Source organism: Pezoporus wallicus, unplaced genomic scaffold (assembly GCF_028554395.1).
Source record: "Pezoporus wallicus isolate ANWC-B61680 ecotype Strahan unplaced genomic scaffold, APGP_CSIRO_Pwel_v1 scaffold_13239, whole genome shotgun sequence".
Taxonomy (NCBI): domain Eukaryota; kingdom Metazoa; phylum Chordata; class Aves; order Psittaciformes; family Psittacidae; genus Pezoporus; species Pezoporus wallicus.
Window position 1 is genome coordinate 2,120,191 of NW_026642052.1, and position 243,793 is coordinate 2,363,983.

Here is a 243,793-nt window from a genome sequence, read left to right on the forward strand (position 1 = left end):
ATGCAACAGCAACAGGTCTTGGTGAGTAAGGAGACAGCCTTTCTCCCTTACACAAAACGTCATGATTACAAGGCCAAGGCACTTGGCCAGTGCCAACAGCACAGTATTGTTTCAGTTTAAAGACTGCTCTTACAGACTATTCAGTATTGTTGTAATAAGGGTTATTATGCATTTTGTCTCAAAATCATTACTGTGTTATCTGGAAGCCAAAAAGCTTTGCTTACAATGAGAGAAGCTGAACACTCTGTGGGTCTTAACAATTTGTTGTTCAAAAATCTGAAAAAAATAGCAAAAAACTCTTGGAAATATTTTGTATAATATTAATCAATGGACACACTCCTCACAACCTGTACATTTAGTCCTAACTTGGTACACACATAGGGATAGGCTTAACTTTAGCTATGACAGTATCCTGTATGCCAAGCCAGCTATTCTAAGTTCAGAACATGTATGCTTTTTGCAAGCCTGGCTGCTAAGGTATCTTAACTGAAAGGAGTTGGAATACTCAACAGGTACAACTACCTTCTGTTGGAGGGGTGAAAACAGCTCTTCTTTTACAGACAGCATGGGCATCATGCCATTACTACAGGCAGTAATGTGATGGAAAGAAACATATTCACTTTTAGGAGGAATATACCTCATTCACCTTACGACTGAATAGTTGCAGTCACAGCCAGCCAGCAAGTAATGAACAGATTGCTTTTTTCCATGTCTGGTATGGTACAAACTCAAAGATGCAAGGTTTGTCACAAACATGACAGCTGGTATAGCCAGAAAGTCTAGATGTGATGACAATCAGGAAAAAAAGAAGGTCCCAGCTGCCCTAAAGACACACTGATGCAGAAAGGAGTTAACCAAAGACACATAAGTCTAGGAAGTACAACTTGCTGTAGAAGATGGTCCAGACGAAGGTACTTCTTTCTTTGGGAATGGTAGCAATATTCGCTAAAGAAGACAATTGTGCTGTTTAGGCTACCTGGGAGATCCAGATTTAGCTTTTAGCAATTACTGTCCCTGGTTTATTACATAGAAGTCTCACATGCTCTAACTGTAATCTAGGCTTAATAGTGCTTCCTTTCTGCTTCTTATCACGTACAGGCAGAATTGACAACAGGATTCCAACTAGATACTCTCTAAATGACATCAAAGCATAATCCCTGAATATGAAAAAAAACCAGTGTAAATAAATTACTTGTGTGAAAGCATTTCTAAACATAGCCTAAATAAAGCCAGAATAATTATGCCATAGGGCTGCAAAAAGTTTTTGTAACATCAGGGTCCAATTTTCCATGTGAAAATTTTCTCCTGGGAGAGTTTATTCGAGTCTGACAGAGGAGGGAGGGAAGACATACTTGCTTAAAAAGAGGTTTACAACAACGCATCATTAGTGTAAACTTTATTCTCCTTACAGTAGAAACATATAAAGTACAAGCCAAAAGTAGTATAACAATTTTACAGCAAAGCTTACCAGTAAGATGCAAAACTAATTTGTATCAAATTCTTAAAAAAACTGTGCACTTTCTCAAACTTAACTTTGTTCAGCACATCGATTTGATTTATATATAATAAGGCATTAATTCTATAAGAATCATTTACTATATTCCAAAATCGCATGACCTAGGTGTAACACTCTATAGCCTGATACCATTTTTGTTCCTTTCAGATATTTACAGATTTAATCTACCTGCATTAACACGTAGCATAGAAGCACTAAGAACAAATACAAGCTTTGCCAATACTAGGTTCACATTGAAAAAGTGACATAAAGAAAAAAGCTCAACTGCGCATTGCAATAGCTTGGTTCTGCTGCAGGATGACTAGTTTAGGAATAGTTTCCCCTTTCGGCATTCTTCCTCAATTCCCGTTGCATTTTGATCTTTCAAAAGAGATGGAGAACTGCTTGGAACCTGCAGGAACTAGAAGTGGACCCCATTGCTATCAGCTACCCAAAATTTATTTTCCTCCCCAGAACACAGTTCTTAAATTTCACTTGAATTAAATCTATAAATGGCACAATTGAATTGATTCTAGCTACTATGTACAGAAATGGCTCAGGCAATTAAGTTAGTCCACCTTGTCATTAGTCAACAGGAAGTATAATTACTGTAGCTGTAAAGGAGGTATCTAGTGTTCCAGAATAAGTGAGTTTAATTATGGTGAGAGCTTCCTCAATTCTATTTACATAACAACTTCAGGCTCAATGTTAAATAGCAAGTCATCATTCCCTCTTCGAACTTCAAGTAGTAGAGGTGATTCATTCATCACAGCCTCTTGCAGGTCACTGGAAGTCATCAAAGGACGCCCATTGACTTTAACAATTATATCCCCATCTTGGATCCCTCCTCTGCAGAGACAAGAAGAAAAAGGCAGTAAATATACATTCTATGCAGAGAAAAACTATTCACGACCTCTTTGGCTGATGTGATTAATTTTTACTTATTTTAATTTTTGTTGAAGGGAAATTCCACCCTTCTGACTGCAAAAGAACAACTTCTAAATGCAAAATCAGGCTTGTGTTAGTTCATTGTGCATTTTCTTCTAAAACAGCAAAAACAAATAGTCTAGCTTTTTTCGTCTTTCACAAAACTGCAGCAATGGAGAAACAGAAAAGACTTTCACCCATTATTCCTACAATAATTTTTGGAAGTGCCTTTTCATACTTTTGTAGATGTGAGTAGGCTCTCAGTACAAATATTTTGGTTTTTTTTAACCTAAAGCATGATTTTTAATTGTTTAAATAATAATCAAGACTGATATGAGAAAGTACTTGAATATAAACAGAAGTATTACCCATCAGTATTTATTTGGAGATTTATTTACGGTGAAGAAAACAATGTGCTTTACATACCTATGAGAAGGTGAGTTTGGAACAACTTCGTGTACATAAATTCCACTTCTGACATCAGGAAAATCAGCATTATTGTGTTTCAGTTCTTCCACCAAGCTAAGAGAAGAACAAATTTATATAGCATTTGATTCCACTACAAAACCAGGAGCATTCAAAATTATTTATTTATTTACCATTTTTTGGTGACCAATGCTAAATGACTTAACAGTTAATTGTTTGCCCTTGTTCTTGTGATGAGAATGCAAAAAAACTACTTACCTGTGCCAAGCATGCTATATTTAATGGTCTCATACATCCTCAAGAATCTGACTTTAACTATTTGCAGCAGCAGCACAGGGCCACTGTAGAAGAGCACAGGATAGCAGCACTCGCTGTCCTAGGTACTGTGCAGGGTCAAAAGACATTCCTGCCCCAAAGAATTAGTGCTGGTGATGGGGCAGAACTTTGCCAACTATTTCACTTCTTTTATTTCACAAGTCATTCCTAATTTGTCTTTATCTAGAACAATATATTTTTTTATAACTTCAGTCATCAGATAGATCAGAACTATCTGTGGGAGTTTTTCAAGGAAACTTCAGCTTCCTCAAGTTTTCTTGAGGAACTGTTTGTGAATCCTTTCCTAAAGAAACAAGATGGGAACCAGCTGCAAAATAAAGACTCTAAAAACATCCCCTCTTTACTGAGGAGATGACATCATTTTAGGTCTGTGCTCAGTGTGGGTTAAAACCCATTTCTAGAAAGAAAGGGCTTTAAACTAATGATGGATGACTTGGCTGTCCACCATGAAAACCTGGGGTCCCCCAGATGGAAACCAAGTCCAAATGACTGTGCATAGCTTCACTTCACTTGGTTTTGTACTGAGGAAGCTAACAATTAAATGACTAAAGTAAACCCATCAAGGAAAGTAGTCTTTTCCTGAAATCAGGCCTGGAGATATCTTACATTGATTCTTTAGATATTGCAAAAGCAGTCAATTCTCACATCATGTTCACTTCACAGTTATGCACAGAAACATTCTGAGTTTCTCTCAGTGGTGGCTAGGTGATGTTAATGCCATTACCCTGATCCGTTCCAGCTGAGGATCTCACTCTTTGGGGAGGATTGCAAGAGTGTAACTCAATAAACAAAGATGGCTTTGCTACAAGCCCAGCTGGAAATTGTATTGTTTAATTTTGTAGTTTACTGCCACATTGGAAATGTGCCTACTGCTGGGAAAGAACATATATGTAATAATGTAAGATGTTAACCCAGAATATACTTGGGTAACAGAAAGACACAAAGCAATGCATGAGAGAAAAGACAGTAAAGAACTAAAGGAAGGTGTCCACATTCTGCCTTCACTAAAATGGAGGCACAAAGCTTTAGTTCTACACTTTAGCAACTACTTTCTTTTCAGTTAATGGTTAGGCGTTAAATCTCACATTATACAGCCTCCACTGGCACTGGCATAACTACCACCAAACCCTCAAGCAGCTAATCTCTCATTGGCACTCACAGTCACCTGAAAGCAGCAGCTTGTTTAAATGTCACCTAAAACCTAGTATGACTGCAGACGTGCTCATCAAGAACCAAAAATGCTCCTTCCTAATTTCCCTAAGCTATCAACAGAGCATCCACCATTATCAGTATTCAGGACTCAGAACACGTATTTCACCTGTTGCAGACTTCACCTGTTGCAGAACAGACTTCAGTTCTGTTTGCAGACTTCATAGAAGCTAATGCACACTTCTGGATCCACTGGAGATTTGTAATGAAAACTGAATGAACTTCTGACCAGCTACTGACCACGTCTTGTGTGCATGGTTATACAGATTACTTTCTATAATACTTACGCAGGTGTTATTGTCAGCATTCTGATGCCAATGAAACGTTTCTTCCCATCTGAAAGCAACAAAGGATATTTATGAAACTTAGGCAAAAGCTGATAAAAATAACTACCCAAAATCCCTGTCAATTAAAACAGGATGTATCAGCTCTTAACAAAATTAAACAGAAATCATATACATCTACACCGAGGTAATTTTTTATTTTGGTTAGCCTTGGTGTACAGAATGACAATCCCTCTCCCTGCAAGTGAGAGTAAGAGAGAAGAGGTGTCCTTCAGGAAATTCAGGAAAATTTCTGTGATCTAGTATTACGTGACTTCAGTAAATGAAAAATTCTTAATGGATTACCATTTCATCTGGAAATGCTCAAGACAATTTAATCATATGTTGTTCTCATTAAAATATAGAAATGGGATTTAAAGAAATTAACGTTTCCACTCTTCAGAGAAATGATAACCAAAAGACTCGCACTGATTCTGATGCAAATGGCTTGTTATTTCTACCCCAAAGAATGAAAAAGCAAGTATAGAAAACAAAAAAAAAAAACAAATAACCCCAAGTAAACCTAAACATAGACCTTAGCCAAAATGATCAGAGGGCTGGAGCACTTCTCCGATGGAGAAAGGCTGAGAGAGTTGGGGTTGTTCAGCCTGGAGAAGAGAAGGCTCCAGAGAGGCCTTATTGCACGCTTTCAATACTTAAAGGGGGCCCTCAGCAAAGGTGGGGACAAGATTTTAATAGGGCTATTGCAATAGGAGAAGGCATAATGGTTTTAAAATGAAAGAGGGGAGATTCAGACTAGATTTAAGAAAAAAATTTTTTACAATGAGGGTGGTAAAACACTGGCACAGGTTGCCCAGAGAGGTGGTAGATGCCACAACCCTGAAAACATTCAAGGTCAGATTGGAAGTGTAGTGGAAGATGTCCCTGCTCATTGAGGAGGGGATGGATTAGATGACCTTTTAAAAGATCCCTTCCAATACAAAGTACTCTATGATTAGCAGGAGCTATAGAATTTTAAATGGTCAAAAAGTCACTCCTTTAGGGAAAGCACCACATGTCTGTAATAGCTTTTAGTGGTCATGCACAGACATGCACTGCACAGCTGTCTTTTGAAAAATGCAGTTTTATGACTTCCTGAAGTGAGTGCTTCAGTAGTTAGCTATATCCGGTTTGAAACATTATTTCCCCTTACTTGTTCCAGTGTAACTACTTCACAATTTCTTAGAGCTTCTCCATGTTCTCATGTGAGGAAAAAGTTTGAAAAGAAGATATACAGGGTCTCCTCTAACTCTTGTTTTTTCCAAGAAAAACAGTGCCAAGTAAAGAAATTACTCCTGAATCTTATGCATGTCCACTACTCCCATTAGCATCAGTGAAAATGTGGATGACTAAACATTGCATTTACTACACTATGAACAATCTGACAACTGTAACTGTCAGCCCTGCTTTTCCTTGTAATGTTCTGGCTCTCCTTTATTTCAGTGTGAAACTAATGAGATCAGAATCAGCAAGAGTGTCATGAAGAAGTCCATTTGCTGAAATTGAAGGCTCAAAAACTTTGGCGTGGCACTCACAGTGCTTCTCTACATGGCATAAATGGAAGTTTTCACTTTTTAAAAATACCTAAACTAAACATGATTCTCCCACCTGAAAATACAACACCCCCCTCCCGCAACGTAGATAGTTAAAATTGTGAAGTTGTCTTCAAGGGACACAGAGATGACAGACTGGTGACAGTTTACTGCTTGCATTAAACAGTTTGCTGCTGGTCATCGCCTGTGTGATACACAAATATGCAGAAGCACAACGCATGCCCTGGGGGCTGAGTTACGAATCTTTACATGAAAGAAAAATGGAAATGAAAGAAAGGACTAAAGAAGCGCATCTGGAAGTAACAAAACAGCAAGGAGGAGACTGGGCAAGAGTGAAAAACCACAGAAATGCCATTGGTTAAGAGGGAATTATTTCCCCAGTAGCCAATGATTCACATAAAAATAAGGCTTTTGGGGAAAAAAAAAATCTGAGAACCACAAACTTATTCACAACTAAAGGTCTCATTCTAGCTTCATCTTTGGGCAGGTTAGGGTATTATTTTACTTCTGTTTATGCATTAAAATTCAAAATAGTCTTCAGCCCTCTCTCCACACTTAAGTTTGCCACACTGGAAATAGTGGTTCATACTGTAAAAGTGACAGGCTATTTATAAAGTCAAACTAATAATTATGAGTTGTGGATAATTTTAGCAGCAGGGTCTAGATTCCCTTCCTTCCCACCCTCCAGCCATTTCACACATCAGAATACAGGCAAAAAAACCTTCAGGCCCCTTGTTTAGCAAAAGTCCATTTTATTCTATTTAACATGAGTCAAACATCTTTCGCAAAACCCAAACTTTTCATCAACAATAATTAGAGGTAAATAAAGTCGGCCAGTTTACTACCAGTTGTAGTCTTTTATCACCCCCTAAGGATAGGCCTTTTGAAGCTGGGGTTAAGTCACATTGGCAGAACAGTATGTGGCACCTGGAACTACCACTGTCACGTTACATGCACTCTGTGAATAAAAGAAGTCTCAAAACTTGTCATTCTGGCAATTTGTGCAATCACAATGCAGAAGATAAAATTATTAGAAGTGGAATAAAGTGAGGTTATAAATCTAAGAAGCATGTCACCAGGGTTAAGTCCCAGTAGTAACGAAGTTTAATATGTTGGAACAATCAGGTTGAACAAATACGAAACCACTTTGGCTTAAAGCTGGAGCACAGCGCAACAGAGAGATACTCAAATCACATTTCATTTGTAAACACCATGCCAAATTAAACACTGATTCCAGTGGTACAAAGACAAGCAAACCAGCCTCAACCACTAGTTTAAACTTGAATCTGTTTTGTGTTAATAGAAAGTCACAAGCAGCTGACCGTGAGTCTCTAGAAGCAGTTCACTACCTAAAGAGATTTCTGTTCCACAGGAAGGAAAGCATATGTGCTAGTGTTAAACTTTTCTCTTTTTTACTGAAACTTGTAACAGTAGAGATGCTAACCAGAGAGATAAACACAGGCTGAAGGCAAAGTGTTTATGACTTATAAAATGTGGCAAAAAGAATTGTTAAGTCCAAGTTAAGGGGTCAGGTACTCAGACTCTTATGGGCATGAAAAACTGGCACGAGTATCCCCATTACAGCTGTTTTCAGTGGGGCCATGATATCACCAAGGTCTCCAAGTGAAGAAGTGAACCCTGCACTTCTTATTCAAGCAGCAGGCAAAACTCCTACTTCTCTGCTCCCTCTTTTTGCACTTAGATCATATTGCAAATTACATGAGCAGTCCTGAAAGCATTTAAGAAAGATATTCCACTGCCAACAGAAACCATGAAAATAGCTCAAGTATACAATGCTGTATTATGTGCAGTGTATCTTCCATATAAACTACATAGCTGAATTTAATCAGTAGTCTGAATCTATACCCAGCAAGCCTCCTAAGCAGCCCTCATGACTATTGGCATTAATTATCAGTAATAATCACATAAATACATAGGTAAGCATATAGTTTCAACACAATAAATAAAGCATTCTGGGGATGCAAATGTAGATTCATATAAATGACGTGCTGGATGTGACCAATACAGAACTCCCCCATTTCTCCCTGCCCATCTGAAACTAGGTTTATTCACTTCTCTGTTAGCACTATGTGAGAGGGGGAATTCTTAGGCTTGATTCTTAGGCTTGATTCTTAGGCTGAATTCTTAGGCTTGATTTTCTCTTTAATATTTTGTCAAATCACTAACTTACTGTCTTGCATTCTAGAGGATCCATATTTGAACTCTTTCTAGTTTCACTTTTATGCTCAAGTCTAAACTAGGAATAGATGGCAGAGCAAAGACTAAAACTGAGGAATTCCTATGGGATACTAACAAAGGCACAGAAGTAAAAAAATCAGTCAAGGCTTAAGTGTATAGATGACTTTCAGAGGTAATGACAGAACACACGGATTGTAAAACTTGAGATATGGATGGAAACACTTAACTTGATGCACCAGTTCAGTAATTCCTAACTCTAAAAGGAGGTTAACATCATTACTGATAAATCCAAAATTAGCAAAGGCTTTTAACCCATTCAGTAGAAAAGTATGTCTATACAAAGTATGGTAAATCTTTGGTCAAAACTATATTAGGTATGATTATGTATTACCCAGCCATTAGGCAATACAGAATGTTACTTAATGATAATCAGTGCAAACTCTTTACTCAAACGACATCCGCTCCTTCTTTTTTCCTCCTCTCTGCTCCTGTACTGCAGCAGATCATATATTTGCAGTTACATATAATGGATGGGACTTCTACATGAAACTGATGGTTATCTGATCAACTGAGATTTAAAAGACCAACATCAAGCTTATTAAACAATGTTGACAGTATCTCCTATATGCCAGAGTATCTGGAAAGAGCCATTTCCTAAGGGGATTTTATCATCTTCAGGCAATATGACACTTGGAGCAAAGTGGTAATACCCTTGAACTTATTTCCATGACCTAATTGTATCATAAGGGCGGATCCCACTGAAATTACTGGAACATAATTGGAGCAAAAGAAAACACGATAAAAACATCCCAAGATGCTTACATAAATTCTTTATGTCAATAAATAATGCCTATACACCAAAACTGAGGACTATTACTAAAGGCCTAAAAAATGCAAACAAAGTCTCAAATATGGTGAAGATATCTCCTAGAAACTCTCCTTGTCTTTGCATCAAGGGCTTTTTTCATCAACACCTCCTCCAGCCCCAATCAACAAGTGAAAAACTATCTAATTTGGGGAATTCAGCAAAACACAGATGAGGGGACCCCTCAGAATTGTGAGGGTCTCAAATATGCAAGCGGATGTGTAACTTTAAAACCTCAGACTAAGGGAAGTTTCTGAAATAACAGTATCTGAGAGAACACTGAGAGGACAATGGTGCTGGCATCAGCAACTGGATGAACTCAGGAGAAGACAAGATTAATACCAGAAAGATTCAAGAGAAGCAGCAGCCAGCAGCCATGATAAAAGACGGGTAGGGTGATAAACTTGCAAGATAAACTGGCAAGCAAAAGAGAAAGAAAGGTTTGATCTGGCTGAAGCATTACTAGATCAGCTTTGGCTGTGCAGCATCTAGAATGACACCCAGTACAGTGTGACAGATGCAAGGCAAGCATATAAAAAAGTCCAGAGTACTGCAGTTGTCAGTTTATTTAGATTTATATGCTCTTTGGTACAGAGGCCTTTCTTTTTTAATGCCTCTCCCCCATCCTCCCAGCGCATTTCTTCAGGAATCGGTACACAGTTCTTCTTCCACCGGGGTCTGAGTGTCTATCACAATATCCAGTTATATAGTACTGACATAGATGACCATGGCAAAATAAAGATCATCCACTGATGATGTGCACACACTACACTCCATCTATAGAAAACTGTTTTAAAATTTCTTACTTTATTCTCTACAGTACACCTTAATCTCCTTTATGCTTGGACAATATGTGAAAGAGGAGGATAAGACTCCTTGAGCAGGTCACCATGTGTTTTCAAGATCATTTGAGACTGTAATGACTCATCTGTGTCCTCACTATCCTCAGAAGTCCTTTGTCCCAGATCTATACAGATACTGTCCACTTTCTGGGGGTTTGAATAATAAAATGTCTTCTGTGAAGCTGTTTTCTATTTCCAAGTCTATGGTGTTCCATACTGTAAAATAACGCTGCTCTTTTCAGTAACAGGATCCCAGAGCTGTGTCTTTTGGCACTTTAATGACAGATCAGGACAATAATTGCAAGATGTCACTGTTTCTTGCAGACCTTACCTTTACTTTGTTTGTCATGTGACTCTGTGAGAAACTGAGTGATACGGTCTGAAGGAATAGCAAAAGAAATCCCAGCTGTGACCTTCAAGGTGTTAATCCCAATCACTTCACCATCCTGTTGAGAGACAGTACCCTATTAATTCAGTCCCAAGTGACAGGGTTCATCTCACTGCCTAGCATTTCATGTTAAAAGCTGGTGTAAGAAATTTTAGAGTGTTGTAATCACTCAAGAAAAAAAAGTAGTTGTAAGGGAGGATCTGGGCTCTGATTCACAATCCCTTTCACATTTCACTGCGCTAGCCAGAGAGATTACAGTACAGTTTGTTCATCCAAGGTCCATCGCACCACTCGGCAAGAGATTCCCTGCACTGAGCAGGCAGTGGAACCACTGTAACCACTACAGCCATAATTCTCTGACCTGCAAAATCACTCACAGTTTAAAGGACTCTATTTTAAAACTAGTTGTGTGGATTAACCAGGTCCCATCTTTGCTGTGCATCCCAGGTTCATAGGGAGAACAAGCATAACTGTTCCTACCAGATCCCATTTTTTTTTACTGCTGTGTAAAATTCCCTCTGCTCTACAGGAAAGTGTTTTCCAATGGTGTATGAACCTAATCTACATAGTTTGTATTGGCTTCAGGGTATCTGCCTACCATTAGCTTGAATGAATGAAAGCTGCTATGACCTGTGAATCTTTTCAATATTCTCCCACTTACTTCAAACTAGCTCTTGACACAAAACAGAAGAACCAAGTCACCTGGACTTACCAGATTAACCAGAGGTCCTCCAGAGTTGCCGTACTGTAAAAATGATATAAGGGAACAATAAATTGGTGCTTCCTTGCAGGAAATGCAATTTTCATTTCAAGCAGTATTTTTTTTTATATAAGTAAACTAAAAGATGTAAAATGTAAAAAGCAGGTTATTTCCTAGGCAGCACAGACGAACACAATATTGACACAGAATACATGTAGGTCTTACCCTACCCATTCACACCTCTTATGATTAGATTTCTTTTTCTTTTCAGAGACAGGCCTTAATTAGGAGCAGCAACTTACCACTTCAAATAGTCAGACCCTAAGTTTAACGAGAAATATTAACAGCTAAAACAAGCATTTCTATTGTTCTAAAGGCCATCAGAATAAAGCACAGTTCTTAAGTAGTTTTATTGATCACTTTGGTTTGTAATGTAAAGTCTCTAATTCTCCACTGGAAAAGAATACAGTGTTTTACATATTTAATCACAGCATATTGCTATGAGGTAGATACTATGTAAGGATTGATTTAGTAACCATAGGCATGCAGCCCTCTCTAGGGAGGGCATATAGCAGCTCTGAGCAGCTCAAATTTGATTAATACCTAATGGCCTTCAACAGACACATCCAACAGGACTATAGGAAATGAGCTGGAGAAGATGCTTGTCTCAAGTTCATTTTTGAGTTTTCAAGTAGGTCTACTGAACAGCCAAGAGCAGCAAGTTAGCACTCAAAAGAAACAAAAGCTAGTGATGCATGACAGCAACATGAGCCATATAAACTGTTTATACTTAGATAGCACTGGGCAAACCTTACAAACTCTCAGAAGAATAAAGCAGACATTTAAGTTTTTAAAACAGCTTCAAAGTTTGAGTTTAAACAGAGATCAGTTTCTTAAATTGTCCCTTTTCAGTGATCAAGGCTAGACACTTGATTTTTATGTCTGACTGACACAGAGGAACCAAGCTAAAGATTTTTCAGCCTTCCTTAACACATCTTTCCTTCACTTGTCCTCTGCTTGCAGGATGTGATAATGAAAGAACTTTTGTCACGTACAATATATCTTCATTTAGGAGCTATGGCCCTCTTTTCTCCTGCCCCATGTTGCTTCTGTCCCAGCATTTCTCAGAAGGCAGCTGCATGCACATTCCTGCAGGAAAGTCTTGGCTGAGCCACAGGAATGCTCTGAATAGACCAGCTCTCAAACTCCTCCCATTCTCGGGAGAAAACTAGTGCATTAGCGAAGCACAAAGCATCTCTATGCCAGGGACTTCATATCTTGTGGTCTCAGATGGCAAAGCAATTCAAATATATTGTCATTTACCTTACCTCCTCTGCTGTCACTATTTACACACACTCTGCTATCCTTGTCTAAACTTGCTCATTAGCTTTTGAGGGCAGTGAATGCCTAGGTATATACAAGCAAGGAGTCTGATCTTGAGGAATGTGTATAGATGTGAGGTCAAGAATCCCATGTTCTAATTCTGTCTCTGTCACTAATTCGGTGTGTGCTCCTAAATAACTCATTCTGAAAAAGTTTTCCTATTCTCATACAGCTGGAGAGAGAAAATTCAATTAAATATCTGAAGGGGTTCAGCTCCTGGATCATATAGAAGCTTTTTGGAGAAGCTCACTTTCATGTTGTATCTTAGCACCCTCTTTCTCCACACAACTTCTCAACCAGTCTGTGATAATTAATAAACATTCGTGAAGCACTTCATATGTGTAAAACACTGTTATGACTTGCTACATCAAATTTGACATAGAAGTCCAGCAAATAAATCCTGAAAATATTTTCTTTTCAATGTGTAACAGATTTAAGCCATAAAATTTCAGATCATTTTCTACCTCAGATATGCATGCAGTGCTGTTTTTAGAATCAGTACAAGTTATATGCATACCCTTTACTTAAGCTCTCTGGAACCCTCCAAGCTGCTCTGAAAAGACATTATTGTCATGTATTTCTATATAAAATGCAATGCTAGGACCCTCAAGTCCAAACTGTATCTCAAACTTTGTGTTATTTTACATATAGGTTCTTACTTGGAGTATCTGATGTGCAAAGGGAAAACAAGAACAACAGAAACACAGCCCTCTCCTGAAGTTCTTACCTGGGTCTCATGTTATTAAATTGAAGCAGATACTATCAGACTACTCCATCTGATTCTAATGCATGGAGATGAAAGAAACTTTGGCTCTATTCTACAGCTTGCTTGGCCAGATCAGTTGAACAAGCAGAGAGAAATGTGTTGATTTACAGCTGGTCTATAAACCATGTGTTACTGCAGGAGATCTAGAGAACAAGAAGGGTCTGTTATGTGTAACATCTTCACAGACAGCCTCAAAGAGGGTAGTTCTATTTATCAGACATTTCAGAACACTAATGACTGAATGCAACTTACAGACACTGCATAGTCTTTTATAAACAGAAGACCCTAGTAGTGATTTAAAATGAAGCTGCTTTTATTTAGTGGTTTCATCTCAGAGCACACACTTCCCTGCTGAAGGTGGGGGCTTCAGCATTCTAGGACTGTGAAACTCAGTTCCTTACATACCTAGTACTTACATTAATAATAGCATCTGTCTGAATATAATCCATATCTGAATCCCTCAGGCCGAGTTCTTTGCCATCTCTCTGAGCAGTGCTGACAATACCTGTTGTCACAGTGTTCTGTAAGGCAAATGGACTTCCAATTGCCACCACAAATTCTCCTGGCCTCAGATCAGCAGAGTGTCCCAGTAACAATACTGGTAGTTTTTTCTTAAATAAAAACAGAAAAAAATAAGTATTAGTTTATACATGAAAATAATCTGATTGGAAAAATCAAAAACGAGCAAAAAGTTAGGCACATCTGTTACCTTGATAAAAGACACGCTCACTATCGTATACCCAAAACTTATGCCAGGTAAAATTAGTATACTGTCTTCAGAAACAAACTGCCAGAAACAGTACCTTGCAATTTCATCCAGAAATAAAAGGCCAGCAAGATTCTGAAACAGATTTCCCTGTTTTCCAGCAGATTGTTCCCTCCTCCTCCTAGAAACATACAAACTAGCTGACCACACTCTCTACACTACATGCCACCTTGCAGGTTTTACTGGCACAAAGCTAGAAGGATTAGTCAGAATAGCCTGGACTGTCAGGTAATGATAGCAGAATCTGAGCACATATTAACTGAGCTGCATTTGTTTAAGTTTTAGCAGTTCCTAGCACAGAAGACAAAGTCATTTCATTCTAAGATAGGAAACATTTCAAGGCCTGTATTTATCAGTATATTGTTTTCCCCAGATATATTTCCAAAGAACCCTTAAAAATATACTCCAGCCAATCACTCTGTACTAAATGAAACCAAAACAGGGTTCCCAAATTCATTCATTCATCTGTTTATGCCACTTACCTTAGGGTGAATCTTTATTGTTGCGATGTCGGATTTCTTGTCAATATCTCTGATGGTTGCTTCGTAGGTATCTCCATTCTGCAGCTGCACTTTCAATTGTTGTCTCCCTGATACAGCATTGGTGCTCGACACCACATGTGCGTTGGTCACAATTAAACCAGAATCGGACATAATAAACCCAGATCCACTCGAAAGCGGGACATTTCGCCCAAAGAGAGGGTGCCTGTACAAAAAGCAAGTAGTTATAACTCATAAGGGAAGCATAACTTAACAGCAGATAACATTATGTACCATTTACTACCTTTCGCCCTGAGAAATAACAAAGCATTTGATGACAGAGGGTTCTTTGCTGAAAATTGTGACTGCTTTTAGTCAGCCAGGGGGATAAGAAACAAGGTTTTCAGACAACTGGTAGAGTCTTTTTCCTTTGTTTTCCCATTCTACCTTCATGCATTTCCTTGCAAAGAGACTAGGTGACAAAAAAGGAAGGAGGAGGAGCCCATCTGATCCCACCGGCTGCTGCTTCTATATGGGAAGAAGATAATGACAGGAAATAGTAGGGCGGACAAATGGATCAATATTCGAATGGGGAAAAGGGAAGAAGGAAGCTTGCAGCTGGACAAAGGAGTGAAGGAAGAGGTGTTGTCTCTTGGAATCATGAAGCCAAAGTGTAGACTGGCAGGAAAATCATGTCTGGAAGGACTGGGAATGTGAAAGAAAAGAAATGAAGCACATTAACAATGGGTAAAACTTGGTGGGAAACATCATCTGATGCAATAGAGATATAGTTAAAAGACTTTACAAACTGTTTAGAGCATGATGACTTTTCTGTGAACAACTGCTGCAATGACCTTAGATTTGTTACAGGAACAGAAAGTGCCTGGGCAGCAGACGATGAAAAAAGGTCCACAAATTCTTCTTTCTTCTGAGATATGGTCCTTATTAGGAAATTGTTTGAAAGTTCTGGACTATACAGCAGTAAAGAATTGGAGCCAATTCCAGGCAGAAGGCAGTACCACAATCAGCACTGGACAACAATCTTAACTACATTTCCAATCATCTTAAACATCTTCAACTATAGCATTCTCTCAAAAAAACAGTCACTATGTGCATAAAGCTCTGTTTTAGAAAACCTGATTATTTCCATTTTGCATGTTAAAAAAAGCCTGTAAATATTCTCCAAATTCTTAAGCCTACGGAAAATTAGAGTACTCTAAGCAGAAAAGTATTCAAGTAATGGAGTACAAATAATATTTGACATAATTTCTTCTGACAGCAGGTTGGTTTGAGCACTCAGTGTTAAACCTGCCTCCCAGGTTGTTTTGAGTACTCTATGTTAAACTTGCTGACTCAGCTCCAGCTTCAGTGCACTTTATATTGGTATGTTTTGGTCAGCAAATTTACTACATTTTTTTCCTATCAGAAATCATTTTTGTGTTTAGACAGGTTACACCAGGTCAACATAATACCTCGTAATGTTCTCCTGCCAAAATAAAATCACCTCTTATTGAAAGTAGAATAAGCATCAAGGACCTATGTTTTCCCACCCTACTTTCAGGATTTGTTTTCTTTAAACAGAAATAATAAACATAATCCAAGAAGCAGCACATTTTAGTGAAGGCTGATCTTCAAAGATGACATGGACTTATTTTAGGGCATACAATATGTATTGGAAATACTGTAAGCCAGATAAAATATATCTATTAAACAGGAACAAAACACACAAAATTCATGGTTCTCTAGAAAAATGAGTCTGCTGTAACGTTTCAGAGTATTTTGTGAACTTCAAGAATTCAAAATGAAAGTTACTACTTGTAGATCTTTGTTAGGCAATGTGAGTAAAACACAAAGAATTGAAAAAGTGTTACCTGAGGAAAAGTTCAATGTGCACAACTGCAGGTGCAATCTTTTCCACCACATCTGCTATGAAGTTGAATTTGTACCTTGGGCTGCTGGACTGTAGGTGACCTATACTAGCAGAAAGAATTGGATATGTTAATAAGACAATATCCTTTTTTACCAAATAGGTGAGATAAATATGCTTTGAATTGGTCTGTTTCTCCTACTGGGACAGTTTCCAAACAGGTATTGGAAAAGGAATTGAAGTAACTAAGATTGTTCAAAATTTATGCAGCATTTTGCTTAATCCTGATAAAATTAAACATCAGCGTCACTTGGCTATAAGTTGTTTGACCTCCTTGGAAGTCTAAAAGCCTTGTCTAAAGTATTTGTCTCAGGACAACTACTAATTATTATCTAAACTGCATAGGGTCATAGGATAAGCAAGGTTGGAAGGGACCTCATGAGATCTCTAGTCCAATCTCCTGCTCAAAGCTCGGTCTGCTACAAAGGCAGAGTAGGAAACTCAAAGGGTCTGTCTAGTTGGGACTCGTGAAGTAAAAGATTTTCTTCTATCTAGACTGAACCTCTCGTTGAAACTCATGTTTCGACTGATGTCCATGGTGTCTTCTCCACTACACACCGCTGTAAGGAGCCTGGCTCCATCCTCCTGATAACTTCCTCACAAGCACAGGAAGGCCGCTGTTAGGTCCTCCTGAAGCTTTCCTTCCTCCAGGATGAACAAGACCAGTTCCCTCAACTTTTTCTCATTGGAGATACGTTTATCCCTCCCTCCTCATCCTTGTGACCTTCTGAACTCACTTCAGGTTTTCATCACCTTTGTTGCATTGAGGGTTCCAAAACTGGATGTAGCAATTCTAGATGTGGTCTAACAAGTGCCATATAATACATCCACAGCATTTGGAAAGGCATTTAGAGCTCAAGTTTGTAAATTTTTTAAAGTATGTACATTAGAAACCTTCTGTAAATGAAAACCTAAAAAGTTTTTAAAATTCCCATTTAAGCTGTCACAGGCAGCTAGGCATAGCAATAAATTACTAAATATTTAGTGTTCTGATGAAAGCCAGTGCAGTTACACAGCATTTATGAATACTGAGTATAATTCTGTGGAATGAAGAGAGGAAAAGAGTCCACAGCATCTTGGCTTCTAATGTCACAACATCCTGGATTCCAACATCACAATATCTCAAAGCAATAGTACTGCTTGTGCTAGAATATCATACTTTCTGCAATCCCTAATACACAAGGACATATCACTGCATATGTCAAACATATGTTAGGGGATGTACCACCACACTCAAACAGCAATCTTTCGCATTCACAGCCTGATGCTTTAAAATTAACTATGGGATCTAGGGAAGGGAGTAAACAAGTTGGAATCAGATACAGCAATAACATTTTTGGCTTTTTTCAAAAATGGTGCAACAGCACACTTTAGGATTTACACACAGGATTTACAATTTTTTTTCTGCCATTTCATCAGGAGGCAGAATGTCTAACTTCTAATTTCTAAATAATATCAGCTCGTCAGAAGTGAATCTTTGTGCTATCACATTCTGCCCTAAGTTCAACTCATGCTAAAGGATGAATTTACTTCACAGTAGGTCTTGCACACCAATTCAACAGCTGCTCTTAAGGGTTCCAGATTTGCCTATTACTAGATCACATAACACAGTAATGAGTCATCAGATGCCCTTTACCCAGCTTTTTAAAAGGGAAGTAGGTAGGAGACATCACACAAAAAAGGAAAGATAGACGAAGAGAAGTTTAAGAGAGTTGTCATGAATTTTAGTATTCTGTGTAGTTCTTAATTCAAAGATCTTTTTCACTGATCCTTATCTACAGGTGTTTTACTGACCATTAAACCTTGCAACTAGTAAATTAATAGGGACAAATATAAAGATTAGAGCATAATGGTGTCTAACCTATTTATGAAAAATATGTCTCTGACCTAATCTTTGAGTGAATTTGTAAGATAGTGGTTGACAGAGAACTAGTTGTTATAGTTCTTGTAGTCACTCATAAAGGTTTCACAATAAAGTGTTAGAGGACCTGCAAAGTCAGAAAGTGAGAGGTATTACATTACCACAGTAACCAAAACACCTGAAGCAAAGACAGGAGTGGACCCAGCACTGGTACCAAGGAAGAAAGTATTGAAGAAACCAGATCAAGATAGTTAGGAATTTCTCCATAGAAGTCAGTGAGTTCTTTTTCCTGTTACTGGACATGGGATTTACTTCATGGGATTTACATGCTTACATTAGCAAGCTAAATTTATATGATACTCTTATTTATTTTCTTTACTGGGCCACTGGAGATTTATTTCACCTTCAGGTCCCAAGCAGCTTGCCTGGCACTGCAGGATATCCTTTGAAGTCTACTAACATGACTTGGAATACTTGCACACACAGCGGTGTTCACTGATGGGATGTAACATTATCATCACATTTATCTTAACAGATATGACCATGGATCTATGCGTACATTGGCTAGACCCTCAGCTGATGGACTAGCATAGAACTGGGTGGGGAAAGCATGGTGAATGCAGGCTTTCAGTTGGTATAAATCAGCATAGCTTTATGTGAGTCAGGGCAATTAAATCCCTTTGCATCTGCTGAGTGGAACTGCTCTGTCCATGCCACAGCATTGCACATGGCCAAAAGAGGAGAATGCCTGCCAAAAAACTCACCAGTCCTGACTAGCCACCATGGAAACATCATGGGTGGCAGTGGCTTTCTAGGTAAGATTTGGAGTAGGCAGACAGAAAAATGTCTGGAAGAAGTGGTGAATGAATGCAAACATGGAAAGAGCTTACGAAAATAAAATGCAGCAATACAGAAAGGAGACTGTATAACCAAAGCAAAGCTTGTCTTTCTTCCATGCCATAATGAAGGCATTTCTTAGTGCAAACCAAAGTCCAGAATCTCCTTGTAGGGGTCAGAAGACACAAATACTCAAACCTGAAGGTGAATCCAAATCTGCACTATATAGTAAAAGGAAATCTCAAGTAAAGGAGGATCAAGAACAACAGACATGCAGACTTTATAAGAAGGGTGTAGCTGAAGATATACTGGTCTGATTAGAGATGAGCTGGTTTTATTATTGTCTGGTGGGGACTAAATACTGATGAACACTAACTAACAAAGTTAAAAGATGCCTTCATAGAAACTGACCTCTCTTGAATCATTTTCTGCATGCTGGAAGTGAAGAGAACCTTTAAACATATTATAGGAACTCAAACTATGGACTTGATGTAACAGCAAACTAACATTTACTCTCTCACATAGAATCATAGAATGGTTAGGGTTAGAAAAGACCCTAAGATCATCTAGTTCCAATCCCCTGCCATGGACAGAGATGCCTCACACTAGACCATGCTGCCCAAGGCCCTGTCCAGCCTGGCCCTGAACACTGTCAGGCACAGGACACTTACCACTTCTTTCGGCAACCTGCTCCAGTGCCTCACAATCCTCACAGTAAATAACTTCTTCCTCATATCTAACCTGAACTTCCCCTGTTTAAGTTTGAGCCCATTATCCCTTGTCCTATTGCTATAGTCCCTGCTGAAGAGTCCCTCTCCAGCATCCTTGTAGGCCCTCTTCTATACTGGAAGGCTGCTGTGAGTTCTCCATGAAGCTTCACTTCTCCAGGCTGAACAGCCCTATTTAAGGGAACTGAAATGTTGCTTATTATTAATAACATTTTAGTGCATATTTATTAATCTTATTTTCATCAGAAGTTCCCAATATGCTTTAAAAGGAAGAAATTGCAGCCTGAAAAACTGAAGAAAGAAGGGGCATCCAACACTAGTAAGTTGTACAAGATCACCCTGAAAACAAGTGTTGCAATTGTAGTAAAAATCAGTGCTTTTTGTCAGACCTTCAATTGATACTTTAATTTGCTTTAGTTGGTACACACTACCTGCTGCTACTATTGTTACCAAAACATAAAATTGAACATGTGTCTTTCCCCGACACTCTTGCTGTCTTGCAGTTTCACGTAGCTCTCAGACCTCTGCTGGAGTGTGAATGTAAAAGCTCTCTTTACAGCAGCTTTGTGCTTTTTGACCTACTGACCATCTGAGATTTGCCATGTATTTTTTCAAAGGTCTCTCAATAACATGCATTACTTTCCATGTTATTACTGCATGTTCAAAATCATCTCACACTAACTAAAGCTGATTTATCTTGGCAAAAAGACATAATTTAATCCAACTAACTATCTGTTGTATAAACAAGGTATCAAAGGTGTTGCAACCAGGTTGTACTTGAAATAAAAACAAATTTATACTGTATGAGTTTTTAGCTGTCTACACAATTTCTTAGTCAAAAGAACTAGATTTTCCCAATTTGCTTCATAGCCACAAATCAACCAGATTTTCAGCAGCTCTGAACTCTTATACTACCATTTCAATTAAGTGATTAGATCTTCAGAAGCTCTCCAGCTCCTCTCACAGAACACTCAAAATCCAAATTTGGATGTAAGTGCATAAACTGTAGTTAAAGCTGTTCTTCATAAAATAAGATCTTACATTTCCAAATCTATGGGCTCCAACTACACTGGACTTACATGGCTAAAGCTAAGTGCCTATCAGGTAAGAGCATCTATATTACAAATTTAAGACTCTTCCTGAATAGTAGTGTTACCTACAGGCTATGAGTTCATTTAACAGCATTTGGTTTACTTTCTTGAAGAGACAACAGACTCACCCCAATCTCATTAATACTACTGTAAATCAGAAACAACTCCAACAGACTTGTAGAATTAACCTAGTATGAAGACAACTGCAAAAAAAAAAAATAATCAGGAGAAACAACTCTCATAATCCCACTGAAGACAATCAAGCTAGACTAATGTATATTTGCAAAAGACTGAATGTTTCTGAATATTTGCCAACCTACTCCCTGGAGAATTAAATAAAATCACATTCAATGCTTTCTTAAAGACAATACATCATATTAAAATCCACAATTTTATATTCATTAAGACTTTGTGAGCCTGGGAAACTCATTCTTTTAAGGCTGATCCCCCATTCCCCTTTTAACCCAAGCTTCAGAAAAGATCTGTGTGTTCAGCAAAATTATTATGTCTAAGGGAGGACTGCAACCTGGCAGATCTGATCACCAGGGATAAACACTGTCCCTACTGTGCTTTCATGGAAAGAAATGAAAGACAAATAAAAGATTATAATATCTCTGCTTAAAAAACAGAAACATCTGTTGGAAACATAGGTTCATGGGCAGCTTTTCTGATGAATTCAGCATTAAGATCAAGTTGCATAGCTGTGCAATGACCATAAAGCCTTGGTGAGTTTAGTGCCACATTATGGTTCAGGCAGCTTGTTTATACAATGGATATCTACCCTGCACAGATTAAAACAATTTGGTGAACCAACACCAAAGTGGTTTTCTTGTGTAGTGCAGCAATCACAATGGCCAGAGACAGATTAACACAAGCCTTCCAGACACCTCACCGCCTCACTGACTTCAGATGCTTCTTAATTCCTCCTTCCCAAGTGATTCTCATAAGGATATGCAACAAGAACATCTTTTCTGTTAGTGATCCTGTACAACACAGTGAAGCGCTACACTCTGAATTATACACCAAACATTGTACAACATTCATCTTCACCTGCAGGAGCTCAAAACAAACTCAGACATGAAGAAAACAATCAGTAAAGGAATGTGACTGGAGTTTGTGTATTTAGTCAATACCTTGCAGTGCATTTCCCTTAATACAGCTGGAGGCAGCTGTAAGGCTTTGATGATAGTAATACAGTATAAGACTTCAGCATCTCTTACTGGCTCAATGTCTTAGAAATGCAAGTAATAATATCCTGAGTCTTTCCTCTGTATCTTCAAGGTTAGGCACAGGAACACTCCAAACACCCCACACAGAAATGTGTGCAAAGATTCTGCTTATGCATTAACTCTTTTTCAAATACTTATTTTAGAGAACTGAAATTTTAGGCTCATCTCTTGCAAGTATTTGACTGACACAGGTGAAGCGTTACAGCATGACCACTTTCTGCGAGTGCCTTCAGTTAAACAGTGCAGAGGGGACACATCCTCAGGCAGAACCCTGCAAGGGATTAAAACCAATGCACTTGTTTCCTGGGACTTCTTTCCTCAAAGGTTTTCTAATCTATCTTTTAGTTTTCCATGTTGCACTGACAAATAGCACCTTTAATTTCAAAAAAGAAAGGTTTTTTTGCTTCCACATCCTTGGTGAGAAAATAAAAATCTTTCAAGATCTGAACTGTCTTCACAGAAACCTTTAGCAAAATATAGCAAAGAATTATTAAGTGTACTAAGAAAAGTTGTACTTAGAGATCATAAACAGCCCTTTGTGCAAGAAAGAGTCTGACATAAATTGGCTATAGACTGGAGGTGACCGTGTGAATCTGTTGAGTGAGGACACTTTAACAGATCTGTGTGTGGCACTGCCATATTTGCTGCAGTGAGAAACAGAGCTCCAAAAGAACTGGTCTTTGATGACAGAGGTTGTCTTGCATAAATGTTTATTCTGTTAGATACACACTAGCCTTTAATAGCTTGTCTTTCTCACAGTAGGTGACAGAAAGCAGGAAAAGGCCAGCTGCTTCAAAAAATTACCATATATTAAGGTATCTAGTGTTGAAGAGGAAAAAAAAACGGTATTTGTAGCATACAGTTTGAATGTGCCTAAGAGTTCTGCAGGCTGTTCTATTAGAATCTCAGAGGTCCATGGGTTTGCCCAGGTGCATAAAGCTAACTGTATGAGTAACAGCTTTCAGGGCATATGCATACTGAGGGACATCAATGCCAGAGTTCCTGTATATCCATGCAATACACACCCCCTTTAACACAGCGTACCTAGAACTTGCATCTTGGAATGGTGTTCTTCAAGCTAATCCAGAACTTCAACAAGGAAAAAAATATTTTAAATTCAGTCAGGTTTGGAATTATCACTCAGTCATCCTGGGCACCTCTTTCCTCCTTTCCTTCCTTCCTGCATCCTTTATTACTCCTTTTTCATGCATCTCCATCCACCAGTCTTCTGTCACTAGGAAAATACAGCTAAATTTTCTCAGCCTATTTTGTTTTAACACAGCCAGAATCTAACTTAGCATCAAGCTAAGCAACTGGAAATGGACAGGAGCAGACATTTCAAAAGCTGCTCCTCAGTTTCATTGCATGTTCTTGAAATGGCCTAAGTCACACTATGTAAGGCTACTGTTATCTGAGACTGTTTAATACAGGAATGATTAAGTAAAACTGAATTTACTTTGTAACTAGCTTAGCCCTTCAAACTCTTGAGTCATCTGAGGCCAGATTCCTTTCAAGAACAGGGAAGAAAGAAACTTGACAGTAATTTTAAACTGTCGACTTTGTTCTAAACCTCTCATTACAGCCATTGCATGTTATTGTTTTTTTAAAAAAACACCACCATAATTGAGTCTATTCCTGGCTCAACCACCAACTCAGCCTGACCTTGGGCAAGACACTTGGCTTCTTTGAGCTTCAGTTTGTGCAGCTGTAGAATTGAATAAAAAATTTAAACTTAACAAAGAACCAGAAGCTGAGGTTTTCTGGGATGCAAAATAAAGCCAAAATAGAGTGAACACTAAAATAGTTGCTTGGAAAAAAAGTAACCTCTACATCAGAGCTCGAATTCCTAAGCCTATTAACAGTAGATTCAGGAGAATTCCTTAAACAAAATGTCATATATACCAAACCCCAAGCACTCAGTAAGCCCTTAGATGCAGGCTAGCTCACTAATTTTGGTTAAACATTCTGATTATTTCACGTGGATCAGTTCCAACCAAGTATTACAAGTATTAAAGCTCATGGCTGCTGATGTGAAAAGGAACAGGTAAACAGCAATTTATAGCTACAAAATACTGGAGAGACTGATCATTGCAGACCCAGGCCAGCATCTGGAGCAATCCCTGGCTTTGATGAGATACTCCTAAAGGAACTCTAGGAACACCATTTGACCTCCTCTGTCTCTGTAACACAGCTTACCTTCTCTCAAGACCGTGATACATGAAGAGTACCCTAATTCACAGGAAGGCTACAACTCTACCTCTCCCAATAATTTTGGCAAGTTTGCTATCTATGAATGAACAGGATGGCTATGGGTTCACCTGACATAATGGAAACATTAAGGCATGATTTAAAACTCCATCGGGCATATGACTTTTCTTTCCAGGAATACTGGGAGAAAGGTAGCAGAAGGAAACCTTTAAAATACCAGTAAGTATGTGAAAAGATATCAGCAGCATTAACACTTCCATAAAGTGAACCACTTTAATACTAAAGAATAAATAAAATCTTACCAAATTAAGTGATTACTAAACTTTCTGAATTTAAACCATCAAGCCTGAATTTGCCATAGCATATCACAATATCTGAGCACAGGCTTTAGTATGTTACTGTAAAAAGAAGACCATTTCATCTGCTGAGTATCAACATTTTAAACCCTAAAGGAGGTTTACAGGCTTTTATTCGCACTTTATTCTCTACAAGACTACAAAACTTCTTGTGCAAAAAAAAAAAAACCAAACCAAAACAGGCAAAAGACTATGGTTTAGGTGTTTTAGATACTACTTGGTGTGTTTTCTGCCCTGTTTGGCTTTAAGAGGCCGTCATACTCTTCTGAGTAGAGATACCTAGCAGGTGAATACAACTAACCTCCCCCATACCACCAGAGAAGGCACCAAAGCACAAGTGTTCCCAAGTCCCTGCTCTGCTTTGTGTGGGCCATGGTGTGATGGATACGCAGTGCAGCCTGCATGGACAATGCCACAAAATGCCTCAGCAGTGAGCGCCAACATCATGAAACGAACATGGTGCTGGCAGTAATGTACCGTACTGCACTGTACTTCTGCCCTGCCAGCACATCCTGCCTTGAGAAGAGGTGATGGCCAAGGTTGTAACTGCTGCCCTGCAGCCTAATGCCCTCCACTAAGCTCCCATCCATGCTGTCAAGTGCGTTCACCTCCTGCTCCTGGGAGCGCTGCAGCAGAGCATGCACAATGCCAAAGTGTCCAGAGCCATGTTACTGAGAGGAAACTCTCCCAGACTTCTATCCCACACTGAGGATCATCAAGGAAGGTATCTGCCATTCAGAAAGGATCCGAGTACCCCTTCCCCACACCACAGCAATGCTAACAGCCGGGCAAGATGCCTTGACCCTGGGGCCACCCAGTCTTCACAGATCACTGAAAACCGGGGTTTTTCTTAGCCTGAATCCAGTCGTCCACCCTCTGCCCCACGGGCAGGCCCCACCATGCTCCTACCGAATTCACAGGCTCCCTTCTGGACCTGGGCGACAGCTGGCAGGCCGTGCTGCAGCGCCTTGCGGCTCACCGCCTTCAGCTGGCAGATGTTGTCGTAGGTCCGGCCGTCGCTGCCGCACACCTGGGCGCTCAGCCTGCACTGGCAGACGCCCTTAGCGAAGCGCTTGCCCATGGGGTAGCGGCAGTCAAGGCTGTCCCCGCAGGGCGGGTCCTCCTTGCGGCCGCACGAGTCCCCCTCGCCCGCGGCGCAGATGAGGCAGCAGCTGCAGCGGTCGGGGACGTATCCGCTGGGGCAGCTGGGGCTGGGGCACTTGGAGACATCGCAGCGGGTCGGGCACTTGGCTCGGGCGGCCGAGAGCTCCGCGGCGCCCGGGCTGCCGCTGAGGGAGAGCAGGAGCAACGGGCTCAGCAGCGACACCCGCATCCTCGGCGGGCTGCTGGCGGGGAGAGCGGCGGAGAAGGGGTGCGAGCCCGCCCGGCCCGAGGGGAGGAGGCGGGGAAGGTGCTATCGCGGTGCAGCGATGGGAAGGGAAAGCCGGGCTTTATGCACACGCGGGCGGGAAAGTGTCTTCTGCCCCGAGCAGAGCTCCTGCAGGCGGAGCGGGAAAGAGCAGAGATGAAGGAAGGAGGCTTCAGTGTAAAGCCGCAGAGTCGAGGCCAGCTCAGTCCGAGGCGCTGCTCCGCGGGACTAGCTCGCAGGGGTAAGGCGCCGAACCGTGCCCGAGCTGCCGCGCAAAGTGAGCGCCGTCCCCCAGACTGCCGCGGGAAGCTGTGAGGACGGCGCCGAGGGGAGCGGCGGGGTTATATGCGAGACGTGCCCGGGGCCGCCGCCGCCGCCGCCGCCTCCAGCAGCAGCCACAGGAGCTCCGCGGCGGCAACGACGGCCAGGCCCCACCCCGGCCGGGGAGGGACGGCTCCCCGCGGGCGGGCCGCCGGGCCGGGGAGGGCCTGGCTCAGGGGAGCCCTCCGTCTGGACGGGGCGGGCGGGCGGAGCCGGCTAGGCAGGCTCGCTACGGCTGGCAGAGAGCTCCCGTCAGCTAGATGGCAACGGGGCAGATGGTGCCCCTGTGGAGGTAAATCATAGCCCCGAGGGAAGAAGGGCTCGGGCTGAGCACTGGTGCGACGACCCACCCGCACCAACAGCCCAGACGTGGGCTAAAAAGAGCAAACATATAAGCGTATGTGACGAGGGCAGCTGTGACCCGTGTGAGCGTGGGGGGCAGAAAGCCGGCAGCCATTTTGTCTTCCCTCATGATTGTCTTGAATATTGTCGGCATTAATAAAGATTTTTGTCACCACTGCCACCAAAGGGTAATGGAGGTCAAGCACCTGTGGTAGTATTAAACAACAGCATCTGGCTATGAATCCCTTTTTGCAGGGATTCATGAAGCAGAGACACAGGAAACTGAGCTCCTTGTAGCCACTTTTCACACACGGCATCACAGAAAGTAATACAAGACACTTTTCAACTGTCAAAGCTGATCCACTTGTCTCCCTGCCATCATTTACTTCAACATAAGAGCTGGTAGCTTTTGAGGAAAAGAAAGTATTGCCAAAGCCTTTATTCTTTAGGTTTTCTGTTTTTTTTTTTGTTTTTTTTTTTAAATCTATTACTTACCACATTCAGTAATGCTGTCAAGTGGAACAGTGTATCAAGCTCTGTTAACTAGTAACCCATGTAGTCTTCATAACATGCGGAGTAAACCTTGTCTATGCATGCCATCTTTCAGCAGCAACATTTGTTCTGAGGTACCAACCAGTCATAAATTCCAAATTAATTAATTTAGCCATGGGTTGAGCTGTCTTGGAGAAAAGCTGACTTTAGGAGAAGGACCTTTGACATAGCGCATTTGGAGACTGTACCAAACTTGGCAAATCTTACTTGCTACTTATGACACATCCAGCCTCGATTTCTCCCTGCAGTTCCCTCTTCTTCATGGAAGGGATAAAGCTAATGCAGTCATACAAAATGCTATGTCAAGCTGATGGGATCCCATGAACCAGGTTTAAGTAGGCACAAACCAGCTGCATCTGGATGTGGGGTTGTGAGAAGGGAGAAATAAGAAATGCTGTCTTCATTAAGTATCTCTTGGATGCAGGAGGCATCATCCAGAATCCCCAGTTAGTGATTTGTTGTTCCCTCTGTTATAGGGGCAGAGTTGGTACAAGACTGGCTTCTCCAAACAGCTGCAGTTTAATTTATAGCAAAAAAAAAAACAACCCAAGAATATATAACAGCTAAAGACACACATGTTCTGTGATGAGAAAATTGTGAAATTTTGCTATAGAACACATCTTGCCACTTTTTGAAAAGGTAAGATTTATTAAATAGCTTTATTTATAGAGCAATATCTAAAAGATGAAAAATGTCAGTGTTTTAATACAAACTTGCCCTTTAAGGAAACAGGAGACTAATAAAAATTAAAAGGTCTAAAACATGGATCAAAAAGAAACAAGCTCCCTGTGTTGGTAACATGAATATTTTCATTATTTATGATGACAGTTACAGGGAAGAGGTTGGGAGAAATGTTTCAAGTTACAAATAGCAGTCTGTGAGTTACTGCTGTTAGACTACAGAATTTTTCATAGTTATATTGGTATCCATATTAGCTCTTTCCGTACTCACACTTGGAGACATCAAGCAGGATATAGGAAAACAGGATGAATATGGACAGCTAAACACAGCAACCTGAACTGCAGAGTTTGTAGTTTAAGTTTGGTTTGTTAAGTTTGTAGTTAAGGCTGATGAGTTTAAGGAGTTTCAGAGAATCTTTCATAATTGACTTATCAGTCTGCATCTCATTAATTTAGGATAAAAAACAATCTGAAAGGTATTTTCTGTTGACTGTTGTCTTGTAGCCAAAATAAAACAGATGACATAATTTCTCTCAGATAAGCCTATGTATAGGACTGGGTTTTAATCATATTCTGATGGGTACTGATCAGTTTCCTGTTTATTATAAGAGAGAAAACAAGAACTATAAGGGATACCTCAGTCTTTGCAACTTTTCTTTTTATTTATTCAAAATTCATTATTAAAGAAAAAACTAAGAGTGATGCAGAGAGTAAGGCTAGGAAAAATATGAAAGTCACACCAAATGTCAGGTAATTGGGAATAGGGGGTAAGAAGTTTCATGGATCAGTGCTACTTGTTGAACATCTTTCACTGTAATTTGAATTAATTCAAAATTCAAATGTGGCACTAAAAGCTATTTAAATGATAACTCATTCAGTAATAGTTCTCCATCACTTGGAAAATTGACCGTTCATGGGTTCTGAATCACCTCTGTCTGGTGGAAACGATGCTTACTGCGTAGTTGGAAGGGAGGTGCCTCAAGACAAATCCAAAGCAATGGAAATGTTACTGGTGACTCAGTGGGTATCTGTCTTCTCTTTTGAGGAACAAATTGTGGTTTTACACAAGTCCCAAACGACATTGAAGCATGTAGTTGCTGTGCCCTTAGAAGAGTATCAGGAATTAGCTCCAAAACTCATCTACTGTATTCTAAGCCTTCTTCTCCCCTTTCTCACAACAAAGTCTGTGTTGGCTTCTTATGAAGTTAATTGTCCCATTGTACCTGCCTGTTTGCATCTCCTGGTGTACATGCAGGGTAGGTTTATGGTCCCTGGTTATTCCTTCTTGTGCCTGGTGGCATATGTGTTGTTGGAACTGTGGACGCTGGTCTGTACTGTGCTGTGTAGTCCACATAGCCGTCACAGAGGAGTAGGGTGGCACATTCCACTGCGTAGTGAAATGGTGGCTTAGTGCTACACTGGGGATGTATATGATGCTGGTAAAAGAAATGCCATTTAAATATTACCTAAATCTAAATTTATGACCCTGAAACCATTAAAACACACGCTTAATCACTTGAGTATAAGAACATTTTCCACTCTGTCATGTCCCAATCAAAACTGGGTAATTAGGTATTAGTGATTTAAATCTCTGTGGTCTTGATTTAAATCACAAAGTAGTCTAATTCGCACACTGTCCTAAATTCTATTATTCTAATTTATCTCTGTGTATTCATAAGTCTTATAAGTTTCTTTGGAATAAATTTCTATGTAATGCAAATTTCTTATTATTGTTTCTTTAATATGGTTAAAGTTCAGAAAATTTCACTTCTGGTATAACCTCACAACACAAACTGTGTAAGTTAAAGACCACTCTGACCTTGCCATTGAGGTCTCTAAATTAGGAGCACATGTTTAATATTCATCCTCAGTTCTTCATAGGAGTATTTTGAAAAGAAATCCAAAGCACACTTTAAACCGGAGTAATAAATACTGTTTATTTATCAGATTGTCTGTATCTCATTTCCTGAACTAAACAGCTAAAGTCTGTTTGCACTCTTGACACTGCAAGTCTCAAAAGCTGATCCAAGAGAACATCTGTCAGTTTGTTTTCAAGACTGGACACTGCAGAAGAAAAGAAGAGGTGGGGGACAAATAACAATTTCACAAACACATCAGTTCAAACAAAGTGAGAACTTCCTCATCTGCCTTCATAAGCCAAGCAAGCTGTGCTTTAGGAATATGCTTTTAAGGACATTTTCTTCCTTTCCCCCCCCTCCCTAACAGTATTTGAAAGCAGGGGTCATTTTTCTTCTCTGTGTTCTGCTCAAACTGGTGCCAATAAATATTTTTTGGAAGTATTAGGGACTCCAAAAACTGTGTTCAGGAAATACTCTCAAAGTACATTGAAAGCAAATTAAGGAAAAAAAAAAAAACAAGAGCTTGTTCTGCTCTAACATGATACGCAGCTACTCTGAACTCATTGCATTCAGTGCAAGAGAAAAAGGTGGACTTTTGGCACAGAGACAGGATGATTTGAAGGAAATGCCACAGCCTGCTCTGTTCCTCACTCTGCTTTTAGCCAAAAGAACAGTTTGTGTTGGTATGCTTCAGGGGAGGAAATTCAGACCGTTAGAACTGGTCATATGCTTTAAATTCAGTCACAGTCTTAACAGCCCTTTTTGTAGCTGCAGAAGGGGGAATTCTATCTCAAACTTCAAATATAAGGTCTGCAGCGAAAAGGTAAGTGTATATTTGAGCAGGTGTTTGGAAGCAACAGCCCCTCTCCGACATCCTCTTTTTATTAGAAAATACTGATTTGTAAAAATGAAAGGTATTCAGAGGAACAAAGCACGACAAATTGTGTGTTTGGAAGAACTGTTAAATGTGTGAGGGTGTGTAAAAGGGTAGATTCTGTCAAAATGTGTGTTTGAAGAGGGAAGAATGGAGAATGAAAGAGGGAAAGAAAAGACCCCTTTGCTTATCCCCTCCACAAGATCCAAGAACCAGAGCTTTGTTTTGTTTTTCTGAGTTGTGGAAGACTCAGATTCAGTTCTCTGATCTTTCTAGTCAAGAACAGGGACTTGACTTTGATGTTTTGGTGCTGTAGGTAGATATTCTATCTACTCTGGAAGATTCAGTTTTCTGATAAAAGAGTGTTAGAAGCCTTAGTTTTATGAGAAGCAAAAAGACAAGAATTACCAAACCCATCATCATATGCAGATCTTCTGCTTTGCAGCCCGCCCTTCTACAGGGGCTTCTGGAAAATCCCATTAATAGGATATAGACTGTGTGAAAGGCCATTCAGCAAGAGCTAGCTACTGGGGCTGAAGCTGCAGAATGCAGCTAGCTGAAAGGCAGTAGGTAGACTAGGCAGACCTAAGGCTAAGTCATTGCTGAGCAGGATAACCAAGTTTGTAGTTCTCTAAAAATACTGCTATACTGTTCCTTACCTCCTGTTAGCTCTCCAAAGAAAGATACACCACCAACTGCTGTCAGTTCAGTATGTGTGGGGCTATCTATGAATATAGAATCTATGAAAGAAAGATAAATTTATTTCAATTCAGACCACGATTTTGTGGGTTCAGACATGTTGCCAGACCCACCGTGTGTCTGCTTAAGCTCATGGATTTCTCTGTGTGATTCGAATTTGTGGAACAAACAGTCATATGGAAATGATAGTGAGTCATAGCCATGTATTAGAGGGATAAGAAGTTTCTAAGTGAGTAGGAGAAAAACACAAGTGTAAATGGGATTTTGCTTTTCTCTGCTCTGTGCTCTGCTTTAAGGTTGAACAACTGCCTGGAATCTAAAATAACTTCATCCCAGCTGAAGTGTCCCTGTGACTATACATACCCTGCAAGATCCCGGCACATGCAAAAAGAATACAGTGTGTTAAAGAAAGAGGAAAAAATTTTACAGGAATGAGTTAAAGGGAAAGAGTCGCTTTTAGATGTTTTCTACTTGGCTGGGCCCAAGACATGTCACCTTAGAATGCTCTTAATGAACTGTCAGAAGCAACCCAGAAGTGCAGTTCACAGTAGAGTGAAAATAAAGTTGGCTTACAAGCCTCCAGAAGACCATAAAGTAATACTTAACAGATATTATGACTAAGAATGTACTATGTCTCACAAACCTTAATTTCATCTATAGTAGAATAATTGGGATTGTAGACTTTTTGTAGATTGTAGTATATAAGCATATACTACCATTACTAATATTTTTTATACCATCTATGATAATATTTTTCCAACCAAACAGTGAAGTGTTTCATTCAGACTCTCAAGTCTGAGTGAAACTTCATGATGTATAACTTCTTGGAATTCTGCTGTCCAAAAAGTTGTGAGTTCTTCATAGTCTAAATGAAATTATGTCAGGCATTTCCATAGGAACATATCTCGAGCTCAGCACTGTTCTTATTATAACTGCAGCTGGCTTTAAGACAAAAGAATAGAAAAGAATTGAAATTAAAAATTATTCTTTTTTAAATGGAGAGCTATTTCCAGTACATAAGATGTGATTCAATAAGGACAAGTGCAGAGTACTACACTTCAGCAGAAGTAACAGACAATCCGGTAATGAAACAGGGACTCACTGGTTCAATACAGTACCACATACAAAGCTTTCAAGCTTCTATGAAAGACCAGCAGCCTATGCATTGAGTGTGAAAAAACACACCAAACCCACCCAAACCTCTCCCCCTTGTTGAAATACATCGAACATTTGTATATCTAGCTAACCAAAAAAACCCAAAAAAAAAATCAAAAAAACCACCCCCCATATTTCCTCTTTCCTCATTGCTGGTAAGGTCTCGGTTGGAATTCTGTGCCTAGATCTGGATTTGCCGCTTCAAAATAGATGCGAATCAGTTGGAGAGAATCCACAAGAGTGCAAAAGCATTAGATGTTCAGAAATTTGCCTTAAAGCTAAGCTTTAAAGATCTGAAATTGTTTAGTCTAAAACAAAAGAAGACAGAAAAAGGACATGATAAGAGCATTCAAGTATGTAAAAGGTTGCTGAAAGAAGAGGGTAACAAACTGTTCTCTTTGTTGCCTGGGGTAGATCAAGAAGAAAAAGACTCAAAATGATGCTAGAGAACTTCAGGACTGATACTACAAAGACCTTTTTAAATACAAAGGGACTGATATTTTTAAATATACAGATAACAAAGCACTGGATCTGAGTTTTGTGGAGAGGATGTGGAATCTTTTTTTTTTTTAAGGCCTTCCTTATAAGGAAGCTTACATAGTTATTGTTCAAAAATTAGAAAGAACTGATTCTGCCTTGGGTAGGTAGGATCTTGAACTCTCTTCCTACTTTTTTTCTGATTTTGTGACTGTAATGCAGACAGTCTGACTGATTAAAAGGTATGCAATCAGATAGCAGAAGTCCTAACATTAATTTAAGAAGCTCACTCAGAATTTCAAGAGAAAAGAAAGAAAGAGGTGGATTAGAATTAGAGATGAAGAAGGATTTTGTTAAGACTATTGGAGACTAGTAGTTTCAGTATTGTGATAAAACCACAAGACAAAACCCAAATAGGAATACAGTGAGACTGAAAGTGAAAATGGTTGTACAGCTAGAGTTTGAGGTCAAGGATGATCAGAGGATAAAGTGCTGAGGGTGGGGAGATCAAAGAGAAATATATAACAGATGGAGGGTAGGGGTAAAGAAACATTTCCGACAGATGGCATGTATTATCTCCTGGAAAGATTGGCAAGATTAGAGAATCTTGCCAAGAGGAGAATGTACTGTGAGTAGAGGTATACCAAGTGTATTTTATTAAATTCTATTCAGCAAGTAAGAAAAGACTTCATGTAAATTACTCTCTTACATGTTGAAATTTCATGCATCAATCCAACTTGCTCCCTTTGTGCTGTCATTATTGATATCACTAAGTATTAAATCTATAACTACGGATATTCTCTGAAATGATCAGACAAGATTAACCTTCTGTCTTTCATCTCTTCCCTATTTTTTCTTGTTGATACCATCCCTATTTCTGTGACTGTTTTTTTCCTTACTGGCAGAGTAACAAGATTCAGAGGCCTGCAGATTTTATGAATCTTTTTATGGTGGGTTGGCATCGTAGAAGGGTGGTGTGGATGTCACTGGATATCAGCCAATCTTTCTGTGAGATGGTCTGTATAGTGGGTGCCAAGAGGGATGAGGATTGCAAGGCTGAAACAGAATTGTAGAATTAAATACAGAAACAAACATAGAATGAATTCTACAAATCAGAGTAATAAGTTTAAATTCATGAAGAAAGCTTTATTCTACTTAATCCATGAAAGGACAACTTGTTCAATTTCAGTTGGAAAATGGTGCCTGTCTTGGGTACAGAATACGTTTTGCATCAAACTTACCTAATTAAATAATCAGTGCAAAGGAAGACTGCTGAAGAAAGGTGGGTTTAGGAGTCTTGCCAATCTCAAGTTTTCAAGCTCCTGAGCTTTTTTTAAATTATGAGTTTTAAAATTAATACTCTATATTTTGTTTCTTTGTATTGTCTTCTTTTCAGAAGCCTCGGAGCACTGGTTTTGAGATTCCTTCCATGAAATGAGAGCTAGAAAATTGGTTTAGTATGGAATGGAGACTCTCAAGTTACTGCAGTAGTTAATGTTTTAAGAAAAACACCACGTTTTCCAGATTTGCCATAAAGAATTAGAAACTTTGGGTTAAGTTAGAGGCCTAGAACATGAAGGTAATACTGAGAAATTGAAGAAAAAGACAACTTAAGCACAATGAGGAAGACTATAACACTGACTCAGATTTCCCTGTGAAAGCAGAATGACGACAGAAGAGGGGAGCTAGTAGAACTTAAGAGCCTAGGATAGGAAGGTTGATAGGATGAGTGAAACCATAAAGTAGAGAGCAGTGGATCAAGTGTGGAGAAGATAAGAACCTAAGTGTGGTCTTTCAAGGTCAGTCTAAAGGGCCAGTGTCCTCTCAGTTATGGTGACTAAACCAGATCTTTGAAGAGTAACAGGGCACTTCTGAACTGACTTTTCTCATGCTAGACAGTGCTGCTGATTTGGAAGCAGCAGTTTTCTCATCCTGACACCACTACTGCATTTTAAAGGGGAGCTCTTTGCCTAGAGCTGTGACTCAGACTAACTTTGAGTGAACGGGCTATCCTGAAAAGGTGTTCTTTGTGCCTTCTCACCCAAGCTGTAGGCATTTCTATCAGCTTAGCCCTGTGAAATAAGTGGCTAAAGCAAGTTAAGAAGACAGGTGTTACTGTTAGACCAAGCTGTTTGCCATAGGGTTTTATTTGCTTACCCTGGCACGTTTTGTATGATGTCAGCACACAAAGAATGTTTCTGCAGATAAAGCAAATGGCAAATGATTTCGTGAGCCTGTTTCTGACAGATGTGTGCAGTGTGAAGAAACACTGTAGCACAAACTACAGCACTCGTCAAGATCGTGTTGTTCCAGCTCGTTAATCACATTTCTCTGGTTTGTCTCCACGGATGACTATCTGTGAAAACTCAGTAGTGATCATGACGAGGCTCTCTGTTTGCCATCTCATCTACATAGATGCCTGTTGAAATTCTGTGTATCATTATCAAAGCCACACTGAAAGACAGATGGGTGTTGTACTTCTTTCATGTCTGCTTCACACTCCTCTTCCTTTCAGGGCCAAGAACTGCCTTTTATATGAAATATCCCACAGTTTGAAAAAGATTGTTTTAATCAGTACTGTCACCAAATTCTTGTTATCAATGTGCTTTAAACAAATAGATTAAAACTGTCATGGGTTTTTTTGATGGTTACTGAATAAAAGAAGAACAAATAATAGGTGCTCTAAGTTAAAGGAATTTGCATAACGAAATTACTGAATCATATTACTACAGTGAAATCAGAACATAAAATGTATTTGGAAATGTATAGATCTTAAGAGCATTTCTTTTTTTTTTATGTGAGGGAGGAAAAAGATGCTTGCTTCTCTCCACTCCAAAGAACCCAAGGGAATGTATATTTACTGCTATCCCCAGGACTTCTGTGTGCTCCTGGCCCAGTCTTTGGAAAATGTTACTAGTCAAGGAGTCATGCATGCCTGTTTTCACATCCTTTACTTGTCATGCAGCAGCTGCATTTCAGAGTTGTTAGGAAAGAGCAGTGACTACATATGGAAGAGAGCAAGATGAATATAACAGTATTTGCAGTTGAGATCAAATCTGAAAAGAAACTTAAATACCATGGTGTTCTTGGTTGCAAGAGAAAACAGGATTCAGAAATTCAGTGTACAGACTCATGAAGCGTGTCCACAGACAAACTTTTTAATTTTGGACTTTTTTGGCAAGATGAGTTAGAAGGACAGGTTCTTTATGTATCTGCCAGTTTCTTGGTATTCAATAGCAACAGCAGTGAAGCTGTCAGGTCCCAACTGCCATACTCTTATCTCTGTTGAGCTGCCATTCAGTCAGCTCAAAGAGTCTCAGAGCTTTGTGGTCCAGTCCCTGTCTCCCCAGCCATTCCTAATAATTTGGAGGGAAGAATGCACTGACAGAAGAATGCCAGGAGGAAGCAGAGACAGGACAACTGACCCAAACTAGCCAAAGAGGTATTCCACACTGCAGCACATCATGCCCAGTTTAGAAACTGGGGGTGGTTACCTGGAAGGGCTAGATCACTGCTCGGGTTGGGCTGGATATCGGTTGGCGGGTGGTGAGCGGTTGTATTCTCTTCCCTTGTTATTTCCTTTATCATTATTATTATTGGTGGTAGCAATAGTGGTTTTGTGTTATACCTCAGTTACTGGACTGCTCTTATCTAAATCTGAGGGAGTTTGAGATTCTCCTCCCCATCCCTCCGGGAGCGGGGGGAGGAAGAGGGGGGGAGTGAGTGAGCAGCTGTGTGGTTCTGGGTTGCCGGTTGGGCTTAAACCACGACATCCGCAAATCTCCTGTTAGCAGGATTAGGGAAAGTGTCAGTATTCAGAGGCGGTATAGAAGGTGCTTGGCATTACACGGTGACACAAAGACATGGGCAACCGAGAGGAGATGGAATTCCTCACAACCAGGTAGATGAGAATTTTAGAAGCAGGCTGAGTATGACATTGCTGGTTGGCAGTCACTGTGGTGAAATTCAGGACTGAAGTTAGTTCTGCCACTTAGGCACATCAGTGTCATCCTTGCACATTTGCCTAATTCTTTTCTTCAGAAGGTCTGCTGAAGGAGAAGGAGATTTGTTTATGTTTTATAGAGCAATATACTGATTGGAGAACTCATCTTGGAAGAAAGAAGCAGAATTCTGGACCACTTTCACTCGGAATTTCAACCTGCATCTCCTTTTTAAATTTTTAGACAAGCAATTGTCTTTGATAGCCCCTGTCATTTTCTCTGACCATAAAAATGCAAGAGTCCATGTGCAAGATGGTTCCTCCAGTCCTGTGTTTAGGATATTCAGCTGAGTTGTATAATTCTAGTAAAGTCCTGTAAATACTTGTGCTTTTGCTGCATATGCGAATGTCAGATAGCTTAGGAACAAGTTGTGACTTTCAGTGCAAATTCACACTGGTATCTCAGATACTTAGTACAAGTATCCCAAAATTTTAGTTTGCTAAAGTAATCAGTCAAGCCTGTCTGTCGTCTCCAGTCCTCAGGGTACATCCAACCTACTGAGTTGTGATGATATTTGTCCCTACATCTCGTTCTCAAGATACTTTCAAAAGTTTTGCTTGTTCATAAATATACCAACCTATTCTAACTTTTATTCTTCTATTAAGCATTCCACATCTTACAATATGTTTCACAAAAACTTTTCTATGAAAGCATTTATCATGCTGAAATGTTTTTATCAACAACCAGCGACTCATCTGGTATCAATATTTAGTGAGTAAATATGATTTAGCAACACTAGAATGTTTTTTTCCTCATTTTTGTAATGCTTTCTCCTTGAAAGGCACTGAGTGCCAAAAATGTTTTTCTATTGTAACTGATGCTCTATTATACAGGCTTTTTAATCGTAGTGGTCTAAAACCATCTGCTTGTGGATGGAATCACTTGGGACTTAAGTTGCTTTTGGATTTCCACTTCTGTCTTTGGAGTTCTAATAACTCCCATTCACCTGATGGTGTCAAAACCAAACCAGAACCAAAGCCCATCTGCTTCTTCCTGGTGAATTTCCCAATGCACAGCTGACACCAGATCTAGAAAGGAACTGATTCTAGGGACAAATTCTATGCAGCTTTTAGTTGGTAGAACTCATTTGGATTCAGAGGACACTATGAGAGATCCTGACACCCAATTCAGAATGAGGAATGCAAAACTAGATCCAAAGGGTTCTAGATTTGTTTTTACTAATACTGTATAATCTGGCCAGGACACCAAGGGTAATGTCATTCCTTTTGTGAAATGTTCCATGAGATCTTTAATTGGCCACAAATCACCAAGAGTCAGGTTTATCTTCTTCAGCAAGAGAGTCTCTTTGACACACATTGGGCACTAGTTTGGTACTGACTTGAAGGGAAGACTGCAATCTTCTGAATCACTACCATGGTTCTCCTGCAGCACCTGGCAGCTCTTCGAGATCATCATGGCTTCCATTCAGATTGTAGCCACTCTAGGCCTGTATTGCTTTGCAGGTCCTGAAGAGATCATAATTTAAGGTTGTATAGCAGATGACTTGAAGGAAGTGCCTTACAATTTTAGAAGCCTTTAAATGAACAGCTGGTAACTAGGTTCTAAACAGGCTAAAATTCAGAGTTGTTACAGGTTCCATGATACAACTGCAGCTTTCAAAACACAACTAGAAAGATGAAATTGAATTAGCTAGTGAAAAGGCAAAATGTGTAGGAACTTAGATGCCTTAATAAACTGTTTGTCTCTTCAGTCTGACAGCTCTCCCTTGGTTATCCAAGTCTATAGTTAGACTGAAACAGCTCTACTCAATTTGGGGAAGATAAAACTATGAGTTGGAGAGCCATAAGAGTTCTCTGAGGAGAGAAAATCCTTATGTATCAATCTGGAGGCACTGGAAGAGAAGCGAAAACTCCAGCACAGTGTCAGTCATCAACCACAAAAGAAAGGCTCTTTAGCTATTTTTATTGTTACAGACTGAGTTATAGAAGAGCAGAATGTTTAGTTCATTTGATGGATTTTGCCAGCGGAGTTTAAGATGTAATTCATTTGATCAAATGTGGGTGTCTGCTTTCAGATTAAACGATAATTCTCTGTATTTTACTGATATATGTTAACTCCATTGATACTAAGATTAGCCTGGACACCCAAGTTACATATAGACATGTACATTGAAACTTCTTAGGACTACTAAGATCTACTACTGTTTGGGCTGCTCCAGGGTATTCCATCTGTTCTGTGAAAGGGTGCTGACACTCCAGAAGGGCATAGCTTTCTCATATGCCCTGTTGTTCCCGGCAGCCCTGTGCAGATGCCTCTAATACATGGTGGTAACAATCACAATCTGCACTGATACTTAGTTAAATTCAGTCCTTGAAGTTAGGTGGGAGGAATCACATGCATTGTGTATTGTTTCGTTTGAGAGCTTAGAGAGGACTTAGTTCGTCTTTCACAGAACTGGCAGTCTTTCCATGGGTTTGGATGGGAATCAGCTCAGCTATGTGTAATAAAGGTAACAGCTTGTGAGACTGAATAGCACTGCATATTGACACTATCCAGACTGCATTATTTCCCTTTAAATAAAAGTGAAACTAGTCAGAATCAAAGCTTACTGTCATCTAATGGCTGTTTGGTATCTCAGTTCTGTAGATAGGTATCTACATCCCAAATAAAACCAATGAAGTTGATACTAGATATGTATGCAAGACTCAGATTTTATACTACTACACATAAAGTTTGATTCAGCTTGCTAGCTCCAATAACCCAAACAGCAGAGGGCTGAGGCATGGCAGTTACCCTAACAGTTATAGTTGAGACATATTATGTAGTGGAAAGATGTTGTGATGAGTCCTGATGAGCCTTTTCAGGAATTTTTCTGTCAGCATCCACACTGCTTACAGGATACAAAGATATTTAAGAGGGGCTGGAGAGTTCTGAAAACATGCTGAATGTTTCAATAAATCCACCCCCTCACTTGACAGCAGTGGAGGCCTTACCAGTGTGAACAGGAGTGGGACTCAAAAGCACATTTCAGCTGCCAGAACACTCAGAGCGGAAGCTTTTTACAACCAAAAAAATGCATTTGTGAGTTGAAATGCAATATATGTCATTTGCCTGTTAAAACTTTCTTACACATATAAATTTGTGCTTGCCATGCATACAGTTGTAGTGTCCTAACCAATCTGGGTATAGGGTCTAGTGTGAGGCATCCCTGCCCATAGAGGGAGGTTTGGAACTAGATGATCTTGAAGTCGTTTCCAACCCAAACGATTCTATGATTCTATCTAACTGCCAGTTTCCTGATAAAGCCCATTGCAATTCACACTGATGGTATCTTCTTGCCATGTTCCCTTGACGAGTTTGTTTCACTAGGCATGTTCATGTGCACACTGCGAACAATGAACAGCAGTAGTCCTAAATTTGTGCAAAGACTCAAAAAGAATATGCCTTTAAAAGGAGACCAATATCTCTTTCCTGTTGTTTTAACACAGGCTCCTCTCTGATAGAAGAGTAGTAGAACATGTAGGTTTTATGAATTGTCCCTAGCAAACTTGTGTTTCATCTTTTAGCTACAGTTTTACATTGGAAAATAACATCTCTCCTTCCCTCTTACTCAGTAAAACTTTTTAGAAGAGATTAGATGCAAAAATGTTCTAAAAGCCTAGTATAATGAAACAGCTGAAAGTAAAGCTTGAAATAAGGCAACTGAAAAAGAAATGTATTCCCCACCATGACCATAACTCATAGCTCTGTTTTGTGAGAACTCTAACAAGCTAATCCATCTGGTTTTGGTTTTCAGTCACAGATGAACTAAGACCCTCTCATTTAAGTTACTGCATGGAACCACTATGAGCTTCAAGAGGCATTAGTCATTTTATTTGCATTCAAAGGGCTGTGTTTTTTTAAATGTAAGGAATATCTCTTCCCTTAAGAAAGGAACATATCCTGCATAGCAAGGATTACCAGAGAGACAGGAAAATCTGTGTTAGCTAAAAAATTGATTACATAGACTCATTTGGGTTGGGCAATGATCCTCCTCTGTCATCAATTCCATTCCACTGCACCAGTACCAAACTGATGATACCAATCGGATTGTGGGATGGAAGAAATTATAATTTCAGACAGAACCTAACATTATTTCAGTGTGTGAAACTAAGAACCTTGAACTGCTCTGATCTCTCTCCTTTAGAAAACACTAGCAACATTTGCATTAGTTTTGCTAGTATTCTCCTCAATATCCTAGTTTGATATTCAAATTATACATTTTAATTATAGATATTTGTTGCTTTTCACTCTTTCTTTCAAGAATATTGCTAAAAGCCCTTCAGCAAGTAGTTGTGAGATTACTTGTAGCAACCATGCGTTTGCCACAGAGCAAAGAAGGTAATATGGGACTTTCAGTATGTCTGCTTCATTAAGACCCACAGCAGTTAATGTACCTCGCTTATGAAAATAGTTTTAATTGTGGGGATATGCACCCATTAAAGGAAAGCCACACCATAAGGAAGCAGCTTTATTCACAACAAGCTTCCTCCTCCAAGGACTGTTTCAACTCAAGTCGGTACTAGTTTTTCCGTTTGGCATTGGATCAGGCCTCTTCACTGATGAGTTTGAAACCCTGATAGATAGGAGAATATTTATTCTACACGATAATAATTCCAAAAATTACCATGTCATAGTGGAGCATAATGAAGAATTTTGCTGCAGTAGGAATTCTGGTCTTTCATTTTGGTTTTGACCTAAAAATTATCTGACATGCTATAGACAGATAAATTGTTACCATTTTTTGATCATATACATAGTACAGCTGGATTTTTTGTATGCTCTCTATTTTTTCATATTAGACTCGTTATCCTTTAGTCCAGTGCTATCATTATAGATTTCACAGGGAGGCAGAGATCATCTTAAAAATTAAATAAATAATTAAGTTACACTATCCTAAACTTGCTACCAGCGTATTCCTAATTTTTTAAATGTCTGTTTCTCAGACACTAATAAAGCAGCACTCAGGTAGGCTGAGGAGACTCTCACTTTTTGTTCAACCCATGTCTGTGTCAAAAGATATCTTGTTTTCTTGTAGATAAAAACCCAATCAGATATGTATACATAGAATGGTTTGGGTTGGAAAAAGCCTTGATATCATACAGTTCCAACCCCCCTGCCTTGGGCAGAGACATCTCATACTAGACCATGTCACCCAAGGCTTTGTCTAACCCACCCTTGAACACTGCTGGGGATGGGGCATTTACCACTTCTTTGGGCAGCCAGGTCCAGTGCCTCACCACCCTCACAGTAAAGAACTTCTTTCTTATATCTAACCTGAACTTCCCCTGTTAAAGCTTAAACCTACCACCCCTTGTCCTGTCACTAGAGTCCCTGATGAAGAGCTCCTTTCCAGCATCCTTGTAGGCCCCCTTCAGATATTGGCAATCCACTTTTTTTCCCAGATTCTTACACTTTAAGACATTTCATTTCCCAAGGAACCATAGGAGGTAACAGCTCTGTTCACATTAAGCATTTTTAGGACATCACTGTCTTAAGGGAAAGAGACTATGCGTTTGCCTTCTCAAAGAGATTGTGAAGAAGCTGCCTTATGCATAACTTCTGTCAAAAGATGTCCAGACTTGAACGGAAGGCCTAAAAGGAGCTCTGAATTTCTGTAGCCATAAACTTCTGTGAAATAGTGATTTCTCCAGTGTATGCTGTGCTACTTATAATGGTCATTTGAGGGCTTTTTTGAGATTTCTTGTTTTGTTATGTTTTGAATGATGTGTTCCTTACTCATTCTGCTTTCACTGGTGGCTCTGTGACTTTCTTAGAAGCTCCAGTATGGTGTTGCTTTATCTGTTGCTCACATCTATCATTAGCTGTTGCTTCTAATTCTCAATAGTTGTGTCACCTTTTCTATTAGATTATAACAATTATGGGAAGGTGATTATGGTTTTCATTCTACAGAGATAACTTTGTTGGCACATCCAAGAGTACGTAGACGTGTGTATCAAAGGAATTTCATTCCATAGCTCTTAGGTGTAATTTTTTGGTTCTCTTTGCAGGCTTTAGGGATCTCTGTTCTTGTGGTATCTGCTCTGTTACCATCTGGGTAATCCTGGTGAAGATTCCAGAAGCTGTTTATGTGGGAGGTTAGAAGCTCATTTACATAAGCTGTTATTCTTACAACCAGCTGCATAGTTCTCTCCTACAGAAAATGGGGCTTGTTTTCTTTTAGGCTTCATGATGAAAGTCAACATTTTCCATGGGCAAATACAATCAGCACTGGCATAATTTCATAACTCAAAATGGCTCATAAGTCCACTGAAATCTTCCATTGTAAAAAGATCAAATTGTCCTCAGATATCTGGTTTTATGAAACCCACAGACAAAATATATAAAAATATATAAAAGATGACTTTTATATAATATATAAATATATTTACATATTATGTGGTAATAGCCATTTTGCCTGAGGGTGCACTTGGAATTGTTGGATTTTCAGGTTACAACTCAATAAAAAAAGTACATTTGCAGTGAAAACAGAAAGGCAAAGAAAGGAATTTACCAGTCTTTGCTCCTCTGTCCTCATTAAGTCACCATTTCTATAGAAAGGCAAAAATTCTGCACATTTCTAAAATTAAATACACGGAATACTTTATTTTCCCAATATTTTATACACTTTTTCACCAAAAGGAGAGTAATTTTTTTAATTAAAAAAATATAAATCCAGAAACGTGCTGCTTACAGTAGTAGACTAGCTATTAATAACAGAACCAGGACCACATTCTCCCTTATGCCACATAAGAGCAAGCATGATGGTTGCAAACCATAGCCTCAGTGTTGTCTTTTTTGTTCGTTAGTCTCAGGCACAAATACAGATATCCATTACAACTAAAGGATCTCAGTAAGAGCAATTAGGAAATAATAATTAAGATCAAAGGTTTCTGACAGGCATATTTATAAATAACAGCAAACAGAACTAAAACCTGAATGCAGTAATTAAAAAAAAAGTATTGCCAGCTTATGTCTAGCCTATGTGTAAGATAGCAGTCAGCCACCCAGCCTATAAAATCAATATTTTTTTGTTCACATAAGCAAGTCTCAGTTCTTGCAGACTTGCTTCTGAGCTTTGCCATTACCTCACTGAGGATTTGTGCTCCCGGGTGTGTTTGTATAGCAGTGGAAATTTTTTTTCAACAAGTATGAGAATAAAGCCTGCGTGGTTTTCGATTTTGAAAATATTTTCCTTGGCAATGAAAGAGATAAACTCAGTGCCTAAAAATGGTGCACTTTCTAGGGTATGTTTCTTGGTTTATACCTGAAATAGGACACCAAACTCAATAACAAATCTCTCAGCTGGCAAAAGTAGTACAGTAGCATGAACTCTGCCAATTAAACAGAAGAAAGCTCTCATTAGTCTAGATTTTTGGAGGTATGTAGTAGTACAGATAATCTATTGCATGTTACTGAGTAGATACTGTGGAATTGTTGGTTATATCTTTGTAAACTTCACAGTGTTGCTAGAGTAATACTGTACTCACTGAAAAAGCAGTTGTCTTTTATAGGGTGTTTGCCTGAGTTGCCATCAACTTCAAACCACAGTGCCCAAAGCTGAAAGGACATTTTAGGTCAATAAACAAAGTCAATCGGATGTGCAATGGAAGTTTACAACACTGGAATCATTGTGGTTTTCATACAACCGAGAGCCAGCAAGGTAGGCACCTAGTAGTTGCCCTGCTGTTTTACTGGTGTGACTTCCAAAAGCAAACTTTTTTCCAATAAGACCCTGCAAAGCTGGGTCTTATTGGAACTGCAAAGCTCAAGTAAGATTATCTGGGATCTTAGGATGAGTACTAAGGCGTTCAGTAGTGATGCCCATCAGTTTATGGTAAATCATAAAGCAAGAGACGACTCTCTGATTTCAGTCTTATTGGCCCATTAGGAACATATGGATAGAACATTCCCAATTTTCTATTACCCCTTCCCCAAAATTAACAGTGCCTGATGGTTAGGGAGAGCAACCTCCTTCAGTTATTCTTTTTAAAAGACTGATTTATTAAGCAGTTTGAAACCGCTTTCTGGATTGAGATGTCAACCAAAATAAACAAAGGAATGTCACGTTAACAGACCCTGATAGGACTTAGAAATTAGGTTTGAGATACTCATGATGTGGGAACTATGCTTATACCACAGGAAGTACATCTAGTCAAGAGAATCCAGTAGCCAAATGTGTGTCTATGGACTTCAGAATCCTTTGGCAGCTGATAAGCATGTGTTTGGAGTACTGGAGCTTTGGTGTCAGGTACCTAATATCCAACCTATTCATTCATCAGTCTAGCCCACACAATAGTACTTTGAAGTATTTTCATTGAGGATGAGGGATAGAAAAGAGATGTAAACCAGCTGAAACATAAGAAAAATTACTGGAACAAATCGTGTCATGTTTGATCCACTATTGAATTTTATTCTTCCTGATAAATATTGTAAAATTGTGGAAGTAGCTGCATTTTTTCGATTAAAATTAGGGAGCCTTACATTCATCTGAAATAAAACTGTGCCTATAAAACACTCCTGCTTGTAAAAAATGTTTCAGTAGTGGAAATGGATTGCTGAACAGACATTGGATGTTTCATTTCTGTTCTAAATTATGGGTTTAAAGTCCGTGACATTAGTGACAGCTGTTCATTAGCCTACACTCCTTTCTCAATCGCATTTCCTAGTGGACAGGCACCACTATCAGAATTGTCAGTTTTGATAAGTAATTGTTTCTTCATCAGCCTGAAGACAAAACTATCCTCCCATAAACTGAGAAAGCCTTTTAGCATCAGCACTGCCACTGTATTTCATGCTGTGCCTGTTCAGATAAAGAAATTATGTCTGTCTCTTTTGCTGTCATATCTGCTTTCATTCACAAGCACTAAGCTTGTCTGAGCACAAGAATAATACGATGAAAAAGCTAAATCTTCCAAAAAGATTTTTTATTGTTTAGCTTGGGTCTACCAAAGCCTATTCAGTCACTGTAGGATATGGGGATTCCTTACTAAGCATCAATCCAGTGTTTTGGTATAAGCACCATTCAACATCTCTTCTGAACTCTTCAGCCTGATTAAATCCCATGTATGCTTACAGCTTTGGCAGTGGTCACAGACACATCAGCACTGACAGTACCAAAGAAACAGCTATAACCTTACAAAATTGAAAGAAAACAGGTTTCCCCTATCTCTCACTATAGTGATATAAGCATGGTTTGTTCATACAGAACACAACCAAATGAAATAATGCCTTTTAGTGGTCAGACAGCTAGACATAAAAGAGTCTGAATCACCATATCCTTTGACTTATACCCACTAGGCCCTGGGACATTTACAGACAGAGGTCTTTTGATCCCTCCATAGCTTCAGCCGTTCTATTTTGTCAAGTTAAATCTTGAAAGCATGAAAATGCAAGGGATCATAAGGATCTCCAGGGATCCAGTGCAACTCTGGTGCCCTGAGGCAGAAATACCTACAATCAGGATAGAAAATAATATTAAAAAAAAAAGTTTTTATCTAACTTATTATTAAAAGCTGCAATGAAGGAGACTTCCCTTAGGTAACAGATTCTGGTACTTCATTACTCTTATGAAAATACACAGTATAAATCTTATTTCCCTTTCCCCTGCAGATCAGAGGAGTTATCTTCTTTGTTAAAGTCTTTTGCATTGTGAAGACTGTCATGTCTGCCCTCAGTCTGTTCTAGACTAAACAAACATTGTTCCTTCAACCCTTCCTCAAAGTTCATATTTTCTAAACTTCTTATCTGTCTTATTGTTCCTTTTTGTACTCTAATTTGTCAACATCTTTCTTGCGTTGTGCCTAAACTGGATACAGTTCTTCATCCAGGATCATTCTGGACAGAGAACAAATTTGTGTGTTGTCTGTAACACCTCTGATGATTTGAAGTTTGCCATTTTTACACTACAGTAAAATGTTTATTCGTGTCTGACTTGTCACCTATTATAATTCCTCCTCTTCTTTTGTCAACCAGCCAGCTATTCCCGATTCCACATTTATTTTCCATAACGCAGGTCTTTAACACAAGTTTCCTTTCTCAATGAGATTTGAATTCTTACCCTACCCTCAGCAGTGCATTTAGCCCTTTTCACTTTGTTACCATTAGTTAATCATAGACATTCAGATTTCCTCAGAACATGTAAACAAGCCCAGAAGCATCTCTCTAAAGGTTGCTGTTTGAAATCCTTTTCATTTTGCTAGTATGAAGTCCCAAAACCTTATTTTCAAATTTTTAGTAAATTGCATGCCTTCATCACATTCTTGTAAAAAAGGATATATGATGTGACACTATTTTAAATAGTTTGTTATTTATTGCTTCAGCTTTATCCACTGTCTCATTAAAGTACTTATCCTGGTAAACTCTGACTTGTGAGTTCCAAGACACTTTATCATCATCTTGGTATTTCCTATTGCCAGTGTCATGCCAGTGGCACATATTGTGCCTTGCTTTTATTATATCCCACTTCTGAGGTCCTGTGGGTTCCAAAGAAAGGTAAGTACCTAAGTGACCACTACAGATTTTACAAAGCCTAAGGACAATAGCAATCCAGGAATTACAATGTTGCTTTCAAATCCAAACCACAGAAACTTCATGCTTTTCTAGAGGACTCTATAATAATAAAAAAGTCCATCCAAGAGTAGGCTCTAGGGATTGAAACAAATTTGAATGTTCTTTGGAAAAGGGTGTGTGAAATAAATCTGTAACTAGATCTTTTATTTGAATAAGTTCAGTTGTAAGTACATAAAGCTATTTCTAAGTGATGATTTAAGCCTCTGTAATAGTGAAATAGTTTATTCTCGTGGTGAGTTCTTCCAAAGGCTTTTATTAGTTTGTTTTTGTTCATGAAAGATGAAGTTAAAGAATGAACATGACTTTAATGTACGGTAGAGTATGCACCAAATGAAAAGTAATACTTGACTCCACCCAGCAAAGAAGAGCCATCTCCCCTTAAAAGATTGAGCATTTGAAAGAAAGAAAAATAGCTTCAGGTTATTTTCAGATATTTTCTAAAGCTGGATGAACTTAATCCATTTTGTTTCCCACCATTTACTCAGAAGTATTGCCTCAAGATATTGATGATTTTAAACATGGCTGTTCCACCGCACCCTATAACATGGGATACAGCAAGTAAAAATTATAGTAAAAATTCAGATGTTGGACATATCTGAGACATTGATACCTGGCTGACTAAACCTGGGGAACTCAAGGGTTGTAACTTTGCTACTTCTATGAGATATAACAATTACCTTTGTTTTCACGTATCACCTATAGCGCCCCAGTCCTCCTGCTGTATAAAAAAAGTTTTGCAGTCACTTTAAGCAACATAAAAAATAGGGCTAAAATCTTAACATGAATTTTATGTACATAAAAATACAACATGAATAATTTCTGAGCCTGAGTGAAGGAATAAAACTACCTAAGACCTTGAAAATAGACATATACCAAATCTTGCTTTTGCAATCTTCCATCTTTTTGTAATTTTATTATTATTTTGTACTTTTTCTTGTACATTTTGTAATTTTTTTATACATGTAGTTCTTACCAAGAACTTCATATAAGAATGTAGCTAATGAATGCTTGAATCTTGTTGGCATACACGTTCTCAGTTACCAATTTGAGCCTCTTTGCTTAAACTGTATTATTGGTAGTACAGGAAGAGGCTTAAGAGCTTTATTCTTTAGTTGCTATAGCACAACTAATCAATACCATGAGAAAAAAATACACTACTTTTGAAGATGCAATGAAAATATTAAAGGTTCATTGCTCTCCTGTGCTTCTCCAATGCACAGATTTTTTTTTTCTGTAGTCTGAAAAAAAAACTATTTGCATAATTAATTCTAGAGATTATGCTTGGTTTTTATTGAATAGAAATAAAGTCATCAAAAGTAGTTGTATTAACACTGTGTTAGATAAAAAGAGGGAAGGGAAAGGAAGAGGATCTCTAAGTGTCATGAGACTGTTTTCATTATGTTTGAATTTTCCAACCTACTTTGACCACAGTGGAAAAACACTTGAATATCCCACACACATTGTTACATTAATACAATACCAGATGCATACTGTTACATGCTCACAAGACTACTTTAAGCCAGCTGAGTGACATTGAAAATGTATGTGCTTGGTTAATCTGAACCTTTATTATAAGCTGTTTCAGATTTTAAGTTAAAATTTCCTAAATTACACCAAAATATGTGAAAGTATGCCTCAATACCACTTTTGAGAAATAAAAATAGTTCATGATTTCCCATATATTTTCCCTTAATTCAGGGGAAATGAAGGCTCAATTTTACAATTTCCTGTCTTCCTACTATATAAAATTAAACACAGGATAAAATTATTCTTCCATTGATAGTCTCTGATATATTCTAACTGTGCAAGGCTGATGACAAAAAGATGACAAGAGAAGTAAAGAAGCCAGGCAGAAATTGTGAAAAGTCACTCTCTAGTAAAATCAGCCAAGTATTAACTTCATGAAAATGTAAACAAAGCGGGCAGGATCTTGGCTTACAAATTGTGGAATTGGAGAAGCCACTAATTACAGAAATACAAATCAGCCAATGAAGGATTGTAGACTTTTTTTTCAGAACTTTTCTTCAAAAAGCTTTTTTTTTGGGGGGGGGGGGGGGTGGTGGTGGTGTGTGTGCTACAAAACTGATGGATGGGGCAGAGCAGTTGACATCATTTACCTGGATTTGTGCAAAGCGTTCAACACTGTTGAGCCTTAGGCAACATGGCCTAGTGTGAGGCGTCCCTGCCCCTGGCAAGGGGGTTGGAACAAGATGATCTTAAGGTCCTTTCCAACCCAAACCATTCTGTGATTCTACGATAATATAGAAAGTTCCATAAGATATCAAACTGTAAGGAAAGTGAGAGATTGTTTTTAGGCCGTGCGCTTGTGACCACCTTGCAGAATCAGACCTCTCTAATGGGTCTTATAAACCAAACCCGGTAAAACGTGTCCTAATCTGCAGCTCTTCTTCCAGTAGAAATGCTAATATTGTGTAGAACAGTCAAGGGGAGGGTAAGTTCACTGAGAGAACAACGAGGAAGAAGGATGTGTAGAAATATGTCAAAACTTCTACTTCCTATGGAGATGTGCTCCTCATGGTTTAGTGCAAACACAGTGCTGAGAAAGTCTCTCCAGTTTGTCTATGCCCACATAGTCCACTCCTCCAGGCTCTCACACAGGAAAACTAAGCTGCCCACCAGAGATGCTCAGCAGCTATCAGGTGGAGGAAGAGTCAGTCTCTCAGCCCACATACAGTCTCTGTTTCCAGAACTCCATTCAACTTGAGCCTTTATGCAGGATCTCAGCACTTATCTTTAATCTACCGTGGCAAGAAAACATAATGTTGACTATAGACCTTTAGCCAAATCTCAAATTCTTAATTTGACCCAAATCTGGGGCTTTATTTTAATGGAGCTTAACTGATTTATATGAACTGTGGTTTATTGTCTAAATCAGAATTCCATGCCTCAGCAACTGAGTAAAATAAAACTTTAACTTGTGAACATGGAGGTCCAAATGCAGCAGTATAAATATTTCTAAATGCTCAGCCTAAGTTTATACTAGATTTAACTTGTTATAAACCATACCCAGCATACTTAATGCAGGATTAGTTTATCAAAAGTAATTTAAAATAAAAGAAAGTGAGTTCAGAAAAGGTCAACAAATACATTTGGGTAATCCAGGTATAGATTTTAAAGCAAAAGTTCAAAAGCACTAAGCAAGCAGCTTGCAAAGTTGTAGCTATCTGCACATTGCAAAAACCAAAGCCATAAAGAAACATATTCAGGGCACTACTTTAAGTTTTACCTCTTACCAATTAAAAAGCGTATGTTTTGGGCTGTTTAACAAAAAGCAACAGAGAATTCTGAATCTTCTTGTATATGATTGCTGTGAGTGTGGAGACTGGACATGATGCAGCAGCATCATCAAAGTAGCTCCCTTCCTCATTTTGAGGACAGGATAAGCTTTGTTCACACTTCTCAAAGCTCTTATCTTACTTTCTTTTGGAAGTCTCATAGGTTTATTTGCTTCACCCTTGTAAGAGTGTGAAGTATACGCATGGTAGAGCTGTCTCACCCCCACAAGATGCAAGTGTCTCAAGTTTACTCAGTAGGCATAGAATTTTGGTAGCATGTGTCAAAACATTGTTCCTACACAAGTTATAATTTTTAAAAGCTTATGACAGGAATACTTTTTTTCGTTAGGAGAAAATACTTTCTTAAAGCAACCCTGCTTTGCTGGTAAATCAGTGCTTCTGGCCACTAAAGCTTTATAGAGAACAGGTAACCAGACTTCATTTGATTTAAAATAAACATTGACCAATTAGTGCACTTTTCTCTAGGCTCATTCTTAGAAATAGGATTGACTTTTTTCCAACATTAACTGGTATGTGGCAGACACCCAGCATCCAGCAAGGGTGATGAAAAGCCTGGCAGACCTAAACCAAAGTAAAAATGGTGTCTAAAAAAGGAAAGCAATAGAGCGAACATAATTGGCAAAAGGTGCAATAAGGACAACTTTTTTCTGATTTAATAAGAAAGGGCTGTCATCCATTAAATGACCCAGAAAATCACAGACACAAATTGATCAACTAGTAAGCAAAAAAAGAAATAGATAATCTAACAAAGTGATTTTACCTAAAAAATCCACTTATCTGTGAAAAAAGAAAAAATTATGTCAGAAACAAAGATATTAATTAAACTTTGTTAGTAAAGGACAGATTTTTAGGCTAAAATTCTTGCTGACACACCTCAATTTTCTTGAAGCTTCTTGTAGTCATGAGTCTTCCAAGATCTGTAGTTATCATTAGGTAACATAAAATGGGAAACTTGAAGAATGGCTGCTATCTCATATAATAAAGAGAATATTAGAGTCCTATCATTACCATTACTTCTTGGTGAACAATACATTTACTCAGCTATATGTTTCCATGTAAGACTAGTGTTATCTCTGGTATGCAGGAAGAACAGGAAAAAAGAACTTTTATACAGTGTATAATTGACAGACCTACAGCAGAGCATAAAAGAAAAACACTTCAGATTACTTGGTAAGCAATTCACAAGTGTTTTCTCTTGAGCTCAATTCATTTGTACAAGAATGCATTAATTTTAGCTAAGTCTTTATATGATGTGAGTCTTGACCAATATGAGATAAAGCTTCAGGATTTAAAGAAAATTGCAGTTCATATCACTTTAATCTATGAAAGATAAATATAGAATTGTGCCAAGACTTAAAAGTTCAATAGCGATACTAATAATTAGTACATTAATAGTTTCTAGGGAATGGATTCATAGATAGAGTGGATGTATTTATTTTAGTACCCTGTTTCTTTATAATTTGGATGGTTCTGCATAGTTAGTATTAACAACATATTTGAAAATGAGACAAAACATCTTGACCACATTTTATGCTCATGCTCAGCAATTAAATTCTGAATTGAGAATAAAATGGCCTTAATAGGTTGTTCAAGGCTGAAGATACTCTTTGAAAGGAAAATGGACTGAATGTAATTCATTTACATTTGAATTTCAAGCAAATATGGATATTTTTCTGCATTGCCACTGAACAGTGTACCTGTATTTGGAAATTTTTATATGTTATTAAATGGATGTGAATTGCTAAAGAGAAATTATAGAAAAATGCAGAAATTAACTTGGAGGCTTAATACATCACACTAGACCTAATCCCCCAATTCTCCTAGAAACATCCCACATTCATGACCAAAGGCCAAAATGTACAAGAACTCTGGAAAAAGAGACAATATTTTGATTCAAGGTCACTTTCAGCCATGTCTTAGATGTCTGCGTATATGTCCTAATACCTGTATGCCATTCCTTTCTGATATTACAAAAAGTGCCTAGTTACACTGGTACTGTGTTAAATCTCCTTCTCAAGGGAGAGAAGGAAACAGGTGTCTTGTGTCTCAAACATACAGCTACAGCATATCTCAGAAAAGGCAGGCACACAGAAGTGCATCTGCACTTTAAGCAAAATATGAGCAGATGGATAATGGTCCATAATTCTTGATAAAGTCCCCAGCTCGGGAATGGATTGGTTCCCAAGAAGTTTCTCTGTCCCCCCAGTTAGTAACATAACTGATAGAACACAAATATCTAACACCAGCCACGAGTGTTACATATACTTCAGGAAACCTTCAGCAAGAATCAGTGTTATTTTTAGAAAAGCTAAAACACTTCATTTATTATACCCATTCCAACTTCAAAAAAAATTAAATGTTTTCTGTGCAATGGTGAAATTCCCTTCTGTTGACTTGGCAAAGAAAGGGTACTTCAGGCAGATTTTGTACATCTGCTGCATCAGGAAAAACACCTGCTAAAAAATTTCAAGAGTTTCCCAGCACATAACTCCATAAAGTAATTCAGCATCTAAATAACATGGAAGTTTTACAATATTGTAATCTTGTTTGGTTTGCTTTTCATGCAAAGATACAATCCATTTAGTATTTCGGTGCACTGCAATGGCAGCTTAACCCTGCCACTCAGTGATTAAATTGCAGATAGAGTTAAATATTCTGGGAAATTATACATTATTTTCTCTATCTTCATTATCTGAAATGGGAAAATGAAGGCAGAAAGGCATTAGATTTAGAGGAACATCTCCTTAGTACTTCAGCAAACACCAGGCAGGCAATTTACATAAGTTGGAAAACAGCTACTAACTCTGATAACATCCTTGGTACATTTTCAGAAGAATGCTTTGTTCCATAGGTTAAATGTTTTGAATGTCACTGCCTAGAATAGCATAACATCACGCTTACACAAAGCAATTCATATGGCATTTCTCTTCACAAAACAAGAAGCTGTCAAAAATGAGCCATTTTTAAACTAACACCAACAGCTTTCAGCATGTGCCTGATTCTAACCCCATTTACTAGGTTTATTCTCTACCTCACTATCCTTTATTTGCACTTCAGTTATCGTATTGCCAAATAAAGCTGTGTGCTACCTCAGTGCAGCCAACTTTCTCTAGGTTGTCTGTGGATAAGTCAGTTATCAGAACCTTAAGCATTTCAAGGTAGTTAAAAATTATTATCCTCAACTCTTTTTATTCCCTACAAGTGCCCTGTTGCTTTCTTGGCGCATATTTCTTTTGTGACAGAGCACACAGATGATTCTCTGCACCCTATGTTTCACATTTCCTGGAAAAAAAGCTAGGCTTTTAGGCTTTAGTTTATAATTTTAAAGGTTTTTATTTTTTCAGTGAGTTTTGGGCTTGTTTTCTTTTAAGAGATATTAGATTTTAGTTGGAAAGGAAGGGTAATGGAGGTTTCTGAATTCCTTTCTTAACCTTCTGAACTGAAGGCCACTGGTGCAAAGCTAGAGAGTGCCACCGCGTGGCTAGAGGCTCTCTTGGCCGTCAAAAGTTATAGCTTGCTCCTGCAAAAAATTGTTAAAATTAAATGGATTAGGCCCTGAAAAAACCAACAACATAACGCAGGCTTACCTTCTGAGGAAGCTGAAAAAATAGGGACATGAGAAAGCAGAGGAGATCTTACTGTAGTAAAAAGGAGTCTAATGGACACCCAACGACCAGGAATCCTATGTGCCAATTTCTACTCAAGAAGATGGTATTTTATGCAGAGATGCTTAATGTAAGCCTTTCAGAGCATGGGTGATGGAGCCCAGCCTTCTTTTTTTCCAATGCGAATTCCTTAGCCAAGAGAGAACAGGGCTGTGCTCCCTTTTACACACACGCAGAAAGCATGCAGAGGTCGGCATGTCTTTTCACCTAACCAGGAGAGAGGGAGAGGAGAGGCTCCTTGCCTACTGAGTAGGATACTCTGTATTTTCCTCTTCAGAAATGTTAGCTTTTACAGGCTGAGGAAAGCATGGGGGCTGGTGTCACTCCTTTCTAGTAATTAAGTATTCCATACCACAACAGCATCACTACCCTCTGTTTCATTATAATCACATTTTAAAAAATGAAGCTGTGACACTAATGTACATCATCCCTAGAAGAGAAACCACCACAAATCTGGCTCTATATCTGACAGGGTTCTAGATATGCAGCTGCTCACAAGTACCAGTTCATGCATGCCTGGAAGCAGAACCTTGTTATTTCAAATCAAGCAGAAATATCTACAGTGTGCAAGTGCCTGTAGAGCTGTTAACAGCTCAGCAGGGCTTTTTTGGCTCATTAAGAGTATCAAACTTTGCTGCTGACTAGCTATATAATTAGTTCTGGGTAGAAGCCCTCTGAATCTACATCTGCTTTGTATGTCCTTCCCTCCTCCTTCCCCCATCCCATTATTAAATACCTCATCCTTGAGAGTCATTTCTTCTCTTTTTCTAACAGACAGACTCTGCAGAGATATGCCTTTTATACCCTATCTAGAAGGCATCTAGACTCCATGCCGTTCTGCCTTTTCAACTCATTAAGCTAGAAAAATTTTGCATCACTTATCCTTTACATAATAGCTATGAGAAAACAGAGTTTTATACCTCAAATAATCAGACTTCCGTTTATAGAGACTTGCACAAGAAAGTACAGCAGGTAAGATTCATAGAATCATAGAATAGTTAGGAATGGAAAGGACATTATCATCTAGTTCCAACCCCCCTGCCATGGGCAGGAACACCTCACACTAAACCATGTCACCCAAGGCTTCCTCCAACCTGGCCTTGAACACTGGCAGGGATGGAGCATTCACAACCTCCCTGGCCAACCCATTCCAGTGTCTCAACACCATAACAGTAAAGAACTTCTTCCTTATATCCAATATAAACTTCCCCTGTTTACGTTTTAACCCGTTACCCCTTCTCCTATCACTACAGTCATTAATGAAGAGTCCCTCCCCAGCATCCCTATAGCCCCCCTTCAGACACTGGAAAAGCTGCTATGAGGTCTCCAGGCAGCCTTCTCTTCTCCAGGCTGAACAGCCCCAACTTTCTCAGCCTGTCTTCATACAGGAGGTGCTCCAGTCCCCTGATCATCTTCGTGGCCCTTCTCTGGACTTGTTCCAACAGTTTCATGTCCTTTTTATGTTGAGGACACCAGAACTGCACACAATACTCCAGGTGAGGTCTCACAAGAGCAGAGTAGCGGGGCAGGATCACCTCCTTTGACCTGCTGGTCATGCTCCTTTTGATGCAGTCCAGGATACAGTTGGCTTTCTGGGCTGCAAGCGCACACTGAAGCCGGCTCATGTTCATTTTCTCATCAACCAACACCCCCAAGTCCTTCTCTGCAGGGCTGCTCTGAATCTCTTCTCTGCCCAACCTGTAGCTGTGCCTGGGATTGCTCCGACCCAGCTGTAGGACCTTGCACTTGGCATGGTTAAACTTCATGAGGCTGGCATCAGCCCACCTCACAAGCGTGTCAAGATCCCTCTGGATGGCATTGCTTCCCTCCAGGGTATCAACCAAACCACACAGCTTGGTGTCATCGGCAAACTTGCTGAGGGCGCACTCAATCCCACTGTCCATGTCAGGGACGAAGATGTTGAACAAGACCGGTCCCAACTCCAATCCCTGAGGGACACCACTTGTTACTGGTCTCCAGCCAGACATTGAGCCATTGACCACAACTCTTTGCATGCGGCCAGCCAGCCAGTTCTTTATCCACCGAGTGGTTCATCTTTAACCACTGAGTGGTTCATCTTACCCACCTATAGACTTCTAAACTGTAGAGAGTTGACAATTCTGTGATGCTAAAGAGAGTAGGGCTATCTAACAGCTGTCCTCTGAAGATTAATCCTACCACTCTTGATCAAAGCAATCTACTTCACAGTGAAATCTTTTAGCCCACATTCAGTTCCATCCAGAATTTGTAAATTTGGACTTTGCTGTCCAAGTGCATTGCATTTATCATCGCAAAATTTTAAAATGATGTTGTGCTTCCTGGATAAAAATATGTATTTAAAGGTCTAACAGGTTTTGAAGCAGTTTTCAAAAACCTAAAATGCCATTTATGTAGTTTACAGAAATTCAGTTCTTTGAAATCCTATGCCTATGACTCACTTTAACTGCCTTGAATAGAAAAACATACAATTCCTGTGTCATCAGAGCAAGGAAAGAATTCAGGTATTGCCTTTCCAAAAGTCATATACATTTTTGTATGCCATTCAATTGGCTTACAAAAGCCAATTGAAGGGAATAGACAAGAAATTCAGTATGCTATACACTGCTCAACCACAAATTAATATTAAAGGATGAATTAATAATAAAGGATTGGAGTGCTATGAAAGAAAACACTGTGGAATCAAGGCAACAAGATGAAGTAGCAACGCAAAAAATGAAGATAGGTCTTATCAGCAGAACAGAATTCTAGATTAGAAACTGCAGCTTTCCTTCCCAGAATACAAAGAGACTGCCTGTTATTACAGCAATCAGAGCCAGAGAGAGGCTATAAATTTATCTCTAGTCTAAAAGCCAAATGAAATGGAAAATAGACTGCCAAGTACTGAAAAGAAAGTTAATGAACTGAGAGCAACATCCACAATTTTCCTACATCTGCAGAGTTTGTACAGGACTTCTGTTGAGTTTTCAGTCAAGGCAAGGAAGAGGATATGGGGCAATCCATTTCCCATGCTTAGTAGGACAATATGACACTGAATATTCAATATAAGTTCCTATGACACTGAAACAGTAAAACTGTCAGCCTTAATGCTTAGTTCCAGTCCAATTGTGAGTGTCCAAAAGATTTGAGTGCAGAATTGCTTTGAGCAGTACATGTATTTCTACAATCAAGACAAAGGTCTGATTTACTACCATAAAACTTTTTTATTTATTAAAACCAAAGTGCTGAGATATATTTAATAATGCTGCATTGTTACGAGGCAAAGCACTGTCATTTTCATTATTTTTAGCCATCTAATCCTCACCATGAAACTGAAAAGAGAGGAGCAGGTAAGCTCTTTATAGTGACAAAACAAAAAATGCTTACTAAGCAGGGAGCCTTCTGGAAATAGCAAATAAAAATTGTTTAAGCTCAAAAGCATAGTTCTGAAGCACCACTTCACTTTTTGATCTTACCCGAGTGCAAGACTGTAAACAGTTACGTTGTCTACCTAAGAAGTCAAAGCTTCTCTTCAAGGTAATTAACAGGTAACAGCTACCATCAGAGTAGCAACTGTTATATAGACTACTGTTTACAGCACTCACTGAGGGAGAAGATGCACTTCCCCTCTCCCTGGAGAGTATCCCAAATGTCAGTCTGTCTCAATTAGATATCATTATCCTATCTCCCTACATGGAAGAGGTAAAAAAAAAAAACAACACAAAAAAACAAAAAAAAAAATGAAGCATTCACAAAGTCAAAAAGATAACGAAAGTCAGATTCCTGAATGCACATGGAAAGCATTCGGAGTGTGCTGCGAATGACAGGTTTTAAGAAAAGAAAGATTTTTAGACAAAAGACCAAAAGCAAGATTACATTGCTGCGTAGATCAGAAAAAAAAAAAGTTTCTTTTTGCACCTTTCCCCTGGTTTGACAGTATAAGCAGGTGAAATAGATGTAACCAGTGATCCCTAGCTGGTTTCTGATAGTGTGTGCATCTTCCAAAGACACTTCCATAATTCAATTCCTTGTAATGGCTCTAGAAACCTAGTGGTTTCTATATGGTCTTACAAGAAATGAAAAGGCATCATATTGAAACATACCTGAGTATTTAATTGCAAGATATCAGACCTCAAGACATAGACATTTCTTCTCAAAATATACAGCATGATCTAATAGGTCATTTCAACCATAGCTTTGGTATGAAAGTGTTTTGAGGCACAAAGGCTTAAAACTAAAAATGAACAATATAGAATTTTTGCAACTGTAGTACATTTTTCTGAGCAAAGTGTAAGATGATTTGAAATGAAATAAATCATTGCAGACAATACTGACAGTTCTGAAACAGGTCAGTTAAGAGAGAAAAATAGGGAAAAGGGCCCTTCACATTACCATTGATATCCACAAAACTGCAACTGATATATTACTAGAGACTTCAGTTCTGGTTATGACTCCAGTTACTTATGACAACATATGCATAAATATTTTCAGGAATTAGAAGGTAAATCTTAAGTAGTGCCTGTAAGTACTACTATAGATGAATTTGATAGGAAGTGAGGGGTGATGTCAGGGAAACTGGTCCAAACCAATTCTCAAATACCCCACCTAACATGCTTGTGCATATGTATTTATTTGATGTCATTAAAATAATAGAGCTAGGCCATACAAAGAAAGCCATAATTCATATGGAGTGTTTTTTCTCTGTAACTTTATTAAATACTTTTCATTGCATCTATGCATTGATAACTTTCTGGTATGCAGCTAGGCAGAAACATAGCAAAGAAAAGCTCTTTTAAATAAGACTGTTGGATTTTGGTTTTAGTTCACAGCCTGATCCTCAAACAAGTCCAAGATGGCATATCTTGAAGACAATGAAATGTAGTTTACTGTCATATGAACTGGTAATTTAGTCTGCGATGCTGAACTCTGGCTTACAGAACTTGCATAATGAGAGACCGAATGCATTCTGCATCCTCCTACAAAGCCAGTACAATTATTTCTCTAGGTACTTCTGTAGTTGTTAGACTGCATTCGTAAGATGCTTATGAGTTCTTATAACACCGATCAGGAGCTAGATTTATTCTCCTAACATTCAGCTCTGTTGCAAAGGTTCTTGCCTTTTGATAGAAGAAGAGAGACTTTTCCCGATCCACAAGGAAGTTATGGTAGATTATTGCAAGTCTTGTGTAAATCTTCAGTTGAGCTTTCTTATTGCCTAGGTCGATGGCAGCAGCAAGTGCCAAATGGTAATAGCCTGCTGCATCAAAAGGGTCCTGAAATGAGACACAAAGATATTATCTTCTATAGCACAACCGGTGTAAAAGGACATCCAAGCTCATTTTGTTAGGTATCAAACAAGAATAAGATTCCAAAACTTCAGCAGGTTTTCCCACTTTATTACTTACTTTCTAAATGCATAGAAATGGATTGTGATAAAACCTGGTGTTATGAAACATTACTCAAAGTAAACATTTTCTGCAGCAGTTTTTAGTATTTCTTACCTTAAGTTCATAGAATATAATGTCTCCTAAGACCAAGTACACCTTCATGTAATACAGTGTTTCCTCCTCAAACTCCAAAGGAGAGGAACAGAGGGACAACGCCTTTAAATAGAAGTGTTCAGCTAGTTCACAGTGGCCCAAATGATGATGGATGGCAGCCAGCCGATGATAAGCTATTCGCTCATTTAGCTGATTTCCTAATGAGATAATGTATAAGCCAGGATAAAACCAGAGACAGAAATAGTCAAATCATCTCAAATCAGAATACATCTATGCATTTTTTTTTTGTTTTATTTCTATATGGTATTTGCTGAACTTTTATTTGCTCAAGAGATACATGGCCAAAACCCACCCTTTGAGAGGAAACCTACATAATAGCCAAATTTCCTGCTCTAGGATTTAAAGGTGTTGGATATTTTCTTAAGAAATCACTACATTAATCTCATGCTTAGATATATATAGCCTATGCATAAATACAGAAGTAATGAAAGCAAATTAATGGGATTAAAGACTCCCTTGCCCCTCCCAGTGCATACATTACATGAAAAATTATGGCAAAAGATGATTCTCAGACTGATCCACCTGTCTGTGCTTGCATGGAACAAAGCTTAAATTGAACAGCTCTCAGAGTTTAAGAGTAGTAATTTTTGAAACTAGCCCTAGACACTCAAAAACCTTTTGAAGATTACGTTATTCATCAGTATTACATTTTAGCTGTCAGAAGCAACATTCAGATTAGACCTAGAATCCCAGATTAAGTTCTGTGCTCTAACAAATATTTTCCATAGAACTTGGAGTTAAAAGAGGCAGCAGGAACATTGTTCATTCTTGAATAGGTGCAAAAATAGCAATGATAGTATTGTTATGAAATCCTGGCAGGAAATCAGACTGAATTCAGAGGAAGAAGACCTTTTAGAGTTCTGTTGTATTTTAGAGATACCAGTCACAGTTATCTATAATTTAAATTGGTCTTACCTAAATTTACACTGAGCATGAGAGATGCTTTGGCATATTCCAGACTTTCCTCATAAGCCTTCAGATTCACCAACAATTCCACCAGTTTATTGTACAATCTGAGTTCAGTGGTTTTGTTGCCAGTCTGAACAGCAAGTGGAAGAGCCCTGTCCTGAAACATGTAACAGCAACTTCGGTACAGCTGAAGCAAAAGATGTGCACTAACAGACTTCTATTTATGTCAAGCAACTTCTGGTTTCATTTTGATCTTTGCTTATAACATATCCTACACTCAGAAAAGGAGTTGAAGTAGGTGGTATCTCTTAACACCATGGTAAAGTGCTCAGCTGCAGTAGGTTAGGAATGGTTTGCTGAGAGGATCAGCTTTTGGTTCAGAACTGGTAGAACACCAGCTGTGACAGGAGGGTACATAACTGTCAATGCAATAGAAAAACTACACAAACCTTATAGAAGGTCACTGCTTTCTCCTTGTCCCAAGTACCATTGAAAAATATGTCTCCAGCAGCTTCAAACAGTTCCATTCCCAAATTTGGATCTCCTGTGTAAAGAGCAGCATCCTGAGCAACCTGAAAAGAAAACGGGATGGGGAAGATAAGGAAAAAAAATCTTGGTTACTTCCTGGTTAAAACAAATCATAAATACTAGGAATTGAAAAAAATCTTGTTAAGGCCTCTCTTCGCATTGTCAGATAGCAAAGGCTGTATTTGGTGAGACAGTGCTCTGTCGTTTTCAGTACCCTGCTTTTGAGCAGGCCAGTGGCAGCTGCTGAAGAAGGAACATAAGAACCTGGGCACGTATAGTGTTATGGTCTCCCTTTTTCAGGCAATATTATCCTGCTACCTTAGTCAGCATGTGACACTAAAATAGTGTATTTGACAGCTGCCACATGTTAAATTTGAATTAGATGCAATTAGAATTTCTATGATAAATTCTAAGTTAGATATTGCTAACAGTGCAGATTTAAAAGCCTGTGACATAAATTCTGTAAATAAATGTAGCTCCACTATTCTGTTCTGAAATAAATATATGCCATGTTAGCAAAAAGGATTTCATGAAAGGCTGCATTCATCTACCTCAAAGCAAGATTATCAGGATAGTCAGCTATAGGATAATGAGAAATAAAATAAAAATGAGAAATAATATAATACTAACGATAAAGGGGACTTTTACATGCAGCAAGATTAAAAATCTTGCTTTGGTGATCTTTGGTTCTCAAATTGCATTCAATTAGTACAAGTCCAGGTCTACCTAAGCACAAAGGCATTGACTTTTCCATCTATTCTGGCTTCAGGCACCTAAGGACTCTATTGCATCATATTGTGGAAGTTGTTTTACAAGGAAATTAAGATGTGATGGCCTGGACAAAGTATTGACCCAGTAGTCAACATTTTAGAGGGCTGATTCCTGCTTTGAGACTTTCCTCATGGACAGGCATTGATTCTGCTCTAAATACCAGGTACCACATATGCACAGTATAGAATACACATGCCTATCCCTGGCCCACTCATCCTTTGAGGAAATAAAGCAGATGGAGAAAAATCATCCCACATGCTGCTTTGGATTTTGTACTACCAAGTGACTGCCTTGGGGGCTATCAGCTAAAGTTATTTATTAAAAGAAATGACAGGCTTATAGCACAGTCCCTTCTTGTAAACACATGTATTCAGTTTTCCTGGTAACTATTAAGAAATGTAGCTTAACTGAGAGAAAAAAAAAATGCCATGGAGTGGCCCCATGTATTGTGTCTCAGTCCATTTTAAACATGAACTTGTTTCCTATGTTTCCCTGCTTTGTAGATCTAGCTTTCAAAACATCTTAGCAGGTGTCTGATTATTTTATTTAGGCATCATGTTTTGGTACTACTCGTACACCAGCCAAGACTTAGATATCACTGTATTGGGTTCTGTATACATCCTGCACTACAAGGCAGATGGGAGAGAAGTATTTTTAACTCCTTTAGAACAGCAAGAACCTAATTCCCCAAATACTCCAGGGAATGACAAGGAGCTACATGGACAACAGTCAGATCCAGGTGGTTGTCCCACTCTGAGAAAGGCTCTAGATCATCCAGTTTCAGCAGCCACAAGGGTTAGATTCCACTTTCAAGTCACCTTTCAGACTGTGTTAGCACACCAGTAAGCAGCTGCAGCAAGTCCCAGTTGGTGGTGGGGGCCAAGTTGTGCAAGCCACATGCCTCTATTCTCACTGTGCCAAAGGCAGCAGCAGCTCTAGCTGGCTCTATGCCATGCTGTGCACAGCCAAAAAAGGAAAGCTTTAGGTGTTTTGGAAATGCTTCCTGAAGAAGCTACTGTCTTTTCCTGAGGGCCTTTCCCACAAGCTGACATGCTAAGGTGATTATTATTTATTACCCACCAGCATGTAGCATGCATGGTTTGCTTGCTGTGGTACTACAGAGCTGGTAAAGATGATGCAATACACAGAACTGACAACAAAGCAGGCACTAAGAAAGGTTGCTGCCCAAAAAAAAATCTGTCCAGAGTGAAGCAACAGGTCAAACACAGAGCACCAACAGAAAATGCTGAGAATTTCAGCTGCTGAGCATTACATAGATGTCACGACTATGTCATGTCCAGAGCACCAGTCAGCAAAATCTCTGGCATCTTCATATTGTATTAATCTCTTACTATCCCACTTGCAAAATGCTGACAACATGTGCTTGCCTCTTAAGTGTTAACATACCTGAATATAAAGATCCACAAGCTCATTCTGCCCCAGAACATAATATATCTTTCCTGCCCGTAGCCAAGCATATGCCTCTTTCTCTTTTTTCTGCAGATCTATAAATATTCCAAGGCTTCTTTTGGTATATTCCAGAGCTGACCTGTAAGCCCTGAAAGAGGGAAAACTGCTAATTACTGGGGGGTTCTTCAAATTAGCAAATGGGTTTCTTCCTAGTGAGAAAAGCTTTATGTTAAAGACAAGCTGTTTCCCCTATTGAGTGCAAAATTATAATTTCTTATCTATATTATACTAGTAACTAGCAAGCTGAGTCTCTTTCCCTTTCCTTTTTTTGTTCAATTTACGTTTCCTGCTAGATTGTTATCATGTTATGTTATTTCAGGATTTCTTCATCTAGATGCATCCTTTCCCTGCCCCAGGCTAGTGACAGGTGGGAAAAATCCTTCTTCATCTTTAGCTCTTCTATAATTTAAGGCTTTTTCCTAAAAACTTCAGAATGGAATTGCAGCTATAAATATTTTTTACTAAAAACACCTAGGCTCTGACTTAAGCACAGTTCACACTAATCAGCAATTGCAGAAAAACTTGGATCACTTTTAGAAGCACCGAAATTATCAGATCACTGGACAGTTTAATTTTCAAGAGTAAGGACACTGTGCCCTCAGAAAAGTAGTCATAATCCTTATTGGGAAGACTTATTAAATTAATTGAGCTTATGGTGCTTTATACCAGACCTAGAAATCCCAGAATTATTAAATCCTTCTGTCTTGTGTTAGACTGCCATCACCTTGACATGATGCATTTTCCTCCAAGCAACATATGTTAAAATATAACATGAGCTGCACGGTTACAGTGAACCCTTACAGAGTGCATCTTTAGAACAGCATACTTAGATCTCCAAAGAGGTCAGAAACAGATCTGGAAGTAATACACTCCCCTGTATTTCATACTACTAAGATTTCAGTTCTGTTTCAACAAGGTATCTCGTCTGAGGGGAGGGGGGAAGAAAGTTTTTACCACTTTCTGATTCTTGCAGAAATTGACCTGTCACTCCCTTTACACTCAAGAGAAAGTGAAGTTCAAGTGAGCAAGCCTGACATTCCAGTCTTTGCCAACAAGCCACTAAGATGAGGAAAGGTGAGGTACTTGAACTAGCCCAACTCAGCCCAATTACTGAATGCTACTTCTATCTCCAATTCAGAGGTTTTGCTTTTACAGCACACAGAAGCATATACCAGCCCATTACCCAGCACAGCAGCTGGAATGGTTCAGGCTGTTTCCCCTGGCATGACCACAGTAGTTTACAATGAAGGTGGTGACACCACAGACATCACTGTTTTAATTATTTCATCATAAACACATATCCTTGTTACTCAGAGCTGTTAACTCAAAGGATACTGTGAAACTATGGGCTACTGTAACCTTATCTACTAAGGTTACACAGCCAACATCTGGGAGCCAGGCTTCTGGGATATATAAATTCCATGTACTACACGCACACAAAGCAGCAGCTTCTCCAGCTAGCGAAAGCCTTCTACAAATTCCAGGTAGCTTGAAATCTTAACCAGCTCCTTTGTCTTCAGCCTCTCCAAAAGATGTTCACCAACTATATCATTAAACAGCAGTTAAAGTAAAATAAATTAGGTGATACACTAGGAAAGTTAGCGGCTTGGACTGCAGCCACTTAAAGCTAAAATAAGTATCTATTCTTTCCACAGCTGAAGATATTTTTTTCCATTCTGAGGCATGCTTGAAAATACCTGAATTTAAAGCGACTCCCCTAAAGCAAGATACAGTAAGAAAAAAATATCAAAGCTGTCTTAAACACTCAAAAAATGTCCAGAGAAACCTGTGAGTTTCCCCAGCACCTGCTAGTTACTATAAATAGACTTGTGTGGTCCATTTTCCATTAAGCAAAGAAAAAAAAAACTGGTATTCTGAAAATAAGAGCAGTATAGAGATTTCTGGAGACTGACACAATGCAGTTTTACATATAGGCTTTGTACTGCTTTAAGTTTTGAAAAAAACATTTCCTCAAAGAGAAATGCACAATGTGATGCCTGACCTGCTTGGAATATGTCGTTTGGTTTCTAGTGGAAAAAGCATTTTGTAAAAATCTATCATTGTGAACAAGTCACCTGCCAGCAATAATCCTAGAGCTATAGCAGCCATCAAGAGCTGCATGATATACGATACCTTTTAAAGATATTTACATAGATTTTAGAAATTATTTGGCTTGCAAAGTGGTGCTAATCCCTACCCAATATCTTGTCTCCTCTGAGAGACTATAGCTACCTAAGAAAACCCAACAAAACAAAAAACAACCCAACCGCAATGAAAGTTTCTGCTACCACTGGACCCTGCAATTCCAATAAGGCATATTGTCAAAGCAGAGAGAAAAATAGTCACATTCGGCTATTGTGCAAACTGAGATCCTTTAGCATGACAAAAAAGTTATAACCAGAATAAAAGCAAAGTCATTCAGCACATCTTACCTTTCTGTTCCTAAAGACAAATAGAGCTGACTAATGGTTTCCAAAATTTGTCCCTCCAGAACTTTGTTGGACATCTTTCTAGCTAAAGATAGTTGATATTCATTGTAGATGACACACTGAGCCTCATTGGGAACAACTGTACTGTAGAACTGACACAGCAGTTTAATTGCTTGTAGTTGACCTAGGAGATTAGAAATACTAACATGAATCTCTACTTTAAAATTAATGTTAAATTAGTTTTAACATATTGTTATCTTTTCATAAATCACATCACAATCAATCAATAACAATATATAAGTCATAACAAGAAGATTCCACTGCCAGTTTCTTCTTCTTTCACAAAGATAACAAAGACTAGAAGTTACTTCAAACTTGATCTCAAAAATAATGAAACACTCAATTGTATAAACTGCCTTAATCACAATACTGAGAGTAAAGAAATAAAGCATGGTTCTTCTAAACACAATTATTTCATGCAAAAGTAATCCAGATTACCAGTTGTTTTCATATCTTGAAACTCAAGTCTGGCGCTGTTTGCACTACCAACAGTAGAACCATTGTAAATATTATTAAACATAGAAATCCCTAGACTTTTTACTGATTAAGTTATTTAGGTTTTCCTTAACATTTTATTTTCTCTATAATTTCTAACAAACTGAAGTACCACCAGAAAAGAAGCCAACACTTATTTATTTCTCTACCATTATGGGACAGAGTAATGATTTAAATCATTTTGATAGCTGTCACATAACTGGACATAAAAATGTTGCTTAAGGAACAACTAAAACATACCTATATAACAAGCACTCCCAAAGAAGGCCCCTTTCATATCTGAAAGACAAAAAACATACTTACTTTCCAGATGGCTTGTCTCCATTGCAACTAGAAATGCCCATTCATAGTAAAACCTGCCTTTTTCTCTTTGAGTTCCACCAACATAGTAACATCCCAGCTGAAGGAGGACTTGAATAAACTCTTGGCTGTAGTCCATATTTGGAAGTTTGGAGAACAATTTCACTGCCCTGATATAATAATGTTCTGCCAGCTTGGTGGCTGCTGCTTGCAGACAGAGTGTCCCAAAATTAGCCAGGACTATAGCTTGGTTATGGATCATATCAGCCTCTTCTGAAAGATGTAGTGCTTTGTAGTAACTCTCAGCAGCTTCTTTTGTATTGTTTGTTCTTTTCAAAGCAACAGCAAGCATATTATAAGTGCTGCCTAGTTGTTGAGTATTGCTCCATGGACAATCTATGACAGCATTTAAAATGGCTAAAGCCACATTATATTGCCTGTAAAGAATGTATAGCCAAGCAAGTGAAACCAAATAGTTAATAATTTCCTCTGGCTTAGCAGAAACATCAGAGTCCAGTGCTTTCATCATGTAAACAATGGCATTTCCATACAGTTTGTGGTGGCTGTACAGTTTTGCTAAGCTAAGATAGATAGTGCTGCATAGCCCTTGCTGCTCATTAGTAAACACAGAGGAAAGTGCTTGTATGAGGTAAGGTGCCACTTGGGATGGGAGTATTGGTCTGTATTTCCTCAGGCCATAGAGCTTGGAAGCATTTTTGATGACTAAATCAATCATTTTCAAGGAATCCATTAAAGTACCAGAGCTCTGGGAGGAGGCTACCTTTATGCAACTTAATACAATGTGTGGCAAACACTTTTCATTGTAGGACTCTGCTAGTTTGATATAACAGCTGTTTGATAAGTTGTTTTGTAAACCCAAGTCATTAAGCAACACTTGAAACCTTTCCAAGAATGGTAGTGCCTCTTCATGTTGTTTGTGTGCACTGTAGTGTTTTGCCAGGAGAAAGCATGCCCTTGTCTCTGCATGCTTGTTCTGGCTCAGAATTGTCCTCTTTAGAGCATACTTCAGAATATCTGACTCCAGGTCAGTACTGCAAATGTAGCTGGGAATTCCCATGAGGAGAGCTGTAGCCTTGTCAAAAACATGAGCACATTTCTCTTTGTTCTTTTGTGTCAAGTAGATAACTGTTAGATTTGTATAAAGAGCAGTTACAAAGTACAAATCACTAAACTCTCCAGCTATTGCTCTCAAGGCTTCCTCAAAATACACCCGTGCTTGGGAAAACTTCAGCTTTTTAACACTGAGCCTGCCTAAGAGAAAACATAGCCTCGCTAGTGCCCAGGGCATACCTGCTTTCTTTGCTGCTTCCCGTGCTAATCTAAGAAAACTAACCAGTTCTGCTTCTTCAGAAAAGCCATAGAACATGCTGTTGATAAAGGGATAAGAAAAATCATAGAGGGGTTTGAAGTTTCTCTCATACTCTTTCCTATTGAAAAAGAGTAACAATGACTCAAAGATGTCAGATGCTTGAGCATCATCTTCATGTATGTGGAAGCAAGGTGCTTCAGGTGGAGGAAAGATTTCCTTATTCAGTGAGCTAGCAGAATTGTTTCCTTCCGTAGCTGTCTCTTCTGCCCAAGTGGCCTCCAAATTCTTGAAGTTCTTCAGGAATTCTTCTATCTTGCCATTCTTGCTAGTAAATCCTGTGCTAGAATGTGAACGTGGGGTTTCTGAAATTCAAAGATAAATTACAGATCACAACTTCATGTGTGCCTACACACATGTTCTTTCACAGACCAACAAAATATTTATCAGTAGAAGATGCTGTTAGGAAAACATTATGAAAACCTACTGCACTTTCTTAACAGTATGTCTAGGAGACAAGCCAAAAGTGGGGAAAGGCAGAGATCAAAGAGGATCAGGGAGAAACAAGTGTGGGAGACTGAAGGAGTGAGGATAAACAGGACTTGCTACATGTAAGCAGCTGCTGATCAGTACACTTGCCTAGCCAGGCCCTGTGCCTGACCCAACACCAATCCGATTTAAGTCCAGCATTAACTTGAACTGGTTTGTGTCCGAGTTTATATTCTCTGTACTCTCTGTGTGCGTATGAGCAAGAGATCTGCAAATGAATTCCAATTCTGACTAGCTTCAAGCAGGAGGAAAAAACAGAATCTGGAAAGACCCCAGGTCTGAACTGGTAGCGGCTGCTGGATGGACGTCTGGTTTAAGGGAACTGCGAATTCGAGCATGTGTGTAAATTGAGCAAAGTATGCTGATGTCCTGATAGAAAGCTTGGGGTGGTGTGGGGTTTGGGGGGAGGGAGGACAAACAAGACTGAGCTATTTAGGGTGTTGCAAGGATGCCTGCAAAGGCCCTGTTCTCCTGTCCACATTATGTCTGTGTGGCCAGCCATGCCTGTAGGAGGTATAATAAGATTTCTTCTTTCAATCAAATACCAACCCTGATTCGTTGCTGGCACAGGTTAACTTTCTCAAAATTGCCAAGTTATGGCAGCTGATGCAGTCAGTCATTGATCTAAACTCTCCTAGTACTGACAGTGTTGAATATCTTAGAAATACGAAAAAATGGCAAACATGCCATCATTTCTTTAGTCCTCCCACTGTTATTCAGCCAAGGTAGTCAGGCAGGAAGTAGGAACATAGTTTGTAGTCATAGTCAGTGACAAAGTTTACAGCTGCGTATCGACAGGAGCTTATTGAAGTTGCAGATTTAGAGCTCAGTTTTCTTAGAATCTCATTTTTAAAACCATTCAGCAAAACCATAAATATAAAAATTGGTATTTAGAAAAATGTACAAGTAATGATAGTGACAGCTTAGCAACTAAATGCCAAAGGGAAATAATTCTGCATCCTCATCAAAATACCTCCTTTGAGAAATATATTTATGGGATGAAGTTTTTTAGCAGATGGAGCATCTGCTCAAATTCAAAGCCAGCACTTGCCAGGTGCCCCATAAACAGTATTTTGCCCTACTAAACTGGGGGGCTTGGGGGGTGGTGCATGTATGAGTGTCACAGCAGTAGAAATAGGGCATGCAGTTTGCAATTGGATAGGAAAGTCCAAGACAGACATCTAATCAGTGAAAACCCACAATGTCTTATAGCAAAACCTAAGAAAGCAAAGAACAAGAGAAGAAATTTCAGATTACAAAGAGATATTAGAAGGAGAAAAGCTGGCAAAAATGCCAAAAACATCAACATTCACATTATTTTTATGTAAAATATTTTACTTTTATGTAAAATTAATTTTATGTAAAATGCATATGAAGTATTACCACATTCATGAGCTTTCTGAAATTCTGGTTCTTCTAATTGGTCTGTAAGAAAAAAAGTCATGTTAGTTATGGTACGTAAGTTTCTATCCAGTTTTAATTTTCCTAAAATAAGGCTATTTTTCAGTTCAGAATTTTCTATGTCAGAAGAATTGGGCATGTCATAGAAATTTAGAAGGGAAGAAATTTAAGTTTGACCCAAAGCTAACAGATACTAGGGACTTAGCCTCCTGCTGATACAATTCCCTGATTTCTACATGTTTATCATCATGCACCTCCCTCTGCTCAGTAAGGTGGGGAGGCATCTGTATTTTGCACTTGGAATTAAAACCAATGTATTTCCCACAAGGGATGCATCACTGCTACACCGAAGTACAAATGGGCAGCATAGATATATTACTGAAGCAAATTTTACCATCATTTTGAGAGGAAGGAAGGGGGGATAATTATTTAACATAGCTCACATAGATAAGAGTGTCAGAGTTTTCTGGCCATTCCAGTAACATGTAGATGAAAAATCCCTTTTACTTTTCTTTTAAAAGGCATATATTTAGATTCTGTAGACATTACTACTATAGATCTAGTTGTAAACATTTAACATGGCACATCTGTAGAATATTAACGTATCACCTTGAGACAGATCCACAAAAAATAGCATTTCAGATGGCATGCTGCATTTCGGGATTCTATTCACTGTCTTTCATACACTGGATGCAGCGTAAGAGGCACTGAGTATATGAACGATATATGGAAGTTTATTTTACTAGCCTTTAAGAATGGCCTCTCACTGATTATTTGCTTCTCAATCCTCCTTCTTTAAATACTTTCCTGACTTTGGTGGACAAATGCCAGAGATGTTTACAGGACTCATGACAATGCACTGTATATTAAATTGGGGAATTGATCATAAGTAAATACTTCTCATTAGATTGATGTAGATGGAAAGAATCAAAACTCCATTTACTCAAATCACTAAATAAAATATCATATAATCATAGAATCGTTAGGCTTGGAAAGGACCTTAACATCATCTAGTTCCAACCCCCCCTGCCAGGGGCAGGGACACCTCACACTAAACCATGTTGCCCAAGGCCCTGTCCAACCTGGCCTTGAACACTGCCAGGGATGGAACATTCACAGCTTCCCTGGGCAACCCATTCCAGTGCCTCACCACCATAACAGGAAATAATTTCCTCCTTATATCCAATCTAAACTTCCCCTGTTTAAGTTTTAACCCGTTACCCCTTGTCCTGTCACTACAGTCCCTAGTGAAGGGTCCCTCCCCAGCATCCCTATAGGCCCCCTTCAGATACTGGAAGGCTGCTAGGAGGTCTCCATGCAGCCTTCTCTTCTCCAGGCTGAACAGCCCCAACTTCCTCAGCCTATCTTCACACGGGAGGTGCTCCAGTCCCCTGATCATCCTCGTGGCCTCCTCTGGACTTGTTCCAACAGTTCCATGTCTTTTTTATGTTGAGGACACCAGAACTGCACACAATACTCCAGGTGAGGTCTCACAAGAGCAGAGTAGAGAGGCAGGATCACCTCCTTTGACCTGCTGGTCATGCTCCTTTTGATGCAGCCCAGGATACAGTTGGCTTTCTGGGCTGCAAGTGCACACTGAAGGCAGCTCATGTTCATTTTCTCATTGACCCACACCCCTGAGTCCTTCTCCACAGGGCTGCTCTGAATCTCTTCTCTGCCCAACCTGTCGCTGTGCCTGGGATTGCTCTGACCCAGGTGTAGGACCTTGCACTTGGCATGGTTAAACCTCATGAGGTTGGCATCAGCCCACCTCACAAGCATGTCAAGGTCCCTCTGGATGGCATTCCTTCCCTCCAGGGTATCAACCGAACCACACAGCTTGGTGTCATTGGCAAACTTGCTGAGGGCGCACTCAATCCCACTGTCCATGTCAGCGACAAAGATGTTGAACAGGACCGGTCCCAACACTGATCCCTGAGGGACACCACTCGTTACTGGTCTCCAGCCAGACATTGAGCCATTGACCACAACTCTTTGTGTGCGGCCATCCAGGCAGTTCTTTATCCACCGAGTGGTCCATCCATCAAATCGACATCGCTCCAATTTAGAGACAAGGATGTCGTGTGGGACAGTGTCGAACGCTTTACACAAGTCCAGGTAGATGACATCAACTGCTCTACCCCTGTCCATCAGTTCCGTAGCCCCATCATAGAAGACCACCAAATTGGTCAGGCAGGATTTCCCCTTAGTGAAGCCATGCTGGCTGTCACCAAGCACCTTGTTGATTTTCATGTGCCTTCGCGTGCCATCCAGGAGAATCTGCTCCAAGATTTTGCCAGGCACAGAGGTGAGACTGACTGCTCTGTAATTCCCCGGGTCATCCATTTTCCCCTTCTTGAAAATGGGGGTTATATTCCCCTTTTTCCAGTCGTCGGGAGCTTCACCTGACTGCCATGATTTCTCAAACATGGTGGCCAGAAGCTTAGCAACTTCATTTGCCAGCTCCTTCAGGACCTGCGGATGGATTTTATCAGGACCCATGGACTTAAGAACCTGAATGTGCACAAGATGGTGTCAGACCAGATCCTCTCCTACAGTGGGCCCAAGGTCTTCCTTCTCACAGTCCCTGCGTCTGCCTTCCAAGACTTGGGTGGTGCAGTCAGAGCATTTGCCAGTGAAGACTGAGGCAAAGAAGTCATTCAGAACTTCAGCCTTCTCCAAATCCAGAGTAGCCAGTGAATATTAAGTGAATATTGGAAATGCTTGCTCTGGGTAAGTCAATCTACATTTAGCAACAGCGCAGTTTAAGAGAGAAAAGTGTTAAAGATGGTGCTGTTAGCTGGGGAAGATGTGAAAAGAAGTTAGCACTTGTAAAGACTAGGGAGGAGATGAGATGTGGTGAAAAAATGTGCAACAGGCAAAAAATAGGAGTGTGTCTATTGAGCCCATGAGATCCATTTAGTACCTAATAGAAGTCTGAGGCCTGTTCCCAGTCTTTATATTTGGGCAAGGGAGGTGAGATGTGGAGTCATGTTGCACATTGACATGAGCTGCATTTTGCAACTCAGATCTGACAAGCCTTGGTTATTGTTCACACACACATAGATTTGCAGAATTAAACCAATGCACCTGAGTCCAATCTACCCATGGCTCCTTTCAAATTGGAGCCTAAGGGCCTTTCTTCTAGGATGGCACTAAAGGAGATAAAGCTGTTAGATATTTGACAAGCATACACATTGCCACAGAACAGGGGTTCTGTGCTGGGATAAGAAATTGCTGCTTCTGCTCAATTCAGCAAGACAATTATATTACACTACCTTACACTGAATCTGTAAGGGTGAAACCTCAATTACGCCGGTTGAGTTTATGCAAAGAATGAGCACTTAGAAATAACATCTATATCAGGTCATGTAGCTAGAAGTATATATCTTTTTTCTTTGTAGGAATAGGAAAATACCAAAATCTATACCTTTGAAAGTTAAATCAAGCATGAAAATATGTATGTTTGCATCAGCTTGCAATAATTATTATGCCAACTTTCCCAAGATGAATAAAAAGCCAGCAGTATTTGGGTGAACATACTGCATTTTATAATACAGCACACTAATATATGAAAGCTTGAAGATCTGTTCAGCTCAGTTGTTAAAACCCTGCTGTTTAATTCACTCAAAGAAGGACAAAAGAAGATTTGTAAATGTTCTGCTGCGAAAAGTCTTTCATCAGCAGGAAAGTAGCAAAGATGATATAAAAGATTTTTACACACCATATCTATGATCAAACTGAATACCAAGATATTTCAAGGTAGTTGTAGACTGGAATCTCATTGAAATAAGAAAAAAGTTAAGAGGGATATAGGAACTGCATTTGTATCTTGTGCAGTAAAAAGGAGTAAGACTCACCTATTCTGTACACAGAGCAAACATCTGTGATGGATGTTTGTTTCAACAAATGTATTACTTCTTCCAAATCTTTTTCTTTGCTAAAAAATGATAGCTCTTCTGCTTCAAGAAAATCCAGGTCTTGTGTCCTAATAAAGAAAGGAGAAGCTTTGAACATGGCTGAAAGCAGATTTGGATTGAGGAGCTCAGTCAAACTGGAGTTTGTTAGACTAATACAAACTTTACATTATAGGTCCTTTTGTGCTAGAAGTCAGTAATATTCATATTTGTAAACATACATACAAAACTGGTAGTAGCTATACTTGCAGCTAACAGTTTCTGCCAGATCAGATTAATTTTTATGTCTGGTTTATGGTATAGTATTTTAAGAGAATTTATTAAAAGCATGAATCTTTAAAGACATTATGGCATTGACTTCCTAACATAAGCTTAAAGTTACACATCTTTGTACTTGCAAACTATGATTAAGAACTTGTTTCAGTGTGCAAGCAGTCCAGACATGGTAGCAAGATCAGCCTACTTACATAGTGCCAATGCATGCTGAAATGCACACTTTTTACAGGTTTCTGTCCACATTAGGAGCAATTATTTGTAAGAGGAGCCCCATTTGAAGCAAGGCCTGTAATTAAGGGTACTAGCAAAACCAGAACTTGAAAGCTTTTTACACATAGACCTTCAGAGACCAGCAAAAATAGACTCTTCTGCAAGAGTAAAGCTTCTTGGATCTTGTGATCCAGAAAATGGAAACTGAACCAGATATAACTACAGAAACTCCTTTTCCCAACAAGAAACTTTGGTACAGACTGATAATATTTTCCAGCATTTAAGCAGATATCATCTTCCAATTTCTTTGCATTTGATTTGACTGCCACTCACTATAACAATTCTCAATGAAACAAGCCAAAAAATAAAATAAAATAAAAATAAATAAGCAAACCTGACTTCAATGCTCAGTATCTTACAGCTCAAAAGACTTTTTTTGTTTATGAGTTAAATATGTATCACTTACTTATTTCCAGGTAAGTCCACTTTAACATGACTTGTCTTTACAAAACCTATTTGGCCAGTAAACACATGTCTTCCAAGAAACCACTCCATGCATTCAATGTAATATCCAAGAATCTCAATTTTGTCCCCTTCCTGGAAGCTCATCTCTTCTAACACAATACCTTCATAATTTATCACAGCTAGACAGAATCCTTTTGCTGTATGATAAGGAGATAAATAATATTTGCAGATAAAGTAATTTAACACAAATAAAGTAATAACTCATCAGAAATAAAGTAATAACTCATCAGAAGAGCATATTTAGCAACAGACATTTGTGGAACTCAAGAGTTCCAACTCTCATGGAATGAGAGTCACATCCATTGCAGCAAGATTTAAAGCATCCAAACGTAATAGGTTTCATTTGAGCAATTAGAGTAGTAAATAACATAAAAATACTAATTTCCCAGTGATTAGAAAGGCAAGTCTAAAGTGTTTTCAAAATTCTAATTAATTCCAACATGAAGCAATAAAAGGAGATGTTTTAAGTCCCTACTTTCCCCTCTTATAAAGGGCTCTGAACATGGGCTAGAGTAAAAATACTGGAACCAACTAATAAAATACATGTTGGATAAACATGCAGTTATATACCAGTATTAAGACTGATATGTATGTAAAAAATAAGACATCTAATCACAGACCTCAGACCATCTGTGTAAGTTTCATTTCTCCGGTAGTATTAAAGCAATATCCATAGGAAAGGTCCACAATAATTACATCGGCTCATTTTCTTATTTTAAAGTTTGTCATCAAATCTAAACGGGCATCCTCAATTTAATTACTCTTTACTACTTAGTGCATCTACTTAGTATGGTATTTAGGAGGAAAAAGGGGAGAGATAATCCTTTAGGGTTTAACTCAATTTAGGCAGAGACTTATGCTCTCATTAATTTCGTTGCAGTGCAATTTTGAAAGCTGTTTTCCCATTCTAATACAATGCAAAAAAAGTTATTGAACCCTTTAAAATCTATCCTAACAAAAACGGGGAAAAAATACGTTTTTTTTTTTAATGCTGACATTTGAATGAGTTTCTTACCAACTTTCCTGATGGATTGTGATTCAGTTTTGAGTGTAAAATCCACAGGATCAGAATACCCTTTAAGAAACCATCTGAAAGTAGGAAAAAAACCTATTGAAGTTGGTGTATAAAATATGCCATTTTACTAAATATTGTGACACCAGCAGTGATACTTTAAATCCATTTAAAAACAGATGCACTCCTTCCACAATTATCTTTCACTGTCCAGACATAGCTATGTTTTGAGTAACAGTTTTGTCAAACAAACCTGAGTTGACCTTGGGTAGGGAGAAATAGCACAACAGAAAATTTCCAGCTTTTCAACTACTAAGAGGATCAAGAATGCATAATTTTCTGGTGATTCCTGAAGTGAGTCAATTGATGTCATTTTTGCTTTATAACATCTATGAGCTTAGACATGACCTTGAAAAAAACTGCATTAAGGAAGAGGATGGCTCCTGTCAATAGTGTTGAGTAAAAGCACTGCTAGTCTGTTTTCTGCATTTCCAACTATCCACCTCTTTCTATCTGTATTCCCAAGCATCCTGAAAACTGAAAATTTTCACTTAATGTTATACTATAAATGTTAATAGATGTTATTACAAAAAGCACCACCCAAACAATATCTAACTTATAAAATGGTAAACTATCTTTAAATGCTCTACAGGCATCTGGATTAGTTTCAGTTGTGTGGTGTGGAAAACAGATGTGTACATATGAAACAAATGCATATGAAATATATACAGTCGGGTACCTACTGATGAAAAGGGATCAGTGGCTCCACAGAAGCATTAGACATGTCACCATCCACAGTTCCACCTGCTATGTCTTCAGTAAAAGCCCCAGTCTCAAAAGAAGTGTTTATTTCATTATGTGTTATCTTTCTTATCAGATTGTCAGGATATAAACCAAAGAATGCCCCTAAAAAGAAACCAGTGGAATAGATGTCATTTTACATAATGCTTTACTGTCATACTAACTTTAAAAACTGGCTTCAAGACCATCAGTAACATTCAATAAGAAATTAAAAGCCTAAAATTCCCCAAGATTTTTCTTTGATTGTCAGATCAAAGAAAAGATGATACTTTCTTATCTAGTTTCCCTTTAAGAAAAGGGCGTGTTTGATGAGATGTGTGATCTGCTGCTGCTGCATCATTTTGCACATTCTTATTGCAGTAATCAGTGATCTGTCAAGCCCCTCATTCTGTTTCTGATGGTCACAGCAGGCCATGCTATTTAGGAAGCATGACAGCCTGGCAACCATTTGTAAACCCTCTCCTGTACATCTCCAGAATCTGCAATAATATTAAGCAAATTAGAAGGTACATCCCTCCCTAATCCATTTGGTATGCATTTATGGACCAGTTGCCCAGGAGTTTCTCTAATCCCCTTATGATCCAAGTAAACCCAATCTGTGTTTGTTCCTTTCTTTTTTCTTTCTGGTGCATATAGGTGAATATATTGAAATTTCAACTTCATTCTATATTTAAATAGGTCTTAATATTTGATTTGGGAATTTTAAAGAAAGGTGCTTATCTAAATTTAGCATTATTATGTACAGTGTTCCTTACCTTCCTGTACTAGCAGGCTTCTGTACATCAAATTTAGTGATTTTTCGTTTATAGAGACTTTAATGCCTGTTTCTTCCTCCCCTTGAGAGCAGAGCCAGAAAGACTGATCTAGGAATATGTTCTCCATGCAATGGTCTATAAAACCTAGAAAAATTAATCCAATTTGGTTTTCTTTGCAGTATTACACAAGATAATAACCTTTCACAAAGTCAGACATTCAGATAACTTCATTATTGCTGAATCAAAATAAAGAACTAATTTTAATACACAGTATTGGCAAAATTACATTGTCACATGCATTACAGCTACTATTAATGCTTACCTGTCACAATCTATACCTAAAAGACGTTGGATTAAAAGAGTACTTTTTTTTCTAGTTCTCTAAGGAGCATTTTAAAATACAATATAGGAAGTAAATAGCAAGTGTGAAATTACAAATAAAAATCATTATTTTCAATTGCTCTGATGGAAACAGACAAATTCAATAGTCATGCACACAAACTCAGGTGAACAAAATGGAGAAAAAGATCTGATTCAAATGCTATTCCTCAGAAAAGACCTGTGAAATTATAGGATATCAAAAATGAAACTCAAATCAGGGGCATCATATTGCTACAGAAGCCATGCTCAGATTTAGAAACAAAACTGAAGCAGGTAAAGCATATGAAGCAATCTTTGTTTTACTTGATATTTCCTCTGAAGCATTACCAACTGTCCAGTTTGCTCACTACTATTCAGAAAATATGCAAAAGAGTCCAGTGGGAAGCATGAACAGAGATCTAGAAAATACACTGTGAAGAAGGATGACGGAAATTACAGTTGATTTTCCTAGTGAAAACACAGTGGATGTGCAGGTTAGATGTCTCCACGGTGCAAAGAAAGAGTTATCTTCACATGTCTACAGTGAGCAGAAAAAGCTGTAACAGCATTCAAGTTGCAGCGCAGGTTAGACTTTAGGACAAACCTTGGATAGACTGCTTGGAAAGCAGATACAATCTGATTCTGGAGTATTTAACTGAGTTAAGACATTTGCCAGGAATGATAGCTGTAATCTATTCTGGGACAAGGCAGGTTCTCCTGGAGGTTTGAGCGTCTCCAGCCCTAGTTCTCTAGTACCCAGTTCAAGAACATTACTTACTGCTATTAGGAGTTAATACAAAGAACCTCAAAATCCTGTTCAACATGCTCCCAATCAGAAATTGCATGCAGAGGAACAAAAAAGCATATTGAACTGTTGTATGGTGAAGCAGCTTTACCCAGTGAATGGTAGGTTAGAAACTTCCATATTTCTTCAAAAGTTTTAAACGTCACCACTATTAGATCTTGATCACTATGAATAGATAGCAGCCTGGCAGACAGCTCCTAGAAAACCAAAACAAACACCAAACCAACATTTTAATTACAATTATAGTACACATGAGCATAATTAATCACCAGGTAACACATTAAAATGCTATGTATTAAGATAGATAAAAAATCATCCAGGGTTTTACCTGTATAAGATACCTGCTCTTTAACACTTATCTACTACATACAGTAAGACAAGTTTTAACCTCACTTTTTCTTACCAGTTGTACCAGCAGTTCCAGTGAGGTTAATTTACACAGAAGTTAAGACTTCAGGACTGACCACACTGAGTGAGACTAAAGGCCTGTCTGGCTCAAATACATCTATAAATAGTGGCCAGTACTCTCTATTCAGAGTGTGAAAGCTGGGTGAGCATCTGCTGGTACTTTCCGAGAAAGCCCTTCTAACACAGAGCAATTTACAGCTTGGAACTGCCTTTGCCAGAGGGCATCAATATTTAATAGTGGAAAAGGTTTCTTTTGCTTGTTCGTTTGGGTTTGTTTGTTTGTTGGGTTTTTTTTACTTAAAATTTCTGTAGGTTATTTAAGTTATTGTGAAGTTTTAGGATCCATAGCATCCTCATGTAGGTTAGCCACAGAGTTCTGTTCACATTTGAGAGTGTGAGGCATTTTTAAACCTGCTCCCTAGTAGCTTGTCTTGTTCCAGAGGAGACATTGATCAGTTATGCCCTAGTTGGCTTTTCCTATGGTTAAGATTATTAAATGTAGTGGACTATTATTTTTTGGGGGGGGGTGTTTTGTGGGTTTTTGGTTGGTTGAGTTTTTTTTTAAAGATCCTTTTCTCCTCATTTGTACTGGTTTGTGTTGCTAGATAGAATAGAATTAAACTGTACATTTAAGAAATATGAGCTATGATTGTTGTAAATTATAATTTCATGAGGAATTACAGAAATGCTAAAAGGGAGAACTACATAAACCTTCAAATAAATGAAACAAATATACAACTTTTGCATTCTAACAAAAAAGCTGTAACACATAATCTGGTTGCACTTCAGTTAGTAGCTTAAACACAGGGGTCTCCAGTGATGCTGGTTACTGTCTTTCAGGGAAATACAAAGAACTGCAGCAATTTATGAGAAGTACCTGAAACAGTATGTCCGAGAATAAATCAGGTGTGAAGCTAACAGGTGTAACGCTACTGCATCATTTCCCAGTACTATACCCTTCCTCCCACCATATCAAAATCGAAAATGCATCTTAGAAGTGTTTAAGGACTGATCAAGAAACTGATTCTAACTTTGGAGGGGGGAAGAAGGGGAGGAATCATCATTCAAACATCTTCTGTAATCAGAGCAAGATGAAGCTATGTTTTATGTCTTATGTGATGATTTTAAAAGATCTCAATTAATTCTGTTTAACTTCCACATTTTCAATTCCCACAACAGGAACAGATTAATAGAAATTCCTTTTTGAAAACAGAAGTCCAATTTAAGCCTCTTCGACATGCAGGCATCATCACCACTTTGATCTTCTGCATGCCCCCTTCTACACTAGATTAAATATTAACGAGAGCCTGAAATCTATTAATAAATTGCCAGCACATGCTAAAATACCTCAGCCTTGAGTGGTTTATGCACTGCTGAATATCAAAACATCATTCTAAGGCAACTTATCATTATAAATCTTGCTTCCTTCAAAGTCTTTTTGCCAGTCTATTTCTAATAAGGTCACAGATCTAGCCTATTTGTATGCTGTTTTTCCTTCTCCACCTTCCCCTAAATGAAAGTCAGAGGGGAACAGCAGGAGCACAGCCACAATATCAGCAGGTTGGTGGTAGAGAGTTCACAACACATGAAAGGAAAATCTTGTAGAAACGTATGCATCCAAGACAGTCAAATTCATGACTAAAGACTTCAGTGTTTCACTTGCTAGTGAAGGAGTCTGGAACTCATGGCTCAGGCAAAAAAGGGACACCAAAGGTCAAATGGCGTCATCTTGGTTTTTCATCAAGAAGGAAGATGAGACTTTAAATTGTATATGTAATGAAACTCATTGGTTGTAGAGGATGGGCTTCCTATATACAAACGAAAGACAGCAATAAAAATTGGCCAATGCTCTTACATGCTATTTAAAGCTATGGCCCTAGGAAGTCAAATATTTATGCTATTCTCCTTCAGACTTCCTCTTCGGTTTAGCAGCAGGCTTCCCGGGTAGCTTGCAGCCAAATGACTCCAAGTGACTGGAAACTGAAATGAAGAGTCAATATGAGGCCAATTTAAAAAAAAAATAAATCAGAAAACCATTATTTCACTTGATGTAAATCAAAGCAGAACATTTTTAATATAAAATCCTTCAATGCCTTATTTAGCTGGGTTTATTTGACATCTATTTGATGTTCAAGTCTTTTTCAACGGTTTGGTATTTCTAGTGTTTCTAGATAGCTTTGGGCCATGGGAAACTGGTCACTGAAATTCAAGCATGCAACATGTAGATGGAAATGGGAACCAGATATCTCTCAGGCTGTTTCAGCAGCACAGGGTGTATTCTGTAAATAAATAGAACAATTCCCAAGCAACTGACTTACACTGAAAACTGCCATCACCTCCCTGCTGTCATTTTCCAGAAGACGGAGCTGCCCTCTGAGCTGTCTTTGTAGTCTGGGATCAGGACATCCGCTCTTTCGTCTTACCATCATTAACTTCAAGGAGATATCTAGAGAAGGATATCCATTTACAGCACTTACAGCTTTGAAGAACCATAAATCCCTCAAAATTATACAATCCACAAAAGAACTATTTTTTTTTTCCAGCTTCAGAAACAGATTTACTGCTTGTTTCTTTTCCTTTTTATTATTCATTGGGGATAGTAGCCTAGCATGAAGCAAGATTTTTTCCAGTTGCATAATACAGGACACAGCTATATGAAAAAAGGGTGATTTCAAAGTCTAAAAATTTTGGGAGACACCTGACACATTTGGGGATGGAGAAGAGAGAAGAGTTAAAAACCAAGCAGATTGGTAACTTCTTAAATTAGACAGCTCTATGGACATCGAGAACATGCCCAGATTTCCATGTATACTGTGCATATTTTAAAACTCAAGGCAAACAGATGCTGGAATTGCAAAAATAACCTACTAAAAATATACAGATAACTCAACTTTTTATACTAATCTCAAATTTGTGGTTATCCGACACGTCACCCCCACTACTTCAGAAGGCTTCTAGAAGTTGAACATTTTGAAAAGGTGTTTCTCAGCTCAGCTGGTTGAGAAGTACCAGCAAAGATGATGGTTTAACTAAAAGCTCACTTACATGATTTTCCTAGTACATCTGAAAGAAGCTAGAAACATGTTCTCAGATCTTGACATCTGTTTATGACAATCTTTTACTACAGCTAAGGGTACAGTTCCAGCCAACTTCTCTCAGATAAAGATTATCTTTAATAAAGCTGCTTTCATTCTGCATGTCTTAATTTAACTCAATAACAGTAAATCATATTCATGTTTTCAGATATCCAGATGGGCACATATAAGCCAATAAGCCACTCAGGAAGAATTCCAATTGCAAGTGTGTAAATAGGTCATGCTTCCAGCAATAAATAAGATTGTTAAACATCTTGAAATATTCCACATCCTATTACTTCCACCTTTCAGTCAGGTAAAATAGATATTTTTCACATGCTAGTCTAATGTGCTGCATCTTAATGTGTTTTCAGAGGGCTTCCTACATATGCCTCCAGGAGTTTTACAATGACTTGTTCTTAAATTGCTCATTACTTTAAGCTCAAGAAGAGTTGCTCAGAAATATAAAGCGGTGTTACTGGACTACGAAGCCTCTCTAAGTTGTGGTCATGTAGTCAGTTGGTAGTACTAAAAGTGCTAACTAGAGTCTTTGAATTTTACTCAGATCACTGTTAGGTAACAATATTGTTGATCTTTCCATTTTATGTAAAGCCATAAAAAGATACTGGCACAAGTCTATTACTTAAAAAAGTAATTTTTTTTTTTTTACATAATCAAATTGATCCCAAGTTAAACTGTGTTTCTACAGGTAAACATTTAAGTCTTACATAAAATTAATCTTACTAAAGTAATTACATTGAATTAGAACAACCGAAATATGGCTGCTTCTTCCAAAAGTACTATTAATAGGGTCTTATGGAAATGAAGCATGGTCCAAAACCCCACCACACCTACAATAATCTTCCTGTCTGCTTCTGTGAGCTCTGATCCATACCACCAGTTAAGAACCAAAATCTTTAGAGTGAGACAGGTACATATATGAACAAATAATTTAACTACGAATAACCATATGCTTGGGGGAGATTGTTACTGATGTGATTTGTCAGGTCAAGCCAGAAAGCAGAGCACATCCCAGTGATGGTTTTTGATGATTATTTCTCTTCCTCCATAAGGAAAGAAATGTGACTAGAGCCTCAATTAACAGAGGAGGCCATGAGGCCTCCAGAAGCGACGTCTGCTGTATCTACTTACTGAAGAGCTGCACTCAATTGCAACTTCATTGAAAATACAGCATTAACAAAAAAAAAAAAGAGATTTCAAAAGGCCACAAACTTAAAAATGAGCCATTTGAGGAATTGAAACCTGTATGTAAAATTAGTGATAAAGTTTATTTGCTTTTCTTTTGTTTTTTCTTGGCCATTACAATATAATCCATAAATAGTTTCTGGCTTTCACAGCAGTTCTCTCTTTTTATGAGAAATTCTCAACAAATCTTATGCAGAATTTGGATACTTCACAGCTCTTTGAAGTATGTTATAAAGCTTACAGGACTGAAGACTGCAAGTGTTGACACAGTTGTCTCAAAAAAAAAAAAAGAGTAAGCAATGAGAAGCATATTATTTATAAGATATAGTGGGAAAAAAATGCCTCACCAGTTGGAAAAGTCTCTGCTTGACTGGGAAGGATCCTTGAATTGACATTCATGCACTTTTCACGTTGAGAACACTCTATTATGATAAATGAAAGGAATAGGTAAGTGCATTTTCTAAGTCCATATAAATCACACACACCAAAGAAAATCCAAACCAACAAAAAGCACAACCACAAAAACACCCCACACTTTCAAAGCATTTGATGCATTGGATAATTACTAAAAGAAAATACCTATATTTTTTCCCTTCCTGCTATATAATTCCCCAAACCTACAAGAAGTATCTGCAGATCATTTCCCTCCTACTGGGGAGGAAGCTAAATCTAGATTTCATCATTCTAATGTGAATCTTCAGGGACACGGAGAATTTGTGGAAAGATATCCTCTCAGGAAGCTGAAGTCTCATTTGGGAGGGAGCAAGGGTGAGACTTTGTTGTCTTTTCCTTTGCACCTATAGTAAGTACCCTCCACTGCCAATTTATACCACTGAAACTTCAATGATTCAAGTGCCTTGTACCAATTCATACATTGAGAGAAATAATCTTCCTCTATTTGTCATAAGCTTAATACTTGGGTGGGGGTAATGTAAAAACAAGTGATTTGAAGTTTCAGAAAAACAATATAAAATATTTTATGTTAATAGCAATCTGCTTTTTTTTTTCCCCAGTCCATATTTCTTTCAGTCCTTCTGGAAATTCTACATTTTCATGCTGAAGAAACACCCACTCCAACCAATTCCATTTTCTAAAGGTTCCTTTGGAAAAAAACACCCAAACAAATAACAAACAAACTGTGAAGACAAGGCTTGATATTTCCAAGAAATGAAAAATTGTCTGAGGCAATTTTCATGTATCCAAAGACATTTGCCTCGGCAGCTTTTAAGAAACTTAGAAACTATCATGTCCTACTACAAATCTTCATCTTCCCTTCAGTGCATCTATTGATGTTACATGAACAAAGTCGTGCAGATGAATAAGGATACATAGACACAGAATTTTCCCATTTCATAAAAAAGGTGGCAAGCAGTAAAAACATCATCTTTAAATCCAATTATTATCGTATAATAGAATTAGAGACCAAGTTCCAAAGCACTTTGGTATTTGCTGGGTTTTGGTTGGGTGTTTGACAGGGTTTGGGGTTTTTTGTTTGATTTCTTAACTTATTCAGACTCTGATATTTATTTTAAAACAGAAATTTGATAGTGAGCTCACTGCAATGTAGGCTGTGTTTAAGAAACATCATAAATTTGTTCCCCGTAGCTTCTGAGACTGTATGTAGTTGTAGTTCTACTTTTCGTTTTAGTCAGAATTACAAAACGAACAATTGTCAAAACTTAAACAACATGTTATCAATCACTTTGATCATCATTTAACAGTTGATAAAGACAATTAAGTACCGTGTTTTTGCTATGTGACCTTGACATTACTATTATTACCAGATATGGACTTTCCCTGAAAGGTATTTATCAAAACAAATAACCAGCAGGTAATATTTTATTTAAAACTAAACCTACTTTTATTACTTTTAGAGGAAAGCAAAAAACCATGAGCAAGCATTTTATTACTTATGGGAGTTTGTTTAAAAATAGATTGCTATTAAATATGAGCAAAAGCATGAGGTACTATAAACACATTTTAAACATTGAGACTGTTTTGAGTGCTTTAATTAGATTCAAAAACTTAACTTGAACTCCATGCCCCATTCCTAATTGTTGAATGACTTGCACACTTCTTGGCAAGCTAAAGAGAAACTTTATACTGCCGTGGGATGCTGGTACCTGGTATACTTTGATGTCAGCAAAGTTGAGTTATAAACAGAAAGACATTGTTTAAGCTACAGGACATATAATTTAGAATAAAATTTACAAGAAATCTGCAGAGGGACTTTTTACAAGGGCATGTAGTGACAGGAGAAGGGGCAATGGCTTTAAACTGAAAGAGGGGAGATTTAGGTTAGACATTAGGAAGAAGTTCTTCACTATGAAGGTAGTGAGACAGTGGAACAGGTTGCCCCAAAAAGTTATGAATGCTCCATCCCTGGCAGTGTTCAAGACCAGGCTGGATGGGGCTTTCAGCAACCTGGTCTAGTGGAAGGTGTCCCTGCCCATGACAGAGGGCTGGAACCAATGAGCTTTAAGGCCTTTTCCCACACAAACTAGTCTAAGATTCTATGATCTTTAGATGAAGGGGGAAAAAAAATAAAATTCCTAAGAATTTTACTGAACTAGATTCATACAGTCTAAACTCAACTTTGCTTTTGAATCTTAAAAATTATAGCAAAAAAAAATGCTAGAAATAGAACTTATTTCAGTGTTCTGGCTCGAGTTCTTCTAGTTTTCATCTTATCCTAAGAGATGACCCATTTGTTTGCCCAAAGCCTGTACTCAATTGGGTCATTTAATAGTCCAATCCATGCAGCATTGCAATGGAGGAAATACAGCCGTTTGCTTTGTTGCATTTAACAGTTGTAGAGGCATTTAAAAAGCAAAATTCTCAGCTGAAAAACACATGACAGTTTTTTGCTTGCGTACAGTGACCAATATTTAAAGACCACAGGAATCTAAACACAAAGAAAAGTAAAGAGCAGAGTGACCAGAATATATCAGTTGAGGTCTTACCCGTTTGTTCTTGCAATGAGTCCATCCTGACTCCATCCCTGACAGGGCTGATGGCATCACTAGCCTCCACAGGTTTCCAGTCAGACCCACACCTTCCCTGCTCCAGATCTGTCACCTCCAAGTTCCTGTCTTGCTTTCCCTCTAGACCAGGGATGATGGCATTAGTGCTGAGCATAGATGTGCTGCCTGCTGCTGCTGAACTCTCCATAATTTGCAGTTCCTCAGTGATGCAGTTAAGATTACCAACAATCTAAGGGGAAAAATCATTTTTTCTTTTTAAATCAGAATACATGCACATGTTGAAGAGCTGCCCTCTCCTGCAGGAGTTATTTTTAGTTGTAATATACATGAAGTATTTGCTTTATAAGTCTTTCAGAGGAATTATAACACCCAAATTCATCCTAAAATAAGCTTCTGCAATCAAGTGGCATCACGGTTTCAGCAACAAAGCAATAGATTTAACTAACACCACAGTCCAAGGCCCGAAGTGTACTTGTGCTCACTGCTCATTATTCATCCTTGGCCAGCTTTAATGCAGCGCCTCCAAGGAATGGAGTCATTCACACTAACAGAGGCAATGCAGGGGAAAACCATCATTTTCTAAGGGTGACAAGAATGGATGGGTACTGTGTTCCTAATTCAAACAAGCAGGAAGGTTTTTATAAAACCAGCTGAAGAATGAACTCTCTGCAGGAACCCACAGTGCAGGAAGACCGGCATACACGGATCCAAAGATTTCTTTTCAGTAAAGCAAAAGAGTGATCTACTGAAGCCAGAGGCAGTCTGGCAGCAAGACTGTTACTGGCATGAATATCGGGAAAAAAGAATAGAAATGGAAGTAGGGCGCAAGTAATCGCAAGCTTCACTGCCCCCTCTACAGTCACTGACATGAGACATCCTGCAATCCCATTTTTTGGGCACAAACTACTTCAGCATCAGAAAACGTGCAGCCAGACCAGACCAATGCATCTGGAAAGGACGTGACTCATGTAGCCAGCACATGACCCACTGCTATTTAGACTCTTTTCCTCAGTGGGCTCTCACATGCCCCTTTAATTGATTTTCTAAAGCCACTGGATAGATTGCTTTAGTTCTGTCACTTGGACTTAATACAAATTCCTCTGTGCTTACTCCAGCCATATTCATTAATGAGTTACATTATGAGTATACAAACTTGTAGCCTTTGTGACATTTCCTCTCTTGCTTCCTTTACAGCAGAAATTGGTTAAAACTGAAGTTTTTGATGGAAGATTACTTCTGCTCTACCAAAACCTCAGACTAGAGCTTAGTCACCTAGAAACCCCTTACAATCTGCCTTCAGATGGGTCAAGCAATTTCACCATCCTCTGCTGACCACACAATGAGGTATCCCAAAGCACAATGTTCTGGCTTGGTTCTTCACATACATGCCTTCCAACACTTCTTGCCCTCCAAGCTTCACATCATAGATCCCTAAACACGAGCAAACTGAGTGCCAGTGTGAACAGCACAACAACTCCTGGTTGTCTGCCATGGCAGACAACCCAGATAAAACACTGATCTGTCTGCAAAACTTTCATACTGGTTTGCACTCATTGAAACCTTTAGCCCATGGAGCACTTGAATAAACAATAAACTATATATAGACAGAAGCATGTTATGCAATTATAGAAAAATTAATGAGGTATACTTCCTGCTGCTATGACCAACTCAGAGGATTAAACCATAATCATATCTACCACAAGCACGTAAGTTAACAAAGTATGAAGAAATCTAGGCTGGTTGTTGTTTTAATGTTTTTGACCCATTGATTTGACCCATTTTGCCATTTATTCAAATATGACTATCAGAGTGGTGAGGCTGATTGTGAAAAGATTCTTTGTGGTGCAGCATCAGTTTTCCATATAAAGTTATGAGTATAAATTCATATATACACCAATGAAATACAGATAGTAACTAACGCAAACGCAAGTAATTTTGATGTGTTTTCTCTGAAATCTTGTTAGTAGTTTCACTAACATATTTAATTAACATTGTAGTTCCGACTTCTTATCTCGGTTTCTCTTGCCAACTTCTCTGAAAAACTGCTTATCAGACTTGATGACCTAGCTAGAAATGATTAAAAATAGAGGCCTACCACAGAACAAACTCACTTTGCTAGGGATATGCCTTTCCATTTATATAGCTGAATTTTTCCTTAAAGTAGTGATAGTAGCAAAGACCATTATTTTCAGTGCTGTACCAGGATAATGTGTAATGCACTGTAATTTTCATACTTAAGAAACAAACACATTTCTGCGTATATTTTGCAAATACTGGTAACTCCTGGTAATGAAAAGGTACATACTGTGATTTTAAGGATAATTTAATTCCAAAGGTGGTGGCTTAAATTACATTGCTCTATCAACCCACAGCCAGTTGTTATTATTACATTAGGAATATCCTTAATCCCAGAAGTGAAATTCAGTGTTCAGAATACTAATTTTCTCCATCAGCTTCTAACTACAAACAAAAATATAATTCTGACCAAAATGTAGGAAAACAAATATACTGTGGCTTGGACTCTTAGAATTCAGTTGAGTTGGAGAAGAGAAAGCTTCCATGTCCTCTGCATCAGTGCATACCGGTAAGTGTAGCATATACACAGGGCTTTGAATGAACCTATAAAGTTTGCTGCCACAAGAGCAAGTAGGGCATCTGAACAAATCAAAATGGATATGATCTGTTTAAGAAGATTCAGTTACAGTGTCCCAGAGCCTAAGCCAAGAAAAAAAAATCAGAGTAAGTGAAAGAAAAGCAAAACTGGTATGTTCTTATCAATATTTTCTCTTGGCTCTTCCAAGATACACAGGATGAAAATTAAGACCTCAAACATCTTTAAGTCATGCTCTCCTCTACAGATTCCTATCTTTAATGTTTGCCTTAACTATCAAATGTCAACCCATGTGGCTCTGTATAAGCTCAGAGAACAAGACAGTAAGCTTTCCTGTAACTAGGCACATAGTCCACCTAGGTGCTTTTGAATATTTGTGTAGCACCTAAATGTATCTTAAGGGGTACAAGTGACAAAGATTTCATAGAATTTTGCATCACATCACCATCCTTTCACTATTCATCTTTGCTCCCCAAGGAGCAAAATCGTAACATACAAGCAATGCTGTGGTATGATCACCATATTTATTATGCTGATGCTTTCTCTTCAATTATTTAACCATTCCAGTACAAATTAAAACAGATTCATAGGCACAAAACCAGAGAAAAACATTTATCCATTATAAAACACATTTAGAGACTGTTAAACTTCAAATGCTTTAGTCACTGTCATCATGAGGGTTTTCATAAATCTATAAAGCTAATTTACCATTATACTTACTAGCAACTGGCCATTTGTTAATAGGAAGAAATACAACATGAAGAAATGGATTAAAGGGCTACCACTCACCTTAAGCAGCAAGTTTGTCTTCTGTAAATATACACTGTAAGAACTAGTTATGTGCGCTGACAAAGCGTCGTGTTTAGTATTTAGACAAATGATTTTATCTCATGGTCCTTGAGGTTTGGCTAAGAAATCTTTATTTGGTTCATGACATTGAACATAAAACTTAATGATCTTTCCATTTTCTAAACCAGGAACCAACCTCTATTGAAAAGCCATGCAGGAAAGTGCTGGCATTCTACACTGACTGGGGGGGAGCCTGGCAGTCTAAGACAAGAAATCAAAGCGGGGATGCAGAGCAAGAAAGGAGAGGCAGATGCTGGACAGCTCAACAACTGCTACAGGAGTGCTACTGCATCCACTGTGTTCATCCTTCCCCATGGCCTGAGCTCCCTGGACAGGCTGCACTGCACAGAGCTATTGGTATCACCTCTCCAGGCTTGCAAGGCTCAGAAGGTCACTCCACCTTCCTCTTGCCTTCTCACAGAGCACAGCAAGCTGGAAAGATCTGTATTCCACAGCTGTTGAACATGAGGTGGAAATAAGACACTTCTTTCCTGCTGGAAGGTAAGTAGAACAACTATGTTATCATGCTTTTCCCTCTGTGGCTACTTCCTTTTCACTGAGTGCTTCTATCTCTGTTTTCAAAATATAGCTGACCAGAAGAAAAAGCATATAGCTTAACATTTTCCATTTCCCCAACTATGGAGGTTGAAGTTGCTTTCCACCACCCACCCCCACACCTTGCCTATTGTTGCTTTCCACCCCTCTGCCTTTTGTTGTTTTAGAAACGGATTCCGATGACAGGAATGCTTTCTCTCCCACCAACTCCCTTCCACTTTAAAGGGGGTTGAAGAAAATTCTTAACATCTACTGAACAGGTTCTGTCTCTCTCTCTTTAAAGGTGTATTTCTAAGTATGAGAATAGGACCGAATATATAAAAATACTTGAACTAGTTGTCTAAAACCTGCATGCAAAACAATAGTTCTCTCACTCATCTTCCCTCTAGAAGGCTCAGGACAACTTGTTAATGGCTAGCTTCACATTACCAGCGGCAAATACAGTTATTCTAGCTTTACAGAGATGGAAATCAAGACAAACGTTACTTGTGGTCATACAGGAGTGCTATAGAAATGCTGGACAAATAGAATCCAGAGGTGAATGTAAACTTGAATTAATTTATCCCATACATATTGGAAACCCGGATGGTGCAAGGTTACTGTCATTGCTCCTCTCTGCATCATTTCCTATCTCATGCAAAGAAAATGACCACTAGCTACGGTTTGTTTCTTCCCTCACCTCACCTCAGCCCTTGATGGAGCAGGGCGATGCTTCTAAATGTAAAGTCTCTTCCAGCCACTGCTGCTGTGCCCAAGTCAACACATCTCTGGTGACCCACAAATTCTTACTTGTCGTCTGTAGTGCACTGTGTACCTCCAGGGCTCCAAACCAGGGAAGACAGCTACTGAAGCCTGCATTGCCCAATTTAAAGGACATTTGACTGCATGCACACTCTTGATCTTCTGTTCTGCTTTATCTCATAGAATCATAGAATAGTTAGGGTTGGAAAGGACCTTAAGATCATCTAGTTCCAGCCCACCTGACATAGGCAGGGACATAAGGACATCTCCTGTACATCCCACATGTCATACAATAGCACAGTCTTGCGACTATGCTGCCATAAACTAATCTAGGTCATTTTACTAAATTGGTGCTTGAATAGTTATTACTCCTTCTCACCAATTTCAACTCACTTCTTTTTCACATCTCGTGTATTAGGCTACAAACATCTTACAGCCAAGATTATAAGCTTTGTCCTCAGAGAAAGTAAATCACAGCCTTGCTGCCTGTGAAATTCAGTCACAGGCATGAATTAAAAGAATTCCATACTATGTACTGTATACTGAACACTTTTTCCTGCAGTGCTGCTACGCATTACACAAAGGTAAAGCAAATCTGTGATCAGGGTAAACAGACTTAGGAATGTGAGTACTCTCCAAAAGGGAAGAATGACTCCTTTATCACTGAAGTAACTTTAGGTTAGTAAGCAATTCTTAGTAAACTGTGTTGCAAGCAGTATCAATCTTCACAGTCAGTCTACAAACAAAAAAGCCCAAGCAAGCTGCAAAGATACAATAGATTCCTTTAAAAGTTTTATCATTCTCTTACAATTAATTTTATTCATCTCATAGCATACTTTTCACTCAGAATCCAGCTCTGAAAGCACCATAAGCCCAAAATTTCCAAGTTTAGATATGGGAAATTGTAGGCTAAAATCCACAGTTTCATAGCTGATTAAAAATAAGCATAATCTCTAGAGGTGCTCTGAAAAAAAAATCAGATCACTCTTAGAAAGCTATAAAAGGCATCTGTGAATCTTGATACTTCATTTGGAGTGCTAGATTTGACAGAGTTTGGCCTGTGGCAGCTAGTGCAGAGGAATAAAGTAGAAGGAATGCTTTTGTTACTGAACAGCTTTTCAGCCTCACGCAACACCACCTAGAAGAGGGAACATAGAGCAGAACAGGAATTCCCAGCAGGTTCTTGTAACCATGACAGATCACATTTACATATATTTTCCAGTCATTTTACAGACACAAATTACTGACCACTACTGAAATTACTGGTTAACTGGCTGCAATTCTAACATGTTAACAACAAACCTAGTCAAATATCAGACCACAGGTACCTAAAATAGAGTGAAAGACAGGCATGCAGATATAGAGCACACGACTTCTCCTACCTTTTCCAAGTCTGATTCACTATAACATGCTGGAAAAGAGCACACAGATCTGTGCCTTCCTCAGCTCTGCTCACAACTGACTCCAGCACAGCTCTTCCTGTTTGACCTTCTTATCTTTCCTGTTGATTGCACAGCCTGGCTTGGACGTGGCAAGTACAAAAAGTTGTCTATTAACCAATACTGTTAATTCAAAAACTTCAGGTTTTTTAAAAAAGAAACATTCATGAGCATGGAGTTGAGCTACTAAAGTTCATTATGCAATGCAGAAACAGATCAAGTGTGCTGGAAGGTTTGTTCACACACTCCTGCTTTTCAAAGCAATAATTCATGTTGGCATTTTGCATTAGTGATTAAAAGGTTTCATGGGACACATCCAGGCCATTGTGTTAAGCAAGCATTGTTCAGACAAAGTAACAAATAGTCCTTCAGATGGAGTACCAGGCTTTATCTCCCCTCTGCGTTTGATCACTGAATTAGGTTTCTTGCCATCATTCCAGCTACAAAAAGCTGTTTGACTTGCTTCTTTGATGAAGAACTGTTTGACATCGATACACTTGGGTTTATATTGCAGAAGTGCAGACTTCTGCAGATCTATCATACACTATGCAGCATTAGATATTAGTTTGGGGAGTTCAGAAAGTCCGTTGTGAAGTATATGCAAAGCATATCTTCTGGGTCAGAAGAATTTATCGCTAATCCAGATGCCATATCCTAAATGACCCACAAAGGCAAGGACAAGAGAAACTGAAAATAATCCATCCTATTTCAAATTTGCTTGCTTTTTGTCCTCCACACCTTGAGATGTTTCCATATTCTCTTCCTCCCCAACATAATGTAATGTTCACCATTAGTCGCTGTTAGGATACTCTTATAGGTGAGCCCCAAGTACCCCACACACCATCGGTGTGGGCTGCATTGCAGCAGGCAGTACATGAGAACAGAACAACACATTGTCCACCCCAAAATATGTTATCTCAGACATCTCTAGTCAGCAGCATCACAGTGTTTGAGGTATCAGGCCATTGACCACACGTGGTGGGTGTGTTGGCAGGGAGTGTTGTCCTGAGACATATCAGAGGGAACCCGTGGGACCAGGCAGCACCTGGAGAATGTGATTTGAGATGATGGGTTGTCCCATGCAGCACTGCTGCCATCCTACAGCTCTTGCTAGGGGGAACAGAAAAAAACCCTGACCATTCAGATGCCTTAGAGACCTTAGTTATGACCCCTGCTAACCTGTCTCAAGGAACATGCACTTAAAAGTTAGCTTTAGAGTTTATAAACTAGGTATTAATAATTACAAGTCATGCTCTCATTTACCTTACTTCATCCTGTCTCACCATGTTAATATGAATCATAAATGCTACTTCACACTGATTGACCAATCTGTTCCTGCAGTATGCTTGGGAACTCTCCATCTTTCCAGAAATTATGAAATTGGAAGGTATTCAAATAATTGTATAAATCACAACTAACCAATCATCCCACAGGGCTCTCCTCCCACTGGAAACAATTTGATATTGCACTATAGTGCAGTACACAAAGCATGTCACTTCAATTTTAATTAATTTATGTAGTAGCTATGCCAACAGCATGAAATACCATATTTCTGTCACCATTTTACTGTCTGATTTTCTATGAGTTTTAAGACTGCTTAAATCTTTTAATCACATTTTATTTGTATATTTAAGGATAATCTTCGTTTACATTTTATAACCCCAGTTCTTCACTGCCATTCCTATCACCTCTTATGTATACTCAAGGTAGATTTGCGAAGAAACCAAAATCATCTAACTCTGTATTTTTCCTAATGAATGCCAATCCTCCATCCTCTTTTTATGGCCCAAACACTGTAGAACCTACCACCAATTAGTGTGTCCCTAAAATCTAAAAAAAAAAAAAAAATTAAAACAAATGACCGATTTTTACTATAGAGAAGTTAAGTTAGGGGAAGTGCAACTCACTTAAGGAAACTAATAACAAAATAGCAACAACTGAACTCCAGGCTCCCAACTCCCCTTTCAACACCTGCTTAGAATCATGCTATGGTTTCAGTCAGAAGGGACTTTCAAAGCTCATCTAGTCCAGCCCTCCCTTCAATGATCAGGGACTCTTCAACTACATCAGGAATCCTCAGCTTCCTCTGTGATTTTACACCAAAGCACATTTAATCATGCCATTCAAGGTACTTCAATTCTTGGGGGGCATATATTGATATATGGTTTAAGGGGAAACAAGGAAAACAATCTTTTCAGCTTCAGAGTAATGACATCAAATGCTGGTCCTGGACTTCTCATTGTTTTAATGAAACAGTACCAACCTGCATTACAGAAACTGAAGATGTGAACAGCTGCTCTCATGACATAACTCCAGAGACCAATATATTTTAGCAAACAGGAAAAACACAAAAGGAGCACAGCGTGGTTTCCATATTAGTAATCTCATCCCTTATACGACATTTTATGGACTAGAAATTGTGCTACCTCTTCAGGTTTCCTTATGCAGAAGGATAGGCTTGAGAATAGGCCACCTTTAACTATTAAAGTTTCCTGAAGACTCAACGGCCTTGCTTATGTTGGGCTGTCCCTGATCTTTTCAGGATTATTAGAAGAAGCTGACAAAAAGCAGAGGACATTGCGTGTTGAAACAAGACGTTTCCTCTAATTGTCTCTCTCTGGCATTGCTTTCATCATCCTGTTTGTGTGCCCTTCTGCAGCTGCATGCTTGTCTGACTGCTTTTTTGCTACAGCAGCTTGGTTTAGGAAAAACAATGCATTTTAATATTAAGGCCAATTATACCTTCCAGTATAACTATTATTCCATCACGGCTGGTTGCATACCTATGAAGGAGTAGTCTATTGCCAAAGGGACTGAATTCAACACATAAGTAGAATGAAATGTAACTTGTTTGACTGATAACTAATAGCAAATAGCAGATTTAGGCAAGAAAGGATCTTCTTACCTGCTTTGTTAAATTCCTATCTGATCTTTTTCATCTCAAGTCCACTTAATGTTACAAAGCTCATTTCCCCCTGCTGAACCTGATCGTTAAAGAATCTCTTTGTTTCACAGGTTGCTGAAATTAGCATTCTTCACTATTTACAGCTGGCATGACAAGTTTGAAATCACACAAGATACTGCTTTCTTGGCTGAATTAGCCTCTATCAGTTCTTATTTTATCCAGTGATTGAGGTATTTTCACTTAAAACGAAATGTAACATAACACAATCTGTACTGAAAAGTTCAAAGAATTCTCACTTGAGCCCCTAGATGTGAAAACTCTCCAGCCTGAAGCGTGAACTCACAGTGGCAACCTTTTACTTAGCAAGATTACTGAAATAACTAGATTGATTTTAGCAGGATTAGCAGCATACATGGGTATTAGTTGTGTTATGTTCACACAATAGCTACCCAAAAATTCCACAGAAATAGGTTTAGCCATATGTTTCCTTTTGATTAGCATGTTATCTCTCCACAGTAACTACATATAGAATTAACTAAAGAGTTAAAGTGTTTTTTCATGGAGTCCTGTCATCTTTCATCTGCCTGTTTGGCGCTCAGATAGCTTTACTTCCCCCAGGTCCTGAAAAACACACTAACAGCTCCATAGTCTGCTTCAGAAAGGAAAAGCAGAAAACATGAAAAGAAAAATATACGGTCATCCATCTGTACGGAAATGCTGTCGCCTTGGAGTCTGCAGGAAAATGCTGAGTCAAAACATCCAGCTGTTACACCGCTTAAACAGCTCCTAAGCTATTTATCCCACTCACTAAATAATAGCTACGTTTACTTACATTTACCAAATGTTATTAATAGATGTTACTGAGTTTGTTATTCCTCAGGACAAGCAATAACATGGTACACACCTGACAGAGCTTCCTCCTAAGGTTAGCAGCTCCTGAGAGCTGCTATTACTCACTTGAGAACATTTTTAGCCATCAATAAAAAGCCAACATGGTCCTACTAAGGAAACAGATTGTGCTTATGTCCAAATCACAGCAAGCAAGAAAGTTGCGATCAGATTCCCTGCTTGGTCTCAGCCATGACATGGACCATAAGCCTCCATGTATTAGAGAAAGAGAAACCTTCAAAAGTAACTTCATCAGCAGAGAATAAATATTGTCACTTACCACTTGGAAGACTAATCATTTCCTTCCTTTACTCTCTAGGTCGCCAGGATTTATTTTCTGCCCTATAGAAATAACGGCCTCCTCAAATTAAGCACAGATTTCCAAGCTGCACATGGCACAGAAAGCTTTTACTTCTCAATCACCCAAAGCCAAAAGCATTTAGACAGTTTGTATTCACAGGCTTCAATATAGGGAATGAGCTTCCTCCGTTTTTGTTCCCATTTCTAAAGTGAATTTAAATTTCTTTTATCTTATTTACCAGGATTAACAAACCACTTGGTAAATAAGGCCTCTAAAACATCTAACCAAGCCTTCAGAACTGAGGTAACACATTGAACATGGAAACAACAATTTCGTTCTTCTTCAAGCCTCCAACTATTAAAAGGAAAAACAAATGCCTACATGAAACTCAATTGACAGCTGAGCCCCCCTAGAACACCAGCTAAAAGAAAAAGATAATTAAATATTTCTTACCCTCAACAAGCAAAAATCCCACCTTTTATAGCATTGCAGGTTGTTTAAACTAAAAAAAAAAAAAGGGGGGGGGGGGAACACGACTTCCTTTAATAACCAGGTGAATTGATTTGTGATTAAAGGTTAACTTTTTCCAGCTGCTTGAAGTCTGCAGATAGAAGTAAGAGTTTATCCTTAAGGAAACCTTCTTATAGATAGCCAGGAAGTACATAGTGATATACGGAGAGATTATATATTATGTTGCTCAAATGAATTTGATGTCTCTTTTCCTTCGAAGAAATCTTTTCCATGTTAGGCGTTCAGAAAATGGCACTAATCAAGATTGTTTCCCAAATGAGATTTCTCACTTAGGTTGTCATAGTTTTTCTGCTAGCTTTTTAAACAGAGAAAACTATGTCAGTGTAGCTGAAGCACTTTATTGTAAGGAGTAGAGCAGAAAGCCATGGCTGCTTGGTTTTTAAAAAGAAGGGGAGGAGCAGCAGCAGTGAATATTTAGATCTGCTCCAATTCTTTCTCCCTTTTAAGGATTTGCATAAATGTATGCTATTTGAAATACATTTTTATATTTCTATACACATAGTCACACTCTTTTTTTTTTACCAGGGTGCTAAAGCACTTCTGGGATGGATAAAAAGACTTCTAACAGAGAAGCACTTACAGTCCTTTGCTGTGCACTGAAACACTTAATTTGCAGTACAGAAATTCACCCATCTGCTTGGTGATTCTGCTTAGTGCTAGAAAATGCAGGGTGAGGGAACTTTATTTATGGGAGCTTGAATATACATGGAATGCAGATATCTCTTGAGCTAGTTTTGGTATTGAGGAAGTAAACTTTGACTTACATAGGCATCCAAAGTGGAGGAAAGTTATTTCAATAGCATAGATATTAGCATCATGTTCCAGTACTTAAAGGGTGGCTACAAAGAAGATGGAGACTCCCTTTTTATAAGGAGTCACCTGGAAAAGATGGGAGGAGAAGTCTTTTCCAGTTACTGCTTGGGAGATTCCAGTTGGACACTAGAGAAAGTTTTTCACAATGAGAACAATCGGCCATTGGGATAATCCCAGCAGGGAAGTGGTGGGTTCCCTGATGTTGAACACTTTCATGATTTGGCTGGACAGCCTGGACATCTAGTATAGGTCTTGCTCTACCTGGAAAGATTAGACCAGATGATGCTTGAAGTCCCTTCCAAGCTGGTATTCTATGATTCTGTGATTAAACATGGATTCAGTAGAAACAAAGGCTGACTTTTTCCTCTGCTGGTGCTCTGTGGAAGCACGTACCTGAAGGAATAGCTGGAGGGCCCGAAATGATGATAGCCGCTAGGCTAGAAACAATTGTAGAACTGTGATATATCACCTTTTAATCTCTGTGCCATTCAGGAGGTGTGACACAGTTTAGTGTCAGTGGCTTCTGTGTAAAACAGAATGAAATGGTGGTGGTAGGCATGCCGTATGAGGAGTTTTCCTTTGATCAAGGTAGCCCAAAATACTATCTTCTTACAGTTTTGGATTAACATCTCCAGGCACCTAAATGTCTACAGTATCGAAAGACCTATATTGATGATTTTGAGCTCAAAAATAACTGTAAAATTCTGCATCAGTGTAAACCGTCAAAGTAATTGGGATTCTTCCAAATTACTGCTGCCCTCTAGCTGAGGCCTGAAGAAGGGCTCACGTGTACAAGATGGAGTCCATTTTTTGCAGTTTTATCTGTAGATCTACGTTACAACTTCTAGTTGTATGTTACAACTTCTATGTTACAACTTCTAGTAACACCTTTCCTCTCATACCTATCCTTTTAGACCACTTGACTACAGACACCACAAGTAGAAAGGTATAAAAAAATATAAAGGTATAACAGATATAAAAAGATGATAATAAGCATAACAAGCACAACACTTTCTGCTTCTGAAGTATCCAGCCTTTGTGTGCTTGGGGCAGAAATTCTTAGAAGAAGAAAATCTATAAAAGGCATAGTGCGATCGATAGTCTTGAGAAATATGAAGAAAGATTTTCTATTTAATAGAAAAGATCTGAGGCACAGCAGAGCTTTTCTCAATATGGATCTGAAAATAATCTAAGCTGTAGATGTTTCCAGTCTGAATTTTGGCCCTGGAACCCTTTTACAATCCCATTTATGGATTTTTGATGAAATGAAATGTACTTTCATTTACCATCACAGACAATAGTGATGTTATGATGTGAATGAATGGGGGCATTCTATTAAAAGATTCTTAATACATTTAAGGGCATGTAGCTAACCCCCCAAATTATAATAAGTATTAGCTCCATTAAATGGATAGTATGTGCCATGTCCATTCCTTATATACATTGACATTTTCTCCACTTTTCCCACGTTTGAAAGAAAAGAAAAACCCAACACATTATGTTTCCATTCCTTCTTATTTTCTAGTTAACATCTGTGCGTGTTATCCAGAAACCTCACCCAAAACCTTGAAGTTATCTTTTAGGTAGGCTTGGCCCAGGCCATTACATACAGACCAAGTCCTTCACTTTGTATCAAGCCTGAAAAGCAAAACTGATAGTACAAGACAGGTTTAATGCAGCTGAGGACACACATAGAAGTATTCAGTCACAGATGCATTTTTGCAGGGTCTAGTGCCTGCCTGCCCAGGTACGTTCCCTGGCAGAGTGTGCCAGAAGCTTCTGTAAGCTGTCACACATCTCATCAGGCAAAGCCTCACTGACAGACAGTGCTGTGGGAGAATTTTGTCACTCAGGAAGCATGATGCTGGTTTTTTTTTCTTTTTCTTTCACATAAGAACAGTGTTGGAGATGCAATGTAGGGTGAGCAATAAGAAATCAGCCTGTACTGCAAAATGGAGTTAAATTGACTCGGGGCCAATGGATTGCAATATCATCTCCTACAAGTGACAAGCTGTAGCTTCAAATAAAGACCAAGGAGTCACACTTACAAGAGATCACAATATGCTTAATAAGCGTTAACCACTCTGCAAAGGCACGAAAGGGATAGTATTATACTTCTTGCTTGTTTACTACAGAGAGCACAACATGATTTACATGTTTACACTCAGGAGTACTGATGCCATGGTTCTGCAGGCTGTGTAAATTGCACTGAAATCCCTGCAAACTTCATCTGCCATTCTCAAATTAAAATTTCATTTTTGCCACTGTTTTTGCAAGTGTAGTGACTTTCGTATTATTCATGCTCTGGCTCATCTCTTCCCCAAACCATCCTTCGCATTTGTATTTCTGCACATTCCATTGCTGCAACCTGGGTGTAACCTGCTGTAATCTGTGTATAAATCATATTGTGATGTTAATCATAACCTGCTAGATTTCCTGTCACATGCAGCAGTCTGTGATATTAAAATGTATTTGTTCTGACCCACTTCCCAAAAGCTGACTGCTGACATGAGAGAACAGTCCCTGATTGTCTCGCTGCAACAAAGATTTCTTTCATCCTCAGCCATTGTTCCCTTTGATGTTATTTCATTCTTGCTGTTTTCAGAGTTTCCCTGGGAGTTTTATTTGATCATAGTGCATTTAGGTTTGTAATGGGTAATTGATGTCTAAGTTATAACTGCTGATGCAATATTTATATTCTGCCCACAGTGTGAGAGGAGCTTCGCCTGGAAGTTTACTGACATCTTGATAGTGCTATGCAGACATCTCAATATAGTGCTACGTTATTATTTCATTACAGCTGCTTCACGCTAATTCATTATTTATAAACACGTGTACTTCTGGCTCAGTGAATAGTTGGCAATTTATTTCCATACGCAGAATCTCATTTTAAGATCCCAGCCTGTTATTCTTCTGGAACTGCAGACCTGACTTATATTTCATTTACTATCAATGTCATACCAATACAACAAAGTAAGGTGATAGAGAGGTAACACTGTCACAGGCACACACTGTTTTACAAACACAAGTGTGGTTTATTTTGGCAGCTGTCCCAGAACCAGTAATTCCCAGATATAGTAGCTTTAATGTCAAAAACTGTCATAACACAGATTTGGCATTAGACATAAAATTAGACTAGTTGATGTCTAATTACATGACTCTAATTTATGTGGGGTTTTTCTGTTGTTCTTTTGGGGTTTGGTTTGGTTTGTTTTCCATGAGATAACCATTTAGGACATTTTTAGAAGGATTTGAACAACTAATAGTATAGCTGGCTCAAACTGACTAATTGCTCTTTTAAGTTTCACTCCAAGCTGTTGTTTGACCTAAATGTCTTGTGATACTATGTCAGCTTTGAACATGAAGCCAAGGGCCAACCTTGTAAGGTTAAGCAGCTATTTGAATTTGTGGTCTTCTATATTCTGGATTAGAATGCAAATCACTTCTGACAACTGGCTGAAGGTTTTTTCACAAGTATTTTTTTTGCTCAAGAGAAAAAGGTTCTGCTTCATTCCCTGTGCACAAGTTCTGGTTTCTCTCCCTTTTGCTGGGCTCTCCATCATGAAGATTCTCTAAAATATGACCCCTTTCCTGCTCAATTGGCAATGACCTACAACGCTTTGCAGACAAAGAGACAGAGGCCTGTGGCATCCCCACTGTTGGAAAGTTCATAAATATTAGAATGAAGCCCTTCAGCTGGACATCCCTTCCTACCCAAACTATCCCATGATTCTGTGGTGCTTCAAGAAAAGTACTAAATAAAAATAGTGTGTGACCACTCTGCTGTGAAACCAGGTCTTAAAATAACGGTTTTATTAATTGAATATTACCCCAATTGGATTCCATCAGTTTTGAAGTAATGTAAAAAAATGAAGAGAGGAAAATGCCTTTTGATGTGGTTAACTTCATTCAGATACACGGGGGGGGGGGGAAAAAACAACTTGATATGGAGCTACACCAACTTCTGCAAGGGTATGTATTTTGTCCATAAATCTCCAGTACCCTTATCATACAGAAGCACACAGTCAAGTGTAATGCTAATACCTGTTAACGAATATACACAATGTTGATTGCTGTGGTTTGGTGCTTGCTCTTTTTCCTTTACATGAAGCCATATTCCCTTACATGTCAAGGGAAGATAATGAACATATATTCCCTTAAATGATGAGGGTGCATTTCTGATAAACAGGATGGTTAGGAATTCAAGATAATGAAGATTTTTTTTTTTCCAATACAGTGCAGGATGGATGAATATATTTAAGAAATAAATATAGTTTAAATACTCAGAGACAGTAAAGTGCAGTATAAAGTCTTCCATAGCACTTTCTAGATATTATTAGTGGAGAAATATACTGAAAAGTAAACTTTTTTGCCTCACATAAAGTTTTTAAGCTTTTCCAAAAAAATAATGATGCTCTTAAAAGACTTCGGGATAACATTGAGGATGTGAAGGGAGAAGCGGGATCATCAGGATTGCCAAGTGCCAATTCAATTCCCAGTAATGACAGAAGAGGTGCAAAGTGCTGACAGTTGAGAGGCTGGCTTTTCAGCCTTCTTTGCAGTGGCTGGACAAGCTGATCGCTTTTAAAAATGGAATTAAAATCAAGAGATGACTGCCTACTAGTCTGAGATTTGGGCTAGTAACAAGGGACTAAATCTGACAGTGTCCTGATGTGTGTATCTCCCTGTTTTCAGGATAGATCAGAGTCCTGTCAGCTGTTTCATCTGTGAGATTGGATGCTTGGTTTAAATCATTTAGTGTAAGCATTCTTGCAACTCTTTCCAGATGGTTTCACTTTGACTGTGAAGCCAGCACTTCCAAAGCCAAGTTCCTTAACAGAAGAGACAATGTCTTTCTGGAGAGCAAGGAGAACTTAAAATCCAACAGAATTCAGAATAAACTCTTCAACTCTTTTTACCATAGACCACTCAAACACTGAACTGTGATCTGTTCCCAAGTAATGCTGGTGTCATCTATGATTACTCCCTGGCTCATTGGCTAGAGTAATGGGCTCTTACCAGTGGCAGAACATGACTATTCTGTGGGTCATGGGGTCTCCTAATTAAGCTTATGGCAGCTGGCACTGTCTTAAACAAGGAGAATTTCGGAGTTCATGACCTGTTTCTTAGAGTGTCCCCTAAAGTCTGGTGCTATAAGCATTTGTGTAGTAACCTGGGCTTTGAAGTTGTTTCTGTGACTGGTAGGCAGAGCTTCCAAAATCCTCTTGTGCCCATGGCTGTTTCATTTTCATTACATCCATTACTGATTGCAGGCCCACCAACTTCAGTATAACAAGTTATGTTTAATTTAGCTTTTAAAGCAACACTTCTGCCTAGTCAAAGGCTTACTAGCATCATTCAAGGATTGTCCTGAACTCATGATTATATGCAAAGATAGTTCATGGTTAAAAACCCATTGCAGTGATGCTAGAAGCCAGATCTCTCATTGGAATGAATGCAGAACAGACAAGACATCCATCTGGTTCACAGCCACAACTGAGGTGATCTACATATTTCTACTAGTGAGATACGTAAGATGCATCCACACATGGATATTCATGCATCACCTGCATCTTAGTGAAGTTCCACAAGGCCAAATGCAGCTCAGCTGCATGCATCAGTACAGCTGGGGAGCTCAGGAGAGCTTTCAATGGAAAATGGAAGACTGCAGGATGGAAAACAGGTGATAAAAATGCTTAGCAAACATGATGCTAAAGAATCAATGATGCAACTCCAAAACAAAGTACAGAAAGAGACAGATAGCAGTGTGGCACTGAACTTACAAGTCACCAGTTTTAAGCAATGACTAATTAGAGTAGGAGTGAAGGAAGGGTGGAATCTGATAGAGCAGTATAAATGCATGAGTGACACAGAGAAAGTGAATAGGGAATCAAATTATTTGATGTTTGCTATTTCTTCTATGACAAGAAGGAGCAGGCATCAAATAAAGATAGTAAATAGGAGGATGGAAGCAAAAGCCGATAGCTCTTCACACCACACACAGTTCAGCTGTGAAATCCCTCTCACAGGATGTTGTAGTTGCTTGAAATGTTCCTGGGCTCAAACAATAATGGGACAAGACAATGGAAGAAAATCCATGGAAGGTTCTTCAATACAAAGAACACGCATCTGGCGCAGGGAGTCCCCTCAGCTGGTAACTGCCAGGACTGGGGAACTGGGCTGGACTGTCTGATTCCATACAGCTGCTCTGAGTGCGGGTCCACATACTTGCCAATGGCAACAATTATCTCCAGGCGTTCTCAGTTTACACTGACAAAGGACCACAATTCCCTATCAAATCAGGACGTGTAAACACTGCTACAGGGCTTATCTCACTTCAGTGACTGGTGCTGAATAGGAAAGGTCAGCAGGTTTTTATGATTACAACTATTACTTAAATTTTAACTTTTAGATACCTGCTGCTGGAAAAGAGCACAATAAGCACACCAATATACATGCACAGCAAGTCTTCATACCCTATTTCTTCATGCTGTTACAGTAACTCCAAGTTGCCCTAAACCCCATCTGAAGTCAGCATCAGCAGAGCTGTGCAATACGTTTACCTGACTGTGACTAGCTCCTTCTGGGTTAGAACAGATGTTTAGGTATTTTTGAAACATTATTTCCCCCAGAACTACAACAGATTTTCAGACTGATGAAATACTGAACAAGCTGGCTTTAATAAAACACTGTGCATCCTTGTACTTTCAAATATGAAGGATCAGTGAGTGTTCACCTGCTCCAGCGAGGACTACCTTCTCCCCTGAACAACTAGACTTGCTGCCAGACACCCTCCGTGAGGTGCATCGCTGCCCAGAGCAAAAGATGAGCCGAGGAATGATGCAAACATCCTCACCATCACGCTCTGGCCCTCCTGGGCACATGCTAAAGCACCTGTGCACCAATTTCTCTTGCTCGAGCATCATGCGAACCGAACACAAGGTCGGGCATGGAAAAGCAGAGGAAGACCTCAGCCCGGAGCAAGGAGATGGATGGAGAACAAGGTGAGCTCAGACTGCGGCTCTTGAGGCGGCGAGGACGTTGCTGCTGTCGGGGACTGGAGAAGGGGGGGCTGCAGCAGCTTTGCCCGCAGAAGCGGCAGGGCCGAACCCCGCAACGGCCGCAGCAGGGCGCGGGGCTGCCTACACTTCCCAAGGTGCCCGCCGCGCCGCTCCGCGCCGTTCCGCGGCACCTGCCGTCAGGGGCGGAGCGCGGCGGCGCTGCCCGTTGCGGGCTGCGCGGCGGTGGCGGCGGGCGGGGATGGTGCCGCCCGCGGGGGCGCGGTGACGGGCGGCGGCAGCAGCGGGAGCAGCAGCGGGCGCGGCGCCTACTGCGCGCCATGAGCACCGGCACAGGTAAGGGGCTGCGGGGGGCAGCCCCTGGGGTCCCCTTTGTGCTTTGGGAGGGGACGGTGTCCCTGCCCCGCGGGGGTCCGTCGCGCCGCTGTGCGGTGCGGGCGGGGGAGCCGGCTGGACGCTGCTAACCTAAACCCGTATTAAATACGCGAGTGTATGTGCGCGTAGCCCGGGGGGAGCTGCCGCAGCCGCGGGCGCTGCAGGGCGGCAGTTGCTGCGGCTGCCGGGACCCTGTGCGGGGGGCTCCGGCTCCGCCGCCCCGGCCCCCAGCGTCTTCCACACCCCGGCGGGGACTCCTCGGGACAGGCTTGGCCGGCCGCAGCCATGGGGACCCGTGTCTGGCCTCCCCCCCGCCTCGGCGGCACCCCGCAGCAGGGCTCGGGGGTGTCTGTCTCGCCCCGGCCCCGCGGTGAGGTTGGCTGGAAGGGTGCTGCTCGCTCGCTGCTCGGCACCCCAGGGGTGGGAGCTGCGGGGCTCTTCAGATGGGGGTATCTGGGTTAAAAGCTCGGGCTCTGCTGCTGGTGCTGGAGAAGGTGAAAATCGCGGAGGTTTCGCGGAGCCCTAGGCGGGATTTGACACCCGGAGGGCTCCAGTTGCCCAGGGTGATACAGGAGTAATTTACCCTGTGATACAAGCAGAATTTGAGAACTGACTTGGAAATGTGTTTTCCGGCAATTCAGCGTTCATCTGCGTGGTGAGGCAGCGGGAGGTGGTTACTTCAGAGCACAGCTGATGGCAAAATATTACAGTCCTTAAGGCAAATACAGGGTTGTGTTTAAGGGAAAGGGGGAGGTTTTGGGAGCTGATTGTGTATTTCGTTTCTGAGGGTAACTGTAGCTGCTAAATATACCCTCTGCCACAACAACAGGGACACATTGAATATCTACAATTACGTGGTGGTTCTGTATGTCAACATGCTTAATCATATCACAAACTCACAGCGAGCCAAATGGGAGCTTAGCACAAACAGCGAGGAGAACAAGCTCCCTGTTAGAGCAGTGTGAGACCTGGGGTCAGGCACCTGCCAGAGACCTCAGCTAAGAGCCTAATTTGGCATTTCTTAGGTCTGCTGAAGGTGTAGATGGCTCTGTCTGTGCCGATCATCCACATTCCCACAGGGTCTGTAGATGAAATGCCCTCTCTGGGGAAGTGTCCAGGCCAAGGCAGGTGCCCATAGGTGCAGGCGAGAGCAGAGTAAGTGTGCATTTCAGGGTGTATTGAATTGTGTGCTGGGAATCCTGGGTCTGTTCTCTGTCTTTTAAGAGAACAGAGATGGTTAACGCAGATGGTGACATACATCTGCAATGGAGATGATTAAATTCCAGCACAGAATCCATCAGTTATCCATCTGTAATTTGGAACTGAAGAATATGAAATACTGTGAAACATTTGAATTCTGTAGTGGTAGAACTGAGGCTGGTAGAGGAAATATTAAAGTCCAAAGTTGTATTTCTATATTATTTAAAAAGCCAATCAAATAGTAAAGTTATAAACCCAGTAGCAGACTTAGTGCATAACAGTCTAGTGCAGAGGAGACTTGACACAATTCTATTGCTGTAATTGCACCAAACATGGTGTAAATGAAATAGCAAAAATGAACAGTGCCAAGATACAAAAATAACATCCTGGGAAAAAAGAGAGTGGAAAAAAACCCTGAGAGTTCTGCGCTCTCATCTGAAAGAATAACCGGCACTTTGGGGAGTATTGGATTTAAGTATAGGTTTAGCGCTGATGTTCCCAAATTGTGATTTTTATTTTTTTTTTTTTTTTGGTATGTCCATGTGGACATGTAAAATTATTTACAATCAGTTTTAATGGTAAATCGAACATGAGAAGCCCACATCTATTCTGCAAAATCAATGGAAATTTTCCATTAACATCAGTGGGACAAGTATTGTATAGCAAATTTAATGCCACAATTTGACTATAATCACTGTTTCCAAAAGGTTTATACCAAAATTACTATGGAAAGGCTATGATTCAAAAGTTTGGTGCTTACAGAAAGATGTTTCTGGTCCTGCAAAGAAAATAAGGGTGCAGCGTGGTCACACAATCAGCCCCACACAAGGTTCAAGTGATTGCTGCACTGTTTGGTAACCCAGGAGAAATACCCGCTCTTCCTGTTAATCTTGAGATGGAGTAAGCTGTTGTGGGTCTGTGCTTGTTGCACCAGAAACCTTTGCTCAGGCTATGTCCCCTCTTCTGCTGATGCAACATATCATTAGCTATCTGTGTCAAGAGGGTTTCAGGATACCCGGTGACGCTGCCTTGCTGTTTTAACTGTAAGATTTAGAATTAGATATAGAAATGCTTAGATTTGGTAATCATGATTTCTTTGTCATTTGTGAATACAGGTAATATAATTTCAAGTGGCTCAATAGTACATACATACTTTGAACCATATTCCACATTAGTGAGTTGCAGACCCATGCTATAATTTTAAATGTAGAAAGCATATGATCATGTGGCATAGTAAAACAGTGCAAATGAGTTCCTACTGTAGTGATAGGGCAAGAGGTAATGGGTTCAAACTGAAACAGGGGAGATTTTAGGTTGGATATAAGGAAGAAAATCTTTACTGTGGCCATGATGAGGTGCTGGAACAAGATGCTCAAAGAAGTTGTGAAAGCTCCATCCCTGACAGTGTTCAAAGCCAGGTTGGATGGGGCTTTGAGCAGCCTGGTTTAGTGGGAGATGTCACTGTCCATGGCCAGGGAGTGGAACTGGATGAGCTTTAAGGTCCTTTCCAACTCAAACCATTCTGTTATTCTGGGTTGTAATTCTGAGTGTGATTTTCCTCAGCTGCCTTCCATATACTTACCATTGATTTTGGCTGAAACTGTTCCTAAGAAAGACCCCGTTCAATGCTTTTTATGCTTTGGAAATTTGCATGGCATGGCTGTGCTTTTAGGATTCTAAATGTACTTTTGTATGTTTATAATATCATTATCAGTCCAATATTTCAGTTCTTTGTCATCTTGAAGTCATAGCAGGAACAATAGAGGAGGTTTAAAATTTGAGATTGATAAAACAAGGTTCCCATCAATTCCCAGAAATAGGGTAAGATGATGCTAATTACATTGTAGGTGAATTATCTTGTATTAGGTTAAATTAAATGTCATGACACAAATTCACATGGCTATTTAGTCCTTACACTATTAAGGGAGAATTTGATGGCATGGATCAGAGAACAGCTAATGGAGTGTCACAACACAAATGGAGCAGGAAAACAGTGATTCTGGTTACAAAAGAGGTTATGCTGGTTGGTCGCACAGAGTCCTGCTCTGCTTAGAAGCTACTTAATTCCTTTTCAGTGTTCACATACAGTTATGCTGATAGGAATCATCTCTGGAGACAATAATATGACTGTTTTAGACTGCAGTATATATTCAGTTAGATACAGTGTTTTACTTTCAGCCTTTCATTTTGGACACTAGGAGAAGAGAGCATTGAATTACTAGATAAGAGCAGCAAGGTCTCGACTTGCTTTGGAGTTCTCCAACTAATGAGCATGTGCAGTCCTCCAGGTTTTGTAATTAAGCAGAAGTAAAACTACTTTATTTCCTTGCCTTCTTAGCCATGTTTCCCTGAACAAAAGGAGTAATGCCACACATTTCCTGATGGCATTTTCTTCCTCTGAAGTTGAATTGCATAGACTGTGTATGGTTTCTTAGATTGTAAAAAAATAGGAAGGCATATTTTAGGATTATTTAAGAGGTTTTGATTGAAGATTCTTCTTTACAGCTCTTTAGAAAAATATAACTCAGTGTATGGCATCTGTTATATGGTGTTATGTTCTTGGATTGTAAGAATGTGTAGCACAGTTACGAGAGGATGAAATAGGTCAGAAGAAATAGGTGATGGTACATCAGCTGGTAACTCTGGACTGCAGGACATCCTGGCTGCCACAGGCCTTCATGTGCTGCCCCAGCACTGCAGCAAATCCTGCTGGTTCTGCTTTAAACAGATATTTGGCTTTCTGAGCGAGGTCTGTTTCTTGCCAGCTTGCCTGTTTGCAGTGCAGCATCTGTACAGTAGCAAGCGCCTCTGTGGCTGATGTCTTTACGCATCTGACTGCTATCGCAGTACAATGTTCAGGTCAGTGTACTTTCATTTTTCCTTCTCGGGATGTTATGTACTTAATGCCTAATAACCAACTTTGTCATAAAAACATAGAGGGTTAAAGAAATAAACAAAGGTTTGAAGTATTATTTAAAGCATGGCTACTAAGGCTAACTTTTCCCTGTCTTGCTGCCTTCTATGCTATGGGCTGGCCAATGTTCAAGGAGAAGTGAGGAAACCCTGATTTTAGTTTTGCCTACTTTGATGAATCATCCCCACTCCACACTACACATCTCACAGCAATGCAATCGCATCTCTCTTGGCTGTTGTTAACTTTTAAGCTCACCACTGCATTTTCCAGTCCTGCTAGTGGATTGCTGGTGCTATTAACTCACCTTTGGACCTTGGGCTCTCAAACCAAGCATACAGCAGTCACAATAATGAATTAAACATATTTGTGTGGAAATGGGCTGTGCTTGGGGCTTTTCAAAGCAGAGCTGGGGAAATGCCTGGATGAGAGAGCCAGCAGAGCTGTGTCTCTACACAAACCTGGTGTCAGGTGCAGGGCAGTGGATGGGCCCTTGAGATTACTGAACAATTTGCTGGCTCGCTGTCTGCATCCTTAAATATAACCTTAAGGAAAATATTTCTGAATTTAGATTATTCCCTGTGTCGAGATCCATTAGCAATGTGTCAAGGTCCTTAACTGCTATCGTCTGAAATGTTGGGATTTTTTTTTCACAGCTTATTAGTTGATATTCATGCTCTGAAATCTAGATGGAGCATTGTTTTGCATGAAGCACAAATATTTATTTTTCCATTTTGGAAAAGGCATGTGAGAGGAATATAAACTCCATTCAGTGAATATTTCTGTTTGCTTTAGGAGCCATTTTTTCTCCCTTTCTCTGTAAAAGCAAGTAATTATTCTTCTGGCATTAGTCAAATTGATCAATAACTCTATTTTGGAGATTCTCCTATAGGACAAGTTGCTTGACCTGTAGTTGAAGGAAAACAAAGTCTAAATGCAGTTGGCCATGAAAAATACAGTCTTTAATTGTAAGAAATCACTTCTGATATTTGAAGAGACTTTAATGTTCTTGTAACACAGATGATTTTTTTTTTTTTTTTTGCTAGTGTCATATGTCAGTTGTTAGTGTATAGTACCTACTCTCAAATGCAGTGGCCAGTTGCTTGGAAGATTTCAAGTCGCTCTTCTGTCATTTCATGGGACACTCTCTAGTACTGGTTTATTGAGGGAAATAATTGGATATAGTATAAACGTGGAGCACTAAGCGTGCAGTTGTTGTGTTCATAGAATCATAGAATGGTTCAGGTTGGAAAGGACCCTAAGGTCATGTAGTTCCAACTCCGTGCCGTGGGCAGGGACACCTCACACCAGACCATGTCACCCAAGGCCCTGCCCAACCTGACCTTGAACACTGCCAGGGATGGAGCATTTACCATTTCTTTGGGCAACCCGTTCCAGTGTCTCATCACCCTCACTGTAAAGAGCTTCTTCCTAATATCTAACCTGAACTTCCCCTGTTTAAGTCTGTTTCAGAAGATGACAAAGTGAAATTGAATCCCTGTGACATTGTTTGTATTGTGAAATCCTTGGTGAAGTAGGAGTTAGTTTGATCCATATCATATGAAGAAGAAGCCACAGAACCTGTTCTGCTCAAAAGTGTCATGCAAGAGCTTTTGTCACTTTAGAAAATAGGTCATATACATCCTTCTCCTCGCAGGGGACTTGAGGTTTCATGTATAGCAGGGAATTAATACATAAGGTGGTTTACTAGTTGATGTCTGAATAGATACTGGGATCTTCTCTGCTGAGGAACGCTAAGTAGGACTAAATGAATAGGCAGCTTATATGCAGTGATTAACTTGGAGAGTTCACAAACCATTTTGTTTTTTTTTGTCTTGACTTATTTTTACCTCTGTCGAGATAGTTTATTGATGTACATTTATACATCACAGATTGCTGCAAGTATTGCAGTTTAAAATTATGCCAATGCTGTAGAATTCATGAGAAGTATTCTTTACAGTTTCCTTTTTATTTTAATCTTGGTTACTTTCATTTACTTGTCTCTGTTTACAAATCCTTTACCTTTCTTTTCTTCCTTATGTTCTCAGTACTGCAACTTAGCTGGGACCTGCAAGTCAAACAGGAATTTCTCTTCTTTATGTTGTAACAGACTGCTGAGGATTTTTGGTAGAGTTCAGCTGACAAGTTTGGCTTTATGGAGTCTTGGTGGGTTTGCAGTGGTGTTTCTTTTGGCTTTGCAATACCAGCAGCATTAAAGCAACCACTTGGTTACAATTTTAGATGCAACACAGATACAGAAGACCTCATCTTTAAGGTTGCATTGTGTAGGGCACTGAGACCAGAGGGAACCATGTAAGTGGGCTGTGTTGCCACTGTTACCTTTGATGATCGGAAGACAGGAATGGAAAAAGGTTTGCAGCCAAATCCCATGACTGGGAAACAAGGCAGTCAGGAACAGCTGGGGCTGCGTATGTACTGCGAGTTGTAGTGAGTGTCTGGCAGTGACTCCAACACCTCACCCCTGTGACTCGCACATATGCTCTCTGTTCTGCTGTCTGTTAACCTGGCTGTAAGTCAGGCTCAGAGACTGCCAATCGTAGGGTTACTGCTCATGGTCTAAGCCTCGGTGTGCTCAGCATCTCCTGCCCTGCTCAGGCTAAATGAAACCTTGCTTTGGAGCAGCGACAGAAGTGTGCCTGAGCGCAGGTGGAAGGTAAATACTGGTGATGACAGAGCAGTGTTGGTTTGTGTGCTGTCTTGACTGTCTTCATGACTAATAGTGTACATTTGAGTACAGCCTTTCCACCCACTTTGTCAACAGAGTCCAGCCCCAAATCCTGCCAGGGTTCATGCAACAAGCATGGTGAGAGGAGCTGCTGTGTGCATCACTTGAGTGTGTTGTATAAAGAGAGGTCTGCTTTTGTTCCATCTGGAGAATATAAGGCCAAGGAAAGTTGTTGTGGTCTTCAGCCACCTGCCATGAGTTGGTCCTCTGGGCTTCTGGTCCAAACTTTTCTGTAGGTATCCAAAGCCGTCCTTAAGCATGACTGCAGAGCTTCTGTTGAGCTGCAGTTAATCTTGGTTGGTTTATGAGGCCATTCACCAACCATTCTTCCTGGCCTTGTTTTGATAGCTCAAAACCAGGAAAAACTAGTGTCAGCTTCATGTATGAACATTTGTAAGCTCTCCTGCATCAAGCTCTGTGGATAAACAGGATTCATGCACCGCAGATCTGCTGAACAGTTGCCTAAAGATACAGAGTTCTGTGAGTTATGAATATGCAGCTGCAGAGCCCCACCTTGACTCAGAGTTTGGTGTGAACATCTGGCTTCTCCATTCACATTGAGAAGTGTTAAGCATCCATCACCCACGGGTGAAATCACTGTGAACTGGGGAGTGTTTTGTCACTCTGAAACCAGGACATTTATTTATGTCCTTAGTACAGAATTAGATGTTAACATTTGAACATCTTTATTCTAGCCAGCTTTACATGGTAATGTCCTGGGTTCAGCAGTAGCAGTCATTTTTCTCCTCCTTGGTAGCTGGTGTAGTGCAGTGTTTTGACTTTCAGCTCGGGAACAGAACCCATCTAAGATAACACGCATCTCAGAGGCTGTCTTAATGTCTTGTTGGCTGTGAGAACACCAAAGGTTTTCTAGCATCTTCTTTAAGGCTTCTCTTCTTTGTGTTTCAGTTTGCTGTATGATAGATAAATTGTCATTATTTCAGATCATAATACTGTCTATACTAGCTCAGAATAAAGGTCTGTGTGGCTCAGTAGCCTGTGTCCAGCTGTGCCCATTGTCCTGACCTGGAAACTAATGGTAACAGTGTCTATTTGTGACTGTCTTGGTCTTGAATGTTTTCCCAGGTGGTACTAAGAGATGCATCATCTCAAATGCTGAATTTTAGCTCATTTTTGGTTGTGTGGCCTGAATGTCATTGTCTGCAGAAAGCCAGCTTTACAATAAACTTCTACTTGTATCTTAATAAGATAAGAGCTTAATATCTTAATAGAGCTTCCCAGTTAGGCTGCTACAGATTTGATTGTGTCTGTATTATTAATTGGATTTGACCTAACAATAAAACCTAGGTTGCACTAAGAACCCTTAATTCCTGTTTTTCTAAACTTTGGGTTAAATAATCTGCTGCATTTTCAGGAAACCTGCTGAAGTGATAGGCACCCGTTTCACATTTCTTTTCATAGCTCTCTAATTTTAGGTTATGATATGTCTGAGCTTTTTTACAAGGTCAGGGTTGATTTTCTGTGGGAATAATATGGCCAGTGTCCTATAAAGAAAGTGAGGCTGACATTAGGGTGATGCTGCCAGCTCTGAAGCAATGCTCGGCTGGGCTTTCTGCATCTTGACTCTGAAGCACATAAGATCTACATAGATCTAGAAGCATGCCATAGTTGTGCCCATTTTAGAAAGCAGCAAACAGCATAAGCTGTGAATTTAAGTTGGCAGAAGCAGCCTGGCTGCTAAGCTAGAGCTGTCAGGAACTGCCATAATGTTGGTTGGATACTTTCTTGATTTACCTGTCCTGTTATGAAATAGAAAAAGGCAGCTTCTGAGAGCCTTTCTCAATATGAAGGTAATGAATATTTTGGAAATATACAAGAATGCTATATATTGGAGGTAGTCTCAGCTTCACCCTTGGTAACGGTGATCTCATACATGTGTTTCCTAAGGTCAGTTATGTATTTAATAGAGTGATGGAAACTTTTTCTATAAACTGCACTGTGGGCATCAAAAAGCTCACTAGTTTCAGTTCTGAAATTCATCTTTAATTCTAATTATTTGTCTAAACTATTTTTATGACATTATCTAGGTTAAGAGTCAAATTCAGTTGCTCAACTTAATCTTCTACCACTTCCCTGTATAACTGGTTGTTTTCAACTCAATACTGAGTTGTTTGCAAAACCAGGGCTGTCTTCCCTCAAGACAATTAAAGATAATTTGTTACTGTGAGGGTGGTGAGGCACTGAGAACAGGTTGCTCAAGGAAGTTGTGGATGCCCCAACCCTGGCAGTTCAAGGCCAGGTTGGACAGGACCTTGAGCAACATGGTCCCGTGGAAGGTGTCCCTGCCCTTGGCAGGGGGTTGCAACTAGGTGATCCTAAGGTCCTTTCTAACCCAGACCATTCTATGATTCTATAATGAACCTATCACTTCTCCTCATAGTCCATTTCTGTAGTAATCACTCTGCTGCTTAGAAAATGCTGTACCGGTTTTTATATATATATATATTTCTTTAATTAAAATAGTTTTCTATTTTCTCTAATTGAACCTATTTTTCAGAAGTGAACTAGTGAATGGTGAATGTGTTTTAAGGAATTGTGCATCCAGTGTTGGTTACAGAGAATTTAGCAGTGGGTAAATAGCAAACCTTGATGTGTTAGAGCAAGCTTCCTATTCTCACCCTGCTCTGTGGCTCCGTACTGTGGATCTGGGTGGCAGGTCATGACTCGTGCAGGAAGGCAAAGGACTGAAGTTTAACCAGCAGCCCCCGTGAATTTCCTAGGCAAATTAAGGTAGTTGTACTGTGGAAAAAATTATTATATGGAAAGAATTTCCACTGCATTGATATTATGGTACTAAGAAGAATTAACAGTTACCAAAGAACCTATATTGGTCACAGGCTCTTTGGCATTTCAGCTTGACAGCTATGTATAGCACTTGAGCAGGAGGGAGGGAGGACTCTGGATGGACATAGAGCTACACGTCCAGGAGAGCTGTTGTACTGACCTGTAAACAAGGCACCCTATATGTTTCACTCGTTTTTGTCTCTAGGCAGAAATCTGTTCTGATGCTTTGGAGATGACCATTGCATCTCTCTGTCAGTGTTAAAGACTTTTTGTCAAAGTATTTAGAGTTTGTGTTGCATGCTTTAGGAATTCTAAAGTTTTACAGCGTAAAGAAATTGTTGCAATAAAAAATTGGAAAACTCTTTGAAATACAAAAAATATAATGAATAGGGTACTTGCTGTTGTATTCCCTGTATTTCATCTGTCTGTCATTTACGTTGTTGTAAACTCTAGGGGGGAGATGCTGTCTCCAGCTTTGTGTACCGTTTGGATGTATAAACAACCATACTATTTTTAGTCCCAAGCTGAAAGAGAACATCATCTCTTTAGGAAAATTCTGCCATGTTCTGCAGGAACTCCTTCCTTTTTTGGTAGGATGTGTGACTCTCTACGTTTATGTCCTCCAATATCAGGATTTCTCTTTGGCAAAATTCCACTATGGTACTCTTGGTACTGCATGTTTGAATAAAGATATGTAGCTTTTTAACAGCATTTTTGGTCAATTGACTGCAAAGCTCCCACAAGAGAAGGGAATGTGGTTGTACACACAGGAGAACTCAGAAGAGATTTGTGACTTTGGTAGGATTAGTCAAGAGGGAAAAGAAACTGGAACATGAAAGCCTGAATCAAATGTTGTATCCTTTAGGTCACTGGGGTTTCATGTGTATAAGGCTTAATACATTTTTGGTTATTTTTAGCATTGGCAGGAGTGGCCATGTTCTTTTGTCTACAAAAATAAGAAAAGAAAATTGAAGCTTAATTTGTTTGCCATTTCCCACTAAGTTTTGAAAAACAATATCTGGTCCTTAGCTTGTTGAGTGAAGAAGGGAGGGAAGAGTTGGGCTTGTAAAATCCAACTGCAACGAAGCCAGTTTCCTGCTGTTAACTCCATGCCTCAGGCAGCCTAAATACTCCCCCCTCCTTGCTGTTTCTTTCTGGATCATATCCATGAGCAGATTTCATTCCAAAAAGAAATCAGGATTGGAACTGATGTCACCCACCAGATAAGACTGCACGTGTGAAACGCACACGTAATAATAATTCCATAAGAACCTAACCCTGGAAAAGGTTGGGGTTTTATTTTTACGTGGTAGGAAGAGGCTCCATGTACTGGCAGCCGAGCTGCGAGCGTGCAGCCCCACCAAGGAATCTGTGCAGCCCACAGTGGCGCCTGTCCCTGCAGACCCCTGCCAGCAGCTGCCACTGTCACTTGTTTAAAGCTCTTTGAAGGTGGCGTAACATGGCAAAGAGATCACATGCAGCTCCTTCCTCTAGAGGCAGGCTTATGTTAATGTTTCCCCAAAGGCCAGTGTTACAGATATGTGCAGAAAGATGTAAAAACCCCTGCTCTTCTCTCTGCTTGCCCATCTCGCTTTCCCAGCTGGGTAGTTGAACAGGGAAGGAGGTAACTTTCCCATTTTTCTATTTCTGCAGCTTTCATCAGTCGCAGTTGCTGAACCCAATAGGTAATTTGGAAAATATTCGTGATCCTTTCCATATTAGACTGATAACACGTCAGCTTTTGTATCCCCTGGTGAGCTGAAAGGTTAGTTATTGGGGTGAAGATTATTTCAGTCCTGAGGCCTTGTGCTGAGTCAAGTTTGTTTACTGGGTACATCTGCCTAGATAAAGTGGACCTACTCCAAGCCACACGTAGCACTTCTGTTCAAAAGACATAGAAACAACCAAGTGCATCTTAAGAAAAAGTCTGACTGAAGTGTGCGAGACTGATTGACCCCTGATGCTCTCTGTAGAGAAGTATCAAGTTCCTATATTCATAGGTTCATTGAATGTTAGGGTTGGAAGGGACCCTGAAGACCATCTAGTTCCAACCCCCTGCCATGCGCAGGAACAGGTTTTGATCATTTCATCATTCTGGAAGAGTGTAACCATTGGTATGATTTAATACTTGGGGGAAAGAACATCTCCATGATCAGAGCCGTGTCCACGAGGGACCAGCACAGTTCTGGCACAGCATGGTTATGAAGAACTGCATTGCTAAACCAAACCCATTTCAGCTTCTGTGGTGTTTGAAGGCTTTTTCCAACTTTTAGCCTTTATTCCAAAGGTGGCTCACAATGGGTTGCGCCTACGCTTGCTGTGCATATGAGTCATTGCAGTCTTGTTTGTGAGGGGAGTAATTCTGACCACCATCATGTTGAACGGGCCTGGTGTAAAGAAAAATGCAAAAAGGTATTTCTTTGCAGGAAGTCCTCAATATCATGCAATAATTGTCTCTCACTGGGCTTCAAACCACAGAAGCGTGTTTCAGAAGCTAGATTTTGAAATATCTATGTACTCCAAAATTAATATATTATAGTTCATTTTAAGAAATTCAAGTGGTTTATTTTCAGAGCTGTTGACATGAAGCCACTGATGAAACAGCAGCCAGCCCTGAAGCCTACAGCCCCCATAGGGAATGCCTGTCAAAATGTGCCCTGGCAGAGCATTAGGGTAAGACACTGGCACATTAAATTTGTCTCATGTGTGTCCAGACAGTCTCAAGAAGCCAGAAGTACTAATGCTAAGGATGCTGAGTTATCAAAGCAGTGCAGCTACATGCAAGAGGATTAATTTTGCTAATACATGCTTACAGTTCGTCAAGCTAATAAGGTTCCGCAACATCCGATGCAAATCCACAAAACAGTTAAATTTAGAAGGCGTTATATTGTGCCTTTAGATTGACATGGACATTATTCATGGTTACAGCGTGGAATACCTCATTTGTAGCACTCATTGTAACGGTTTAAAAGTTATTCTAAAATTGATTCCTGAGATGTTTTTGAGATGAACAGTTTTCAAATTCAGGACTAGATACACTCTGTCCTGTGTATAGCCCCACTGAAGCACAAGGAACTATGTACTGATATAAGAAATAAACTTCAAGCTGCAATTATTAAAAGCTGCCCCATAATTAGAATTGAAAATTTGAAGATTTTTTTATTTAAAAGTTTGATTCAAATAAGAATATTTTAGATTTCAGAGATTTTTACTGGTAATATTATTCAGAGACCAATTCCAAGTATAGCTTTGGTCAAGTTTTGGCCAGGTTGGACAGAGCCTTGGGTTACATGGTCTAGTGTGAGGCATCCCTGCCCATGGCACGGGGGTTGGAACTGGATGATCTTAAGGTCTTTTCCAACCCAAACCATTCTATGATTCTATGCTATTCTTTAAGGTGGAACCCCTCAGAGCCCCCTCATTTATGAACTGTTGTGCTGCAAATTATTAACAGAATAACTAATTTTGGAAGGTCACATCTTGTTTATGTCCTTTAATGCAAAGGAATTGTAGGTAGAATATGCTAGGCCATTAAAGTATTTGAGAAAATAGTTCTGTTCATTCAGTTTGAAAAAAGTAAAGGTGAAATTAAGAGTACACTTAAATGTAGGTAGGAAGCAAGAAAACAGGTTTTAGTTTTGATTTTAAATGAAATCCATAAGCAGATATGTCTAGAACAAAATTATAGAAGACTGCTGTAGGTTGCTGCAGTGGTACATTAACATACTAAACAATTTAGTGTGACACATTTCCTACATCAAAATTAAACAAATAGCAGCTTAATGCATTAAGTCATTCTAGTGACATCTGCTCTGTCAGTTGGCTACAGGCTGGACAGTTAAGTATTATGGCAAAAGATTCATGAATGGATCCAGCAGGTCAGGATTTGCTCCAAGTCATGAAAGTCTGGAGGCCAGTTTTGGTTCCCTTGATACCAGTCACATTGGTGACATGCTTTGGGACCCTGCCATGGTTTGGTAGGAGATGCTTAGCTGCAGGCATTGTCACCACCGTCTTATTTCCACCACAATGTTGGTAAAATCAGTGGAATGAAGGGGCCATTTCTGGTGCTTCCAAGAGGGATATCACTTGCTGTGGGAGTCTTATTTTTTTCCTTAATATTTTTCCATGTCATTGGGGTTATATCGGTGAGTGGACCTGCCCTGCTTACTTTATCTGCTCTTCCCAGCATCCTGGGAAGGTGGCTTTGCAACAGAACTTGTGTCATTTGCATTCTTACTGCAGAGTATTGTGGTGTATCTCTAGGACTTTAAATGATATTATGTTGTTTAAAGAAAACCCAAAACCACTGTTTGAAAGAATCAGTTTACCAGATAGCGTACAAGCAGAAGCAAAACCCTTATGCGTGTCCCTGAGATCTGTCAATTAGGCCATGTACACGCACAAGAAAAGGGAGAAATCGCAAGCAGTAGCATCTATAGTCATAAACCAGGATACAAGTTGGAGCGTCTTTTAAACTATTTAAACTTTATTTAAACTTTTAAACTATTTGAATTTTATATTGTTCATACAGGAAAGGGATGAGGAAACCTTTCAGAATGTTAAAAGCCTTTAACTTCTTTCTGCAACTCTGACAGCTAGAACTGAATTAAAATAAGGAATAACAGATTGCTGCATGATCACTTATCTCCCAGTGATGGTACTTAATTTAAACCATCAAGTATTTCAAGGCTGTGATGAAAATGTGGGACTTAGCAATACTTCTTACATTGAAATAAAGACTTACAGAGCTCCCATGTCAGAGAGTCAGCAAAAATCCAAATGCAGCCAGATTAGTGGTGTTAATCACACTGCCTATTCCTTATATTGTGAGCAATCTGTGCAGGGTGTAGAGGCTGGAAATGAGATACCTGTGCAGTAGGGTCTGTGGCCCGAGGGATATGTGGTTAAGTGGGATTGGTATTTACTGTTACAACAAAATCTCCCCTTCTAAAGCAGTTGCAATGTTGAATATGTAACTTCGTAAACCCCCTTGTTTTCTTTGTATGTTTGGTGTACCGCTAGGTTTAAAAAGACAGTGTGGCTTCTCTGCTCCGCTGAGACATTTTAGTGGGGTGTGGACCAGGGTTATTGTATGTCTAATACTTGGTTTGTAGAATTGTAATGAAATTCCTTCTGAATTCTCAGGGTCAGTCCTCAGGCCAGACTGCTGCAAACCTGCACACCCATGATTGATAGCAGTATAGGACATCTATTCTGATATTTATATCTGAAAAAAAGTCATTCATTTTTTTTTATACATGAGCACACCTAAAATTAGCTTCTATTCTGTTAGAATCCAGTGGTCTAAAGCTGCATGTTCAGGTCAGAAATGTTGTCCCTCCTGGCAGATCCAGAGAGAAAAGTTTTACTTTATTACATATGGTATGTCATATGATGAAGGTGGCCTTGTAGAAACACTTGGATGGGCAAAGTTGCTGCAAGTTAAAGATGCTCAGCTGCACTGAACACCATGTCACTTTTGATAGATGCTAAATATGTGTTTAGAAGGCTAACCTTAATGACCCTACTTTAAAATGCATGCCCTCACTCACTTGTGATGATGTTCATGTTAGAGAGGGATGTTAGACAGAAGGTCTGGTTTACTGGGATGAAGTGGAGCAGGTCTACAGGCAGGCTGCCTGTATGGTCAGAGGCTTAGTGTATGAAGAGGAACTGCGGGAGCCAGGCTCCTTCAGGAGGCTGAGGGAGAAAATCACTGTCTTTGTGTCCCTGCTGGTGGGCTATAGAGAAGATAGACCTAGATTCAGGTCCATGGCAAAAGGATGAGAGTCAACACCACAACTGCTTGTGACACCATACGTTCTGATTAGATAAGAGAAACAAAATTTCCAAGAATGTGGTAAAGCCCTGGAGCAGGCTGTCCAGGGAAGTGGTAGCTTTCTATCCTTGCAGGATTTCAGATATGGCTGTGCCAAGGCCCTGAGCAACCTGATCTAGTTGGATCCATGCTGATCAGGAGGCTGGACTGGATGACCTCCAGAGGTGCCTTCCAACCTAAATTATTCTGTGGTTCTAAATATAGCATGTGAGAGTGCTAAACTTGACTGTGGCATGATTAAAATTGTGCTTAAAGCTAGAGCAGGACAGCAATGCAGTGCTTTTGGGACTCAAATGCAGCACTTCCAAAAAATATAGACACATGCATTTTCAGTGGAAACTCAGTTATTCTGTAGCATAACAATATACCAGCTGAGAGTTACATGGCTGTTTTAAAACCATAGCTATGTCTTAGGGTGTGCGTGATGCTTAAATGTACTTTGTGAGGGGTCAGATTTAATTCTCCAGGTCATAAACTGAACAGCTGAATGGATTCAAGACTTCTGTTTCCCATTCTGTGACAGATAATTAAAAGATTTAATCTCTTGAACAGCTGACCTGAGAATAAAGACAATACATTTCCAATATTCTGTAGATTTTCTGCAAAGTAGAGTACTTAGCTTCTCATTTTTAATTTAATATGTTGTTACTATAACTAGGACAATTTTAAGATAGTGTCTTGATTTAAAGTTGAATCTTGGGACCATTATTTTCTTGTGGACTGAATGTAAAATATACAGTGAATTCCTGTATAGGAGAGGTATTATCTCATTATTATAAAAGTGTCTGTAAAATGATTGTAAAAGGTGTTGAAGAAAAGGAGCTTTTTTAAAGGTTAGCACAATTTCAAGTTTTAAAAGCTACATTTTCTAATCATGTCCATACCTCATCATACAGCCAATAAATGATTGATGCATACCAGCATTTAGAATTAACCCATAAGCATTAAAGCCTTTGAGTAGGTCTGGGTGTATTTGAAAGGTTTTGGATCAGTGCTTAAAGTAAAATAATTGAATCTTGCTGTGTGAGTAGAATACACTTTAAAACAATTGTTATAATTCTACCTATGTACAAATGTAATCTCAGTGATTGAAAAGGGAACATACAGAATGAATGAACACCTGTTTCTTAGTAACTTTCAGATTGATTATAATTAGTTTATTTTCTGTCTTTTCCCAATTTCTGATAATTATTAACAGACCAAATATGAAAGTGGGAAATCTGTCAGTCTGCCGGTGGGTCCTTGGGGATTGCTGCTGTAGTGCAATAGTGTTGGGCACATAGGCTGCCTACCTGGGCAACAAAGGGATGATATACAGCAATTTTACTTTACCCTTCCCTGCTGCTAAGTGGAACTCGCAACTGGAATTGGCCTAATCAGTTCGTAAATAAGTGTTGATTCCATTTATATAGGTATAACTGTGCTAGCAGGCTGCCAGTATTTGGTCTGATGGCATGAATTAGGTGATGGATTTGACCTGCAATTTGAAAGAACATTAAATGAAGGCTTAAAAAAAGCAAATTGTAAAGCACAGCAGAAAATGGTCTTGAAATAGAGGTGCAGGGATTATGCTGCTTTCTCAAGTGCTGTACTGAATGGCACTGTATTGGTGGTGTATTTATTAATAAAGATATTATTACTATCTGTACAGAAAACCTCCATGACACCATCTTAACCAAAGAATATATTAACAAAAAATCATAGCTTTTTTAGATAATAATAATCACAGAATGGCACAGTATTGCTCCTTTTTCACAAATAGTTAGCTAGCATTTGGGCACTTTTAATTATTTTGGTTAAGAGGAAGAATTGACAACAAATGCTGGTATTCCTTGCTAAATTACTTCTTAAGAACATGAAGAAAGGCCAGGTTTGTTATGAACAGGAGGGCAAAAACCCAGGAGGCAATCTCCTTATTCAGAAACACCCTTTTCAGCTGTTTCTCCACTTCAGAGAGCCTGTGGCTCTGCTCTTCCTGTTGGGATTAGTAATCAGTGGGTTTTGCCTTTCCCCTGATCCTTCTTCTCTGTCCTCAGGACAGTACCTGTGTTTGCCAGCAGTTCCCAGGTGTTTCTACGCAGAAGTTTTCTATTGTTTTATAAACCTTTCTCTAAAAGAGGTGGGTTTCTTTTTCTTCTTTTTCACTTGTTCTGTAAAGTTTTGATATGAGTCTACATGACAGACTCAGTTTGTGTGTTTATTTAATATTCGTTTATATCCTGTACTTGTATAATCAGAATCTGGAAATAAGAGTTTGTAACATGGTGGGAGTACTTATTTAGAAAGAGACTTGTCTAATTTTAAAACCTTAGCGATTAAACATGTTCCATTTTTATTCTACAGTGCCACATAATGTTAATTCTTGCCCAAGAGCAAGCTTAAACCCTTTTATGTAATATTTTTGCTTTGAATAAAATACAGTTGCAAATTGTTTCATACACAGTGTTCTTGCTAAGTGATTTTGTTTGGGTATTACTTTCTTCTGATTATTGCTGCTGGCATTTCAGGAAACAAAAGCTGACACCTATAGACATACAGAGTAATTATGATCCTTTTGTGGTGTTATCTGCCAAACCCAACAAGTTAAATGTCTATGAAGGTCTTTGACTCTATACATAGAAGTATTTCAGTTGAGTTCAATACAGCTGAAATACTTCACTAATATTTTTTCATTCTTTATGTTCATATTGGTGTACACTTGACCAGCATGAACATCCAAAATATGAAAGACTGTTAATGGATTCATGTCTGCAGACAAAAATCAAAGAGGCTAGAAAAAGGTAAAATATACAATAATTGGTGTAATTCACAATTAGAAGCTCATAATTATGTAGAGATACTCAAAGGGGGGAAATAGCACAGAAAGGAAGAAAATGGTACAATGTATTGCTGAAGTAATGGGTTGACAGTTGATACTGAAGTGTTCTCAGCCTCCCCAAATTGTTAGAGTATCTGGCTTCCCAAACCCATATTTGTTTAAAATGGTTAAACACAATTCTCAAATAATTTGACATGGGGTGTTAGAAAGCTGTATTTTTCTGTTCCTAATGAAGGATGAGATTTTCACATGTTTGCAGGGCTCCCTGCAAACTCCCACAAGAAGCACTGATGAGGAGGATCAGGAGAGCTGACAGCAGAGTGACAGTGGGATCTAAGAGATTCAGACATGGTTTGCATAGGAAATAAAGAAACTCACAATCCCAACAAGAATTTTAAGCAAGCACAGGAAGCAGTGAGCAGTTATGTGCTCAGGTTTGAATTTATCTCATCTGACTTTTGCTATCTCAACATTAGGTGTCTAGCCTGAGCTAGTCCAACACTGAGTGGAAAGGAGGCACTTCCAGAGTTCTGTGCCAGCCTACAGTGGCAGTGCTGGGCTTCATGGTGGAAAGTTTCTTCTCTTTTCTGATAGCAGGAACCTACTTTAACTGCTTGCCTAATATCTGGATGCCTGGAGTTAGGCGAGATGACTCCCACCCTAAAAAACCAGTGAAGGCTGAAGTTTCACCCAGTCTCTGCATTTGTACAAAACTCATGTTTTCATAGAGTTGAAGAAGTGGAAACTTGTTCCTTTGATTACAACTGCTGTTGGAAAAGATGCCACGTTAGTCTTCCTCACAGTGCTTTGGAAATGTAAAGCTGTCTAAAAGCATTGTTGTTATGAAATCAGTCATACAGTGCATGGTGTTAAAGCCTCTTTGCCTTGGGTTGTCAGCATGGTGTCAGACAGTGAAACTGTGACACGATGAGGGTCATCAAGCTGCGTGGCTTGGGGCATAAGTGCTTGTCATTCCCGTCTTCCAGACTGAAATTCAGACCACACTTTTCAACTTTTTCAGCTCAATGTTAGAAGAGGGACTGAAATCGATTTTCTTGCTTAATGATACAGGAAAGTATTACAAGTAGGCTAGCTGAAAGAGATGGTACTGATTTATGATTGACAGTATGAATAATGTTGTGAGAATGAGTGAGTCTGGAAGCTAAGTCAAATTAAGGGTTTCTGCAAGTCACAGTAGCTAATTTAGAGACTTAGCCTTTGGTACCTAACCTCTCATAGGCTTGTGTAAGCAAGTTGGTTAAGCAGCAAAGATGATTCCTGAAGATGTCTCATTTTGCACAGCCCCAATGACAGTTGTAGCTAAAAGCATTACAAATGTAAAGATTGGATCACATTAAGGAATTGTTCCCAGTTCTTTGCTTATTTAATGTGTTAGCCCTTACTGTGTCATTTTTCTAGCTCTTCTGTAAGAAACTGTATTACTGATACAATTCAATTGCATCCTATAATTTTTCATCCCCTCAGGACCTCATTGGTGTTTTCACAGAGTTGCGTATCATGCCTTGAATATAAAATTGATGGTCTCTTCTTCCATCTTGATCAGATTAACTTCATTAGACTCTGGTTTTCCTAGGTAGCTCAGTTCTACGTTTACATCTGTGTTTTAAGAGAGTACCCAAAAAAAGCAAAATAACTTTTTGAAATTCAGGCCTGTTCCTAGGTAAACACTGTTAAAACCAAAGGTTCGGAAGTACAGATACTGATAGTGCAGTGCAGAAAACTGAGTCATACTAGAGTGAATGTTGATTTCATTCATTACAAAGCAGAATTGTCCTTTTTAATTCAGTGAGAGCAGGGCTGTCACTCTAAATGATAGAGAGAAATGGCATGCCATAGAAAGGGTATTTACTGACTGAGTCACGATTTGTTTTATGACTTTTTGGACGAGGAGGAGAATTATCTTTGCTTATATTCTGGTTTTGTAATAAACACTGGAAATGTGTTGTGGTAGCGCAGATCTCTTGTTCTTTCTGTGTGTCAAATTGAAGTGAAGTTGGGCTTACTTCTCATTAAAAACAATATTTGTGTGATACGTAAGTAGAGAAGAGCCAGACTGTGTCGTGATGCTCCTTTTGTAAATGGTCTGAAGTGGGGAAGAGTAAAAAGAGCTCCCATGTTTTGCAGTGCTTCAAAACAGTAAGGGAGACTTGTTGCCTCTGTCTCCATGGGAAGTCCCAGGGCTGGTGGAAGAAAAGTGTGAAGAAGGGAGATGTCCAGAAGCAGGATCTAAAGTGAGGAAAGGAAGCATCAAGTTGGGTCAGGGAGGAGCATTTCTGGGGAAAATGGAGAGAAATTAGGGATAAACAGGGCTGGTTGCAAATAAGTTGCCTTCTGGGCTGTGTCCTCTGGCTGAGCCCAGCACTTTGTAGGCAGTCTGTCTTGCCTTAAACTGTGTGTGGGTTTGGGGAGGGGGGGTTGCATGCTTACCAGGGAGTGGCACCCAGCCTCCTTGCTGGCTGTGTATGGGATGCATCCCCACATCTCATGGTTCCCCAGGTTTGTCTGTGGAGAATTTATCCTGCTTCTACATATTGCCAACAGCAATGACCAAAACCATACATGAGCAGTTACCCTTGTGGGGAAGCAGAAGGAAGCTTGAAGTGGTTAAGGAGAAATGACTGTGAATACAAACAGCCTCAGAGCTGTGCATGCAGCAAGAAGGGGATGCGGTAAAACATGTAGTGTCATGAACTGAGTCCATGAACCGGGATGGCTGTGTCAATGATGACCCAATAGACCAAGTCTTGCTTCAGCAGCATATAGGTCAAGCAATAGCATCCTACGTAATTGTGGTCTTAGTAGGTCATTTGAATTGGCAGGATTATTGACAATTGGAGCAACTTGCAGCCAGATGAAGCTCCCTGTATCCTTCCCCTTGTGCAGAGGAGGAGTGACCTACATCTGCCCAGTGGGGCTGCCAACCTCCATGTCACAGCAGCTCGCTAGGCTTTTCTGTGTTAAGCACAGAGATAAAGGCTTCTCTGAAGACAGAGGAAAATAGAGGTTTTGTAATGCTTTTGCAGAGCTAGCTGGTGTTCACTGGGCCTTGCCTACAATTTTAGTCTAATTGTATTTGTTGCATGAAATGTGAGGACTTACCGGGTTCACTCCCAGTGAAACTAAAAGCCAGTGTAGATTAAGAAAGTACACTAAACAGTTTCTTGTTTTCTCTTGTTCTGACTTGAAAAGTGTTCTTTGGTGCTTTCTTCCAACTATATTTCAGTTTTCCCCCTTGGGGAACAGCAGTGAATTTCTGAGTCACATTTTTCATCATGCAGGGCTGCATTTATTTGCAGAGTCAGGTTGCAAGGGACCTCAAATGATCACCTGGTTTAGCCTTTCATGGTAAATGGAGCCTAGATGAGATTATCTAGCACACTTTCCAATGCATCTTGAAAACCTCTAGCAATGGGGACTAGAGGCACCATGGGTACCATGTTCCTGGGGACATTGTTGCAGGATATGATCTCACTGTGAGAAATTTATTTCTTACATCAAGATGAAATCTCTCCCACTGCAGCTCATACCTGTTGTCCCTTCTTTTCTCCATATGGCTCCTTGTAAAAGGAAGAGCCTTGATCCTTATTGTAGCTGCTCTTTAAATAGTGCAACACTGTGTGATGAGGTCCCCCTGTTTTTCCTTCTTTCCCAGTGAACCAAGTACAATACAGGTAATGTGAAGACCATGGCACCTTCTGCTTGTGCTCACCACACCCTCACCCTGACATAGCACTGGGACCAGACCTTGGCCACCTCCTCTAAACTAAGGTGTCTGTGCAAAAGCTACGTGGGTGCAGAGGCTGGATGGGGCTAGCAGACTCCAGCATTTCTTGCCCCTAGACTACACACATCTCACTAACTGTTCCCTTGGCACAATGAGCTTTTTCTGTGTTTCAATCCTGTTGAAATCACAGGAGTGAGGTTAATGTGGGATTTGGCATTCCGTTTTCATCTGTTATTTACTGAACTGCATTTCTGTACATTCCCTGGGAAAATGGTCTGCGATTCCTTTATTTTTATAAATAAGACACAATTTTATCGGTTGATATTGCTTCTTCCCCTTTTATATGCAAACGGTGAATATAAAACCTCAGAATAAAATACTCAGTTTGACATAAAACTTTTGCTGTCTGAATAAGTTGGCAGTTAACAAATAAAGCAACCCAAAACTCGGTCAAAAAGATGTGTATATATAGCTCAGAAATGTACCCGTCGATGACAGAACTGTTGGTTGCAGAGCTGTGTAAGAAGTAGCACAGTGGCTGTATGCTCCAGGGTTGTGTTTGTGTGAATATAACACGTTTCTCCTATGAATGTGGTGTTGAAAGATAATTGACTGCAGAAATTGTGTAGTCTGAATGTGAAAAGAGGCAACATGCTGATGTATCCGATGGGGATGAAGCACAATTAGGTTTATATGGATGTAACTGAATCTAAGAAGAAATGTTGCGACAGCTTAAAATCATAGAATTGTTAGGGTTGGAAAGGACCTTAAGATCATCAAGTTCCAACCCCCCTCCCATGGGCAGGGACACCTCACACTAAACCATATCACCCAAGGCCTCGTCCAACCTGGCCTTGAACACTGGCAGGGATGGAGCATTCACAACCTTCCTGGCCAACCCATTCCAGTGCCTCACCACCCTCACAGTAAAGAATTTCCTCCTTATATCCAATCTAAACTTCCCCTGTTTAAGTTTTAACCCTTTACCCCTTCTCCTGTCACTACAGTCCCTAATGGAGAGTCCCTCCCCAGCATCCCTATAGGCCCCCTTCAGATACTGGAAGGCTGCTAGGAGGTCTCCATGCAGCCTTCTCTTCTCCAGGCTGGACAGCCCCAACTTTCTCAGCCTGTCTTCATACAGGAGGTGCTCCAGTGCCCTGATCATTCTCGTGGCCTCCTCTGGACTTGTTCCAACAGTTCCATGTCCTTTTTAAGTTGAGGACACCAGAACTGCACACAATACTCCAAGTGAGGTCTCACAAGAGCAGAGTAGAGGGGCAGGATCACCTCCTTCGACCTGCTGGTCACGCTCCTTTTGATGCAGCTCAGGATACAGTTGGCTTTCTGGGCTGTGAGCGCACACTGAAGCCGGCCCATGTTCATTTTCTCATCAACCAGCACCCCCAAGTCCTTCTCCGCAGGGCTGCTCTGAATCTCTTCTCTGCCCAACCTGTAGCTGTGCCTGGGATTGCTCCGACCCAGGTGAACTTTACCAGTGTTAACTGATTTGCACCTGTGTGAGGCAGTGTGACTTGTAACACCAGCACTTCAATAACATCAATACCTATTTATATTTGAAATAACTATATGATTGCAATAAAACAAGAGTTAATGCCTTCTTAGTGCCAAGTTAAGCAGAGGAAATAAAAAACAGGAGTTCATTTTTATAGTTCAAGAGTTAAGACATTTTTATAGACCTCAGAATACAACATAAAAAAGAAAGGTATTTAAATTATTGTCTGCAATACTTTTAGAAACACTGTTCCATATAGTGGAATGTTAGTAAATTATAATTCAATTAGTGATGAGGGGTGACTCATTGTGGCTTGGCTAGCAAAATGAACCATTGTTTTCCTCATTAGTTTATCTTGCTTTCACTTTTTGGTATTGCTACTATTCAGCTTGTACCAGGGAATGGAAAGAGAAATAAGCTGTGGAAATTCTTTCTAAACAGTTTTTCCCCAGTTCCAAACATTTGCTCGTTTCCAAGCCATGGAATGTGCTTGTTCCCCTCCTCCATTCAGTGACACAGATGGAGCAAATATCAGTGTGACGAGTGGTGCTGAGCAGGGGTGCAGCCCTGTCAATGCTAAAGACCTGGGAGGAGGAAATAGCACCAAAATGCCAGTTTCTGATTTAGGGTTACGGCTGTCTCTATCTTAAAGGCCTGAAGATGAAGGAACTGGCAGGAGTGTGGCTTGAGTAACTGGTGGAGGTGATGGGAGTGATTATCAGGCAGCCGTAGAGCTGCAGAACAGCAACAGACATGGAGTCCAGTGTTGTTTCTTAAATTGATTCTTAAAATTTTGGAGCTGTTTATGATGGAACTAAGCAATAAAGAATATAAATGAGTTTAGATGTATTCCAAAAAAGCAAAACAAACTTTCTGGTTTGTTTCATGCTACTAAAGTGAGCTGAGGGACATAATTTCATTTCAGATGTTACTGATGAGAAATTGTAACCTCAGGGGAAAGGCTGAACTTTCTGGTAGTGATGAGTAAACTGCTAAGCTCAAGACTTTGGCTGAATTCAGGTATGAAATTAGTGCTGCATCTTCCACTGAGATCAATAATAGTTTTATTGATGGGCTTTACTGAGAACAGGGGGAAGGCCAGCAGCATCACATTTCCTCGTGGTGACTTTGCCTTTATCTATTTTACTTTCAGAACAGCACTCCACACTGTTGACAAATTCCTCAGTGATCATCAGCCAAAATGAATGTATTTAAGTAGGCTTAGGATCTGACCTGCTACATTGCAGCTACATCCCTTTATAGAGAATGGGATTTGGAAAGCAGGCAGAAAAAATGTTTTCTGGCATGGTCACTGTAGGCTAAATGCAAGGATTAAATTGCTGGGAATTGGGAGCGTGTGCATGGGATGTGGAGAGCTGAAGATGAGGATGTGTCTAAAATCCCCTCTGCCTTCCAGGGCAGGTTTCTTGTTCATGGCTTTGAACTTGGCATTCAGAGTCCACATTCTGAACCTCATTGCAGTGTCTCACCTCGCCTTTGTGAACGTGAACAGAGCTGTCCATGCAAAGGCTGGGGTTAGACTCTTGACGCTTGAGTCCTTGAGTAAGTGGAATTTGCAGCTGTAGCTCCCTATTGGATCTACTGGGGTTAAACTCATCAGATTGCTCTAATCTGGAAACTATAGCCAACTTATTTTTGCGAAGAATGATTTCTGCACATGTGTGTGGCTATGCATGCCTGTTCTGGTGGTGCCATCATCAGAGACAGGCTGAGCTGCGGGAGGTGGGCCTTGCCACAGGTCAGCCCGGTATAAGTGTCTCCCCAGATTTTCTCCAACAAATGTGCCGTGGATTCAGAAAGGTCAATATAGTCATGTGTTCTTGGAAAAGAAGGAAGGTAGCTCTTCAAAATGGAAGATTCTCAGATCTGTGGGGTGACACAGAATAAAGCACTCAGTACCCCACACTCTCACAAAGGATTTAAGTTACAAACAGGCACATATAGGTGCTTTACCATCCACTACATATGGAAAAGGGAAGGCGTTTCCTTGCAGTCCTCTGTGGATGGCTGAGAAATGAGATGTGAAAAATCAGCTCACTCTGCCTTTGGATGTGCTGAAAAACAGGTGTGAGAAGGAGGTTCTCAGCCTTGCAGCTTAGGACTTTTATCTGTCCATGCACATTTCAGGCACATGAATCTTCCCTTAATCCAAGTCTCAGGCCTCATAATTCTCAAAATCTTTCAATTTTCTTGGAGGAGAAAGGGCAGGATGGTGGGGTGAGTGAGGTGGAGGGGCAGTGGGGCTATTGTGTGCATACATTGCTTTTTCCTTTGAGACACCCCCAAAGTGAAATTTCAGGATTCCAATTAAAACACATGAGAGGTTGAATCTTTTTGTCTAAATAGCACCCAACCCACATTATCATCCAATAATTTTGTACGACAGGTGGCCAATGATTGCAGAACTATAGCAGTGTCTGTGTAACTTTTCAGAACAGAGGAAAGCAAAGAAGATCATTTTATTCTACCTAATTACTTGGCTAATACTAGTTATTTTCTATCGAAACACTCAAAATTTCTGTAGATTAAGACAACTTAATTGGTGATTTTGTATGTAAAACAATAATAAATTAACATTTAGTGATCTCCTTCTCTCTTTGTGTATGTGTAGCATCAGCAGCCCACACAGAAAATTCCATCCCTAAAACCTGCTCCATGCATTCATTTACTCCCAAGAGGAATACCAGAAAATGATGTTGGTGTCTTTGCAGTGCCTGTCATCTTTCTTGCATCATTCACACTATCCCCTGAATGTCAAATTTGTATTGTAGTTTAATTCCTCCCCTAATTGCAATTTTTGGCGGAACCAACTGATATTTATTGCCTCATTTTGCTTCTTAGATTTTTCTCGCATGAAATGCCCGGCTTGGATTCTGGGTATTAATCGGAGCAGTTCTTGTTACAGTACCATTTCTATTGCAGGCAGGATGCCTTCCCTTAGCACAATACATCCCATTATACTGTTCACTTTCCCATCTTACAGCTAGCTATTCAGCAGATGGTTTAAGTTTCCCTCTTGCACTCTCAAGTCCTTTCTCTGATTAGTCCCTTGTAGTGCTTGGCCTTTAAGAAATGAATACCTTCTGTTAATTGCTTGTGCTATCCTTATTGCGTGGCAGTTTTTTCAGCACTAAATCATAGCCTTTGACCTCTACTTAAGCAGATCTTTTCTTATCTGGTGTCTACTCCTTTTGTTACCTGCCATCCCTATCAGCTTTGTAAGGTCAGCAGGTTCCCTATGTCGCAGGTTCATTTCTGAAGGCGTGTGACCTGCGGTTCCATTGTGATGGCTCTCTTTGTCTCTTTGCTGCTAACTGGACTGTATCCTTTTGCCCTCTGACCTGTGTCACTTTGCAAACAGCTTTCTGGACACGTCAGGACTCTGTCACCTCATTATGAGACAGGGTTTTGCTTTTCTTAGTCCTCTGAGGATTTTCTTGCACCCTTTTTCTGTGTTTGATGAACCACATTTTTCCCCATTATAAAATCTCTGCTAAAGGCTTTGCAGGCTTTCTGTTTGATTGCTGCTCACTATTTCATGTGTACAGTTTTCTGAGGATTACTAGATGGTGCTTTTATTCAAGTTGGGGGAGTAAAAGGGGTCTGCTGTAGAGAGGTTCCCCTTGTAAGAAAGTAGCTGGGAGAAGTTCTGCTTTCATTCGCCTGACTTGCTGGCCAGCAAACGAGGTCTATCATCATAAACTTAAGGCTGAAGGAAGCTCTTTATTCCCCAGACATAGCAGGGATCAGAGAAGGACTCATGACCCAGTTACTGCTGGAGCAAGCACAGCTGCCTGCTCTCTGTTAGGCAGAGCTCAGAATGAATTCTCAGCCTGATGCCGCATTTTAAGTTTTCCTCCTTCATAAGTCATTGTCAGTGTCTTGTACTTCAGTACCTGTACCGCAGGACCCCACAGGTTAATTTTTTTGTGTGTACCTTGTTTGTGTGTGTTTCAATTAGAGATGCCTTATTGCTGTGCTGGAGGTGAGAAGTGTTTTCTCATGCATGGTCTTGAGGATGGAGGTGTTTGAGAACAGGGAGGTTAAATTCAAGCTGTTTCTGAGCAGGACAGGTTTTGGTAGGATGTGACTGGTCACCAAGGGCACGATTGGGTGACTCTGCAAATCCATTACCAGCCAGAATGGGACTGATGCAAGAGAGGCTGGGAGACATGGGTTTAGGTTAGAGATACCATTTATCCAACTCTTTCTCATTAAACCTTTATCCTTTTACTGTTTATTTTTGCTTCTCCCATGTTTTTCATCTTTATTTGGATCATAAATGCTCAAAAGCAAGACCATTTAGTAGTAGTGACAACTTTAAACACACCACCAAGGAATATGTAAGTTCAGTTGGTAAATGATGACAGGTAAAAGGAAACCTCTATTTCGTAATTTCATTTTTGTCCTAGTGATAAAGCATTGCCCAAACCTCTACCATTACATACAGAGGTATACTTAATTTTATTGCATTTTTGTTTGTTTGTTTGTTCAGGATCATATTATCCTCAATAGAAAATCCAAATGAACACTCACCTGGATGTAAACCACTGTAAGGCAACAATTACATGAAGCAGCAATACAGCCACTTTTTGCAACTGAAAGCATTTCTGTGAAATATGATGATTTCTTGGATTTTCCAGCATTTTAAAAGTGAAAATCATTAATTATTGATTGTTTCTGAAAATAGATTTGTTGATCTGTATTGACACTGGACTCTGTAGTCTCCACTGGCTATTAAACAGTCATATATGTGAATGGTTAGAAACTGAGTGACTTAATGCCCAGGAGATAGTTCCATAAAATCATAGAACATCCTGAGTTGGAAGGGACCCATGAGGGTCATTGAGCCCAACTCCTGACTCCACACAGGGCAACCTAAAGTTTAAACGAATATGCAGATCCCAAGTAGCATAGGAATTGCTGTTTGCAAGCATGTACGTACATATGGTATATTGCAAAGTCCCAAAATCTTGGGTGTTTTAGCTTTGATTTTTAAGAAATGCTTGCTTATAAATGACTCCATATTTATAGTGAAGAGAAACATCTACATTCTTCTCTATTTAAGAGAAGAAATGTTTCTAAATGTTTTCAAAGACTGGCTATGGAAAAAGCTCAAAATGGTTTAGTGAGGTGGTGTGAGCGTGGAAGAGCAGAAGCAGAGTTTGACTATATATCTTATCTATCGCCTTCAATTACAATTGACATTCATTTTAACTTTTACTGGGAAGAGGGAAGTGCATACACGAAAAAATCATGAGTTAATTAGGAGCAGATCTGAAATCTATTTAAAATGCCATTTACAACCAATGGTATCAGAAGCTATAAAGAGTTTGCAGCCAACTAATCCATTCCAGAGTGGCCTAAATTTGTTGCTAAGCTGCCTGGCTGCTGTTTGCAAAGACATCAGTGAAGGCATTGACCTCAGTCATGTAACTTTGGCAGAAAGAAACCTGAAACAGAGGATGGGTGAGGGCATTGATGTGGCTACGAGAACATCACTTGAAGTTGTAAGAGAAGCCAAGTGCTTCATCCTTTTCTATAGCAAGGGCAATGTGCTGTTACTACCTTTATAACAGGGGAGTTGCAGGTGCCTGGGAGGTGTTGATCTGAGAAATCAGTTTAAAGCTATACTGCTTCCTGGATCATTTGTAGCAGCAGTGTCAGGAGGCGGTGTCTGAGCTGTCTTTTCTGTGCTGCTGTCACTGCTGTCTCTTATAAGGCTCCCGTGAGCCAGCTCATCACACTGGTTGAGTACAATGGTCATGTGCTTTGTGCCCATAAAGCCCCTGAGTAATGCTGGAGTTTCACAGAAACACCATCAAATCCTTCTGAGCTCTTCAAGTGTTATTTCTGCTTGCTGTAGCCAAGTGGTGAGACCACAGGGGAAGCTCAGAGATTGCACCTAGAGTTGTAAATACAAATTAGTACACTCTGTGACTGCATTATGATCATGTAACAGTAATATGCAAATTATATAACATTTAGCCTTGAAAAGGAGAAACCCTGATGAGCAGAGGGAAAGGCTGTGTTAGAGCGAAAGAGTTTTTGCTTTTCCTGCCTATTAATTTACATTCCTTTGGAGTATTGCTATTTAGTAAAGTGCCTTCTGTGTTTCTGCCAAGCCGAAGTAGCCGCTGGGAAAAACTAAGTAGGCCAAATCTTGCAAATATCTGGAGAGCTCAGGCAGGGTGGCTGATGGTGATCCAAAAGAGCGTGGGGAGGATCTGGCCTCACACAGACAGCACAATAGTATTGAGCAATATAAAATCCTGCCATAAGGTTTTAATGCCAGAAGTCAGTTGCTGCAAGGTAACATGTAGGTAAGAATTTTTATAAGTTGAGTAATTCATAGTTTTGATTCAATGTGCAGAACATGGGACCTTCAGGTCTTGCCCTCTGGGTGTCAGGCCATGTCAGCTGGGTGCTATGTAAGTTATGGACCACGTCTGGCATGGCCCTGGACAGTGATATACTCACCATATAGATTTCTGAAGTCAGAGCTCTTCAGTTGCCTTATGGAAATCCTCTTCTGCTCCTGGCAGACTGTACTGGGCAAACAAATGTTTTGTTTCATATCCGTTACAAAATGTAAAGACCTTTTCTGTAAGTAATAAACCAAAGGGAAACATGATGAAATTCGGGAGAGTTCCTGATTTCTGCTGTAAGTAATGGGCATTTCTATAAGATCTACAAACTATCATGTTTCTGTCTCTTATCATGAAATACTTTCAAATTTGATCATAATGACGTATATATGCTTTTGAAGCATTGATGCTTTTTTTAAAGAAAGAATAGTCTCCACCCCCTCTTTGTATAGTGTTTATAACCCTTCAGCCATAGTGAGATAAGAGCTTCACTAAGCCGTAAAACTTGCACTTTATTCTACACAAATAATCCCCCCTTTTCTTTTAAACAAAGAAAAAAAAAACAGTATTTCAAGTTTTAAACAATAGTTTGTGGTTTTAATGGAGAGTGGAAGGTATTGAACTTTCTGTGACGTGAATTGGCATTGACTGTTGAGGCCGATGGAGACTCACCCTTCAACGTACGTGCAAATTAGATCAGTTCAATAGATTTTAACAAAATTCAGTGCAAACTATTGTTCAACCTGCCCAGCAGAGTAAACTTGCTGTGCTTTTTGTGGGTGGTGCTGCACAAACTGTGCTGCTTTCACAGCCCTCCCTCAGCAGCACCAGAACCCGTGGAGACCTCTTTTCACATTTACGCCCCTGGCTGGTTTCTGTTTGCTGGAGAAGAAAACTCTGTGTCTTTGCTGCTATGTAAGCAAGCAGGCACTGACTGGGTAAAGGGTGGTGAGTGATGGAAAGGGGAGAGCATTTGGCTTCTGTGAAGCCTGCAGGAAGAAAACTGATCTGCATTGTGAAAAAGGGTGGTGCAATCCTGTCCCTATCCCAGCACTTTACTCCAGGTTTAGCCAGCTGTTCTCCAAGCCAGCAGTCCCCTTTCAATGCACAAGCCATGTTACTGCCTTCATACAAATTCAGTCCAAAGCAAGTGAGAACTCCAGATTTTAATCCCCATGGAGTATTCACATGGTAACTGTGCCAGCAAGTACTGCTTTAAATAACACATCAGTGTAATTCCAGTGATACAGGGTGTAACTCTGTATGCACAATCACGGAGAGATTTTTGGCTGCCAAGTGTCTTGATGACCACCTGTGGGAGAGACAAGCTTATAGCATCTCCTGACACCAGTGCTGTGCCCTCCTGCTCCATGGAGAAGGGATAGCCTTGACTAGGGGGATGGCCAGAGGGGTATCATACCTCAGTACCTCAGCCTGCGTTCTTAAGTTGTGGCCAGGCAGCTTGCAGGTTTTCCTCCTTTAAGCCTCTTTTCTCCAGGTGCCAAGCAGCACCCTCAGTGGCTATGTAGGGTGGCATCTCCTGATGCAAAGAGCCATCGCTGGCACGTCCTGTGTCCGGTTCCTCTGGGGCTCTGCCAGTCGTGCCCTGCCCCATGGACGTGACAATATTGAGGCTTGTGCAGGATGCTATTTTTACACGGCGGCAGTGAGGTGCTGGCTCACGTCCTGTCCTGCTGTGTGTGGGTGCTGCGGGAATCATCTGACCCCAAGCACATTGGTGTCAGAGCTGCCTCAGCTCCCAGTGCCCTGCTGCTCTGGCCGAGCTCCTCTCCACCGGCTGGCCACGCAGCAGCAGTGTTTCTGGTGGCATTTCCCCTTCAGAAGGAAATTAATGCAGGAATGCTGGAAGATACAGGTACAGTGTGACGACTCCACATTTTGGAGGGCCTACACCTGAAATGATTTGACTTTCATCCGGAGCTGTGGTGACTAAATCACTGATACCGTCATGAGAATAATTATTCTGTGTTTACGTGGAAATGCAGCAGAGTGGAGGAAGATGGTTAAACATTTATTTGACATAAAGCTTCATATAATTATATGAATGATGATTTGGGAATTATAATGATGCTGGCACTTAGCTGACAGCTCAGTTTGAAAACTTTCCTCATCTAATTTAAATTGAATTTAGACTTCATATTAGGTTGTGCTGAAAAACAATACCTACTGCATTATGCAGATATATTGGAGTGCTGTTCCTATATTCTTTCTGACTGTAATCTTACTAAACCCATACAAAAATAGCCTTTACATCGCCACAGTAACGGTTCCTAAAATTAGCAGAGGTTTTTACTAACTGCCTTTGGATTTGGTAAATATTTTATCATAATAATGAGGGCAGGAGGTTACCTCCTGCTAGGCTTGTTTACGTGATGTGAATTCTGCACTGAGCATATGGTGAGTTTGGAGCTCTTGCGTACTGAGTACTTGTGCTGTGCTGCATCCCTTACGCATGGTTGTATTCACATTCTGCTGGGTAACACCTCTCTCTCCTTTGCCCCTGATCCCATAAAGTCTGTGATTAGCAGTAAAAGCAGAGCTTGGTTCAGTTGTGCTGTCTGCTTGCTGTCCTGTATTAGGTATAGGTCTCTGTTCTGATTGTGATCCATAAGAGGTGCTGGAAAAGGCATGCAATCCTTTCCTTAGTGCCACTGGAAAGGCTGTTTATAAGTAATAGCAGGTATAAATCTCAGAAAGGAATGTGATTCTTGAACTGTTTTAGTTTGTGTTTTTGGACTTCATGAATGAATTTAATTAAATAGAGACCTATTAACATAAAGATTTGTTGAATTAGATGAATTGCCTGTCTTGTGGTATAGGAACTAAAGAGAGAATCAGCAGTAGTGCTTTGCTGTAGGAGGGGAAGAGCAGTGTTTCTGGGGCAGTGGCTGGCCCTACTTGGTGCAGAAAAGCCTCATTTGGGGGAGGAAGCAAGCTCGAGTTCACGAGTGACAGTTCAGCCCTCTATAGCCAAGTAGAGGGCTTGTGGGACTGTGTAACATGGACATTGAAAGCAAAATTTCTTCAGCTTTCCCTGTTCTTCTGCTGTGAGATGTACTGAAGGCATTGCGTTATAAGGAAAAACATACAAACATGTTTGAAATGGCTTTTAACACAAGCTGCTAATTGAGAAATAAGGTAAACCAGTTATTTAATGTTACAGAGCATCTAACATGTCAGCTCCTTGGGCAGGTTTGGTACCTATCCCTTTGAGCACACTAGGCTCCCTTCTGCCCTGGTGCCAGGACCGCTGGGGTGCATGGCTGGGCCGGGGTGTGCCCAGAGAATTGCTCTTCCTTGCTGCAGAGAGTGGTTGGAAGGATGGATGGGGAAAGCTTGTGGAGTTACCGTTTCATAATCACTCTCTTTTTCTTCCTTTCTGTGGAAAGGACCATTGAGGTCTCAAGCCCCCCCAAGGCTCCATAATGAATCACCAGCTCTTAGGGGAAAATAAAACCCCCCAACCCCCTTATCTAAACTAAACTTCTAGCTCACACCCATTTAGTTCTCTGAACATCGCACATATTACTGTATTACTTATTACCGTGTTATATTATCCTTACTGCCATGTCACCACTGGAAGAACTCCTTGTCATTGTATTTTACACACAGGCACAAGACAGAGAGGGAGCAGGGGCCAGCTTTAGGCATTTAAACCCAGGAGTACATGGAATATTTAGAGGTACTCAAATGCTTGTTTCTTTTCCTTTCATCTGGGTGTTTTTAAATCCAACCCTGGGTGTCTTGACTGAGGTGACACAAGGCAGGTTTGGCAAAAAAACAACTTGAACTCCAATCTCTAATTCCGGTCGGTCCTGCTGCGCTCATCTGCTTCTCCTTTAATCCTGCTCAGAGGAGATTGCAAATTTAATTCCCCTCTGGGCTGCTGTGCACCACACCCTCCACAGATCACTTGATACAGCATTTCAGCAATCAGTACTTCTGTTCCTCAAATAGTAAATGGCACTTGGTCCTCATCTTCGTTTTGATTTTGCGTAACCACCTCTGGCTATAGAGATGAAAGCTTTCAGTGTCACACAGAGATATTTGCTGCTAATTCCTTCATAGAATCACAGATTGGTTTGGGTTGGAAGGGACCTTAAAGATCATCTAGTTCCAACGCCCTTCATGCAGAATAATATCTGCTATCAGAGCTGAGCGTTTTTGGTTCAGAGTTAGAATGTGGCCTCTGCCTTTGTTGAAAAAGCTGAATTTTTTTATGAACTAAACAGCTAATATTGATCATTTTAGATACTAATGTTTTCTCTTTTTTTTTCCTCAGAACAAAATATCTTCATCACATGAAGTGAACGTAATGGGTTGTGAAAAGGGATGTTCCTGGTGAATTTATACAGGAGCCAGTAGTGTTGATAGTTGCTAAAGAAAATTAATGTAGCTTTTCTGCTGACGGAAGGTTGCTGTTGAAGGCAAATGATATTTTATTTGTATGAGCCAACCCAGCCTCTAGAACTGGATGAAAACAAAAATAACAGGGGAGAGGACCCTTCCCAGCTCCTTTGGTTTTCTTTTTACCATAGACTGCAGGCTCTGGTTCCACACTGTCGATCCCCAGAAACACTGTGAGGGGTTAGCACCTTCCCCTCATTGAGAGGTAGTTGTTTGGATTATAAAAACATGTTCTTTAGGAATAAGATACTTATTGGCATGAACGTTGTCTCTCCGTTTAAGTTACCCCTAGTTTAGTTCACAGTACACTTTAAAATGTCCATGTGAAATACCACAGAAGGCCAGGTTGGATGGGGCATTGAGAAAACTGCTTTGGTGGAAGGTGTCCCTGCCCATGGCAGGGTGTTGGAACTAAATGATCTTTAAGGTTCCTCCCAGCCCAAACCATTCTAAGGTTCTATGATTATAATTGTGTTCTATGGCTCTTTGTCATGTCAGGTTTCCGTAATAACTAAGAGCAGTAAATCTAATCAGGTGATTTGTCAGGACAGGGTTAAATAATGTAGAGTAAATGTGGCCTTATTTGTGTCCTTATATTGAACAAAGCCATTGAAAGCCTTTATTATTAGCTTCATACTTAAGGTTTGACTCAAGATTGAATGTATATTCTTAATCATGGTACTTTTAAACTTCTCAGTATTTGATTTCTAAACTCAGTAATGGCTTCTATGGCTTCTTACGCCAAATTAAGACAAAATGCACCAAACTGGAACGAGCATTTGGACTGTATCAAATTCTGCAGTTTGTGGCCATGTGTTTCTCCTCAGTTCTATAACCCATCATGAAGGTTTCTCTCATCTGGCTGTTGGACAGCCTGATAGCAAGGGGGTTTGTCATCCTCTGCGTGGGCTGGTCAAACCCTTGGAAAACAATTGTTTTCCAAGGGTTTGATTTCCCTCAGCAGTCTGCTCATAGCAGAGAGAAGGTGACATTTTCCATCCCAGGCTCCATCGCGGAGCATGACCAGGGACTTGGGAATCTTCTCCCTTCTGCCATCACCATCAGCTTGTCTTGTGCTGCTTTCCAAACACTCCTGTCTCATCCAAATCTCATCCTCATCCCTGGCACCTCATTCTGGTCCCCAATTCTGTTAAATCCTACTTAGTATAGCAATGCCAAAGGAGCCATTCTTATTCAAAGGGGTGTTTTTTTTGTACCTGTCACAATGTCCATCTCTGTCAGGCTTCAGCCTTTACTCCAAGTTCTTCCAAAACCAAAGTGCTGTGCTTTCTTTTTAACATTGAAAAACAATATATCGTATTCTAACCTTTTTCCATCTTTAGAAAAAGCTTAAGCAGTTTGTCTGAAATTTTCCCTGAAGAAATGAGCTCAAGAACACCAAATCTGAATAGTGTCTATGTGAACAGTTCTAAGGCAAAGTTATAAGCACACTGGAAACATCACTTTACAGTTGCCATAAAGTGTATAATGCAGCTTTAATAATGAGTGATACCATTGTCCCCTCTTCCCCGCGACATTTGCAGCATGTGCATATGTCTTGAGCAAGCAGTATAGAAGTAAATCTGAGGGATATATCGTATCTGACAAATTTTACAAACCATTGCGAATTCAATAAGTTGTTCCTTATCCAGACCTGCCGAATTATGTACTACTTCACCTGTTGGAAAGAGACTGAGACTTGACATCAGAAATACGTGAGCATTGAAAACTTGGCAAGATTCCTGGCAGTGATATTGCCAGCAGACAGGTCTTGCGCACCAAAAAAGTGCTGTGGAAATTGTTTGCTAGTTCATTTCTTGTCATTTTTTGCCTTTGTCAAAAACAGAGTGCAGTTAGATCTCCTTAGGGTTTGAGGATTGGTGAAGATTAACTCTGCTAAAGCAAAATGCAGTCTGGGAGAAAGGGAAATTTGGATAATTGGGCACTTATTTGTATTTCTGTATAGAAAAAATCATTCATAGTTAAGAAGGAAATTTCTAGTTTAATTCAGTTCTACAAATCAGGGTATAATAAAAGTATTTAATTTTTAATGAGCTCTTTAGTTCTGATCTGGTGAGTAGTCTCAGATCATTACATTTCATCAATAATTCGCTATTTCATATATCAAATGTTGATAATATCTTCGGCTGCCTCAAAGGCTGATTTTGATACATAAAGGCATAAAAGTAGAATGCTGAAAATTACTATGTAAGCACATTTCCTTACATGATTTGAAACATAAGTTAAAATGTGAAGTTCCCTAATAGAGTTAATTTCTCAAAATTGTCAGCAGTTGCAAGTTCAACATAAAGCACAATATATTTTAAAATATTGAAACATAAAACTAATATTAATCATTTTGTGGTGCTACATGAAAGAATAAGTATTTAAAACTGTCTTCAGTAGCAGACGTTTATAATGCGCCCAAAGGCACTGTATTCCCACTGGAGTTTTGTGTGATGGTGAGTAGCTTAGCTCTGAACTGAGTAAAACAAAATAATTACGCATCTCTTTACTATGAATGTTTTAAATATGATTTGTGTTACTTCAAGATGAATGGCAGAATTCCAACAGAAATACTGCATCTTTTCCTTTGAAATTTATTTTATAGGGGAGTATTTGGGTTTTTTAAATTCGGAAACTTTGATCCAGAGACCTGAAGGGAAGCAAATGTGTGAAGTTGTCCTGCCCTGTAGCTCCGGACACTGAACACCATGGGCATCGTGGAAAGCAAAGCTTTCTGTTTTCTTCCAGCTTGCAGGCAGGTCTGAGCAACCTAGTCTAATTGGAAGGTGTTCCTGCCCATGGCAGGGGGGTTGGAACTAGATGATCATTAAGGTACCTTCCAACTCAAACCATTCTATGGCTCTATGACTCTGTGTTACTGCCCTGCCCATGGGGCACACCACAGCACGAGACTGCAGCATGAGATCACAGCCATCTGCAGGCCACCACACTGGCCAGTCACTTATGCCTCTGAAGAGACACTATTCAAAAAGCCTTAGCCATGGGAAGAGTAAAACATGAAGAAAAGGCAAATGTTTAATCATTCCAAACAGAATTTTGTATTTCATATGTAACTTTTTTAGTCCAGAATGGTCAAGATGAGGTCAGCTCTTTTAAAGTCAAGTGTTCCATGAATTAAATACTACAAATGTGATGCTTGTTAATAATTGTGGATGGAGCAGAAGTTCTTTGTCCATAGTTATAAACTTTTAGTACTTTAGTAGCTACTTTACGGAGTAACTCAGAAAAATACTTCAGTTTCTTACAGGGTTGATTCTTTTTCAGGGTGGGTAGTTTGTTTTGGGCAGGCTACAGTAAAGACAAATTCTCATGTCAAAAGTTAAGTATTTCAAAGTTCAGAGTTTCCTCTGTTTTCTCTTGAAGAGTAAGTCAGACCTCATATTAGCTTGGACTGTGTGTGCTGTTTGCACTGTGTAAATCTGGACATCTGTCTTTCCATAAACTTCTAATTGCCTGTCATGCTGTGTTGTTTTTATTGGAGATGTGCTTAATTATAACCAGGGCTTCAGTAATAGTTCCAAAGTTCACATTGCCTTGAGCACAACTTTTTTAACAATCCAGGATGTGTAATTTCAGCAGACAAGGCAGAATGCTGATGGGTGGGGAATAAAGCTATGGGTATTATTTACCCTCGGCAGCTCAATTTCTTGCATCTGTGGGTAAAATGTGCAGAAACTCCCCTGGAAGACTAGGTGGGAGGCTCAGCATCATATTGAAATACTGACTTCTTCAGGTCGGTGGATGTGGAAAGGCCTTTTAGGTACCACCACTAGGTGCTGGCTGTGGGGATGAAGTGAGAATAGAGGAGGAAAAGCAGCAAGGTGAAATATTGGAGAACAAGAGCTGGATGACTCTCTCACTGATTTACACATCTGTTATGTGTTCCAGCTGTGATGTTTGCTCTATAGACTCTTAAATACACTGTGATAAAAAACTGATGCAAGAACTTCAATAGAATTGCAAGAATAAGGTCCTGTCTCAACTGTTCCACATAACCCATGGGGATGCCAACTTGTATTCTTATTGTTAACAGCCCAATAAATGCAGTTTCTAATTTACATCACAAGATGGCAGCAAGTTTTTAATTCACTTAATATTTTACTAACCTGGCTAAACCTAATCTCTTGAAATCGTGGTTTACTTATAAAATGACAGCAGACTTTGTTCAGTGATCAGATTTATGTAGCATTTACAGAGCTGTCAGTGTTTCAGTAATATGAACTCAAAACATCTATAGAATTGTATTTCTATCGTAAAATCAGTTAAAAAGACAATTACCTTGAACTTTAAAGATCAGTAGCTCACAGTGTAATTATTACTAAGTCTCATTAAAGGTATTTTGGATTAAAAAATATAGCTTTTATCTATAGTCTTTGACTTCTTGAAGAGACAATGTGATAAATGCATTTTGTGAAATTCAGGCAGAGGCCCTTAAGACTTGATCATGTGGATTCTTTCCTCTGTAAGTAGTTCTGATTCATGTCTGAAATGTTTGCAGACTTGAGCTTTGAAAGTTATGAATTGAAAAGCTTTGCTCAGCTCCTTTGGCAGGTATTTTCTCCTGTGCTGGCCAATACCAGAAGTTAAAACTATTTTATCTGCTTGACCTGTTTTGTCCCAGGTGTGAATTGTCATTAATTGTAGCTCTTGCAGAAGATGCTACTGATGGCCTTTAAAACACTGCCCTTTGTTTTCCCTTGCAGTAACACAATCCCAGGCTGTTCATAGCCAACTGGAGAAGCCATCAACTACTGCAATTCTCTGCAATACCTGTGGAAATCCATGCAAAGGAGAAGTTTTGAGAGTTCAGAACAAGTATTTCCATATTAAGTGCTTTGTTTGCAAAGGTAAGTGTTTGTGAGAGCTATTCCTCTGAGTAGGGCATTAGCACTGGGCATGTAATCTAATGGTCCTGGAAACTTCACAAACGTTTTACAATCGAATTCATGCCTGAAAGAATTACTGTAAACTCTATGACTGCTTACTGTAAGACTGTAATAATCCTAAATCCTAAAAGTGGAGTATGTTTTGGGTGGTTATTAGCCTATGGAGTTTACTGTAGAGTCAGGACCTGAAGAACAGCAGGTTGGGGGAACTGATAGTGAAACACAGTGTGGGGTGAGAAGCAAATTAGCATTTACAAAGAAACTTAGAGTTTATCCCTCTCCCAGCATTCTAATGCAGGCCATGGCCATGTCTGTTCAGACTTATGTGCTGGGCTGTGATGTTTGCATCCGAGTGTGATCCCCTGTGCTTTTACATTTTCTGGGGGCACCTACTGGGTTTGATCCAGGTCAGTGCCTGGTGATCTAATATTAACACATTGCAAATGGCAGAAAGGTGGTCAGGGAATCAATCCAACAACCCTTCTGTAGATACTTGATTGTTTGAAAGATTATCTGGAAGTTGCAAAGATCTAATTTGTTTTGAAGGTACAAATGAGTAAATATTAACTATTGCATGACCTACTTGCTTCATTATTAAGCAGTACTTCAAATGGCATGGCATGGCTCTGGTCCCAGCTGTGTTAAATGTGACTGTTTCCATTCCTATTTAAAGGAAACTATCAGGAAGAAAACTGTAGTTATTTGTTAGCTACACTGATATTTTTATAAATCCCATGGGATTAAGTATGTAGCGTTCAATGCCTGAGTAAATCTTTAATGAGTTAGACAGGATTAAATGTTCAGCTCAATAATTGTGTTCTTTCTAAAATTACTTAGCAAGGAAAAGTAAGCATAGTGCAGTATCCTAACTAGCAGCAAAAATACTTTGGTCACCTACTCAGAACCAGAACGGTATATAAAGCAGAACACAGCCCATACATACATCTTTCAAACTCTTTTAAAGCCACCTGTTCTTATGGTAAATTTTTATTACCAATTAGATTTCAGACCTAACTCAGGAAGAGAGCAGCTCATTTGCTATTCAGGAATCTTGTCTCCTGCATGAAGTCTCAGTAACATGCTGGTATATGCTGCATATAATTATCTTGATGAAATCCAAGCCCCTTTTTGTACAGATCTGCTATGAGAAAAAAGTGGCAAGTGCTACAGAAGGAACAAAACGCAGTCATGTATCCATGTTTTCATTTCATAGGGTATCTGCTTGTAGAGATTGCCAGCTCATCCACAAATGCAGCAAGCAAATTCTGACACTTCACTGATCCCAAAGTTAGGCAGTGCAGGGGCTGTCCCCCCATCATGCAAAAGATGATGATGAATGTGCTTTAGAAGCTGCATTGCCCCTTCCTGTCTGTTAGAGATAAGGATGAGTTTATTCACTTCAGTCAGATCTTGGATAAAATGACAAAAACTCACTATGTTAAAAAGGAAGAAGCAGGGTAGCATCTGTCAGCCACCCATGAGACTCTCAGCTGGCACAGGAGGTAGTGTCAGGGATGTGTGGTTAAACTGCTTTGTGGTGTCAAAGCGCTTGGAGTACTTATATTCCTCCTTACTAATCATTTTGGTAAGTGCTAAGTTTGCACACATGGTTGGTTCCTTCCCCCAATTGTTTAAATGCTATAATTTCTTTTATCACTTTTCAACGGTTTCCATCAATTTGCTGGCATCCTTATGGTATTTGGTTTTGTCTCCTGTCTGGGTTTTATTTGTTACTTAAGAAGCATAAGTTGCTTTCTAGTGTGGATTTACCATGTTAGGTGAGAAGAGTTTAGAATCAGAACAGAGTTCTGAACACACATCTCACTAGGTAACATAAAGGGGAAAAATTAGGTTAGGAAAATGTGATTTGTGTTTTTAATTATGTGCTCAAATCAATGGTTGAAAAACTATAGTTAATGTTAGGATTTAGCAAAATGTGGTACTCTGTTCTCTTGGTCAGTTGAGCACTTTCAGCCTTAGAGGAAAGGCTTGTGCCACGACTTCTTTTTCTGAGCCCCTTTTCTTGTGCTGCTGGACTGCTGTGCATGGGCAGGGGGATGATCCTGGGAATGTATTTACCTTACCGTTGACTCCGCCCTGCGGTGTATTTATTTTGATAGTACTCAGCAATGCAGTTTGCCCCCTCTCACCTCATCTGCCAAAGATAGCACCCTGAAAGAGACTGTGCGTCCAGCATCCAGTGCAGCCACGGGGCAGTCCCAGGACAGATAATCCTATGAGTGGGCTGGCAGCATTGCCATGCTAAGCTGCCTGCCTGGGGTGAGTGCCTCTGTATTAAATCATGCCATAGCCTCCATCAGGAACCTCTGATACTTGTAAAACTGCAGAACATTACATTCCTACTCACAGTATTTACAGATGTACAATGATGAAGACAAAAAAACGTTGAACAACCTGTGAAGAAGAATGACAAATGGCCATGTCTTGAGAGGGTGTGTAGGGGTATTAGAGGTCTGTTTGAATGAGTTGATCAGTGACAGATGATACTATGCTGGAAGAAGCCTCACTTACCTTTTTGAATAACTTTGAGATGTGAAACAATTTCTTTGGTAGTGCTGGATAGATTATGAGGTTTCAGGGAGGCAGAGACATTAATTGCGTCATTTTTTTTAGGATAGAAGTGTAGTTTTGGATATTGCCAAACTGCCATCTGATCATTCCCATGGGGGCTCTGGGTTTCATAATGGTAACAGCAAGTATATAGGTGCCTTTTGTATGTAAATTAAATTGTATAGCTGAGGAAGGTCAGTATAAATTCATTCATTCCCATCCAGTTCTTCTTGCATTCCTGATAATGATTCTAAATAATTCTAAGAAAAGTTTTAAAAAATCAAACAATATTTGTTATTCAAGTTTGAGATACACATAAAAAATAATAATACTGTGAACTTCTGCTAGTTTTGCTTAGTATCAAAGTTTAATAGGACTTACGGAGGTAAATAGGCATTATAAGTAAGTTACTATTATATATATATATTACTATAGCTATTTTTATATATTATTTCTTCTTAAGTTACATGTCTGATGTGATCGTAAAAGGCTACAGGGAACATGCCATCTAGCCTCACTTCAAGTTTTTACTCAATTTTTGCTTTAAAATATCTCCCATTTTAATTGGTTTTAGTAAAAATGCAGTTGTAATAGCAGCGGTTTCCTTTGGAAAAATAAGGCGAACATTCATTAAACTTCAAGGGCATTGGTTCCAATGTTTGTGAATTCTCTTATTTCTTGCTGCTGTAATGAAAGCACCAGGGGAAATGACAAATGGTGATGACTCAGACTATCAAATTAAAGCAAATTGTGTTGTCTAGTTCATTCTGAGAGTGTCTGTCAGCTCAGGACTGCTTCTCGTGCAGGATATGGTATGAGGTAAATACTGGCTTGGAGTTGGGTTACAACAGCATAATTTAGTGAGCCCATAGGGAGAGACTAGCATAGGATTGCAGATAGGAGGGATGTAGGTGCTGTGATTATGTTATCCTGGGTGGCCTCTTTGACCTTTCACAGTGATAGAAATTACCTTGTTTTAGGAGTTTTTGTTGAGTATTTATTTTCCTGTGATGTGATAGAACCCTGGCATTTCCAAAGTAGCAGTACGCTGTGTTACTGCTATGTTAAGCAGTATTTAGGAAATACTGGAAGTGTGAATCAAAGCCCAGTGCTTCTATAGCTTTATATATTTTGTATAGTCACTCTAGCAAACCTAATAATGGACAGTTCATAGGGCATTTGCAAATCTATTTCCATGCAAAAATCATGCAACCTCTACCCTACTTAAATGGGAAAATGCCTGAAATCCCGCAAAAAAGCTGTTCCTTGTACAAGATTACTCATGTGAAAAGAGCCATAATTCATCTCTTTGTACTTTACTGGTTTGATCTTGATGAAATGAGGTAAGCTTGCCATCCAAGCCACATATATAAAAGCATGATCATTGTGTAATATCAGCTTTGATATCTATGTGTTGTGCCCCTAATCAAAATTCCCTGGATTGCTGTTTTGCTATAAATGCAGTACATGCAGTCTTCCATGCCAACACAGCTAGCAGTTTCAAGTATACTTTTTTCCCCTATGAGTTTTCATCTATTTGTTTAAATAACCTGTTCGAACATATCATGTCTTCAGTTTAGGTATGTGGTTTTGTGTTGATTATTCTAATAATAATCAGTGTTTCTAATAATAATCAATGTTTCTGATTATTATTAGAATCATAGCATGGTTTGGGTTGGAAGAGGTCTTAAACCTCATGCAGTTCCAACCCCCCGGCCACAGGCAGGTACACCTTCTACTAGACCACATTGCTTAAATCCCCATCCAACCTGCCTTGAACACTGCCAGGGATGGGGCAGCCACAGCTTCTTTGGGTAACCTGTTCTGGTGTGTTACCACCCCCACAATAGATAACATCTTGTTCTTGTAGCACTGCAATTTCTTGGGGATTGTGAAAAGGTCCTGGGATGGATATATCATTTCTATGCCTTTTTTTTAAGTAGAACATATAGCACAACCCAGTTTTATATCACTTATTGTGAAGGCAGATTAATGGGAAAGGCTAAAACAGAATATTTCATGAAAGGATTAAAACAAAATCAAGTAACTTGGTAATAGGAGTGATTTGTTTGTTGTAGCGAATGCATCTGCTAGGATATAAATATGTTAAAAGCTATGCTGAGTAATCTGAAGGACTCGTGTTTGAACATAGCTGTGGGTTTCACGTTTCAGAATGGGAGTCATTTACGGGAAGCTCACTAGTAAGATTTCAGAGTCCCAGCTTTTGGCCGAGCAGTAGTGGCTGGTGGCATGTGTGCCATCTCAGGCCCTGGAGATGAGCATAGGGACTCTTGTTCATCAGGGACACTCAGCAATGTGCCCATCGCTTTCCAAATCCTTAAGGATTTACAATGCCAGATTGTATTAACTCAGTATAATAGGAAAAACTATACTTCTGACTCAATGTTCACAGTCTGGCTTGGAGAGAATGGCAGTTTTGGGGCTGACTTAACCAATATCATGTTAGCTTAATACTTTATTTCACTGAAATAATGATGGTGATGGCAACTTTTATTCGTGCAAAAGTAATTTAATGCAGTGGCCAGTGGTTCTGTGTTGTGGTTTTGAGATTTTAAGCTTAAACTTTAATCAATCACTAACTTTCTAAAAGCAACTCAACAACTAAAGCATGAAAAAGAAAATTTGGTCAGTTAGTGAACTCTCACAGTCACAAAGCAGTTGTTTTCTTTGTTTTAATCAAATTCTTGCTGCAGCCTTTCTTTGTATTTGTAAAGAACATTCTGCTGCCCCTCATGCCTTGGTTGTACACCGATCACATCAGCACTATAATGAAAGGTTTATTTTGTGTCATGTTGCATGCTAAGTCCGACGTATTTTTTTTTGTTGTTTAAAGTGAATCTGTCATGACTTTAAGCAATATTAGTAAAGTGTAATGAAAGGGACAGAGGAGGGACCATGCTTATGAGTAGTGGTAGCATTTCCATGAAGGTTAGCTAACTATCCACCCCAGGAATCCAAGTTTCTGTTATTTCTGGTTTCCAACTTGACTTATTTCATTTAAAGGCATACCGTTTCGGGGATTTAAATCTTTAGGGCATAGTAAAGCTATACATGCTTACTCTTGGCTTTATACCCAGAATGCTGAACAATACCCCTGCTTTATTTTCTTACTAATTATATTTTTCTTTAGTCTTTTCATTGCCTTGCTTTTCCCCTATTTACGAAACATGGATAGGATTTTCAAAGAAGTGCTTGCTGCAATTTCTGGGGGATAATCCACGGGCAGATGTTTGCATTGTAGGGGGTGGTTCCTAACTGGGAGGAGACAGGTAGCTAGGAGAGATGCTTGGCCCTGCTGGGAATGCTGAGGTAGATTTATACAAGGACATGAAACAAATGGAGAGCTGTAGATCTTACCCAAGTTGAAATCAAAGTAGAACTGGAACAAAGTAGAATGTGTTTAAAAATTATGCCTGAAGTTTTGGATGGTAACATAAGGTTTGCAGCAGTAAAGATACTATTCACATAAAGAAGTTTTGAGCATACATAATTTCAGCCCACATTAGATAATGTGACGCCCATGAACAGCCTGTAGTTCTGTTGAATTGCTCATGTTCTCTTCTTAGAGTAATGTTTTTCTCCGTGCAAAAAATGTCAGTGCAAGGATGCATTTATGCAGGGGGCCTTTCCATCTGTGCCATGCTCTTTCACCTGGGGATACAGCAGGGATACAGCCAGCATGCTGGAGTAGTTACTGGGAGTTTCACTGAACTAAGGCGATATGAAGCCTGTGTGGAGACTAAGAGAGAGCTGCATAAAATTCATCACTGCCATGGTGGTGTTATTCCACCTCCTGCTTTCTGCGAGTCATTAACACGAGACCATCTGCCCTATCTGTGTATAGTCAGAGCAAGCACTTCATTTGCAAACCTGTAACTGGCACACAATGCTTCATTATGAAAAATCAGAAAATATTTAGTGTTGTTGCTTTACATGTGGTGTTTTTTTTTAAAGCTAGCTGTTTTAATCAGTTTGGCAAATGACAGCAGTTATTTTCATCATAAACATTTAAGGTGTTATTAGGTTGAAAATGATTAAAGCACATTATTCTGTTTCTTAAACCTCTTTAGCATGCTCGTAAATTTTAAATAACCAGATTAATTCCTTAAAATAAGAAATAAGTATAAACCAGGCATCTGTTCCGGTTTTCCTGTGAGTTGTTTTGATAGCTTGGAACAGCCCCATATATTGTGCAGTGAGAGATCCTCTCACCCTTAACACTATAGGAGTGCTTTCATAGAGCAGTATCACTGTCTTTAGGCTACTGAGAAATTCTGCTTTCCAGTAGGGAAATGAAAATGTAAATGCACTTTCTAATGCAAAAATTACTAGATGTGTAATTCCACTAGTTATAGGAGTCAAGTTACATAGTGCAGAGGTAACTCCCCAAACTCTACATTTAAATTAGTACACCTGAGTCACTAATGTTTTGTCAGTCTCATAAAAGCATTCTGAATCTCTAAGGATTTTGCTGCATCTAAGTATGTACTTCATCAGTTAACTTGTGGGTATCATAGCCAGTCTATCCTGAGAGCTTCTGAATATGTGCTGTGTGCTGTATCCTTTACATATTTATCAATGCTACACATGCATGGTGAGGTGTTATAAGATGGATATGATATATCCCCACAGTTCTTTGTATTTTTTCCACTCCAGAAAGTTGCTGGCTTTCCTCTGGCGGATGTGTCTGCCTTCCTGCAGTTCCTGGTTTGGAGCTGGGGAAGGGGCCAGCAGGTCTGCCCCAGACTTTTCTGGAGTTGCATACTGCTCTTGTTTACCATGGACTATCACAAAACAAGGTGAGAATGCAGTCCTTGAGGTTATAGCTGGTATTTCAGACATTATAGTTAAACACTGCTGGTGACTGGCAGGCTTGAGTATACTTGATTTCTGGTTAAAAAGACTTAGATCTCCTCCTTAGGAAGAGTAATTGGATTACATGTATTATATACTAATGCAGGGTTATTCTGTCTTGCTGCTGCCTCACCTATGGACAGATGTTTCAGGTGTGAATTGATTAAGAGGGCTAGTGAGCTGCTATTATCATACCATGCAGACTTTGCATGCTCAGCAAACTGGGGAAGACTTCCCCAAAGCCTTCATGGAAAGCTTACCTGGACTCATCCACACCAGACCATGACACAGAGTATCACAGTCACAGTTACCTTCTGGAAACAGGCTTAGACTGCTTCCAAGTAGTTGTGGTTCAGTTTGAAGTTAAGTCAGCACTGTAGTGGTGGATGTTTGCCAGGTGGTTGTTATTGCTTCTCACAGGCATAGTGGGCAGGAGAAGTGTTCCAGATATAATCATGGGCTTTTGGAGAATGCGCTCCCAGACTGCATCGATGGTGTTTGAAGGCATGCTATTTAGCTGCCAAAAGAGAATTATGTCAACAGTGTATTACATGTTATCTTTGGGGTCTTAGTCAGCCACTAACATCCATCTCGGAGATGGAGGAAAATACTAGAAATGGACAGAAAGCCACACTGCAGAGGAAGAAAACTTTCATTTATCTCTGAGCAAGCAGAGATCTTTTTCTTGCTTTCCCTGTAACATTGTGAATGGGGTTTTGTTCCTTCTTTTGTTTTCAAGGTCTCTGCCTCTCTCTCCTGTGTTGGATTCATGCCTGGTTGCTTGCATTAGGCAGCAAATGGTAGGAAAATAAAATAGACTTCATACATGCAGTTACATGTAAGCAAACTGCTTGATTGTCTGGCAAGCTTAAAGCAAAACAACACTTTCTGGATGCATGAAAATCAGTGCATTTTACTGTTACTGCCTGCCGTAGTGTCGTATCCTCTGAGCCTCTCAGGACACAGCTGATATTCAGGCCCAGTATACAGCCAAAAAATTAATCTGCTTTTAGTAGGCTCATTTGCCAGCAAGGAACAGAGCGATGCATTTTATATTCATACAGTGCAAATGGAGTACTGATGACACACAATAGTGGAATAGTAATATGCTTAAAGTGCATTAATTAATTGCTATTGCTGCTATTTATTTCCATAGAAAATGAAGGGTTGGAAGGGACCCCTAAAAGTCATCTAGTCCAACCCCCACTGCAATGAGCAGGGACATCTTCAACTAGACCAGGCTGTTCAGTTCAGTCTTACCTAACCTTGAATTTTTAATATAAAACCATTACCCTTTGTCCCATTGCAACAAGCCCTGCTAAAATGTTTGTCCCAGTCTTTCTCATAGGCCAGCTTTAAGTATTGGAAGGCTGCAATAAGGTCTCCCTGGAGACTTCTCTTCTCCACGCTGAACAACCCCAACTCTCTCAGCCTTTCTTCCTAGGAGAGGTGATCCATTCCTTTGATTATTTATGTAGCTCTTCTCTGGACCCTCTCCAGCAGGTCCATGTCTTTCCTGTACTGAGGACTCGAGAGCTGGATGCAGTACTTCAGGTGAGGTCTTACCAGAGTAGAGTAGCGGGGGAGAACCATCTCCTTCGACCTGCTGGCCATGCTTCTTAGGATACAACCCAGGATACAATTGGCTTTCTGGGCTGTGAGTGACTTTGCCAGCTCATGTCCAGCTTTTCATCCACCAGTACCCCCAAGTCCTTCTCCAGAGGGCTGCTCTCCATCCCTGCATCCTGAGCCCATATTGATACCTGGGATTGCCTTGACCCAGATGTAGGACCTTGCACCTGGCCTAGTCGAACCTCATGAGGTTCACATGGGCCCACTTCTTGAGCTTGTCCAGGTCCCACAGAGTTATGTATATTTAGGTTCCTCAGATGGTCACATTTTTATAGGCTGCAGGCAGTAAAGAGTTATGGAGTTAAATTGACTGTGAAATCACACAGCATAAATGGCAGTGCTGCAAGTGCTGTTACAGGCACCAGGACAGGAGAAAAGTATCCTGGTTCTATGCAAGTAAATGAGCCTCTCAGATCTGTATGTAGTATTTTGATATCAGGTAACTGCAAACCATCTTGATGAGCGGAATTACTGAGTTGTTAGAGAAGCCTTCCTCAGGTATCCGCCTCAGAAATGGTGTGGCTATCTTCCCTCTCAAGTCCCATAGCATACCCAGCTACTGGCTTGTTGCCAGACACCATAAGAGGAGACAAACACTTATTCACTACTTAAAAATTACTCCAAATGCTCGTAACTGTTCCAGATAGAGCATTGCCTTGGTGTGCAGAGTAGTACCAAGACAAGCAGCTGAGTTACTCAGTGTTAGTCTCTTCATTATTGTAAGTACTGTGTTTGCAGTGCTTTTCTTGTTTCACTAAGGAGAACATCAGTAATGACTGGAAGCGTTTTCTAGGGTTTGAATAACCCTACCTCCAGATACTCATTGTGGATGACAAGTGTTGGGTAGGAGTGAATCTGTGACATAACTCTGATTTCCTGTCCTAGGAGAGTAAGGTCTGGTAGTTGCCTTCAAACATGCTCCCTAGGCTTCCTTCAGCTTTCCTTTCCCTGATTTCTTGTCTCAGCTAGGCAGGGTCACTGCTCATGTAAGTAGCAGCAAGGGGCATAGCATCTTGGCTGAGGGGTGGCTAATGGGTCTGTTTTCAGAGCTAATTTTCTCAGCTTTAAATTCAGACTGTTTTGATATCCAAGACAGTAATTAAAGTGGACTCCCTGTGTTCTGTGGTCAGCTGTGTGTTGAGTTAAATGCTATCCGATGGTTCAAAGAGTGTAGGAGCAGGAGAGGGTTTGTGATTCAAGTTGTGGCTGGTGGAGCATAGCTGGTGGGGGAGTGATGTGTGAAGAGCAAGGGAGGAGTATTTGGCTTGTGGCAATGTGACTTCCTCCATCCTGGAGGGTCAGTGTGTAAGAGGGGGAATGTAACCTCCTGTGCTCCAGATTCACTTCTGATTTTCTTCATTCACTGAAAAAGGCTGCCGAAAGAAGTGGTAAATGCTCATCCCTGGCAGTGTTCAAGGCCAGGCTGGACAGAGCCTTGGGTGACATGGTCTAGTGTGAGGCATCCCTGACCATGGCAGAAGGCTTGGAACTAGATGATCTTAAGGTCCTTTCCAACCCTAACTGTTCTATGATTCTATGATATATTAATATAGTTTTAGTATGACTGTTGTTTTCTGTCAGTGGTTAGGGCCGTGTCCAGGGAGAAGTACCACTTTTTAAATGCCCACTCATAATTTAAAGTGGGCCTTGAGCCCCAGTTTCCTATGCTGAGTTCTCTGTCTACTGAGAAACACGATAAAACAGGGGTGATTGGATGTGGTTTCGAATGAGTGTCAGGATCCTATGATTCTTGGGTTTCTGTGGTGTATGTGTTATTTTGTACCTTGAACATGCCTGCTGGGTTAATTTCTCATAGTTTAGATGCAAGATCCTGGGATTCCAAGCAGGCTTTAGCGTGGGTTGGGAGGCTTTACATTTAAAAACCAAAGTGCTCGTGGACTCTCAGGTACCTAATAAGAGATCTCAGTCTTGAATGTGAAACATTTAGGTACCTCTGCTATTTTGGGACCAAGGCACTGAGCAGCTCTGCGGTGTTTTGTATGTGCGACCCAAATTTGATAAGCAACATTCCCACTCGCCTTCTGTAGGCTGCATGTGAGGAGTGACACTGCTGCAGTCATCTGTTCAGCCTCATTTGACAGTAAGCACCGTTTGCTACTGGAAGCACTTCCCCATGTGCACATCCTCTGGAGCAGAAGTATGTAGTAACAAGTGTGATGCTGTGACTCAGAGTAAAATAGTAGTCAGAAGAGCAGCAGAATCACCATTCTGAATTCCAGTTCTCCTGGAATAAGTTAGTTCAAATCTGTTTTCAAAGATCCTGGTCAATATGGATGAGGATTATCTTCTACATCCCTGTCTGCTTCTGCATGACATCAGCCAGACTTGTCAGATGGGAGAGTTACATGTTCTCAAAATGCCAGCCTAGTTCTGTCCCTGGTGCAATGGAGAAAGCCTCTGAAAAATCTTACCAGCTTTTGGTTAATCAACCTTAACTCTTTCCTACGGATTTAGCTTAAAATCTGTAAATTGAGAGCTAGGATTATAAACTCTGCTTTTGCCTGGAGCAGATGGTTGTAGAGATCCCTCCAATTCAAGCTTGGTGAGTGATGTTTATCATGTAAATATGAGGTCTGATTTTAAAAAAGGACCTTGTAAGCCTGTGGAAGTTTACAGCAGTTACCATGCAGATCACACCTGGTGTTTAGAGGGAGCAGTATTTCAACCACTTTTGTGTCCAGAAGGAATATCAAGACAATTGTAATCTGTCAGAGACCTTTCTTTGTATCACTGGTGCTTTAGATCTTACAGGTTTATATCCCTTATGCATTTCCTTTAACCCGTTGAATATGTTGGGTGTTGTATATGCCAGCCTTCAACTAAACTCCTAAAGACTTAACTCTGTACCTGCAGCCACTGCACTGAGGTTAATATTTTTTACATGGAATAAATCCAAACTATTAGTGTACAAAATACATCACTGATATAATTTGCTATTAAAGTAGTGTTTTTCAGATGCACAACTGTTCTTTGGTCATAAGCCTATGTATTGAAGTGCTTTAGTATTCTGCTAGGAGCCACAGGTGAAAAATGAGCATTGTCTTAGAAAGCGAGCTTTGCGTTTCCAGCCTTCTGAGTCTGCCTTTTCTTTTCCTACAGCTTGTGGATGTGACCTAGCTCAAGGAGGATTTTTTGTGAGACAGGGAGACTACATCTGTACTTTGGACTACCAGAGACTCTATGGCACACGGTGCTTCAGTTGTGATGAATTCATTGAGGGAGAAGTGGTCTCAGCACTGGGCAAAACTTACCACCCAGACTGTTTTGTGTGTGCTGTCTGCAGGTATGTGTTCTACGTTAAGTTTCATTTAAAAGCTAGATTTTGGAAGACCAATGCCAGGCGTTCAAACTTAGAGTCTGTAGATTGGGGGGGGGGGGGGGTGAAGGGGAAGGAGGAGAAGGGGGTAGTTCTGTTTTCCATTTTTTACTCCTTAAAAATAGCAGAATAAAAAGAAATTTGGAGTGCCTCCCTCTTTCCCAAATGCTTTTTCTGTTATATGGTCTCTTATGTGTGAAGTTTTAAAGTACTTGTGAAACTGCAACTGGCTCTGCCACGTGCCACCCACGTGTCAGACCTTTTGCTCCAAATGATGCTTTATTTCTCCAGTGTCTGCTATTTTGTCTTTGTTTGGCTGAAGTTACAGAGTATTCCAGTGCCACTGGCTGAGTCTTCACTGACCTAACTGGATCCCATATTAATAGATTTAAACTGAAATTTCACAGTGGTGCTTCCCAGAAACTCTGAAAGTCATTTGAAGTAGGACAGAAAGGTCCTGGACTCACAGACAGTTACGTACATGTTGGATTTCACCGAGGATCTCCAGCACTATGGAGGTCACAAGTGATGCAGCACACAAGATATTCCCCTGCTACAGCCCAGTGTAGTTCAGTGGGATCATTTCCCTCCTGGATATGTTTGACGTTGTGACCCAGTGTTGGTGGGGATGTTTGCAGACTCTGCAATACAAGTGGTTGATGTCTGCTTGACCTGCATTTTAATCCTCTTCTGTGGAAAGAGCACAAACAAATCCATGAAGGCTTCAAGAAGAAACTTTTAAGTTCACCAGACCTTCAGGAAATGCACTGTTAAAGTGTTTGGAGCAAAGGGAAATGCTGTAGTAATTTCTCTGGCTAAACTTGAACCTTTCGCAGTACAAGAAGAGCAACCCTGTGTTCAAAGGGAAAGCACAACAGGGCACTGATGCACCACATGTAGGTACTATACATACTAGTGCCTCATCCAGGTGACTGTACACTCCAAAACCAACGTGTTCACGTTGCTGCGGCAGCTCATAAGGCTACTGGGCTCAGATGTCCTCCCATGCTGGTGCAGGAGGACTTCAAATTCCAGGACAGCCACAGTTCACAGCAGGATCTTGATTTATCAATTGCAGGAATAATTAAATAGCCAAGTTAAGGGGAAGACTGAAACTAACAAGCCATTTTTATATTCCATCTGTTCAAGTTTTACCAGGCTTAACAGGAGATTTTTTCCTTTTGGTTATTTCAAACAAACATCAAGAGTAAAGATAACAAAAAGCCCCAAATATATGTATCATTTTTAATAGGAGAAAAAGGATTTAATAGGGTAAGTGTGAATCTTACGTGTTAATGGCTGGCTGCACATGCATTTGGCCTGCAGCCTGTCAGTATTACAGCTCTTCTGTAGATGAGCACAGCTAATTCTCAGTATCTTTCTTCTTAGCACTAGTACCCTCTTTAAAATGAGGTAGTTTTTCATTTAAGAGGGGAAAAAAAACCCTGGTTGATTCTGTTTTGCTGCTGTATGTGCTTGTATCCTCAGCCACATCATTGGGGTTTAGCATTCAGGCATAAATTATTTACCCGTGTGTTACTGTACTTAGCAGCTTGGTACCTAACTTAGGTTTCAGTCAGGATGTTGGATACACTAAACTCCAGCTGTATTTAGTCAGTCCTTCAGCTGATGTTTTGAAGATTGGTGGTAAAATTTGTCTCATCCCCCTAGAAATTTGGAATATTTTTCTGTAAGACTACACAGTACCTAACGATTCAGGTGAGCTGAATTGCAATACAGTGAAAGTACTCTCTGGAACAAGCTACAAAAGATCATGCATGTATGTTGAAGACATGCTAAAGCTTTTAAAAATCGAGTTCCTGATACTAAACTATTTCATACTAAAGAAAACCCCAGAGATATTTCCTTCTGTATACCTAAATCATTGGATTAAAAGCTATTTCACTGTTTCTAATTGCTGCTATGTAAAACTTCATTAGAGAGACCCAGATTTGCTTCTGTTGCTTTCCTTAGAAGGACACACAAAATCATGTTGTCTTCATCAGAGCCAACTAATGACCTGCTGGCTAGCAGGATTCAATTAGTGTCTCCTGGGGGGGTTATAACAGACTTGTGATGCAGAGGAACAGAAGAATCCTGTCATTGTTTATAGTAAAAACACTGGAGCAGGTCCTCAACTGCCCTAAATCAGCCCTGCTTCAATTACCCCAGTCTTTGCAAGCCAGGCATAATTCATGGTTTTATGGGAATGTGTGTCCTATCTGAACATCATCAGTATTTATCTTACTGAGTGATATCCTTAGTTAAAGTAAGGTGGATAGACTATAAATACATTTGGTTTGAGCAAGAAAAAGAATTTATTTGTTTAAAACAATAATGTCAAAAGGCAGAAAGCCAGAGCCATATGGTTTTGGGTACAGGATTATAAAGCTCTTACCGTAGCCTGTTCTTTGGTGGAAGAGTCAGGAATGCCATTTGTCTCCTCATTTCCTACCGATGGGCAGAAACCTCAAATAACTGGCCAGGTCACACCGTCTGAGGCAGTTGGCTGATAATGCAAACTGCGTTTGATCTTGCCTTTTACAGATGGACTTTAATGTGGGTGCTCTGTTAGAAATCTGACTTCCAGAATGGTGTGAACTTGAGAGGTGGTGACTTCCTGATGGTGGGGATGATCCTGCTCTCGAGGCAACCAAGCCTCTTACCAACTTCAGCAGGAATGTGTTGGCAGCAGAAGGTGCTTTGCACTCATGACATGGGTCTCCAGAATGTTGCAAGATTTTTAGGTGCTTTAAATGAGCACTTCTATAGTCCGTATTTCTGTAGCTTCTGAAGTAACACTTTTAAACTGCTCCTATGTTGAATAGTAAACCAGTGACAGCAGGAACTCCTTTCTTTCTTATTTTTGGAGAAGAGAAGATTTGAATAGAAACTGGTGGGAAGTGTATATTGCTTCAGATGGTACAATCAGTGAGAAAATCTGATGTGCATTCAGCTAGCTGGTGCACCGAGGAAAAAAAACAACCAGTAATGCAAGTCCAGTTGTCTTCTGGAGTCCTGATATTACTACTTCCGAGTGCCCAGTGCCCCACTGTTACAGAAACGTGCTGGATTCCCTGTTGCCCTCCTCTTTGAAAAAGCTTGTGTGTCAGAAACCCAACTCATCCCTGGGCATCTTGGGGCTCAGATGCAATAGGCCAAGGCTGCCAAGGTGAAAGGGTGAAAAAGTAGTGTGCAGAGAAAAACTATAAAAGTACAGTATAAAAAGTACAGATAAAAGTACAGTCATTTTCTGTGATTGTTTCTCTTTAACTTGCACTGACCAGGTGGCTCTTAAACAAATTCACATTTTAATGGCATGTTTGCTCTGCTGGCATAATGATTGAGGGCTTAGTCCCTTCTTCTTCTGCTGTTGATAGTCTAATGAAACTTGTTTTCTGTTGTGTTTTGTGATGCCTTAAACTAAGAATGAGTAGAAGAAAAACAACATAGATTGAAAACTCTGAAAAAAACTGCTTAGTCTGAATTCCTGGGAAGTGGGTGAGAAATCTCATTCTTACAGCTTCATTAATTGGATGAGGCTGTGTCCTCCAGAGGACACCGAAGACATTTCCTCCAAAAGACTCACTTGCTTGGAAAGTGAAATAGTGGACCAAAATTAATGCTATCTGAAGCAATATAAGCTGCATTTTATTAAAATCATGCACATAGTTCTTATATGGCTGTCAGAGACAGGACTGTATGTCTCTTACGCAGGATGGGAAAGGGCAGAAAATTAAGTCTTGCAAGAATAAATGGGTAATCATGCCCATGGGAAGTCTTAGCATGTTAAAAGTTATATATGCTTAATACATCTATATAAGATGTATGGTCTGCATAGTGTTGTGCTGTCCATAGACTGTGATTTCAGTGTTACTGATGGGCTGTGTGTGCACAGGGTATCAAAAATCCGGGGTTTGGTTTTTTGGGTGGATATAATTGGTAAAGTTGGGAAGGGGAGTGTTTATTCACCCAGTTGGAGGAATGTATATAATTGTTATCCCTTTAATTTCGGTATTCGTATAATGAAAAGTTGGGAAAAATAGTTTATTGTGATTCGTAAATAATGAAGAGAAGGTCACTTTGACTCTTAGCTAGGGATAGATTAGCACATACATTCCATATTAATAACCAAATAGGTTTGTGTTTGCTTTAGAAAATTTTAATATCTAAGTATTACATTTCATCTTAATTTAGGAAGTTCTCTCTTGAAACAGCATATTGATAGAAGTTGATTATATGCTAAATAGAGTTAAATAATGTGTGGAGGGGCAAGAGGCAGGTGTATGTTCTTGAAGGATTTTGTGCCAAACCCAGGTCTAAAGCTTCTCTCAATCCATTTGTGTTTCTGTTACCTTCAAGAAGGTAATTCATTGTGGATAGGCAGTTGAATGTAAAAAAATCAGAAAACAGAATTTATTTTTCTTTTGTAATAAAAGATTTTCTAGTCCTAAGTATAGCGCTGCTGTTTCTAGAAAGAAACTGCAGGCTTTTGTGTATGTATGTCTAAAGAAAATTAAGATAATACTGAAAATTATAAGTTAAAATTCATTTCATTCTGAAATGTAGCAGTCATGCCAGACTTTCTGAGTATGCTAATCCTTTTTAATTGCTCAGTTTTTTGGTGCTGCTGAATTTTGCAAGGGTTCTATTCCCACTTAAGCAGTACTGGGTACTTCTTAAAGCATCTCCTGAAGCTGGCTGCTTTACCTGGATGTTGAGGCTAAAGATTTGAAACTGTACTGAGTGTTCTTGACATTTTGATTCTAAACTGAATATATTTATCAAGATATCAATTTATGGTGCTTCCTGAGCAAAGGAGTCTTGCAGTGCGACTCTTCAGGTTTATGTATGGAATATACCTATAGCCCTAGAGTCATGTAAGGTGGAAGGGATCTGGGGAGGCTCTGTGGTCCAGCCGCTATCTCAAAGCAAGTCCAGAATTAATTTGAGATATCTCAAAGGATGGAGATCCCACAGGCTCTCTGGACGCCCTGTTCCAGCATTTATTTTTTTTTTTCATATGTTGAGTTGACATTTCCCATAATCTGTCTCATGTCTGCTGCCTTTTGTCCTTTTGCTCTGTACCTTTGAGAAGAGCGTGGCTCTGATTTTATATACATGTCGTCAGGTAGTTTTAGGCAGCACTAAGATCTCAGCATTTTAAGGCAGCACTAAGACCTCAGCATTTTAAGGCCAAATAAGTCTATCTGCTTCAGCCCTTACCCATGCCTCCTGAGCTCCAGCTCTGGACCTAGGCAATTCCACTGGTCTCTCTCCAGTAAATTTTGTCCTTAGGAGCCCAAAATGGTACACTGCTCTAGATGCAGTTTCTCAAATGATGAACAGAAGGGAAGATCTTATCCCTGGGTCTGCTGACGACGTTAATGCACATCGGGTATATTGGCCTTCGTTGCCCCAGGGACACTCTGCTTACTCATGTTCAACATGGTGTCCACCAGGACCTATACATCTTTTTTATGCTTTTCATCTGATTGACCCCCAAGGTGTACTGGTGCATTGGGTTATTCCTCTCTGGGTGCAGGACTTAGCATTTGCCCTTGTTGAAATTCATGTAGACAGTAGATAGCAAGTAATGTCCACTTTATATTGTCATGTTTAACACCATGGGTCAAATTTGTCCCTATGGAGCACCCTTGAGGGATGTGATTGTACCAGGCACAAATTAAAGCAGAATTTGATCCTGTAGATCCTTAGGTTGCAGTCTGACATTACACCTGACCCAGTGTAACTGCAGTCTGCTGTGAAATGAATAGCTTTGCTCTCTCCACAAGCCTGACCATATGCTTCTGTTAATTTTATTATATCAAATTTAGTTGGCTGTTCAGCTACAGAGAGATCAGTAATTTAAAAAAACAGAAGGCCATCTGTCATATCTGAAAAAAATTTAATGTTTTCTTTTGCCCCAAAAAGCTTGAATTCCACAGCAGCATAGGTTGAGGCATGGTGCAGAGAAGGACAAGATCAGTCAGGACCAGACCTTTCGGTGTCAGCACACAGTTACCCTGGATTAGACTGAGGGTGGTTTGTTGTTTTACAATAAAATTGTAAAACCAGTCATTTCTGGCTTTACAAATATTGTAATTGGGTGGATAAAACAAAATTAATTGGGAAATGAATCACAGAAGATGTATTAAAATCCTACAAGTCATTTCAGAGAGCTGCTCCAAATATGCTCTTAATTCTCATTTTTAAAATAGATTATCCAAGTGTGAAAATCACATTGAATATTTTTAAAAGGATAAGGAACTAATTAAAACCCATACATAGCAATGTTCAGTGGGTGTTGGTGGTGAGATACTGTATTCAAAGGCAGATACTGTGCTCTTAACCGCAAATGCTATATATAGTCATGCTCACAGTTTAAAGAGCTCAGAAACTGAAACCTTGTTAATTGACTGTTACCACCTTCTGTTGTGCCTTCACTCATACCGGTGCTGAAATCCTTGAGCAGGGCTGCTTGTGAAAGGGAGAGGTCAGATGTTACAGAAACACTGCCAAATGTGTTGTATACAAATTCGGGATAGTGAAGCAAACTCTGATTTAATTATGGGTTTAGAAGACCAGCGAGGGAAGGAAATGTCTACTTGTACCTTTGGGTGGACAGCTTCCAAGGAGGATTTCCTTTCTTAAAGCTTATCTCACACATGTGGAAAACTGAATAGAGAATTGAAATGGTTGTCCTCACCCATCCAAATGGAAGGGCACTGCAATTACTTACTAAACTCTTAGAAATTAAACCAAGATATGTTTATGGGCTAGGAAAGCCCCTACATGCCCTCCTCTCTAAGGAGACTCTGTGGCTTACTGTGGTGCCTGTGAGGTTTGGTATGTTTTGTGGGTTTCACCTACGTTGCTCTGAGCCATAGAAGGTCAATTATTCTGTTTTTCTCTTCTAGAATCAGAATCCTAGGTCAGAAGGTACCTCAAGTATCATTTGATCCAGCCTTTCTTGGCAGATATGACATAGACTAGATGTCCCAGCACCCTGTCCAGCCAAATCTTTAAAAGTGTCCAACATCAGGGTATCCACCAGTTATTCCAATGGCTGACTGTTCTCACTGTGAAAAATTTTCCTCTTGTTTCCAGTTGGAGTCTTCCCAAGAGTAACTTGTGCCCATTACCCTTCCTCTTTCCATGCGACTTCTTGTCCTTAGGATCTTAAGGACCTTAAGATCATCTAGTTCCAGCCCCCCTGCCATGGGCAGGGACACCTCACACTAAACCATGTCACCCAAGGCTCTGTCCAACCTGACCTTGAACACTGGCAGGGATGGAGCATTCACAACTTCACTGGGCAACCCATTCCAGTGCCTCACCACCCTTACAGTAAAGAACTTCTTCCTTATATCCAATCTAAATTTCCCCTGTTTCAGTTTTATCCCATTACCCCTTGTCCTGTCACTACAGTCCCTAATGAAGAGTCCCTCCCCAGCATCCTTATAGGCCCTCTTCAGACACTGGAAGACTGCTATGAGGTGCAACATAAATGTAAAATAAGCCACTCTTGGGTGGTTTAGGGAGCAAAATAAAGTTTATTTTTAGCAAGAAGTATCTGTGCAACTTTTGTAGTGAAGAAAACCTCTCAATTGGTGTGAATCTGAATAGCGGTTGTAGGGGAATGTCATGCAGAATTGTAATGAAATGTTAATGAAATCATCTGATCAGCTGGACTTCACCATGAGGCAGAAGGCCTGTGTTATGTTTATGCCCCACTTAAACCATGTTTTGATAGCTCACTTGGGATTTAGCTGGACATGAGCTTTGGGTGGAGTGAAATCTGCTTCTAAATCCTCACTGTCGTTTGCTGCATTATGAAGTGATTTGTCCATTTGGTCCTCTTAGAGGAAAAAACCTCATGAGTTTCTGCGCCCAGACGAGAAAGCTCACAGTGGAAAGCTTTTTGTTTTAAGGACATTGATAAAAAGGAAGGATTTAATTAAGTGTAAGGAGAGCTGTTGTTGAGTAGAGCAAAGAAGTAATGTAGAGGTTTTGAGGGTTATAACTGTGCTAGATTTTCTCCTATGAGAGTTCATTTGTTTTTTGAGCATAAAGATTAAGAAAAGGACTTTGATATGATAAAAGTTGGGAGGGCAAGTGTTTTACTAATATATATTAGTCATCTTTCTCATGCAGCATTTAACAACATAAAAGAAGCTGTATTTGCCTGTACTTGTTCCATGTAATGCAAATTTTATTTTCATTCTGTAATTGAACCTGTTAGTGATCAACCCTTGCTGATACTGCATTCCTTAGATACACAAGGATTTGGACTTGAGTGCTCAGTGTGTTTTTGTATCTTTAGATCTTTTCTTTTTTCTAAGTAGCTGTAACATCTGTATTTGCAATTGTCTGTTTGGTATGTGTCCCTTTGAAACTTGAGCCTCCAAATGGCTGAAAAATCATGAATGAGAACTGGGCAAGCAGAGAAAAAGAAACCGGAGTAATAATGAGTTTCTTTGTGGAAAGAGGTTTAATTTCTATAAAGGCATAGACTGTAACCTGTTTGCTTTTGTTTCCTCTGTTGTAGGCTGCCTTTCCCTGCGGGTGACCGGGTAACTTTTAATGGGAAGGAGTGCATCTGCCAGAAGTGTTCCCTGCCCCCTTCCAGCAGCACTGGCTCTTTCCCTGTACAGAACCTGCGAAGTAAGTAGGGGTTTCTTCTTTTCTGTTGTTCTTAGGCTGTGCAGGTTTAAAGAACGAAATCTGACACCAGTATGTGTAACTGAAGCACAACAACAGCCTCAGTAAAATCTAAGTGTAATTTAGACACTAATTTAGACAATTATCAGTATAATTTAGACACTATGCTGCATAAATGGTGTCAGGAAATACACATAAAAATGTATATGGCAGTTTTCAAGGAAAGTGTGACATTAAAAAGAAAAGCAAATGGTGCCATTATAGGGTTAACAATACCCATAAAAGCACTTGATTAAACCTGGAGTAAATGAGATTATTTGGAGAAAGTTATAATATAAATGTATTATTTTTGAGGATTTAGTCCAACTCCCGCTAAAATAAAATCCAGCATGATATTTGATAAGTTGTAAGTGATCCAGTATTGCTTCAGAAAATATCGGTGACAGGACTGCATAGGTGAATGCTGCACAGGAGGGTTTAACATGTGCAGCGTGACAAGAGGGATGTTTGCCTTGACCTCAGTGCTATCCTGTATTATCAGAAGATATGAACACTGCCCAGAAGTAATGTGGTCTTTTCATATCACCTTTTTTTTGCAACAGATCTTGGAGTGTCATTGTTGCTTTGAACTCTGTTCCTCTCCTGATTTGTTCACAAGTAGCACCATGCTTTAACTGTCAACCAATGTCTATATGCAATTAAACAGCAACAGCAATTCAGTTAAACAGCAGAAGACAAGTATTTTTAATGACTGTCACATCACATTGAGCTGGATTTGTCATGGGTGAGGAAGGGCCCCATAGATTGCTCATTTTTGTATATTAGCAAACCAGCCTGTTTCAGGGAGATATCTCTCCCTTTTGTGGAGCTTTTGGGGGGGTTTCAATTTTTTTTTCCTTGTCCTCTCCCCCGCCCCCTTCCACCCCCCATTTCCCTACAGAAGTTTTCACCATTTTCTTTCTCTAATTTGTCAGCAAAAGCTCCTGTGTGAATGCGGTAAGACGCTATGCTGGTTTCCCTCTTGCTAATGACGTTCTCTTCTGGAGAGGCAATAGCTCTTTCTCTTAGGTGGTTTCTCTTGTCACTTATTCCCAAGATCAGTCATCCTCAGCCATCTTGGCTGGCTGCATTTGCAGATCCATACTTTAATGACCTATCATCTGTTTGTCTCCTTGTCATAAGGGGAAAGTGCCTTTGACTTTAATGGACATTATTTCCCTGGTTGAGTACTGACAGTACAAGTTCATTTGATAATCTGTGATACAGAATCATTTAATGTATTTACATTCCCTTTCTCTGTACACACACACATGATTTTTTCTTGCAGTGCATCTCCCCAGTTCTCTCAGGTCACTGCACTGAGTCTCCCCAGTGCAGGTACCTGCAAACCTAAGCAAACCACTTGCCTCGAAGGTGGAAGCGTATCTTTGTGGCAAAACCTGACCTTGGAAAGCAGAAGCTTAGGTTTCCCCCAGAGAAAATCTCAAACAGGTATTTAAACCTCAAATACAAGTCTGCTTTATATCTCATTAGAAATGGAAGAAGTCTTTCCATAGATTTCAGTGGAATTTGTTAAGTCTTGGTTCAAACTTGGATGGTAACATGTTGACCCATTGTTACACTGGGTTTGTTCCTGGCTCAGAACTGCCCAATACGTACTGTTTATGTTATTTGTCAGCCCATCTATCTCTGACTTGAGCTCAAGAATGCTTTCAGGAGATCTCTGCAACTCACTGAGCTCCCAACATCACTGCCCCCTCTGACCACTCCTTGTGTTTTTATCCTCCCACTTTGGTTTTGACCTCTATTATGCATTCCATTCAAAAGAAAGGAAGAACATCAGGCATTTTGCCTGAGTCCTTGATTTTTTTTATTATTATGCAAATACCTACCTACCTGTGTTGTTTCCTTTATAAAATGCTAGCTGTGAAAACCTCTTGTGGCAGTGTTGATGTTGAAAAACTACTCAGGGAAGAATATCAACATGTAGCAGAAAATGATGTGTTCTGCAGAGTTACGGGTTGAAATTAGGTGAGTCACCAAAGGATGCTGCATCCAAAACAGGAAGACAAGGATGTTGCATCAATAGGCACTGTTGGCATAGCAACTGCAGTATTTGTTTTTAATTATCTGGAACTTAACAGAGAAAACAACAGTTGGAAATAAAGAATTAGCTCACAAATGCTTCATTTCTGACCACCCAAGCTTAAACCAGTCGAATGGTGAATGATATCTGAAGACACAGTGTTGTATTAAGTTTGTGAAATAAACCCTCAACTAATGAGGTTAAATTAGATTACCAGATGACCCCCCAGTGCAGGGCTGATCACAAATGAATTTCTGATTGCAGTTAAAAATAGTGCAGAATACTGCAGTATTTTTTCTCATGTGGGACTAAATCCAGACACACACCCAAATGTTCTCTTTTATTAGCAAAAACTCAAGTGTTCTGATCTACGGTGCACAAGCTTTTGTTCTGAGCTTGTTTCCACATATTGGTGCTCTACATGGTGACATTAGAGAGACATATTATTACTCCCTTAATCCATTCCAAATCCACTAAAGGAAAATAAGAACTGTCCTTTATTGTTGTGCACTCAGAAATGAGGCATTTACGATTGCACTAACAGAGTGTCTCATTAGGGTCACATAACCAACTAAATAGAATCTTAAATCAGAAAGTTTTTAAGAGGACTGTTTAAATGTTCTAATGAGCTCCTACATTTGGAGTTCCTTCTTAATAACTAGATAAATCTTTTTTTTTTTAATGCTTTTATGTGTCTTTCTCTTCTATGCAAGACATGGTTGTGGTTTTATCTTTTTTTCTCTTCTGGCATCTCTAAATGATTTCTGGGGTTTGTCTTTTCTGTAGCAAATAGTTGTTATACATGAATAATTCCTAAATATATGTATGTATGGTTTCACATAAGTTGGATGATATAATTGCATGGAATTGAAGGGTTACTGAGGTACTGATACTAGAATCAATTTATTACAGATATTTATTCCTATTTTTTCCACTTAGTCTGACTGTTTTAACATTCTGAAGAAAACTATACTTAAACAGGAACCTAGAGTGAAGAGTGAATGAAATCTGGCCCTTGTAGAGTAAGGATTCATTTAGGATATACTGAACCAGATTAAAATCCCATGCCAGTGTCGCATCTCTAAACAGGGTGCTCACTGGTGGACTGTTGCTGTGGAATCTGAGGGTATATTTGTCTTTTCCTAGCGTAGTCAAAAGCATCTATTGTTTACAAACAAACAAACAAACCATAAAACAAAAACAACAAAAAGCAACCAACCCCCCCCAAATGTCCTGTTCTCAATTACTTTTATTGGGGAGTATAGCTATGTTTAACCAACATAGCCTAGCCTATGTTACCCAGTTATGACATGGTTTACATTGAATTTTGACTACCACTTTTTTTGAGCTTTATATAAGTGAAATTCTGTAAGTCATAAATATATAGTCATCCATCACATTCACATATTGCAATGTCACTGCTACTCCGGAGTTTGTAGCGCCTCTCATGTATTTTTCCTGGCCACAGAATTTCACATCAGAATTTCAGCTTAGGCTACTTTTCATGGTTGCAAAAAGAATTTTGGAATACTAAGTAAAGCTTTCAGGCCCAGAAGCAAAGTCTGATATGGACAATCAATTATTCATTGTAATCTCGTGACTGTTAGGTCTTTGTTATTAATTTTATTGGCCTGATTTACAATGCTTGAAAACAAAATTGGCAACAGTTTGTGTATTTTAAACGCTGTATAAACGTGGTAAAATAAAACCTAAGTCTCAGGAAATCTAAGTCATTATTTTTTTGCTTTGAAAGATTCATGTCTTCTAGCAATGTTAAGGCAATATCAGGGCAGCGTCACTTGTCATCCATCACCGAGCAGCCAGCAGTGAGCTTTAGAGACTACACAAAGCTGTTACTAGGACACCGATGGATCCTTGTACTGCAGTAATCGGTATTGTTGCGGGGCCATCTAAAGCCTGTGATTCACTCATATTGGATTTTTCTCTTGCAGATTGTGGGGGCTGTGGTTCAGAAATTAAAAATGGGCAGTCACTGGTTGCCTTGGACAAACACTGGCATTTGGGCTGTTTTAAGTGCAATACATGTGGCAAGCTACTGAATGCAGAGTACATCAGCAAGTAAGTTAAATAGAGAAGCATTTTCATTCATTTTCAGCATTCTTTTAATACCAAATAATTTAGCACTGCATATCCTTTAGTTTTTGCTCATGTATGTTGGGGGTATATAAATATTGGAGATTATTATTTAAATTATTAACTAAATTGTATTAGAAGCATAAAAATATTAATTAAGAAAAGTAAAAGTTGAATTTGTGTATTTATCTGGAATGGGACTTGACAAAACAGCTATGCTATAGAAAGGAATGGATGCAGTATGCTACAAAGCCCCACAGATACACCCTTAGTTACTTATGTTTGACTTTGTGCAATGCTGTTATGTGAACAAGCACGTACTATCATTTCCATGTGATTCACATAAGCAGAAATGTTCTCCAAAAGTTCATTAAGGAGGTATGTATCACACTTTCTGCTGCTCCAGACCCTCATGCTGTCAGATTTGGACTGGATGTGATGACAGCAATGAGAAGCAGCACAAAGCACACACGCAGACCAAGTCCCATGTCAACACTCATATCGGTGCAGTGAGATACAGGGCTTTCCCTGGCCAAGGCACCTGGGATTAATTTCTCCTTCAGAGAAGTGTGTTGATATGATGAAATCTTCTTAAACAACTAAATAACTCAGTCCCTAATGGCCAGAGATGATGGAGCTTCAGAGCCAATGTCCCACTGACTTTCAACGATTCTTTGGGTTTCGATTAATAGGAGTATAACATTTAATTTCACAGCTTGCAGGAGAGAAACAATATATAATAAAAGGGTGTTCTCAAATAAAGGTTGTGCATTATCTCAGATGTTCTGCTATTCTGCTGTAGTTTGCTACAGTGCTTTTTTTTTTTGCTTGTTATTTAATAATAAAACCCCATAAATTTTAAAGATATAATTAGCATTAAATCCTCTTTTTGAAAAAGCTAAATGCCAAACAAAATAACTCAAGAGAAGAAACATCCTGCCTTCAATTAATTCAATTATTTATTGTGATAACTTATAGGTCATCTCGAAGCAATCAAACTTGTATGCAAGAAAATTAAATTTTATGTTTCTCCAGGGAAATGTTGAATAAAATTATGTCTCTGCTAATAAATCTGACTGATCATGGGCTGTTTTAACGTAACACACTAAATATATTCAACAATGTGTAACTTGCACTTAGAAACAGGAGAAGAGTCTCCAGTTTCTTTTAGAGCTATTTATTTTCATTCATTGGCTTAATAGTCTAAGTGTAAAACTTCATAAAGTTGTGATCTAAATTTGATAAGTAAAGAGAAATGTGTAAATAACTGTTTTTTCCAAAAAAAGGGGAAAAATGTAGAAGAAGTTAATGAGTAATACTATACCAAAAAATGGTGTGAGGGTCTCAGAGACTACGTGTTGTGACAAGGGCAAAGATGGTGGCTGAATTCAGTGACAGAGCAGGAAAGCGGGATTGCAGTAGACTCAGGCCAGAATAGTTCATTAACTACTCAATTCTTTACAAAATTAATAAATAAAAATGTCTGGGAGGTGGGAAAGTCCATAAACTCCCTATGAAGTATTGAAGCATTAACAAATTTTAGCTGTAAATCAGTAAATCTATAAGCCTATGAAAAGCAATCTGTGTATGTGCCATTGTTCTTTCCTAGGGATGGTGTTCCATATTGCGAAACGGACTATCATGCAAAGTTTGGGATCAGATGTGACAATTGTGAAAAGTATATCACAGGCAGAGTGCTTGAGGTAAGGAGAGCCTGTCATTCAAAACTATCTCAGAGTGTACGGAGAGACTTGTTCTTTTTAGTGTAGTTGTATGCTTACAAGTGAGTGTTAATGCAACAGTTTAATGTTACTTTATGGAGTACTAGGAACTTCTGTAATTTTGTTTTGTTTCTTCTGTTAATGATTTTGTAATACACGAACTCCCTAAATGGATGTTTATGGTCTGGAGAATGTTCAGGTAGCAGAAGTAATAAGTGAATGGGTTATTGGGCACATTTTGATACTTATGCTAAATTCCTTTGCAATTTCTGCTTTTTTATTTTGCTTTATGTTCCAAAAGGCTAGGATGAAGCTGTTTTAAAACTAAAATGAATCATTTGAAATGTATTTTTGCACCCAGGAATTAATATATTCTTTTGATCTTAATAGAATTTATCTTTGCATCTAATTGTATTGTTATCCTGTGTTCAATGATTATCCAGTTTTACTGTTTGCCTTTTCCTGTATTTTGTGAAGCCTTAGCAATAGTTAGGAAGAGGTTCCCCAGATCACTCAGTTCACTTCTTTCTCTTCCTCAGTTAAGAAAGCCTGGAGAGGTCCTAAAGGACTTCTATCAGAGAAAGATCGGATGGGAGTCATATGAAGACTAACTGTCCAAGTGGTGGACACTTACAGCTAGGTCGGAACTGAGAAGCAACTAGAAGGAAACAATGAGTCCATGCTAGATGGCATGATACAATGTTAGGGTTAGGCATGGGAGGCTTTTCTGTTATCAGATGTTTTTACAGACGTCTCCGAAAGCTGGTGTCTTAAGAGTGTGAAGGCAGCTTTCTCAAGTGGGAGAGGCAAAACAGAAGAAAACATGTAAAAAATATCAGAAATGTCAGATGTGGCCAGTGAAAGCTGCTATAAGTTTTCAGAGATGCCAGCCTTTGACAGTGAAAGAAAGGTGGTAAGAGAGGGTGGGCTTTGAAGGTGAAGCCAATTAACTTACATTCAGTGCAATAAGGGAGACAGCTGAATGGAGAGGCAAGAGGGTCATGGTCAAAGCTATAGAAAATTAGAGGTGCACTTTTTCACAGCAGGCTACAGGGAGTGATTAAGACTGAAGAAGAACAGGAGCTCCATTTTCTGTACTGGCTCTTTTGGCTTCACAATATTGTGTTTTTCTGTCTTGTTCTTGCCTTGAAATAGCTGTCCTAAAATACGTTTTTATTTGGTAATATTTTACCCACAGTATGGCTAAACAATAGCATGGGGGTTGAAGTGGTTAAGAGTTGGGTCCTTACTGGCTCTGTGGATGATGAAAGCTAAAAAAAAAGACAAGGAGATTTGCGCAGTAACAGTACTGAATTGGATTTGTGGGACCCGGGGGCACATGTGTCTATACCTGTTTCTTCTAACTGCTTGGTGAGAGCATACTGAATAAGAGAGATCTTTGTTTTGGTTATAAATGGACCAGCAACAAACTTGAGAAAAGCTGTAGTAGGAATTTTACCATGACTGATTGCATATGTCTTTGTAGTTCTAAGTGATGTTTTTTGTTAGTGCATGTATATGCCCACCTCCACTCCCCTTCCCCAGTGTTATTTTGATGACAGTGATTTTCTTTTCTTTGGTACTGGTGCAGGCTGGGAGCAACTTTGATTGAAGTCTGTGGCATTTAGCTGTGGAAAAAACACTGATGCAAGATTCTGAAACCTTTTTTAGCAAAAGACGAAGAGAAAGGACTTTCACAATTTGTAAAAGCACAGCAGGGTCAGATAGTGTCACTGACGGGCAGGAAAGCTAGGCTGAAGTTAGTATGAAGCAGGCAATGGGTTTGAACAGCTACAAAGTTATTTAGTGTCTGGAGGCTTGTTACAATAACCTGGAAACTTTATGGTGTATAATCTTCTTTCCATAAGATTGTATAAAGCAATTTTGGTTTGTGTGCAACAGAACTGATGAAGCTTGAATACAAGTGCTTGTGCTGTGTCCTAGCATTCCACTGTCACAATAGGTCCTGCTCCTCATGACATCTCACAAAATACCTGCTCCCATCCCCTCTGCTTCCCAATGAAATATCTCAAGACCTTTCTTTACATTCCCACTGCCTGTTTATATGGTCGGGGATGACACTCTGCATGGTGGTCAGCCTGTGATTTCCATGAGCCTTTTGACTTCTTTAATGGATCACTTTAATGGCCATTGAGTTTCAGTGCTGGCCATGGAGAGCAATCAGGTGAGGAGGTAGTGCACACCTCATTTCATTAGGAAGATAGACTAAAAGTCATGACCTAAGCAAGCAGATTTGAAAGAACGCAGAGACCGTTATCTGTAGCTAACGTAGTTAAGTCATTTGTTGTTCGTCTGCAGCAGATGGACTTGTTCAGAAGGCTTGCAATTGAGGCTGATCTCTTCCGTCTGTCTGGTATCAAGCTCAGTGTGTGTTTGTCGCTTGTTGATATGCTTGTAATTCTCCTGGTCATGAAGACAGAAAGAAAGTAAAAAGTAGCCATACCTGTTTTTCATTAGAGGATGTATTTTTTTTGTGGAAGTGTCTGGAATCCTGATGCATTTTTCAAAACTTCAGTTTTTACCATCTTGAAAATAATCTGGAGATACACAGAAATAATAGGGCAAATTGCTATTAAATTGGGAGAAAATCTTAACAGCAGCGCTTATTAGGCAGAGGAATAGTTTCCCAAGGGAGCTGCTGGAAGCTATCACTTAGTGTTAAAATGAGATTGGACAAGACACTGGAAAATCTACGTTAGGGAACAGTCCTGCAGTGACAAAGGGAGGGACTATATGAGCTAACAGGATTTTTTCCATCTCTGATCTCTGTGATAATGTCAGGAGGACAGCTGCTTCCACGATTATTGTGTGCCCAGATTTTATAATATTATCTCCCTTTCCAACACTTGTTCATTTTAAGTGTTTATTCAGCCGAGGAGGAAGGAGAAGGCAGTTAGTGTGAGTTACTGATAACTTATAAAAATATAGCTGGTTTTGTAGGTTGCCAGCCAAATACAGTGATGATTTACTTAAATTCATCCTTCAGTCCGGTTTGTTAGGGCCAGATTCATACCATGTAGTAAATGAGCTTAAACCCAGGATAACTGTTCAGAATTCCTTTCTTGTTTCTTTCTTCCCTTCCAGTCCACCTTGGCTTGGCCCCAGTCTCCCAGGGAACTTGTACTGGAAATGCTACAAAAGGGGCTGAGCAGCTAATTTACGGAGACCATAAATTCTTCTTTTGCTTTCAAAGGCAACAGTTTTGCTGTTCTTTTATAAAACCCCTGCCCACCAGTGCTTTTATGGGCAAGGTTCACTTTGCTCAGGGAGCATACAGAGCACTGTTCAATGCAGCGTCAGTCCACTCCTAGAAATTGCTGTGTTTTATCCCTGACCATACATGTTGATAAACCTGCCAACTTAAATGGGGATCAAGAGGTGTCTGGAGTTTATAGTTTGACTAAAAATGCTGTGTGACTGAAAACCTTCAGGGAGAAAAAGGTTTCTTTTTAGTGCTTATGCTGTAGCTCTGTTGCCAATCCAGTAATAGCTAAAACCAGGGAATAACACAGAATATAAACCCATTTTAAAATAACAAGCTGTTGATTTTTATAACCAGCCATCTCCCTTTTGTCATGTTGCAATCTATTTCTCTGTGTTTGGCACTAAAAATACTTTTTCCTCTATTTCTCTATCACAAGCACTTATTTATTAATTAAAATCTGAGCTTGCGCTAATGAGCATGTCATAAAAATAGACAAAATAAGTGTTCTTGCCTTTTTTTTCTAAAAATATACTGTATTTCACATTCTAATTCAGAGCCTGATACAAATCCTTTTCAATCAGGAAAACCCTTCCCATTTATTTCATGATTTTTAATCAGCCTTCTAGCTGTCTTTTGCTCAGAGGAAGCAGGGGTGGGTTGCCTACATCCTAGTCCTTCCCCCACAACAGGCTGTGCAGAGGCTTGGAAGGCTGTTGAGGTGTGTGGAGAAGCTGTGTGACTCCTCCTGGTGCCCTCTCCTGGGGAACATGCCTGTGTTTCCTTAACATCCAGTATTTAGAAACTTTAATTCAGTTCTGGCACCTCTATTTTAAAATAGTCTGTGCATAGTTACTAAATCTTTGGGTACAGTTTGATTTTAGCTTTTTTGATCTTCTCCCTTTTAATCGATGAAGTCTAAAGATAATTTATGGAGAACAACCTTAGTTTCTCTCAACTTTCATTTTTGAAAAACTGAATGAACCAAATTCTCCTCTGCTTGTAAATCATAGAATCATAGAATAATTTGAGGTGGAAGGAGTCTTCAAAGGTCATCTAGTCCAAATCCCCTGCAATGAGCAGGGACATCTTCAACTAGATCAGGTAGTTCAGAACCACATTCAGCCTGGCCTTAAATGTCTTCAGGGATGATGAATCCACCACCTCTTTGGGCAACCTGTGCCTGTTTTTCAGCACCATCATTGTAAAAGACTTTTTCCTCACATCCAGCCTGAATCTCCCCTCCTAGTTAAAAACCATTACCCCTCAAAAAAATAAAGTCAGCCCCAGGCTCTTCTGGTGATGCTGTTGGACATTCTTGCCATATATTGCTAGCTGGAACCACCTTCTGTCAGTGTGCATGAACACTGTACACCAGATGATGTCTCATTACCACCTTGTGCAGTTGGAGTAACCTCTTCCACTGTTTCTAAAGTACTTTCTCTGGTATATCTTGCACGGAGTGTGGGTTTTTTCCTGTGGTTTCATTGATACTGACACCCCATAGCAAGATGTGAGCTGGGGGGTGTTTCCCTTAATCTGCCGTTTCAGCTGATGATTTCCTACGTTGTTAAAGGAAGCTTTCTTACCCAAAGAAAACCTTCTGAGGTGTTTTGATGGCAAGTGCAGTATATGCTGTAAGGGGATCAACTGTGATTGTTTGGATAGGCAACTGCAGCCCAGCAATTGCAAGGCTGAGCTGCCTGACAGAACGCCTCTATGACCAGCTATACTGGTAGCTATGAACAAGCTAGATCTCCACTGCTACTAGCCATTGTTCTGCATTTCATGTGAATAAAAGTTGACAGTGGAGCACACTGGAAGTTATGCTTTTGGAAAGGTCTTTTTGTCTTTATTTATATGAAACCCAACTGCTTCTGTAAGCAGTGAGGGGTATTTTCAGTACTTGATTATACTTCTGTCTACAACTTTCCTATGATTTCCACCTACATGGCTGTGGTGTAAATGTGTTTTACAAGTGCTGATTTCACTTATTAAACATAAGGATGGGTTCCATTGCTGTGTTTGATGTCCTGACATGGCATCATGGCACTCAGTATATGTGGAGGAAGAACGGTTTGACATATTTATGGATTATAAGTATGTGTAAATGGCTAGCAAAGTATAATCAATAAATCTTTTAAAAATCTATTAGTCACGAGTGTATGCTACCTTAAAATAAAGGAACAAGCGCAATAGGCATTAGGCAGGAATGAGACTAGAAATGACAATAATTTACATGTCAAATGCCATTTATAACTCAGTGACTTATTAATTAAAAATTAATTTTTTTGTATGTGTGTTTTGCTTTGCCCTAGGGTTAAGCCACTTTTGTTTGTAGCCACATCCACTTTGTAAATCAATTGCCTTTTCCTTTATGAAAGTCTCAGTATAGCAGAGAGACGAGACTAATTCTTTATAGCAGGGTGTACCAGTTTCTGCCTGCAGTGTGGAAGAATGGTTCATTCTGAAATGTCTGTTACCCTGCTGTTTCACTAACAACAAAACCTAGTGATGTGTGAAAAGTACTTGAGCAGCAGCTTATAGTGCAGTCATTAATACTGAAACATGCAATAAAAGCAGCTCCGTCTGTAAGAGCGAAGGGTTTCCTGTAGCATGGGCAGCCGTGTGAGGGTTGTCAGTGCAGCAGAAGGATCCAAGTGTCAGTGCTAGTCTTCAGTTAGAAACTGCTCTCTACACCAGTTTTTCTCCTATCATGAGAGAAGAAGGAAAGAGACGCATCTAAATAAATCGGCATTAGCTCTTGCAAAAGGAAACCCTCTAAGGTAGGAAACATTAACTAGCACTTTTGATGCATAGTGTTCGCTGAGATGCAAGGCATTTTGCAGCTTGAGAACAGTCTCTGTTTCAGTGCTGCTTGCATTCATCTGGGGCTGCTGGTTTGCAAAGGCAGGTTGATCATCAATGCAGAGTATCTGAACTTGGCTGGGTAAGTGTTAATCGGCAGTTGACTTAGACTTTCTGCTTTAAAACAAGCATCATTAAAAGTACTGTCAACAAGCATATAAATAGCAATGCAAATGTTTTTGACCTTAGATTTTAGCCTTTTCTGTAGTACAATTATATTGTTTTAGATACATTCCTCTTATCTTTATCCCACCCTCATCCTTTCCTTCTCCAGAAAGATATAGAACTACACCTCTGTATATTTATTACCTGAACTATTAAAAACAATCAGGAAAAAAGAGTGCATATTGAAAGAAACTGTTTGCACAGCTTTTAGCCTATAAGTCAGTTTTTATGTTTATTGAAGAACAGCACTGAGTAGCATTTGGTGATATGTTAAGCCTGTTATATTTTTACCAAACTAAGGGATTCTGCAAACTGTTTCTGAATAATACAAACAAGAAGTTCAGATTTGAACTTCTGGTTAATAGAGAAGAAAGAATGACTGTTGCAGCGCTTGTGGGGTTTTTTGTTTCAGTTGCTTGCTTGCTTTTCTGTTGAGGATTTCTCTCATATGTATGGAAGAAGTCCCCAGTAGTGCTGCTGTGCATTTGTGCCTGTGTGGGTCTGCATGTGTTAGGGTTTTCTTGCAGAGTTAGACTCTTGAGCCAGACAGATCAGTGAAGGGTGTCCACTGCCTTCTCAAATTATACAAAAAAATAATACCAGTTACCTATCTTAAACTATCTCAATTAATTAATTAAAGCATCAAAGCAGTGGTTCTCACGGTCACCTTGATACCTCCTGAGCCTCAGACACAAACAACTTACAGTATGTCTGTTACAATGCCTCTCTAAGCAGTGTGTTGCTGTGGTGATGCATTATTGTTACTATTTGCCAGCATTTGAATATTTTGACAATGTAAATGTTGCACTTTTTGGATGTCTTCTGTTCCTCATCCCATTGCTCTGTATAATTTAATTTCTGGTGATCTGACTCACACCTGGGGTACATTGTTGTCAGCAAAGCCGCTGCTTTGCAGTGCCCTGTACCTACCAACCCACAACACAGCCAACAGCACAGGTGCCTCCTCCAGCTCTCTTCTGAACCATGACAGTGGTGCAGCAGTAAGTGCACTTGGTGACCATTGCCTTTGTTTGGAAGATATCTCCAGAATGCTCTTGCCCGTGTGACAACAGTTCAGTGTGTCTGCAGTAGCAGGAAAGCAGTTTTATTTCTTGTATCTTTAAGAGTTTTCGTCATGCCAATCTTCAGAATTTTTTGTGCTTCTTCATATTTCTTTTTCCACCCTCAAAGTAAGAACTTCTGAATAGTACCTTGAACTTGAAATGTGTGGATGAGTCTGAAAGTAGCAACTTTCTACTTCCAGGAAGGACTATTAATATCAGTTCTGCATAAGACAGCAGCATTTCTAGATCCAGCTAAATTTGGGGATCCTAAATATCAGGCCTTATTCAGGCACAGAATGAGAGACAGCTTCTGTCCTCGGATATTTGCAGCTCGGATCACTACAACCAGTGCTGTCTTCATCTGATAAATCATGCTTTCTCTCCTGGGCTGTTCAGTGTTGGGTTGCAACTTCATTCCTCCTGTCTAAAATGGGTGGGCTAATGCACAGCTGCAAAGTTGAAGATAAAGGAGAGTATGTCTGCAAGTCATCTTTCTCCTTCTGCACTCCCTTTCCCCTGTCAAGGGATGGCAGACGTGAGAGCCAGCTGCAGCTTGTCTTGGCCTGTAAGAGTGTTTTAAGGAGTGGAAGAGGCAAGTGGAAAAGAAGGAAGTAGATTGTTGAGCAAATGGAAAACAAAAGCCTCTTCCAGTCTCAGTGGGTGGCAAGAAAAATTTGCAGAGCTGAGAAGAAAAAAGACAAAAATGGCAGATTGCTCATTGCATAAAAAATCCAACTGAGTGCAGAATCAGTGATTTTAGGCATAACAGACTGTTTTGGTTTGCAAGATCAGGTACAGGATTCTGTAGAAAAAGGACACTGTTGGCCTTTTCCAACTTTTGTCTGACTCTGCAGCCGGGCTGAATTTGCTCCTGAGTCAGAACTTGTTTGCAGATGTTACAGAATGGAATTACAGCTATAACAGTACTGAATTTTCTTTCTGTTCCTTCTTTTTCTCAGTTATTCCCTTTAGGATTTTAATGTGTTTGTGGTTTTTTTGGGTTTTGGGGTTTTCTTTATTTCTTCCACAAGCATTAGGAAATTCTCTGAGAGAGCCCAGTTACTATCGTTCCGAGATAAATGTCCCTGTTGGTACATTTGATCTGCAGTTTATACCTGGAAGAATAAAGAGTGTGTGGGAGGCAGTAAAAAATGACTCAGATGTGGGTGGGAAGTCTCAAGGCTCTGCAAAGTACAGAGGGATGAGCCAGAACCAAGACAATATGAAATAACTGTACATGCAAGGCGGCTGAAGCTCTAAGTAATGCTGCAGGTGCATGTGTTGAACATTCACATGATTGTTTCTTGGCATCTAGTAAGATGATAAATGAATCCAGTATGGAGAAGATGAGGAGAATGATTAATTCAAAACATTACATTTACACTGGTGTAAACCCTATTGAATATGGTTCATTTGCCCTGGCACGCTGCTGAAGTGACTCAATGGTGAGTCAGGTCTACTGTGACTAAGGGAATTAGTAAAAGTTTTCCTCCACATAATTGTCTCTTTATCCCCTGGGTCTCACACTTTTCTCTCCTCAGTACCGTTGTTTTAACATAAGCAGTAAATATTTTGCCAAATACCTCTGCCTTGATCATGTTGCCTGTCCCTTCATACCCAGTAGATAACATGACAGTTGTTTACTGACTTAACCATTATCGTATACAACTGCCACTGAGTACTGAGTAATCCTTCAAGTTCTTCTGTAATATACACAAAATGCTGGCTTTGCTAGAAACATGGTGCAGATTTTATGTAGTTACACTTAAGTCTGGTAACTGAGCAGAGTATTTTACTTCAAGCAAAAAAGGTCATCTGATTTTCTGAATATCATCACTCTAATTTGAAAATATCCTGTAGAACACAGTTTATGGAGCCAGTATAGTCCACATAATATGCCACTATGTGGATGCAATGGCAGGGTTATGAGCGTGTAAGAATAACTAAGCACTGGAGCAATCTTCTCAGAGATCATGGAATCCTTGGAGTTTTTCAGTATCCCACAGGACACATTCCTGAGCAGACTGATCTGATTGAATATCAGCCCTGCTCTGAGCAGGAGATTGGATTAGATGACCTCCTGCGGTCCTTCCCAACCTGAATTATTCCATCATTCTGCGTGAACTTGCACAGCTCCTGACTTTAAACTGAATTGTATTTCTGCTATTAGCTGTATTGTGAAGTGCACTTGAGGAAGTCGCAGTGCGTTCGAATGAATGAATGGATGAGAAGGTCTATGTGAATGAAAATCATTCAGGAAATATTTATCATCTTATTGAAGTTTTAAACTTCTACCCATCAGAACAGTACTTAAGTATTTTTCCCCTTCCCATCCCAAATAATAACTCCCTTCCACTTAGCAGCAGTTGAGTCCTGGGTCTTTCATAAGAGCTTAAGAACTTTAGTCCTTCATTTCAGGGTGAGAAGCTGCCTGGTTGAAAGGCTTATTGATTCTCAGCAGGTTTTTGCTTTATTCTGTTTCCTCTTGCTTGAAGAGGTGGTTGTTTGGTGATGACCCAATTCTCCAACAGATTTGTTCTGTGCAGAAAGCTTTTGACTAAGAATGCACAGGCTTCTGTGGGCTTTGTTTCTGGGTCATGCAACTACACCATGCCTTGGTATACCAGCAGGCTTAGTGTTTTGTAGCCTGACTTCCATTATCTTTGTTCAGGATAAGATATAGTTAGGACTTCATTTGGAGATTTTACTGTATGAGGAAGGCAAGATTTGGACCTGTCTTAATAAGCAGTCCGTGGTAGTAACACACTCTCGTACCCTTAAAATGGAAAATATGCTTTGATATGATTGAATCATTGCAGCAGTGTAACCTTTTCTCACTTCCACATGCTGTTTACTCCCAGCAGTACAAGATGTCAGTTACCACAGTGCATTTTGATAACAAGATAATTTTTTTAAAGGTAAGAGTACTGAAATCTTCATTCTCAGGAAAGGAACCAAATAGTTGACTTTATTTAACACATTAAATGATTTTGTCTACTTTTTTTCCTCCTTTATTAGCTACTTTACTGACTAATGCAGTGAGATAGGATGTACTTAGACTGTTGAGAGAGTCATTAGAAATCTTGAGCCTTCCTTCCAGGGCTCAGCTTGCACTTTGAGCTTTAGGCTGCTCTGGTTCAATCCCTCACGTGTCAATTCATAAGCAGTTGTCACTCATCAACTGCAGTAAAAAATTACATCGGTCACCCTCTTAGCAACAGCATGAGAGGCCAGACGAGCAATGTCATTGTGATAGAGTTACAATTTTTATACATATCATCTTTTATAGATTCTATCCTTTCATCAGTTACTGCAGCCACAGCTACAGAATGAGCAGAGGTTTTTGCTGAGCTGTCTGCAATAATGTAGTATCTTTTTCCTGAGTGATGACAGCTAATTTAAAATCCAACCTTAACTAGTTAAGGTTGTTCCTTTCAGCATTAATTACTCTGGTTTTGCTAGCATTGCATGTTTCTCAGACATGGTGTTTATACTGCTCATCAGATTTATAATGCCCCTTACTGTCTTCAAATTGTGCTTTAAACAATGTGATTAGTATTTGTCACATCAGGTTCATTCTTCTTTTGTCTAGTTCAAGCATTGAAGTAATGAGAAATTAGAAAAGGTGGTTTTATGCACTTTGTTGTAGAATTTCCTGGTTCTAAGTGAAGGATGGCTGTACTTGTACTGTGGGACAGGTAACGACACTACAGTGGCCCCCATGCTTACGGCAAGGACTGCAGGGAGGTCCTCAGTTCCACTGGGAGAATATTTCTCATGTTGACCCAGCCCAGAAGGTTCTGCCTGCTGTACAGAGAAGATTTACCATTCAAAGCGGCCCTCAAAGGGAAGGAAGTAATTCATAATACTTTGTCTCAGAGTGTTAAGGACTGTTTAGACTCCGCTTTTAAACTACACACCAAGACTTTGACTAGGTGGTTGTGAAAGGCTAGTATAGTCACTTGAAGAGAAATTAAACTGTTGGTGGTGTACTGTGTTGCTAAGGACATGCTTTGCTATTCAAGTTTGAGGAAATCGCAGTTGAGAATCTTTAAATTGATCTTCATAATAATACTGTTGTCACATCTGGATGCCGGTGCACAAAGACCTGGTGGAGTCTTGAAGCAAATGTAAGATATTAAGAAGGTTTCTTACAATCTACCACTTGAACCTAAAAGATCTCCCAGAGATGAATAGCGATTCTTCTGTGCTAAGTGTGTGTTGATATTTTATTAAACACTGAGACAACAATCTGTCAAACTAAGCTTTCAAACTGTGGAAAGAAAAAGTAACCATATGGTTAGGAATTTGTTTGCTGCGTTAAATTCTCTCACATCAATACAACCAAGAAAGGAAAAATAACAAGGCCATTATTACAACAAAACAGAAAACATAAAACAGTTGCTGCCATAAATTTCTGTGTTCTGCTGGACCTTGTTCCCTGGACCCTCCTGTTCATCTAGGAGGTGAAGCCTCTGAAATAGTCTGAAGAGAGAGGGGAGAGGAGCACTAATGAAAGCCTCTGTGGTGTGTACCTAGGGGAGGTTGTGATTCACGTCCAGACCCAACACACCCAGGTCTTAGGTCTGAATATAATTTATGGTATCTAATCTGGGTAACTGTATAAACATATCAGGGAATATTATTAGTTAATCCCTGCATTGAGTCTCTAGCCTCAGGTTCATCACCTCTTATTTAGAAAGATGGTGCAGTCTATGTTAAATACTGTGATATGTTAAATAAAGTGATGCAGAGTGCTATGTCTTGTCTTCTGTGCTTTGGTTAGAAGAGCAAAATTAAAAACAATTAGAACAGGGGAACAAAACCCATTTGGCAGCACTTAGAGTTATATGAAAAGTTTGAGTATCTCCCATTTTAATTCAGGGGTAATTATTCAAAATCCATTGGAGTTATCCTGGGGTGAGCATCAGCAAGGGATCACTACACTGTTCCCCTCGGATTTTTCTGTTATTGTATGTAAGTTGTAAAAGAGGTCTTTCTGTGCCATTCTACATCTTGCTGATATTAGCTACTGTATGGAGTAGTGTTAAATTTTGGGAAATATATTTTATTCTGTGATGTATCCAGGTTCTGATATATCAGAACACATCTGTTCTGACAGTTCAGCAAAAGAGCAATCAAATTCCCCTAGAAAGTGTTAGCCTGGAAACTGTATCAGCTGTGATAAATCAATTGAATTATTGAGGCAATGCATTGCATTAACATTGCTTGTGCAGTGCAAACCTTCCAAGGGAAATGGTATTTCTTTTCAGATTGATATTCCAAACCTGTGTTTGTCTGGTGATGGTTAAATACCCTTCTGTGCTTAAACACCTGCACTCAGGCAAGCAATTTTAAACTCAAGGTTTAAGCCCAGTAGTAATACTTCATGGTCTGATGCTTTAAGGTGTAGATGCAGTAGTGACCATCTTCCACATCTAAAGCTGCAGAAATCACTCAGCAGTCTGTACAAATGGCACCATAACAAAAAGAGTGAACTGGAAGAAAGCTGATTTGAAAATGGCAATTCTGGTGTGATGTGTCACTCTTCCTTAGTGCTGATTTAAAATGCAGCAACGGGTTTCAGGGGTGAATCAAGTTAACACTGATGAAGTAAACCCAGACATTCTATAACCAAAATTTACCATACTCCTCTGTTTGATACTGCGAACAGCAAAATATCTTCCAGACGCAGATGATATACCTCAGTATAAACACCTCTGAAAGTTTTGACTGTCAATAAAGAGTAACACATGTCATCCCTGTAGTAACATTGTTAAATTTCTAGAAGAAGAATGTACATATTTACACACTGAAGACAGTGGGGCAATCAATACTTAATAGTAATTTCTTAATGGCACGTACAATCCTAGAAGCATTTTTAACTTTTTTTCGGATAAGCAGGTTGTGAGACATTCTACATGGATCGAAATTTGCTTATTTTTAACTCCAGGAGAATTTCTGTTGAAGTCAGATTTAGCTTAAACTTTAAGTTAAACTTAGTTTAACTTAGCTGTAAGTTTTAGAGTTACTTGATCACCTGGCTTTTGTTGATAATAGAAGTGGCATTGACTTTAATCTACCTAAACCATGGCCATCCTATCTAGCACAGAATAGTGTGAGATCAGAAGACGAAGAAGATGCCAACCTTTCAGTTGTATAGGGATTTTGGAGAATGAGGGCTGTGGGAGCATGCACAAGAGCCAGCTTTGGGCTGTTGAACTCTGTTTTGTGGTTGTCATCTGAAAGATGGGGTAGGGGTGCAGTTTGGAGGGGCTGGCCTGCATTGTTCATTTAGAAAAGCACTGAATGCTGTTTTTGTCACTGGCTCTTGCCAACACTGCCTTGCGATGCTGCTGTCCTTGCCTGTGGGAACCAGAGCTAACAAATTTACCCACAGTCAGCCATAGAACTGAATTTTGGCCAAGCTACCAAAATCGAGCTTTGCATAAATCCCTTGATCCAATAATCTTTTTTGTCTGATAATCATTTGAGGTTAACTTCAGCCTTGTCTGTGTGACACATGTTCTGACATAGGCAAACCCTTGCTCCTTTGTAGCAGGTAGATGTCTCCTCTTGAGAAACACATAGAGGTCAGTGGTGAGACAGTTTAAATTAATGGAGTTACAAGGTAATTTGAAATTTGAATTTATGAAAATTGATGAGTTGCTAAGGTGTTCTGAGCAAATTTAGGCCTCAATCCTATTCTCATTCTAATCACCGAAAATGGTGGTATTAAGTTATGTGGACTAATCTCAGAACGACTGACAAAGCTCTGGCTTGTCTGTGCAAGGGACTTAGTGCACAGTACCCAGAAGTGTCAGCTCTGAACTTACAGACCTATAGTCACACCAGACACACTCCTCATGGAAACCCTTTAGTATACATTAGCTGCAAGACACTTTCAAAGCATCTATGAGCATTCCTTCCAGAAGGTGGTTCTTGCTGTACATTGAGATTCTATGTTCAGTGGGGTCATGAGGAACATAGAGTTTGGCTGCAAATCTGTGCTCAAGGTTATGTCCTCCCAACTTCCTTGCTCAGGTGAGTCCTGAGTTGCCTTGCACTTGGTGCACACAATGGTTGTTTACAGGGAGTATGTGTTTGCTATATAAAATTGTTTCCATTCTGTAAATTCAGAGATTTAACTATTGCACATTAAATTTTGCTTTCGTGTGGGCAAGACCATTATTTCATTTTATGTCATGAATTGTCTGTAACAAAAAATTGGCATTGTGTTTGTAGGAGATTGTTGAATTACTTGACATTAACTGATTTACTCTAATTAGTCATATTCTAGAGGATGAGAGAAAAACTCTTCATAGTGAAGACACTAAATTGATCAGTATACTTAATCATCTGTACCTTTTTTCCCAAACAGGCAGGAGAAAAACATTATCACCCAACGTGTGCACGATGTGTCAGGTGCAATCAGATGTTTGCAGAAGGAGAAGAAATGTATCTTCAAGGTAAAAACAAAACCAAACAGAAACCCAAAATGCAAAACACACTTGGCAGCATGGCCGTCTTGCCCATACTCGTTAGCATGGCTGAGCTCTTTTGTGCATATTCTCATTTCATGGCTACCAAAGAAAGTGAACAATGCAACGGAAAAACAAAACCAAACCATTTCTTCTTACTCACCTACTACTTCTTTCTCAGTTAAAATCCAATAGCAAGTGTGAATCACAGAAGGATGAGTGGTAACAGTTATTTCCTGCAGATGAAGGGGAAGTACTTGACAGTGAAAATTATTAAAATGTTCCATTTACTGAAAAAATGCAGTGTTTTTCTGCAGTGATAAATAGTCCAGATGAAAGTTAACATGCATGTGGGACATCAGGTTCCCTAAGGCTGCTGTTGCAGTTCTAAGACCAGTCCTGTACTCATCGCCCATTTGGGTATGATGAGAAAATCTGAAGGTCCTTACCTGAATTCTCCTCAGTCACACCTAAGTGTCCTCAGAGAGTGGAGAAGAGGATGCCATGGAGCTGAAGCCCTTAGCACAGAATATGTCTATACCTTACACAGCCATAAGCTTGCACGGGAGAAATTCAATTTCTTGTCAGGGAATTTCAGTGGTAGTGGACAAGGGCTTGCATTCAATTCATTTAATGTGGGGAAAAAAGTTAGTTAACATAGGTATGAGATAAAATCTATACTTTATATGCAGCAACTTTTAGCTGTACTAAACTGATAAAATCCTTGTCTGTGCTCATGAATTCTCCCTTGGGAGCCAGAAAATGCTGTGGTTCTTCCAATTGCAAAGTAGTTTAGCTGTACTAAAGTCCCATGGGAAATCAGTGCTTTAAAAAAGATACTGAACTACAATTTGGTTCTAGATTTCAAACTCTTTGAAACTGGGTTGCAAAGGAATCTCCTTTTTAAGTTCAGTTTGTTGTAATGGTGGATATTTGTTAGGTTTTGTGCTGCTTTTTAGTTCAAATAACCACAAAGTATGCTCAGGTCCTGTTAATTTGGACTCTTCTTAATCACTTTATTTTCTGATGCATGAAACATTGTTACCAGCTTACTATCAAATACTTTTTATCTTCACATGAAGAGCAGTTTCCATTTAACTTAATGAAAGATCTGTGATTAGGTATTTGGGCTACCTTACCTGATGTGTTAGATAAAAAATGTTGAGGCCCAGGATTTTGTAACTTGTTCTTCATCCTCTTAATAAACTACTGTAAAGTTCCTTCAGGTGTTGCGTATTCCTTAGAAATTGAGTCATCAGTGGTCATCCATCAGATGACTTTTGTTTGAAAGGGCCCTTGTTCTTCTGTGTGAAAATGTTTCCCAATTGTGCTTGACCACAGGTAAGAGTAATTAAGAAAAAAGTTGATCTGAATACTTCTTAATACCATTGGGAAGATTTACATCAACCTATGAAGCAGCTGGGACAGATGCTGTCAGTGGGCAAACTCAGACCTACTCGCAATTGGAAGATAAATTAGCATTGAATTTAAAGGTGCTATAAAAATATTTCTTTAGCGGTTCAGGCCCAAAAAACTTCAGAAACTTAGTAAACATAATCTATCTGGTCTGTACTTATAGGTAGTATCTCACTGCGTGGGTCTGGGTTCATCTGGGTTATTTTTGTGAAAGAAATTCTAACGATCTCCATCTGTCTTCTGGGAAATAGTTTTTCTGTTTCTATCTTGTTTCCAAAATCCACTGGTTAGAAAACTATCAAACTGCTGTGAAAACAAAGCATTTCCAATAACTCCTCTTGGTGCTCTCCACCCAGTATAAACATTAAATATTTAAACACAAAGGTTCTCAGCTTCCCATTTAGTCAAGCAGAAATTGCAATACACTCACGTTATTTAACTGTGTGGAAGCTTTGGTTTGTAGCTTGTCTGAGCTCAGACTGACATAAATGTAAGGGTTCCTCTTTGCTATTAAAGCTCACAAATGATTCTTTTATATAGTTACATTCCACTTCAGTTGAATTCTGAGTATTTAACATTGTGTTCAGCTTTTGAAAAGATTATTTTTTTTTTCCTTTTTGTTAATACAAAGCTATAAAGTTTCTTTCTCACACATAATGTTTACTTTCATCTCTGGAATTCATAATCCTCTCTTCTGTAATTACATGAAGTAGAGAATTGGTTCATTCTGTGTTTCCTGCCTCCTCCAAGATGGATAGTCCCCTCAGTGTATTCAGTTCTCTAGTATTTGACTTATGAGAGACAAACATATAGGAAGTGCAAGATCAGTGCAGTGAGTAATTCAGAAAGACTGGATTTTCAGCTAGTGTTAAATTCTGCTTCATCCCATCCGAGTGTGCTACTTACTATGACTTGGGCCAGACTATTACAAGATTATGTATTATAAGAGAACGTGTAATTCTGACTACACACATAGAAAAAGAAAAATTTACCATGGTGGTGGAACAGATTTTCCAGAGATGCTGTGGGTTCTGCATCCTGGGAGATACATAGAATCCAACTGGACACAGCACTGAGCTGCCTGCTATAATGGGACCTGCTCTGAACAAGAGGTTGGGCTGGAAGAGCTCCAAAGATCCGATATCACACTTCTTAGGACTTAGGTGTAGATACTGATCTCGCATATTGAAGTACATGTAGCTTTCTGAAGTGCACCGAGTGTTTAAAATGTATCTGATTAAGCTTACTGATATTGAGAAGTTGTCAGTTTTAGCTTTGAAAGTATCCATGAAATGGTGATGGGATTGGAATCAGTATGCTGTGATTTATAGAACCTTATAGGCAGGTTTAATGATGTTCTTATTTTAATCCTTTTAAGGTTCTTACTGGGCAACAGAATTAAGCAAAACTTTAAATTTACTTTCCAGGTACATCCATTTGGCATCCAGTTTGTAGACAGGCTGCAAAGGCTGAAGAAAAAAACAAGGTAAAAAGACTGTATATAATACCTGTTGTTATTCCATTATCACGTTATTCTCTGTCCCTTTTTTTCCAGTGGGCATGGAGGGCTGGCTTTTTAATTTTTTCACTACTGTAATTTTAAGTTTTAGATTACAAAAATCTAGTAGGTTAATGTAATAATTTAATATAAATAGTCTGCTTTTACTTAGTGATTAAAGCTACAGCTTCAGGGGAATGGTGACCTATGAGCTGTATGAATAAGCTGAATAAGGAAAAATGTGAAAATACGAATAAGAAAAAAAAAGTTAATTTTTAACTTCTGTCTTATTATGATGTGATCAGTTCATGACCTCTTCCTTTTTTATGTGGCTCTGCACTTAAAAGATCAGAGGACTTTCTCTTTATTTTTTTTATCAACAACAAAAAATCTCCTTGGAATTTCTTTTTATTATTTGTTTGTAACATGTTGGCAAGCCAGCCCCAACTTAATTTAATCTCTGGCTTTAAGTACCTCCTTAGTTGGATGATTTGTGCATCTGTCTATGTGCAAGGGGAAAAGGGGGGAGTTCTGGCAACTTCAATAATTACAAGGTTAGCAGATGAATAAGCTGCCCCTAGGAAATGAAGAATTAATCTGTAGCTGGGGAAATGATCCCTCTGAATTGGTGGGGCTGAGATACGACAATCTCATTTAATGCAGAGGCCAAGTATGGGGTTTTTCAGTTCTGATGTTCTCTGATGCTCCAAGTGGTACGTGTGGTACCCTTGTTCAAAAAAGCTCTGCTTTGATTCATCCAGGCTTGGACAGAAGGCACATGGAGCAAGTCAGAGCAGCAGGAAGCAGCAGCTATAAAAAGAGTGTTTACAAATCTGGTGTTTTAGCAAGTGCAACTTTGACTAAATTACAGTTTTGAAAAAAAATTTGGTTTGGGCTTTACCCCGAAGGATCTTGGCTATATCTTTTGTACCCATGTGTATGGGAAGCGATTGCTCTGCTATTCTTCATGGTGAGCTCTGAATATCAAATATGTAGTGTTTCAGTAGGAAATGTATTGGTTTAATGTATATTTAAAATTATGCAATGTATATATAAAATGTATGGTTTAAATTATAAAAATACTTTGTGTTGTTGATTCAGCCTGGTACTATTAAGCAGTATTTCAGACTTCCTAAAGATTTTATTCTAGCTGAGTAGCTGAAATTGTAAGGCTAAAACCCCATGTAATCTATTGAAATTATAGCAGTTTTCCAATTCCCTCCTTTAAAGAAAGACCACAGACAAGGTTTTACTGGGTTCCTACTTAGCTGCCTTTTCCTCACAATGGCAAAGAAAGTGCACTTGTAAGATACTGTGACTGACTCATTTGTCTGAGTACTGAGAGTTTGCCCCTTCCCCAGCAGAGAGGAAGATATCTGTATCTGCAAGTCAGTGGGAGTTTTGCCTGAGTGGGGGGAAAAAAAGCTGGAATGGAACTCAAAGCATTTTCCCAAGTCTAGTCATTTTCCCTTCTCTTTGTTTTTCTTTGTCCTTTTTGGTCTTTACACTTATTATTGAAAGAATAAACCAAGAAGACAGAATGGTATTTCAGAGAGGGTACTTACACACTTTTCAAGCTAGCTTGTAAAGCTGGGAATGGGATATACTGGTTGAGAAATTTTCTGGTCAACCTTTGCAGTTTGTTTTTAAAGTTATCTTTCTATATATTTATGTACATACATGCACAGCATGTAGTTAAAGTAGGTGACAAAGGCAGAAAGAGTAAGTGGCAGTACAATTTGAAACTGGAGATGGAGTGCAAGTGTGAAAGAAGATGTGAAAGAGAGTGACAGCAAAAAGAAAAGTCAAGAGAGAGTGAGATTATAAGCAGAAGAAATAAAGCTGGAAAAGACAGAAAAAAATCAAATTAGCAAGAGAAAGAATAAGTATTATCAAAAGGCATAAAAGAAAAATAAGTGGAGGAAGAATAAAAATGTGTAGTACAGAGAAAAGAACTGAAGAGAGGCAATGGTGTGAACTGAGATGTGAGTTTTTATTGCAAAATCTAGATTATGTGCAGCAAGCATAGACTGGGAATGCTAAAAGGGGTAATAGATTGGGTAGCGGAAAAAGAGCATGTGCAAGCTGTGGAATGAGTGGCTTTTAATCACTGGGAGGAGAAATAGGAAAAACTGTGGGAGTACCTGTACAGCATGATGAATCACAGAATCAATCTGCAGAAATATCTTAATAAGATGAGACTTGGATTGCACAAGTAAGAAAGTCGTAGAACCATAGAATTGTTAGGGTTGGAAAGGACCTTAATATCATCCAGTTCCAGCCCCCTGCCATGGCCAGGCACACCTCACACTAGACCATGTCACCCAAGGCTCTGTCCAACCTGGCCTTGAACACAGGCAGGGATGGAGAGCATTTACCACTTCTTTGGGCAACCCATGCCAGTGTTTCACCACCCTCACAGTAAAGAACTTCTTTCTTATATCCAACCTGAACTTCCCCCTGTTTAAGATTTAACCCATTACCCCTTGTGCTATCACTGCAGTCCCTGCTAAGAGTCCCTCTCCAGCATCCCTGTAGGCCTTCTTAAAATCACGATGGCACCTCCAAGTTGAGGAAAGATTATTAAAAAACTCCAGGAATTCATGAAGAGTTATTAAATATATTTAGCCATTCAGCCAGGTATTTTATGTGTTTTAAAGGCATGCTACACTCTAATCTTAAAACATACTCCACTGATCCACGTGACACAGAAAGAAGCTCTGAAGCTTTATCTTGGGAATCCCAGTGTTTATTCAGAAGTGACATATGACTTCAACAGGGTTTAAAACACTGGAATCATGCAGTTTTCTTTAGGTTTGGTTCTCTTTCCTCCACTGCATTAGGCCTCCTGTCGAAACATCATGAAAGAAAAGTGTGGCTTCTACATGACAGCTGTGCATTTATGACATTTCATGTCATTTACACAAGTTTTGGAAAACTGCAGTGTGTTTTAACTATGCAGAAGAGCAGGGCAATTACACTGTCTGTGTTAAATGATCATCTCAACAGCAACCACAAGTATTTTGTCAGATAATACTCTTTATTTCCATGCTTGTCCCTTTGGACTTTCTGAGTGTGTATAGAGCCTCAGACAATTGAAAACAAGAGGGAGAAAATTCCAAAACCCCATTCAGACATGCCAAAACAATTAAACTGGTTATTTTTTTATATGGGTAAGTGCCTCCACATATTGTCTCAGATAGCCACAGGGCTATTTGGGCTAAAGAAGGTCAGTGGAAGGATAGTTGTGATCATTTAGTTTGTTTGCTCCGCTAACACAATACAGTACAGATATATTCACATATTGCTTCTCAAAGCAAGTAAATACTTCAAATAGAGACTGGAGCAGTAGGAAGGATGCAACCTGACAGCTTAATACTTCTAAAAGCCTTTTAAAGGTTTGAACAGTTGTAACCTCTAGGTAAGAAGTGTCAGCCTTTCATGAGGCAGTAAATGATGGTCATTCTGAGTACATGGGAAAACATGTACTTTTTGCAGTCAGGGGTAGTTTTTCCCATAGATGGGAGAGTGTTTACCCAGAACTGATATAGCTGGGTAAAATAGGGTGTAAACCTATTGATTTCATGGTAAGATTTGTTTAATCTTCAATTATGAGTGTCAGATCTGTTCACTCATGGCTAATATCATCGCATCTCATAACCCTTTAACAGCCCTTGTTATTTAAAAGTAATTATATTTTTCATCATAGAGGATGATGCAAAAAGAAAGCAATAAAAGTCTGTCATTCTAAATGCCAGAACGATTGAAAACAGAGCAAAACCAGTTGACTATTAAAATCAACCTGGTAGTCCTACAATCAGAGAGGGGAAAGCCAACCTATTAGGTGATTCGGATGCCCTGCATAATGTTGTTCTCTTTCCTCTGAGTGAATGGCACAGTAGTGTGACACTTCCCAGAAGCAATGTAGATTGGTTTGACAGTATAACCTTAGAGTAAAAATGCTGCCACTGTATCATCTTGTAACTTAACCCGTCCTTGATAGTGCCCAAAGGCTGTCCTGGCAGCCCAGAAATGCTCCAGGCCATTTCATTCTGAAGGGAGGAGAAAAGAAAGTGATATGTTAAGTAATTTTTGCATTTTAAAAAAAGTTGATTGACCAAAAGCATTCTGTTTTTAACTCCTTGGTATGCCTGCGTGTTTTGAGCTTGCTGAAATAAACCAGTTTTAAGTGATAAAGTGAAATTTCTTGCATACTCCTTTTGAAGTAATGGTTATATTTACTCTGTCTTTTCTCTATTTCTTTTCTGGTTTGCTTCTCTTCTCCTGCCATAGGAAACAAGGACTTCCTCTGAGAGCATTATTTCTGTACCTGCTTCAAGTACGTCAGGTTCCCCAAGCCGTGTGATCTATGTGAGTATTTCACAGTGAAATTCAGTCTGTGGGATGTGGAAAACCCTGTGCTTCCTCCTACATTTAACACATTGTGTAGAAAATTGGTGTCTCCAAACCACTGCAGCTGGTGACTCCTCTAAAATAGAATTTACTTTCTCACGTTTAAAATATTTGAATACTGCGTTTGCCATAACAGAATTCTGGCAGTTTCCTCTTGGTTTTTTTGTAGTGTATTTATAGCATTTATATTACAACTGGAACTGGCTTATACCAAAGCATGCAAAATACCACAGTGCTTTCTAAAGAGAAAAGTTTAAGTAAACAGTACAGCCCACAGGTAGATTACAAGCTTAGATTTGAATACAACTTGTCTAAATCAAGCTTATGAAAGCACTCGTGTGTGATTGCAGGACTGGGGCCTTGACAAATGCCAGTCTGTAACCTCAGAGGACCTTTGATGCGTTTATGGATTTAAGAAGTCCTAGCACCGGAAAGCTCATAGAGAGAATTTAAAACAACAAGTATGATAAAAGCTTATGCAGGGTATTTTTTTCAATACCAGGTGTACCTTGATTGTCATAATTGCTGTAGCTAATGGTCATGGCCAAATCCCTAAGGTAAAAAATCCCCAAATCCCTAGAGGTAAAAAATATCCACAAGTGTGGCACAATCTGTACAAAGATCTCCTGGAGAGCTTTAGTCTTGCCAGAGCTATTCTTTATCCTGTCCAAGGATCCCTCAGGTAGGCAGGTTATTCTCAACTGGATACCATATGCAGAGGAGATTGCTGGAGATAAAGCTGACTGCCAGAGAGCTTATTCTTAGAAAGATTCAGGGCTTTTATCTACTACAGTAAGACAAGGAAAAAGTGCCTTGCAGCCAAATGTGTCTTTTTCCTTAAAGTAAAAGTTATTTTGGATACAATCTAAACTTCATGAAAGTAAGACGGAACGTGAAGTGGAGGAACTGCCCCTTATGTAAATGCTTGTTGGTGTTTTTGAGTTCTCCTTCTAGTAGAGCTCCATGCTGGTGGCTTCCAGTCATATATTCCCAGTGAAAAAACAGTTGCCTCTAATACTTTAAATACAAATCATTGTGCTTACATTGTCATGTGAGCACTTTCTTTGACCAGATGGTCTCTATCTCTCCAGCCATGCACCACTTCATTGTTTTCATAAGCATGAACATTCTTCTAAGATTTATGTTTTAAACTGACATTTATCTAACTATTGGATAGTAGTGTTCTTCTTGATGTTTGTGATTACAGCTTTAAATATGCTTCACTGGCAGCTAAAAGTCAAGGACAAACCTCCAGTCTCTTTTTTTGGGTATTTTTTTTTAAGGGGGAGGGAACAGAGTGGGGGGATTTTTTTTAAAGGATATCATTAAATCAGCACACAGCTCTAACGTTTGTTGCTTTAATATACTTCAGAGGCAGCTGAGACTGCGAAAAAATAAAGTTGTCTAGCAAATATGAGTCAATTAGGAAAAAAGATTCCCCAGAGGCGTGCAAGTTCTTGCTGTCTCTGTCTCCTCTCTGACTGCTTAATTGTCAAAGCTGTGAGATTGATTAAATCTTATTTTGGCTTTCACGAACAGGAAAGTAAAAAGAATTAAAAACATGTTACTTGGCTTCTATGTTATCAAAATGATTCTTTGGCTATCTTTTGCATCTGTTTTCTATTACAGGAGTGTAATGACTTACATACATGATCAAGATTTAACTTGAGTGCTTTCTGATTGTTTTAACCAAACCTAAATTCATGCTACCACTGAGAGGAAGGTCACACATATGTGGCCCTGTCCCTCCCTGGCCATGTCTTCATGTATCCTCTTTGATGCTAGTACTGGTGGGTACACAGAGGTATGATCAGTCAGATTTGAGACCAGATTCAGCTGAAAAAATAAAGGAGGAAAAACCTCCAGCCAACCAAAGAGGCAAGAAAAGACCCAGCTGTCTGCATGTCCTGTGATGCTAATGTAGAACAGAAGGCAGAGCAGGGTGACAGGGCACGCACAGGACAGCTGCTTTCAGCAGTAGCATGGATTCAGACCCTTAAAACCAATAGTAAAATTGTGCCTTCACAGCTGGTGAGCTCAGTGAAGTACCGTGTTGGGCAGAAGAGAATTTATAGAAAACAGTTACAGGTTAGGACCCATGAATTCGTGGTGCTCATACTTTCAAAGGCATCAAGTCAGCCATGCCATCGTTCTGAACAACATGCTATCTCATGGGAGACACGTTTCTGGTCATGGTCGAGTGGTTAGCTAGAGAAAGATGAAGAAGGCATGTTTTGATTAAACCTGGATGTGGTTCACGAATGGTTTACTAAAGCCATTCCACTTTTTCTTCAGCTGTTGATACCAGACTTTGGTGTTTTCTTGGACTGAGAAAGGGCATAGGTCAATGCCCTTTGAAGCTGATGGACATCTTTTCGTGATCTTTAGTGATGGCTTCATTATATCCAGACTAAAATCACCCTAGTGCTGCTGTCCTCTCAGAGTCCCTAAATACCACTTAAAAATCAGTTGATTTCTAAATTATGACATTAAATAAAGCTTGAATAAAAGTCTTTCTTTATACATGCCTATATTTTATGAAGATAGAATTAGGTGCTCCAACCCAATATAAACAACTTGAAGGGTTAGGTTAGGTAGCTGTGATGTACATTGTCATACTGGGAATAGAAATTGCATGTTTTCATACAGATTATATTTGCAGTTTATACACCTGAAAAATTACATGTTCCAAATGAAATAATCGATATTCAAAAATTAGAGCATGGTTTAACAGAATCCAAAATACCAGATTATTGAAGACATGGTTGGAAGCCTCTTATCTGTAATTTGAGCCTTCCCTAGCGTATTTGAAAATAGGTAAAATAAATAAAACAAAAAAACAATGTAGGCTGGATGTTTGTAGACTTGAGAGTTGAGAAAGGAACTGTATCACTAAGGTGGTTCTTGAATCCAAATTTGCCTACATTTTGGTATTAAACTGAAGAGAGTTACATAACTGGGTAAGTTTTACTTCTGTCAGTTCTGAAGTCTAGTGGGAGGATCTCAAGTTGCACATCTATGTGGAGAAATAGGGGCTAAAATTACCATAATTCACATTTAAATATTCCCAATTCTGAACTTCTTTGGGTTCAATAGAATGGTATTTGCAGCTCTGGATACCTTAGAAAAGAAATTATCACAGCTTCCTTGGTCTTCCTTGTAGGTACAATGCTGCCCAAAGTCTTCCTGGAACAGCCCTGATAGACTCCTCCTTTGCATGACCTGTCTTTGCATCAGAGCTTGCCACTGGCTCTCAGTAGGCAGGGATTTATTTCCATCAAAGGGCCATTTCATTGCTCTTTAGCTTGTTAAACTAGCTGTACGGAAGGTGATATCTGTAGACAACTGAAGAATCACATATTTGATTAAAAGACATTTTTTCATTAGTTTTGAGGATGAGAATGCATGATAGTAATGGCAGCTTTGTTCCACTTTCTTAGTGAAGAGGAATCTTCCTCTTTTCCACGTTGCTTACGTTCGCACAAATTCATACATTGTTTTAGAAAAATGGAAAATTGAAAGTTGTCACACTAATTTTTTCCTGTATGATTAACCTAATAGAAAACTTCCCTGGAAAATCTATTGAACTTTTTTTAGCTCATACTTAGAAAAAAATATTATCACTGCATGCATAAATCCCGGATACTTTCAGATTTTTTGCATGCGGAAAACATTATTACAGTTTTATAGCTGATTAGAGAGAGATATTCAGAGAATAGCAAGATTCACTCATCTTGTTGCCAACAAGGAGCTTATCATTCTTATCTTCTGCAAAGCCTGAGCTAGGAATGAGACAATGACACTGCCCATTTCTCCACTCCTCATGTGGCCAACTTGTCATTGTTTCTACAAGACAGTATGTGCTGGACATGGTTTTGGTGCAAGTTACCATTATCCTAAGGATAGTCTGTGCAAAAGTGGCATTTTGATAATTATACATTTGGAATAAGTATAGTAAGAGGAGAATGGGGAGTGACACAGTCCTTTTCCCTCTGTTGGCTGTGTGAGTCTCATGAAAGGATTTGAACTTTACTTAAGTGGCATCTATGATCTTCCTGCTAATCCAGCATGGTGCAAATCCATCATCTGCTGGTTTGTGACCCATAATTAAGGGCCACATAGACATAGTCAGGAAAGGAGGTGAAGCTGTGGGACGCAGCTGAATGGGAAAAATTAGAGAACTGACTAATGTTTTTCAGCATCTGGAGAGTATATGTTGGAAATACGTATTTGATTATTCAGTGCTGCTTATGGTAGTGAAACCCTGCACACCAAAACCACTTTAAAATGAAGGCTATTTTGCCTGAAAGCTACTACAATATCTGTCCCCAATATGTCTTTCTCCAGCTAGCAATAGGTGAGATATAACCAAGAGAACGGAATAATGCCATGCTGCTCCTATTAACCAAATGTGAATGGCAAAGAAAAGTAGAAAGCGCCGGTATAGAAAAAGAAAGCAGTAATATTTAGCATTGTGTAATAAATATATTTAAATGTGCACAAACAGAAAAAGCGGTTTAATTCTATGGTTACTTTTCTACCTATGCTTATCTGGTCTTTTCTCATTGTATCCTGATCATATTCTTTCTTATTCTCACTGCTTTCTTTCCTCCTTTTCTTAGGCAAAGCTTGGAGATGAAATTCTTGACTACAGGGATTTGGCTGCTCTTCCTAAAAATAAAGCCATCTATAACATTGACCGCCCAGATATGATCTCCTATTCTCCATATATCAGTTACTCTTCAGATGACAGGCATAGTTACGGGGAGGTACTGAAACATGGGTATTTTTTTTTACTATGAATTTGAGATTTTATGTGCATCATTGTCATGTGCATAATTTCAAGAAAAAACCAACCCCACCAACTTGTATAACTTCAGTTAATTGAATCATGTCATCCATTCATTCATAAGGCCTTTCATGAAAACAAGCGTGACGTTCATTTGACTTTTTAGTCTTGGAACTTTCTGTGATCATTTTTGAAGCAGATGACATGTAATTAAAGTATGTTTTTCTCTGAGAAGAGTTCATGCATGCGGTAGGAAACAGGAGCCATTGCTAATTATAATGCGAAAATCAGAAGCGAAGCCAAATGTCTTTTGTGATTTTTTCTTTTTTTTTTTTTTAAAGTGTACCATGTTATTTTTGTAACACAGCAATGGTATCACTTTCCAAGTACAGACTTCTTTCAACTGTCCCTTACTAAAGTTCATCCTCATGTCATGCATGCATTTCAACCTATTCATGTACAGTGCTAATATGATACAGTTTGTGCTAGTGAAATTTAACATAATCTAATACTAACTCTGTTTTTTTTTTTGTGAAGCATATTTGTATATTTGTATATAACTCCTGTCATGCAAGTTAGCTTTTTTTCCCTAACCATAACTACCTTTCACTTGAAGTTCTGATTTTTTTCTATACTTTTAGATGCATTTTTACAAATCAAACCTCTTAGATATGCTAGTTATACTAGAAAGATATACTTGGTCTAGAATGGAAATCTCATTTGTTCTCTATAGTTTTAAGTGAAATAAATGCTATAAATAATAGCCATGCTATTTATAATAAGCTCTTAATCAGTGCCACTAAAGTCTCAGTACTACTCTCACGTAAAATGCTGCACATATGTTAGGTTTTGCAGACTGTATTCCAAACCCTGTCTGTACAATACTGAACCACAGCAGCTCCATTATAATGCATCCTAAAAGAGTTAAGATTGTATCTGATAAAGGATTTAAATGGGATTTAGGTTTCTGATTTCACAAAACCAAAAGCTGCTGCCTAGCGCTACGGAACCTATGGAGTATAAATACTTCCTTTCTATATCAAAACTCATGAGTGCTGATAGTTTGTTGCCCTCTTCAACTGCCCATTTACATCTCAGCTTGGGAGAGGTGTGTAGACTAAACAACCTCCCACCCACCTCCTGTGAGGACTCAGGAACTGCACCCACTCCGAGGTGCTTTTGAGCTGTGCTTGCAATCCAGCTTGCACATTTTCATGTTGCTCCAAATATTTATATCCTTGATATTACCAGGGCAGAAACAAACCCTGTGTTCCAAATTTCAGCATCCTGGCTGCTACCTGCAGCCGCTATAGTTTCAGTAGATTTGCTTTGCTCAACTAACCAAACATAGTATATAATTTTGAAAGGAAAATGACTGAACAGCAATGGCAACAGGACTGGCCTCACTAGACCCCAGGATTTTGCAGTAAAGAAATCAGCAAAATCTTCCTATGCAATTATTTGTATTTTATTCCTTATTTAATTACTTAAAAACAAAATTTGCCCTGACTTAAATGACAGGTGCTTTTCCAACTGTATCATGTGTTACGCATGGATATTGATATTTTAAGAGTAGTTCTTCTCACAAATAACATCATGCATGAATTTGTATCACTAATTTGTTGTGTGTTGCTGTTTGCAGTCACCTCAGTTGCTCTCTCCAACACCTACTGAGGTAATCCCCAATGCCTTTGTACTCCTGTTCTGACCCATTTTGTGATGCATAAACCTGATCATATTGATAACCAGCAGCGTCTGAAATGTGGGGTTTGCCTCCTGATTCTACAGTGCATGGGGTTTTATTTGTTTTCTTCTGTGTTATTTGTGTTGAATACGCGCTTTGCTTCTGGATTGTCATCTGTGTACATCTGCCTCCACTGTCATCCATGTTTTTGCTTTCCAAAATAAAGGTTGTATGGTGGTTACTTCTTCAATCTCTGCTAAATAAATTACATTGGGAAATACGATTTATGTTTACAATATAAGCTGCTATTGTGGGTTAACTTGAATTAATGCTCAACATAGCTTTCTCTTTGTCTTTTTATTTTTTACCACAAACAGTTAACTACTTGTTTAACTGTTTAACACATACTGTTACATCACATACCTGAACTTCTAGGTGTGTTTTGATGTGCGATCAAAGTCAGTCATTGTTTCACAAAACATCACCTTGGAAGCAGTGATAGCATTTCACATAGTTTCCCAGATAGTAACTCAATTATACATCACAGGCCTGGCTAATTACTCCATTATCTCAGTTTTATGTATCACAAATTTTTTATAGTAGTGGAGAATTGCAAATATCTGTTAAGGTTTTTAAAACACGAACTATCACTATAAGCACTGATTAAACAGAGAAGTTATCCAATAGGGATGTAATTTAGTTGATAGTTTAAAAATAAAAATGCGCTTTATTTAATATTGGATTTCACTTGATTGCTCCTTCCAGAGACACAAAATACACAAAAGTTAAGGTGTGAAACGATATTAAATCTTGGTGATTTGGAAGATTGTAATAATTCCCTTTAAATTAGCTACCAGTTAAATTCCGAAAGTGGCCCTGGTGTGGAAGTTGGTGCTGTCATGATTTGTGTTACGTGAATGCTCCCATGTTATCCAGCTTCGCCATACTTGCTTTCTTTCTCTAAAAAGTCTATGATCAGGTGCCCAGGCATCATCATCTGCAAACTTGTCACCAGTGTTGCAGGGATTTTTATTAGAGGAAAAATCCACTCTATCATACAATTGGGCACATCATAGAAAATTAATTAACAGTCATTTAAATAACATCACGAGACTTTCTAGAGACATTGCTGTACTGCTTGTTAACTCTCTTTGCAAGGGTTTGAGTGAGTATTAAATAATTCAGCTACATGGGGAGGGAAGCATCTCAAACTGGGCATAGAGGAGTTGGTGGCAGAATGTCTGCAGAATGTTGTAAGCTTGGGAAAGCATCAATTTTCCAATTTTTTGGGGGGCGTGGGTGCTGTGTAATTCCTTCTGAAATTGATACTAAAGCAATAATGCTTCTCACCGCTATATAAAACTGATTTTTCCATTTTTGAAAATGCAGTCAGTGAGTCTGGGGTGAGGTGGAAGGGACGGAGCACATGTGAACAAGAGAAGAAAAAATGATGATGAGAAAACAGTGTGCATCTCTAAAGAGTCAAGGGTAAACCTAGAGAAGCTAAGTTTATCTAAAGATGAATTGATGGATATAATTAAGTTGTCCTGATAGTCATTTGGATAGTAATGATGGGGATAAGTAGGATCTCCTGTATGTTTATATGGTGAATGATCCAGCGAGAGTCATACGGATGGATGTCTGAAGTTGTCCCAGTATTCACAAGTGACTAGCACCTGCATGTCTTCACTCACTCCGACTGGAATAGGAGAAGGGAAGCATTTTTTTTGGAATATGACTGTTCGTAAGGTTTTAAGTGGTCGAAGCTAAGGGTTTAGTGGGAAATGGCTTGTGGGACTTGCTTTGCACAATGCTGCAGTATTAATACTAATGCTATGTATGAGTGTTTCTATCAATTATCTAGCTAGTAATGACTGTGTTGTAATATACTACACTGAGCAATTTATACAGCAGACATAGTAATTTCTGTGACGTAATCAAGCCAACAAATGCTGATTTTCATGTTGCCTGTAACCACTGTGCATCCATTCATACGGTTGCAAAAGTGGCCATAGTACTACCATACTAACCTGATCTCATCTTCCACCCACCTGTGTATGTTCAGGGAATTATACTGTCCTGAAATAACACCTTTTCAGTATTCTGTTCTTTTCAAATTATATTGTCATGTTAAATTCATGTACGTACTGACTTTCCTGGGAACATGACCATTCTCTGACACTTGGCAGAACTCTTTCAGTCACACTGCAGAGGAGGAGCTTACGGCTGAAAGCTGCCTCATTTCATTGGGATTGCATGGAGCATTACAATAGCATCGACTTCTGTCTACCTGGCACAGAAATGTGCAAAATCATATATTCTGTCTGTTTTGGAAGTTATTTCTCTTCCCTGATGACATACATTTCCTCTTTTCCTCTCAGGGTGACCAAGATGACAGATCTTTCAAGCAGTACAGGACGTCAAGTCCTAGCTCTGCTGGCTCACTGGGCTATGGTCGCTACACTCCAACCTCCCATTCTCCTCAGCATTACAGCAGACCAGGTAATGGAAAGCACTCTTATTTATTCTCTAGATTTTTTTACTCCTTTATCTTATTTTGTAAAGTTAGGTAGGCTCTGAATGACGGGTTTAACGTAGAATAGTGGGTTTACAGTGATTGATTTACTGTGAACAGACTCCCATGGGGAGAAAGGAAACAAGTGTTTCAGGAACAAGCATCTAGGAAAATGAAAACAGGTGTCTAGGAAGATTGTTTCTATGTATCTGTAAACAGAAGATAGAACAGTTTAAAGAACTTAATCCTGGTCCCATCCTGCCTGAAGCTACACATTCAGTCCCATTCTCTTTCAAGGTGTGGTGTGATAGTTGTGAATGCACACAAAGCCGATAGGGTGATTGAGTAACTTCATGAGCCTCTCTTGTACTGCAGGGTTATGGTCTGTGTCTCCTCTCCACAATGCAAGAGCTGGAGAATAACTAGTGATTCTATTAGCTGGATTTTGAAGGACAAGTTGCTTTAGTTGAGAAGCTTACAGCAATTTTTATTGCAGCTTTGGGCTGTACTAGCAGCTGTGTTGGTGCTCTTGTCACACAGAGAGGAGGGATCACCTCCTTTTAATCTTTGCATGGGAGTCCCTTACCAAAGCCATTCATATTTGGGCACCTTACAGAGTTTTATCCTTTGAAATAATCAACTATATTGCTCAAAATTCATTCTAATTTTTCTCTGCTCCATCATTTGGATGGAGAACACAGAGCATTTATATTATTTTTTTGGGGGTGTCTCTTAATTTCATTGGGAGTATATTGTAATTATAAACCAGTTTGTAAATTGGGAGCTCTTAATCTTTCCAGTGGAAATGAAGATTTTATGGATAACAGAAACAGGAATTGGATATATAATATATGTATATAAGCCATATATAGAGAGAGATAAAGTCTTTGACAAAGTGGAAATGACATTGAGTATCAAAGATCTATTAAATAGCAGAAAGATTAGTCTCCACTGGAAGTATGGCAGCTATGTCATACTTAAGCTTAGCTGCACGTTGTTAAAGCAAGGAGGAAAGATGAAAGAAAATCCAAATTAATTCTAATGGTTTACAGCTTCATTGAAAATTTAGAAGATAGATATCGTAATTGCCACTTCTAGTAATTGCCAAAATATGTTATCAGGATATTATTACAACAAAGCAAACAAAGATGACTTTTGAGAATGTTTTTCAAAGTACTTAACCACATGTCTAGCTTTCAGAGCTCAAATAACTTCAGGATGTTTCTTCAAATGCTTAAATTAGCCATGCACTTGAGTGCCCTGGTGCGTTGTGAACTAGATCCTGCCAGTGTGCACCTGATGGCGGGGAGAACTGGGCCCACTCACAGCACAGTTCTCAGCAGAGACAAGGCTCTCCCCATTTCATTTCATTAGATCCATTACAAGCATATATCATTCCCTCTTGGCAGCTTTTGAGTATGCAGATTTTCCCCTGAGTGCAGCTATGCTTTTTATGGTTCCTTTTCTGGAATATTTTCTGATGCATTACATTATCAGTGTTTTCTATAATACTCTTTCTGCTTGTGGAAAGCCCGTGTCCCTTGGCCAAATGCATAGTATGGCCACTGTACTGTTTTTAGCAATAGCTATAGAAGGATGAAGTCTCACATATAAGCTATATGTTTTCTAAGCATCAGGAGGAAAATGTTCCTGGAAAAAAGGATGGCGTTGTAATTTGTGGCTTTCAGTAAGTGAACTAAATAGTCTATTTTCACTTACTCTCTGTTGCCCCCAGCTGGTACTCAGAGTCTTGGTACCAGTAGCTGCATCTCCCTGCCCCAACACCCAAGCCTTACATCTACATTCAGACATCATTACATCCCTTTCTTCAAAGGTAAGGCCCAGGAATGCAAAACCGTGCTGTGATACTGTAGACTTATTCAGATGTGTTTCACATTTATGTCTGTGCAAGCATGGCTTCCACTTGGATAAAATTTGTCTTAATTTTGTGCAAGTGCTTTCTTGATGTATTGTGTAAATTTGAAGAACTGAGTGGGTATGGGGCTTATTTTTGCTTTTTTTTTTTTTTCAGTGAGCATTAAGTGTATTTCCAAGGGGTAGAGGGAAGGAATTAGCTTCCATAATTAAAATGAGGGAGGGAATAATTTGGAAATCGATTTGTTCTAAAATCTAGTCTTTACCTTTATTTTGGTGGTGCTAAATGAATATTATAACCAGCTTACACATTGGACCCAACCCTGGATGATCAGTTATCTAATCTTCTAACCTACATTTAGATATCCTTCATATTATTTGTAGCATTACCAAAAAATATGCCAGATAAGATGGTTAAATCAGTAAAGCTGCACCGATTAGGAAATAATCTGTGCCTGAACCATAATAACTGAATCTATTCTTCTTGCCTTTTTGTTTTCCAGTGGATATTAACTTTGAATGAACTCCATATTCTCATAAAACAGTACAGGGGAATGCCATGAGCCTTTGAGGCAAAGGCTATATTTTTTAGCTAGGTAGTTAAATGCCAGAAAGAGGAGACATTCAGCTACCCCATGCATCTTTCCTTGAGTGGCAAACATTTTCAATGCCTTTTTCTTGACTCTCTTGAACTGTTTAATGTAATAAAGCAAAACTGTTCTTGCTGTTGTAACCATTACAGGAAAGGAAGTGACCCTCTGCAGGAACCAGACTTGCAAACTCAACTGAATAGCAGGCACTCTTTGCCTTTGGAAAAATAATGGATGCATATTCATTGGGCCCTAACCAATTCAGAAAGAGCTCTGCCCACAGTCAGCTGAATTTCACTGGTATAAACAGGAACAGAATCAGGCTTGAGTCTTCCAAATGTGATCCCTAAGAGAAAATTTGAGAGGAAAAAGATGATGAGATTGAGCTATTTCTTACTATTTTAAAATCTACCTGAAAAGCTCCTTCCCACAACCACAAAGCAGTCACCCACACACACATTTCTGGAAGGCTGGCACATTCCCTGGTATTCTCTGAGGCACTATTGAGCAGGATTTTTGATCTGTTTCTCTAAATTTGGATGATGTTATCCAACCTGATGTACTGAGTAAGGAAAAACACTTTTGTGTGCTGCAGTGCATGATTTTGCTGTATGGCAAGCTCTTACTCGAAAGCCTGCTTGTAGTTGCTTAGCAGCACTCCTGTTAAAATGAGTTTCTGTTCAGTGCTACCTGATGTTGCTCAGAGCAGCAGCAATTACTTAGTGCTTCTGTTTGGAGAAAGCAATCCTCTAGTGGCACCTCCTTGTGCCCAAACAATTATTAGTAATGTGATCAAAATGATGTTTTGCAATTCCGCAACACTTTTTATCAAGGAGCTGAAATATTTTGCAAGCAGTAGCTTAAAGTGCCTCACATTGCTCCTATGAGGCAGGCGAGCCTGGTTATCACTTTCCTGTATAGCTAACTTGAGCCCTGCAGAGGTGTATAGATTACCTCCTGTCTTACACTGAGTTAATGTCTTACACTGAGTCCAAAAGGAGTCAGATTTGTCCCCATCCCCTTCAAGGTCTCTTAATTCCTTTCGCTGAGTTGCAGACTGTATTTTTTTTCTTTATTTTCAGTTTTTAAAAAAGCTCATTTAAAAAAAATAAATAAAATCATTAAATCCAAAAATAATATACCACTTAATAATACTGGAAGTAATCTTTGTAAAACCAGCACTCCATAGTTGCATCAAAAATGTTTCTTTAGGCTTCCAGGAGACAGAAAATGTTAATTTCCCTTGGGAAATTAAACCAGGAAGAATCTTTCTTTTGATTTCAGTGAGTTTGTGTCATATTCTTCCAGAGAATTACATGGTTCATCATTTTTCCAGTGAAAAAAATATGATTACTGACTTCCTGTTCTTTCTTCAGAACACTGTAGTCAAGCTCCCATGAAGTGTACTAGGGTGAGCTGTTCTTTATCATGCAGACATGTGATTTAGTTATGCTCTTTTAAGGATTTTTGTCTTGGAATGTCTCCAGAATAAATCCTGTGAAAACCTCACTTCAAGTAACCTTCACAGTTCACTGTCATAGAGTGTGATATTCCTAGTACCTATGCTTGGTGTAACTCTTGAGGTGATGGAGTCAGTGAACCGTGCTGAGCCCTGCTGAAAAATACTTACTTAAAATGTGGTGGAAAGTGTCTTGCCTTTCTAGAGCAGGAGCGTGGCTTCCAAAGCCCATTTATGTGGCTTTGAAAGCTTGAAAAGAATTAGTCATCAAGCTTCAAAAAAGTTTGTCTTGCTTCATGCACCACCATGTGCAGAGATTTTAAAGGATCCAGTTTTAGGATTAGGCTCTGACATCTCCCTCATTAGGCCAGTGGTATCTGTTTGTTGTTCAGTCCTGAATTTAGACAGCTTTTAATGTAACTTGTTATCAAGTTTCCCATCCTCCCAGATAAGATAAGAGCTGACAAGGAAAGAGATATAAACAATGTTATACTTTTCCTGACAATCCCTTGAAAAGGGAGCATGGTCTGAGCTCTGGTCAGTTGGCTCCATAAACACAAGGTTAAGAGCCGCCTACTCTGTCAGCAGCCAAAAGACACAAGGAAGTTCTTGTGGTTGACACTTAAGTTCAAAGTAAGATTCTTTCCAAGTTACACAAAATCCAGGGAAGAGTTCATGATTCTGTTTTTTGCTCTGCACCCACCAGTAGAGCAGATCACAGCCTGCAGCTTCTTGTGGCACAAGACAAAACCCAAATGCTTGAAAAATCACTCTTTGGGGATAGTTGTAATTTCTCTTGAGACCTTCTTTGAAGTTCTTATTCAGTGTGCACCAGGCAAATCTTGAAAGAGAGATTCTTGGCAAAGTCTCATTTGAGAGATTTTAATTATTGGCTAGATGAAATGACTGTCAGTAGTACCATCACATGAACTTTCTACACGGGTCTTCAGTTTGCTTTGTTATTAAATACTTCTTTTTGTATGCAAAATGTGAAATACAGCTCCTCTAGTGTGTTTGTCCAAATCAGTGGCAGAATTAAAGTTTAAATGAGCGTCAGCTTGTATGAGTGAACCTTTTCCCCCATTTCATCCTTAATTCTTCCCTTTTGAGCAAGTTAGATGTGATGACTTTAAAAACCTCTCCACACAGAAGATCCTTGCATCGAGAAGTTTGCAGATTTGCTGTCTCCTGGTACTTGTGCTTGTATCATGTACTCTCAGAAGTTTATTCCTCTTAATCAATGCTTCCTTCTGATTCCTTGCTGACCTATCCTATCCTTAAAGAAGGACTCTAGGTGTGTATGATACCAGCACTTGGGGGTGCTCAGTGAGTGTTTGTTCATGCAGGTCATATATGAATATACATTTTTAATAATATGCTAGTTTTTAAGTAAATGAGGAATTAATACACTGTGAAAATCACTTGAAAACTTTCCTCTTCTTTTTAAATTTAAAGATTCCAATAGTAACATCACATTTGAATGAATGACATTACAAGTTTTTTAAGGAGTTTGGAGTCATAAGGGACCTTGCTTAAATAAGTGTCTACCATTGCTCTTTGCATTCAAACTGGGAGCGATATTGAGGCGTCTTTCATTTGGTAGGGATGGCCAGGCATCTGGGCAGCAAGCAGCGAAGAAAGAAGGAATTAATAAATGTACATTGAAAACCTGTCACTACTTCTTTCTTTCCAAGAGCAAAGCAGGAATCAAGAAACTGAATAACTGTCTGCTTCCTTGTCTGAGGACAACTTGGCTGCAAGGTGGTTGTGATGCATCAGGATTTTAGTAATTCCATACTTTCTTACCTTATCATTTGGAAGGACCAGAGGCTATCAGCAAGTGCAGTTGCGATTTCAATTCTCAACTGTTCAGATTACATTTTTCAATGAGAAATCACTGTTACTGACTACACAGTGGTAACAGCTGAAAAGTTTTTGAGTTTTAATTTTTCACCAACTGTGAAAATAACAGGCACACAATTTAGAAGGTATTAGTGTATCATCATGATATGTGCAGCACACTTTTCTGACCTCATGTGGCCTGTTTATGCTCCTCCTGGACACAGTGGCACTACCCAGCTGACTTCAGAGGTGCGTGTCAAGGCTGTCTTTGCTGACCATGTACCCACTGTTTGTCAACAGAGACCACCTCCATGGGCATGGCCTAGACAGTTATGATAATCCAATAGTTTTATGGTTATAAAACTTCCCTTCCCTGAAGTCAGAACTCAGTTACAGATCTAGTATCCCAGAGCTGCTGCACGTTCTTTACCCCCCCCCAAAACTTGCTATAATTACATCGTTACTAGCCATTAAATCTGTGCTCCATCCACACTAAAACAATAACAGTGAATTAACAACCATTTTATGTTAGAATAAATGTCATGTTTGGCTTCCAGCTGCTTAACAGTGCTGTAAACTAATAGGATTTTACAAGTCCCAAAAAAGTAGAGCTTTACTTTTTTGTTTGCCAAGCAGCACTATAATGCCATAGAGTGTTCTTCGGGGAAATAAGCTAGGAAAAAATAGGTGGCACCTAATGAGCCTTTGACAAAACCAAGTGTAAAAATTAATACACATTAGTCCTTTGTATATCTTGAAATTTGGTGAAGTGACTATGGCATTATAGATCTATGACTTGATAATCCAACCTTATTTGCATAGAGCTGTGGCATGTTACCTGTGGGAAAAAGTTTGCAATTAAGAACCAAATTTCAACATCTGTTTTTATCACTGATATATGCAAGAATATTTGACTTTACTGAAACATCTGTTTTTTAATCTAGTCCTGCCCTGAGATAAACACCACAGAATGATTTCATTACTGGTTTCAGGGCAGGCCATGAGCCATAGCATTAATCATTTAAAAAACGTGATTGATAGATTATTCAGTTAAGGCTATGCAAAACACATTACAAGGCAGTGAATGTTTTACCTTTCTATTTTCTTCATTGAAGTGCTGTTAAAAAGAAGTTTTAGTTTCAAAGTGGGGCAGATTAATCCGATATTATCTTTCAGATATTCATTATTGATGAGATGCTTGGAGACTAAGCCAATACATTGTGCTCAAAAATAATGGGCTTCACAAAAATCATATATTTAAAACTGTTGGATTAACAAGTCATTCTGAACAAGCTTTTATGCTTGAAATACTCTACTTTGCTTTCCATTTTTCTTTTATCTGCTTTCTTTGCTCTTCCCCTTGGAGGCAGTGAAAGTGGTCGGAGCACTCCAAGCTTATCCATGTACTCAGACAGCAAATCTTCACCTTCTGTCTATCAGCAGGCTCCTAGGCATTTCCATATCCCAGGTAGGCACGCACTGCATAGCTTTTGATCTTTGATTGCTGGCACTTGTTTATTCTCTTCTGAATGTAATCTTTTTTTTTTCATTAATCTGTGAATTCGAACTTCAAGAGAAGAAAATGTCTGATAAGTGCAAATCTGTTACCTGTTAAACTTCATCTCAGAAATAAAGAAGTTAGAGGGCTGTGTGCTTGTGGATGTTAAAAATGTAAGTGTTAGAGGAGGCACCCACTGGCAAGTGTTATTAAGCCTACAAAGGTACAATTATTTATAGTGCCATGGCTGCATAGGTCTGTTGAATTTGTGTGCAGGAGGGAAAGCTGAAGGTGGTTTTGGTTTTGTTTTTTGTTTTTTTTTTCTTTCTTATCTGTCTACTTTCTGAATTAGAGTTGTGTTAACATAGACTGAAAATAGCTGGAAGACTTTAAAACTCCAAGAGGCTCACTGTGGCTGTGTCTTTGTACTATACTATTTTCAAGTTCACATTCAGTGAAAAAAAGCACATTAAATTTATGTCCACACTGTTTAGTTTTTTGACTAAGAACATCTACCTGCTCAGTGGAATAGCTTATTCCTTTTTAGCTTAAGGGGCTAACGTTTCTGTAAAGAAATCTTAATGAGGAGTTGTATCTGCTCAGGTCTGTAATACTAAGTAAATCTGATGTCTGTACAACATGATATGAGAACCCTGGACTGTGGCTCTGGGGGCTTTAAAAATTTCCTGGAAGGCTGAGTTAGCTACACAATTAAAAATATACGCAAACTGTAGGATTTTCTATAAGAATATTGAGCATTTCAAATATAAACATCTGTATCTGAATGTGTGCAGTTTTAATAATTAATGGAGAAATTCCTTTTTCAAGCATGGCTATAATACTAGTCTGTTGTACCTGCACGTGAGTTTTATTTTAAGTAGTAGCAAGTATAGCCAGTTTGCTTTTGTTGTCTATGAAATATACATTGGTATTCCAGCAAATTGACACCTTTCAGGGTGTCTTGAAGCACTTTGAGAAAATTAGGAGGGATTATGCTGCATAGATGGTATAGACAATGTTTTAAATATATAAAGATGAAGGATAAAGCTTCGTTCTCTTATAATAACCAGTGAATGACAAACCACTGAATGAATGCTGAAGTCTTTGGTGAAGCATTTGTACTTTTTAGTGTTGTTGAGAGAAGGTGAGCAGCATTGTCTGAATTGCTTTCTTACTCTTTTATTCTTTCCTTTCTCTTTCCTCTTCCTTAGACACTGGCGTAAAAGATAACATCTATAGGAAACCTCCTATCTACAAACAGCATGGTACAGTCTGCTCTTCTCTGTTGCAGCTTTATCTGCATGCCTTTGTAAAGAAATGCATATTGACTTCCAAATTCGTTTGGTGTAGTCTTTGCATTTCATTATGTCCCTATAATCTCAAGTAGAAAAGGAAGAAAAGTAATGAGAAAATTAAATAGCATTTTGTATAATATGCTGTCCAAGGACTCAGTACGTTCTCTAAAACTGGGATAATAATGCTTTGATTTGTCTTGGTAATTCAGAGCTTATGCTAGTTTCAAAGCAGGTTTCTCATTTATGGAATGCTACAAAACATGTAAATGTTGAAGGTTGCTCTCCTGTTTTCAGACCATGCCTTGGGATACCTACGTTTTTTAAATAATTCTGACTTCTACATTGCTGAGGAAATAAATGGTCATTGGTAATCAGTGTATATGAAATAGCCACTTTTCATCTGCAAGTTCTTTAAGCTGTAAAACATCAAGAACAAATGTAGTCACACCATGGAAGTTAGAAATGAATTAAGTAGATGATAATATCGGAGAGATGTGATTGGAAAACCTTTGGTAGACCCAGCAACAAGGCTGCTGTCTGAGTTTCAAAACAACACAAAGAAATACGTGATGTTTTCTGCCACTGAGAGTCTGACTTAAGACCCTAGTAAATATGAAAAACAGAAATATAAAGTCTGAGTTCTTCTATTAATATCTCACTAATGAGCATCACCGTGTTGCTGTCAGTGCCTGCCTACTATGTTCTCAGTGATGTTTGACAAAGATCTTGCTTTGTGGTACAGGATTAGTAATAGAGAATTCATTTTCCCAAAATGAATTCCACGATTATTCTTTGGAAACAAATATGTAGGGATTCTGCTGCAATAAGGGTGCCTGGAAAGTGCAGAAGTTTTAAAAATTATGCTTTCAGGTAGTTATCATCTTTATGCTATCTTTCATAGAAAACAACAGTTATTTCTGGTTTGGATGAAGTTATAGTTTGGCTCTGATACAGCAATAGAAGAAGGAAAATTGTCAGCTAATGTCTCCCAACTGAGTGAGTCAGCCTGTGCATGTTCACTGTAACTGGTACTTCATGCCGAAGTAACTGCACATGCAGATCATCGAGATTTAGATAACCTCTGTGGTTTTTCTGGGTATGGTTTTGAGCAAAGCAAGACTTGCAAATGTTTCAGTGCACGTTAGGTGTTGGTCTTTGATAGACATTTTCTGCTCACGGTGTCCTAATCTTGGACAAACTAATGTTACCTCCCAGGCAAAAAGGTAGGATCTGTTTGGTTTAGTGCTTGAATTAATGTAATCTTTCGACCTTATAGTCTGCCCAAGCTCTCTAATTCTGTCTTGTCTTTAGATACACAAATCACTTGAGGCAACTTCAGGCTGAGCAAAAAGAAAGCTACTGACAAGGGAAAAAATTGCATATTGTAGTGGTGTTTGGAAAGATCATGAGCAAATGCAAAGTTACAATCATCTGGTGTAAATCAGCATTGCTTCACTGATTTACACAAGCTGACAATATGGCTCCAATGTCCTGTATCCCGGCTGTATCATTTAATTTTATAGACTTTTTGGTTTGAAAAGAGGGTTCTAAGTGGCAGCATTTTTTTCTTCCAGGCCAGGCATTTTTATTTCAATTTTCCATCCATCAGATAAGCAGTCGAAGTCTGGATTATGTCAGTTTTGCACTGCTGGATAGAGTTATAATGGATGGAGTATAATCACTGGAGTATAATCACTGGAGCAAGCTGAGAATTAAATTATCAAGTCAGCAATTTCTGTAGGTTAACAAGGATATATGTTTTAAACTTTATTTATAGATTATAGATGTTCTGAAAGGTTACGTTGAAAATACACACTCTGTTTTCTGCTGAAGAGCAAGCCATAATTTACTCTGACTCAAACAAACAAAAATCTGTCAACTTTCCTTCCAGTAAAAAAGAAATTAAAAATAAAACCAATAAATAAAACTTACCTTTTGTTCTGGAAGTCCTCCTGGCTAAAGCGTGAACACATGAGCAGCCGATGATTCAGCTCCTCAAGCTAATGGGACACTGAACTAACACATGTGGAAAAGGAGCCAGAGGGCATTCCTTCATTGAAGAGAGCAACTTTGAACAAACAAGCACAAAAATGTTCTATACAGCAAAAAGTGCAAGGAGCTCTTCCAGAACATTTAAAGGTTTCAGTTGCAGCAGTGTCCAATAGATTTGCTGTAGCTACACCTTCTGTGTTTCTATTGTAATAAACACCCAATTCCAGAATGAAAAAAGGTGGTGGAAAAATGGGGTATAAGAGCGATCAGGCTGAAACCCAAGGTCGGAAAGTGAAGAGTGCAGGAGCCTCCCAAAACATCAGTGAACCAGGTTTAAGTACTTCTTGCAATATAGGGACTTTATTTTTCACCTGTCATATATGGATACTTCTTTCTATTTATTTCTTGGAGAAGCAGTTTGCCATCTTGGAAAAAATGCTCTTGTCAGGATGCTATTAACCAACTGTGAAAACCTTGAATTTGTTCATAGTTTAACTTTTATTTTATGACCCAGCTTTGTTTTGCCACATTAAATTGAGGCGGGAAAAAAGAAAATCCAAACCTACAGTTGTGGATTTTCTCCTCTAACCCACAGGTTTTTTGTTTCCTTGCTGCAATTTGTCATTTTTCTTAAGTATCACCTCTTCAGCAAAACCAGTTAAGGTCTGGATGTGATCTGTGTGATGGCACCGGAAAATGAAACCGAACAGCACTGAAAGGCCTTTTGCCCATGTTGGTTAGATAAAGGGCAGATCCTCTCCTAACATGCTAGAGGGGGAAACAGAGGGGGCAGATTTGTTCCCAACTTGCTGCTTCTGTTGCAGCGCTTCTGATGGTGCAATTTAATCTCCCCACCTTTGTCTCCGAGAATCTAATCTGAGCCTTTATTATTATCATACTATTTCTATTATTAATAAATATGTCTTCCGACTACATTGCATTGCATGGGGCTTTGTGTTGCACTTTTATTCAGGCATTGCAGACAATCCCGTGTTATGATGAGTTCTCATGGCTTAAAATTAATGCTAGATCACTGCATTACTCCATTTTTGTACCATTAAAACTCTACCCAAAACAACCTTAAGTGATATAAAGGCAAGTAGGACCCAGATTTTGTGAATTTATCTGAAATGATGTGAAATTTGGCACAAAGCCTTTCTGCAAGTTTCTGAGGTGTAACTACGTATTTGGAATACTCTGGGACATAAAAGGCAAAGAAAAACACATTTGATTGTTCAGAACTATCTAATGAGTAGCTTTTAGGTTTTCAGCTGAATTTCTTCTCAGCAAGATGGAAAGTTACAAGACAACAAACCAACAGTAAAATATCAGCAATATTTTGTTGTTGTTGTTGAAAGACTCTTTAAGAGAGTCAGTATAGTGAGAAAAGAGGTTGGTCAAAGAACCGTGAATTCTAGAGCCTGACACACTCTCTCTTGCTGATTTCATAAAGAATACCAAATTTGTTCCAACTTGCCATCACTGCCTGTCCTCCATAGGAGGCCCAGGTGTGCAGACCACAAAATATCTATGTAACCATAAGTACTTTCATGGTCATGGTAATGCAGAAGAATGGGGAAATGACTGTGCTGTGGGCAGTGACCATATAAATCTGGCTCTAAATTACGATGTAGGTTTTTTTCCCACCAATCATTCCTTCAAAGTAGTTTCTTCCTAAAAAGGTAGGTTTGAAATCCAGCAGGAATAGATTGTCTGAATTCAGTGCATACCTGAAAGATGAGTATTAGTATAATAATTTCAAGACAATTTAAATAGTTCTGTGAAATTATAGCTTTACATGTCAAGTTGTCTGGCCAGGAACTTTTTTCTTGTTTTTTTCTTGTTATTATTTTTAACTCTTAAAAACATTTGGAACAGCCAAAACAGCAAAAAAAAAAAAAAAGATGTAATATGTTCTAATTTTTAAAATTATCCTTATCTTCCAGCAGGAAGAAGATCAGAAGGAGAGGATGGAAGCATGGATCAGGACAGTAAAAAGGTATTGATGAGAAAAAACAAAAGGAAGTAGTTTATTTATCTTTCTTTAAGCAAGTGTTTTTTAAAACATATTCATATGTAAAGGTATTCTTTCACGTGACTGAAATAATCATTACTACTTTAGGTCTTTCCAAGGAACTAAAGAAAAACTAATCTCTCACCCAGAGGGTTTAGAATTGACATTCTACAGTAAAGAGAGAAGGGATATTGAGATTAAGAGCCATAAACTCATGGATTTTCACTCAGTATATATGTTGGTGATTCAGTTAAGCTTGCGGACTTTTACTTAGGTTGCATCTTAGCATAGAAGAAAAATATTAACAGCAGATTAGTTACAAGAAAATGACTGCATCTTCAGAAGTGGGGCACAGTGAGCAGCTTAATTAACAGAGAAACTACCCTCAGCCTAGCTGAAAGTTAAATGTTTCTGGTAGCTGTGACGTCTAAGTCATGATATAGTCAACTTTTACAGTTTGATAAAGGATGCTACAAGTTGCACTGAACATAAACATGCTGTCCGTTCACCAATATCTAGACAGGTGAGGTAGGAGAACTTCATTCAGATGTTAAACAGGCTTTTCCTCTTTCCAGCTGAAGACCAGTTGGCTTATTCTGAAGGGGGATATGGACACCAGAACTAACTCCCCGGATTCAGACACGCGATCCCTGTCTATGGCTGCCGACAGAGAAAACTTCCCGAGGGCACAGGAGACTGCCGGTTACTCCAGTGAGTACTGCGTGCCCTGGCCTGCCAGCACTGTCAAGTGGGAATGTGGCAAGAGAAGGTGGCCCTGCTACAGCCTAGTCCACACAGCTCTCCAGTTGGCTTTACGTTCCATATCTCTATCATAATTACACCTCTTTGTCAATTTGTTTTGCTGTGGCTTGTAAGTACTAAGTGCTTTCAGATTTCAATAGTAAACCTGTTTATAGTTTCATATTAGTGAAGGAGGCAGCACTGTTTGTGCAAATGCTGTATTGTCTCTGGGGAGAGCAGACATTCTTTACCACAAAAAACCTGCCCCCTCATTAATGCATAAAAGTGCCTATTTATTATGTGCTATTTTCAGTAGACAAGATAGTAGATTGTTGGCTTGTGCCAATAACTCTTGATACAAATTACGGATTTTGAATATCAGTAGAACCATTTCTTCTGTATCATGATAAATATAAAGAGCACTTTGCTCCAAAGGTTAACTTAGAATAGGTATTTTTTACCATTGCTCACAGTTATACCTGTAAGTTCACTGAAATCTTGCAAGTGGAATACTGGGATAATTTTGTTACTAAATACTGGTCTGAAGACAATACGCCTGTGGCTAGCTGTCAGTACCAAAAGTGTGGTCTACACATTTCTTACTCCACTTTTCAGCAAGTCGAAGGAAAAGGTCATCAGAATCGGGTCTGAATTTTACTTTTAGATTACATAAACAACAAAACAATAGATTAAATGAATTTTAGCAGATATCTGGGCCATTCCTCTCCCTGCTTCCTCCATTACACCACATGGCTGTAGCAGGTCATCTGAGGTAAACAAGTGGGGGAAGCAGTTTTCCAAAAGAATGCATCCAATGCAAGGCATGTCTGGCAGCAGAACTAGGATGTCAGTCTTGTGGGCATTTTGGTAATGTGATAGCTGGCTCCATCAGCTTGTATTAAGGAAATTATGGCTTAGCCATGAAAGGAACAGGAAAAACAGATGGTACAAAGTCTGTCGCAAGGCTGTAACAAGATAAAAAGTTATTTTGGATCATCCATCTTGCTGGCTAACTTGAAGGGATTTGATTCCTTAGTCCTCACCAGACGTCACATGCATGTGCACAAGGTATATTGTAGGATTCCCTGTGCAGGTGAAACCAAGTCTGACCACCTCACACACCTAACATCTGGACACCTAAACCTTTAATTGTAATACACATGTTGGGTGTGTTTGGGAGCTTCCTGGAGTTGATCTAATGCTTTTCTATAGTCCTATTTTCTATAGTTCTATTGATCTAATACATTCTATAACAGTCCTTGTACACAAATTTTAAGTAGGGAGAAGTATGTAGCGACCAAGAACTGTGTTACACAAGAGCAGTGTACAGCGTCAATGTCACTCTTCTATACTAGCATTTCTTTTATGGTGGGTTTTTCTGTTTTTCTTATTACTATTATTATCTTGGGAATGTGGACCTATAAAAACTAGAAATGCAAAAAGAGGTTCACACCTCTGTCAGTGTCAATATTACCTCTGTGTTGATGCCATGTAAGTTGTATCATTCATTTTCCATCGCTTTTTGCCATCATTTCCCTATCCCTCCTGAAAATTGACCCTGTTGACCAAATAGCAGCAACACGGAAATGAAGTTGAAGAAGTTTTATCTTCCTGTTATTTACATTTCCTATTTTTTCCTTTATAATTTTGTTCACCCACCTGACTGTCTTAATACTCATGGACATCCAATGCGATTTCTTCTTTACTCAGTGTTTCCTATTTAGTTCTGAATATTTGTAGTCTGTCACGTGCCCTGTTGGCCGTGGAAGAGTAGTAGCTTCTCTGCCTTTTGCAGTTATGGTTGAGAACTCTGACATTCAGCCCCATCTCTGTGGCATACTTAGTGAGTATCAGAGAAAATAAACTTTTGGGGGTATAATTTGGGTGCCAAGTGGTTACAGGCAAAGTGGAGGAGGATAGTAGGCATCAGACTGTGACTCTCTGGTGATGTGTCCAAGCATACTGTGCAAACAACCATGTGTGCAAACAACCCTGTATTCAACTGCCCAACCTCTGAGTAAACCAGAGAAGACTTATTCTTCTCTGGAGGATATTTGGCCACATTAAATTAGTGCCCAGAAGAATACATCTAACAACAAAGCACATTAGTACGAGGCTTATATAATTAGCAGGCATCTAGAGTGGAGCTTGCATCTCCTTACATCTGCCTGTGTAAATGTGTTTTGTTTCTGTATATGTAGATGTTTAATTATCAAACATTTACCATAATTCGTTATTTTAAGTGTTACATATTTAGGAAAGCAGACAGCTGGCAGGATGTATAACCCGTGTTGTTCTGTGTCCCTGATGTGCTGAGAGGCAACCTCAGAATATCCAGATTAAAGTCAATATCATACTGAGAAAAGCAGGAGCCATATCCATGCAGAGAGTTGCTGATGTTCAGATAGTGCCTAATTAGAGAGCAAGATTGTTTTATTTTGGCTAGTTACTCCAGAAAATGTACTGTAATGGTTAGATGTGATAATGAGCAGTATGTGGTCGTTGGCTTCTACGATTGCATTTTTCCTTTATATTAAAAAAAAAAAAACAAAACAGCAAAATAAAAAGTGTTTAACTTTGTAACGAAGTTCATGGGAAACAGAAGCTGAGTGAAATACAGTTCTCACTGGAGTCGGTGGGTCTTGCCAGCTTCTTTTGGGCTACTTCAGCTTTATTCCCCTCTTGGGTTTCTTCCAGCCGGCCACACGAGGTCTCTTGTGCCTGCAGCAGTGGTTCAGCTCTGGCAGCCTGGAGGCAGCTCCTCAGCTGCAACCTGCTGGAGTGAGCCCCGCTTGCTTTCAAACTGGGCTTTACCTTGGTGCATTTTAGAGCAAAACTGTCTCACCCATCTTCTCTGTAGACAAGAAGCCAAGAAATCGAACTCTGCACTGGTGTTCAACACCAGCATCTTCTTCCAGGCAGGAGCAGGGATTCTGTTGCACATACATTTATTCTACCTCACACTGTTATACTCTTTTCCCTGTGGTGTCAGTGCCATTCAAATAACAGGCAATGATAAGTTTCTTAGTTTCCAGATTGGAGTAGCCAAGTGATCTATCTATTTAAGTAGTCATCCCTATGTCCGTGTATCAGATGTGGAAATCCCCTGCAAGGCTAGTGATTGATTACATTTCTAAAGAAACCCTTGATTTATAGATCATTTTCATTTTAGTAGCTTAAATAAGTTTATCAAACTTCCTTTCCTGTGATGAGCTTTCATTGCCCCAGTTATCCTATAGGCCAGTGGCCTGGTGGACTTTATTTGGCCCACTTGAACACAGATGAACAAGAACAGCACAAGGATTCCTCCAGGATCAACTGTCACTGCCTGAAAATACTGTCTTTTCCATATCTGTGATGTATCAGGACAGACATTTCAAACTTTTGCTTTTTTTTTAACGCTTGTATTAGCAACTCAAGGTCATCTTGTTATCGAGCTTGTGAGTCATTTTGTGATATCTAAGCTTGTATCCTTCACCATCATTTCCAAATTATGAGCTCTCAGCTTAAACTGTAAAAGTTTGGGATATTTATTAGTCCCCAAGTGCATGACTTTTCCTGTGGATTATTAAATCTTACCCATTTCTATTACATTAATATTCAAGGTTATCCCAGTTCTTTATGATATCGCAATCCTCCTCCTGCCTCAGTGCTTTGTAACTCTGTATAGACAGGAAAGTTTATTAGCCCATTACTATTTTTGGTGTCCCGGTTATTAGCTAAAACATGAGGTAATTTTAACTCAACACCAGTCCATGCTGACACTTCTCTGTCAGCTCTGCTGAGTTCTCACTACCCATTTCTTTTAATTTCATTATTTCCTTACTTACCCTACAATTCTTCTGATAAACTCCATATGCTCCAGATTTGTGTTTAATTCCGTGTGCAGTCAAATACCAAACACTGTAATGACATCAAATGAGATCTGATAAAGTGCATGATGTGCAAAAGTTATTTCTCTTAAAGAAAGCTGCCCCAAAGTCTGTCGATGTGTCTTTAACTTATGTCAAACCAATTAAAAACTATGTGGATATAATTGATTTTCTGTTTACTTCAATGTTTTTATTTAGTCTTTACTTAAGTTTTCTGTTGGGAGCAAACTATTAGCTCCTTATTACCTTTTTTCCCTTTTTAAATATAAAAACTATAGTTGCAGTTCTCCAGTGGCAACAGGTATTGGGTTTACAATTCAGTGTGAGCTTATCGCTCTCTGTTTAAGTACAATGAAGTGCTTTGAATTATATTTCCATCACAACTGTGATTCATTGGTGTACCCTTCCTCCATTAGCTTCCCCCTCTTCCTACTCAGTACTCTACCTTTTGTTCCTTAAAACAAAGGTGAAATACTCTTTCAGTGTTGGAGCTGTACCTAGGTTGCCTTTCACCTCTGCTGTGTACTGACATAGTGTAACTCCCAGTAGTCCCATTTCTTCTTCCCTTGTTCTCTTTTTATTTTGATAGCTGGAAAACCTTTTGCTATTTGTTTTAATATAATTTTCAGTGCTTAAGTTAGCTTGACTTCTGGCAGTTCTTACTTTATCTCAGCACATTGTGAGCTCTTTGCTGATCCATCTTTTGTTTTTTCTTTCTGTATGCTTATTCCTAATAATCTCCTTAGGGTATGTATTAATCCAGTGGGGTCTGGATTCCTTTCCTGCATTCCCCTTTGGACACAGATTGGTAACACTTTTGACAGAAAGAAGTTTTGTGCATTCGGTTCTTTGAGCTAACTGACTTCTGTCACTCTTTGCATCAGTTTATCAAGATATCCTCTCCTGGAATCAAGAATCTTTATCACACACGTGTTTGTTCATCTTCTGTTTAATTTAAACTGATTTGGCTTGCATACAGCATTATTTTTATTAGCTAAAAGCTAATATGAAACACTTTTGTCCTTTCACTGACAAAAGATATTTCCAAAATCTCATATTAGATTCTCAATATTAAAAGTAAGGCTCTTCAGTTGTTTCATAGTGACTGCACACAGTTTCGACACCATATTACATCCAGTTTGTTCATGGTAACACCACTTTGTCAATCTTGTCTGTCTTAAAACTTGCATTCTCTAGAGTGTGTGTACTCTCACTGATTCACTTTATCCATTTTCATATCTTCACAAATGCCTTTTCCTACTTGAAACAGTAGAATAAATTTTAAAGAAAACAAAAATGAAATAATTTTGTGGATTTTTTAAAGTGCTAGGATACCAACCCTTCTTTTTTAAGAAACAAAAACAGACCACGTACATCACGATCAAAAGTGATGTAACTCTAAAATGATGGTACTTTTAATCCTATTTTCAAATTATGTTTTAATACCAAATTAGAGGGAAAAGATTACACAAGCTTTCAAATCTTCTTTGCATCACATAGCTGCATAAGGCTACCATAAAATGAGTCCCACAACTCTCTTCATGTACTGCCCAGTAAGGTGAGTGCATCCTGGCATGCTGTTATTTATAGACATTGTTACACATGTTTCATGTTCATTAAATATGGAGAAAAGATGAGCATTACTCAGTAATATTTCACCCTGTTAATAGAATGTACTTTTTGATCTTATAATTGCTGTTTCTGGATGTTTTCTTGAATTCAGTGGCTTAGTAGGCTATAAAACACTTGCAAAAAATATAGTTGTGTGTTTTATCTTTCACAGGATTTCCATATGCTAAATCTGCTTCTCTACCTGGCTATGGAAAGAATGGCTTACATCAGGTAGGTATACATTTAAATGCATTCTTCAGGCAGTAGTGTATCATAAGTAGGCAGCCTAGTGACTAGTTGAAAATCTACACTTCAAAGGTGTTTTGGCTGCCAGCCCTGTCTGACAGATTCTCATACCCTTGTCTGTCTGCAAGAGTAGGACAGACTGAGGCTTCTCCTTTTAATTGTGTCCATCATGAGCATTAGGAATCTTGATTCTCCTCCCAAAACAAAGGTCCAAAACATACAGGCTGCACATATTAATAGATCCCAGTATAGCTTGAATTAATGATAGAAAGGGCTAGGCCTATAATTAGGCAAGAAATTATCTTAGAACAAAGGTGGAGCAGCCCACTTGCATTTCTTAAACCTTCTGGTATGCATGTGTGTGCATATGTATGTATGTACACACAGAGTTGTCATATTTTAAGGCACTGAGAGAGCAATATAAAGAAAATGGCAGACAGCAATCTAGAAAGCAAAATATGTAACAAAATTATGATCCAATCAAACTAGGCATTCTTTTTCTAATCCTTTTTTATAGTTTTTGTATATCTTTAGGAAAAAGGCATCTTTGACACTGCAGTCTCTGTGGAGTCTGGCATTGTGAGTTCTCAGTTCATGGCATATATATATTTTAAGTACAAACCCATTATGGTTAATAGTGATAAGCTATCTGTACATAGATGCGTGTGCACTTACATTTTGAAGATTGATTTGTGTCTAAATCGCATCAACAGGACTTCGTTCAAATTCCCTCCTTTCTCTAAAGGAAGATGTGAAAGCTGTAAAAGTACATGAGCAGGATTAAAGTTCCCCAGTTGTAAGAGTCAAACTGCAGGTTGTTGGAAGGAGCTATGAGAAAGCAGCTGTCAGAGAGTTGCTAAATGTATTTTTCAGTAGCTGCTGAAATGTCCATCCCTTTGAGTGAATATTACAAGGCTAATTGTTTCTTCATTGCTTCAGTACCTGATTGCTTGAATTCCTCTCTTAAGGAACCCATGGCACTGCCACTTGATCAAATGTGATTTAGGAATTTGGAAGGGTCTAGGTAAACCTGACCCTAATGAAGAGTGTTTTACTGACTTTTCAGCATAACAGCTCCCAGTAACATGACGTGAGTGAGGGACTGACTTGCACCCAGCCACAGCGCTTGGGAGGCACCGAAACCATCAGGAGGCTTCTAATAGATGAGACCAAAGTAAGCTCCGTCAGTAGTGGAGTTGGCCGTAATTGTTTGATGCCATGCAATATAATATGAAGGCAGCAGATGGCAGCATTTGCCCCGCCTAAGCATCCCACCTCAGCCGAAAACTAGGAAAGTTAAAAAGGTTGATCATGGTCAAATCCTTGAGGCCAAAATTTTCTTCAGAATGGATGTCCCCTGTTTGGATTGCAGGTTCATACCAGCTTTTGTGGTTTGTCATTTTTTAATCAGCCAGCCCAGTGCTGCATAACAAAATAAACCAAAACCAAACAGTAAGGAGCCTTGCAGGTTATTGCGAGCATACCTGTGCACACCAGTGATATCCTAATAGGCAAAAATGACACTCAGGGAAAAAAATCATATAATAGTGCTTTTCTGCTCTCCTATAGTGTTTTTCCACCATAGCATTAGCCAGCAAGAAAAAAGACAGTGGGTCACTCAAAGCTGTAGCACGTGCATGCAGTTCTCCCTGGTCTTAGTGGCATCAGCAGTGTGAGGCAGACTGGAGAATGAGACAAGCTTCACTGCAGCATAAGTGGTTTGTGATGATGGCAGCAAGACATCTGCATCACAGAGAAAGGCATGTGACAATTTCAGTCTTAATTTACAGGAACAATTAAGCAGAGTTTGAATGAGACTTGATTCTTTCTCTTTCACAAGGATAAGTATTTTGATTGTGTGGTACCAGCTGGTTTTCTTTCCTTTCAACGATGTGCAGAGTGGTTTTGTGTGTTTTGCTGCTACACTGCTTCTTTCTTTCTCTTCTAGCCTGAAAATATGGGCCAATACGAAACGGACCAGGAGGCGAGCTGGGGCATGAAAGGTACATTGCGATATCATTTCCACTTCACTTCTTGTTTTCTTCCTTTGAGGATGCTTTTTAACATATTGCTATGAAGAATTCTATTCTGAGATTGTAATAATGACAAGACAGAGACCCAGCTCAATATCATGTTTATCACAGAGAATCTTCCTTTTATCTAACCAAACATAAATGCCTGACTGAGGTTTTGCGCCATCAAGTGGTGCAACCGTGCTGAATCAATCCCATTATCCTCAATATGTGGCGACAGCCCCTGTGATGGTGGTCTTGTAAAGAGGAATTCTGAGACAATCACTCCCCTCTTCAAGAGATATCTAATTTAAAAAAATATGTCTACCCTGCTTCTTGTTTGTGCTACAGTGTGGTTACAATGTACAGAATTCAAAAAGCAGAATTCCTTTGCATTCATTTCTTTTATTACAGTTTAAATGGACTGTGAACTTAATATGAAACTTGGGTTGGAATTTTCAATAGAGCTGGGCAATTTAGGAACATGTATCTGCTAATGGGGAAAAGTAGGATTTTGCTTCCAAGACACTTAAACTCATTTTAAAAATCTTACTCTAGTGCTTCACTTTATGCCTTTGTGTTGACACAATTCTTTGTCTCTGTGTTTCAATAGTTAGAGGTAAAGATTTTTAAAAATAGACTTATCTCTGATTTCATTTCAGACCATAAAAATGTCTATGAAAATATTGGCTATCCTTATTGCATTTAATCACCATTGTAAAGAGATGAGCTTGTGGTAGTCGTATCATACATAGTCATATACTGATCTTATTAGAATACTCTTGTACTCGTTTAGATCCAGGAGTCATTGTCCCCACACCCCCAAATCATCTTTTCTTCACTATCATGAAGAAAAATGAAGTCAGGCAAAGTGCAGTACATTGGCATCTTGGAATATTTTATTTACTCAATGGTTTTCATATATGTTCCCAAACTGGCATGTCATTAATAATGCAAATATTTTAACTGTTTTCATTAAAGAGCAATAAGGGCAGGACTTTTGGGTGACAGATTGACTTAACACTTCACAAGTCCCCTGTAAATAGAAATTCCCAATTTTGCCAGACATACTGTGTAACTCAATAGCATTGGGAGATGGATTTTCTGTAATAAGGCTTTGATTTCAAAGACAAGAACTATTGCTTCAGCAATAGGCATTCAGAACACAGGGGTCAAATGCTTACTAGGCATGAAGTTATCCAACAACTATTGAAAAGGGAGAAATGTATTAGTAAAGCAGATTGCTGATGTACCTAAATTTTAATTGCAGTGTTCAAAAGAAGCTCATAAATTCTAAACTATGAACCTGTTCTCATTCTCTTGCAGAATACAAGGTAAGAAGGGCTTTTCCACCACTGGAAGAACAATCAGATTCAGCACTTCCTAGCAAGGTTACATGTGTTCCTTTATTTTATTTTATTTTATTTTATTTTATTTTATTTTATTTATTTTATTTTTATATTATTTTATTTTATTAATTTTGTCTCAGTGAAATACTTGTCAAATTGGGATGCAGGAATGTACCGTTTAAATTAGTAAGTTCCCCCCACTGTCATTTCCACACATCAGGATTGGATATGGCTGGAGTTCATATGCTCTTGTCTTTTTAACAGATTTATCCTTATGAAACACTTATCGTAACAAACCGAGTTCGTGTGAAATTGCCCAAGGATGTGGACAGGACCAGGCTGGAGGTAGGAATGATACTTGCTTGATGGCTTTGAGAGTCTTTGTCCTGTCTGTTTGCCATCGTAGGTACTCCTGTGCCCAAGTAATAGCAATGAAAGAAGAGAGAAGAGAGGAATAACATTATATATTTTATTTAAAAACACTAGTATGTAGACAATTTACCTAAAAAAGAATAGCCAAAAACCTGGTGAGTGTCTGTTCACATGGTGTTTTACAAAGATTCCATTAGTTTTAGATGATTATACAAGATATTGAAAGTTGGAATGGGATGAGTGAAAACTTGGGGTTTTAATTTCTATAAAATCATCATCCTAAAATAACATGAGTATTACAAAAAAACCTCCATTTATCTTGCAAATACATGGACCTGTGTTTCTGGTCCACTGTCTTATTCAGCCTCTGTTTTGGCTATGTGATCCACAGATTTGCTATAGCATCCCCCTCTCTCAAACAGTTGTAGTATAAGCTGAAGAAATGCCATTATGCTTTATCATAAAGAAAGATCAGTTTCCAAAGGCCAAATCCTGAAGTTGATTCAAAATCAATGGCAAAATTCATGAGGTTGATTTTTTTTTGACTGAGTAATGACAGGACTGAATAAAGACTCGCCTAAATTATTAAACTAACATATCTTTGTGTGAATTACAGTCAAGAAGAGATAGTTCAGTGAAAATTATGTGCTAACACTACTGGACTTTTGGGAAGATATATATTTAAATAAACTTACTGTATTTTTAACTTGATAATGTGACAAGAAAAGAAGAAAGAACTTTTAATCTGAAAGTAAAAAAAAAGCAAAACTATGAAGTAGCAAAAAGTTCCTCATTTTAAGAAGATAATTTACCAAATTTTTATACATGTAGTATATTTTCGAAAAGGTGTTATGTTCTTAAACACTTCAGAGTGCTTGTTGCTTGATTACCCAGCAAGTGGTATTGATTTGATTGAGAGGAAAAACTAGCCTGAAACATGTGCTGTTTTAAGCCTGGGGTATAGCAAGTCATGATAGCAATAATAAAAACCATGAGTCCAGAAAAAGGAGCAGGGAGTTGGAGGAATACTCATCTGGACACATTCTATAAAGGATCCTTTTTACATATATTTGTGCGTGTGTCTGTACTAAAGGACAAAATTTTTGTTTAAACACATCAGACCAGTCTGAGTCAAAAATGCAGCTCCAAATTGCTTTTTTAAGGCAACATATAGTTTGCTTTGGATGGATTGTGCCTGTCCTGGCTGCCATGATCTGTAACTCATCCACTGTCCTCAGCTGGGATCACTGTTTGCTTAACACCAGAGATGCTCAGGCTGCATCTCACCAGGTACCTGATGGCTCAAGAAGCCCAACCACTTCAAAGATCTCTCAGAGGTTTGCAAAAAAAAGAACAATAAACAAGATCTGCTTCAAGCCTGCACCAGAAAAGCGATAAGGGGACCACACTGATCCCCCTGATCGCTGCACTATGTTAAACATGTGTGTCTGCAGGAAGGACTCCTTTGTAGATGATCCTACGTTTATTAGGGATTGGTAGTTTTTTAAACAACTAAGCAGTGTTCTAATAGGATTATAGCTACTGGAAAAAACACAGGCAGCAGCTCATCTACACATTCGAACCATATGCAGAGCTGAGTGACAGGCACAAACTGTTCTCTTCCCTCCTGGCTTCTTCCCTCCTCCTCGTCCCTTCCTTCTGCGTTACAGAATTGCTAGAAATAAGTAGCTTTGCATAGAAAAGCAGTTTATCAGTATTTTCTCTTGTGGCAGAAGAAGAAAAAGATTGTAACTTAGTTGCTGACTTGTGCATTCAGCAGATTTCAGGCTTGGGCAAGACCCAGGACTCAGGGACCCCATGACGACATGGGTTTATAGTTTAGCATAGGAACATACCAGGATTAGAAACGCACACACCCCATCTGTTAGTAAGATGGCATATCTTCCTGTCTTTAAGCTTTTAAGGCAACACCGGGAATACCAGAAACAGGTACTAAGTTTAGATATCACGTTTTCTAGAGCTCCTTTCACATGCACTTGAGAGTATGACTCGATGCTCACGGATCTCTAGGAGGCAAGTGCTCTCTCTGAGCAGACTTGCTTGCCAGCTGATCTGTTTCCATCTTGCACAGCCATGTCACCTGCGAAAGGGCTGGATCATGACTACAGAAAGGGTAAAAGTGATAGCGCTGCTAAGCCAATATCCAGACTGTAGAGTGATTTGCCTAGGAAATGAAAACAAAACAAAAAACCCTATGTTTTAATATTCTGAATATTATTCTGATCAGTTTTGCTCCTACTGTTTCAAATCAGAACAAGCTCCTGGGTGTGATGTCTGTGGACAGGTACAGGTGGTGTCAGTGAAAAGAGACCTAGAACTGTCATGTTTTGTACCAACTATCAAACCTGAAAGCAGTTTTACAGTGTCCAGTATGATTAGAGTAACTCACATGTGATGTTTCTGATTCCCTGGTCTACTTAAGCAATAAGGCGACTAAATGTGCATGAATTAGGTTTATTTAACTCTTGCAAGTTGACTTGAAGCAGGCTCCTGCTTGTGCAACAGAATTTATTGCGAACTTTGAATGATCCAGCACAGATGTCATGGAAAAGGCAGTGTTGTTTGTCTCTGATTCCCATTTCCAAGGGAAGACTCCTATATTGAGTGTTCCTGTCATGAAAAGTGAACTCAAGTAAATGGTATTAGCTCTTCGGGTCAAATTAAGGGAGGCTGCGATGAAGGCCTTGGCTAATGGTCAAGGACTGCGGGAGGGTGGGGTGTAATGGGTGGTAGTGTTTTTCTGACTTTGCTCCCATTGTGAGTATTTTTTAGATTATACTTGTTGTGTAAGAAATTTATTTTAAGGATTATAAAAAATATTTTCTTGTAAAAACGCATATTTTTCTAAGCCCAAGAGGTATCTAGAGATTAGGAAGGCTCAACTGGTAATAAATACATTCAAATAGTAGGAATTCTTTCTTCAAAAGCACATATATCCAAGTGTGGAAACGTGTTTTTGTTTGCTCATCTAACTCAGCAGTGGGGTAGTTCCTCTTGCTGCCCCAGGAGATGTTTATGCCAGAGGTGAATTAATACATGTAGCATTGAGAACTAGTTACAATAACGATGTGGTGATTTTTAAATGCATTACTGGTACTCTGGATATTGAGTAAATAGCCTAGATCTTAATTTAGTATTAAAGCTATTTGGAAATGCAAGGAATTTACACTAGATAAAGATTTGGCACAGGAACATTTTTAGAAGTTTCTGTCTGCCATAGTGTTGTTTATTCTAACGTTAGATGAGTGGAGCAGCATTGCCATGAGCTATTTTCTTGGGAAATGGTGAAGAACAAGTTAATTCAGATACTGTTGCAGAACAACAAAGGACTTTGGATTATACAGTATGGGTGAAGAAGAGGAATTACACCCTCACTGCATATGCAGATGACACAGATTTGGGGAAACAGCAGTTCATGCTCAGGTGAGCAGAGTCTTCATTCAGAGGGACCTGGCCAAGAGTGGAGGAATGGGTTGACAGGGACTTCATGAAGTTCAGCAGAGGCAGATGAAGATTCCTGCACTGGTGGCATAATAATGCCATTCATCAGCACAAGGTGGGGAACAGCTCTGCAGAAAAGTACCTGATGGTCCTGTTAGAGCTGAACATAAGTCAGCAGCCCACCTTTGTAGTTTAGGGGTTATAGCCTTCTCAGAATTAGGCCCTGGAAGGCCAAGAGACAGCAGTCACAAGTTGCAGGAGGGGAAATTATAGTTAGATATGAGGGAAAAGTTCCTTATTGGCTGAGAAGTGCACTGGAACAGGTTGCCCAAGAGACTCTGGATTCTTCATCCCCCGAGGCATACAACACATAGCTGGACAAGGCCTTGAGGAACTTGGTCTAATTTTGAAGTTGGTCCTGCTTTGAAGACCTCTGTAAATCCCTAATTTGCTTAGGTTAGTATATTCTGTGACGACAAAGCCTTAACATAATTACAAAATAGGATTACTTGGTGCTCTTGTTGCATTTGAAAAAGACCATAATCTTGGAACATTTTGTAAAAAGGATCATTTTATTGTGCAGGGGCTTAAGTATAAGTGCCCTGGAGCAAACTTCCCTGTTTTGGACAACTTAAGCCCTCAGTTTCCAGGACCTAAGACATCACCATTGTATGGTTCACATTAACACATTCCTTACCTGCTGGTTTCCCAATGTTCTACACGGTTTGGTTTTGTTTTGTTTTCCTTAAGGAAGTTGAGGTTATGGACACCTTTGAAAATCTTGATAGCTCTTCTAAATACTTGAATACCTTTTATGATTTAGGCCTTCAGCTCCTAAAAGCAAGCCCTTGATACTTTTGTCTTAGTTTGGGTATTCTTTGCCTGTTGCTCAGTCGCAGCAATATGGCTCAGTGCTTGCACATCCAGATTGATGGTTCATGCCCAGCTGCATAGATTTTTGTTTTCTTTCCCCTCCTGAAGTATTTATCACAGAGTATAAGATTTCTTTTGTGGTCACAGGCTGGTAGTTTTGAAAGCCAGCATAGTCAAGAGTCTTCCATTTGGAGACCATCCTTTAGTGTTTTCATTTTTTATTTTCTTATCTTAATGTATCTTCGTTTCTTTAGCCTTTTCTTTTGAATGTCAGAGAGCTAAAAGCATTATTCATTCATACCTATCAAATGCAGCGGAAAGTAAATGATTCCACTTTTGTTTGAGCCTGTTCATTCTTTGTTTAACAAGGATACATTGAAACAATTGCTAAGGAAAAAAGTATTCTGGAATGTTAAGTAGCAAACCTTCATCTGCCACCTTGTCCTCTTGTAAACAGAAATGAGAGATTTAAACGTGGGTGCGGTCTTGTTTGAACAGAGCACTCGCATTAATTCAAACATGCTTTTCCTTCTGAAACTGCTTCTCTGGATTTGTTTGAGGGATGTTATTTTTTCCACTAGTTTTTATTCAACAGTCACCCTGGGTTCTAGCCACTTGGGCTGCAAACATTTTAGGACGGGTTTCCAGTAACTGAGTGTGAATTTATAACAGCCCCAGCTCCTAGATGTCATTCATACAAGTAATGTTGAGTGTCCTACCTCCTCCAGAGCTCAGGTGGGGAACAAGTGGCATGCTCTGTGTTTTAACACAGAGAAGTGTAGTTTGTATTCTGGGGCTTGATTTGAGGTACTGGGCTCTCTTCATGACAAAGCTCGTAACCTGGAGTGAAGGAGTGCAGGTCACTGACTTCAGTGGACCTTCACACTGTTTAACTTGAAAAACATTTGTGTGGTGTTTCTTATTCTAGGCATGTGCTTATATTATGATCAGTGGTGGATGTCTCTATCAGTTTTCAAAGCCCTTATGAAAGGAACCATTATGAAACGAAAATATGCATTATAAATGATGTGATATGTATGGAAGCTAATCCCTATGAGAGTGGAAATGCTGTGGAACCAAACAGAGATTAGATGTGGAGCATTTATATTACAGATGCACTAGAGACCAAACTAACGGAAACTGGAAAATCTGCTTTAAGAATAAGGTATTTTGTGCCTTAATCTAATGAAAATTTTGAAACTCAAAATCTTCTAATATTCTCATAATTTATTAGGAATTCATATTTTTATTTATGAACTCTTTTCTTAATTATTTAACATTTTTATCAGCAGTCCACTGAAGGTGATTACATGTCAGTATGAAAAGGCTTATTTGGTTGAATGGCAGACTGATGGCACAGGTTGTTCTCAGAGATGTTCTGCATGTACCACTGTGTAGGTACTATATTGATACCCCTTAGAGAAATACTTGTATCTTATCAGTTTCTTGCATATTTATGGATGACTCAGCTGGGGAAAATATTGCCTGTACAATGCTGCTAACAGAGTATTTTGTTTGTGCCTTGTGATTTCACAAGACACTGGATTTTCAGTACCACGTGATAGGAGTGCTTAGTGGAATGCTACTCTGTGAAGTTTTATGATACCCTAAAATACTAAATGAGATATAGCCACAGATCCAAGAGCCTTGTATAGATGTCTGGGGTGACATCAGCACTGGTTTCAGACTCCTTTCCTTCTGCTTCTGTTACTCTACATTCTAAACTTAAACAGGAGAAGTTTAATGCTGGCAGTGTTCAAGGCCAGGCTGGACAGAGCCTTGAGTGACACGGTCTAGTGTGAGGCGTCCCTGCCCACGGCAGGGGGGTTGGAACTGGATGATCTTAAGGTCCTTTCCAACCCAAATCGTTCTGTGATTCGATGATTTTACTTTTCCTGGGAGCCTTTTGGGGACCTACATTGCTCTGTGGAAGCAGAGGAGAGAGGGGGATCTACACTTCCTGCCAGGGCTTAGTTGCACAAGTGCTCCAACTGTTCTGTGTTGTGAGTGAGTGCCCTGATCTAGCATGACCACAACTGCAGCACCTGCTGGTTCATCCTCTAGTCAATGGAGCTGCTGTAGTTATCTTTTGATACCTTTTGAAGTTCATTAGATGGCAACTCATGCCAGTTTTTAACTATCCCTTCCCTATCACATAATTACTTAATAGTTTGAAATATTTATTGAGTGTGAACCTTAATTACTCCACAGATGAGCGCAACATTCTCTCCTGGAAAACGTGACACATGGTTAATTACAGCTTTGTAATTAGCCATGCAGTAGCGTTAGAAGAAACCTCTGAAAAACCTGCGGCACTGCAGCAGTGCCACAGAGAAGGGTGGAGAGTGCAAACCTTGAGTATTCAAAATGCAATAGATAGAAGAGAAAATCTTCCAGGGAATTACGATTGGGCATCCAAAAGTAGTATTTGGACTAATTTTGGGAGGCACAGGAAGAGGGAAGGGAGGGCAAAGGGAAAGGACTAAAGCTGGAGAAGGGAAGAGGCTATCATTGTTCCAAATGTTGAGGTACCTCTGGCATCCTAAATCTTAATACACAAAAAGACTGTCCCACTGGCAAAGACTCTATATTACCCTAAAGAGCTAAGATTTGGTTATTTACATGAATGCTTGCTTACCTGCGAATAAACCTATCCCAGTAAATCCCAGTTTAGTTTGAGTATTTTGCATTTTGAAGACGCTGGAAAGGGTAGATCAGAGATCAGAAGTGTTACAAGTGCTCTGAACAAAAATGAATGAAAGTGGGCAACTACTCAGAATTACAGTTTATGAAACAGTGCACAGTAGTGCTTCAGAGAGAGACTAGCTGGAAGATTCACTATGGATTCAAATAAAGGCAATGGAATATTCAGCTGTTATTTCCTGTGAACACAGAGTAACAAAAAGCAAAAGAGGAACAAACCTGAGGTTTTAAATGACCTCTAGGAATTAGGATTTTGATTTGCCTTTTCTTCAACTCATCACCTCCTGCCATCCACCGTGCTGGTTCAGTGGTTCAGTATTGACTCATGAGGAAGTATGGTATCAGCTGAATTTCCTACCTCAGCAGGTTTTCACATGAGGACTCCCATCCAATTACTGACACAGAATAAACATGCTTGTGCAGGATGACCTAGTCACAGCTTACTGCAGCATGGCTGTAAGTTAATTACAAATTTTCCCTCTTGTGACTTATTCACACTAATGCCATGTTCCTAAGTATTAGTTTTTAACATCTCTAAATTTCATTCAAAGCACAAATATACTCAAGGAAATCTCATTGAAGTAAATAAACATTATAACTCTAGAATGATTACTGGCTTTTTAGCAGGTCACAGAAAAATAGAGGCAAGCTTCATTAATTTATGTTGAAAAGCATCACTTCTTTCTGAGATAACACTGCAGCAAGTATTTGAATGTAAATTAATTACTTTTGTTCTAAGAGACCCAAAACTGAGTGCGTATCTGTACTACTCATTTTAATGACTGTGTTTCATAGAGCGTGAGGTTTTTCCATTATAGTGGTTGTGTTGCAGTAGAGGTTTAGCTCAGCCCTTGCTTTGCTGTGTACATCTTAATAAGAAACATTTGCAGTTTAATTCTTCCATTGTGTGTTTGTATGTTTTGGGAGAGCTGGCTACATAATTAGTGCAAGGTGTTGTTACTCTTTTTTGCATAGTGCTGTTCTCTATAGGTAACATCTAGGTGAGGAATTAAAGCAGTGTCATTCAATTCCCAAGCTGCAGGCCATCTTTGGCCTTCCCAAAGTGGGATCCCAGGGTTGTGATCCCATATCTCTAATCCAAAACACTGTCAGTGCAGGTGAGAGACTGTGCTTCTGGAGATCTCCCCTCTTTGATACAAATAGACTGCTGCGACCCGTGGACACATCTGGTGGATCCTCAGCACTTCGCTGACCTTGAGTTTCACTGTTTTTCTGATTTCCTATGCAAGCTGACACAAAATGCTATCCACAGCAAAAGATTGAGCACTATTGACTTTAAAAGCCTCAGATTAATACAATTTTATCAGAAAAATATGATGCAGTTGTCCTTTCTAGTTTGGGAATTTCATGCTTAAATATATCCAAAACGCTGGTGATATGATGCTGTGAGCTCTGGTATAGCAGTCTTTTTAGGGAAGAACCGCCTTTAAACTCTTTACCTTATCTTTTAGCAAGGTTTTCAGGTAGCATCGTGTTAACATCACAATGCAGCTTCCAAACTCAGCTTCCTTAAATAGTCAGTTCAGACTGAGGGCAGAATGGGACCTTAATCTAGTCCTCTGCACTCTCCTCTGTGTTGGCAACGCGTCCAGTTTTACTGCTGATGCAGTGCAGAGGAGTAGATTGAGGTAGGCTGCCTAAATACAGCCAAATTGTCACAAAGGGAATTAAGAATCAGTTACTAGCACACTGTAAAACACCCAGATTTCCTATATAAACAAGGCTAACACTAGTAAAAAAAAAAAAAGAATGAATGTTACTTTTGCTAATAAGTTTGGCCGTTTCTTTAATGGCCCAATGATGCACTGTTAACATAGCTGGATATTTTAAGCTGATCCAGTCCTAAAAGAAAAATGTTCTTGGCCTTGTAAAGCAGCTTTACACACACATCTTCCCTCATACCTCGAGGTGAATATCCTCCCTGTTCCCCATGCATGATTTTCAATTTCCCTTCTTTTGTTTAACTAATGAGACAAGGTAACGCTTCAGTTAAGACAAATTAATATTCAAATTGCTGAGAAGAAAGATAAATTAAGCTGAGTTCTTAGTGGTCATTTTCTCTGCCTTTGTTTCGGAAGAGCTCTAGGTCTTAAAGCTATAAGGTTTAGGAAAGTCCTAACAATAGTGCAGACAAAATTTAACATCACACATAGGAAGAAAAGTATGAACATAAACTTCCGACACTGGCCTATTCCCATGGTGTTTGGACCCTTCAAATACTTGTAGACTTTTACCATACTTTCCCTTAGTCATCATTTGGCTAAACTTATACATACTTAGTCCTTTTAGTCTTTCCTCGTAAATCAAACTCTGCAACCCATGATTACTTTTGTTACTTTTATCTGAAGCTTTGCCAGTTTGATGACATCTTTCTGGGGTCAAGACTTATTCCAAAATTTGCAGACAGCACGGTAATCGTTGCTGCTTCTAGAGTCAGTCCCAGCACTAGAGCCCCTTATGCTTAAGGAAGGAATGGTTGAAGTTTCTGAGATGCAAGAAAATCAGTGGGAATTATGCTACACTGAGCACAGACTGGTGTCCTCAAAGAGGGTTCAGACCGAAGGGGAAGTGTTCCCTTCTACTAGAATTATTTTTCCATGTGGATAATGCATTGATGGAGTAAGAAACTTTGCTAATATTGTAGTCTGGTTATTAGTCCTTGAGATGAAGGACAGTATGTGGAGGAGAATTAAAAGCAAAGAAACTGTCTAGTGGAATAGGAGGTGGAAATTAGTGAGCTTGTGCTTCCCCCATCTCAATCTTTGCTGATGCATTCCTGATACTATATCTCAACGGCTTTAGAACAGGCAGCACCAACTAAGAGCTTCTTTGAGGAAAAAAATGGTGTCAGTGTACAACAAAACTTCAGTGTTATTAGGAAATGAGTGGATGAAAGGAATGAAGGTGATGTCATCTGGGTGCAAGCAGAGGAGCAGAGACACATCTAATTCATACTGGCTTGGATAGATGCATGTGGACTGAAAGCTCGCTATGCTCAAGGACAAAGTAAAATGATAAATGGCAAAGTATGGCCTTGGAGAGGAAAGGAGGAATTGCAGAGCTTGTACTAAGATTGATTCCAGGCTTTGTTGCAAGGTTAAGATGTAGCGAGTATTTGGCACCCTGAAGAAAAGGTCCGAGGCCTGACATAGGGCTTGCTGACTCTCCCTACATTGACTTTCAGTATTGAAAGGGATCTAATGAGACCACAGCAGCTTCTAGCAAGACATGGTGTAATTTACCTCAAGAAAAAAGTAGTGAAAATATTTATTTTAAAGTTTTAAGTTTCCTGTGGTTTTAGATCATAGGCAGAGTGGATTTACCTGCAGGGTATAGGCTTTCTGATTTTCTCTTTGAGTATGAACTAGAGTTTGTCACTGCTTTCTCCTGAGTGAGAGCACATTTCAAGTCTTATCCACAATCTAGAAAGTAAGATAAACCAAAATATGACATGCTTTGCTCATCCATACTTCTTTTTCAATCCCACAATTTACAGACATGCTGAAGTTAAGCTTGCTCACATTTGTCTACTGGGTTACCAGGAAAATATAGGGGGAAAAGAATCAATGCACAAAGAAGTTACTTTTTCTTTCCAGACCCAGTAGAATTAAATTATGTCAGTGAGATATTGTTTCTAAAGTACATTGTCAGATGTTGCTCATTTCCATGCGAAACAGGATCTCCTTTGCCAAATATGCATGGCGTGTTTGTTCCATGCTATGCATAGTGCTTATGGTGGTTTGCTGTCATTGGTCAAATGAGAAATGAAGGCTCAGTTCCAAAGTCTTAGTCACTATTGTTCTGAATCTGTGGAATCTCAAGGGAAAAAAGACCAAGGCTGTCCTTTTTCAAGAAACTACAAGAGCCCAAGATGACTAGTCAAATGTAGCGACTTCTTACAAACAATTTAATTAGTTTTCCTGGAGTAATTTACATTGCAAAGATAAACTCATTGGTAATAAGGAGAAAGTAAAAATTTGCTTTCAAATTTACCAAAAAAAAAAAAAAAAGCTTTGTAAGTAGGGCCAATGGGGCTATATCCATTCTGCTCAGGTAAACCACTGTGGGATTACCAGGGTGTATTAGCATGATGCATGCCTTAGTTTTGGCTAATAGCAGCACGCATTCTTCCAGACAATGCTAGGATCCACTTTCAAATGATAGGCAACTTATTTGAATTACTGATAAAAACAGTCTGTGCAGTGGCTCCACTTCCCCTGGCGAGTACTGTGTTCCCGACTTCAGCATCTTGCATTCAACATTTGCTCATAGCATTATTCATGTTTGCAAGGAACATATCTCCTTTAAAACGACCCTTCTGGGTAGCTTGCCAGCATGTGTCTGAATAACATGAATAACGTGGACTAGATGGTGGTTTTGAACCTCCTCCAAGTGATGAGGACATTGAACCCAGGTTTCTCACATCCTGGGAAGTTCTGCAGCCAGAAGGTAGTAAGATTAAAGAAAAGGTCTAATATCCTTCTCTTGAAATAACACAGTTGTCTATAGTGTGATGAGCCTGATCTGCTGTGTGAGGCATATCCAAGCATTTCTTGTGCTTAGCAGCTTTGGAGGACATAATTTTTGAATGAGAGGGTACTTCAACAGGCGCTGAGGTACTCAGGCTGGAGCTGCCTGGATGTGCTGGGAAGGAGAACTGCTTCTGGGAAGCTGCAAGGCAAAAGCTCACTGGGGATGTGAGGGTTAGATTGCAATTGCAGGGCTGGTCCCAGGTTCCAGAGAAATCTTTGTGGAAGAGGAGAGTCTATGTTTAAAAATTGCAATTTTTAATTCTCATTGCACTGACTCTGGCCATTTTAGGTGATGTGTGCTCTCACGTCAGAAAGAGAGAACAATAACTGGTACTACTGAAATGCTTGAGCAAGAGTTTGTCCACAAATATCAGAAGAATTTTGTATGATATTCATTTCTTATTCACACACTTACCTTTTCTGCTATTCCTCTGTGTGTACAAATGATTGTTAGGCAATTGTTATCCTACATCCTTCCAATTCTTTATTTTGGTATTCTCCTCTTTTCTCTCTCTCTTTTTTTAAAAAAAAAACATGAACCATGAAAACCTCAAATAAAAGTGTAGTTCTTGGCATCTAAAAAGAAAAAAAAACAACAAAACTTCATCCAGCTTGGACTTCTCATATGAGTCTGTCCCTATGGTTGAGCGCATTTTTGGATTTAAGAATTTAGCAGTGTGCTTTCTCCTCTATTACAAGGCTACTATTAGTGGACCAGTGTGGTGTCCACCACTCTCATTAAAGATCAAGGCAAAATAAATCCAACTCTGAAAGTACATTGTTATCATTCTCTTTAAAGTCCTGGAATAACTTAGATTTGCCTCAGTGTGCTCTGTTATCAAGCACCATGTATAAACACATCTTTTCCCCTGAGAACCATAGCTCTGCTCAGTTGGAACTGTATTGAAAAGATTATATTTTTTTCAAAAGTCATTACTGCCATGAATAATTTCATTTCCCAGCTACTCTGAGCGTATTTGGTTTTGATGCAGTCTTTTCCAGAACCAATTTGGGAATTTAAATGCAAATCCTTATGCATTATTTTGCGGTGTTTTAAAACTTAAGACAGGGAAGAAATATTCCTGCACAGAGATGAGTTTAATGATACCTTTTGTATTTTCATTTTCAAGAGGCATTTGTCTCCTGAAGAGTTCCAGGAAGTCTTCAAAATGAGCATTGAGGAATTTGATCGTCTGGCACTTTGGAAGCGGAATGATCTGAAGAAAAAGGCCCTGCTTTTCTAGACCCTCCCAGATAAAATATGTGCTTACTCAAAACAAAAATAGTCTTGCCAGAACTATCACATGCACTTGCTGTTGAACCATTGTCCAGCTTCATTGTGTTAGTATGTGTCAGGGGAAACAGGACAGATTAGATGGCAGTGCGTAGGAATACAGAGAATTTGCTAATCTTGCATGACCAGCTGGTTTTGTCAGTAACTCCTGGTCCTACCCAGTTTACAACGTGCAAAAAATCTAGCTTTAAATTTATTGTTGCTTGCAGTTATTGCTTGATGCAAATGGAAATTCTGAAAGGAAGAGAAAAAAAAGTGTAGCTGTGACAAAGGAAATACACCCAACATTTTGTTCCATTAAGTTTTACAACACAATTTTTACAAAATCAAGTAAGTAATGAATATAAAATTCTGTAACAGGGGATTACATGCTATTAAAAACATGGTAAAAGCCAAAGAACAGCATGTCCTCAAGCAGCTATTGCAATTGTTTATGTGTGGTACTTTTTAAGAAAGAAAGCAAAAATATGGAAGCACCTTAATTCTTATATTTAGACACAGCCTACTCTTTGAAAGGTCATATTTGTCTAGAAGGTAACTAGCTATCTTTAATTACAACACAAGAGTTTTTATTTTATTAAGAATATATTGTGACATAAAACAGTTATAATGACTAAAATGTATACAGAGCTACTTAAAAACTTAGTCCCATTCATCTGGAAAACTGAAGCCTTATACAAAACTGGTTTAAGAGTGTATTGAGCCAGTAAACTGTATTTTCCTGCTAGTTTGGGTTTTTTGAGAAGTTTTTTTTTTACATTTCATGCTGATAAAAATACCATGTAATCTTAATTATGTGTAGGTAGATATATCTATCTATAAAAGAATTATTTTCATTAACATATGTCCTAATTAAAGACATTCTTACTTTCTCCACTTTCTGGCTTTACATGCTAAGCCATGAGAACTGAGATGGCAATTGTTAGGTGTAGAAATGGAACAGTTCAGCATAAAATGTAACAAAAAAAGCTTGGTGTGCTCTATCAATAATACATCCAATTATAATCAAATATATAAAACCATCATGCACTACTATTCGCATGTTTCTGTGCAAATCAATTTAAAAGAAAACAAACCTATGTGATACTGATGCAGTACCTTGGAACTATCTTAAATAACAAACAAAGCTAACAAAATCTTAAGCATTTGATATGAGCGTTAGACCTTAATATCTCTTCCAGCTGAAAGACTGTATTAAATATAATACTTTCATATGGTCAGAAGTATGGTTGCTGACAAAGAATGTTTTAAAGTGAGTTGCTAGTTTCGTGTGATACTAAAAGAGCATAACAAAAAGTACATTTTTCAGCCATGTGTCAGTATTCTGCATTTTTACTGCCTTGAATGTTTGTACTCACTTCCTACTTCACTATGTCTTTTTGCATTTCCTTAAAGTAACTGGTTAATATATGCACTACAATACACTATTTCAACTGACTCAGCATTGGAAAAATCATAGCATTGAATGTGTCTTCTTTGAACTAACTTTGAAAGTCCATGCTGTTGGAAATAAATATTTTCTCATGACCTAAATGTTTTGTCTGATGATACAAATGTTTAAAAAATTCATTAAAACAAAGAAATAACTGAATGACTTTGTTATGAATGTGTGTATAACTTTTAGATTGTACTGCTGCTCTGGATACGGTCTTCCCATGATATTAATGTAAATAACATGTATTTTGCAATCGATATTCTCACTAAGGAGGGCGTTAAGTGTACCTCTGAATGTCAAGTTACTGTGAAGTTGGTCATGATTTAAGCAATTCCTTAAGCAATTGTCACATCTCACCAAGCATGTGATTGCTTATTGGTAAGGTTCAGTGTGCAGAACCATTAGCCAGTTTAATTCAGAACTCCTGATTGTATGTAGACAACATCTATAACACTTTACAACCTTAGAACAGCTTACTATTTTGCCTACATATGAAAACTGGCAGCACACTGAAATGGGCCAATCCAAAGCGTGATCAGCAAGGTCCATGTGTACTATGAAAAACTAAATCCAGGAGAACAATTGGATGGGGAATGAGTAAGTTGGACATTGATAAAGACCACTCTTCTCATCTAAACCTTCTTGGGACATCAGATTGATTGCAGGTGTCTTCTCAATGAGGCAAAACTATTGCAGGTTGATCAAAGAAATCCATATACTAGTGCAGATCAGGTTTACTATGTTACCTTAATAATGATTTGGAAATGGTTAAGCACAGAAACAATTGTACTGGTGTAGGATTCAACCTGTGCTGGAAGGAAAATGTGCATTATAAGCAACACATGATTAATAGCTCTATGCTGCTGTACTGTATTATGCGGATGTATGGCTGATGACAAGTGAGGACAGTGAGAACATGTGAACTCTGACCCATTTATGTTGTTTTGAGTTAGTCTGTTAGAATGTCAACAGCCTTAAAAGTGTATCGTGAAGGTCCTTGTCCTACCTGAACTAAATCAGATACAACTCTTGTTTTACATATCCCCACAGAGATGTTGTAGTTCATGAACATTAGTTCTTATCACAATGCACAAATGTACCTAAGAGTGGTACCCCATCATCTATCTGTACTTGCTTACAAGTTTGACATTCTGTGCTCCCTTTTATAGTCAGTGAAGAGAAAAAAACACTTCAATCACATCCTAGTGTGTGAAACAAGCTATATGAATTTCATCTATTTTATTTCTGCCCATAGAACATAAAGAGAGCCAGTCCAACTGCAGAAGTACACATTGCAAGCTATCTAATCTTAAATTCATTCTTTGCCTACAGCCTATAAGTGAAAATAATAAACCAGATTTTACCAAGTTAGTGGAATACCAGTCTTATAATCACTGGCAGCTCCTAGGCCATGTTACCAAATCACTTTCAAGCCATCAGGATGGTACTTTAAATTGCACAGATCTCACGAAACTCCCTAACACAGTAATTCTTTGTGTTCGTTATACTAGTCACCAAACAGGCACATATTCAATGCCAAACACGCAAAAATGTTTTAGAAGACAGCCAGTTTATCAACTATTCCTTCTACCAGCCAAAACCAAGAAGGAATTTTGGCTTCCATGTACAAAACCTTTGCTGACGTTAGATGAACAAGTACTCTTGTGTGTCCTTATTTCATTTTCCTGAAAGTTTTAAATGGTCTGTAGATGTCTGTTCTGTGCAGAGGTGGCATAACTGAATAAGCTGTTCTGTTTTTCAGATGGCACGTATAGGTATACCACTCTTTATTTAAAGCATCTATTGTAATGTGGTGTCTTGACCTATTTAGTTATACTTTCTAGCCTAAATTCTCATTTACAGTATGATATTGTATGCTGGATTTGGCACCAGCCAAATATACCAGTTTAAAAAGTCCATGAAGTGAGTCATGTTGTAATTCATTACTAAGTGTTTTCTGTACATCACCTAAATGTAAACCAGAAGACAGTATTCTAGAGAATGCAACATTTCTGTTTCTAAAATTTATCATGTTTTTCCAATTTAAAAACTACAAATTGGAATTTTAGTCATGTAGTCTTCTTTCAGGAATGTAAAAATGTCTTCTTAAATGTGAATAGACTAACATGTGCATAATCAATATTCTGGTTTATTTCTAGAGTTCCATATGCTAATCTTAAACAGCACTCTGAAATGGAAAATGCGTTTCAGAGCAATGAGGTAAGTCTTTGCCAGAATATTCTATCTGGTAGTGTGCTCCTGCATTGGCAGTAACAAGCCAACAGTCTCGACAAATCATCAGCTGTTTTTTAGATAATACTCTTTAGAGTTATTAAGATACTGTTTCATGGTCTTGTTTTCAAGGAAATGCTGTCTTTCAGCGTTTTGGTAAGTATGGACATGGCTGTGCAGCTCAGAAGGATTACTATAGCTCTTGAAGTAACCTATTGTGATATCTATACAAAAAGCAAGGGAATTTTGTCAGTGATTTCATTTTCATGCTCGGATCCGAGTTGTATGTCTCAGCTGTTCATGACAACCCTGATGTATGACCTAATTCTCACCTCATGTATTTTAAAGAAGGCATGTGTCAAACACAGCAATGAAAGAGCCAACTTATTTCATCATCATAGTCTTTGAAACAAAGGAACACATGGATTTTTGTGGTTGCTGAGGAATATCTGACCAATGATTCCAGATAGGAAACCAGGCATGCCAGGTTACCATTATAGCTGTCTGAGAACGCTGGACATTTTTGTCTGACCTTCTGCTATTCTTTTCCTTGTGGTTCAAGGGAGAGCTCTGAAACCTGGAATTACAGAAACAAGAAAATACGTTCTTGTGAAAAGCTACCTGGCATCCAATAACCCTCTGAGAGCAGGCTAGTTTTACATGAATGAAAAAGATACAGTTCAGGCCAAGAGGGATGCCTTGTCTTACATTCCTCATTTTGATGAGAAACCATGTATCTAACATTTCCCAATGACTGCCCCTTGACCAGTGTAATTACTTGATAGGTCACATACATGGCTACCATTTTTCAGTATATATTTTCAGTATCTGAAAACAAAGACGGCTGTTTTTAATATCACAGTGACAGACTGCAACCCTCTTGTGCACGTAAAATTATACTGGAGCCTTGCATTTCTTCTTCATATTCAGTTCATATCTGAACTGTAGTGAAATCCTCAAAAGCTCACAGAAGTTGCCAGCTCAGGCTTCTTGAATCTTTGTATTCCTTCTCACTTTTCCTATTCTATGAAAAGCCGTCAGAAAAGGTGGTACTCCGTAAAACTGCATTCATTTTAAACATTAGATCTCAATAGTTTGCTTATCTGGTAATGAAGCACTCATGGCAGTTTGAAGTTTGCTGGGTTGATGCAGCT

General features: G+C 39.2%; 3 protein-coding genes across 25 annotated transcripts; 1 reads left to right on the forward strand and 2 right to left on the reverse strand.

Moving 5' to 3' along the window:
- Nucleotides 1–1,381: 1,381 nt before the first annotated feature.
- Nucleotides 1,382–26,243, reverse strand: HTRA3 (HtrA serine peptidase 3). The gene is made up of 9 exons (XM_057426738.1): nt 25,804–26,243; nt 16,529–16,628; nt 14,661–14,883; nt 13,829–14,023; nt 11,276–11,308; nt 10,507–10,621; nt 4,681–4,729; nt 2,849–2,944; nt 1,382–2,344 (listed from the first exon to the last, which is right to left on the reverse strand). Exons 1-9 carry the CDS (start codon nt 26,225–26,227, stop codon nt 2,179–2,181), a joined length of 1,401 nt encoding a protein of 466 aa, XP_057282721.1. The 5' UTR covers nt 26,228–26,243; the 3' UTR covers nt 1,382–2,178.
- A 32,822-nt stretch (nt 26,244–59,065) lies between these two features.
- On the reverse strand, nt 59,066–97,667 carry SH3TC1 (SH3 domain and tetratricopeptide repeats 1). 8 transcript variants are annotated; one of them, XM_057426708.1, is made up of 19 exons: nt 97,629–97,667; nt 93,025–93,159; nt 86,866–87,006; nt 84,250–84,324; nt 81,941–82,068; nt 79,306–79,411; nt 78,050–78,193; nt 77,237–77,399; nt 76,497–76,570; nt 75,423–75,618; nt 74,414–74,541; nt 70,536–70,577; nt 67,280–68,968; nt 66,425–66,605; nt 63,930–64,080; nt 61,673–61,795; nt 61,230–61,380; nt 60,255–60,451; nt 59,067–60,026 (listed from the first exon to the last, which is right to left on the reverse strand). In XM_057426708.1, the coding sequence occupies exons 3-19, from the start codon at nt 86,888–86,890 to the stop codon at nt 59,796–59,798; spliced, it is 3,804 nt and encodes a 1,267-aa protein (XP_057282691.1). In that variant the 5' UTR covers nt 86,891–87,006; nt 93,025–93,159; nt 97,629–97,667; the 3' UTR covers nt 59,067–59,795. The 8 variants fall into 8 exon arrangements, with proteins under 8 accessions (XP_057282695.1, XP_057282691.1, XP_057282692.1 ...); XM_057426709.1 differs by having other exon boundaries at nt 93,025–93,163; nt 97,629–97,650; XM_057426712.1 differs by lacking the exons at nt 93,025–93,159; nt 97,629–97,667 and having other exon boundaries at nt 59,066–60,026; nt 68,588–68,968; nt 86,866–87,083.
- Nucleotides 97,668–105,730: 8,063 nt separating this feature from the next.
- ABLIM2 (actin binding LIM protein family member 2) lies at nt 105,731–240,563 on the forward strand. 16 transcript variants are annotated; one of them, XM_057426721.1, is made up of 22 exons: nt 105,731–105,874; nt 145,041–145,184; nt 157,422–157,605; nt 166,190–166,305; nt 170,341–170,467; nt 172,092–172,185; nt 186,905–186,992; nt 189,848–189,906; nt 194,212–194,289; nt 198,954–199,100; nt 200,763–200,795; nt 203,186–203,306; nt 205,055–205,153; nt 210,452–210,553; nt 211,795–211,848; nt 215,817–215,869; nt 216,460–216,595; nt 222,281–222,339; nt 224,303–224,357; nt 225,693–225,757; nt 225,980–226,060; nt 238,809–240,563. In XM_057426721.1, the coding sequence occupies exons 1-22, from the start codon at nt 105,859–105,861 to the stop codon at nt 238,920–238,922; spliced, it is 2,025 nt and encodes a 674-aa protein (XP_057282704.1). In that variant the 5' UTR covers nt 105,731–105,858; the 3' UTR covers nt 238,923–240,563. The 16 variants fall into 16 exon arrangements, with proteins under 16 accessions (XP_057282704.1, XP_057282706.1, XP_057282708.1 ...); XM_057426723.1 differs by having other exon boundaries at nt 215,820–215,869; XM_057426722.1 differs by lacking the exon at nt 105,731–105,874 and adding an exon at nt 137,674–137,758.
- Nucleotides 240,564–243,793: the final 3,230 nt, after the last annotated feature.

Coding starts and splice junctions, on each gene's coding strand:
- HTRA3 (XM_057426738.1), bottom strand. CDS start 26,227: ATGCGGGTGTCGCTGCTGAGCCCGTTGCTCCTGCTCTCCCTCAGCGGC. Junction 14,884..16,528: donor CACATTGAACTTTTCCTCAG/GTAACACTTTTT, acceptor CTTTTTGTACAG/GCACCCTCTCTTTGGGCGAA. Junction 14,024..14,660: donor CAATAAAGATTCACCCTAAG/GTAAGTGGCATA, acceptor TTTTTATTTAAG/AAAAAACTACCAGTATTGTT.
- SH3TC1 (XM_057426705.1), bottom strand. CDS start 87,073: ATGGAGAGTTCAGCAGCAGCAGGCAGCACATCTATGCTCAGCACTAAT. Junction 75,619..76,496: donor ACAATCCATCAGGAAAGTTG/GTAAGAAACTCA, acceptor CTTATCATACAG/CAAAAGGATTCTGTCTAGCT. Junction 61,796..63,929: donor TTGTGGATCTTTATATTCAG/GTATGTTAACAC, acceptor TTTTCTTTTCAG/GTTGCTCAGGATGCTGCTCT.
- ABLIM2 (XM_057426721.1), top strand. Junction 166,306..170,340: donor CCCTGTACAGAACCTGCGAA/GTAAGTAGGGGT, acceptor TTTCTCTTGCAG/ATTGTGGGGGCTGTGGTTCA. Junction 226,061..238,808: donor TGGACAGGACCAGGCTGGAG/GTAGGAATGATA, acceptor TTCATTTTCAAG/AGGCATTTGTCTCCTGAAGA.